General features: G+C 38.5%; 1 long non-coding RNA gene across 2 annotated transcripts; it reads left to right on the top strand.

Annotated features, from left to right (window-relative positions):
- The first annotated feature begins 1,616 nt into the window (after nt 1–1,616).
- Nucleotides 1,617–238,780, top strand: LOC125691028 (uncharacterized). Of its 2 annotated transcripts, XR_007375887.1 has the most exons (6): nt 1,617–1,705; nt 5,992–6,979; nt 108,131–108,231; nt 116,641–116,729; nt 221,138–221,259; nt 236,621–238,780. It is a non-coding gene; the product is annotated as an uncharacterized LOC125691028 (long non-coding RNA). The 2 variants fall into 2 exon arrangements; XR_007375888.1 differs by lacking the exons at nt 1,617–1,705; nt 5,992–6,979; nt 108,131–108,231; nt 116,641–116,729 and adding an exon at nt 192,058–192,109.
- Nucleotides 238,781–288,358: the final 49,578 nt, after the last annotated feature.

Here is a 288,358-nt window from a genome sequence, read left to right on the forward strand (position 1 = left end):
AGTGTGAATAAATGTATTCCAATTACAGACTAATGCAGGTAATGGGTTTACAGTAGTTAGAAGGCTGGATCTGTTCCCTGACAGCCTGCAAACATTAGGGGCCCCTCATGACCAGTCTGCAATGTAGGCATTATGGAGTGATTTTTACTTTACTGCCTTTTCCATCAGATCATCCCCTTTCTTTCACACACAAGGTTAATTCACTTCTTGATCACATTATTTCCCCGCTGCTCTTTGACAATATAAAAATTCTGAGTGGACAGCTCAATCCCTCTTCCATCTCAGATTTGATTGTTATGGTATTGCCTGGCGTCCCTCAGAGGCCTCCAGCAGCCTTTGCTGCACTTTATGACACTTAAATGGCTGGGCTACAATTTCTCCATCTATTCACAAAATGCTGTTAATAACTCATTTCCAAAGAGGCCCTTCTTTATGTCTTGGCATTAAAGGATTTTTTATTAGGTGCCAGGATAGGTGACACACAGCCCCAGTAACCAAAGAGTTAATTAATCTGTTGAAATTTATTGCCTTTTATACTGCACTCAGTGTGACAGTCCCTAAGAGAAACAGATACTATATTTACAACCGAGCTGAAATATTCAGTAATATAGTCTGCATACTGACCCACTCCATCAGTGTATGCCTTTTGCTGGAGTGCCCATTAATCAACTAAGATGGATTTGTGTAATCTGTCTTCTTTCTTATTCTGGGATTCCAATAAATATTGAAATAATAATTTATTGATTACCCTGCAATATAAATGTGTAGTAAAGGCACCCAAGATATTTGCATAGTAATGTATTTCAAAGCTCTTGGCATTCTGTAGGTATGAGGAAGAGAGGCACTGTAGCAGTGGTTAGGAGCGATGGAACTCCTTCAGAATGCAGACCAAGTTTAGTGTTAGCAGAATGTGGTGATCCTTTAAGGTCATTTTTGAGGTTGGCGAGGCATAAACATAAGCAGGATTATGGTTGATCTCTAAAATCTTTATATGAGGAGTAAACATGCATTCTGTTATTGGCCTCTCATCTAAGTAACAGTGAATACAGAGGAATTTGACTGTATTAAAAACAGTTCCTTTCAAGACACTGGCTTACTTGCTTAGAAATAGCGTGGGCTGTCAACGTCTTGGGAGTCCTGCTGTAAAAGGTGACCCAGTAGGACAGATTACTTGGTGCTATTCTCCATATTTTTGCATGGTTTCTGGATGCTACTGTAATTCATTGCAGCCTTTCTTAGCCAGTGGATGCAGTAAAGTATATATTTTCTGTGGAACTGAGATGTAAGGTTCCCACATATTTAACCATGCACTGTATCAGGGTCTTGCTACAGTATAAGGCAGCTTTTGTTGTCTCTACACTACCTTCCTGTGGGAATTTCTCCCTACCTCCTTGTGGTTTACTCATCTATCTTGCTTATCACTTTAGTGGTGCATAAAGGCTGTGGAAGAAACCCAAATCAGTTCTGCATAACTCATAGAAATGTCATCTGGAAGTAGAACAGCTTGCATTTGTTTACGGATCAAACCTCTTTGTTGTATGTGACGCAGTACTGGCATGGTACATGGTACTGAGTGCAACTAAACTTCTCATCAATTTTAATTGTTTTTGTTGTGGTTTTTTTTTTTTTAGATGCTGCATCAAGAAGTTAAGATGGTCTGTCTACTTGGAATACTGTCTGATGAATATTGAAAGATGGTTTTAAGGTAGTTGTAACATACTTCTGTATGTTCTTCCTTCTCAGTTTTTTCATTTATTTCTGATGCTAAGAGGTACAAAGCAGCCCTATAATAGAAAGATTGTAATACTTCTGCCTGAGAAAGCTGGAAGACAAAACAAATTTAGAAACAAATCTAGATCTAGAAACAAATTTTCTAGATCACACTTGGAGAGGTATTCTGTTACTAACTCCAGTTAGGAGTTTGCCCTTACTTTGTGAAAGCTTCTGTCTTTGCAGACAACGGGGCAATGATTACATAGGAGGATTTCCTCTTTGTGAAAAGTAGTTCATTTTCACTAACGTATTAGAAGACCCATAAATATGTCACTAATAAAGTAGCTTTCTTATTAAGAAGTCACTGTGTGAGACTTTAAAATAACACTTACTGTGTAGGTTAGCTAACATGTGCATTTTGCTCTGAAGATTTAAGTGCAACATTTCATAGCTGGTTGTTTTTCCCAGACTCAGATAAGTTACCAAGACTGGAATATTTGGAACTTGTTTTGCTTCTGACAATCTTCGCCCTGCGTTGGTGTTCTCTGAGTTCTGCTTTCCCAGTACCTTGGTAGCAATCGGTATTATCAATCTGTTTAAGGTCTAACAGCATATTCTCATTCACCAGAGCCACGATGATGAGTGGAGCTTTGGTGGCTATCTTTTTCTTGAAAAGTGTAGGAACTGATAGTTGAATTCAGTCACAAGTGGTTTAGGCAGCACATTTCAAGACTCCATAACAATTTTTCATAGTTTTGGGTAACTGCCTGTGATCAGAATAACTGAAGTGTAGATAAAATTGTACTGCACAGGATTTGTTTCTAGTGTCTAGCTGATAAGGTTAACCAGATGGTAAAGTATAATCACCTAGGCAGTACCATAGATCATCATAAAAAATGACAAAAATGGAGGAGGATGAAATTTCTGTTAGTATTCTTTGTATATCAATTGAAAAAGACTCAAAACCCACACAAAGCCATCCCTTGAAAGGTAAACTAAAACCAGTGTTCCTCTTCTCCGTGTTTTTCTGTACAGCACGATATCTCAAGGAGGTCTGAACTTTTTGGTTGCATGTTTTTCTTTAAAGAAATTTAATCTATTGTGAGTTTGATGCTCATTTTAAGAACTGCATGTTCTGTTTTGAGCTCTTCCATAATTCATCTTAGGCATCTTAAGATATGAGTTCAAAATATAAACTATTTCATGGGATTTTTAGTTGTTGAGTTCATCTGAAGTCAGCTATGAGTGGGAGATAAATTTTGGGATATACAAGTAATTTCTTTACTTTTTAGTTTTCATATTTTTTTAATTTAACTTCTGTTCTCAGGAACGTGACAGATTGATTCTGATGATAACAAATGTCAGCATGGTCCCAGGATATCTAATGAGACCTCTCATTTTGAGTAGTAGGTTATCAGTTGTGTATTTAGTCAGTAGCTTTCCCCACAGCTGTCTAGCGATTGCACAAAGTTGGTATTGCAAGATGAGGTCTAATATCACAGATTCGTAAGGATGTTGATTATTGTGAGGCTGAAGGTTTGTCAGCTTTCAGGGGCTATAAAACTTGTTTTTACTGTGATTTTGTGTTTCCTATTGAAGAGGTAATGTGACTTGGCTGTTAGGAATGTGCTGCAGGTGTGAGAATCCTCAAGCTTCACAGTTGTCTTCATTAGCATACTGATAATTTAGATTGCCCAAGCCTTTATACAGTTTTAGATATGGTGATTTGAGAGCTAATGTAGATGAAGATTGCTGCTAGCCTTTGGTTTGATTTGCTATGGGGTCAGTATTGTGATTTAACCCTGGTAGAGAGCTGAGCACCACAGAGCTGATTGCTTGCTCTCTCCAAGTGGGATGGGAGAGAGAATCAGAAATAAGAACTTGTGGGTTGAGATAATGACAATTTTAATGTGGGATTTTTTTCTTTGCTGTCAGTTCTACTCTGATTAAAAATATTTGTTTTAGCATTGGAGGTTTGTATATCTTTCTATATTACCAGCAGTTGCTGCTATTCAAATTCTGTTTGAAGATCTTTTTTTTTTTTCTTTTTTTTTTGCAGAGAATGTACTATTTCTATTTCCAATTGTGTTTCTGAATCCAATATTTTGGTTTTTATTTACGTTGAGATTATTTGATCCATCATTTAGGCATTGAAATAGAATATATGTTCTGAGTGAGGGTATTCAGGAGAGAGCTTTCAGTGGTTTGAAGGTGATTTCTGTTTTCTTCTACTTCAAATGCTTTCATAATAACCCTGAAAGAAGTGAAGGTTGTGTAGCAGTTTAACTTTTTTTTTTGTCTTTACTCTAGTACTGCGATTAGCTCAAACATGGAGTTTATTTTATAGGGGCAGTCATTTGGGACCAGGTACAACTGTGGTGTAACAAAGTGTTACAGTATCCAAAGTCAATGGCAGCTGTACCCTTATGCACCAGGCCTGACTATGGCCTCTGTCCGTTTAGCCATACTATATTAATATCATTTGGATATTCCCAGAGGTTATGTTTTCTTACAAGCTATATATTATGGCTGGCAACTTGTGACAGGTGCATTCTGGTTCCCATATGTCTTATGCAAAACTGCAAGAAAATATATCCGTGTTCTTCACATCAATATGCCAAAACGTCAAGAGTCACCTCTCAGCATGAAAACCATCAGAAATACAAAAGAAAAGTGCTTGGCATCATCCCTTGTAAATGCAGACCTGCCTGAGAAGCTGTCTGTAGAAATGCATGTCAGTCACAACTGAGTACTGCGTGAGGGAATACTGTGCAGTGCCATCACAGCTTAAATATTGCATCTGCCTTCCATGTAGGAGTGTATCTGGTGTGAATGCCAATCGAGTGCAAAACTGAATGACGCTCAAGGTGAATTTGCCATTTACTGTTGACTTCAGTAAGCCACTATCAAAAGACATGGAATTAAAGCTGAGCAAATTGTACTGAACCATCTGTGAGCCTATAGATCATCTATCAACAGATTTTCACTTCGCTTGTGTTTACCTCTTCACTTTTATAAACTTTGGTGTATGCTTCTGAGTAGTCCTGGGGATTACAGCGTTCTAAGTTGGTGATACATGGAGCTGCATTAGACCTTGCTGGAAGAAAAATCTAACAAACAAAAACAACAACAAATAATAATAAAAAAAACCCAAATCAGCTACGACAGAAAAATCCTAAGTTGTGTGGCAGTTGATCTTATCTTACTCAACTCTGAAGCGTGCTTTTCTTTTTGACGTTTCTCTATGGTTGCTAATAATTAAGAATATTTTGTTCCCTCTTACATTAAATTTAAAAAGCAAAACTGAAAGGCAATATGATAATATGCAAAATATTTAATTTACCCATGTGTCTAAAGCCATTAAATTGTAATTTTTGTAATAATTTGATTCCACTAGTTTATGTTGGTGTTAGAAATGAGAAACTGAATTATAACAGCCCATAACAGTCCATGAACTTGACAGAAAGGTGAACTGCTATCATCTAAAAGTCAGAAGCAACCCTCTTAAAACCTGTAGATTCTCTCTTCCCTGAAGATATGGTCTGGTTTTATTTTGTTTTATTATTATTATTATTATTATTATTATTATTATTATTATTATTATTATTTTCTAGAAAACTGTAAAAATTTAGGTTGGATATTAGGAAGAAGATTTTCACCCAGAGGGTGGTGAAGCACTGGAACAGGTTGCCCAAGGAGGTTGTGGATGCCCCATCCCTGGAGGCATTGAAGGCCAGGCTGGATGTGGCTCTGGGCAGCCTGGTCTGCTGGTTGGTGACCCTGCACATAACAGGGGGGTTGAAACTAGGTGGTCCTTTTCAACCCAGGCCATTCTAGGATTCTAAAATGTGAAGTATGGAGCACACGTGACAAGTAATGTCATAAGTCTTTAACAGAATTCTTGGTAACTTATATCAGAATAAATACTGATTGATAAGACTTTTCTTAGGAGGCCACTTTACTAAGTTGCAGTGGTGGATCTAAATACCAAGGTTTTAACTTTCCTGGAAATTTGCTACGCATATGACCCAGTTTTGAGTATTCCTATGTTGCCTTTCTCAAAAACAAACAACATGAGAAGTTAAAAATATAAAATTTTTGTTTCCAATGTTCTGTGTTGATCAAAACATCCTAGAATCTACAAGTTGTGATCTGAAAGTAATGCCTCCTATTTTACTATGTTAGGCCACAACATCAGAGATTGATATTGGTGGTATGACAGTAGAGGTTGAACCCTCACACTAATATTCCATTGCATTCTTTATTTTTTTTTTACAGAACTGGATGACAGATGCCTGATGTGGAAGTAAGGGTGATGCAAAGATGTGCAGTTGAATTCCTCCATGTGGAAAAAAAACCAACATTGACATTAATCAACAGTTGCTGAGCATTTTTGGAGACTAAACAGTGGATGTGAGTGCAGTGAGTCAGTAGGTGGTGCATTTTAACATTGGTGACAGCAAATGAAAGACAGCTATGTTTTGTGTGGCCTGCACAGCTGTCTCACCACGAAATGAAGAGTGTCTTAATCAGCTCACCCTCATGAAATGGCACACTGTGACAAGGGAGCTGTGTATAGAGCTGAATATCGGCTGTAAAGCATAGGAAACAGTGGTGGCAACATTGAAATATCACAGAGTTTGCACCGGGCGGGTCCCATGAGTGTTCACATAGGAATAGGTATAATACCATACTCAAGTTTGTCAGGACCTATTGAACTAATACAAGGCTGAAGGTCACAGTTTCCTGGATTGCATCATTACTACTGATGAGACATGGTGTCACCGTTATGAGCCAAAGAGAATACAGCAGTCCATGGAGTGGTGACATATGAATTCCCCACTGAAGAAAAGTTCAAGACACAGCCCTCAGCAGGTAAAATGATGTGTGCTGTTTTTTGGGATAGGAAAGGCGTGATTCTTCTGGGTTTCCTGGAACCTGGGCAAACATTAATGCTGACTAAGATAAAGGCTCTAACTTCCAGAAGCAGGCCAGAGAAGACACCTTTTCTCTTGCAACACAACAACACCAGGCCTGTATCAGATTTGAAGTGCACTGCACTGTAGCAGAAATGCTAAGTCACAGGCTGAAACAGTGATTGAGCACCTGGTAGGAAGGCAGGGCCAACCCAGGGAGCTCAGGTGCAAGCATTGCACTGAGTGACTAGAACAGTTGGATCTACCCCTTCCCAGACCTCGTGTAAGAGCTGGCAGTGGAAGTGAAGATGTCTTGCTGAAAATACCTGCCTTCCTGAGGCCTTCTGAAGGTAAGCAGCTTTTTTCCTTTATTCCTGGGCCTGCAACAGTTACATTTGAGCAAATCCTCCCATGCTGCAGCCTAGGACCTTGCTGTTCTGCTGTCATTGTTGTGCTTTCCATTACGTTATGAGCACATTGCTAATCTTGACTGTCCTGCTGTGCCCGCTCTGTAGTCTAGATTAGGCATTTTCTGACTTCCATCGTTTTGGGATAATGAAAGTTGGACTGTGTGGGCAACGTTTTCCTAGACAGAATGGCATTATAGCTGTTGTGAAACACTGGGTCGCCTCTGTTGGTGCAGATCTGTGTAAGTGTAGGGTATAGGCCCTCGTTCACTGTTGGTGAAAATGCAGAAATAATGGTGGTGACTATGTAAAAAAAAAAAACAAAAAAAAAAAACTGTTTTGTAGCTGAGAATTTGCTCTATCAAATAGTGTTATTGTGCTCTTTGTGTCCACTGTAGTTTCTCTGGAAATAAATAGGAGGCTTTACTTTCAGAGCAAACAGTGTACATACAGAAGAGTATAAAGCACCTGATAATGTTTTTGTAAAGTAGGCATCCTAACTGATGATAACAACATCTAGGTTGATAGAAGTTTTCTATTAATTGCTCCTTTTTATTCTGTTGGACACAGTGCAGGATTGCTCATCATTGTATAATGTTAGCATTGAAAACATTGTGATGTCTTGTGCTTTGCCTGAACTTTGTGTCATTCTTTCATGCAATACAAAGTGATGAAAAAGAAGACAGGCGTATATAAATAGTAGCATTGTATTCATAGATTTCTTCCAAGAAGTCCTATTGAGAAAAAACGTGGAATTGAAAGAAAATCTTTGTGTTGTATAAGTAATGTATATCTTACAACACTTCTTAAAGGTTAGATAGCATACTGAAATTCACTGTATTTCAATGCAAGAGAAGCAAAAAATTAAGCGCTGCTTAAGTCCTGTTTTTGCCTCTGATATAAATTACAAAGACAAATTTTGTAGCTTGTGTCCATGAAGTTAAACTCATCCCTTCCTTACCTGTATTCTGGAAGACTGCCTTCATCTGTACTGTGTATTGAGAACAACTGCTGTCCTGTGTTTGCCCTCAAACCAAGCCTGGATTTTGGCTGGGACATCGCTCATGGCATGGCATGAAGCCATAGCAGGCAATATGCCAGCAGCTAGAATACTAGGGATGATCATAGATTGATACTCAATCCTGTCCTTGGCCCTGCACAACTTGCTTCTGTAGAAGGAACTCATCATTCTAAGCAAGGCTTGTTCCTTTTTACCACAGTTCTTTATGGAGCAATTTCAGTAGTGACTTAATTTTTTCCAGCTGTGAACACACAGACTAACACCTGGTTCAAAATCTTCCTCTTGTTATTCCGTATTCTTACTTTCAATTTCTTTGTGGGCTGCTGTAGAGCCAAAATTTTATACTCTGTTTGCTTTTAACTGTTGTTTTTGCTTTAATACTAAGATTTAATTGGCCTGCTCTGATTCATGCTGAATGAAAAAAGCAGGATTTGAATCAGAGCCTGTAGACTCAGTATCAGTATGATGAGTGAGGGTGGTGGAGGAAAACGAGGTATTGAAGTGGTTCAGATTTACTTGGCCACATTAAGTTGGTGGAGGAGAGGAGGATCCTTTTGCAAAGAACTTCGATGCTCTGAGTTCATATTGAAATCTAGGAGTGTAAGTCCTAAAGCACAAAAGACTGGAATAAATGTTTTAAGTTCTTCCCCAGTATGTCATCCTTAACCAGGTGACACTTAGGCTTGAGTAACGTGTGCTGCACAGTGAGATTTCTCTTGGTTTCCTTGTAGCAGTTAGAGCTGATAGGATTTTTAGCATGTGAGGAACTGGAAATCTCCTAGGAGAGGGAAAAGTCCCAGAAGAATATCACTTGAAAAACTCATTGTCTCCAAAACTGAATGTTGGCTTTTGTCAGAATGTATTACAATAAATGGGAGCTAGAAGGGGTTGGGGGGGAAGGAAAGGGATACAGAAGGAGGGATGAAGGTGGAAGAAGTTGTATTCAGAGACAAGTAGACAGTGTTCAGAGTAGGCAAATGGCTGAACTTAGTCTGCTTATAACAAAGTGAAGCATCAAATGCATCCATTTCATACCTATCCTTAATTCTGTGTGCATTTCAATAGAAAAACATAGCTGTCAGCGTCATCCTTAAATTCTTTGTCAGAACTTTAAAATCAGGATAAAATTTAGGGTCCTGTGGAATTCCTGTGTCTTCCATCTTCCTTCCAGTTGACCGGATTTGTGTAAAAGGTGTTTTGTTGCAGAGTTTCAGTTGGTTCTTTGGTATTGGCCACTGTTTTTCTAGATGTCTGCAGGTTTGCTCGTGAATTTAGTTCCTGTGGTTAACTGTTACCATGCTCAGTGCTCTGAATGAACTCTTAGGCTTTAATACCACTCTAAATTATTGCTGTGATTCTTCATGAGTTTCTCTGTTGCAAACATCCTTAGTTCTTGCAGCTCCTCTGATTTCTGCATTGTTTATTTTACTGATCATATTTCCTTTGATGAGGCTCACAATAGGCTCTGACCATAGAAAAGCAGTCAGTTACATATTCAACTCCAAAATTATATTATTCAATTTGATATTTTTTACTGATTGCCCCAGGAGTCGCTCTTTCAGTTCAACTTGCTATTTGCTGACTTCCTATTACAAATTTAATATATTAAAATATTTCTGTTTGTCTTGTGGAGAAAAGATACTGTGCTACTGAACAAGCACTAGTACTGTTAGCAGAGTAGTTTGGTTCTCAAGTGGAATATGTGGAAGTGAGGATTTTTATTTTATTTTTTGAACTTTATCATTACTTCCAATGCACTGTCATAGACTTTTAAAGTCTATCTGTCAACGTAACGGAAGATTTGGTAAAAGAGTACATTTGTTTAAACTGTCTGCACAGAACTGCTCATTTTTGCTTGTGTTTACCTATCAAGACCACTGTGCCTTTCACTTGATGCCAGCAGGTGTTTGCATTGAAGTGTTGATAGAAATTAGTAGTTAACTGGGGGTGGGAAGACTCTTTTTCAAAGAATGCTGTTAGCTGATCTTTGTTGTCTTTAACTGTTTCTTACAGTTTCTTTCCTGTGAAGGAATGCATGTTCATTTATTGACCACTAATTTTAAAAAGCGTTACGCTAGTATTTGCTTATGAGTAAGGCTGTCTGTATCTGAAGTGCTGCAGGCCAGTTATGTGACCTTCACTAAGGAGTTTTCTCAACATTGCCTCCTGTCTGCAGTAATTTAAGATGATGTTTTAACAGTGTTTAGATAACTTTGCTGTGAAGTAAAATTAGAATCGTGTTTTTATTCTTAATACTATGGATAACCCAATTGCAGTTAGAAAGTGAGAGTTTAGTCTCCTCCAGCTTTGGCCAGAAGAGGGAACCATTTCACTGTGTCAGGCACTTCTGTGATTCCGTGCTTTAAAACTTTTTCTTTGCTTTTGTTTTTATTCCTGTGTTGCAAGCATCCATGAATCTAAGACTGCCTAGCCATCTCAGGGCTCCTTGAGGATCATAAATACGTTTATTTACCTTAGGGTATATTAACACCTTATAAATCTCATTGGACTTATTGTGTTCTGTATTTACTACCAGAAAAAATTCCTGTTGCTTAATATAGGCTTGTTAACTTCCATACTTTGTATGGTGAGAGGTTGCTGTTATGTTTTTTTCTTATGCGCCCTCAGAATAATGTTATTTTTCAGTAGTGGTGTCTATAAGAAGTACAGTGAATGGAAAAAAGTGAATGTAGTAAATTGAGTCATCCAGCGTGTGTATTAATGTGGTCTTTGTTACACAATTCATACATCCAGAGGACTTCCAGACCGTGGAGAATGGAAAGTACTCAATCAGGAATGACCTGTTTAGTTAGGGGCTTTAAGAATGGGAATCCTGCTGTCAGAAATAAATAATGGCTCTTCACTGCACAAAACCCTCCTTGTAGATAATTGCAACTATTGGATTTCCTTACCTGGAAAGGGACAGGATTTGTTTTACATCTGCACGCAAACATTACTTTTAAAAGATACTGGAATCCCTGTTAGTTTTCCTGTGTTTCAGCTCAGGGAACCTCCATCCCATTCCTGCAGTTGTTACAAGACTGGTAATCAGACCAACACCAGGTAAGTTTCTACAGCTTCAATCATCTGCCTGAAATTATTGCAGTCCCATCAGTGCAAGTAGATAGGAAGAGGGAGAATTAATTCACATGGTTAGTTTTTCCTGTGTTGAGGGATGATTTGGCGTGCAGATAGAAGCACACAATATTGTCCCTGTATTCCTTTTCCCAGTATCTGAGAACTCTGCAATGTTGTTCTGAAACCCGGGCAGTGAAACATGCTATTTTGCAGGCTTCCTAGCTGTAATCCACATCTCGTGTACTGCTAGTGCCTAAGTACCAAAGTATTCTGTTAAAAATAATTAAAAAAAAAAATAAAAATCAGCTTTGAACTGGTCTTTACTTGTTGAAATTCACTGTGTCCCTGAAATTACTCACTTGTCAGGATGCCTCTTTGGTGTGAGATGAGTAGCAGAAGCCCTTGTATATTGTGCCCTTGGGACAAAAAGGCTTTATGTTTTAGATGACACTGGAATGTATTAGTGTGTTACGTCAATTTGTGTTTTTCATTTTATTTTCAAGCTTCTGTTTACTCGTTTTCCTCATCAAACTGAAGACATTTTATTTAAAAATTAAATGTGATCAACACTGCAATGTGTAATTCTGCTGATGTGCTATGTACTGTAGAATCAGTGGCTCTGAACTGAGGGCAGATGGAGCAGAGCCTTGGCTGATAAAATTCTGCCATTGCATTCACTGGATCAGAACAATCCTAGATCCACAAAGAAATGGTCTTATTTTGTCATTCAACATGAGGTAATATTCATACTATAGCAAAATTAGCCGCTTCTTTAACAAGAGAAGTTTTAATTTTTTAGTTGTACTGACTATAGCACCTTCATACTCTTACTGAAGTCAGCTGGAGCTGCAATGCCTGAAATTCTGGGGAATAAAACCACCCTTATGTTCCTACATGTGACTATAGAAGTATAGCTTTAAGCACCTAATTGTGCAAGTCTTAAACATACTGACAGACGTAAAATTATGAAGTGACACAGGGACACTCCTAGGAGGACCATCCACTTTAAGAAAATGGAGTCAAGAAAAGGTTATGACCAACTGAAAATGCTGCACTGAGAGTAAGCAGGAGAAAATTTAATTGTCTGAGATGTACATTTCCTAGGGCACACGATTAATTGTAGTGGAAATGTTCAATTGCTTGTAATTTTGCAGCAAATTCCCTCCTGGGCTCTGAAACTTTAGATGCTTAGTCATAGCTTAATGGAGCGTTTTCTTAGAAAGTTCAGCTAAACTTTTCTGAAGTTACGCATGTGGGAACTAAAAGAGTTTTGAGGGACAAATAGAAATGGCTTCTGTATGGGAACTGCTAAGTCACGGCCTGAACCTCTGATTGAACACCTGAGGCGAGCCATGAGTCAGCCAGAGAGAGGAGCACAGGTGAAGGCAATTCACCTGTGTTGCCGGAAGGGGTGGAGGCTGGCTGCACCTCTCCTAGACCTATTGAAGAGCTGGCTGCCAGTGGGCAAGGATCTCTTCTGGAGATCACCTCTCTTGGTGTTTTGTGGTGAGCCCAACTAAAGGTTAGCCTTTCATTTATTCTCTTTTGTTATCATAATCTACTTCCCCTAACTCTCCTGTTTATTTTGTGATTGTAACATCTTAATATCCATTGATTATACAGGCTCAAATTCACAAGCAATTCTTTGGATTTAGAAAAATCTAATGATGGAGGTCAGAATTTGATACGTTTTATTTTACCAGTTTGACATGTGATGTGTTCTGATGAGGGAATGCAGTTTTGGTGAAAAGGAGATTAAGCAAGAAGTAATAGATATATTTGTCTAAAATGCATAATATACTCTAACTTTTAGTTCATAGCTGCAGTGATTTCTCACAGTATTATGGTATACTTTCAACTGTAAGCTGCAGTATGTACTCAGTTACCAGAATAACTTTAAATATTTACAATATTTATTCCTTAGCAGTATTGGCGTGTGACTCTCGTTGAGTGCTACTTTCTTGAAGCGTATCTTGGTATGTTTTACTTGAATAAAGGTCTAGACTACAACAGCATACCTTCTGTGAGATAGGTGCCTTGTTGCACTATTGAAATGCCAGCACTTGTTTAGTAGAATACCCAAAACAGTGACTTTAGGCTGAAATGTGGTCTTTGTCCCTATACTGATATGTTTCACTTTCAGTTTATATCCCATTGAAATTGAAGTTGGGGTTATTCCATGATTAATGTTATTTTGTTGTTAAGCAAATCTTCCGGAATAGGAATTATTTTACAAGTGTTCCTTTCTTGTATTTACTTCTCACAAAGATGTATCTGTTTGTATCTGATGTTTGGATTTTTGCAAGATGCTTTCAATCTCCAAATTTCTGATCTTCTAATGCTGCATGTAATGAGTGTTTTTGCTTTTCTATTACACTTACAATATTTTACAGTGTTTTCAAACATTTTCATTGGAGCGCATCCAGAGTTGACTTGCACAGAAGTTATGCTCTTTTGGAAGTGAACTGATCTTTTTGTCACAGAAGCTGGGCATCATGAAAATAGAGAGCATGATAGGACAGAGAAGTCCCTCTGTTTGTGGTATATTATATTAGAGTTTATTATTTAGTATTACATATTACAGTTTTCTCTCCCTCTGAGAGTATGCCCATACGGAATAATTTTTATTATCTACTTTTAAGTTTTCACAGTAATTTTGCTACAACTTAGTTAAAAATGACCTTGGATGAAGCTCATGGATTTCTTTTGGTTCTCCTGTGGTTACCTAAGGCAAGTTTCATCGTGTATCTTGCATCAAATCTTGGTGGCAAATCTCTAGTTAATGGAAGAAAGAATTTTGCTCGAAATGCCTATAATTGTAGTTGTTAAATACACATATGTTAGTATATAGTTCATTTCTTATTTCTCCTTTCTGATTGTGGAACTCTAGTTGCAAATCTTTTGTCTAGATTCTTTGCAAATTTGTGTAATGGAGGCTTTAAAGCCCAAGTTGTCACTGTTAGAGAAGCTAGAAGTGTCTGGGTTTGTGCAGATAAAAGAGAATGGTTAATTTCGCACTGGGGGTTATTTTGCTTTTCTCTTGAAAGTTGCTTCTTTTCCAAATGGGGAACTGTAGGATAACTCTTTTTACCAGATGAAATACCATGATTCATGAAGCCTATGTCACCTTCACCTCCCTTCACCATCTTCTGTGTGGCTTTGCAGCACACACAGCCATAAATACTCAGTACTGCACTGGCTTAAAATAATATTTATTCAGATTCTGAAAATGCAGGAAACATTCTTCAGCTGTTGCTAACATTCATGGAAGTGAAATATTATTTAGTTTGGACTTCATTTCTTTCTAAATTTTGCAAAGGCAGTTTTTACTGGTTAGAGAGAAGGCTCAACACCTAGGTATATATAAAACTGTCTACACTCTACTTCATCTGGGCTTAAGTGGCTATTAAAAGCGTCATTAGTAAAAAACAAAGTTCTTTCCCCTTAGAATGTTTGTTATGTGCTAACCACTGCTGAGAAAAAAAATAAATATGAAAGAAAAAAGAGCGAGTAAACCAGAGTATTTACAATTGCGAGTTATCACAACTCCTTATTTTGGACATAAATGATGGAATCGGAAACACTAACATGCGTAAGTAGTTATGCTGCATGCAGGTATATGATTTAGGTGCTCAAACATAGTATTTCTTTCTGTGCTGTTAATTAAGTTGACTGTTAGAGTGGCTAGCAGATGTTTTATTTTATAAGCCAGTAATTCAGGAAAATATGTTCAAAAGAGCCCCCTATTTTTCTGGGATTTACTTCTTGCAGGCCTAAACTGAAAGACCTTCAACATGATTTTCAGGAAAGGGGAATGATCTCAGCTCCTGTTGAGCTCAGAGCAATAGGTACCGATTGCATTTTGAAGTTATGCTTTGGGAACCCAAAAAGTCCAGAAACTGAATCGCAGATATTTTGCAAATGGTTTAAATGCACAGTCAATAATACTGATCTTTCAGTTCCTTCATTTTCATGGTAGCAGAACAGCACTTTCCCTGTCTCATTAGGGTGTTTATAACGTTTAGTTAAAGGTCTGTTAGGATACTTGGACAGTATGGAAAATCATCAAAGAACAATGTAGTGTAAACCAAAGTAATTTGTATGGTACGTGCTGGTGCCAGAGAATAAAGAGACTCTTTTTCCATGTAGGATTCTTACAGGCTCAGAGGAGAGTGGGAATGTGAATAGTGTACCTCAGTGCAGACTTGTGATGCACCTGCTGAGTCAGCAGAAATCTTTGCAGTGAGTTCTGGTTTGCTTCCTTCCTTCCTTCCTTCCCTGGAGAAACAGAAACCTGGAGGAGGACGCCATTAGCTTCAGTCATTCTCTGTAAGAAACTCATCATGTAGCTTGTATATTCTTTATTAAGTCATGTTGAGATTGAATAAAGGAAAGTATTGGCTAAGGTGTAAGTACTGTTAAAAGCTCAGAACGGAATTGGTGTGTCTTTAAACTGCTGCAGTGCAAAACTCTAAATTTAACTTGTAGTTTGTGTTCTTAATCAACATATAGAAATAGGTACCTCTAGGATATGATTTATCTTGACCTTATGAGACAGATCAAGCACACAACTACTACTGATGAGCTCATGAGCACATATCTATACTTTAAACATCTGCAGTTTGAGAAGATGAATCTTTTCCTTAATTTCTGGCAATCTCCCAAGTTTATAACTGCAGAAGTGCTCAAGAGATCATGGATATCGGCTTAGCATGAATATTATTATGTAGAGAATATGACTGGTTTGTGTGAGTGCAGAAATAGGACTACAGCTGTCTGGAAAAGTTAAAGCCAGACAGAATGGCTTTATTAAGTTTAACTGTTGAGTGGGAAGGTATTTCAACTTAATTTTATACTGCACTGCCTTTATTCTTTGTTTTGTACTGATTGCTTAAATCTTAACTGGATTTGAATTGGTGTGATTTCTATTCATGTATATAAGCTAGTAATTGCATACCAAAACCTGGAGTCACTTGAACGCATTCTGTGTGAGTTCCAAACTATCTCATGGTCTGAGCGTATCAAGGAGCAGGATTCAGTCTGTGGAAATCCTATGTACAAGATGAAAAATAAAGTAATTTTTGTGTACTACACAAAGTTGTCCATCAAACATGTTCACAGTCCTTTTAATCCCCACCCTTCACCTCCAACCCTGAAAATGATTGACTTAAGCAAACCACTCGCTTTCATAACTAAGAATACAGCAGTGCAGGTAAGGTATCTGTGATCTGGACTGACTTTTTACACACTGGAATTCTCACAAAACATGAGTCCAACTTCTTTTAATAGCATACAGATTATGTTTTATTAAGGAAAAAAGGTCATCGAGAACACTTAATAAATAGGTCTAAAACTGATGAAGAGGAAAAAAAACATAGGATTGTTTGCTTAACTTTACAATTAATTTATTTCTGAGGGAAGAGCGCTATTCAAAATCTTTACACTGTGGAACAGGTCCTTTTATTTAAAGGTCTTCTGGCTGATAACTTTTTCCACTCTGTTTTTTGATTATGAGAAGAGACTCTACTATGGGGGAGTATTTTATGTGGAGTACATGGAGGCTTTTCTAGCATGAGTATGTAATTGAATTTATGATACAAGTTCTCCAGGATGTGATGCTGAGTTTCTGTTTTTTGCTTGCTTTTGCAAACGGTCCTGCTAATGTCAGCCAATAGCATGGATACCTATGCAGTGTTGTATGCTACTTGTTGAAGTAAGAACCAGATTCTACAACTTTTATACATCTTGCAAGGAATATGCAACTGATGAAAGCTACCACTCATAACAAGGTTGTAGTAATAGTTTCTACCTTAGCAGAAGTCTAATTTTGAAAGAGGCACCGTGAACCTTGTGAAGTCCCTTCTATTCCAATGCAAAAAGTAATTGAATATGGTGTTGTTTAGTGTCAGGAAAAAAAGACAACATTTCACCCCCGGAGGACCAAGGAACAGTAATTTTGATAAATCTGATGACAGTTGTTGACAGTGAGCGGTGAAAAGCAAGGATAGTTGCTAACTGTTTAAATTAAATCAAAAGAGGGGAGTAAAAAGTTTGAAATCGTATTTTTTCCACTCCTCTGATACCTTATGTTGAATAGCCAGATCATTTTATTATTGCAAATACTGTGGCAGTAATCTTTTACTGCTTGCAGTATAGGCCTACAGCATTAAGTTAGTATAAAATTACATATAGTTTAATATATCTGTACAACACCTTTAAACAAGCTTCTCTAGGCAGGAAGGTTATCCGTCTTATAAATCTATTATTTCATTGTACATCTTGATAGCCTAGCATTGCTCCTAGCCATGTTTAAGCATTAAATAGTGCATTATTATTTCACATAAATCAAGCAGAGATGTGTGAATTCATAAATTTTGCATTTGCACAGACAGTATTTTAAACGTTTTACGGCTTCATGGGAACTCAGTACAAGAGCCTGTACACAAATCAGTTCCCAGCGAATTTCAATAAAATTTAATATCACAATTACTGCTTTTCAAAGTCATTGCTTGCATATTTTAGAGATGTTTTAACAGGGACTAAAAATACAAACAAAACTTGGAAGCAAGGATTTTTTGGGGGCTGGATTTTGCTGGATAGCTCCTTTGGCTGCAATGAAGTTGACTTTTTTTCCCCCCTCTATGGTCATCTGAGTTTTTCTGCTTTATTTGTGCTTTTTAAATGCTCCAACTTTTTGTTTACTCCTGTCTTTTATCTTATTCTTCACAGCATACTGGCTGAGAGGAATTCATCAGCAAGCCTGATGATATTCGTACAAGGAATTTCACTGATGGGAACTTAACTGCGTATACAAGATTTTTCAGATTTGGATACTTTTTGATTAAAAAAATTCTTAAGAGATTTGATTTTCATACAATATGATATATATTTATTGTAGCCAACATAAATATTCTGGTGTTAAAAATTGTAATGTCAAAAGAATGGGGGGAGAGGGGTGGGAAAGAAGCAAAGAACCTTATGTGAAATATTGTGGCATTGTATCACCTGATGATATAACCTTGTTCTACAGAGCAATACAAAGATAGGGAGGGGTAGACTGCCCACAAAACAGAGAAGTTGTTGTTGCCTCTGGATCTTATTATGTTTCCTGTGTCAAGTTTTCAGAACTTGACCATTACTTTATTTATCTGCAGATAAGCTTCATTTTTTGAATTGTCTATTGAAGGATATTACAAGGTAACTCAGTGTCCTCTTCCTTTACAGATGAGAAACAGTGACAGGGAAGATACAGGCTAGGTGGTTCTATTCCTATTTTGCCCCAAGAATTACCTTTATTTTGATCAGATAACTCATTGTGTTGTTGAAAGGGTACCAGGAAACCCAGCTATGTTAAGTATTCAAATGAATGGAGTTGATAAGAATGTGAGAAGAACTTGCTGTTCTTTGCAGGGAGTCCACAGGGATTGCAGGGACTGTGGGTCTCTGTTTCTTCTGCCACTGAGCTTTTTCCTCCTGATCCTTGTATGTATGTGGAAAGGGAGAGAACTCCTTACAGACCTCAACTCTAAATTGTACACCTGCAGGCTGAATTGAGTTCTGAGTCTTCTGCTTACAGATTGCACTGATAACCTGTTGCAGTCCGTATTTAGAGAGGCTGAGTTCTGTGTTTTCCTCACATGTCCGTCTTCTTCCTCTCTCACGTTAAAGTGACTGGGAATTTTGCAATAGAATTTAATGGGAGTAAAATAAGATCCTTTATCTATGTGGAATTTGTATGTTGTTTACTTAGAGCAATCTTGATTTTTGTTTATTTTTCACTTGCACTCTTTCTTATGACTTGGAGTTCTTTGTGTTCCTTGCAAATGCATGTAATTGAGATAGAAATACCTAACATATGTAAATTATTCTTTTTTTGTAGTAAGCTTAAGCATTGTAGATGCAACCATTTTAGCTATGGCTAAATATATTGTTAGATTGTTCTCTTGTAACAAATTGGAGTGTTTTATTTTACTTTCCTATACATAAGAAACATCAAAAAGGGAATTTGATCATTTGATCAAATATTAAGATATTTTAATTTTGGGTAAATGCTGAGCGTAGCAACATTTACCTCCAGAATCAGGTGATTTTAAAAAGTATGGTAAACTCTGGTAGTGTTATTTAGAGTACACATAACTGAGTTTATGGTAATCCACGGACTTGTTTCAGAGCCCAATATACAGTACAGAATTAGCTATCTGCCAGATGGGGATTGTGGGGCAAGTTTAGTACAGATTTTAATAACTCTGGCAAATTCTTTTATATTTGACTGATTAAATAGGCAATAAGAGTGACAAAGACTTTGCTTCATGATTTTATTCAGTCTGAATAACCTGGGGAAGTTGGAGACTTCCTTTACTATTTAATATTTAGGCAAAGTAGAGTGTGGCACTTCTGTTTTCACCTGAGCACATTGTTTTTTTTCACATTTCTCCAGCTGGTGGATTGCTGCCCATGAGGAGAGAGGAAAAGATCATAACCTATTTGTATGCACTTAACTGGGATTGTTCTCACTCATTAGAGAAAGAGTGTATAAAGACAGGCTGAGAGAGCTGGGCTTGTTCAGCCTGGAGAAAAGAAGGCTGTGGGGTGACCTCATTGCAGCATTTCATTACCTAAAGGGAGCCTACAAAGACGAGGGGAATCAACTCTTTGAAAGGGTTGATAACTGCAGGACAAGGGGAAATATTTTTATGTTCAGGGAGGGGAGATTTAGGTTGGATGTCAGGGGAAGTTCTTTACAGAGAGAGTGGTGAGATGCTGGAACAGGCTGCCCAGACAGGCTGTGGATGCTCCTTCCATGCCTGGAGGTGTTCAAGGCCGGGTTGGATGGGGCCCTGGGCAGCCTGGTCTGGTATTAAATGGGGAGGTTGGTGGCCCTGCCTGTGGCAGTGGGGTTAGAGATTCATGATCCTTGAGGTCCCTTCCAACCCTGGCCGTTCTGTGATTCTATAATGTCTATGAGAGTGGCACAGTATGGGAATTACTCTGAATGTGAGAGTAGGTCTAATCAGAATGCTATAGGGGGAAATCCACACTGAGGGAGACACTGTGAAGGATGGTCTGAAATTGAATGGAGAAAATGGCAACAATTCTCCTAATCATAAGAAGTTTTGAAACTTCTTAAGGTTCTATTGCCTTAGTATCACTTAGCTTTTCCCCTTCAACCACTCCTTAAGTTTGTATTGCATTGAATATACTGAGGACAATTGGTGCCAATCTGACATAAGGATTATTGCATTCAGTTCTCCATTGCCTGGAACTCCACAGAGGTGAGCTGTGCTGAGTGGAAGAAAAGCACAGTTAATAGTTCTGCTGTGTACTGGCTCAAATGTATTAATACTGTATAACCATCGGTTCAGAGCAGCACTGCACTAGCTCAGGGAAAATGCTTAGTTTGGGAATTAGAATAGTTATTTTATCTGTTCCACTGAGATAAGCAGCTTAGAACAGTACTAATATATGGAGAACTAGATTTCACTGTGAATTTTGATTTTCATGGAAATAGTATCCTATATTTCATTTTTTTTTTCCTAAAAACAGGGAAATAAAGGAAAAATTCATTTTAAAATTTATAGTGGGTTGAAATTTGTGATGTAAATACGTATTTTCTTTGGAAGACACAAAAATGACTTATAAGTATTTCTGTGTAACAAGGAATACTTATTTCTAGTAGAGATAATTTTTACACAAGAAGGTAAGGGGTGGGAATGGCTGAAATCTCAGGAAGGTGAGCTGTGGAGTTTTTAACTGAGGGTGAAATATGTGAGCAGTTGGCTGTTTGTGTAGTTCTAGTTTGTGGAAGAAAATGTGCCCCTAGTCAATGAAAAACTGTCTCCTTTCTTTTCACATGGTGCAAAGTTGAAAGCTGCTGTGCTGTTTTCAAACAGGTCCTGTGTGGATCCAGGAGCTGGACTCAGTGATCCTTTTGAATCCCTTCTGACTTGGCATTTTCTGTGATTCTGTGCTATTGACCTGCACTTTGTGCAACCATTTCTACCGTGGAATGAACGTCAAATCTTGCCAATGGTTTTCTACCCTAAAAGCAGCAGTAATTGTATGAATGCAAAAAGAGCTGGCTTGGTGTAAAAATGGGGCAGTGATGTAGAGAATAGTTTGTGCTTTTACATTTATATTGTGTGGTAGTGAGAAATTACAAAGTGCAGTGTCCCAACAAATCAGGTCCTTTTTGTTTCTGAAGGCGAGGCATATTTTGTGGCACTGTTCATTACTGGGCAAGAACAACAAAGAAGTTCAAGACTAAGATTAATGATATCAACAGATCATTGTTTGAAGATTAATCTTTTAAGATGATAAGACAGGGATAGACATAGTGAGCCTCTAGCTGCCTACAGCTACAAATAGTAATAATAAACATTACTGTGGCAGGGCTGGCTTTGGAATACTAACAGAAGCGTATCTAGTTATCATCAATAAACAAACACTGATGGTGGTTTTGTGTGGTTTTTTTTTTTCTTTTTGGCTACTGATGACTATTGAAAATGGTTTGGCTTTTTTTCCCTTCCTAAAGCAGCAATTTTCTGCTTTCTTCTGACGTCTCACTATTCAGTGCTCATTTATTTGGGTTCCATTCTGTCTTTCATAATAGTGCCACTGTACCACTTTCTCTTACTAGAACATATACACTACTGCCTGGGTCTAAACTATCAGGGATTTAAAAAAAAAAAAAAAAAGAGGAAAAAAGGCAGATTCATTATAGAAATTACATTTCCTCAGTAAACCCAGGAGGCAGTGTCTTTCCATTAGCTCCTCTATAACTAATCCTTAGTGCATGTACATTTTCTTTTGTGCGCTGTTTTTATAGTTAGAATATATACATATACTGCACAGGATGTCCATGTAGCAATTAAATAAATCTCCTTATTTTTCAAAACTGTGTCAGCAACTGGAGTAGGAAAGGTACGTATGAGCTACAATATTCTTTAATCTCAGCCCTACTGATACATTTCTTGTCAATATCACAACTTTCAAACCAGAAAAGAAATTTTGTGTGTTCAGAGCAACCTGAGATAAGTGCGAAGGCTTTGAAATTCATTTATGCTAAATGTTTTTTTCTTTCTTATAAGCTTAGACAATTGATGATAGATGCAGCCTCCTTTAACATGGGCAGTGGTAGTTACAGTCATGATCTGAGTGTCAGTGAGAATTGGATTCTGCCAGCCTCACTGAGGCTGACCAGTATGTTACTACAAGAGCTGCTCCCCTAATTTCAGATTCTGGGGTAGTAGAATGTTTGTACTGTTTAACAGTACGATATGGTGAAGTTGCTCTCCTTATGTGAAAGCTTTGAAACATCTGGGTTTAAAATCAAAGCTGTTATAGATAAAATTTGTTTTTTAATATGAAGCTTGAGTGCTATCTACTGTGATGTTCTGGTAGCTGAATGTTGCTTACCATCTTTCAGAATTGGGTTGGGACAAAGTTGAAGCATGATGATCAAGTTCAAGCCAAGTACTGTAATATGTGATGGAGTATAATCAGAGGAAAGTACAAGAGGTTCCTGTGTGCATATAAAGTGTAATAATGAATTATTTATCATGGCTTGCATAGTTTCTCAAATACGGGAATCCTTATCCCCTGATAAGGATGACAAAATAGGAAAACTTCAGTAGTTGGTCCAGAGGGGCAGCATTGGAAAACCATTCCCTGTCCGTGTGGCTGGATAAAGGCTGTTACTCTATGTTTGAGCAACGAAATCAATTCCATATTTAAATTTGACTTGTTAGAGCATGCTGAATGCTTAACTATTCATTGGTAACTTAAAGGAAGTACCTGATCTGAAACATTTCTTTGAAAACTCTGAACTTATTTAGGATAGAGTTGGTGCAGTGTCTTTCCCCCATGGCTAAAATTCGATCTGACATTTAAGAGTGGATATGGTTGATAGTGAATTCAGTATGTGAAACTGTTTAAGTTAAGAGTGAGTAAAATTGGCTTGGCTGGCATTATTACAAGCAGTCTGAAAACCAAAATGCATGTTTCATTTTGTTACTGAAGTGGAATTTGTTAGGCAAATTAGCTATGGAGCTATGTGCTGTAAAGATCTAGAAGCTGTTTCAAACACCAATAAGGTGGAGTTACGAGTTGGAATAAAGATGATATTGAAGTAGTACAACCAAATGATACCAGGTCATTGAAGCAGAGGTTTACACTGATTAGAAAACCAAACAAATCATAGCTATGTCATTTCGGTGATTTTAAAGTAAAGTTTCGTGATTGAAAACAAAAAGGAATGATGCATTCCTTGGGCAAGTGTTCTGTTTAAAATTATTTTCTGATTAGATGAAACAGCAAAAAACATTTAGTAGAAGATCACAGTAGCAACGGAACTTAGAGAGGCTCTTAACAACTTTGCTTCCTTTCTACCAAATTCTGTTAAAAGGTAATATTAACTTAAGGGCACCGTTCTCATACCTTTTGTCCTATTGGATGGATTGAGTTGAACCTTCTTAAATAGCCTAGTAATCTCTGTGATAAAACTTTGTCAAAATCTGGGATTAGGAGTTACCCTCTAGTTAGGTATTTTTTGAAAGATTCCAGTATCAGCTGTGAAAGCCACGTCAGTGTTTAAGTGTTCATTGTGTAAGAGGCTGTGCATCACTTTAAAAAAAAAAAGTGAGCATTTGTATTTGGAAAATATCTCCCTAATTGTATATATTGTTCTGGATCATTATTTTCTCATTGTTTAAATTACAGCTCATTTATTTAAAAGAATACTTGTCAAAAGAAAGCTTTAAGTACTGATTTAAGAAAGCAGTGTTAAATAATGTAAATGACTGTGATAAAATTGTCTTAGTTTAAACAGACCAGTTTTTATCAGTCTGTTTAATGAATTGTGCTTTTATAGGATGAGATAAATCTAATGTGAATTCAAGCGGTTGCACTCGAAATAGGTGGGATCTCTTTCTGGATTTAGCAAGCAGAAGTGAAGAAAAAAGGCAGCTGTACTTCTGTGTGCCATTCAGGAAGATTTTCTGTATAACAAGCAATGCTAGCACCTCACTGTTGTAACTCCAATGTATCTGTAATGCCTACATATTTACATATAAATTGCAGAAAGCTCCTTGGTTATTACTCGGAAAACATTTATGCTTTCGACATAGAAATCAACTTGTAAGTGCAGCCAGTCCTGAAACTTAATTTTCATGAACTAGGCTGGTGACACAGGAAAGATTTTGGCCAACCTGCCAGTCCTCCTCAGACTGTACATCTTATTAATGCCAAGTTAAGAAGTGCTTTCTCTCATTGTTAGGAAACAGCACGTCCATGTGTTTGACACGGGAGAATTCTGGGAGATATTGAATTCTCTCATTTCTGATTCTGTGTATTGTTAAAACTCTAGAAAGAGGAAGTTATTAAATACGTTCCAAACTGGTTGTCTCTAAAATGAAGGGACATATCACCTTACTAGCTCTTCCCTTGGCTAAGCCATTTAAATCACCTTCATGGAAAGACTGTTACCTAATGTGGGGGGATAAAGAAAGGTCTCCTGTTGGACCCAATCTGGTCCCAAAATGATGAGAAAATTCTTGTTTAGTAAGTGGAAGAGTATGCGTCTGGTGTTATATGTACCTATGGAGGTCACTGGTTTAGTACCCTTAACTAGCATTTCTTATGACTGGACACACATTAAATCTTAATTGCTGTCATGCTGATCTTGGGACCCTCTTCAAGAGTCTGTCCCTTTCTTTCTTTCTGTAGCGTCCTTTTAGATATTGAAAAGCCACTATCAGGTCACCTTGGAGTCTTCTCTTCTCCAAGCTGAGCAACTCCAGCAGCCTGTCCTCCTTTGTTCCTTTCTCCTCCAGATAGACCATCTCTGTGATTCTGGTTCTGTGTCTGCTGCTGACTAGAACTGCTCTTTCATTTTTGTGTTCTTTTTTTCAACATATGACCAGCTTGTCAGTCAGAAGATGATTGATTCTCTTAGAAGACACCAAGGGAGATAAGGCCGAGCTTGATGCTTGCTGAAATCAAACTGCTTTGAAGGACAAGTTGATTCTAACACATTCAAATAAGGACAGAATGGATCTCCATAACTACCTTTCACAGACAATTCAGGATATGAGAGTGAATTGGAAAACAAGAGAAAGTAAAATAAATAATATGGAAACGTTTCATGTAGAAGAGGTTAATGCTTTTACTGTTAACAAACTACTTATTTTCATTAGACAATGAGCTTTTCTGTCTTTTTGTTTTCTAGTCACTTCCTATCTTTCTACTACAGACTTGAAATGGTAGAAGGATGTATTAAATACCAAGGAAAATTATTTTTAAAAGCTATTTTAAAAATTAATTTAAATGTAGGCAGCCATAGTATTATGGCATTAAGGCACCCCAGGGTCTTTTTTATTGGTCCATTAATACTTGCCTCGAGTGGTAGAACACACCTGAGGCAAGATTTAATGAACCAATAAAACATGCCCTAGAGTGCTCTAATGCTATATTGCTAACCATTCCTATTACATAAATGCACTGTTTGCATACTTCCTTTCACATATCAGGTAAATCTTCAATTAACTAAAGACCATATGACAATTCTTATCCAGACTTTCCATCAACATATTTTGGAGTGATTAAAATGATTATCTGAGATATTCTCAATTGACCAATACAATATATCATGCCTAGAACTTTATAGACTATCCAGATTGTGTATCCTTCAGATTTGGCTACATGTTAAATCAGTGTCTTCCCTCTCAATTGTTAAGAACTTTCTAATTTCTTCCTAAAGAACGTGAATATAGTGATTTTTTTTTTTTCTATTTTTGTTCCCTTGAAACTGCCTTGTGGTATGCCTAGAGACCACCACAAAGCAGAAATCTGGCAGAAGAGCTAGTCATAACTACAGTCCTGTCAAAGCAAGCAATGATTTTACTAACACGATGTTATTCCCTTAGTCAAGAGATGGTTTTAAATTCTTTTGAAGAGATTATATCCTCAAAGGTGTGCATCAGTTTTATTGGAACTAACTTACTTAAGCTGGTAGCCCAGCCCTTTGCTTTCCAGCATATTCAGAAGGGTCAGAGATGTCATTTTTATTAAATCAGGCAGCTTGTATGGAATAAAGTATGAAAGATGTCTGCTGTACTTTGAAAGTGTTAATTTAAAGCCTTTGACTGGAATAAGCTTTAGCAAAAATAACTGGAAGTGCTCATAACCATGAGGAAAAAATGGTAAACAAGCCTAAATTTGAACCGCTCTTAATAGAAAAAAAAGAAGCAGATCTATTTTGGATGTCATTGGATGCAGTGGAATGGAGTTCATTACAGAATGAGAGCACAGTTGACATATTTTTAGTTTTTCCTTACAGCATGAGATATAATAGTATCCTATTAAAGAAAGAAGACTAAGATTTGTGTAAGTAGGTTGGATTTAAAAAAAAAAAATGTTATGACTTTTACGTATTTGAGAATTTAACGTGAAATCATTTTTCGTGACTGACTGTTTGATTGTCAGAGCCAGACTGTATATGATTTAAGAGTGTGAATTTGACAGAATTCTCAATTGAAAGCTTAGGAGAGGAAAAAGGAAATGCAGTGTTTTTAAAGTGATATGTAAGAACTGAAGAAATTATGGCTTGGGCTTCTTTAGACAGGAAAGGTTCACGGTCTAGGCTTGATCTTTACAGAAATATTGGGCAAGTTGAACGTATATGAGGATATGTATTACCTACACTAGTTAAGGCAAAAGTAACTTTACTTGTATGTCTAGACCTTCAGCTGTTGTGAACTGGCATAATTCCATGGAAATCAGTGGAATTATACCAATGTATCTGGCCCCTGATGTTTCAAGTAACAGGCTCGTTAAATGCTTAGGGCCAAAATGTTTCCTGGCACGACTCTACTGAATTTGATGGAATTAAGCCAGCAGTGCATTTGGCCATTATTTAATACAGATAACAATCTAAGGGGAACCAGGTTTCTGTATTTGTTTTTCTTTTGGTATATAGCATTAGCAAACAGTACGTGATATTTGTAAGATGAAATACGTTGAGTACTGGCTAAAAGAGTCTGCAGGTATCTGACAGGTAGAGCACTAAACCTTCCTGATGTACTGCTTTATTTGGAACAAATAATACTGAGTTGATCACAAGCTTAAACCTTTCATTGTCTTTAAGCAAGGTACTGCCCAAACTGTCATCTCTCTTCTGTTTCCTTTTTTTTCCTCATCATTTCATAATAAAAACCCTGCTAGAGATTTTAACAGAACTAAGCTCATTGTTGAAGGTAAGAATATCTAAGAAACTGTGCTCTGTCCTTCCTATGAAACAAATAGCTGATGTAAATTTTTCCAAAGTAAGAAGTAGCACAATTCCTTTCAAAAAGCTTGGTGGACACATTTCTTTTAGGAATTTTCACTGTATCATCCAGCTGATAAAATACTTGAACGTGTAAGCGTGCCACTGATATTATCCAATATGATTTCATAGAAGCATTTTCATTTCTGAAAAGCTCAAGGTGTTCTTACAAATTTTGCCTAAATTTCATTTCTGCAACCTTACTGATGTTGGCTGGGCAGTATTCTTTTGGCTTACTGTGTGGATGAATTGCATGTGCTTGTTAGTGCTTGATGTGAAATGTGGCTGAGAGTCATTCGTATCTACTCAAAAGTGGCTCGTCTTCGGTTATGCCAAACTAGTCTGTCTTTGCTTTCTCTATTTTCTCAGTTGCTCTGAGCTGTTAGTTACTGCTCTCTGCAATGGCTAAGTCTAGACTTTTGGGGAAAAAAACTTGCTTTGCTGTAATTTTGGAGTGTAAGTACAGAAAGATGATGGCTGCACTGAGTTGCGTTAATCTTTAGCATAATTCTGTTTATTACAGAGGCAATCCTTCAAAGTAAATATTTATCAGTTGAGAGATTTAAGGTGCTGTGGCTGAGTTCATGTGTCACAAGAATCATATCTCAGTGAAGATGAACTTCATGTATTAAGGCTACGAATCTAATTTGGAAATTGTTTTGTTTCCCACATACAGTCTTACGGAAACACGAGTAACCCAAACACTAAAATGTAAAACAGAATGACCAGTCCCTTCTACAGCATTCTTATTAAAGTTGGGCCAAGAGTGATCACTGCAAACTATTTGCAGTTGTGGGTGATGTAACATAGCTCAAGGGTATTCAGTACTTAGCAAAAAGAACTGAGTTGGAATGGACTAAATGAAGGACCACCAGGAAAACACAATGTAAAGCAGTGGAAGGGAAATTCGTTGTCGATTAGTACCCAGAACATCTGAATGAACAGGGGAAACTCCATTAGCAAACCAAGTGGGGGCTGAAGTCTGAAAACCAGGTTGTAGAATGAAATGTCTCACCCGATTAAGTTTTCACGTGCAAATTCAAATATCAGGGAATTAGTATAATTTCTGGATTGTATTTGCAAAGCTAAAATTTTCACATTTCTTCTATGTTTTATGATCAGAATGTGTAAAAGAAAAGGGTATCTTTCCTTGTAAGGAAAAAGGCATCAGTGTTGTTCCAACTAGTGCCTTGACAGCCCTGGTGAACAGAAGCCTGTCTTCTCTCTCTTAGCTTCTACTGTCCCAGATTGGATTTCTTGAAATCAGAACATGGTTGAATAATTCATAAGTAGATGTGATAGAAGGAGATGAAGCTGTATGACCAGCCTGCAGAGTTGTTTGCTTGTAGGAAATTAGAGTTCCCTACATCTCTGATGAAGTAATACAGTGGAAGCCACAGAGCTTAATAGCACCTGGAGTTCTTGCTGGGGCTGGTAAGCAGCTTAACAACACAGTCTGAATCTGTTTATTTTTTTTTCAAGCAGTGTTTGTGTATGAGAATGCTTCCAGTGGCTAAATTGCAGTTTTGCAATAACTGTCCATGCACATGCAGGGATGTGTTTGCAATGGATCTCCTTTTTATTTAAAAAAAAAAGTGTAGAATCATCTCATGTTTAAATCAATGGCTGTATTTTAACACTAATTCTTTTCCTCTCCATGCTTGGCTTTATGGGTACATTTTCCATGCCTAAATATAACTTACGGAAAGTATATTTTTTGTGAGATTGCCCAAGTAATTAGCCAGCTTACTCATGCAAATAAATATTTATCTGTTCAGCTTGCAACATCTTTTTGGCAACGTTGCCTTTAATTACAGAAACATTTAAAGGAAGGCAAGGATGTAGTGCATACTAAAACTGTACTGTGCAAAGAGAGGATTTAGGTGAGCAGTAGCTCTGTAATTACCTTGCAGCCAGAAAGACCCTCACTCTGTTTGAAAGCTGTTAAAAATAATGAAAGAAATAATTTTCTCCTCGTGGGAAAGGAATAAATTAGCAGTGTGCTGAGGGCCTTGGGACTGATTCTCATCAAAATTAAATAAATAAAGTAAACGTCGCTCCAGACTACTCAACATCAGCAAAATATACCCAGGGAGAGTTTCTTTCTAGAGCTGAACAGCAAATCTGGCCTGTGGGGCGGAGAACTAAGAATTTAAAACCACTTATGCACCTTTCCAGCATGGCTTATTCCAGAGGTTGCTGAGACTCTTGACCGAATAGAGACAGCCCTGAAGGCCTGTTTTAGTAACTCCAGCCCCTTGACTGACTTGCTAACTGAAGCAGTTTCTTTTCAGGGTTTGCAGTTCTAGGAATGTGGTGCTGCAATAGCTCTTGTCTTATCTGTGCTCTGTCAGCCTAGACTTGCACCGAGGGCTGTGAAATGCAGCTTAACGAGTGAATTTGTGAGATGTATGCACTGAAGGAGATGGTTGTTAGGCCCATCATTAGATCTGGAATTTGATTTTGTTCCAGTGTTTTCAGCTGGCCTCAGAAGTCTAGCTCTTAGGATCCTAGAGCCATCCATCTCCTCTTGAAAGATCATCAGGTCCAACTTTTCACTGGAAGAGGGAGCCTAGATGTTATCTGGCCCCTTATCCAAATGCGGCTTGAAAGCCTCCAGTGGTCTCAATTCTACTAAGTTCTTTGGGAAGCTGTCCCAGTTTGTTCTTGCTGTTAAAAAATAAGACAAGAAACTCTTGTATAGAGATGAGATTTTACCCAGGTGCATCTTGTACCCACTGTCTCATGTTTTCTCTCCATGGCCACCTTTGGAGACAGCCTCTATCCTCTTTGTAGCCACTCATTAAGATGTTTCTGATGAAGTCTCCCCCTAAGCCTTCTATTCTCCACGGTGAAAATCCATCTTCTCTAGTCTTTTGTCCTTGGAATTATAGAATCACAGAAACACCAAGGTTGAAAAAGATCTACGAGATCATCCAGTCCAACCATCCACCTATCACCGATAGTTCTCACTAAACCACGTCCCTCAACACAAAATCCAAACGTTCCTTGAACATCTCCAGGGTCGGTGACTCCACCACTTCCAATGCCTGACCGCTCTTTCAGAAAAGTAGTATTTCCTAACATCCAGCCTAAACCTCCTCTGGAGGAACCTGAAGCCATTCTGTCTAGTCCTATTACCAGTTACACGAGAGGAAGTGTTCATCAGCTCTCTGATCACTATTGTGCCCTCCTTTGTAACTTTCCAGTCTGCCCACATCATTTTTGAATTCTGGGGACTACAAGTAAACACAGCACTCCAGCACTAGCACTTGTCTGCTAGCAGTGTGCCTGCAGATGTGACCTAGGATCAGATTTGCTTACATTGCTGCAGTAGCACACAGATGATGCATGGTCATCTTGTTGTCAGCCAGGACTCCCAGGTCCCTCTACACAAGGCTGCTGTCCATCCATGCATAACGAGAAGCCTGCAATGGGCTCTTTATTATGTCATCAATCTGAGATTCATTAATAGAAGAAAACAGTATAACCTTTGAATATTGTAATTTAACATGGCTCCAGAAGGAAATAAAACCACATTTCTTTCTTTGCAAATATCTATGTGTGAGGGTTATTCTGAAAGTAATGCCTCCTATTGTATTATGTTGGATCACGTCAGAGGCAGATGTTGGTAATATGGTAGTAAAGGTTGAACCTCCTCACTAATATTCTGTTACATGTTGTTGCTTTGTGACAAATGGCAGCAGAAGGGCAGTCTGACAAAATGGCATCTGATGTGGAATTATGAAGCAAAGGTGTGTCACTGAATTCCTCCATGTGGAAAAATAGCATTCATTGGCATTAATCAACACTTGATGAACACTTATGGAGACCAAACAGTGGATGTGAGGACAGTGAGGCAGTAGGTGGTACATTTCAGCAATGTTGACAGTGGGTCACCTCTGCTGGTACAGATTGCTAGGGACATGATGCTCGTGCTCTTGCTCATCACTGGCAAAAATGCGTAATGAATGGTGGTTACTGCAATGAAAAAGTGTTTTGCAGCTGAGAATTTGCTCTATCAAACAGTGCTATTGTGGTCTTTGTATCTGTTGTATTTTTTCACAGAGATAAATAGGAAGCATTACTTTTGGAGTGACCCATATATATGTTCCTCAGTTTCAATGTTTTAACTGCTTAATTTTGGCTGTATTATTTGATTGAAAAAAAAACTATATGATTTGGAGATATCAAAGGTGATAATTTTCTGCACATTCCTACCCAGGCAACTGGATAGAGGAATAAACCTGACATCCCTACTCAGTGTATGATGGGAGCATGCTCATCACCAAAAGTAAAAGAACTTATGCAAAAGAGAGTCATTGCCAGTGCGTTGACTATTAAAAAAAAACCCTTCAGCTGTAAGTCACACCTTGTTAGGCACTAGAAAATCTCAGTGTTAAAGCGCAGAGACCTGTGAGACCAGGCTGCCTTGACTCCTTTATGCACAGCTCTATAATTTTTGTTCCATATCCTAGAGCCATACCTGTAGATCTGCTTGCCTCTGTTAATGCTGAGGAAACTAGCCAATATCTTAGTATTTTCTAAATAGTTTTATCTGGTTTTGGAGTTCTTAGGGGACCAGACCACTGAGAAAATGTCATTGCTTACATGTGGCAAGTGTCCTTCCAAAGTTTTCCACTTCTTACCTCTAACTACTATTTAATTCAGGTACATTTAATTCAGTTTCATTTAATAGCAGTTAATAGAAAAAGTTATAGTGCCATTGTGTTAGATCCTTTGAAACACAATGGAGAAGTGTGAGGAGGAACCTGAAGCCATTCTGTCTAGTCCTATTACCAGTTACATGAGAGGAAGTGTTCATCAGCTCTCTGATCACTATTGTGTTTTTAAGCTTGAAAATGGTCTCACAGATTTGTTTTTCTTTAAGTAACTTCTGCATTGTAATTTAGTAGTAAGTCTCCAACAGTCGCTTTTAGTATTAAGATTGCTATGGCAGACATTCGAAACCTTGTTGTTACTTTTCTTTAGCAAGCAAGTTAATCTTAAAACTTCTCAGTTCTACAGAACAAAGAAGGAAAACCTGGATACCAAATTTTGGATTTATAAGGCTGAAAGAAGCATTAGAAGACAATTAGTTTTAGAGGAAGAACTCAATATACAAAGCTGGCTTTGATTATTTGCTGTTGTCTTTAGCAGGGATTGTTATTTTGCAAACTGTATTTAGATCTGTGCCACTTTAATTGCTGTCTAATTTGTGTAAATTGGGTTCACTTTATTTTTTGGTTAATAATAAATAAAACATCCTGTATGCATTGCAGCAAGCAGGAGCCCATGATTCTTCAATGTCAGTTCATAGGAAAGGAATGTCTGGAATTTGTGGAAGTACTGAGTACTACATACTACACGCTAATTCATGTGAACCGTGCTGAATTGGTACTGTGCTGCTTGTGAGTATGGAGTGATTATGTTTATTTCTTGAGATTTTTTTTTAATAATAGGACCAGAAGATCCAGCTAGTATTCTTACTGCTTGTATATGCTGCAAAGTATTTTGTAAAACCAACGCCTTTATGTACTCTTCATTAAAATCACCCATCTGAAGAAACTTTTCTGAATGCTTAGAAATGAAGAATAGTTTTCTCACATAAGCATGAATGCATTCCTACCTGATTTAATTCAAAGCCCAGATGATGCACGGCAGTACATGACGGCCAGAGGTGCAAATGAGATTTGCTCCATGTCCTTCTCTATTTTGAGAATGAAATTGTTCGTTCCTTTGTGTAGCTTAATTCTGCTGAGGTGCACTATTGACTGGTATTATATAGTCAACATGAAGCTGATATCCTAACATTAACCTGACGTGTGAGGGATTCACTGACTTCATTGCTGAAGTTTGTAGTGCCCAGACCTTAGTTAGTGACATTGCTAATTTGTAAAGGCCACACTCCTGAGTTTCAGTGAAAGTTGAGTTTTGTATCAAATTATCAGGAAGTCTTGCCAGAGCTTTAAGAGTGGCTGCTGTGCTATTTGCCTGTCTCTGTCACAGTCCTGGAGAGCTAAGATATTTGTATGTACCCGAATAGATTGCCAGAATCAATCCACTTTCCGGAGATGAACGTGGACATGTCCTCTTTTCCACTGTAATGTGAATACTCAAATCTTTCCACATAAGAAACTCATATATTTGAGTTTCACAGCACTCCCTAATAAGATTTTATAGCCATTAGTGTCAGTGCCATATATCACTGAGGCATTGAAAAAGTAGAGTTTCTTTCCCAAACCACCTTTCTAAGCATCCAAGATGAAGTGATTTTATAGCTTACACTTCAACAGATCTTTCAAATCCCACAGCACAACTTGTTTCACCTGAGCCTCAAAGATTTTGGTAAATGATTTCCCAGAAGCTCTTGAGGGGGTCTTTTCTCCATTTCTTTATTTAAATTTAAGCTTAAAATATGATTAGATTCTATTCAACACAAAATTGTTCCAGGATACATTGCAAGCAATGTTTGTACAAAAGGTAATCTACACTATCTAATAAATAAAATTGTGTAATAGTCTGAAATTTCAAATGTAACCATTTGCTTTAATATTTGGAAGTGTTTGTTAAACCTTTAAGCTTGTGACATTTTTCCACACTGACACCTAAATAATGAATTAATGGCTTAATGTCCGTGCCAGCCTCAGGGTTTCAAGCGTGTGTTTAGTCAAAATAATTGGTGCTTTAATCATTCTTTATGAACCAAAATTGTTCCTCAGTTATACAGGAGCAGTGCTAAAGCAAATATCCATAGTATGAATGTGTTCTCATATATTTCCAAAATTGTCTTCCTAGTTGGAAAATGGTGTCTGGATGCATTTTTTTGATATAAGAGTAAAGAGGTTACATTTGCTCTCATAATGGCCACCTACATGGCTACTGACTGTTCTGTTCCCTCACTGTCTGTGAGCAGCACTTACTGTAGCTACCATATGCATGTACGTAGAGGCTGACCCCTGATTTTTGAGGGCAGGTTGAAGGATACGCTGGGGGGGACCTCACACCATGTGTTGTCAAATACGACTTTGTAAGTCCTTTGCGTAGCTAAATTAGGAGACCTATTCACAGCAAAGCTGTCCCTCAACCAAACTATGATGCAGTTAAAAGCTGCGTCTGTCACATGTTCTGTTAATAGCGGGAGTAAAAATCAAGGTATAAACAAAAACGGAAATTGTGGTCCTGATTTTGCATGCAAGCAAGTTGCTGTGCCTGCACAATATTTAGCTGAGGTAATTGTGCTGATGGCAGCAATGTATCTGTACCATGTGAGTGGGAGATACCAGCACTTTTAGGGTCTGTCAGAACTTACTGCAGACCATCAGGAGTCTAAGGAGCCTTCTGCATCTGATGCAGTTGTAACAATAATAGGATCTGCTTTCTAGCATGAAAGGTGTTTAACTTCTGGATCAAGGTAGTTTGTAAGGTGAGGGTGACGGAGCACTGGAACAGGCTGCCCAGGGCAGTTGTGGAGTCTCCTTCTCTCGAGGCATTCAAGTCTCGCCTGGACGCCTACCTGTGCAACCAGCTGTAGGGAACCTGCTTTGGCAGGGGGGCTTGGTCTCGATGATCTCTAGAGGTCCCTTCCAACCCCTACAATTCTGTGATTCTGTAATGCGGTACATGACTAGAAGGTGTAAGGCTATACTGGACAGTCTAATTTTGCCATTTTATAAGTCTCTGAACAGACACTAGTGACTTGCATTGGACTAAGTGTGAGTTCACATGAACCATTGCTGTGACCCAACACCAGTGTTACGTGGCTGACTTCTAGGAAACACTGCTTATAGCACAGAGAGCTAAAATGATTTTGTTGGAACTGTTGTGGTGCTTTTCTGGTAGAGTTTAATAAAAATAGCAGTGTGAGCAGTTTGCAGATTGAGATGCAGGCTTGTCAGGATGCGTGAGTATGTATTTAAAATAAACTCAGAGCATCCTTTTAGAGAATTCCTGCCAGCTGATAAGGTTTTGAAGTCAAGGCAACATTTTTTTAGAAATAACTTTCTGAGCATCAAAGATGTCTGGCAGTGGTTACTCAGCTTTTGTCTGCAACCAGGGAATCCCCACACTGTCCCCTCCTCAGCTGTTACAACTAGACTGAGTTTGGAGCAGTGCTGTGCTTTCTCTCTGAAGTATATGTAGGTTTTTGTAATAATGTGAGCACAAAGCACTCTGATACAGGAAGAGGGTCTCTCCCCTCCCACTGCTCGCTAGGATTCACTTGACATGCTGCTGTTAGATTGAAATTCTTTGCGACAGTGTTCCAAGCTGAAAAATACAAAAACAATGGTTTGAATGACTGCAAAATGCAATCATTTTTCTCTGAAGGTAAACTTGTAATCTGTAGCAGGTTTCTTACTATTTGGCTAGCATGACCATATCCAATTAAAAAGGATACTTGCAGAAGTATTCCTTCCTGGCTTCTAGCTCGTAACATGGTGTGTGCTGGTACATCAGACTTCTTCCTTTTTGCATGTGATAGAGGAAGTGTGGCAATGATGCTGGGGCTAAATCAATCACTGTGGGCTCTGAGGAGTGTAAAGTATCTTTGAAGGGAAGAAAAATATCCATGCAAAATTCAGTTAGGTCCCATAAGCGTTAGGTATCTTTGACTGACTGCCAAAATGTTTCTGCTTTTTTTTTTTTGGAGCTTTTCTTTACCTTAATACTTTGTGGTAATTAAAGCATGGAATTTCACCTATTCTTATTTTCTAACCTGCTATATCCTTGCTCTGGAAAACCTTCTATTTTCTCATGATTGTTTTTCTTTTTTTTTAATCCCAGAATGTGACAGACAGGAAAGATTTAAAGGGTTAAATATCTGCTAGAAGCTACTTCTACTTTCTGAGGTTTAGAGAGAGAATCTGGTGATCATTTATTCCAGAACTGGGAACTGAAAGTACAGCAGGAGATGGTCAACCACCCAAAAAATGTGTAAGGTTTAGGTTGGGCTTTTTTCATGGATGTAATTTTTGCTGAGAGGAATTATGTATGAGGAGGTCCAGCCTTGCTAAGGGTATATTCAGAGAAAGTCCTTTGCCCTGTGATAGCAGTACCACACTCAAGGCTTGTCACGGTTTCCAGCTAGTGCACTAAAAACTTGCTTGCATATATAAACGTGGCTGTGAGAGAATCATGTAGGAAAGGCAACCACATCCATTGTAAAGTAAATGGTTTCTCTGTTCCCAGCAGCCCAGCTGAAGAACTGAGAAGTTTGGATGTGGGTCTGAACGAACCAAAAACAGCTCTAATGTTTACTTGTCACTTAGGTTTAATGTATTTTCTCACCAGAGATGCAGCTCCAGGAACATGAAGATGCTAAAATGAACTTTTTGATATATTCTCCTTATTTTATCCCAAATTCTCTTATGTGAGCTCCATATGTACTTACATATATGCACTAAAATCCATCTGTTTGTATAGTCCATCTTGCATGGAATTGAGAGCTGAATGTGAAACTTTAGAGAAATGTCAGTTGCCTGATCATAACCAACTGTGGATGATCTGAGCCACATAAGATTTTATATGCTGATTTTAAAAGGAGCACGCTTTAGTTTTGTGGATCATAAGTGTGTTTAAATACAGACAAACAACTCCATTATGGTTGCTTTACTGTTGTATCTGCTTCTTAATTTTGCTGTCTTTTATGCCATATTACCTTCAGTATTTTTAGTAATGTATTAGAAGTTTTATTCACATTTTGATTTTGGGGGATGATAACATAACCTTTTTTTTATTATTATTTTTTCCAAGCATATTCTCCACAATTTCCCCACCAGAAATTATATGTATATTTGAGGTTGCGTTTTGCTCTTTAACTGGAATCTGTTTCTGATGAAAAACATTGAGTGTTGTAACACGTGTGATACAACTGAGAATTGGCAAAACTGGGCCTTTCAGATTTTTATCGTGGAAATATGCTAAAGTTGGCTTCCACTTTGAGAGCAGGCATAAGAAATACATGAATATTACAACTTGTCATCGAATGCACATAAAACTCATAAAAATGCTGTCTGTTTCGATTGTATCTCTGGCTGCAATATTAGGAGTCTACTTAAACATAAAACTCACATTGGAACCTGACTGGATAGGTGATGTGTGTGAATTGAAATGAGGGAAAATATTCATGCTGAAATCTCTTCAGCTGCTCCACAGTGCTTACCCTGATGAAAATGTCTTGCACGTTTGAGTACTTTACTGCAGGTATTCTAATAGAACCTTTTTATGTAATCGCTTTGTCTAATAGTTCTGCTTAGCATTTTTTTCTTTATCATTCACTGTGTGTTAATTTAGATTTCGTATTTCTCTGTCCTTGACCCAAAACTGTCAGGCCAGGATAATATCATCATCTACAGCAGATTGCGATCTATTAATTCTTTCCTCCTCTACGTACAGTATTGTGCCATATGCAGATGGGGCTCCTCCCTGGCAGCTTGTGCTTTCTAGTCTTTGAGGGTCCTCAACTCTGTCGCAGCTGTTCCCTTCTAAAACAGGATCTCAGGTGAATGGAGCGGGTTTGTCTGAAGAACGACCTCAGTGTCAGGAACATAAGGCATCTCCATGCTGCCTCACCAATGATACATCTGGCCCACTATCTCCCTTTCAACGGTGATTGTTGCCACACCACAATCCAGAGGAAAATGCGAGAAACGTCATGTGAGAACTGAGACCATCTGAGAACTGAGTCTATCTGTCCATGATGGAATTTCCCCATGGTTTACCATGCTTTTAATTTGCAGAATTGCAAACCTTTTCTAGATAATTTGGCATGTATTTTTCATTTTGACACATTATTCTAAGTGACTTTTCACAGCATATCTAAATCTTTTTTATATTTTAGGAGAAAAGTCCTCCCAGCAATATCTAAGCACATGCTTATGTAGAGCTTGGTAAAGAAATCAGGAATATTAGAGAAAGAATTGGTTGGCTTGGAGTGATCGGGTGGTTTGCGCTTCAGTATCATTGTTCAGGTTTTCTCTTGAATAAAATTAGGGCGTAGAGATTCTTGAATAAAAATGTTCAGATTTCTCCATCACTGACCACAAGTGTATGTTTGTGCACATCTGTAGCTGTGTCTAAGCATTTGCATGTGTCCTTTGGTCTATGCGTGTGTGTGAAGTAATTTGCACTCTGAAGGACTGAAACTCAATCATGGGGATGGGTAACAGAAAGAGCTTGAACTTGAAATTTCAATGGAAATCCTGTTCTTATTTGTTAATGCAATGATGGTGCTGGAATTCTTCCCTCTCCCTTAGCAATTATAATATTTTTAAAACAAAAGATTAAAACTTGCCAGGAAAATATCTTTACATGGGGTCTATACATTCTCCCTGAGTTTCCTTGGTTATGTTTTCTTACCCATTCACCTAGCCAAGCTTCCATCTGTTCTGCTCAGAGTTAGGGAGATCTGAAGGGAGAATCGGAGGGGACAGGTAGGTGAATCAGAGGGAACAGGTGGGTGTGTTATAGGCATTGTGAGCTAGCAGTGCTTTCCTGTTCAGTGCTTTGAACAGAATCACACATGAGACTAAAGTCAGTGATGTCTCGATCCCTATGAGGCTGCTTAAACTCAGCTGCCAAGTCTCTCTCTCCCACAGCTGCTCTGACCCTGCAGTTGCTTCATGAGGCAGCTCTGAATAATACATACTATGTTAACTTTTGAAAACTGCTTATTCAAATCTCACATCGGCATGGCCTCTAGATGATCCATTTCAGCAATTCTACCTACCATTTGATAACTTAAAACCACAAAATGTTATTGTGTATCCCTGCTGCCTGAAAACATGCATTATTGATATCAAATGCCAGATAGACTAACTGGTTGTACTGTTGTATAAGAACTATGGGCCCTCCTCCTCCTTTTTCCAGATAAAGGGCAAGTTAATTAACTGTACAGCAACAATAACTTAAGATGTGCCTTTAGAAATTGTTGCTGCTTTCCAAATCACCCTCTTTCTACTAATCTGCTAGAACCGAGACTCAAAATCCAGTACTGAGGGCACCGTTTCTTATGAAATGGAAAAACATCTGGGTTTAGCATCATTGAAGGCAGCTGCTTTCTTTCTCCTGATTGCAGCTCTCTTTCTGCTCAAGTCTTAAGATGAACTGGTTGCATTCACACCTATGCGTGTCAGTTGCAGATGTCTCTGTGTGTCACATTTTCAAGTTACACTCAATAGATGTTTGAAACTAGTTTGAGTTCAGATTCATAATACAATTAAAAGACTGCATCCATTACCATAATCTCCTATATTTCTAGATTCCATTATAATCTCCTTGATGATGATCTTGAATGAAGAGGTGACTGTAACTCTCACCAGTTCTAATTAACCATTTTTGCTGAAGAATTTCTCTCATTAAATATATGAATGCTCAATTTCCAGCTGAGTAGAAATTTGTGTTTCTGTAACTATTTAGAGCAGCAAATGTTTTGACTTAGATTGCACATAATGGATTTCCACTGTGTTTCTAATATGGTGGCATGACGGAGATAACACGAGCATCAATAGCTTCTGAAAACAAAATTGACCCTATCTGTCATGAGAGTGCAGCCTTCCTGCTGTTTGAGAAAATCACATTCCCCTTAACCTATCAGATATTTGGTGATATTGATGATCTCTTGAATAACAAAGTATAGGAAGAACAGATTTTTTATAGCTACAGAAAAGAAACCAAACCATCCCCTGTTTAATATAAAAATATATGTATTTTTTCCTGTATACTGCTTATGTAAAAATAGAACCACTTGTGTGGTTGGTCAGCATAGAAGAAAATATCTGCTAAGACCATATCACCCACTGTCTTTTTTTTGTCAGAAATTTATCTCTTATGGTAAAAATAAAAAGAAGCAGAAAAGATCATTGTAGGCTTTTGACTGGCTACCTTACAGTTTAAATATGCATATAAAACTGGCTTTGTACAGGATTTGTGAAATCAGTTATATTGTTCCTTAACTTCCATGATTCAATGATAAAATTCAGAAAGTCTTATTTTCACATTTGCTATGCATTACTCTGCTCTTCTCCCCCTACTTTCCTTTTCTTTTTTCTTTTTTTTTTAAATAAATAGTACTTGCAACAAATTGATTTTGCTAGATAGTGCATTGATCATGCACTTTGCCTGGGGACAGAATATAGCTTCAAAAACAATAATAACTAAGACAATCATCTAATTTTACTGAAATAAAACTGAAAATGTACACCCAATGAAATAATCTCTGAGACTACTTTAGGTGCATTTGTGCTTGTACTTTATCCTCAATGACACAGTAATCTACTAAAGTTCTTCTCTCGATTTTTCTCTTTGCAATCTGGAAGAACAGATTCACCAGTGATTGTGCTCATTTATAAAAGCATCCAAAACAAAATTGAACCCCAAGGCTGGTAAACTATAAAGATGCTGATCAGATCTGAGCAGAATGGACGGGATGCTTTGGGGCTCGCTCAGCTAAAGACGGCTCTACAAGACTGATGGCTTTATATACACAATTACAAACACCATAGCTTTGTCGAATGAATGGGAAATCATAAAATATGTTGCTTGCCCTTTATTAAGTAAAGAATGGTATTTTGTAAAAATACTTGCAAAGATTTACTAAATTTCTGTAATTTAATTCCTGTCAGCGTATTTTCTTTTCTTTGTAGAAAACTTAATCAAACAATCATTTGCAAAGAACAATCCAATAGAGTAAGCCTCCTCGTTCTGAAGAACGAGTGGCTAATTGATTTTGCTTATCAATATATATCATGTGGGTGCGCAGTGTCTGCTTCATATGAAATTCGTTCATTTACACTAGCTGTGTGATAATCAATAGAGGTTTAAAAACGCATTCACTCTCACTAAAATTCTTCTCTGAAGGAGACACTGAATTCAGCAGTCTTCAACAGATTAGGTACTTATTGGACATCATAAAGAGCGTAATGCAACAGCATAGAGATTGAAAATTCCCGTTGTTCTTCCAAGCGATATTTCCTGATGTCGTAAGGAAGCCTTGGCTTCATGATGACATGAAACAAAGTTATGATGCGGTGACTCATCTGGGCTCTGTAGTGACTTTTGAAATATAATCATGGAAGATGGAATACCTCAAACATTTCATGACAGCTGTTTAAAGGATCTTCTGAAGACTGCCCCATATTCTTTTGTTTCTGCAAGTGTGCTAATCTCTCGATGTCTGAATCTCTTGAAAGTCACTGACATTTTAAGGACATTTCTGTTTTAAGCCAGAAATATACACACCTAGCAGAGAAAAGGCAAAAAAAAGAAGGGCATCTCCTAGCCATACTGAAGTGGGACGCATTTGTTGATGAAAAATTCTGCCTGTTAGGTCAAATTAAAGTTTGTTTTCATATTAGGAGTAATATTGTATTATATTGTATTACCTTTTAAATTTAGTTCTTGCATTTAGTTATGATTTCAAACTTAACACCTATAGTGTATCCTAAGTCAAGTTTCAAAAACTTAGTTAAATTATAAAAGGTAATTTGAGTGAAATGAGACCAATGAGACCAGATTGACTTCTTTAAAAAAAAAATAAAATCAAATAAAAAAAAAATCATTTTGAATTCAGAAATCCTAGAATCATCGTTGTTCCCTGTAATGGTTGCTAAAGTTTGTGTCACTTATATGCAAGGTATAGTTATGCTACAGTCACAGGAGCATAGATATGAACGTGCTAGTCAAGCATGTGGGCTAAAAGCAGATTAAGTTACAGGCTGCACAGCTGCTTGGGCACGGTTGCTCCATACTTCAGTGACTGCAGATGCAATTGAAGAAGACCCATCTTCTTATTCTACCTTTGTGAACAAGGCTGTGGCGATGATTCCTATGTATGATCTAAGTGTGCATTGCTATGGTTTGTGTCACTTTCATGTCATAGGAGAATATTCATACTTCAGTTTGCTCACATAGCTGAGACAGATTTAGGCAATAGGAGAGAAAGGAAAGTCCTCAGGTGATTCAGGGCGGTCAGGCTGGTCTGTATTGTCTTCTGAGGGTATTTATCTTTCTCCATTCAGTGTGCAGGGAAATCTTATAATTTTTATACTGTAGTTAGATAGTATGGATGCACCTCTTTTTTCCTTCTGTATTGCATGTAAACTTTTGAACTGTAGTCCATATCTCCACATCTTCTGGTTGTGACAATTGTGGACCTTTAGCTGCTAGTAAAATCCAGCTAACAGATCAAAAAATGGCTTTTTCCAGAAAACTTTTGGCTAGTTAAAAAAGAAAAGACCTTTTAGACTGGTCAACATTGTGCTTTGTATGTAATATACTCTCTTCTTTTCTTCCATGAAACGCTGCTTTAAATGCACTGCTAATGACTGCTCATAGGGTAAGGATTTGAAAATTTTCAGGCATAGCCTAAAACATCATTGCACTACGTATCTAAGGAAAAAATGGATTTGATAAACAGGTGTTTTGATGCTGGATGTACATCTTTCATGCATAATGACAGCATACTTAGTAAAAGGAATAACAGACGGGCCAATAATGTACTTACTGCAATAAAGCAGATTATTTGACTTGGATTTTTACTGCTTTTCTGGATCTGTGATGTAATATCTAAGGTAGATATTCTTACTGGCTACACAAAGCTAAATCTGCCATTAAACAGTGGTAAAAAATTTTTAGTCTCTGCTATGAAGTTTCGTTGATCTTAAAACTGAGATACTTATTTTTTTAAAATATGAGCTAAAATAAGAAACTGCTTCTTGCTGATTTTGCTGAGGTGTTTTTTTCTAAACCTGACAGGAGCAAATCCTTCCCTTCCCCTTCCATTTTTAAGTGAATAGAGCTGGTTTTAAATGGCACGGGCTAAAGAGCATCTCCATAATGTGTTTGTAATTTTTTTTTTTTTATATTTTTTTACTGTTCTAACTTTAATTCATAATTACAAGCTTATTCCAATCTCTGCATTATGGAACCACATTTTAGACCAACAGCTGTTATCTAGTTTCACTTGTAGCCTTGGGGGATGCGTATTTTAATATTCATTTACTATGTGCTGATAAACTAAATACTTCCTACTGGAAGTCTATGAAATTAATCACAGTATCTTAGTTGCTGTTCTGTCTTCCATGTAGCTCATATTTTTTAAACTTACTATGCTATTTCAATTTCTCTCCTCCTCCCTGAATAAAAGGGAAGACAAAAGGTTATTGCAAAATATATAAACAGAACAAGTTGATTAAATTGGCGATAATTAGAAAATAGAGAGGACTACAGTGTAGTCATTCAAATGACACAACCTTCTCTCCTATTCCTGTATCTTGCATAAAACTAGCATAAACCTTGCCACGTTGCCTCCAGCAATATTTTAATAGCTGGCTTTGTATTTGAAGGTTGTGGTTTTAACTGTTATTTAAATAGTATTGAGGTCTTCATATGCATATAATGTTGCCTAAAGGTAGGTATTTTCCAATCTTCCAGACACGGTCATAACTCCAAGCATCTTTGCGTTAAAAGTATAAAACATGAGAACTTGGGAGCTGAAATTCAGTGAATAGGGAGGAAATAAAAGTCGTGCAACCCACTAAAGTTTAAGGCTGTTTGTTGTGCAGCAGTGGAAAAGGAATGGATGAAAAGCTGTAGAAGGGAATGAGAACAGATTATCTCAAGGATAGGTTTGGAGATGGAAAGTGATAACATCAAGGCTGGAGGTGTTTAGACTGATTTCTCCTAGGTTTGTGTTTCTGGAATGTTGCCCCTTTCTACAATTGCAAGCTTAGAAAGAATTCTGAACAATGGGTCTCTGCTCCTATTTGTACTTTAAGTAATGGAGAACTTTTCTCTGAAATTTGGTGGGAGCAATGTGATCTGAAATCCTTTTGGGACATAACATTTTTACTGTGAGTGAGTCAGGGTTGAAATATGCTAGTGCCCAACCTTGTCGTACCTTAAGGATGAACATGAACACACTTCAAACTACGTTCAGTAATGAATTGTAAGAGCGTAAATAAAACATACCTATCTGTAATCACAAACCATGTTCCAGAATAGCTCTGTTCAGCTGTTGGCTAGGACTGCAGTTGTCAAAACTCAACATTCCCACAGTTGTTTTGGTGTGCCAAGTCTGCTAGTAGTCATCTTCTGTGCTTGCCTGGAACAAGGGACATTTTGATCAGGTATGCATGTCCAGTAAATTAAGTCCATTTGGGATGCAGAAATTAGTTCTTCCATTATCTAGGTACCTGGAAAAAGAAAACCATTAGGCATATTATGAACAGGCTGGATGCACTGTCTGCCTTTGCATTAAACAGTGCTTGAGAGAATAACTAGAATTCATGTTCTCTAACGCAGAAGTTCTGGCTACTTATCTTGTCTTCCTGGGTCAATAGATCTGGGCTTCATCCAGTCTAGTTTCATAGCTTTAAAAGGAAAGACAGACAAAATTTGTTATTCCAGAACAGTCGGGGTTTTAGTGTTGAGAATGCTCTCTGGAGATGTCACTTTGAATTCCTTCAAGACTGTTTTGGAGATTGTTTTGCAGAAGACCCAGGAGAGCCTGCTGATCACAGGGTTGCTAATCAGGAGGTAAACAACAGCACTACTGCATTTCATTTGCTCCACTAAAAGAACAGTGAGAGAACCTTGTCTTCTTCAGGGTTCCCATGTAAACTGAGATGTGTATGCTTTGAAAAGTAGTGGAAGGGGAGCTCAGATGCACTCTCCTTATTTCCTAGGTACTTTCCTTAGTAAGTGTGGAGGTTCTGTTCACTTCCACCCTGAAGTACTTCAGCACTGATTTATTTCTATTGTTCTGGCCCTTAAAACCTTGTGAGATCGAGGACTGGATGCATTTACCTTTCTGCAATCAGGTGAATCAAGCAGACTGATAAATAGCACTCTATTATGTTGGAGTTCAAATATCTTGAGGATGTGCATATCATTACATTTGTAATCAAGTTCAGATATAAAATTACATCTAATCTGGGATTTGTATCTTTTTAATTGGTCTCATAAAATACATAATAGCCTACAAACTGCAGTTCACCTTCACAAGCTCACTGATGTCCTTCATACCTCCAATGAAATGCCTTGCAAACCTTTGATGGGTAAAAGTTAGAAAACAAAATTGAATATCAATTGAGCTTTTTTCTTTTGTTAAAGGAAGATTGTCCAGAGTAAATCTGTGGGCTGCATCATGCATTCTACCTAACTAAACACAAAAAGCTTGAAATGATCAATAAATGTAGGTCAAATCCCAGTCTGAATCAAACTTCATTCGAGATCCAGGAAATTGAACAGGTGACAGGTCATGGAAGCTTTGACTCTGTAGAGTGCTGATGCTTTACAAAGGCTTTGTAAGGCACCAATGAATTATATACTTGTGTGAGAGGAGACTTTCATCTGTTTTAAAAAATACTGATATACTTGCACAGCTGGTTTTGAAATTCTTTGATTTGCAGATCTCTAAACATTTTCAAGAGGATGTCCAAAGCCTTGCACAATTAATTTAGTATTACTGATGCTGTTTTGCTAGTCTCCTTACAGCTTGTCTGTGGACAATGACTAAAAGACATTCATTTGAACAGTTCCACTTACACTAATAATAAAAATAAATATGTGGACTCTTTAGGAGAAATTGTAGTGGAACATAAGAAACACGTTAACTGTTCTGTGCTTTTACAAATGTTCCTATCAAAAGAGTTGTCACATTTTCCAAAGAAAGCTTAGCAAAGAAACATGAAGGAGTGCCATGAACCAAATGAGATCAATAAAATTACCATTTTTTTCACAATAAAGTAAAAGAATTAATCAGCTGTATTATATACATAACACATGTACATAATTGTGAACTTTAAGTTTAGAACCTAAAATATGGAGTTAAATATTAATTTAAGATGGAACTGTTTTTAGATAGGAGTAATGAAAGTACTAGACAGAACACATTGCAGTAATGACTCTGTGAAGGACAGATAAAGCCTTTGTATGCTAGTGAGTAGAGAAGACTTTGTTACGATGGTAGAATTCTTTGCACTGAGGTATAAACATTTATATACTCTATATCTTGTTCTTTTTCAGATTGGTGCCTTATTTTCTTTCACTCTGCAGTTAAGGAATGCTCTTTTACCTCTGTATGAATTTCCTGTGTATTTTGTCATTCATGCAGCATGATTTTCCCCTTTTCCATCCTTCTCCTTTTGGCCAAGAATATTAACCATAATTTCTAGTTAAGCCAAAAAGGCACTTTTTCCTCTCAGCTGGCATTCCTGCTTTCCTGGCTATCTTTCAGCATCTTATCCTTCAACTCCATGCAGCAGAGGCTGGCTGATTCTTGAAGTCAGTGTTAGTTTATTTTAAGATTGATGGCTAAGCGAACTCTAATTTTAGGCATTGTGTCATCAAACCTTAACTTTATTGATTGCTTGACAAATAGAATTTGTCACTCGCTTTTCATTATTTGTCTTAGCAGCTGGGCCCCCAAATTAGAGTCTTCTTTATTATTATTTTATTTATTTGGTAGAGGATAGTCAATTAAATAAAAACCCAACATTTAAAAACTGAATGTTAGCAAACTCTCAGGAATATTGTTGTTCTTTTCCTACAGTTAATAATTTTTTAATAATTAAAAATTTTGTTAATAATTTTTTAAAAATCTCTTAGGCTGGAAGACCATATCTGATGAGAATGCCTTCATGAATATTAATTTAGGCAAGCCTCTGCTGCTCTTAAGCTTTCTGAAAACATTCATGTGAATCAAATCTTGGTTACCTGAATGATTTTAACTTGGAAAAGAATGAAACGAAATGGAAAAATATATGACTGTTTGCTATTTTGAGATTTGTAATAGAATATATATTCTTTTCAGACTACATCTTTACGACATTCTAGCTGCATTTTCTTTCTGGCTTTTTTCCATCCTTCCATATTTTATGTTGAAAAATAAGGAAGGCTAAGAAAACAAGGGAGGAGAAACAAATTTCCCTCAGTGAAGTGTATTATCAGTAAAGTCTTGAGGTCATGTATTGTGATAATGGGGTGGGGCCGGGAAGATGGAGGAAGGGGAACAGCTGTTTACATGGGTGGACAGTGATAGGACAAGGGGGAATGGTTTTATACTGAGACAGGGGAGGTTTAGGTTAGATATTAGGAGGAAGTTTTCCACACAGGAAAGTGAAAAACCACAGAAGGTGATGACGCACTGGAACAGGTTGCCCAAGGAGGCTGTGGATGCCCCATCCCTGCAGTCATTCAAGGCCAGGCTGGATGTGGCTCTGGGCAGCCTGGTCTGGTGGTTGGTGACCCTGCACATAGCAGGGGGTTGGAACTGGATGAGCATTGTGGTCCTTTTCAACCCAGGCCATTCTATGATTCTATGAAGAGGAATGATGTTTTCCAGTTTTACAAAAGTAGAGATCTTTATTATATGTAAACCATATCCATTTCTAATTCTGGATGAAGGACAAAAAAAGCCTAACCATCTGTATTTCTTGGATCTGCAGGAAAACAAGAAAAATCAACACCTCTGTATTCCTTTGGCAGAGTGATGGCTTCAGGAGCCTTTGAACTCTAGCACTTGTTGGCAGGTTCAGATTCCCTCAGCATCCTTTATTATCTGGTGCACATGCTTGTTTATGAGACTTAGCTTCTTCTTTCAACTGAAAAGCATCCCTGCAGGAAAACACTATGAGTAGCATGTTATTGAAAAACATATTTATAGATTTTTTTGTCCATCTGAAATGATACAATTCTAATTTTCTGTCTAGATTTCATGAGAGCTGTAGCGTAGAGATCCAGAAGGGGATGTGGAGAAAAATAATAAAACATTCTGCTATACTTAAAAGATCTCTATCCTAGGCAGAAATGGAAAATTGGAAAGAAGTGCATACAGAATGACACAAGTGAAATAGTCGCATCAAGTGAGATTTAAGACATCACACAGATGAATTTCATGTTAGTCTGGAGGATTAGAAAACAGAGATCAAAAGACAAAAATATTTTTCTTCTCACTGCAGATATGGCCACAACAGATTCCAGCAGCATTCATAGATAGCATATGCAAAAATAGCAGACAGAGGAAGAAAAGTAATTAAAAAGCTCTGTTCTCTTTGCAGAAGGTCAGAACAGGGCTCTAAGGTAACATAAGAATTGTCTAACGTCTATCAAAGAAGTATTTTGAAGTAACTTCCAGTAATGTTCTGGGTTCTTTATATCTATTTAAATTTTTAATTCAGCTAAGTTAATAAAGGTCTGTTTTTCTTTCAGCAGGAGGTGGTAGGGTTATAACCACAAAACTTCTGTGCACCTAACATGTTTTTCAATCACACCAGGACTTTTCAAAAGCTAAAACCAGAAGTGTATTCAAGCCTCTTTCTCATTCCAGCATTATCTGAGTTGTCACAGAAAGCTGCTTCATTTTGTGTCAATTTCCAGTTTTAGATATTTGCGCTTTCCTAGGTTAGAATATTGTTCCCTTCCACAGAGGCATAAATTTTCATTTGTGACACACTAGTAATTTCCATGGCAACACGTCATAGCTTTATGAAGGTGAGCAAAATCCGGCTGCAGAAGGCTGCCAGTGGTGGGGATGAATGTTTGGAAAAAAAGCCCTAAATAATAACAAGGCTAATAGAAAAATACAGGCAAAGAAAAAAGTGCTTTGTTTAAAGGTTCTTTATTTTCACGTTTGCTCAAAGAGAAAAACTGTTTTTAGGAGGAGTGTGTTTCAGAGCTGAGTGAAGAGACTTTGTGAGGATTTGGGTGCACTCCTGGCAGAACATTCATAAGACTAACTCCTGAACCTCTCTAAGGGATTTTGCACACCTTATTCAGGCAAGATTCTTCCTGAATCCTCCATTAGTTTTTGATGAATTCAAATTGCTATATTCCAACTTGAATATAGTTACATAAGTTTAATCTATAATCTAAGGGTGTTACTCGTATGAGTAAATATATCAAATACTTGTTTCAGCTTTTTAGCAGGTTTCATCAAGCATATTGCATGCACTGGATCAGTGTTTGTGTTCCTGCCTGTGATGTTTTTAAAAAGTTTGACTATAATAATGGTTTCATCTACACAATGGAACCTTGTGCAAAGCAGCTCAAACAGAAACAACTTCACGGTATTTTACAGGTGATTCTAACTGCATTAAGTAATCCAGCTTTTTTTTTTTTCATTTTATTTTCTTCCATATTGATTTTTAATTATGCTAATGCTGTACATCAATTCAGAGAGGAAGTGAAGTTCTAATCTTATTAGCACTGACGTAAAGTGTATCGAGTTCAATGGCGGTTCAGTTTGTCCTGGGTCTGATGTGACTCAGAACAGATGTGGGCCTTCTTGCATGAGTTTTTCGTTCTTATGACATGGTCATTTCATTCTGGATTAGATTTTTCATTCTTGTGCGTGGGTTTGGCACATGTTGAATTGATCAAAGGGTAAAAAGGCTAAGCCTATCTGATTATATAAGTGCTTCATCTTTTGGTCTGTAGTTGCATGTGGCCAAAATCTGAGGTCTTTAGTCATTTTGACTCAGTCTTTTTTTTAAGAGTTTTCAGCTGTCTTAATGCAATGACATTGAAAATAGGGTTAACCTGCAGAATAACTAAGGGTGATACAAATAGAGAGAAGGTAAATCTACTTGTTTAGTTTTGCTGATAGATTTCTATAGGAGTAATTAAAATCAGAGCCTGACCACTACTAAAAGAGGCAGATCTCAGCTATTTGGCTCAGTGTTCAGCTTTCTGAAGGATTTCTGTGTGGCTTCACTCAAGGTAGTTTTGTGCTGCACTTCCACATATACTTTTCCACAAGTTTACAGTTTACATTGTAAACTTCTGGGGGAAAGAATATGAGCTTTTTATTCCCAATATGAAGTGCCCAATGGAACAAAGCTGTAGTCTTGGGGATGCCATGAAGTTTGACCTCTGTTCAACCACAATGGCTTAATACGAGTATATGGTAAATCAACATTTTCCATCCATATGTTTGTCAGTGCTTTAAACAGATAGGAAGCATCAGGGAAAAATCATACTATGGCTTCCATTTCACTAATGGTATGTAAATACTTTGCCTCTGTATATGAGGCTTATATGACCTATATGATGGTGTAAGATAGCTTGCTAAAGTCAAAGCAGTCTTCCTGTACTAAAAGCTGACTGACTCAGTTACCAGTTTCCTAAGACTTTCTGAAGCTGTTCATGTGTCCTACCTCCTTTCTTCTTGCATAAAATAACTACAGAGTCACCACAGACACTATTGTTTACATTGCTTGAGAAAATGCCTTTCATTCTTCATTTGTTCTGGGAAAAGTAGCAGCGACTCAAGAGCCCTTATCCCTGTATGTAATAATCACACTGTCTCACTCATTTGTAGCTGGTGACTTTTCTACACGTTTTTTGATCAATAGAAAGAAATGCAAAAAATCAGTAGATTGCAGCTTGTAGCTGGAATTGATAGATAGTTTAGGTGGCACGCTTTGAACTCTCTTGGCAATCAGTAGTTGAAAGAAATTACCTTAGTTCCATAGCTAGGATCTTCTGCCAAATTTACCCTGTTCGTGTCTAAATCTCTTACATATTTTCAAGGATTAAAGTTAAAGATGAGATTAAAAAGTTTCCTTTTGGCTTCAAAAAGAGAACAGAATTCTCTATAAAAGCATAACTGACAACCCCCATGAAAAACAAAAAAGAAAGAAAGAAAAAAAAAAACCAAACCACTAAGGATGTTTCCTCTTCTCCTTAACCATTTATTTTCCTTTTTTCACCTTGTCTCACTCACATGTCTCTTTATAACAAGGTATTGTTAGACCCTATACAAAGGTTGTACTTTATGATTTGATATATAGTATTTTTCTTCTTTTGAACTCTTCTCGCAATCTTTAATTCTTAACAGAGTAGTTAATTCTACATGTTATGGCAGAATTAATTGTGTTGCCATAACATCACTTTCCCCTAATAAATTTTCCACTGTGGGGATTTCAGCACTTCAAAGATGATACAACATACCTTTTGCTAACCAGATGATAAGGTTTCATCTATGCAGTGAAGCCAGTGATTATTTTTGAACCAACATATAATTATGAAGACACAGCGAGAGAACTTTCAACATGCTCACAAGTGGCAGAACTAAACGCGAGCAGAAATGTCATGTTGGGGTGGAGGTTCAAAGTTAGCATCCAGTCTTTGGCTCTGCAGCTGCTATAATTACACAACTCTGTAAATTGGAATCATTTATCCTCTGCCAACTGCAGTAATTAATTTTCTCTTCAGTCAGTGGAGGGGGGATTGATCTTTCCTTTATGAAAATCTTTCTCACGCAAATATCACTTCACTCTTCTATGTTTCCAGTTCTGGAAATTTATCCTTCTATATAACAAGTATTAAAAAGTGGAGTTGCAGATTCACTGCCTGCATGGCAGTGATGAAAAATGAAGATTCAAAGTGTGGATTTTTATCATGGCACTTCACTACTACCTGATTGTGGAATTAGGCTGGCTTGTGTAATAGTAAATGGTTACTGGTGTTTGCATGCAGAACTTTGGCTTTGTTCTATTAGTCTAGGTAGTCTAGGTATTACTACTATTATATACTATATATTATATACTATAATACTAGGTATTACTACTAGGGTAGTCATTTCAGTCTAAAGGCCTCTTGAAAATCTATTGAACGTTATTTGTGTTTTGCATATCTTTCAGAGTGGAAGTGTGCCTCTGTTCCCACCGTGGCTCTGATCTCTAAATGTGTGGCACCTTAGGGAGAAATCCTTGGGAGGAAGAAGCTGTACTCTGAAAGCCAGGGGCTTTGCTTTATAAGTCAATATTCATGTGGGCTGTAGGTCTTTTTGTACTCTCTGGTTGCTGCAAAAGAACTTTTGCCACGTAGTTATTGCTACATAGGTATTGTTTAGGAGAGAAGACTTGCCTACCATAGACTTTGTGTAATATGACTATGCTTACTGCTCTGTAATTAAACAATAGGTATTTTTGTATATATGTATGTAATATGTAGTTGGGAAGGAAAACCTGCTGAAGTTTCATTGCTTCTGCTGTGCTCTTGATACTGAGTGAGCCTCTTGTCAGCAACAGTGACTGTGCAACAGAGGCTTCTGTTGTTTGTAACTGAATTGAGAACAGCTTATCGAACACAGAATGAAACCAGCAAGAACAGAGTCACCTTTGCTCTACAACAGGCTGCTGGTCCCAAATGTGTGACCTGATAAAAGTAAGGACTCCAGACAAGGAGGATAGGACCTGACTTCTCCAGATCTATTACCCATTCAGTTCAAGGAGAGGCATTCCAGTGATGCATCATGTGGGAAACTTCTGTTGTTGTTACTCATGCTATGCTTGTCCTCAGAAACATGGAAGATTTCTGTCTCAAGGTTCTACACAGAGCAAAAATTCTTGAAAATCTTTTTTTTTTTCTTCTCAAATGCTGGCTTCGCTTCTCCTTTTCACATACTAATGCCTTCTGTACCACATCTTCCATTACAGTAAAGCTGTTCGGTATTCTTTGTTGTAAGCTCTTAGGTCCTGGTGAATGTTGAGATGTAAACTATTCTTAAGTGTGCTGAAGATACTTCATCATCCCTAGCAATTTGTGCTGTGGGACCACGCCAGCCTCCAGCTGCCACAGATTATCCCATGTGAGATGGAAGGTGAAAAGCCAAGGGAAGGATTTTTTATCTGCTTTTTAGAATGTAAAATTCTGTTGCATGTAGGCTGGTGAATTGATTTTTATTGTTCAGTACTGAAGAAAGGATCAGAGGCAAGGCATAATTCTGCAAGGGAGTATTCATAGTACTGGTTCCATGAACTTTTTGCTCTTTCCACATTCCCACTCAACGTTTGAGGTGGAAGCAAGGGCGTTTTAAGGCATAAGTATCTGGAAGGGTAATTTAAAATACTTGTCTTCCTCCCTTTGCCAGTGCCTGCTTGAAGTTTTCTACAATCTTCTGTAAATTGGCTAAAGCTTCCTAAATACTGTTTCCTGAAAGTAAGAATGAATAAAAGTATAGGAACTGAAACATTTGTAAAGTGAAAAGTGAAAGAATCACCCCTTTTTGCTTTTTCAATCTACGTATACAATATATATGTTAGTAAAAGTACTGTATATACAGTAATAATGATGTCCATTTGAGTAGAAATACATTTTTGTTTCCCTTTTGATCATGAAGTGGGGATTTTCTCTCCAAAAAGAAATTCACTATATTTCAATTTGAGATATTTGATAATCCCTCTTTGTATCAGAGTTTAACACAGTTAAAACACATCAAACACGATCAAGCTACATTTATCAGCAGAAAACAGCTCAAGTGAAATTATTAAAAATCCTTTGAATTTCAAAGGCAGGAATACAGCGTGCTCCTTTGGTGTTTAACTTCATATGGTGATTCAGAATGATCTGCTTCCAGGCCTTGATCCTTGCATATTTATATTTGCTTTACTGGTGTTGGAGATTTTGTTTGCACTTAATAATTATGCAGCTCAGAATGGATGTTGAGTGCATTTCCGTAAGTTTGTAGAAATTGCTATTGGTTTGGACAGGCAAAGCCTGCGTATTGACAGTAGACAAGTATTTGAACTCAATACATTGCTCGTATTTGGGAAGCCTGGAGCAAAATCCTCAGGTGGGGTAAATCATCATAACTCCTTTGACTTCCACGAGATAAAGTTGATTTTCACCAGCTGGGAATCTAGACTTTGTTTTGGTCTCCCATTTGACTAAACTGAGGCAAAAGAAAAGGAAGTATTTCATAGATAGATGTTTTTCCTGAAACAGAAATTAAAAGGAAGAAAAACCTGAGAGGGGACTGTGGTAAATGAGCATCTCTGAGTGGAACAAAGGAATAGAAGAGAGGGGCTAATTGTTTAATTAGTAAATGTCTGCTTGGTTAATGACATATTAATGAGTTTTTAAGACAGTCATATCATTTACCATAAAAGACCCATGTGCATATCCCTGGATGTACTGTATAATTAAGTAATGTGACCCATAGGAGTTCAACGTTTAAAAACCTGTCAGCTGTCTCGTGCTTGGTAGCAGATGACTAAGCTCAGGAAGGGCTCACCAGGAGCACCCAGTTAAGAGTTTGGATCCAAAGTATCTCCCTGCATAAAATCTGTTGATCTTTCAGTAGTGCATGTGCACGAAGACAGCGTGGGTCAGGATCTGTCCAGCAGACATCAAGCTGTGTGTTACCAGAAAGCTGTTTCTGGAAGGTGGTGAATCCCACAGGCTTCTCCCTCTTGTTCAATCCTATCATTTGTTGTAGAATAAGGAAATGTGCATTGGGAGAGGTATGTATATTGGGAACTGTTTGCAGTCACCTTCAAAGAGCTTTGCAAATGTTGGAACCAGTCATCCTATCTATTTCAACATGCATGAATAAATAGATAGATAAATACATTTTAGACGTGGGGTCTACATTTGAAAGTTATTGAATTTTGGGTTGAGATTCAAGTGCAGGATATTTGAAAATGAAGTTAATATTCTCTCTTTTTGCTGTCTTAAGTCATTGAAAGACTCGCAGGCAAAGTACCTGCAGCAGGAGTTAAAGAGTTTTCTTCTCTGATCTCTAATTACACAGTAAATCTGGTACTGCAGTGAATGTTCAGCTTCTGGGTACAGGTGGTGGGCACCCTCCACTCTTGGGTTTCAGGACTTAGGCTTCCCAATTGCACGGTATAGTGACAGTGCACTCTCATCATTTCTGTTTTCTTTCACAAGCAGCTATTGGAGGGAGAGCCAAAGAGCTATTTCCAGACCGATGGGCTCTAAATGTAGTCGGTTCAAATACAACGTGTAGAGTTGGATATGTCTAACTCTACTGTGCTGTTGCATTAGTCATTTGGAGTCTGGCCCTGAAGAAAACATGAGCACATTGAGAAGGGACTTTGAGTACCTTAATATATGATTAGTAATTAACAAAAACGTCTCTATGGGGAAAAAGATTAACGAGCATTTTTTGAGACCGTTTTGAGACCATTTTTCATTTCTAATGTTAAATTTTCTGATTGTATTTTACTTTCAGTCACTTTTTTAGTTATCACTATTTTAGTTCACAGCACAACTGTGGCAAACTACTGTAGGAACAGCCTAAAAATATCCTAGAAACAGATTTCAGTCAAAGTTTCTAAACACTTTTATCTAGTTTCCATTAAAATAAATAAACTTACGTGACAGAAAAGTAATTCCTGGAGTCGTAAAATGAGAACTGTGGCTTTTCAAAAGTCTGTAGGTAATTGGAAACTGGATGTGTTCTGCTGTTTCATTTGTAGCGGACTCCTTAATTCTAGTCTTTTCAAGTGTGGCAAGGAAATAGAAATAGGCAAAAGAGTTGAGCCATATGGATCAGAAGTAAGCATGCAAAATTAAAGGACTGTGCTTTCCTCATAATGCATAATCAACAAAAGAAAAGGTAATACCTTCACAGGATGACTGACAGATGTAAAGATGAAGCAGAAGAAACTAAATGTATCACTACTGACTCAGTCCTTATTATTCTTCAGAATAGTACTTTCTGAAAGACATTGCTTCACCTCAATTAAAAAAAAAATGGTACACAAGCAGATAACAAACTATTTGAGAAAGGGCCCTTATTTTCTAAATGACTCTGTACCTGTACCCATTTCCTAAATATGTGCAGTAAGCAATACAAAACTCTAGTGTTAAATCCATATACAAGCAGAAGTAGACTGTCTCTCAGTATAATATCTTTCCCAAGGCCACTGAAAGAAATCGTATAGAGTATATGCGTGCTTTTTCAATTTGTTTTTTTGGCAATGGTAAGCAAAGTACCATTGTTACTGATAGATTAAGTTTGAGAGCAGATATTACACACTGACTAAGGGCTTAATTCTGATCTTCCTCTGTGGGTGTACATCATTAATGATTCATTGCATATTTTGAATAATAAGCTGCCTGCATGGTGGGGGGCAGAGCACAGTCCTAAGAGACTACTGCATGTGTGATGCATTAAGAATTATATTGAGAACGTGTAACTTATTAAAATAGCTATCTTGAGTTAAGGCACTGTTGGGGTGTGTGTGCGTACATCTATCTGAAAATTAGGGGAAATTAAAAAGTGATCTCAGACCTGACAAAGAGAATGTAGAAATACAAATTTAGGGAAAAACTATCTATTTCTTTTCAAATGAAAGACAAGAAGCATGACCTTCAATTCCTGTGTTAATAACATTCGAGCAAACCTGGCAAAATGTATTTTTTTTGCCTCTAGTTTAGATTCCCATTCTTTTATCTGTTTAAATTATAATCTCCATCTTGTAAAAATGGATGTGTAAATTAATTGACTTGGACAACAATCTGTTTTCCTGGAATGATGAGTATAATGAAAAATGGATAATATTTTATATGCCTATAAAAACATACTGTATAAGAACACAAGCAGATCTTTGGTAAGTTTGTGTGTATGATTTGTACACAAACATTGTACATGCTCTGCATCCCATATCTTTGTGCTTAATTTGCACACATCAAACTGGAGAATTTTGGCTTCTTATTCTCAAGTAAGTATGTATATAGCAAACTAAAACTACAACATCCCCCAAACAGTGTGTATCTTATTTTCTTTCTTAACATCTTTTAAGCATAGCTGACTTCTTAGGTTTGAGTTATGGGTTAAAACAATCTGCCCAGCTGAGAATCTGCCTCATTTATGTACTATTTTGCATGTTCAAAGGGCATGCTAATTGCACTGTTATTGTTATGCATTGTATTTGCCTTTTTAATGCATTTCATCATATCGTGCCTATACGTATTATATTATTGTGACTATAATACCTGTTATGATTATGCAATAGAAAGATTCTGAAAGAAATCCTAGCATGACTGGGATAAACTTGCTTTCTCAAGTCAGGAAATTAAAAAATTAGAGCTCTAACTATTAATTTCCTATATCTTACATATACAGGAAAATCTATACTCACCAAAAAATGCTGTCTTTAAGAAATATTTACTATGCTTTAACTGCTCTAAGAAAACCTTGTTTTAGGTATGTTTTAGGTTTTCCACATTCAGAAGGGAAGATGAAGGCCTTTATACTTCTTCCACGTGGATGACTGAAAAAAAGAATAAATAAATAAATAGATTCCCATTCTCTATTCCTTTTTAAGCACTGGCAGGAATATTATTTATAAATAAAACTTAGGCATATAGGAATTTGGGTTTGGTCCAGCAGTGCTTGAAGACTGTGTCTAGCTAGGAGTAGTGTTACTGTGGTTACACTGTACAATCCTGTTAATTGCTTGGAGGAATACATGCTATGAAACACTTTACTTGAGGGACGTGTTGCCAGATTTTGGCATTCTTGCAGACAGAATGAAAGAAGGAATATTTTTCTGTTCTGTTAATGCTCCTCTCTTCTAATTCAGCATATGCATTTGGAATATTGGGGATAAATGCTAGCTAGATGCTGGTAGGTGTAGATTTATTATACTTCTAATGCATCCTGTTTTATATGTATAATATACATGGATAATAGGAGAAGAAACACTGTTCTTCACATACTGTAGCAGATACTGTGTTGTCTGTGCTGGGAGGGAGGAAGGAGGGTTATTTGATCTGTGCTTTAAGGGAAAGTGATACTGTGAAGTTGTCTAAGTTTGTAAGCTTTTCCTTTGAGGGAGATATGTGTGCAATCTGCACGCCTGGCTAGCTCTTTGATGATAAATTTGGACTCAGTTTTTAGTCAACTACAAGATGGTGCCAAAAGCATTGGCATCTGTTTTAGAAAATTGGCAGAGTTTCCTTGGCTGTAAATTTCTTTATCCTGTCTCATTACTTTACTCCTATCAGCTTTTACCTGCATGAAGAAAGACCAAAAGAAAAAGGCAAGAAAACCCTTTAAAACTTAAGTAGCTATTACAACAACAGAGCCTAAACCACTCAGGGTGAAGATTCTATAATTTCCACTCTTTACACATACTAGGTGCAATCAAACAACTTGAAGCAATAACACAGGGAGAAATTTGTTTTACATAACTTGACTTCCAAATAACGATTATCCCTTCAAGGCTATTTGTTTTCCCAAGAATCCTGCTGATTATAGGCTCTGTGTTAAACCTGTTTCACACGATAACCTGACTATACCCTGGCTTCTGTTACGGCAGCCAAATTATGTCTGCTGTGAATGGGCATGAACTATGGGTTTCTCCTGAATGCTGAAATGTTGTCTTAAACAGACTGGTACTGTGATGCCAGGCATCAGTTCTACAAGATCACAAAAGGCAAGGTGAAACTCTGGTTGCTTAAGATCAGCAGCAGAATGTTGTTGATACCAGCGCAGTCATACTATCACTTTTTGTATGGTAGTTGGCTGTGTGTGACTATTTAGTTCCTAAGAACTACCCTGTTTTTGTTTTATGGTGAACAGGGTTTTGATTATTCTTTTTTCCTCCAAGATTTCATTTGATAGTCTTGCAAATATGAGGTGGAATAATGCTCTGTTTTGAATTAGGTAACGAAATGAATAGGAGATACTTCTTTACATCTGCTATTATCTATGGAGATCTGAAACAGTCAAAGCAGGTCCGAAGTTAGCTGTTGAGAATCTAGCCTCTGTCTTTTGTAATAACGCATAGTCTCAAGGGAAATCACATTCATGTTTCATGCTTGTTGCTGATGCCTTTGGACTGGCAGAGATTAGATGTTTCTAGGAAAAGAAATATTTTGATTTTACTTGTAATCTATTTTACAATTATGGTTGTCACTGCAAAGTGGTTTGGGTTTTTAGTGCAAGCATCAGCAACCCTTACTGAGCCTAAACCAAAGGTGCTCCTTGACTGGCTTTCCCTTTGTTGCGAGCCCAAGTCCCAACTTGTCCCAACTGTGTTTCTGAGGGTTGTCTTGCATCAAATTTATGATGTTTGAAGGAAATTATTCTGGAAAGAGGCTCACAGTGCTTAGTTCCCGGAAGCCACAAATCTCTCCAGCAGTTCTTAGATAATGTGTTTTTTTTATCTCATCACTCTTATTAGGGGAGGCTCAGGTTGGATATCAGGAAAAGGTTCTTCACCAGAGGGTGGTTGGGCAGGAAACAAGCTCCCCAGCGCAGTGGTCATGGCCCTGAGCTTCACAGAGTTCAAGAAGTGTCTGAACAACATTCTCAGATATATGGTCTAATTTTGGTGGTGCTTCTGTATAGAACCAGGAGTTGGACTTGATTATCCTTATGGGTTTCATACAACTCAGGATATTCTGTGATTCTATGATTCTTTGTGCCTTTTCCCCCTACAACTTACTGTTACTTTCCACAGTGGAAATGGATTCCAGTCTATCTCCAGCTCACTGCCTATATAGAATAGATGAATCTACCAGCTTAAATTTTTGAGGCAGAGCAAAAAAGGGAGTAAACCTGATTTGCCAGATCACCAGTAAACATATTTGCTGCATATAATTTTAGTAGCATTTTAACAAAATTTTACATTCGATGCTGATACATGGTGAGAATGCAAGTATTTATTTGGTGATACATCTACTTGTCATTCTTTTCTCTCATCTCTGGTGTGATAACATTTTTATCAGCTGGCCAGTCTGTTTGCATCACAAGTTATAGAAACAACATGGAGAGTGGAACCAAAAAGTTACCCATCTGTTCGTGCTTTTTCTGATAGCAGAACAGTAAATAAATGGTGTGGGAACATTTTCAAGAATTAGGCCCAAATGAAAACCTGTTAATTGCTGTATTTAAAAATTTAAGTATTGTGTGAGGATCTGCTAAAAGTTATGGATTTTGTTAGAAATGACTTAACTATTATTTAATGCCTTTTTACCTTTTTTTTTTCTATAGACTTTTATATATTTAGATGATCAGGGCAGAGAAGTAAGTGGCATGTGAATTAAGTGACAAAATGTAGGACACAAAGGGCAAATATCATAAATGGCATTTCAAGGAATACATTATTTGAAAATTCTGTGCAAATTGTTTGGTGGATGCTTACAAGGGTGACAAATGTATATGGAGAAAATCATAATTACTTGAGAAAGACATTCATTATATAAACAAGAGCTTCATTAGTAGTACATGCTGTGTAAGTAATAATGCTTCTGCTTTTCATCTTAGAGCTATGGTCAATTTATGCCCTTTCATCAAAATAATTTCGTTTCATAGTAGGGAATGCTGGAAAAAATTTATAAAGAAAATTTATTAAGAGTTGTTACATCTGAGACAAGTTACATGCTTTCTTGCTCCCATTTTAAAACCCAAGTGGTGTTTCTTGCAGGCATTTAAGAATGACTATTAGATTCACTTCCTATTGCAAATACTGTTGAAGATCTATCTTATGGCTGTGTCCTGAGTATAGCTGATTAGCACACCTCTACAGTAAGGTACCTTAAGAATCACAGAATCATAGAATGGCCTGGGCTGAAAAGGACCACAATGATCACTGAGTTCCAACCCCCTGCTATGTGCAGGGTCACCAACCACCAGACCAGGCTGCCCAGAGCCACATCCAGCCTGGCCTTGAATGCTTCCAGGGATGGGGCATCCACAACCTCCTTGGGCAACCTGTTCCAGTGCTTCACCACCCTTTGAGTGAAAAACTTCCTCCTAATGTCCAACCTAAACCTCCCCTGTCTCAGTATAAAACCATTCCCTCTCGTCCTATCACTATTCACCCATGTAAACAGCCATTCCCCCTCCTGTTTATATGCTTCCTTCAAGTACTGGAAGGCCACAATGAGGTCTCCCTGGAGCCTTTTGTTTTCCAGGCTAAATAAGCCCAGTTCCTTCAACCTTTCCTCATAGGAGAGGTGCTCCAGCCCTCTGATCATCTTAGTGGCCCTCCTCTGGACCCATTCCAAGAGCTCTGTGTCCTTCTTGTGCTGGGGGCCCCAGACCTGGACGCAGTACTGCAGATGGGGCCTCACAAGAGCTGAGTTGAGGGGGATGATCACCTCCCTCTCCCTGCTGGCCACTACTCTTTTAATGCAGCCCAGGACACAGTTGGTCTTCTGGACTGCAAGCTCACATTGCTGGCTCATGTCCAGGACTCAAAAAATCATAATTCATGCTTTCTGCAGTACAAAAGGCTTGCTATCTGATTTAAGGACTCGTAACTGTATATTTCAAATCTGCGTAGTAAGTTAAAACCCCTATTTCTGTATGTTTGCTGACATACTTTTTTTGGAGCATCTTTGGAGGAAAGGTTAGTATTCAATAGAATCATACCTCTGTCACTGACTTTGCAAGCAGTGTTGGATATGCTTAATATTCGCTGATAATTTGTGTCGTGACTAGTTGCACTTAACTCTCATTGACTTCACCAAGAGCCTGACTTGATAAAGCATTGAATAAATTGGTTTTATGTCACATTGCCTGTTAATAAAACTGGTACCATTATTTGTCTGTTTTATGGGTGAATGTTTGGAATTTAAACATTTTGAAATATGTATGTGGTAAATGCTATTATGCAAGTGTGATTTCTAGTGGTTTGTTGATTGGCAAGTCCTATTTACACGAAAGGTAAAATCGAGGAACCAGGATAAGGAAGAAAAGCTGTTTGTAGCCTGTTATATTGATTGAGATTAAAAGGTTCATTCTGCTTATTTAAGTCTACCTCTTTGTTGATCATTTGTTACTTGGGTCGTGTGATAATTAGTAGTAGCCTGATGCTAGATATTATTGGGACTGTACTCATGAAAAGAATAAAACAGATAGGAGGTTGTTTCCTACATGCAAACATCCTATTGTGAGTGGAGTACTGAGACGAGTGACATGAGATTATTTGAATTTCATATTTTTTATAATTATCTAAATCAGTGGAGAAAACATACAGGTAGCTCAGATTGTGGGAATTGCCAGTACGTGAGTCCTAATTTTCTTTTTTCTTTGATTTGGTCCTCTGTTTTCTGCAAATACGTAGTTCTGTATCCTTTTTAAGTACTACTGGAAGGTTCTGAATGGGCTGAATGATCTGTGCAGGTTCTTGGAGAGGTAATATGCAATCTTTTTAAAGCCACAAATACACTCCGAATTGCAGACTGAACTCTCAATATTATTTCTTCTACTTAAGTGTACTTCCCTAAAAATAATAATAAGATTAAGTACCGCCTTCCAGCAATCAAGCTATGCTAAGAAAGTCACGAGTCTTCATTTTCATTCATTCCATCTGTAATGCAGACTTGAAAAAGAGTTGGAAACTTTACACTCTTCCCCCAGACTCCATACAGTGACATTTGATGCTTAGTGCAGAGTTCACTCCTCTCCCCCTACCTTTCTTTTCCTTCCCCTTCCTTTTTCGTCTGTCTGCTTCTTAAACATGACAGACTTACTAGAAACAGAGTTTTGTGTCAGAAGGGTCAAGCCATTGAACTTTAAAGGGTATCAACTGCAACTGGATGGCAGTCCAATAGGAGGATCCCTTAATGGGATAGCATAAGAAACTTACTTTTTAGTCTGCTTAAACCTAATACTTAAAAATGTGTGCTCTGAGGAATCAGTTTTTGATTTAAATTATTTTGCCTCCTACTTTTCTCAATGTGCACACCTTAGATCTTTCTATGATCAAACTATTTTTAGCTAATGATGACTACTCTGAATTCTTAACCTCTACTTCAACCTAACAGGGCAGACAGTTGGGGATTTTTGTGCTGTTAGCTTTTTGGTGTATTTAAAAGGTCTTTTTCACTTCGTTCATCTTTACTTTTTTAATGTACTGCTAGCTACAAATTTTCTCCCATAGTCAAAAGAGCATAAATAGTTGTTTACTTTACTGGACAAGTTGAGTAGTACAGTCACTGCACAAGTGACTCACTGACCCATAGTGGCACCTTTAGCCAAGGACTGATCTGTACTTTGTTTATAACCAAATTCGTTAACTGAAGCCATAACCCTGCTATCCCAAGCAAAGAAGGACAGCACAGCAGTGGATGAATCTTCTGCTGCTCAGCTCTAGACTTCACTGCGCAATCAATCTGTTATGCCTAAAGCTTTGGCAGTGGATATCATCACTGCCTTTCTGTGTAAGGAAATATGGACTAGTAAAAAAAGAGAACATTGGCATAAGAATAAGTACAAACCAGACATAAATTCATTAGTGATGAAACTAGAAAGACTTTAATATTGTGTTTTGTGGAATAAGGCTCTGGAATATCATTCTGATGATGTGTGAGTAACAAAAATAAAAGTCTAATGATTGAACATGACAAATGTGTTGGTAACATTAATGTTATGCCTGTGCCTTCGTTTCAGTTTTCTGGCTTAATGGATGGGATTGGGATTAGTGGCCTAGAAGATCCTATGCAGTCCAGTGCTCCTACGACTCATTCCAGTGAAATCACTGAGAATACTGACATTCAGTGATGTTTATGTTGTCACTGGGAGGGAAGCAATGTACAGCATCTAGAAGATGCTGAAAATAGTTACGGAGATTGAATAATGAAATTAGAAAAATTCTATTTTGTAAGTATTACAAATCACAGGGAGGCTTCTTTTACTTTTTCATTAGTTCAGAGTATTACCAGACAAACAAAATATAGCCCAAAACCATATGCACAAAAAACACCAGAAAACCACAGAATCCTCAAGCTGTGCCTTGCATATGTGTGCATTAATACAATACTAAAATATCAGGCATGAAATAGTGATCATCTTCTTAACATCTATTCATTGAAAGGAATATAAAACACTGTAATTTGAGTGGCAGCTCTTATCCATGAAGCATTATTCTCTCTCTTAACCTTTGATTAGATACATCATGTGCCTTTAGATCGCACTACATTACATTTAATTTCTCTTCTGAAAAGTAAAGCTGCACATTAAGTTAAACCTTAAAAACATGAGAAGATACTTTAACCTGCATTAAGAGTGTATTTAGCTAGTTGTAAAGCTTTTCTTTCCCCTTAAGATAAATACTCAAATACTTAAGTAATTGTTACACTAAAACAAGTGAATTTATATGATAAACTACATTTTCTTTTTTTTTTTTTTCAATTGGATGCCAAGCTTGGTACAATGGTGTGGCTGAAAAAAAAAAAAAAAAAAAAGTTTTTCTTGCTACAGAAAATGGAGTAATTTGAAGCATACCCTGACCATCTCCAGGAACCCCTCTACTTGTCTTAAGTCTTTTTCTTTTTGGCCAAAAGCCAGAATCCACTTTAAAATAATTTAAAGACATGGGGTTTATCCCAAATCTGTTGATAGTGGAGATTTCCTATGCCTTCAGTAGGTTGAACAGGCTGTTCAAACAAGCTGAAGGCTGATGTCTCATTCACTTCAGTCAATGTAGGGCAAGAGTGATTATAGGTAACATAGTGGGACTAGCCCTGAGATCCTTGGATGATTCCTGTTTAGGCTGAGCTCTCCTTCAAGTAATTGATAACAATGGAAATATTCTTTCTGTTTTAATTAACAATAACCAAAGGCATAGATCTTTAATTTCTCATTAGGTGTTGGCTTGTTAGGCCAGGTAAGTGCATACAGAGGAAATGCATTTTGCTTTTAATTGCCTTCAAGAAGGAGTGTACAGAGGATTGTGACATTCATTTGCTTGTCTAATAAGGTTTTATGCCACATCCCTAAGCGCTTTTTCTGAAGTGTTTTTAGAAACATAACAACAACAACAAAAGGCAATAGCTTAAGGTTTCTTTCTTCTCTCTTGGAGCAATTGCCACTATTTTTTTAAGTACTACTTTTCCTGCTTCATTATTTTATCTTCTGCCAGGGGGCTGGCACGTTGAAGTAGGTATGGAGCATTTTGTAGTCCTTGTTATGGTTTTGAAACTAGAAATAAAGAAATGGAGTCAAAAGGAGGATACTCAATGTTCCTGGGCCAGAATGGACAGGAAAAGCTGTCCTTTATTTCCACCCCTGAGCTAGCATCCTGTTCCCTAGCTATTCCAGTGCTCCATCCCTTCCAGTCCCTCACTGTGAATGAATAAATAGTAAGCTGTTTTTAAGAGAGTGAGTCTGTAAAACGAATCTCTGGAAAACCCCTTTTGTCAATTTGACATTTTGCAATTTGAAAGAAAAAAAAAAAGTGAGAAATTTGTTCTGGATAGTTCTTTATCAGCTGCAGAAAATCCTAGCTTCTAAAATCATTCCTTTACCTACTTTCTTCTGTATCAGTGTCCACCTGGACAGATGTAGGTCTGACTGCGCTGTATATTTGCTGTGGCTTGTCAGCTCATGAAATCAGGACTATGTAATTATTATTTTTGTAATATTACAAATTGCAAATTTGAAGCTGCCCTATGAATAGCTCAGCACCCTTCCAGCCCCCCAGCAACTTAGCTAGTTTTTGAATCATTCTATTCTTCCATTTTAAGAAGAGGAGCATCTGTGGTGGTGGAGTCACCAACTGTGGAGGTGTTCAGGGAATGTTTAGACGTTGTGTTGAGGGACATGGTTTAGTGGGAATTATTGGTGATAGGAAGATAGTTGGACTGGATGATCTTGGAGGTCCTTTCCAACCTTGGTGATTCTATGAATGGAGAGGAGTTACTTGTTTTGATACAAACTTTGACTATGGCATAGGAGATATTCATCAATAGTTTCTCATAATGTGAAATACAACCTTTTAATCTTTTGTGCTTGTTCATTCTGTAGATAACATCAGTATCTTTGGTTTTTTGTCAGTAAAATCTGTATCAAACACTTAAGTTGGATACAACTACAACTGTACTACAACTACAGTATTCCAGGGGATTCCTAACTGTGTTTGCTTCTGAAATTGAGATGTAACAATACTGATAGGTGCATACATATAGGCAGAGAAATACAACAAATTGTAGTCTTGTGATCTGCGGCTCTTCATATTCAGTGACATTCTCTGATATTAATCAGCTAAATGTGTTTGCAATACAGCTAGGTTGAAAAGGGTGAAGAAAAGTATGTGAATTGTCATGAACAGAATGAGCCAAATGTTTTTCAAATAAAGTCTTTGGGAAAAGGATATGAATTTTTCATGGACAATAATACTTAACATTTTGTGAGTTTTTGCATGATGTCTACTGATGACTTTGTGGTATTTTTAGGAAAGTGTTAACTCTTTTATGATTATCAGCACTGCTTTGGGAAAAAAAAACCAAACCAAAACAAACAAACAAACAAAAAAACAGCTTTACCAAAGCAAATGATTCTATGAAATGCCAGTAGCACCTGGATAAATATTACTCTGATAGATAATGCATTAGAACTTCTCTGTTGCATCATGACAGGTTACAGTACTGTGTGATGTACAATTGAATGGTTCCAGTGTGCCATCAGCACAACTGTTGAAAGGTACACTGACCAAAAAATGGTCTTATCAGCATGGCCCCCAAGAATTAGCTGCAGTCAACTCCACATTTCATGCTGCTTTTGTGGGCTTTCCAGATCAGATATGGATTCTTAAATCTAATTTTTAAGTGCTACTAATTTGCTCAGGATAAAACAAACATCTATTGTGGCTCTATATATTTCTTCAAACCGTTGTGCTCCAGAGAGAAGGACTGACTGAAAATTAGAGATCACAAAGTTGTAAGATTGTATATGAGTTAAGAAAACACTGACACTTACATGGTAAAGGAACTCTTAGCAAATCTGTATTATTTATTTGTTTAGTCTAAGATTTAATAGAATTAACTTGATCAGAACTTATTTTGGTGACTGATGAAAGTTATCAGTTGTAGATGTGCTGGTCCCTGAATGTATCAATTCCTTGCATGGGAAATGCTCCAGTGGAAAAATATTTAGTTGAGATTAAGCCAAGCTTAAACATTTTCCTGAGCAACATAAACCAAGCAACAACAACAACAAAATTGTGTTGTGAATGTGTTTTATTTTGGTGTGTGTGAATCAGCATATCCAGACACAGTGTTAGACTGATGTAATTACTTTGCTTTGCATTCATGCTTTGACTTTTTATGTAGAGCAGGCATCAGCTTCAAGCACAGTGACAATTTACCCGTGCAGACTTGTCACTATCAGCCAGTTGGCATTAGCTGATTTTGAGTGGAGAATGGAGGGATCGTGTTTTTCCTGTCTTATAACATACTAATAGACTCCTGTTTGCTAGTGCATGCTCAGCATATGTTTCTCGAGAGGATATGTGCCCCCAGAGTGTTTATCAGGATACCTTACTGCAATACCTTGTTGCAATACTTGTATTGCAACAGTATCTGATTGTTTATGAATGCTAGCTTATTTCTACATGGTCCATCAGTTGCAGTGTTTCTTCAGTTTTCTGCTAGGGAATTTTCTGTTGTCTAACCATTACCAGGATGCCTGCTGCAATCTGGGGAGTGAATATGTATAGATGATACGACAGTTATCTAATTTAAGCTTAGTTGGAGACTGTAGAGTCTATAGAAGGATAGTAGAATAAGGAATATTTTATTCAAATCAGCCAAGTCCACAGAAGGCTTTTTAGGTAGGAAAACTTGGTTCTGATGGAAACGAAAATAACAAAAACACCCCTCAAGAAAACACCTCACCCCCAAACCAAACAAAGCAAAAGAAACCAAAACCAAAAACCACACAGAAGAGCCCTACTCTAATATAAACCTTTTCCTATGGCTAGTACCGTTTTATCTTGAGGAATGACAAGAGAACTGTAAACCAAACCACAAAGTACACAGAGAGATTACTTCACACCTCACTGAAGTATATCCTGTCTCTGGGGCAAAAAAATAACGGTGGTTTAAGAGCACACAATGATGCTGTACAGGAATTTCTTTTTGATACAGTTCCAGCTCCTAGATGTAATTTCCCACTATCAAGTTCAGTGATGGTGATGGAGCTAATGTTGCTGTGCCTATTTTAAATGTGCCAGAAGGCTCCAAAATATTCTCGTGATCTTGACTGTATCTTAAAACTGTAGGAGCCTCTCTTCAGGGGGAGTAATTTCTGTAGAATTCAATGGAACTAGGTGGATACAGATAAACTGAGGTCTGACCTGTGACATCTGTGTCAATATTGCAGGAGATAACTTTCTATACCTATAACTGTCTAGGATAATAATAACTTAAATAGGCAAGTGCTTAACTTGTGGTATTTTCTTTGCAGCAAGTAGTTCTTTCAACAGACTCATTTAGTTGTGAGATAAAAAAAGCACAAAGAATGTAGCTGTGTTCCTCATGAGGTCACGGATGTTGCACTGGGTAAAGATGTGGTATTTGATGGGCTTTCATAAGAATAAGAGGCTAGAGTTCTGCAGGATGCAGTCTGCATTTGATGTACAGTAATACAACCAGTAAAAGACAAAAAGCTATAAGAGAAAATAAAAAACCTGTCACGACCTTTAATAAAAAATGAATCCCACAAGAATTTTGGAATATTCATTTAATACATTCCATATGTCGTGACTATGACAAAACTTTTTGAGCCATGAGCTAGCATTCCTAAGTAATTCCCCAAATTGGACTAACTGGCAGGGATAATTTTTTTTATGTCAACATAACTGTATTTATAATGTTTGACAAACTAACTGTAGTTTACTTCAGGCTGTTGTATCTGGTTTCTTATGGTATATTTCACGAGTTCACTTGATAGCTCTGTTGCAAAGAACTAGCCAAATCTAATTTACATACTAGAGGCTCTGTGGTCAACTGGAATTCTGTCTTTGCCTTGTAATTTTGTGAACCTGGACTCACATGTGGCGAGAGTTCAATAGAATAATGTATTTGGTGGTCTCAATTACCAGCATGTCACCAGAAGAAATTTGTCCATATTAGACAAACTACCCAGATTTGATGGAGCCCAGGCCAATTCAAATCCTCTGATCCAGAGAAGTCAAATAGTGGAAGAAAATGGCACGAGTTCAAACCAGATTAGCTCCGCTCTGGGTATCTAATGTTCACAAGTGGTACTTGTATAGCAGATTCTGTTGCTTCACTGACCTTAAATATGTTATGAGGGTAATATTTTTGTAAGAATGGACAGCTGTTGGAATGGCTTGGTATGCATATCACATGGATACTTTTCCCATCTTCTAAATTTATTGAATGTCCATATCTGTAGCTTCTTCTATTGTATTTTCTAAGATGTTTACAGAGCAACATCCTGCCCATGGGCAAAGTAGGTTTTTCTTAGTACTGCATCAAGACATAATTGCTCTACACCAGATAGAAATGAATGACTTTCTTGAAGGGTCTGTTGTTTAGACTTCTTGAAAGACTGTCTTCAATTTTCTCAGTTACTGTAGAGCACATATCCTCCTATGATAGCAGAGCCCGTAGCTTTCTACCCCTACTACCACCCTTCTTTTTTGAGAGTATATAAACTAGATTAAAGTCAGCTTCTGGAGGTCATCTGGTCTTGTTTCCCGCTTGAGATTGTCCTATTCAAAGTAAGATTCAGATAAGCAGACCCTCACTAAGATTGTGAAAGCTCCCAAGAATGGAAATTCCTCAGCCTCTGGGCAACTGTTCCAGTGTTAACCATGCTTATTTTGAGCAATTTTTATGTCTAATTGGAATTTTCTTTTGTGACTTTTACTTTTAGTCCTTTGATTGTGTGACTATAATGGAGTTTTCTTCTTTTTCTTAATGGACAATTTCTCCCTGTTCTTTTTCATCTCCTTATACTCCCAATCCTCCTAAACCAGTGCTTACCAAGTCTTCTGGATTTGACCTCACACTTTCTATTGTCAAATTTTCTGATGGATGGATATGATCTTTATGAAAGGAAAAAAATAGAAAACCCAAATTTGCTTTTTTTTTTTTTTTTAATCTTTTCAAAGGATTTCTTTAGATAAAGGAAGCAAATTTCAAATTTTGTGCCTGCCCCTCATCAAAATTACTCAAGGAGTAGAGAAGTGGACTTGACAGCTGCTGGACAGATCCAAGTAAAGAGGCAGTTGCCCTGCTTTAAAGGTGAAAGGGAGTGTGGAATCAATATTTCATTTGTAAGTGAAAATCTTATGATAAAATCTTTTGCTTTAGAAAGACAGTAAACATGGAGTCTGACTGGACATTCTTTGATACATTCAGGGTAAATCCTAATTTGTAATGCAATTAAAAGTTATACTTAAACATAATCATAACAAAAATGTAGAAAGTTGCGATATTTTTAAATATTGCTATGTAAACTGAAAAAGAGGAGAGGTTTTTTTCCCATTTACATAATGGTTAATATACTCAAACACAGAATCATATTATGAGATCATCAGCAGATTATCATGTGAAGAGATTCTGTGAAACACCCTGGAAGAAACACTTTCCTCTGCCCAAGTGTTATGATTTAAGACCAAATGACAGTGTGGAGCCTTAGTGGATTTGGATACCAGTGCACTTTGATCCCAGCTACTTGCAATTTTATAATTTACACAACTTCTCCCTGTTTCTGGGAGTATGTAGTGCAGTCCAGAAGAGAAGCAAGGCAGCTCAGCATAGTGGCTCCCTGCACAACCTCCCTGTTATGAGGGTAGAGGCTGTGGCCTGTGGTCAAAGTCAGGTGAGTACGTGTAGCTGTTTCAACAGTGCTACATATTGTCCTTGTGCAGGGCCATGGGGACTCTCCATTTGTCCTCTATCTACAGACATTGGCGAGGTGGTCCTGCTGTAAGGCTGTAGGGTTCCTTCCGAAGAGACATTCTGGAGAGCACCAGTGAACTTGGGACATAGAAGTATTCCTGTACATTCTTAGTGAGAAGATTGGGTAGAGGATACCTCACTGCTGGTTAGTCTGCACAAACCGTGCTCTAATTCCTGAATTACTGTCATGATTGATGGCACTCACAAGTTTTCTTGTTCCTGAGACTTCCGGACATGTTTGAACTTCTTGACAATCAACAAGCTATTTGCATAATTTGGTTGTTTCATTGGGCATATCAAACATGTTTGGTGGTTTGAGACAGGTGATCGATCTTATGGTCTTTTATTACAGCAAATGTTGGTTAGATTTCTCATACTTATGTGAAGAGCTATGCTATCTGTGCTTATGTTGGTCTAACTGCTACATAAGGTCATTGTGTTCATTAGCTGACAGAGTTTGGGTGCAGTCTCAGAACTCTGACATGATTGTTATTTGCTGTAGAAGGATAAGGCTATATGTACTACTAATATTTCCCATACTAGCATTTCTAAATGCCATAGAGCTTGAAATTGTTTCTGTCTCTTGTTGGACAGGACAGAATCCTATGTTTTGATGAAAATGAGTGGACGTCACCTATTCACAAAATGCTTGCTGTACGGAATCTTAGGAATATCAAAAGGGAAAAGAAGGTGAATAATAAATGAAGTTATATGAAAAATATTTTAGTTAAAAGGAAGCCTTCCAATAAATAAACAAGCAAAAAAAAAAAAAAAAAAAAATCCCAGCAAACAACCCAAAAGGCAAACCCACTTGCAGGCCAAACTGAAAACATTGAAAATTGCAGAAGAGTCCCCAAGCAGAGATTGGAGCCCTGCAGTAGTGGCCTCACTGTGGTAAACTAAATCATCTGTACAAGCTGGTTCCAATAAACCATTCAACGTGATAAAGGGGTGCTATTATATTACAAAGCCCAGAAGGCTCTGGTACTTCCACTGTCATGAACCAAATAGGTTAAAAGTATTTTAATGCAACTGGCATAGCTTTCTACAGTGAAAACAGAGCTACAGGTAGAAAATATCCCTTTATTAACGTATACAGTAGGTCACCAGGACAAATTAGAAGAAAGTAATCTGGTTTGTTCCAATCATTCAATGCTGTGAAAACAGTTTAAGAAACTATGTAAAAGCAGCTGGGAAGCAAATAAGTTTTATAAGGAGTCTTGTAATAAAAAGTTTCTCCTGAAAAATGAATTGCGTGTTTTAGTTGAAGGGGAACTCTCAAGATGCAGTCATGTTTTCTACCGGAGGGAAAGTTAACCCAGAATCTGCCTCTGAAGGGAAGACTCCTTGCCACCTTGCAGTTATTGTTTTATTCTTTCCTTCCTGGCTTCAGTACCAGTGGTGTGAGAGAAGAGAGAGACAGTTGCCTGTGAACAATAAATCCCATTTTGAAACATCCGCTGTTCTCGGAGTTTGTATTGCCTCTGTGGTCATTTGACATTCAGTAAAAAAAGGGATAAAGACAAAACAAAGTCTGTGAGCCAAATGCCAGAATCCTTACTCACGCTCCGTTCCCTGCTTGTTGATGAAAAACGTGCGAGAATGGGCAGAAAGGGAGAGGAAAATGCTGAGCATTTTCAGTTCTTCAATTTCCTGAGTTCTCTGTTCAGAATGCTTTTTTGAATCCCAGGAACTTCAGACCTCAAACTTTCTAGTGCGTATTTTAGGGGATCTGAAGATATCCATCAAACGTACATGACAGCGTTTGAGGATAGCCTTGTGGCAACACAGGCCTTCTGAAGCTGACTGATTGTGTGTGGTGTACATGCAAGGGAACTGCTGGGCTGCTCGAGTTTCTTGGGAGCACAGCTCCAGTGGAGGGGGGGGGATGTGGGTTCTTTAAAGTTAAAGGACCGGCAGTGCATGATCCTTTAAACTGCAGACATGTAGACTATCTCTCAGTCTACACAGGCAAAAATCCCAGTGGGCCAAAACCCTTGAATCTTTCACTGTTTTATCTTGACAGTCATTTATGCAAACCCAAATGGATTGGTAGAGGGAATGAGTTGTGTAGACAGGTGTCTTAGCCACATCAGTTGATGAGAGGAGGACAAGCTCCGCTTGCCAGTAAAGCCTTCTGGATTTTCTATATGCCGGCTGGCAAAGTTGCTCTAAAGTTGCTCTAATTTAGAGAATGCTCTAAAGAAAGGTTGTAAATAAAATGGAGGGAAAATGCTCTTTTGAGTCAGTCCTACCTGTGCAAAGGAGAGCCCTCAGTTTCTGTAAGCCTGCTGTCAGGGCAGCCAACTTTGTGTGGCAGTTCTTGGCAGGTGTGAACAGGTGTGTCTCCTCGGAAAGTCCATACTGTCTTGTCTGTGGCTGTGTTGGCTGAGGATCTAGCCTGGAGATGTCATTAGGTTTGACAAGGAGTACCTGTGGTTTAGGTCAGATCTGCAGCAGATTAAAATCAGTGCAGCTGAGCCAATCTCTAAGGAGCCACTCCAACAGACATAGGCTGCACAGGGAGCTCTCTGTTTTCACTCTGATTCATAGTATCAGAGACCACATTCAGCCATCACCAGCCTCCACTGCAAATCTCCCAGAGTAATTATGGCAATTAGTTATTTTATGAATAACATGAGGAAAATATGACGTACTGTGAGCTATCTCTCCCATCCTTCCTTTCCCGCAGATCCTTAATCCTGCAGTATTTGAAAAAGAAAAATAAATTTAAATATTAAGTAAAACTTCTTGTCACAACAAATGCGGAATAAAAAAAAATGATTTGAAATACTCTGTATCATTTATGATGTAATCTCCTGGCAATAGAAAGCTGGCAATACACTACAGTCATGCTTTCAATTACATTACTAAGTAATCACACATTAAAGTCTAATGGCAAATGATTCTTTATTCCCAGGGTGCCCTGTCCAATTGTTTTCTAAATTGGTTTCAGGAATAAGGATGCAAGCATGACTGCAAAAATATTATTTATGGTTTGGAAGTCATCTTTTCTATCCTTTTTTTTTCCCCTATGTGCTTTCTGGAAGATATTTCAGAGCGTAGTTTATTATTTCTAGGTTCATGTTTTCATTTGACAGTTAAGAAACACTTAAACCTCATGATAAACTCGGTTGGATTGATAGATAGAGTTGTCAGATTTCTACTGCCACCAAATCTGTTGTTTGTCCCATAGGAAATTATTCTCCGAGGAAAAACCTCTGCTCGAATTCAGTACTTTTGCCTTTCCACACGCACTTGCATCTTCCTTTCTCAGTGCCTGCAGCACCTGGTATACAGTGAAAAGAATGTACAGGTTTTGTATCTTGACAATCCTGGAGTCTTCAGTTGTGACAAAATATAGGACTTGATCCTTTTCTTTATAAAAGAAATCAAAAAAAGAAGTAAATGAATTCCCTGAATAGCAGAGAGTCTTGAGCTTCAAGATAATTCTTGAAGTTTTTGGAAGGTAAGGATTCAAATCATGGAGGAAATTTGTGATAAATTTTTGAAGTTTTCTTTTAAAACTTTAAAAAAAAAACAAACAAACCCCTAAAAACTTTTCATTTTCTTTTGTGTGTTGGGAAAGTATATTTATACTGCTGACATTTTTTCAGCATCTCTGTTTTTAAATATCTTAGCTGCCTTTAGCCTCTTGATAGTGCTTAATGAAGCGGATTTATTAATTCAAGTGCATTTTTTGCATAATACAGAAAGAAAAAAAAACCCCTTGAAGTCAGAAAGTCTAATTAACCAATCCACTACATCTTAAGTTTTTCAAAGCCTTATTATACCTCTTGAGGTTATTATTGTTCTTGGGTGCTACTCAGGGACAGAGAAGGAAGAAATGCTTGTGTGAAAAGAATATGCTTTGAAAAGGTCATGAAAAAAATTGTAGGGTTCACCAAAGCAGTAAACACCATGAGCATAAGCCATCCATCTGACTTCTTTTTTTCCCAATCATAGAACCTAAGTCCTTGAAAATCTAGGTTCTCTGCGCTGCCCAACTAATTCTGTCTGCTTTCCTCGCTCCTAATTGTGGCAAAATAAATAAATAAATGGTGTGTGGTTTCTTCAGTTAAACAACATTTTTGCTATTATAATGTATGTACGTGTGTGTAGGTCTGTACATAGAGAGAATTAAAGATTCAGAACTTATTTGTTACTTACACAAAAAGCGTCTTAAGAAAGACAAACCTGTTGTTGGGTTAGAATCCATGGAGTAGATTTACACAGGATTGTTATGTTTGTTTTGACTACTGCTACTGCTAGGATTCCTGCATCCTGTCCTCTGTGTGCTTTCCATACTGCATGATATGTTGTGCGTGATGTGGAGATGTTATGAAACTGATTCTTCTGTTTTGTTCTTCCTCTCCCTCCACACCAAGTGTGTCGGCTGGTGGTATAACGCTGCTACCGGATACACAGACCCAGCAGGAGTCCATTGTGAGTACTGCCAAGCTGCTCCAGAGCCCAGTATGAGCCTTGGAAGGTTTGATGAATTCTAAATGTTAATTAAGTCAGATGGCTAGTTTTAGTTAAGACCATAAGTGGGTCTGATCCCTGTGAGAGTTTGCTATAGTGAAAATGCAAGTACTAGAAATTACATTACCGTAATGATTTTTACATGATCTATATGCTGAGACTGGTAACTGAGCTAGTAAAGGAGGTTGCTAGCTGTGTAGGAAGTATATTATGAAGGCAAAATCAGTCCATAATAAAGATCATGTTCAACACAGGGGTCAAATTCAAAGCAGTGGTTTTATGGTAGGTGGGACTGGACCTGGCTGTTGGATGGCAGGGCAGACCACCTCTGCTTTGACGAGAGGAGGGTTCGTCTTGGTAGTGTTCTTAATGATACTACCTGAAGACTGGGAAGAACTCATTTTTCAAAAGGGACTTGGCACTGCTTCTTGAGTTCTCAAGTATGAGAATAGTATGTGTTGTATAAAAAAGCTATTTGGGACCTACACCAGGGCAGAACTGGCCTTACTTCCTCCCTGCTGGAGATGACTTGCCTCCATGCTGTGAGCTGCACAATAGGGACTTTGAATGAGACCCCTGTCCAAGCCTTTGATTCAAGTCTGGATTAAGGTTGACAGACCTAAGTGGGATTGTGATTTGGTATGAGTAAATGTTCTGAATTACTCCTGCATTGTTTATTGGTTTTGTTCTCAATGTAGAATTCGGAGATTTTTTTTAATGTGGTGAAATGGTCAGAATTTTAAGTGTAATGTTATAAATACTGAAGTGAATAGGCATATGACTAGATTATCTTTAAAGGTTCCTTCCTGAAAAGATTCTATGATTCTATGATACAAATAATGTCATTGTTTCCTTCTCCCTACCTCAATAGTGGTCTTGAGAGAATCTAACATTAAAATGTCTTGTGTTCAACTGTCCTTAGGAAGCCTAGAGAATCTGTTTCTTACATTTATCACTCACTTGTTGAGCTTTAACAGAATTAACTAAGGACAAACACTAAACATACAAGGATGAGGCTTGTAAAAATAGCAATTACTAGAAGTGCACTTTAAAGAAATATTTTTCTTGTGAGACTTTAACTGCATCTGCCTCTTCTAGTTAAATTAAAAACAACAACAAAAAACAACTCTGAACGTAATTTGCTGACGTGTAGTTTGTACTACAAATGTTCAGGAAATAATTAGAAAACTGTTCAAGTTTCCTGAGCATACATTGACATTGTCTTTTACCAAAGATTGTTGCAAACAGTCTGAAGTGGTTCTGGTATGGAGAATATGCAGTGTTGGAAAGGGAACAAGGAAGGTCCCATCCTCTGAAATGTGGGTGACCCAAAAAGAAAAAGATGCACACAGAGTGTCTTCATTTGTGCTGAGCAAGGTACTTCGAGCACCTGCCCATCTTAAGTACCTAATTCATCTCCTGTGAGAATGTGTATTAGTATCTAACCAAATCCAGGTTTCAGTGGCTTCTTAAAACTGCTTTTCCTCTCTACGACACAAATGTCAGTGAAACCCTGGAGTCTCCTGCCATTTACTGAAGACTATAAAGCTCTGCAACTTCCTTTTTTTTCCTTTTTTTTTTTTTATTTTTCAAATTAGGCTCAGCAAGTTTTAATGTTTGTATGATTAACATCAGCTTTTAAAACCTCTTTATTTTTCATTATTTTCTACAGCGGAATGAGCAAGGTGTAATCTAGTTTCAGTACAAAAGTAGTGTGATTAGATAGGAGCAGTGCACAGGTGGCTACATTTTGCATTTCAGTTCAGGTTAGTAGTTTAACCTCATTACTGTAGGAATTGCTTTGAGTCACAGAACTTTTGGGTGAGTTTGGAATACAGCGATGTTTTCATGTGTGATTGGAGAGTTTGAGTTTACAAGTCAATACCTGTCAATAATTTAGTCAGCATTTCTTCTTCCTGCCTAAGCAGGTCCTTATTCTTCTTCTTAGTATACATTTGAAGCAGTAAGATTTCAGTCTTTGGATTGTATTCAGAAATATTAAGACTTTTGTTTGGCTTCATTATACACACTTTTATTTTAACAAGCTTATTCTATTATAACTTCTAAAATCATTTAAAGAAATATCAGTACAACACATTAAGATGGAACACGTTCAGGATTTTAAATGATTTTCACCGTCATTATGGAATAAATTACTAATATTTTTCTTTCCAAGAAGGAATTTTGAGAGTGAAGTTGTAGCAAATTATTGAATTTGTGATCTTGGAATACAACTTTATAATACGAGATACGACTTCAGTATCTTGTGGACTGGTCCCTGTATGCATCTTTTATTTTGGATTATAGGATTCTTCATTGTAATTATTGTGTGTGGTACTTGAGGTGAGTGAGATACTATATGTTCAGTAATTTTGGATTTCAGCTCCATAAAGATTAACATCTATGACATTGAGAAATGTTAAAAGCCTCCAGGGATGTTTCAGATATAAGAAGGTGCAGTGAGCCTGTCTATATAACAGATCACACCTTGACTTAGAAGCTTATTCTGAAATCATTGCCACACAACGACACACACAACATCAGGGGAGGTCTTCAGATGAGATTATAAAGTCTAAGCAGTGTTCAGAATCATAAACGCATGATCCTCTTTCAACTGCAAACCCAATTATGGAATAAGAAAAAAATGTTTCTTTTAATTTAAGGGACAAGATTAAAGATAACAAAACGTTGATTCCATTTAATTTTTTTTCAAGGAATCAAGTAAGTTATTTTCATGGACTTGCAGTTTGAGTCTATGGATAGGGATCTAGTGGTGGACTCAGTTTCACTTGAAGCATAAGCTGTTACCACACATGGAGTGCTAACAACTTTTGTTGTTATAGATAAATTCCGTACAGTACTTCTTGCTCTGTATTTGTGTTCTCCAGATAGTAAGTTTAAAAAAAAAAAAAAAAAAAGTATATTTAGCCCTTCTTTAGACAGAGGAAACTCTGAGACCCTGAAAAGATTGATGTTTTTAGTTGTTCATTTTAATTTTGGACCTCAGAGACTGAAGGTGTGCGTTCAGACTTTTGAGGTGAGCTGAATTTTCTTGAAGTTACCCTTTTACAGCTGTGGGCAAAAATAAGTTCAATAAAAAGTGTGCATGTATATGTGCAAATACAGTGATGATGAAATGACCTGGAATTGTATACTCAAAATGTAAAGGATAGCAAGGAATAGTTAGACAAGAAACAGTTCATCAGAGGGTCTGAAAGTGCTTCCTTGGTAGTGCTTAATGATTCCTAAAAACACCACTTATAATAAAGCTTCTTATTAAAAAATACATTGAAGAGTCTTTGTGACCATTTTAACTTATTCCTAAATTCAGTAAAATGTATTTCTTATTGCCAAACACATTCAAGCTAATGGTTAGTTGTAAGCATGTGCTAAAGTTATGTGGGCATGTAATTAATTTAAAGGTCCTTGCTTTAAAGAATTTGCCTTTCTGATTCAAGCTCTGCTGCCTGTGGAAACTCACAATACATTTTTATTCAACAATGAATCTGAAAGTCTCTGAAGTTCACCAGAAACATCTACTTTTTTTTTTTTCTTCCTTTTATTAGTGAGGACTTGCTCTTTTATTTAGGTTCTAATTCTGCCCTGTGCTTATATACTGCTCTAAATATGGAGTAACTTGAGTGTTACAGCATTAGATCATTCAGAAAATGATTAAGAAAAGGCTGTGCTGACTTCATAATATATACTATAGTTTTTTATTGATGTACGTGAACGACATTAATTGATTAATTACTGTGTGTTTATACTTAGGGATTGAAGCAGTTATAATGCTTTTGTAGTAACCAATTCATTTTCTTGCTGACTATTTTCTTACTTTTTATAATAAAAGAAATACAAAGTAAAAACCAATGACTGTATATCCTGTGCATTAAGGTTGCCATTTGGTGCTCTAATTAAAAAATCCTGCCAATTAGTAACATAATTTCAACCAAAGTTTGCATGGAGACCACTAAAAAGGCATTGTCCTAAAGCCTGAAGGCAGAGATCGTGTTCAGAAACAATCCCTTTTCTCCATGAATGAGCATATTGTTCATTGTTTGGAAAGCTGACAAAAATACTTGTTGCTGACGTTTACATTTCTGTATGAAAATATTCAGCATGATTACATCCCACACAGACAGATCTCTCAGCATCTTCAAGTCCCAGTGTGTGCAATGGCCATTCTTGTATCGTGTGATGGGAGGAAAGGCGTCTGATTATATTGGGAGCACAGGAGGGCAAAGTGGTGGGACAGGAGGGGGACCTTCTTGTTGGACATACTCTGGTGATATGATAGAGCATTAGCTGTACTGGTTGGGAAAGCTGGAGTGAAAGGGTGTCTTGAGAGCAAGTTTCTGCTTTAAGGTATGGTTGGCCTAGCTGCTGTGCAGCACCTCTTTACTTGGGACTCTCGGCAGCCAATGGCATGACTGAAGGGTGACCAGTCATCAATGTGTGATGCATAGGGAGAAGATGAGCTGCTGTTCTGCTGATAAGCGAAATACCATCATCTTGGAGAGGGCAAATGTATAAGTGTAGCTGATGTGATGTATTGTGTGCATGCTTGTCAAGCCTGGGAGCAACCTTCATTCATTTGCTCTTTGTTCCTAAGCTTCTTGTTAAAACGCTATGCATTCTGTTCCTTCCCAAAAAATAGCCTATGACCTGTTTATGCCGTGCTCTGATCAACTTTGTCTATGGTCTCTGTCCATTACTACACATGAGCTCTGTCCATGTTTTTACTACACATGAGCTTTGATGGTCTATTTAAACTCAGCTTTGGTCCTTCAGTTTCTGTCTGAGCTGTATTGCAGATGTACTTACTGCCAGATCAACTAATAGTTATTGCTGTGTCTGGCCAAGGGCACCGTTGATCTGGACTCTACCCACAAGCTGGCTTCCCAGCTCAGTTTTGGACTAGTCTTGTAACTACAGACCTCCTGTGTGAGCACTGGGCTGTGTCCAACACTCACTAACATCACAGGACTTGATCCTGACCTGCAAGTTGACCTACTGGCTTGACATCTGACATTCATCATCACTTCAAACTTGATGATCTTTTGGTTGAACCTGGCCACCAACTCTGGGCCTGCACTGCTTGCCTTGCCTGGGGGCAGCAGGACATGCTCTTCCTGATGAGGCGCTGACTTGCTGGTAGCGTTATCATCCTTTTCTTCTGGTCCTGTGTGTCTTAGGGAGCAGACAGCCCTCAGTGCTCTCTGATATTTTGATTGCAACTTCTCTTCAGCAGTCTCAGTTATGTGGATGAGACCGCAGGAAAGGTGCCACATAAAACAAAGCTGAAGTTTACTTTATTCCCTGCAAGGTAGAGTTTGCACCAAGAGAATTAGGAAGAGCCATGCTACCAGGGTGGAGAAGAAAGTGCATTCATACCTCTTCTTCAACTATAATTGTGTCTTTGGATGCAACATATACAGCTATTACTTATTTCAGGTTTGAACACTTTGTTTCATCACCCATTGCTAGCTTGAAGCGTGTCTTGAAATGGATAGTCAGATTTTGAAAATCCATTTTTTAATCATTTCAATTCTTTCCACATGTCTTTGTGCACACAAAAGAAAAAAACAACCCAGTTGTATTTAAAGCTGGCTGAAAATCTGGCATAAATGGGTTGGCTTGAAGTGACTGCTGCTCTCATTTTGGATTTCATGAGGGTGTTTGGAACACAGGAAAATCAGGCTACAGATGTCTGAGTTGCTGTGGGTGCTCATGACAGAGGAAGCTAGATGTTTAAAGTGTTTCCGAAGGAATAAAAAGTCTCTGCAAGATGTGGACACTAAAGGATTTTTAACCACTATTTAGAAGCCTTGCCTGAAGTTGTCTATAGTTATGAAATAGTGACAAATCACTATTATTAGGTTTTTGTGAATACATCCTGTAAAATACTACAGTGCCACTTTACATAATGGAACTGGAAGGTTTTTAAAATTCAGCTTCACACTGTTCCCACTGAAGTATATAAATATAAATTTTGTATCCTCATAGTGCTCAGATTGCATAGGGAATCTTTGGAATTTCTCCCCTAAATCATATATTTATTTGTGCTTATATTGTAAGTCATCTGCAAAATTCTTTCAAAATAAAAAGTCTTCCCAAATGGCCTATCACAATCATACCTGTTGATACATGGTCTGTGGTGAAACTTTGTGTTAGATCCTAAAAGCACTGCAGAAAAGTAACTGTACTCATGATTGTAGCTATTTCATTAGAAGTCTACAGAAAAGAAGCAGAAGAATGTATTGAGCATTGCATTTAATAGAGTTAATTACTGTACAAAGGTTATTTAATATGTTAATCAAGTTTCAATCATGACAAAATGAACTAATCTTGCCATTACTCTGCCACTATAAAAGTGTAATTGAAATAGATTGGAAAAAATACGATAAATTCTTGTCAGTGTCTTAAAAACTATGAGCTTAGATGCACTGCAGTGCTGAGATGCATATTTTAAAACAAGTTGTGTTTTGTTAAAGTAGATCTAATTTTGTTGATGCAAAATCCAAGAGCCACCCATTTGACTAAAACAAGTTCATACCAATTTCCTAGGGAAGAGAGTGCAGCCACGGTGTCTGTAAGTGAACACGTTTGTCTTTCTGGCAATACCAATGAAGTCCAAACTCTTGGATAGCTTTAGCCAAATCTGTCAGAGTTCAGCAGTTATGAAATGGCCACAAGCTTCAGAAGAAAGACAGATCATCAGTTCCAGTAGCCATGCTTGTTAGACCAAGGAATCTGCCAAAGTGAAAGGAATCTTCAGTGTGTGGTCATGCACTTTGATGGTTCATTAGAGAATCCAACCATGAGTACTAATCCATAGGATTCCAGGCTCCATATGTTTCACTGTCATTTGTAGGAAAAAAAAATGTCTAAATCAGGATGGTTGGTGGTATGGCTTGATAACCTTGATATGTCTGTTATCCAGACCAGAAGTTACCACAGGTTACCACAGTGACAGGCCTTCAGCCACTGGTTGGGTTACCTTCTAAAGCAAATCCATGTAAGAATGTCTCATACCTGAGTTCCAGGCAGCATACAGACAGAATGTGAAACTCACTCGTCTATTAACTGTATTTTTTCCAAGCTGAGGGCTTGATCTTGTGATCTACTGCTAAAAAGATTAGTGTAGGTAAAAAGATACTACTTCAAAATTCAGCACTGCAGAAAAATCTCATTATGACATTTCTATTAGCAGGCTCTAAGAAGGAGCGCACTATAGGGAGGGTTGCAGTGTTGTATCTTAGCAGAAAAATATTATATTTAGTGAGGCAGTATAAAATGTCATCCATTTTTCTACTGATTGCTTTTATTATGAGTTGTGGATTGAATTATTTTCTATATTGAGCTTTGTAACAAATTAATTAAACAATCGGAATCATTCATAGTGATAAGGTTAAAATAATTGCTGATAAATCTTACAAAGCCCATTTTATAGGATACTTGACAAACTGAAAACAAGGATTTCTGAAATGTGGTCCAAGTTGATCTAATAGTAGCCAAAGGAAGCACCTGAGTCAAATTTGTTTCTGCTACAAGTAATGGTGCAAATGACAGGAATGTCATTCTTCTAATTAGAAGTCAGGAGGCTTTTGTCAGACCACTGTCATAACACTCAGGGCCCCTGTGTCCTTGTTTCCTTTCCTTCCTGCTGTTCTGGCAGTCAGTGGATACAAACTGAGGTAGAGAGATGCCTCCAGGTGTCCTCTGTTCCCCTGCCATGGCGCTGAGCAGGCAGAGCAGGATCTGGTTGCAGTCTGGGCAAGTTATGTCCAGGTTTGCTTTAAAACAGAGCTGGCAAATGATGTTCTCTTTATACCAGTCATTTTGAGCCTGTTGTCCATGTGCCTTAAGCACTAAGGGTTACTCCTGAGGATCTTCATTTCCCATGCTAGAATCAGCACACCCTTGTAATGCTGTAGAGTTCTGCAACATGAACATGTGTGTAACTGCTGGTTTCTACAGTGCAAAGAATTTGGTGAAGTTGTCAGTGAACAGGAATGCATGTTGCCCAAACACTTTCTGGAATGTTAACTGCAAAGGTTTCATTTGATGAATGATGTGGGGTTGTTTCAGATGCTCAGTGAAAGTAACAGGATATTGGGTTGCCCACCTAAAACACTGACAAAACAACACTCATATTTTCTTATGTAAATTTCTTCCCTTCCTAAAACTGACAGAAGAATGAAAGCAAACCAATAAATTTAGTTGATGTTCTGTTGATTTTTCTGATAAAGTTATTTTCCTCCTAGAGATTTCAAAAATGACCCATAGTCTTATTTTCATTACAGTGTTCACTGATCATTTTCACTATAAATTTAATTAAAAGTGGATATAGATCACTTGTTAAATATTCAGTTTCCCAAAACATTGCTCTCTTTGAAAAGACAATAAAGCTTTGCTAAACTTAAAATATTTTTAACCTTTTCTTCCCCTGACGCACACAGTATTGAAATGAAATTTTCATTTTAAAACTCTCTAACTGGTTTTTGAAGAATATAATAAAAAATGCAATGTTTGGTAAAATCTCATATGGAAGAAAAAATCCTATGTAGTTTTATTATTACTGGTGAGCCAGCTCCAAAAAAGAAGCATGAAAATTGTAATGTGTAACTCAAGTTGATTCATCGTTTAGAGCATTTGACTGAGAGCAAAGCACTTACCTATCTTGCTTATATAGTGTTCTTCATAAGCCTTTTGTATTTGTGTTCCATTTGCACACTCCGTTTCAAGATGGTGAAGCCCCCAAAACATTGCTATTATAAATGAAATGACTTCTCTACCCTCATTTTTTTTCCTATCAGTGCTTCTTATCAGTAATTCAAAATCACAGCTGATAGCCTCTGATATTGTATTAGTATGTCAAAAACTAAGAAGAAATACTGATTGGATCCTAGGGGTATAACCAGTGGAACTCATGGCAGTAATTTCTGAACTGAGGATTTAGGACTGGACTTTTATGGTAGAGGTTATAACTTTCAGACTTACATTTTAACATGTTTTCATGATTTCAAAGGGGGATAAATTCATGTGATATGTATGGTCTTCTTGCTTTGCTCTGGAGGATGCGCAATGGCTGTGAGGGCACCAGTGCTGTCCTAAAAGCTGACCTGGCACAGGAGTTGCTGTGACCGAGGATGCTATTTTGATGTGACCATTGAATTCCAGAACTTGTGAGGATGCAGCAATTATCACTGGGTAGATGTATGACTACTTAGAAAGACAAGGAAGAGAGATTTTAGAGTTACTAAGCCTTTTATCTTATTGATCAGCTGTGCTGACTGCACTCAGAAACAGGAAAAAAACATGCCCAGTAGGCCTCTGTAGTGGATCTAATAGAATACTCTAGGGATTTCCAGTCTTACTTGGAGTTGAAATTTGGCTAGCTTGATATTCTTAGAGACCAGCTCTGGAGGTGCTGAGTTCAGGAATCAATGTTAAGAAATTTGGAGTTGATAAGAATAGGGGCAATGTGGCTTCATGCATGGGTAGTTTTGGTGTCCCTGTGAGTAAGAAGACAGACTGATGTCACCAACAGAGGATTTTTTAACTCAATATAAGTTAATTGCAAAGCCCCTAGCTCTTCAGAATTCTCACAGAGATATCACAGCTGAAGTTGGCTGAAGAATATTTTCCCTTAAGTTTGTCAGAATAATTTGATGGTCAGAATAATTTGATGCCTCTTTACCAGAGACAGCAGTATTCTACGGTATTCACCCAAAGGGAAGGTATAATGTTAAAACATCCCTTTTCATGCAAACATGATTTCATTCAGTGTGGAATACATTTCTGTTTTCTGATCAGCCAAACAGAGTAGTGGCCCCTAAGTTTTTTCCCTGTAAACAGCTGCATGAAGGAAACTTTCCTCACACAAAGGTAAGGTCTGTTAGCATCTTGAAAGCCAAACTCTATTCAGAAGTTATGGCTAGTTCTTCACTGCAAATTCAAATACTATCTGTATTGACTGCAAAAGTCAAGAAAATGACCTTGACAGTGACACCATGGCAGATGTTCTGATTTTTATTTTTTTAATGCCTTGATTCACGTTTCACTAATGGCTTGATTCATGTGCTGGCTCAGAAGTGAGCAACCCTGTACCTCTGAACTTCAGAACACACCACTGACTGTAGAGGGCAATAGGATGAAGCAGGTTTTGAGTGCTATTAGTAAGTCGTGTTGAGGGAAGGACAACGTGGCAGCAGTTGTAGCCTGCTGAAAGTTAAGGTAGCCCACGTGGAACTGGCAGCTGTCCAAACGATCTGATCCCATTAAACCAGCAACTTGTGACACCGTCGTTAGGGACGTGGGGAATAAGTGAAATGGATGGCCGCTGTGCAACTGCAGATCAATAACAGTCTTTAGAAAGTAAATACAGTCTGCAATCGTGTTTGACAATAAGTGGAAATGATTCTTTGGAAAGCGTCTATTTACTAAACCCCATGTGAACCGTCAGAGCCCATTAGGGCCAGATATAAGGCAGGGTGCTTTGCTATCCCAGTTATAGACACCGTCAGCAGGTTCGAGTTCCATCATTAACACCACTGAGCAAAAACCTCTGGCCAGCTGTTCAGAGATAACTGTCTCTTTTCTGGATACTATTGGAGGATTTTACTCCTTTCCAAAAAACAATGGTAACTTTGTTTTCCTTTTTTTTTTTTAATTATTTATTTTAAAACATGAATTCAAACAACATGAGTTACTTCTTTATGAACCGCATATATGGGGTTGCACGGAACGTGTGTCCAGCTTGTCTTTGATCGAATACACAGCCATCAGTCCTCATTAACAGGAGACCCAAACCCATCCTTCCTGTCAGAGCAGGGTTGCTTCGTGCTCTTCCCTCTGCGGAGCTGGAGGCGGCCGGAGCGCCAGTAGATGGCAGTGTGAGAGTGCGGATCGAGCCCTCAGACCCGCTGCGCCCGAAACGAGCCAAATAAAAATGGCTTTTTGACTTGGAAGCATTTATTAAGTGAGCCCTTAGCCATGGGATTGTCAGGAAGCCAGGTCCCAGCTCTTGAAAGATCCAGCAAACCACAGGTGCTGCTCTGCAAGTGCATTCTCTGAAACAAGACTGAAACCCTCTCAGAGGAGAGGGGGGGAAAAAAAAAAAGAACATATGTATGCTATTCATTTATTCAGAGCCACGCAATCTGCCAATCATCCTTTACATCACTCAGTGCCTCGGGAAAAGCTGCTCAGAAACAATCTTTGTTACTCAAGAGAACTGGGCTTGTGCTTTTGTGCCACTTGGAGAAAGCGTGAAACATTTTTTTTATCCTTATGAAACTCAGCATGCATAAATCATTTAGGAGAAGATCATTTGGAACCTCTGACCCTTGCCAATTCAGACCAACCCCAGCTAACCCCTTCCCTTACCTCTTCACTCTCCCCTCTCATAAATGAGTTAAAATAAAATCAAGAAGAGGGAAAGGGAAGAAATCTGAAATGATGGCACAAGAATCAGAGAAGAATAATTTACCTCAGCTGTTTTGTGGTGCCATTTGGCTGCAGAGATGCCGTGTGAGTAAAGTGTCTTGAACAGAATCAGCGAGAGAAATAAATAATAATATATTTTATTTTTAACTAACAGTGGCATTTAACAAAAGCTTTAACTGAAATTACACAGTCAGCGGTGAAAATGGCCAGAGATGTAAGATCTTGCTTATCTGGCCAGAGATGTAAGATCCCACCACTCTAGAAGAGACCCAAAGCCCCAGTGGACACGTGGATTTGTGGTAAGATCCACACCTTGGGAAAGCAGGGCAGTGTACTGAGTGCCAGCTCAGCACAGTGAGTCATGATCACCATTTGGATTTATTTTTAATAGGGGGCTGGGTGAAGGTGGTTAAAGGATGATATAGAGACCCATACAAATGAAGCTATTTACAACCCCACTAGAAGGAGATCTATTGATTCTACAGTGTCCAAGAGCTATGCTACCTATTTTGTATTATCACATATTGACATCCTATATGGTAGTTTGCTTTAAAAATGCCGTTGCTTATATCTAGGGTGGGGTATATTTTCATCCAATTACTCAAGTAATTAGATTCATAGCTACTCTTATGCTATGCCTTTCATGCTTCAGTGATCTTTATTCTCCAGCTCAATACATATTGAGCTGGGACAGCTGCCTTTCAACTTGGTTTACCTAAAAGCCTCTCTAGCCCTTATCTTAGAATTATCTAATCTTAGGAAAAAAAGGTAAGTATTATTTAATTAGTTGTGATACAGAATTTTCTCCTTTATATTTCTTTGCAAACAGACACCCCATGACACTTTGCACTCCTTCTAGCTCCAAACAATTGCTGTCTTCTCTTCCCAGTGGGAAATATGACTGGACCTGCAGAGGTCAGTTAGACTTTTCCTCTGGCCCAGCTCAGAATCGCATATTCAAATTGCTCACACCTCCAACTGTCTTTGTTGGGCCTCTTGACACTTCTGTGAGCCCCTGCTCCTGTTGTGGATTTGGTTTTTTGTGAAGACTTTAACACCTGCTAATGGGTTTGTAACAAACCCACTATAGTGTAGGGAGGGCCAGGATTATACCATACTTTAGTATAGGGAGGGCCAGCGTTTATACTGTGATGCTTGGCAGACAGGTCCCTAATAAACTCTCTCTCCCAGTGAATCTTCCCAGCTCATACGTTTTGAAATGCCAAGTTTTCACTGAACAACTATTGCAGGAATTGGGAGAATTAAATAATGTCTTTGGATAGATTCAGAGACAAATGCAGGCTCTTGGAGTCATTAGAAGTAGACCGGAAAGTCTAGTGCATTATGGAAGAATAATCTGGAGTTTGAGGATTAGCATCATTCCCAATTTAAAATAAATAATAATAAAAACGCTATTGTGGGTGGGATGGAGGGCATGCTGGAGGAAGAATAATTACTTTTAAATGATAAATTTCCTTAATCAATAGTCTTCACTATTCATAAGTACTGTTTTTTTGGGTTTTTTTTTGGTCTGGAATATTTTACTTCTACCCTTGCTAGGGACAGTCTGCACAGGAGGTTCTTAACCAGCAGCCAAAATATGGGCTCACATGTTTTTTTAAGGTTAGTTATACATCTGTTTTGGGTAAAATTGTTGCAGGAATGGAATTTGACCTATAGTGCTGGGCTTTTTGTGTGATTTGTTTGGGCTGCGCTTATAAATTGTTTGGTTTTGTTTATGTTCATCTGTGTAAATTCTAAAAGGAAAAGTCACCTGAATCATCGTAGTTGTGTGCTTTTCTGCCTGCTGGATGAAATCCGAAAATGAGAGAGAAAAAAAGTTATTTGATCATGGCCGTGAAGGAGACAAAAGCACTCCGATTCAGGGTATGGAAAGTTTCTTATTCCTTCTAGTGATGGGCTAGTCTCCAAAAACCTGTGAAGTGTTCAGTTTGAATAAACAATCAAAGATCTGGATGTTTATCTGAGGCTTTTGTACAGCCCTTTGGGGTGGAAATAGCTCTGGGAGGCTTGAGAGAATGAGCTCATTGTGCTCTTTGCATTTGGTGTGGTCAGAAGCACCCACAAGCACAGTCTTTCTTCCAGTCACTTGGCATTTCAGCTTCCTGTTCTGGTCCCACATCAAGGTGTATGATACCGAGGCAGAAGAAACGGTCATAAAGGGACGCTATGAAGAGAGAAGCCATAGACTTGCATACAAGTTCTTTTTCTACTGTCCTTAAATCACAAGATCCATCTTCAAAATCATGTCTACAAAGAGTCTATGCACAAACAGATTTTTTCTCTCTGCCACGGGAGTTAAACTAACTCAGAGTCAGAACTTCAGTGATAGATGCTTCCATGATTTTAATCTCTTTGTGTGTTTGTTTGTTTGTTTCTGCTAGTGTTTCATCTTCTACTCAGTCCCAGCTTCACTGGTGATAAAGGCAAAGGATTTTTTGAGTCTTTAAAATTCATTCATTTCATTGCTGGACGGGGACATTTGGGAAGATTATTGTTTAATCTCAGATCATTTGATGACTCCTGCTTCTGGTCTTGTTTTAAGGTGAAGCAAAAACTGCTGAAAAATCTACTTCCTCTTTCATGGATTAGATCGTCTAACCCAGATGATCTAATGATCCATGATGTAAGATTTGCTTGCCACCTGACTTTGACTACTCAGAGGTTGCGCCTTTCCTCTGAACTCCAAAGCTCCAACTGTGAGCAGAGAGGTGCTTGAAAAGAACTCTTTTGGTCAGATGTGAAAAGCTGGGTGATGCAAATCCTCACATCCACAGATGGAAAACCCATTGCAGGTATAGTGGAAGGTTGTGGGATAAGTTGCTACGGAAGGATTGTTAAATTTGCTTAAGCAGAGTGAGCATGTTACAGATCTGGTCAGAAGTTCCTAATGGCAGGAAGTTTTGGAGTTAGCACAGCTCTGTAAATCAATCCTGTGCATACAAGCCTCTTTGAATTATTCCTCACTAAAGCAGTCCGTGCTGACATATATATATTTTTACCATGAAAAGCAGCTTGTAGATATTACAGGATAGTTCACAATTTAAATTTAGAGCAGTGAACACTAGTCAACACTACAGGTCATAGCATAGCCAGCCTGTTTCAAATCATTTTGGAATATCAGTGAAAATCTATTTGGCATTTGTTCATTACCCTTGTTAAGCCAAAGCAGCTTATTCATTGTTTTCTTTAATGCCATCTGTTTGCTTTATGAGAAGTGATTCAAGGAAGTTTTTGTCTAATTCAAAACAAACAGTTTACTTACACACTGGTTGTCTGAGCTTCAGTTGTCCAGAGGAGTCTGCACATATCAGGTGTTGCAACAGTGCCAAGCAGAAGAAGAAAAGGCGGGAGACATTTTCTAGTGAGCAATGGCTGTTGACAGCTTTTCATCTCCAGACTGTTGCAAAGGTCTGACTGAAAATCAGAGTAGTTGTGCGATACACTTAGGTGGTATGCTGTTGGTTACTTACCCCTAGGCTCCCCTGTAATTGTCAGAAAAACACATGCTAGCATAGCGGGTAACTGAGAGCACTAGGGGACAGTGGAGAAGAGTTTCTAGAAAGAGTGTTTTTACCAAGTGCTTTCTGCATATGTGTATAATGCAGAGATGTACTGCGTAGCTCACGTTTGCTTCTCAAGACTTGCATCTGTGGAAAGGTTAAAGTCCAGGTAAACTCAGACTTCAAACTACAAAGCACACGGTCTTTAGATTGCAAGAGAGGACATACAATCTTTTGCTTGACTGTTCTGAAAATGCGTAATCCAGTATTATTATTGACTGCTTCATATCCACCTTCGAGGGTCCACAAGCCACCCAGGAACCATGTTTCTGGGCTGGTGCCTGGAGCCTTGTATGTGTTGGCTGTTACAATAAAAAGATGTGTTAAAAAAAGATAAAATTGTGTTCAAAGAACGTTTAGATGTTGTAGTGAGGGACGTGGTTTAGTGAGAAATACTGGTGATAGGTGGACAGTTGGACTGGATGATCTTGTAGGTCTTTTCCAGCTTTGGTTGGAAATGATTCTGTGATTATTCCTATTCCCCTGTGAATCAGGATTAAATTATCCTGTTAAATTTGAGGACACTATGGTGGGAAGAAGGAATACAGTGATTTCTGCTGCTGTAGGCACAGATAACCAAAGGATTCAAGACGCTCCACAGAAAGGCAAGCTTAAGTATTGAACAATGTTGCAATAATTTCTAATCCAAAATTTCAAGACTGGTCATTCGTTAGGGCAGAAAGAATAAAATAACTCATTTTTTTTAAATGCTACTATTGACAGTGCTTATAGTATCATTAAGAAAACTGTTACAATTTAGAAGCTGGTTTACAGTCTTAAAGAAATTGTAGAAGCATCTTTTTAGCATGTGTATCAATATATGCCTCAGTCCACAACCCACACGACATCTGTGATGCTGCTGGCACTGAAGGAGTGATTTGATGTTCTCTTGTGCATCTTCATGCAGGTTTCCAGGTCTCTGTCAGGTAATTCCTCTCTGCTTTCTGTTAGAAAAGAGGAGCGTGTGGTTGTGACCTTTGTGCTAACCAATACTCAACTAAATCTGGCAATGATTATAGTTATAACTGTAACTAAAGATCTATATAGTCAAATTTATCAATGTTTCTAGAGTGAGATCTGTAAGATAATACTACATCTGAAAGCACCGTAAAAGATGCTTGCTGTAATCACTGTCTGACCATCCTAGCATTTAACATGTTTGGGCTTTGAAACATCTGTGTATTCCATAAGATACCTGTTCCAGTACTCAGAGATTAAAGTCTTCTACAGATAAGGGTTATGTAGCATAAACAGTAACAAGACCACTTCTAACCTTTCTAACCACTTCTTCAAGACCACTTCTAATTGCATCTTTTTAGATGCAATCAAAAATGTGTAAAAGGATATTAATGAAATCCTAATTGTTCTAATTACTCAGCACTGACATTTTGTTTGCTATTTTTTAATGCCAAATCCAATTGTATTTATGATTTGATAAGACTGTTCATAGATGTTTCATGGAATAATGGAAAAGAAGGCTGAGAAGTAGTATCAAGAAGTAGAATAAACTTTTTTTTTCCTATTCTTGACAAATGTATTTCCAGTATCCCAATGAGAACCTCCAACTGTAGATTCCTTAGTCCAGCTAGACAATTTGTTTTGTGGCTTAACTGTCCCTGCCAAAGTGCATAAGTTGAACAAATTCTTCCCTTCCTCTTTGCAAAATTCTTTATTTCTTTCCACCTTAAAGGTAAAAAATACAGTTTTTTAGTAAATTCTAGGCATTTGTTGTGCAACTTTCTGTTAGATAAAAGCTCACCATAACAACTCTATTGCATTTCGCTCCGTTATGTTATCCCAAATGTTTATAGTACGGCTATCTCCTCTTCATATATTTTTTTCATTGTTGCTTTTTTCAGTCTGTGATCAGTCTGATCCACTGTCAGTTACTGCGGTGGTTTTGCTCACAGTTCCATTCTAAACTACCATAACACCATATTCCCAGGACATCAATAAATCTGATATATTTTGACTATTTATCTTGCAGGCAATAAACATCTGTTTACAAAGTGCGTTTCGTGAATTCACTCAAATTACATTTGGGCTGCTGCAATCCTGGAAAAAAAAGACGCTAAAGGTTTGATGCAGGAGAACATTGTATTTAACTTCAGGGGAGAGCTAAACTTGTGATTCTGTCATCAAAGGTGAAACAGCAAAGCCCTATTTCTTGCTAACGTTAAACCATTTATTCTTATTTAGCTGTCATTTTTATTACAGGCATTCAGTCTGATGCTCATGACAAAAAAGTTGAGGCATGCTTCAGAATGAATTCATTGCATACCTAGTACAGAAAACTGTACTTTATGGATGGTAGCTGGAGGTGGCTTGTAGTTTACCAGTTATTATAAATTATTGAAAAAAAATATATAAAATTGATATTCAGAGCTGATAGTTTTTATTGGAACATTTCTTGCATCTGTGTTTTATTCGTGGTTTTAGGCATGTTAATGGACCTAAGCAGATGGAACTTAGTATCTCACTGGACCCAACAGCTCTTCATCTACGCTTGATCTGTCAAATGGTTATTTATGGAAGTGTTTTTTATTTAAATATTCATTTTTAGTTGGGAGCTCACTTTTGTGAGGATAGTGTGATGAAAAACTACTTGTTGCTGTCTGATTATGTGGTAATTCTTATACACAAAAAGGTTAGTTCTGAAGCAATTCGTGTAAATAGGACTTTTTCAAGTGAATGCCCCAGATAAATGAGAAGCCAAATCTCTGAACCTTCCTGAAGACTCAGCATAAGTTCCACCCTTTCTTGCACTCTTCAAAAGCAGGAGGGTGATGGCTGTTCCCATGTATTCCTAATTCTAATCTGCTTTGATCCTTCTGAAGATTTACCCTTAGATCTCTTGAATACACTCAGCTGTTTGGTTTCTTTTTGCCAGTCTACCAACCACAGACCTTCCGTTTCTTCAGATGAGCACCTGCAGTAACGTGTGGCCATGTACCTTTCCTAAGCTGTGTAAAGAAAATACAGATTGTTTACAAAGTGGACTTGAGCTGAGGCCATTTTTCACACTTAGGGAGGCCATTGCAGATAGTGCCATCTTCCTGTTTGCCTCCTGTAATCTGCAGTCACAATAAGATTGTTGTTTTTTACACCCTGTGCATTGCATTTGTGATAAATCACAGAATGTCCCAAGTAGATGTCTCACCCTTAGACCTTATAGCAACAAGTGAATAAATTAAAGTCAAGTAACTTTACTGCACAGCAAAAACATGAGTGTCCAATGTGTTTTTGAACACTGTGTACTTCTGCCAACCATCAGCTACCAAGGTCAGGTGGTTTTTAAACCACAGACCTGCACTTAAAGCACTCAGTGATCCTTCTTTTATTTCAAACTTTGAACTTCTAGGCAAAATGCACTAGGATCAAAGAGGGAACATGTGGTTTTGCCTCTGTTCAAAAGGCTACAACAAATGAGATGAGAAATGTTGATATTTACAGCCTGAGAAGTTTTTGTATTTAAAAGCTAAATACATGATATCAAAGACTGCAGTTGTGTTAAGGTTATAGAAATCTTTAATCTATGTATCATCATTCCTTCTGTCTAAATATGAAACCTGAACTTCAAGCAGAAACCAAAGCAAAATTCAGGGAAATTGCTGAATAGTTTGACAGTGTGATGCATAGTTCAGCTCATGAACTTCTGAGCACATGGGAAATGGCTTTTTAGGCAGCAGATGGTATCAGAATTGGCAACTCTCTACTTCCCTAACTGGCGTTGAAAGCTTATACTGATGCCCATACATCTTCAAGAGAGGAGAGGCAGGCTGGATCTAGAGGGTTTGGTGAAGCACAGTCTGGTAGAACCAGGATGGAGTTGGAAGAGAAGAGAGGATTTTGTATGTCTGTCACAGAATAAATACATTTGCTAATTTATTTGCCTTGAACATTCCCCTTCTTTTAAATTTCTCATATATTTTAGGGACCTTTTCCTTCTGTTTTCAGCTCACGTAATGGCTTCCTCTCTGAATAGATTTCCTGTTAGATTATCAGGAAGAACAGCTGAGGATGGACCTCATCCAAAGCCTTCTGGAGCAAATGAGAGTTTTACCAGTTATTGCAGTCATGCCTTATACTGTACTTGTTTGCAGTGCCAGAGTGACAGGCATCAGCTGAGCATATAGCTGCCTTCTGAATGCACCTGGAAAGTGACAGATCCTGCCCAACCAGCTTGCTGCTTCAGCAAGTAAGGCAGACTAATAAAATGATGAAGCTAAAATACCAAGAGGTGAAATTGCACACCTCAGTTTGCAAATCAAGATGGTAAGGCTGAGAATGGTAGGATGCCTGATACCTACTTCAATACTGCTTTTCTGATAATAACTTTATGACTCATCACTGTTCCCCTGCTGCTGCCACAGGACATGCCTAAGACACTAACTTATAGCCTAGTTGGTTTATATGTCTAGCTAATGCACTAAGAAAACAAAGGAAACATTTAGTGTAATGGTCCTCTTGCTTGGAGATCTGACATTAAGTGCTTTGGATATTGGCACTCCAGTATGACGTACTTATAGATCACCTGGTTTTTATAAGCTGATTATCAGGGTCACTGGAGGAGGTTTAAATGAGCCATGAGTGTTACTAGTCAATGTGTAAACTTCTGTGAGAATGTGTACAAAAGGGATGTGGACAAATCATTTTGGAAGGAATTACTTATTAACATTTTAAAAATTCACAGAAGTATTAATTTTGAATCAGGAACTGCTATATTGGTTGTTGCAGTTCTGGCACTGACTTTGGGAAATTCAGCATGCAACTACATCTGAACTACTGGGAGATAAATTCATCTACTCCATGTTTTCTAAGTTCCAGCATGATAATGAGATCCCATTACTTCAGAAGTTCTAATGTAGTGGCAATAAAAAATAATTACAAAAGAATATGTCCTAACTGAATAAAACATTGAACATCTGTAAACATATAACTTCTCCACATGAAGAATTTGGCTATGTTTCTTTAATAGTTACTATTTATTTTTGAGAAAAATATTTCCTTAGCTCTATGCCCCTTCCCTTCCTCATCTCCACTCCATTCCCCAAAGCAAAAAACAACAACAACAAAGTGTTACAGCAAATGGACATATGTTTTTTCTGAGTTCAATAATGAGTTAGGTTCAAAACAAGACCAGAGAGCCATGATGTTTGCTGATCAGGCACTCAGCATAGTCACAGGCCAGACCACATATTCTTGGGCATAGTTTTAGAAGAGTATTGGACTCTTAACACTTGCTACTTACCAAAACTTCAAGTAACCAGAAATGAGGCTTTGGCACTTCTTTCCCATCTTCAGACCTTCTTAACTGATGACTAGGTGCCTTCACATGGGAGGCAGATGTTCCATGTAGAAATTCTCACTCATATAGTAGTAGATTATCACTTAGCCAGGTCAGCTGTCATATCCTGATGTGCATATGCTGATAGCAACTGTAACAGTGGCAATAGGGTCGCTTGCACATATCATGATATATTTGTAAAGCCAGCAATCAGTCAGTATGGCATTGATAATGCTGTACTCTGTTGCATGCTTTTATTTTATTTTATTTTATTTTTTTTGAGTGAGAGGAAGAAGAGTGAAAGTAATTCAAAATGTGAACAGTCTCTTGTTATTTGGATAAGGGAGAAATAAGACAGTGTCTGAGGGTCTCTGTGAGCTGCCTCTGTTTGGGGGCTTTTCACTGAGGGCATATTCAGGAAAAACTGCCTCATAAAACTCTTAGGCAAATCATAGCTATAAATCATAGGCAGCAAAACAATTTCCCCCAAGCCAATGGCAAATCGTTGCTATATCTTGAGTGTAAATTACTAACAATCAGCAACACACCTAGGAAATGGAGCAAGTCTACAGTATATTTACGATTTATCAGAGGTGAATATACTTTTGACAGAATTTAAGATCTCCAGAAAAACATAAAGAAATAGGTTTGTTCCTCAGGTTGTGCTTACCTTCCTTTCCTGGGGACCTTACAGCTGGTGCAGAAGTGGCTCTGTTCTACCCTTTTTATTGCCCATTCCCAAGTTGTTTGAGGGTTGATTTTTTTTCTTTCATCGAGGGACATACTCTGTTAGACAAGATAATTAAATGCACATGGGCTAGATTCTGATCCTATTTACAGAGTGCAGTAAATCTAAACTCACTCCAGTGACTGCAAGGGAGTAATTCTGGATTTATGTTATTATGAATGGCATCAGAATTTGGCTTGTATAAATGAATACTAAAGAGAGAAAATTACCATTCATGTTCACACTCCTACTCCCTGGCAAAGGCTAATTTAACTTCCTTAGGCTTTTTCACTGAACTTGGAAAGTTTTGTTCACCATTGATTGTTTAGGAAAGGACTGAACCAGGATTTAGAGCTTTCAGAGAAGCCTATCATAATTATTGATTAGTAGTAGTATTAATTATAAATGCTGGATGGGTTATTGCCAAAGGAAGCCTGAGGTCATTCTTGTTATATTTCTGTTTCTTTCTGGGTCTAATCAACTTTGATAAAGACTATGCTTATGTTTCAGATATATTTCTACTTCTTAAATTCTAGTTTCTTTTCTTATCGATATTGCTTTGAGAAGCACACAACCAGGGTGGTACATGTTGATGTTTATATACAGGAAGTCTGCAGTTTCTGATAAGAACAGTGAGCCAAACGTGAGCCTGGTGTCTCCAAAAAAGTACCAACTTGAGTCTGAAGTGTGAATCTTTCACTGAGATGGACAGTGTCTGGATATGGAGGATATTTTTTCTTGCTTAAGGTTTCTTCTTCCTCATAGAGATGTGCTTTTTTGTTTTTCTTCTTCCAGTAGAGTGGAGAGCCAGAAGAGATTTTAACATGCATTTTTGACTAAAACTTTTCTGAAAATTATTTTTCTTTTAGACTATGTAGGTCTCCACACCTACTGAAGTGTAACCTACAGATGATTCGTTCTCAAGACTGGGGATTGTTGTTGGTTGAAGACATTTTTCTCCCATCCTGTGACTGCAAGAGCATCAATCAGAAGCTTTATTTAGTTTATTTATGCATTTATTAAAAGAAGTAACAAAGCCTAGCTGTTAGAAAGCAGGGAATCAAGATTTATCTTATCTACAAGTAACTTTTGGAAAAAGATGGGAATTTTCAAAGGACTCAGATCTAAACAAGTTCATTTCTGAATAAAATTATTTTTCTCCCCTGGCAAAGACAGCATCCTGAGGTAAATACAGTTGGTGCCTTATTTAAGTGTCCATTATCTGTAATAGCTCAAAGGTCACATATTTTATCCCTTTCTGATTTTTAAATATAATAATACAAAGCAAGTATGTAATATTGGGTTTTCTTTCACTGTTTCCCAGCTTTTTTCCTCAGGAAACTGAAGTAGATCTCAGTTTGTGACAGCATGTGAAAACATAAATTACCTACCCGCCAAATAACATCCTATTCTCAACAGTGAATTGTTAGCTGGTGTGTTCAGAGGAAGACCTGAGTTTGCTGAAGTGGCATAGAGGGTGTTCAGGTATCTGGTCCAGCATTGTCTCAGGGGGGTGAGGATTTAGGTCTATAAGCAGTACTTCCTCCTGTGAGTTTTCATCGTGATTTCCCCACTATGTGATTTAATGTAATTATGATCCACTTCTAGCACCTGCCCACTTGTGGATTTTCTTTTTGCCTACAGATGTTTACCATTTTACTGTAGCTGCAGTTGTACCATCTAGCTATAAGCAGCCTAAAAATGAAGCACTTGATTTGAATTCCCACAAACTCCATTTGATCTTGAATAAAATACACTGGGCTATGTAGAAAGCCTGGCTAGCTCATTTTGTTTTTATTTTTAAACAAAGAGGAAGCATGATTTCCCTCTTTGTTTTACTCTGTTGCAGTAGTTTGACTAGTGCAGTTATAACATGGAAGGTGCTGAGTGTGGCACAAACAAAGCCATGAATAAAAACTGTAGATTGATAAAATAGCTTTACCATGTAAAACAAATTCTATCAGACTGCCAGTGATCATTGAGGTTTCTACTCCCTTCCTCAATGTGTTCGCATACCAACAGCACAGATATTTCATGGAGATATCCAAAACTAAAGGCTCCTTTAAAGGCTCCTCTTCATCTGCCACTAGGACTTCTATCCAGAGTTCCTAAAAGATCTTGAAGATGATACGCTACTAAAGAAAATTGTGAAATTAAAAGTATTAGTGTGGGAGAAATGCCCCTAACACTTTGAAGCTGTCTTTACTTACAGTCAAACAGATACTCTTTCATCTTTCAAAGATAGCAATATATCAAATTTTAAAAGAAAAAGTGGCACTTTGTTGAACTATTATTTAGAAAATAAGTTCAGCAGAAACCTTTTTAGAGTTCAGATTCTAGCAGTAGCCCTTGTGTAGCTTCAATGCATTCTGTGAGCATTAGAAGAGTCTGTGTGTATTTCTTCTCTTTTTCAAATCACTCAGTCATTTTCTAGACAAGTAACAAGTATGCTACATATTATACCAGTTAATAAACTAAGTAATTAGCAAAGATGGAAAAAGACTGACGGTCAGGTCCAATGTATTTCTAAATTGTAGCATTTAATTTAATTCCTACATTTATTGGATACCTCCAACTCTTTGGTATTGATGTGACTTTTAGATGACAAACACAGAAGGATCATTTTCAGTATGTCAGTGAACACAAAAATATATTATTAAATATTTAACTGTTTCAGTACTTGATGCCTAGAGTCAATCTAGTGTTTTGTGTATATGTACTTCTAGATTCAGTCGTTCTTTCTTGCTTTCAAACTGATAAACAGCTTTTGATTATTTCACACAGATATTTTCAGGGCAGATGGCATATATTTAAATCTCTTTTTAAATAAAGGACAACTAATGCTATCTTTCTTCAGAGAAAAACTTCATGGAGTTCTGTAGGGTGATTCTTTGTCTTCTCAGAGAACGTGAGATTGTATGTCTTTCTGTGTCAATGATTTTAAACGTAGAATATCTCTCACACTTCACATTTATGGAAATCTTGCTCCCATAAATGTGGAATATCAACAAATCTAAGTGGTGGTGCACTAAACATTTGCATTACAGCTTATATTTAGAAGATTTTTCAAGTCATAAATAGTAAAATCTAGTGGCACTTCTCGGAAGTCCAGTTAGTTGTAAAACTCTACACACATCTAGCTCAGTGCCGCTACACTTCTCTCAGGGAACAAAGCTCCAGCCCTGAAAATGGCAGATCTCAGGACAGAGATGAGAGTTTCCTGTTACAACATTCCTGGTCAGGTGAGGATACAGTCTGCACAAAATCACATATTTGGAAGTTGCTTTCAGGAGCCAAACCATTCAGATGCAAGTTCTGCTACATCAGAACTTCCCCAGAATTCTATCAGAAATTCCCCAGAACCAAATCCTGAATATCTATTTCTAAAAAGTAATTGGACAGCTTATTTCAGGTAGAATATCCAGAACAACAAGTGTTGCTCAAAGTCAGAGTTGTTTAAGAAATGTGTTGTAAATGATGCACTTTGATCTCTAAAGAAATATTTTACTCTCAGAGATTCTTATGTCTTCTCTTGGATGACCAGATGCAGACAGGAGTACATGCTGAATTGAATGATTCACATTATCCATCAATTCTAATTTACTTCAAGGCTATGTAGTTAGCAGAGCTGTGTATATGGACCTGAAAAGCATTTTTCTGCCTTCTTATATATCAGATATTGATAATCAAGGATGAAAGGTGATGATTCCAGATGACAGTCTGAATTACCAACTTTTGGGAAAAAAATCAAATGCAGGACAACAGCACCCCGTTCCCCCCCCCCCCCCCCCCCCCCAACACATTTAATTAGCCTGACTTTTCCTTGGCTTTTTTCTTTTCTTTTCTTTTCTTTTTTGGTGGATGTTATTTGGAGTTGCCAGTGGGGTTAATTCTTTGGCTGTTCTGTCAAATGCTAGGTTCTAGTACAGATATTTGTGTATATATGAACAACTGTTTTTTAATAACCTGCCAAGATGCTATAATCTTCCATTGCAATCCCCCGGGATTTAATTAGAATGGTTTTCCACAGCCTGACATGTTTATGGGGCATAGGTAAAGAGACAGTTCATAAAGCTGTCAATTTTCTGAGAAATTAAAGAAAAATTGGGCTGCTTAGTGCCTTGGCAATTCCATGCTGCTGATACTAGCACTGCAAACAATGAAATCAAAGGCAATGTAACAAGATACTGATGCATTAGAGATGGGGAGGGTTTAAAATTATATACAAAGGCATTTGTCAATTTGAATTTGAATGCATAAGAGGAGAAATATGGAAAACAAAATATGAACTCCAGTAGCTGCTCGCTAAACTGCTCAGGTTTAAACAGTGCAAAGCTGAACAATAGTCTCTTCATTTCTTTATCAGAAGCTGTAACTTTCTGTCTCCTAGGGCAAGTTGGAAAGGGTGAAAACTGTGAAAGGAAATACGGCTGGACTATGAAAACAGTTGCTACTGATTTCTGTCCTTGCTGACTGGCGTCCCAGGATGTTTGAGCATGTAACAAAAGGGGAGAGGCAATTCTTAGAGGCACAGCTCATGGAATCTCCTCCTAGCTGGTACAGTCTGTGCTGTGTTTCCTTGAGACTGTTATATGCTGGCAGGTGAAAACAATCTAACTGCCAAATTCTGTTTTCTCTTCAGTAGCTTTTTGGTGGAGCTCTGTGGGTGTACTTGAGTATGGCTAGATTATTTGATGAAAAAGAGCAGCAACTTACTGTCTTCTTTAGAGTTGTCATATATGATTTTTTTCTTTTTTAAAAGGAATTGGAGTTGTCACTGCTGGTCTTTGTGCAAATCAACTTCACAGTAGAGTTAAACTGATATTAAAGACTGTGAGAAATGAGCATACAGGACACCATTTTGATAGCAGCGTGAGCCATTGTTCAGGAAAGCTCTGTAGGACATTTACCATTTTTAACAGAATTTAGTATGTCTAGTTCATGCCTGTGTTCAGGAGCAAGTATACACTTCTACATGATTCTTTTTACATTAGTATTACTGAATATTAAACCAAAGATCTACATCATCTATTTCACTCAATTTGATTAACTTTTGTGCTATTCTTGGAATCATGTTTTAGGAACAAAGGTGGACTGGGTAGGGAGAGTTCATGAGTAGGTTGACAAATGATGCAAGCAGAAAAGGAAAACCTGAAAAAAAGTTTCTCATGTCTTCAAAAAGGAGGAAGTTTAGAGGCACAAAACAGTATTCTGGTTTTTGAAAGGCTCCTCTCCAGACCCAGTAAGGACATTTTAGGAAGCAGTTGGGTTAATTGACAAAGGAGTGACTGATATTAACAGGAACTCTCTAACTTTGAGTAAAGTTATTATGGAGTCTGTGAGTGGGTGCTTTTAGGAAGATTATATAAATTCCTACTTGTGTTTTCTACCTGCTGCAATACAGAAGAGAGAACCCTTCTGGTTCTCATGTTTTACATTTTACTGTTCTGAGAGCTGGAGAGGTAAGAGGAAAGATCCCAAACTTACACACTGTCATAAACTTCAGTTGATCAGTGGAACACCAAATCATGGTGTGCACTGCATAGCAGTGACTGTGTTCTGCTACCACAGATGAGGCAATTGAAAACACAAATATTATAAAAGAGCATTTGGAAACGAAAGTGGGAAGCGTATTTGCCTTTTCTATCTCTTACTCTGCATGTTAAGCTACTCAGGTGTAAAGAGTGTAAAGCAGAACTGCTCAGGGTGTGACTCCATACTTCTGAAAGTAAACAGAAGTGTGTGACATTTCCAGCTGATGGTGTCACAGCCTACTGACAAGCCTGTCTGTCCTGTTACCTCGTCTTCTCTAACTCTACTTGTTTGCACATTCACGTATTACACACTGTCAGGATCTTTGATTGTCAGCTTCATCTGTAGTTTGTTTGTACAATACAATGCATTTGGAGGCCCTAAACTCTACTCTAGTAGCAACTGTAATTAATACCTTCAGCAGTTACTCTGGAAACATTTGCTTATTTTCACTTCACTGTTTGTAAGAACACATGAACCTAAGGATGTTCAGCAAGACCAAGTGCAACACCTTGCACTTGGATCGGGGCAATCCCAGATACGTGTGCAGACTGGGAGAAGAACTCATCAAGAGCAGTTCCAAGGAGGAAAACTTCAGGGTCCCAGTGTATGAAAAGTTGGACATGAACTAGCAGTGTGCTTGCAGCCTGAAAGGCCAACAGTATCTTGGGCAGCATCAAAAATGAGGTGGCCAGCAGGGAGAGGGATGGGAGGGGATTGTTCCCCTCTGCTTTGCCCATATGAGGCCCCATCTGCAGTACTGTATTCAGCTCTGGGTCCCAAGTACAAGAAATATATGGAGCTGGAGTGGGTACAGAGGAGGACCACAAAGATGATCAGAGGACTGGAGCATCTTTCCTATGAAGACAGGCTAAGGGAGCTGGGCTTGTTCAACCTGGAGATGAGAAGGCTTTTCTCATTGCAGCCTTCAGGTACTTAAAAGGAACTTATGAACAGGAGGGAGACTGGCTTTGAACATGGTCTGACAGTGATAGGACAAGGGAGAATGGTTTTAAACTAAAAGAGGGGAGATTTGGATTAGGTATTAGGGGAAATTTTTCACTCAGATTGTGAAGAGGCACTGGCACAGCTGCCCAGAGAAGATGTGGGTGCCCCATCCCTGGAGGCCTTCAAGATCAGGTTGGATGAAGCCCTGGGCAGCCTGAGCTGCTGGGTGGCAGCCATGCTCATGGTAGGGGGTTGGAGCTCAGTGATCTTAAGGTCCCTTCCAACCCAAGCTGTTCTATAACTCTATGATTTCTTGATCCACGTCATTTATTTTTTCTTTTGTCTCACTCTGTGTCTATATCTTCTCTTCTTTCCCTCTCATTTTTTTTTAATCTTCATTAATATTTCTACTCTTTTCTTCTATTGCTGCTCGAGTCTATTCTCTGCCCAGGTTTTTAAGTTACAGTCATTACTCCTATAAAATATATTGTAAGAACCATCAGATATAGAGTTAGTGTGATGTGTCTCTTATAACCATAAAACACCTTAGGGAGAATACTTTCTCAGACCAAAACATCATATTTTTGCTTCTTGCAAGATTATTTTACTTGTGCCTTTTTCTCATTTCTTTTTAGATTCCTAACACACTTACTATTTTTTTTCCACGCATCTATAAAATAAAGCTCACCAAGCCATCAGATGTAATTTTTTTTTTTTTTTATATTCCTACACTTACATGATAAAAAAAGGAAAATAAAAGTTTATGAGCAGAGAGACTGAAAAAGATAGGAGTGGAAGTCAAGGAGAGTCTGTACTATAGGTCAGCAAAGCACACGGAGATTGAGTGCAGATCAAAGAAAGTTAAAAATTATTTGACAGCATTTGATTTAGAACAGCCATGCTGAGAAGTCTCCTGTAATAATTTATCCTACCTTTCACTTGTAGATTGCTGAGCTGTCTTGAAAGAATTCAGAGACTGTGGAATGCAGCCACTCTTTTCATTTATGATTTTAGAAGATGGGATGCAATGTAACGTGTCAATGTGTGATCAAGATGTCACCTTCTATCAGGGCTACTCTAGATGATTTTATTTTTTCCACAGACCACTGTGAACTGAATATTCATGGCAAAGGAGCAGTTTCTCCTATGCATTATGAGGCTGATGAAAGAAAGCTTAGACTAAAACTCCACTTGGAATTGCGTTTCCTCCTGAGATGCTTTCATTTTGAAGGCATTATCTTCTATTATGAGTGCTTCTGCTGCAATGGGAGATATAATAAAAATGGAATATGGTAGGCTGTGCTTAAGGTTAGCGTGATTCAGGATCTGGTGCATCCTCTGTCTCAGAAATTTATTTCTCACCTTAAGTGAATGTTAGAAAAGTGGCATTCCACTGAAAACAGTCAAATTCTTCCCGAGTTGGGCACCGTGATTTACTACAGAGGCAAAGAATATAAACTCTTAATTAACTGATAAACACAAGAACAAAACTAAAATAGCACTGATCAAGACTGAGCTGTATTGTTTCATCTACAAAGAAGTTATAGGAGAATTTTCTTAGTGTCCTAAACGTTTCTTTCACAGATTTCTCACTATATTAGTTAAGCACGGCTGACTTGACATGTATAGTGTCTACTGCAGTGCAGTGTCCCAGTCAGTCCTATGCATTCTGCATGCACATGTCAACCCATACCCTCCAAAACTATGAGAACAGCTTAAAAAAATGAGAGAAGTTCAAACAGTGTTTGAGGATTTGGAGTTTTTGGAATTATACCAAATAGTACATGACTGTGGTAGAAGAACAATGTATAGCTGTGTAATAAAAATATATATATATATGTCTAAACCACTCATATGCTCACCATCCTTGTTAGTGGCCATCTGCAAAATGACAATAAATATATACAGAATGCAACTAGGAAGTGAATTTTGGTTGCAATAAATACCTAATCATAACAAATGATTGGAAGTGTTCTGCAATAGTTCTGTTCTGCTTTAGACAGCAGTAAAACTAGTGCTATTGGTTTCACACGTACTTGTGGTCTTGTTGGTAGTGAAACAATTAGAATATGGAAAGTTGCTGCTGTTTATCATAAGAAATCTTTTCAAGTATGCCACAGCAGATCTTCACCATTTTTTCATCAAGCAATATAGAAAGCATTTTTAAAAATTCTTTTATAAGGAAAATTACCTGTAGAAATGAAACAAGTGACCACTAATTAGATGCCAACAGTATGGTTGAGGGATGCAATGTAGCTTTTAGCTAGAACTTACTGAAGCTCCATCTAGAAAAAAAGCATGTGCTTGTAAAATAACAGATTTCCTATGAAAGAGAAGTCTGAGAAATTTTTAAGAGGTAATTAATGCCAGTTTCTGTTCTTTACATTTCATTCTATGTAGATGGTGTTTAGAGTGTCCTGAAGAATATAAAGATATGAAAGCAACTTTTCAATACAGTTTTTTTTTTTGGTCATGACTTTGTGCTAGACACTTCCTTCCTATTATATGGTGGAAATAGCAGCAATTACAATAAGCATGATCACAAGATATATTTTTCCCAGCTTCTGCTAGTTCTTGTGGCTACATGCCTGTTGTCTTTAAGAAGATCCTTGGATGATGATCTCAGATGTGCAAGTCTACATCATCCACATCTACTTCATTCAGATGAATCTGATCTTGGTCTCTGGTTTGCTTTTAAGTTTTCATGTGACTTCATTAGCAAGTCTCCTACACTCTAATTCCATTCCATTTTGAGACCATGCAAAATTTATTATAACCACACATCACTGCTCAATCTGCCTTGCTTTTTATTATAGTGTTTTGTCTATTTGCCTCCCCACAGCTTCCTGTGTCTGTTACTTTCAGGGATTCTTCTGTTGCAGGCGTCCATCTGTCTATGGTGGCTTTGATGACCTTCCACTTTAAAGCTTTAATAAATTTTGTGAAGTTTAAGGAATAAATATGTCTGAGCTGCTCACTCTTTTTCTGTATGTATGATCCAATCCCACTTGCTGTAATTATGTATCCACTTCACAAGTGGGATTCATCTCTGACTTTAATAAGATATTTGAAGTTGTTTGCTACCCTAGGTAGTCAGCAAGGTTCTCACTAAGACCAGCTGATGAACTTTCAAAGGATAGCTGAAAATAAGCATACATTTGTTCTTAGTCACTCTTTGGAGGGGCTGGTAATTTTGAATGATGTCAGGCCACTGTAAGTACGATTCTTGTCAGGGAATGCAGAAAGTGTAGAATTTAAAGCTTAGATTTTAATCTAAGCCCTCCCATTTTCAATGGGACTTGTCAAAGTACATTAGTTTAAGCAGAGATGCAAGCCATTCCCTGGGCTTGTGTAAGCCTGTCTGACTAATCCTCACTTCTGCTGCTTTTCATTAAGACTACTTTGATTAAAAAGTTCATAATAAATTCAGCATCCCACTGATTTTTTTTTAACTTTGTAGAAAAATTTTTGTGGCATTTGGGTCAGATGTTCCTACTGTTTCTAACTGAATTAAGAGTATATGTGAAGAACACGTATTTCCAAGATGATTAGAGTAAATGCCATAACACTAGATCAAAAGATTAACAAATTTCAATTTGAATTTTATACTGCTTACTTTAAAAGTGAGTTTAAATGCAACATTGATCAGTAATATTTTTGGTTCTCTGATTTTAGCATCCTACTTAGTAATTATTTGCATATGGCTTTGTAAACCTGCACAGAAACGAGGACTACTTTCCTGTCCTGTTATAACCTGTTAATGCAGTTAAAGGGAACTGGGAATTCTGGTTTCCCAGATAACCAGCAATCTTATAAGGATGTGTCTATATCTGTCTTTATATCTGTTGTTAGACACCTGTGTCTAAATTCAGAGTAAAGTTACCCTCTTGAATGATACATATAATGGACACCTGCTTTATATTCTTCAACCTTCCAGAGCAGCTGTCACTGCAATTACAAGCGAATGTATAAATCATTTGGATTATCTGAGCTGAAACCTGCTGTGTTTCTCACAGACTATTTTCCTAACTGAAGGATTTTGAATTGTTGTTGGTATTGTTTCTGTTTGCTGTTTTTTATTTTCCAAACTGTTTAACTTGACTTTCCTCGGCAGTGTTTCTCTATCGTGTTGCCTCCCCCAAAACTCTGGTGGTAATCTACCTCGAGTGATCTCCAAATTGACACTGTCAGCAAAGTTTAAACTATTTGTGTGTCTTCCTGTGCCAGACAATAATTGTAAAGTCTGACAGACATGAAATGCAGAAGCCAACTACAGTCATGGGCACAGTGGCATATTGCCTTACACAGAATCCCTTACCACTGATCTTTTCCCATAAACCCCATTTAGAAGGAGGAGCTGAAGGAGAAATCACAATCACCACAACATTTTCCTAAGCCCTGTTTGTCACCCTTCCCTTCCTGTATAATCTATTTCAGTTGAGGCCTCATACCATGACTTCCCACATATTTTTCCCATGGTCCCCTTGCAAAACCTCTCTTCCGCATTCAGTGCTTAAGGAAAATTGAGTGGGTAAGCAGCCTAAAAAGTCTCATTTAATCTTACAACTGGATCGTATCTCCTGTTTTCTGTGCAGCAGGATATACAGGTGGCATTCCCTGTAAGCAGTCACCTTGTCTTTGATTAAGGCTAAGATGTTGAGATTATTGTGTAATTTTTGAACACACCATTTTGGTAAATGCATCAGGAAAGTGTTATTTCATCTGCTGTACATAGCTGTAGCTGTGACTGGCCCAAATGAATGAGATCAATTCAGTGCTTGGCACTTGACTGTGTCTGGAAACGTGCTAGAATGTCAAGAACTACAACAGGCCACGTGACTCTCCAATCAAGAAAGGATTTTAAGATCTAAAGCTGAAGATTAGGTGTATTTGTGAAGGTGAATGCAATAAAGGAATGCATTTTTTTTCAGTGCATCAGAGGAAGGGGCTCTAAATACCCTCTCCTGAGGAATTCAGCTGCATATCAGTGAAGGTAAAGTGGATATAAGAAAAATGCCATGTGTATGGAGAGCATTAGGAAAGGTCATATATTTCAAGAAAGAATATTGTTTACAAGGAGTGTTAATAGGTTTCAAGGGAAATGTTAATTTTTTTTCCTGGCTGAAATAGCTACTGCAAGTTTTTAATGGTTAATCATTCATTCTTGAATTTTTATATTAAGCATTTCATATTACTTTATTGACTTAACTTTTATGCTCTTCTTCATTTTGACAGTAAAGAATGACCAGGCAATACTCTTTGAAAATTGGAGACCATTTGCAGCTGCTCTCTGCTGAGGAAAGTGAATAATAGGGTGCCCTCAAGGAATTTCAAAGGTATCACTCAACAGAAACTTTTGTGTCTGAAGAAAACTAGATCATTTTATCATAGTAGGCATACTGATATGTTTGCTTTAATAAAATGCCATATTTCTGCCTTTAATCTCTTGTCAACCAGCTATTAAAACCCCAAAGTGTATGCGTGCAACACATGTAAACACTCGTGGTTTCAAGTTTGCCACACAACATAAAATAAAGCATCTTTTTTTTTTATATATATATATTTTTTATTTTTTTGGTGAACAGCCTCTAATAAATTAATTGAGTAATGGCAAGGAGATTCTTTTTTCTCCAGTGCCCTTCCCCAAACCAACCAATCAATTAGACATAATTCAGTAATCCTTGCAATTTTTCTTTTTAAAAGCATTATCTAAATCCTGCTGAGTGGCCAGAATGAGGAAATGATGACAACTGTTTTCCATGTAAATAGTGATGAGCACCTGAAATAATAGCAGTGTTAGAAGATGATTACTTACAAGAGTTGGCTTTATGTGCCTCAAGCCCCCAGAATTTTGCACCTGCACTGTACAGTTCCCCTTGTCTTTCAGCATGGCAGTTCTGTGCTGTTAACTCACTCATCATTTCTTGCCTGTTTTAACACAAGCCTTGAATCAGTGCCCACAGTAATAGAATCTTGCTTTGAAAGTGAAAGACATCGTGACCCAGTTCTTTTGGTCCCTGCACCACATTCATTCAGAAATTCCTGTAGCTTTAGTTGAAGAAGGAAAGCGTAGTGAATTTAGGAATTGTTTCAATTAATAATAGAAGATGAAAAGATTAAAAAATATATTCTGAACAACTGTGCTGTTTATGAAATGAATATTAAAAATGTAATATTCGCATATTTTTTATCAATCTACAGTGCTCAGATATTTTACTACCATTCAAAAATCACAATATGAAAAAGGTAAAGTTTTACATTTAAGATTGTCAGCAGTCACACAGCACAGCTGTGAACCAGGAATAATTGGAAGTGTGTGTGATTAAGAGGGAAGGACAGACTTTTACACATTATGACCACACATTATATAGGTTGTAAGATAGACACAGCCACTTTTTGTATATCAACATGTTGGGAGTAAAGATTGCATTTCCCCTGAGTCCAATAAGAAGGGAACTGTAGCTGTGCTAGGCTATTGGCTAAACCCTCAGTTGCCTATCAGTGCTCAATTCTTTCCCCTGTTGTATGAACTCTTAATTTTTTCACTAAAGGGAAAAAATGATAAACTTCTACATTTCTACTTCTGGGGAAGTTTTCCAGTACCATCAACAATCTCGATTCCCTTTCTGTTACATTTCTTCATGAGACAGAGTGTATCAAAATGAAGTCAGTGTTAGAAGTAAAGAAACATAATCAATTTAAGTAATTACTATTTCGTTATCAATATTTTTTCCTAAATGGAGCACGTTTTTCATTTTCATATATGCAGGTGGTCAGAGATAGGATGTCTTCAAACAGCTGTCCAGGCTTTCTTCCTTATTGCAGTATCCTGCATTTTCTTATCTTTTTCTCTGATTTGTAGTTGCTACTTACACATGTGTGAAACTAACTCATTTTTTCCCCCTTTCCAAGGAAGTTATGTTCATTTTCTATTTTGAATTTCAAATACATGGAGCCCTGAGTTTCCTGAGTCCTTTCAGATCTCCTATTAATCTTTGTTAGTATTGGCTAAATCACATAATTTAGCTCACAGATTTCAACCACACTCTCACCTCACTTTTCTCCATCGTACGTATTGTTAATAGTTTGCTGCACACGTTCTATATGTTTACAGAATAAAAACTGTTAACTCATTTCTAAATCACAGAACATTCCTTTAATCTTTTACTTTGTTTACCTCTTGAGATTTATTAGCATTTTCTTTTTTTTCCTTAGATGTACTGTTTCAGCAAATGTCCTTTCAGATTATTTATTTACTTATTTGTTAATACTCGACCCTAATGAGTGATTCTATGCATTGACACTTCATAAATTTATATCTTGAAATTTATGTTCGACCGCTTTTGTTCTGGATCTTGGATTTTTGTGTCAGTCTATTAACTGAACTATTCTCAAATCCAGGGTTACTTTAAATTCACCTTTTAATTCACATTGTATAGAAAAATATATATTGATAAAATTAGTACTGTAGGCTAACCATTGCCCAGTAAGAACTAATGCATTATTAATAGACCAATACTCTTCAATATGCTGCTTGTATTCACAGCATGTTACAATGTGAGTACATATCACCAATATTCTTCTTATTTTTCTTGAACAGGCTCTTTTTTTTCACCGTGCTAATATATATAGATTTAAATCTTGTCAACTATCAAAATATCCTTTAACCACATTTTTCTTAATGTCTTGAGCAATTGTGGTGAGTTTTTCTATGTCTTGTAAGTCATTTAGGAGCCTTTGAATTAGAGCTGAGTGTGAGGACACTGAGAGCTTCTCACCCTGCAGCTGAAACTTCTCGCTAGACTTCTGGTCACACGATGTTGGATGCCTCTGATTTCTGCTTTAAATGATTACATTTTTCCAACATTTCCTGTTGTGACATTGAAATCTTTGAAGAATTTTCCATATTGCTAAATTGTGGGTCATCCGCTGTTGCTGTCCTGTGATATATCTGCAAGGGACAAAGCTCTGGAAGCCTAGTAAATCTCTCCAGTCCCTGATTCTTGCGGTCTCCAACAGTAAATGATCTTGCCTAAGGCAGCAGGCCTTTTGTGAGCAGAACTCTGTTTGGAATTTTTCCCAGACTATGGTTGTAAGGTTTGCAATGTTTTTCAGCTTCCACAAGAAAATGTGAGACCTTTTTCTTTCCATTAGCGTGGTTGCTGGAAAAGGCTTATTTACAGTAAAATAAGGATGTTGCATTCTTAAGAGGGAGAAATACTTCTAATCAACTATTGGTGTGGATGGCCTCTTGTTTTCATGTATGATCTTGTGCATAGTCTTTATGGCTTCATCTAAACAGTAGACCTGAAGGCAAGATTTGTGTCCCAGGCAGCATTCTAACCCCATATCTTCCCCAGGTGTGGCATACAACAGCTTTCTTCTAGCACCCCTGGTAGACATGCTGGTTTTCATGGTAAGGAATCTGAGGGATACAACCCGAAAGAAATTCCCACTGAAAGATCCTGCCAACCTGTGTTCTGGATGACTGATCAAGACCATGATTGTGCCATGACTTATGCCCGCCACTAGAATTAAATGTCACAGTATGCTGTTATTAGGATTCCTTCACTGAAATACAATGAGTGTGAAGTTACTGTAGTGCATATAGAGTTACTGCCTAAGATCAAAAATGAAAACGGAAACCTGTAGTGCAAAATTATGCATTAATTAGATTTTATTATTTCATTACATTTTACCACAAGTATAATCTATTACAGCTATTATGTATCTCTACTGAATTTAATGCTGGCAAATTTCTTTGTGTAGTCTGGATCTAATACTTAAAAAATATGATTGCAGGAAGAAACTACTTTTCCACATCTCGTAGTGGGATTTTTTGTCGGTTCATTTGAGTGTGACACGAAGTCTGACACACAACTGATAAACCATGGAACTTCTCAAAAAAGATTGCAGGATTCCACCTTCAAAAACTGATACATGTGAATATGACTTTTCAATAATCTCAACACATGCAACAAATATGTCTTGAATTACTTATTCTTGCTGCTTAGAATCAGACACCAGGAAGCAATAATTAAGATAGAGATATAAGAAAAGCTGACCTGGGAGTCTGTTCAGCTGTTGATATTTTCTGAAGGGATAATCTCCCTCTCAAAAGTAAGCATTTCATAGTCTTTGCTTGTTCTGGGTTACCTCAACAGAGCTATTTGTTGCTAGCAAAATATTCATGCAAATGAAAATGTGCTATACAATCTGGGCTAGTCTGGATGGAGCCCTGGCAAAACAGAATCAGTTCCTCACTTTGCTGTCAACTTTTCACAGTTTTTATAGGCAAATTGCCTCTGCTTCCTCTGCATAGTCTGTAAACACTGTAGGGAAGAAGCCATCTCCATCAACTTCTGTCTACAGGACAAAGATCAGTGAAGCACAGATTTTAGCTTTGTCCTCTGGAAAGTATTTTCAAAATGGTTTTATGGCATCTCTACAAACCTGAGTTGCCGTGCCAAGAGTCAAAAATTAAAAAAATGAATGTTGTGGTCTCATTTTAGGTCTATTTCTGTCCAGACTTTGTTAACACAGGCCTGTAGTTGGAATGCAAGGGATTTCTGTGGTCAGGGTAGAACAGGAATGTTTCTGAGAGGTATGTACAAAATTATGAAAGCTGAAATGACTATTTTTCTCTTGGTCAAACTGAAAAACTTACTCAAACTACTTGTGAGGCATTGTGGACATGCTTTTAGCTGGAGGAAAAAGGACAACACCTTTCTTTTTGATTAAGATAGTATTCACACCTCTTTCTTGCTGAAATTCTGGTGGGATATAGGAATCCAGGCAGAGACTGAGATCTCAGGGTAGAACATGCTGCACAGATGTGGAATTAAGACAGGGTTTGTGCCTCTCAGGTGCCTGCAATCCTAATGCATGAGCTTAACTGTCAATAGTGAGCAAAGGGTGATGATGAAATTGTGTTTTTTAACAACAAAAGCAGTAATCATGGCAAATGAAGCATTGCTTTACCCAAAGGTATGACTTCCACTTTCCCTAGATAGTATGCTTCAAAAGTTTCTCTGGAGCAGAGACTTAGTGTTCAGGGTGAACTAGACCAGAGACAGAGGTGTGTGTTATTGGCCTATTGAAACTCTATCATCCCAAGGAGTTCTTCATCTATACCCTGATCTTCTTGCTTTGCCAAGAACTGTTTTTTTCCGGCTGTGTTCAGAGCTACTGTTGAACAGTAGTGTTGTTTGCTTTATTATTATTGGTTTTCATGTCGTGTAAACAAGTATGAAATCTCATGTAGGTAGGAGTGTTTATTTTAGAGAGAATATGGCTCTGGAAATCTCAGAAGGAAAATCTCAGAAGGTAAAAAGTAGTCTTCCATCTGATGTGAAATACTGCTGGACGTTTTGATATTAGGACTATGCTCAAAGCTTTCGTAGGTTTAAGAAATTGTAGCAGCAAGGAACTATTTTAACAATGCAAAATTATACATGTGGTGCATGTAAGATGGCTCTGATGGGATCAATCTTCATTTCTTCTTTCACTTGGGCTTTTTGTTTGCAGAGAACAACAGGATGAGATGACAGCTTTTCTCATGGCCCTGTTAATAGTTTTTGCTAACAAGGAAAGGGGAAGGGAATAATTCTTTGCAATAATATTGACTTCTTCTGTGATGTTGGTTAAGTCACTGGGCTATTGTGTACTCAGCTTCCTCAAGAAGAGAACAATACTATTTCTGTGCCTTGCACAGGTGTTAGGACTGTTGGTGCGAATAAAGGATATTTTGTTTGTCGTGAGTTGAAGCAGCTTTTAGTTCTCTTCAAAAAAAAAAAAAAAAAAAGAGGGAGGGGGAAGAAAATAATATTTTCAATGAACCAATGCACTGCTTGTTATTCCCAGCACATACTGAGTTGTCCCATTTCATGTAGTAAGTTATCTGATTTGTTTCTTTATTCATTTTAGGCCAATTTTAAAATGAAAGTTGCCCATCTGGGAAGAAGTTTTTTCTTTAGAAAATGTTGAAGCAAATGTCTTTTGCTTTTCAGATAGTGAAACTCCTGGCATTTCTGAAGTATCTTTATTTGGGAGGGGAGGAGGAGAAAGTGGTGTTTCATATCATAGAATCAGAGAATCAGAGAACTGTTTGAATTGGAAAGGACCTTTAAATGTCATCTAGTCCAACTCCCCTGCCATGAACAGGGGACACTACAGCTACATCAGGCTGCTCTGAGCCCCATTCAGCCTGAACTGTCTCCAGGGATGGGGCATCCACCACCTCTCTGGGCAAACTGTGCCAGTGCCTCATTGCTCTTACTGTGAAAAACTTCTTCCTTACATCCAGCCTAAATCTCCACTCTAGTTTGAATCCATTTCACTTTGTCCACCCTCCCATATTTGTTCATCAGAACCGCTGTGTGTGTTTATAACAGCAAAATTCTTTGAAAGATAACAGTGCCCAACTTATTAAAGTGCACAAAAGTACTTCAAAGTACTTTTGCAACCTTTGGACTTTAGTATGATTTATAGATATTTGTGTTGTGTCTTCTCTCCTGGGGCTTCCCAAGAAATCACAGCAGTGACTGTATATCTGTGTTGCATGCCAGGGCTGAAACTTCTTTCTAGAATTCAGGGCATGTCATTATCCTGGTGTGTATATACAGCACCTCAAAGGCAGCTCTAGAGCCCTTTCCTGCACCATTTGGCTCAGGCCTTGCAGACTGCGTGTTCTGTCCTTTTGTGTGGATCACTGCCTGCCCCAGCCCCATCGCCAGCACCACCCTCATCACCAGCTTTCCCAAAAGCCTGAAGAAGCCTTCGTTATGAGCTAAGTTGCAGTCAGCTATTTGAACAAAAATATCTATCTTCTTGATCAAGGCGGGAATGCTAATAAAAGTTGGTGGTTTTCCTGATAAGAGTTACTTAATGCTTGCATTATTTTCTGAATGCTTTGGAATAGCTTTTCCAAATTCAAAATGAAAATTTTTATGGGGAAATAAGGATGCTTACTCCATCGGGTCTTTGAAAAAGCCAAAAATGAAAGCCTTGTTCAGAGATTCATCACCTGTGTTACTCTCTTTCATCCTGAACAGGGACTGAAGAAATATTTTTATATTAGTCAGCTACCTGCTGAAACTTGTTTCAACAGGACAAAAAGCAAACTGCCCTTTTGGAGAGCAATTTTGTGACTGCACAGCTAATACTAAACTACAGTTTGTACACACACGCACACTAATGCCAGACTGCTTAAACCATAATTATTAATGTGACAAAGCAAGGCAAGAGCAGCATCCAAAGAATTCATGTTTGAAGTAACAGATAATCCTGTAATTGCTACTTCTTGGTAAAACTCTTGAGTATGTGAGAGGGAGCCTTCGGTTAAAAATGGCACATGCACATCAAAGATGCTTTCCTTGTGTTTTATACAGGAGTTTTCTTTCAAGTGAAGAAACACCCACACAGAAAGGCAAAAAAAAAAAAAAAAAAAGGTTCTATTGTGCTCTAAAGACAGTTTGTTTCTGCTCAAAAGCAAATGCTGGTTTTTGGCAGCCCACAGATGGAAATATGTTTAACGTCAGGAAGGTGAATTGCCACTACAGCAGGGACTGGAAGTGGATGTCAGCACGAGGGAATTATTGTCAGTTTTTTTTTTTGCTAGAGGATTTTGTTCTACACTTTGCCAAAAGCTTAGAGCAACGTTTGTTTCTTTCAGTTGCTGATCTTCATAAAAGCATCATGCAAAGAAAATCAGCCTTAGTGTGCATGTGTGCATATTGCAGGTTTCAGCATTCAGACTGGAATAGTGACCCCCACATTCACAGAGCCTGTTAGCAGAACAGCCTGCTCAGCTTTCCCAGGAGTCATTTCACAGTTTTGGGTTTAGTCAGAGAGGCAGATGTCAAGAAACTGCTATGAAGATTTTTCTCCCACTGTGATTTAGCCAAGACTTGAAAGTCACCTGTACTGCAAATATCTCAGAGATCAAGCCACCACATTTCAATGAAAGTCTACCTACTAACATGTGTAGTAAAGCAAAAAATGACATATCTGTATGTTTTTGAGTTCTACTGTTGGATTCCACTGTCTCTTTATTTCTTCAAAATTTCACAAAATGTATGTAAATGCTCTCCATCTATGAATTTCCACAGGACATTTCCTTAAGTGGCCCTGGGAGCTGGTGAAGGTGTGATGAAACCCTGATTCAGAACTTTTAAGCACGTTTCATTGCTGCTTCTGCTAAAGAGTCATTTCTGAATCCCTGAGCAAGGTCTGGCAGAACTGTGGCCATGACCTCCCTTCTTGAAGTTGATGTGAAATGTAAATCTTCTGTATACCAATATGTCTGTTTCTTCTACAGCTCACCTCCTTTGTTCTTGCAACAAGATCATCAGGGTGTGGACAGTCTCTTGTTTTCTGTGTATGAACACACAACTGAGTTAATGTGCCTGCCTTCTGTTGGGGTATAGATGGCAGTAAATTACAAGTTTGAACTCAAGGTTAGGGCCCATTTCATGTTCAAAGGTGAGTCACTAGTATGCTTTTGCTGGACATGACTCCCATCCCATTGTGGCCTTGAAAGAGTTGTTTTCTTCTTGAACAGATGCTAAAAATGGTGGAGCTTGTATGGAACATTAAGGTGTGAGTTAAGAGTTTGTTCAGTTGTCTCTCTGCAGTTCTCTGTGACTGGCCATATTTCTAGACTATCCTTTTCATTAATCATTTCCATAAAAGACAGAACAATGAGGTCTTCAGATCAGGATTGACTCCTTCTATGTCTCTTGTAGCACCACCACTTGAGTGGAAGCAGGAGCACTGGAGAAGCCAGAGCCAAGCATGAGTCTACACTTTGCGAACTGTGAATCTCTGAAAGACGGTAAGGAACCAAATAAGCCTGGTTGTTTGAGTATATCTGATCTGGATATATGGATATTCTGGGAGGAAGTTTAAAAGTAGACAGTATAACTTGCATAGCTCATCCTGTTAAAATGAAGAGTTTTATAATGGATTGATCAAGACGTGGAGCTCAGCCAGAGCTGGGGGCTATGGAATGGAATCCTACTAAACAGTGAATCACAAGACTAGTATTTTTTTAGTGACGATTTTCTTGTGGTTATAAGCCTTGTTACCAGCAAATGAGGCTCTTTCCAAACCAATATATTCTTCGAGGCAGATTTCTGCAACTCTTTTCTTCCTAAGCTGTTCTATCTGTCATTATGTGCCATCAGGGTGCAGACTTTTCCAAGGAAAGGTGTATGCTGGAAAATTTTGAGTGTGACCCCATGCTTCAAACACAAAATCCTGTTTACTCAGATATCAGCGTGGAGGAAATACAGGGATTTAGAAAGGAAACAGACAAATACTTATTTCACTGTAAAAAGTGACCTTGGAAATGTGCATATCAATTAACCAGCATCTGCCAAGAAGTTATTCTACAAACAGAAAACTAAAGAGCTTGCAGAAATGCATTTTTTTCTTTCTGAAAGAGATGGCTGGATGCCCACATGAATACTGTATCTCTACCAAAAATGTGTATTTCTTTAAATCTTTTATCAGATTTACCAAGATGAAATTAGTCTTGATCAAAAATGCTATTGAGAGCCATGGAGTACTGGGAATAAGAAACTCCACAGTTGCAAATGTTGGTTTAGTTCATTTCACGTGAATGCAAGATTGCTGAGAAAGAGCAGAATGCTTGTCCCTCTGAAATGTTTTTGTAACCTCCTCACTGCCCAGTTTTGATTGAGAGAGGGCTGCAGACATTCACTGCGTGCCAAGTGGGAGAGAAAGATGAAAGCTTTGAAGGATCAGGGTTCATCCCATAGCAGCAACTAGCCCAGAGCTTTGGGTGGCAATAGCTCTGATTCTATGTGGAATGAGCATATATGCACTGAATATTTAGACATGCTTACCTATGTTGGTTTGGTTCTGTATGTCTTCTTATTGTTGTTTATTTGAGCTTTCTGATAAAGGTAAATTGCAGGAATTTGGCTCACCAAACCTCCCAGTCCTGGAATGATGACTGCCCTAAGAAAAAGAGAAAGAAGGGAGAGTCATTAAAGTGAGTGGTGATCTTTCAATTGGCTTGTGTGTGTTACGGTCTGTTTTAAACAAAGCCAATGAATCCTAATGTCTGAACTGCAGTGATACTTACATGATTGAAAGGACCTGGCTTATGTACAGAGCTTACTTTTTTCAAACATTACACATTATCCTTAATCTGTTTCTCAGGAAAGAGAGGAGGAAATCTCCAGCATTTATTAAATTACTAAATAGGGTAACATTGTCTCCCTTCTGAAGGCTGCTAACTACTTATCCTTGTTTGCTGAGCACAAGCTGATGGCTTATGACCACAGGACACAATTTAATAGATTGAACTGTGTCAGTCACCACGGTAACTATGCCAAGTAGAGCTTCCACTTTACTTTCTCACTGAGAACTCTGCTTTAATTCCTTTTTATATGAAGGACCTGTAAAAACTGGAAAACAGTTTGGATTCTGTTGGTTTTATTTGTATTTCCTATGTAATCACAATATCCCTCAAAACAGCTGTTTATGATCAGCTGCAATGCATTCGCATTTTTAACCAAATGGAATTGCTTGTAAACTGGTTTCCACTTGTTGATAAATAACTTCATGTTACATTTGTCTGATCAGGTAAAGATTCAGCAAAAAAAAATTTGTCTGAAGGGAAAAAACAAATCACACTCTTGAACAAATCCAAGATTTGCTATAAATACACAGGTATCATTAATTTGGTGCAAATCACAGTATTTACATGTCTACATACTTGGGAGCTTAGTGTAAAATAAGTTGAGATGGAACTATAAAGGGTGATAAAAAATGGTTGAAGTGGGAATTTATCATAGGCATGACATTCTAGGTGGACCATTTTCATTATTTCAAATCAAACTGAACATCAAATTGCAATTTGTAATGTCTTCCATTTGCACAACTGCTCTGTTAGGCACACAAAATTGGTGTGTACACTGTGCTGACAGTAAACTGAGGCATAGTGAGATGCTGGAAAGTTGTCTGCAGTCTTAAAGGAGGCCTTAAAGCACTAACTTTGGAGGGATAGAATACCGCTCCTTCTTTTTTCCCATAGAGAGAGAGACCGTAAGAACTCAAACCCCCATTCCTCAGTGCAGAGCTGTCTCATTTCTAAGATGAGTAAATATTTTATAATCAGAGTGTAACACCATTAGTCTTATGTTGGTTAGCATATAATCTGAAGTACTGTCATACTGGATGCAAAGAGATAGCCTACAGAACATGAGGTAAGACTGTCAGATTCTGGTCTGTAACATTTCCTAGCCTGTAATCCTCCTTTTGAGAAACGCATGCTTGTACTTGAGATTTGTATGTGAATGCAGAAAGTAAGTTACCAATTGCTTATAGATTCTGTTCTTGATCCATCGAAAAATGACTGACCTTTGAGTCCTAAACTTGTATTACTGATATGGTTGATGTCTGTTTTTGAGCATACACCATTATATCCGTAGGTAATTCCTAGATTCCTTGCAACACAGTCTGCATTTGCAAACGCTGTTCTGTTTTGTACATGGGACTCTGATGATACAAGAGTGTTTGCAGCGTGCTCTGCTGAAGCTGGCAGCAATATGGTAGCTTTGTAAACCAATGATTAGCAGAGAAAACCTTTATTTGCCTCATTCCCTCAAAAGAGGAAACCACAATAAAAGGCTAAAAACCTCCAGTTCCTTTACGATGCCAACATCTGCATCATTTTAGTAAGAAGTTGTTACAGCCAGAACAAATATATGTTTGCTGAAAACGAAGTGCAGTGTGATGAAGATTTCCTTGAAGACTTCTGAACCATGAAAGTTAGACACACTGTGCAGGAAAGGCTTGCTCACAGAGTAAGTGGTGGGCTCTTGCAGAGGTTAATGCTATTTGACTTAATCTACCAAGCTCAGCAACCTCCTGATCTGCAAAACCCACCTATCAAACTGCTACATTTTATTTTCTCCATATTTAATTTTTCAGGTGGAGCTTTTGGCTTCCAGATAAGCAAACACCAGCTCTTTGCTTTTAACTTGTTTTAGCATGTTAGTTTTCTGTCTGTTGTCCTAGCTGCATGGTAAGAAAGACAGCAAGAATATGAAGAAGTCTGCAGGAAGAGCTTTAGCTGACTTTTCTATACAATATATAGTTAAATAAGGAGAGAGAGAGGAGAGAGAGAGAACAAGCAATCCAGAACATCTATGGCCTTTCATAGAATCATAGAATCATAGAATTGCTCAGGTTGGAAAAGACCTTCAAGATCATCAAGTCCAACCCCAACCTGACTGTACAAACCTAACCTCTAACAACCCACTGCCATAATCATTCTAATGATTAGCACATAACCTGAGATTTAGCTCAGAAAACTAATACAAACTGCATGGAGACTTTTGATGGAAGGCGGTAATCAGTGTTAAGGAGTGGGAAAGCTCTTTGTGAGCTTCATGTGCTTCCCAAACTTGGATGTTTGGTTAGGATTAGGGAAAGCATTTGAGTTGAAGTTAGTTATGGTATAGTTACTGATGTTCCTGGACATGGAGTATACTTGATTTTGAGATCTTAAATTCAATGTAAAGGTGGCAGCAAGAATCACTTTTCTAACTTAAATCACATTTTTAAACAAATTCTGTGCACGTAACTAATTTAGAAATACATAATAAAACTAGGATGTAAGTGTGGACCGTGGTCCTGTGAACAGAACTCAGTTTGTGCCTGCACTTTACATTTGGAAAAGATGCTGCTTTTATTTGGAGATCTATGTTTCTACATTTTGCTTCCTCACTGCTGTTTCAAATTGAATGGACATGTCTGAATATGTAATACCATCGAGTGTTATTGCCAGAAAACTTGATAGCTAAATCCCTGGCCATTTTGTCTATTCATCTTCCAAGACAGGGTGATTTTTTCATTGTAGAACAGTTCTGTGCCTTCTTGTGCTATAGAAAATGACCCACATGCTAGCACAACTGTATCCAAGCTAGATCAACAAACTGGTTTAGGTACTAATACCAGTTTGGTTATGTCAACACAGGCCACATGGTTGGAGAAGTGCGTATTTACTGCTTCTCCAAACTATTTCCTCACCAGTACTGCCATAGAATCATTGAATCATTAAGATTGGAAAAAGACCTCTAAGATCATCTAGCCCAACTGTCCGCCAACCACCAATATTGTCCACTAGACCATGTCCCTAAATACTACATCTACTCTTTCCATGGATGTCTCCAGGGATGGTGACTCCCACCACTTCTTTGGGCAGCTTGTTCCAATGCCAGGATTGCTTTACAATTACCACATTTGAAGTGGTTTAGGTGCTTTGCCATTGCATTGCAGCAGTCTAAACAGTAACCACAGCTAAGCACTATCCTTGAATCTGTACCTCATCTCCCTGTTTCCACTTCCGTGTGTTTTAATATGAGGTCAAAATAAAACTCTTTCCAGAATAGATGGCAAATAATTGTCTTCAACTTCTTCCCTCTTCCCTTTCCCCACTCAACCCACCTGGGCCTATGTTTATTGAACTCCATACATTGTCAAGACAGTATTTGTAAATGGAGTTTAACTGTAGGTGAGTGGTACAAATGTAATAATATTACACAACTCTTGTTTAATTTTGAAGGCTGCATCCTCAGCAGCAACGCTTATAATGGACGGTTCAAGCTGAATTATCCATTATTGCTCCCAAAGTTTACAATTAAACTATCGATCAAAGCTGGCAGAAAATTCTCAAGCAAGCTGGGTTTACACCAGTCTTGTTTGAGATGCAGACTGAGGGGGAGAGAACCAGAAGCAGCCTTCAGCTAATCCTCTTAGTGCTAACTGTCCTGGATGCGGCAGTGATTATGTATCGTGCTTATACGATTTTAATAGTGCAGGTCCTATGCAATTTGCGACCTCTATTTCTGCCCAGAAAGATTGGAGCTTAACAGGTTTGGATCCACAGGGAACCAGCTTCGGCTTTTAGGCTTCTTCAGACACTGCAGAATGCATCTTTTCTGGGGAATTCCACAATAAAATGACTGTTATTTATCATTACAAACCTCTTTATCATTTAGTCAATAAAAGGCCTCTCTCTCTCACTTTTTTTTTTCCATGGTGTGCTCAGAGTCAGAAATCTGTATTAGTCTCCCCTGGCCTGAAGGCAAGAGATGTCAAATGCTAAATCATGATCTGCCCTGGCTTTCTGGCTAAATTGTGTATGAAGGCCTGAGGCAAAAAGGTGCACATGCTCATTATTTGAAACAGAATGATTTTTTCCCCTTTCTTTCCTTTTTTTTTTTTTTTTTTTTTTTTTAAATACATATTGAGACATATATGGTAACACACATACAGTAAACCTCTGAAAAGTATCAAACCTGAAACAAACCAGTCAGAGCTAGTGTGTCAAATGTATATGCCTACAGATTGGGAAATAGAAAAAGGATTGTCAAGAAAAATCAGATGATCTTCCCCTTTTGAACTTTTTGATAGCAGTGGGGAAAAAGAGTGTTAGGAGATTGACAGCAAGGTGACAGATGTGGTAAATAATGCATCTGGTGAATTCACCCCAGTTTCTTTTTTTGAAGGAGGAGGAGTGGCTTGGTTTGAAACTGGTCAGAAAACCTGCATGGAAACATATATTAAAGCCTGTGATTGTTTTGCAAACTCTTCTGAGTGTATCTTCATTGACTTATTTGTTTGCAGTTTGTGATAGATCACCTTGCTGACAGGGCATTGTTACTTTCCCCTAGATTGCCTAAGATACTTTTGCAAACAGGTTTTAGGCCAGTCATCCCTTGGGCAAATTTTTCTGAGAACGTATTTGCATAGAGATGTCAAGGTCTTTCACTTTGGTAAGTATTCTTGAGAGGGATGTATCATGCAAAAGTTATTTAAAGGGTCATGCTTGCCGGTGAAGCACATTTACATTTATTTATTTATTTGTTTGGAGACTGGAGAAATACTCAAGAATGTTGTTTTACAGCATTTGTTCAGCAGAAGGTGACAAGGAGCTTCTGTAAAAGCATATTAAACTCCAGCATTTACACACTGTGGACTATATGTTTAAAACCTGGAAAGCTACTTGGGAGAATCTAGACAATGTACATAATATTTCAAGCGCTCAATATTTTCTGCGTTCAACCACAAAATATTCTATTAGGTCTGCTCTGAAAATAACACCTCCTGTTTGTTTTATTATGTCGGCCCATAACATAGAGACAGATGTTGGTGGCATGGCAGTAGAGCCTGAATGTTCCCACCCGTATCCCATTACATTTTGTTTCTGTGCAACAGATGGCAGCAGTGGGGTGGTCTGACAAAATGGCAGCTGATATGGAAGGGCAGAAGAAGCAAAGGTGTATCACTGAGTTCTTCCATGCAGAAAAACTGGCACCCGTTCACATTCATGAAAACTTGCTGAATGTTTATGGAGACCCAACAGTGCAAGTGAGCACAGCAGGTGGTGGGTGGTGCGTTTCAGCAGTGATGACAACAGTGTGAAAGACAAGCCATGAGTATGGCATGCAGGCTCTTGTTCAGTGCTGGCAAAAAAAATGCATAGCTCATGGCAATGACTGTGTTGACAGATAGTGCTTTGTAGCTGAGAATCTGCTCTATCAAATGGTGTTATTGTGCTCTTTGTACCTGTTGTAGTTTCCATTGAAAGAAATAAGAGGCATTATTTTTGGAGTGACCTACACACTTGTAAATGCTGATCATCTTCTCTCTTAATATAAGAAAGAAAAAGATCACAGATTGGAGAAGAAAAAGGGTTCGTGTAACTGGGGCTTTATGTTCAAGTGGCCGAATTTTTGGCATTCTAGTTTGGGTGAAGGTTTCTTAATGGTGGTATTTATCTTCAGATCAATGTTAAATACAGTTTTTCGTTGTCGTTGTTTAAAATATCAATGATTTATTGAAACTCTGCTAATGTATAATTTTTAGTTATGACTGAAATGATCTGCACTGTCAGTGATTTTTCCAAGTGTAGAATAATGCTCTTTGAGAATCCCTATACCCTGGTCTTCTCAGTCAGATAAAAAATGAAGGTGCTCTGTACACATCCCTTGTTCTCTATTTCTCCCACAGAAAATGATGTCCTTTTGAAATTACTTGAGTTTTTCCCCCAGCTGTCACAAGAAAAGGGCTATGTGTTTTACAACTTAGCACAATCCCTACTTGTAGAGTTCAGCTCAAAGTCTTTTCCAATTTAACCTGCAATATGAGATTGATCAGACCAAAAGTGAGTAAATAATTTTGTTTTCATGCTTTTCATATCAAAAAACAAACTAATAGGAAACAGAATTGCCACACAAAAACTTTTCTGCAATTTCACTTTTCCCTTCGCATGGTGGTAGAGCTTACTAGAAAGGCCAAATCATTCTACTTGCTTATTGTTAAACTCTCCTCAGCAAAAAAACTGACTTTTCATGAGTACAGCTTGATATACTGCAGCATTATGGTTCCTTCATAAATGCTGAGGTTGGTGATATACGCTAGTCTTGTTTGTCTGTGGATTTCTTCTTGTGTTCAGGTATGTGTGAATGACCGGCCTTTCCCTTGTAAATGTGTACAAAACTGTCAAGCCTTGCTTTGCTCCGTATTTGCCTGCTTTCTTCTGATACATGCAAGCAAAACTTCTGACATGGCTGAAGATAACAAACAATAGCTGTATGCTTTGGACATTCAAGGTACAGCATTCCTTCATTTCCTTTGACGGACTACTGGTTTTTGGGCCTGGAGATTATGCAGTGAGAGAGGGATCACATGTGCTGTCTGTGGAGTATGGCACTTTTTGGCAATGTTTTGGGCACCCCACAATTGGTGATGAATGTGGAGAATTAGAATCTCTTCCTTGGCCAGGTTCAGCATCAGCAGGTACGATGTCAACCTAGAGCTGTTCCTTCTTACAGCCATCCATATTTGACAAAGTTTGACTTCTCTGCTGCCATTATGAGGCTAGGATACCACATATCTTTTTTCCATGCATACTTTGAATTTTTCAGTGGAGTTTTTCTTGAATGCCAAGGAAAAACAGAAATTCAGGCTAATATTTTTCTTGCTAAGTGTTATTGCAGAACTCTTGTGGATGTTTACTTTGCTTCTTGTGTGTGTGTGTGTTGTTTTTCTTTAAAGCTGAATCCAGTGGGATTGTATATTGTGTATTAAGTTTATTTGGTGCAATAGGTCCAAATTCTCCTTTCACTGTGGCTGTAACTCAAAATAACTCCACTGAAATCACTGCAGTTTCACCAACGTAAAACTGAGAATCAGAGCCATAAATTCTTTATTCGTTACACAAGAGCAGAAAGCACATGGGAAGGATGGACTTTTAATTGTTGCCTCCCTACCACTTAGTCATAGCCTTTCCTTAAAAGCATTTTAAAACCTAAAAACAGAGCAAAAGAAAACAGCAATGTACATTCAAGGTGAGATCGTTTATTGACAGCTTCTGTCATGCTGTGAAATGTTATGCCTAGTAAGTAAATCATATAAATAAGAATAAGGTTTGTAATGGGAAGGCTAGCCAACCATCACGTAAGTGTGGCTTTAAGAAGTGCAAGTCACATTCATATATTACAAACTCCCTAACACAATTCTGAAATCACATATTTCATTTAAAATACAATTACAGTTTTTTTCTCCTTTTTTTTTCTTGCTTCTGCTTAGCTAATATCACTGTCCTCCCAACTGAAGCTGCCTTCAAGAAAAGTAATACTTCAATGAAATAGACTGTTCTCATACATTTAATGATGTGTTTATTTTAATTTAGTTGTAAGTTCATGCTTCTTCAGGATTCATCTCAACCTTATCCCCCCAGCTATCCATGTAATTCAGGCTTCCTGTTTTAAGATCATTCCTAACTCAGAAAATTGTCATTATATTGGATATAAATATAAAGAGGGATTTAAAGATGTTCATGAGCTTAATATAGTTCTTATTCGAAAAGCCAGCTTCTGTGTTCTTCCCTTGTGGGATCTCTGAATAAAAATTTGTGTTATTATACAACACATAGCGATGGCCTGAGTCAAGCACGGTATGCCAGCCATTTCTTTTTTTTTTCTCATTGATTTTCACTGCTCATCTGCATAATGTATTTATTTTAACTTCTTATCTTATAATCACTATCGCATGGGCACGTGAAAACTCAAGACATAAATCTAGTAAAGAACTGCACCCTGTTTTAACTCAGCAAAACTCCATGGATAAATAGAAACAGTAGTTGGGTGGGAATGTTTTGATGTTGTATTATTTAACTGCAGCATCTGTAGGATTTAAAACCAGACAGTAAGTTTCCTCGGGGGGCTCCTCAGGACATGAATCAGGCACCAAATGTCCTCTGTCACTGTTGTGTAAGATGACGGCTGCATTTACATGGTTAATCACACTCTGGGCACATTTACCATCCACATTCTTGATGTGTAGGAGCATGCATTGGGCTTGGATGAAAGCTGAGTTTTAGAAGGGTAGGAAGTGCACGGGCCACAGAGCCTGTTGTGCTCAGAGTCACTTTTAAACCAACTCTTCACTTTGCGGCATGGATGCAGCCTGAGGGTTTCAGCATGCTGAAGGTGCACAGCTGAGTGCCTGAGGACTGCTTACATCATCTAACACAACCTCAGTGGACAATCTGTGGTTAGCACTGAGTCATAGTGAGCATTTAAAACCTTCACTAGTGACACGTGCTGCAAAACTGAAACCAATGAAGGTTTAGCCTCAGAAGAGGAGAAAGGGAGAAAGGGGTGCAAAACTGGTTTGGGTGTCAGGTCAGGAGGCGGCAGGGAGGCAGATTTTAAAAGCTAATTCCACTGGCACTGTTGAAACCGTCTCTGGCACAGGGTTGTTTTATTTTTTGTTAGTTGGTTTATTTTTCAGTGGAGAAACAACCTTTCACCTTCTGTCTTTTCCTTCCATAATCCTAGATTATGTGTTTTCTGGGACTTTGCTTTATCTGTGAAGTACATCACTGACATGGCCGCTCTCCCCATTGTAGCCTGCCAGGTACTGCTGGATTATGAGTAGCAGAAAGAAGAATGGAAATTATCAACTCTGCACTTACAGGGCCACTGGCAGTCCTGCCATTTGGGTGAAGAAATCACAATTTCAAAATCAGATTTTAATTTTACTTATTTATGTGTAAGGAAGCATTTTTTTTTCACAATCCTCAGGATTCAGTGGCCTAAATACCACAGTCCTAATTCTGGTAAAGCTCCAACAGACATCAAAGATGCTTTTTACTTGATTCAAGTCTGCAGGATTTTGCTTTTAAGTATAAACATGTCATATGTGCATGGCCTAATTCCCAGAAGTGCTGAGCAGACCCATAGAGTTGCCAAAAATGGGAGTGGAGCGAACTAGACAGCCTGACATGTGGTAGTTAATGAAATTATTCATGTTGCATTCATGATTACATTTCTAACTGCATCATCATGATGTAAGGTGTTGATTAGTATCCTGGATAGTTCATGTAATTAAACAGAGCAGAGGGAATTAGCAGACTTAACAGCAAAAGAACTTGTGAAGAGGTAGTGTCCTCCTTTCACATGCTGCCATGATTTTATGCCTGCAAAGTGAAATTGCCTGTGCTGTTACCAGTGTGGTGGGTGGCCAGGTCAATCCCCAGTTTTAAGCTACTGTTTGTCAGCATTGTGTTTATGTGAAAGCTCTCACCTGACTGATTCTTTTTGCTGTAGATGCCTGAAAAGTTTGCAATGAGACACTGCCACTTGTAGTCACCAGTGGACCACGTCTGGGATGCGCTGTAACACTTGCCATGTGGAAGTGCTAAATATGAGGGAATGCTCCACAGCACTCAGAAGTAGGAACTTGCGCACTGTGATCCAGACTTCAGATCTCTGATCACAAGCAAATGGCTTTCTCTCTCTTGCTGGCTTTTGCCTCATGCAGATTTATGTTTGTATTAGAGAATGTGGGTAAGGCTGTGTACATGTGTAGCGTGCTTTGAATGTGGAGCTTAAACACTGCAGTTATTAGTGAGTATTGATAAATGGTATCTTGTCCTTTGGCAAGATGCATATTCAGTGTCATTCTTTGATAAAGAGACAAGAGTGATATAAGTCCCTGGCAGTTCAGTTGAGAAATAGACTTTCTGCTACAGAGAGCGAATGGTAGCCTCTTTTTAGGCTGAAGAGATTTATATTTAAGGGAGGAGATCTGGTTTTGTAGATGGTGTGGCATGTATGAACATGACAGGCTTATTAGTAGATCAGACCCTAGACCAATGACTTGGTAGCTGGTCTTTACTGATGACTAGTACCAGATAATTCAGGCTTGTAAGAACTCTGATCCAACAGCTTGTTCTTTAAGAAACAGAGGAAAATACGTGATGCAATCTGAAGTCTCAGCTTTAACTTTTAATACTTTCCTGCCATATTATTTATTATCTCTTTTCAGCTGTGTCATAAAGCGTATGCCATCTACAAGATGTTGATAGGGTTCTGGAGGGAGTTCAGAGAACTGTGGCAAACTAATCAAATGCCTAATCTGCATTTTATGAGAGCATTTAACAAACGCTTCACAAATATAATAACTGTCTTGTAATAATCCGTACAGTTTTTGATAAAAACATCTGTTTATGGCACTTCATATATGCATGTGCTGTGTTCCTGGCTGTATTCTTCTGAACGCATCAATACACAAAGTGTTGACACTTTAGGTTCTACTTTTTACACTCATGGGTGTTTGAACTCATGTGGCTGTTTCAATTTTCTGGTGTTTCACTTTGTGGTAAATTTGCATTCCTTTTCTGGAATTTTCCTTCACACTCTCACTCATGAAATATCTGCTATGTAATATTAATAACACAACCACAGACGCTTGTGTTAGTCTGTCAGCTTTATTGAGCTGACTTGACCCTCTCATTGCTAGATGTCAGTGTAAAAGTACACTTATTATTAAATGTTATTGCACCAACAAAGACAAAGGTAATAAATTACTATTTTAGAGTGAATTCTCTATCTTCATGGAAAACTCTACTCCAAAGTCTGTATACTCCACCTCAAAAAATACATATATATTAATCTGTGTAATGGTACAGAATAAAATTTATTCTATACTTTTGAGAAACTATAGTTTAATTAAGATGATCTACTGAATGCTGGAAGGTAGCTTGCATGAAATTGATACAGTATACTATATAGTATAGTAAGATTCAACTGTTATCATTAAGAGATTATTATTGCTTAGGGTAAACGTGATACACCAATTTCTTTCATTTCTTCCAGCATCATTATACTTAAAAAAATTAAAAAATAAAAAATCTGTTATTTTGAAGTCTTTTCTACTGTTTAGCAGATTAATGATCTTTATCACTTGTGGTCACTATCACTTCTGCATGCAACAGATAACAGTCACACAGGTTCCTGTAGTGATGCTGCACATTGTTGTCGACTGACAGCACAGCTCATCCGCTTAATTTTTTTGGAGCCTGATTCAGAGACATCTTACCTGAGAGCATTCTTATTTCTAAGTGTGTGTTTCCTGTTTAAAGTAGTATTTTTTTAATACTGTACAACAGAATAATCCCTGCCACCTGCAGGGTGTTACGATAGTTTTGTCGTTTTTTCCTTATTTGATTTTGTGACTGATGCTTTTTCAGATTTAGCTGAGAGTGTTTCACAGAGGATGGTGTACAGGTTAGAAAGAATATTACTGAAATTAATGCAGATTTCTGCAGAACCTCCCTGGCCTTCAGAAGATTCTCACTCTTTGATTACATCAGATTTCTTTGGGAGTGAAGAAGGTAAATCCAATGTAGGATCACAGTCCAACAGAGTGGACTGAGTGTCACTTTGGTCATGCTGGCTAGTAAACAGTTGTAAAAGCTGTCTCAAAATGGAGATCAGGCAGCATTCTGAGTAATTAATTATTAGAAAACATTTAAAAGATTCTGGGTTGATTCAGCTAATTTGTTCATTTGGTGTTTCATCTTCAACTTAGAATTATGGAAAGAAAAAATGGGAGGGAAAAAAATGAAAATTTTGTTATATCATGTTATGATGACCCTCAGTAAAAGTGCAGTGTCTACCTGTTACCGGGGCTCTGCTTCTTCTCTGTTGCACTGTTTCTGGATATTCATATTTCCTCCAAATATGCTTTAATTTTTGTTTCTAGCATCCACTCGCCATGCACTTATGAATATGTTGAATATCTGTGTGCTTTTAAAGTTCTTTTTCCTTCTTCTAATTTGTCTATTTGTTCCTGTGCCTTCTGGAAGTATTTCTCTCCTCTTGTCCTAAGTAATCCCTTTCTACCATGCAGTTGCCTCAAGTCTTGATTCCACTTTGTTGCAGTCTCTCAGCTTTGGTTTAGCTTGCAGTTTTTTCTTCACCATGAGATTGTTTTACATGAGTAAAAGTTACTGGAATACATTACAGATTTCATTTCTAGGAAATTCTCAGATATCTTTCTCTTCTCTGGTTTAAATCATACAATTAGTCAACATCTACTGTTTTAGACTTGTTTTCCTTCATGGCTGCTATTCATAAGAAATTCTTACCAAGCTTTTTCTTATGTCCTGCCTGCAAATATATTTTGTCCACTGAGAAGACTTCTTTTTCCTGAGTTTAGACTACTTGAGATAAATGTTGTACCTGATAGTAACAAATGAAGAAAGAAAAAGGGAAAAAAGGATGGTCTTTATATTTCTTTTCTTAGTGCTGGACGTAAATGGTGCCCAGTTTTAAATCTTAAGCCTTGTTCCATTTAGCCTGTCGTTTTTTGTGTACTGTTTTTATCCACATGCGTTCTAAATTTTTTCTGTGCCTAGGAAACTCTTAAGTTTGCCATTTCTGTAATTTGGCCAGTGTTCCACAGCCAAATCTGTGCTGGTTGCAAAGAGCTGTACTTGAAAAGCTTTCTTCCTGAGTACTACTGCAGAATTTGAATTTGGATTCCATAACTGAAGGAGTAATTCATAACTGCCATTAGTGATGTTTATAAGCAATGAATCCCAAATGCCAAATGCTTCCCTAACTGTAATGCAGAAGACACATGACTTGCCATTGAAAGGGTTCTGGTACTAAATCCACTCAGTTTCTGAACCTTCATGAACAACTTCATAGCGGTAAAGATTGTGGGATTATCAAAATGACACTCTGTTTTCTGTATATATTGTGGTAAAGAAAGAACCAAAGTAATGTATAAAAGAACTCCTTGGGAAAAGTCACATTGATTTTTATCTAGCTTGTCCCGTTTTTCATGTTTAATTTTAGCACTTTTTATAGTGGACTTATATTCTTCTTCCTTTAGTGTTTTCACTGGCTTAAATTTACTCATCTTTGGTGACATAAAAAACGGTTGCCACAACTTCTCTTTCTGGTTCTTGGACCTCTATGAAGATACTCACTGTCATTGTTATAAAGTGAAGAACAGAAAAAAACAACTTTATTTTGATAACAAGTAGAAAAAATGTGTTTTTTTCCTCCTGTGTTCTACTTTCAGGATGTTTTATTCAGAAGTATATTATATGACAGAAGTAGAGTTGTCTGGCTGATTGTGGTTTGTGATTCTCTTTTGAACTAAATTCACATTGGTGTTCATTAGTTCCCCTAGTAAGGGGCTGTGCCACTGATGCCAGTAGGGCTTCACAAGTCTTCTGTAGCTGGGATGAATGATTCCTTCTTTTTCTATAATCTCTTGCCTTTACTGATGTGTGCTGTGTGAATGAAAGAAAGAAGGGAAAAGAAAAATGTTTCTAGATGTCAACTAACAGGACAGGAAACAGAACATAAATCAGCCTCTAGTGCATCAAGATATTATGAGTACAAACAAAAATGTACTGACAAAATGGTAATGTCTGTACCCCTCTGTAGCTAAACAGAGAATCATAGAATGGGTTGGGTGGAAGGGACCTAAAAGATCATCTGGTTCTAGTGACAGGGACACTTCCCATTAGACCAGGTTCCCTAAACTCCATCCAACCTGACTTTCAATGCCTTCAGGGATGAGGCATCCACAATTTTCCTGGGCAACCTATTGCAGTTCCACACCACTTCCATAGAAAATATTTTTTTCCAAATGTCTAATCTTAATCTGGTGCCTTTTAGTTTAAAGTCATTCCTCCTTGTCCTATCACTATACTCCCTGATAAGGAGCCCTTTCTCCAGCTTTCCTGTAGGCCCCCCTTCAGATACTGGAAGCTGCAGTGAGGTCTTCCTGGAGCCTTCTCTTCTCCAGACTGAACAAGCTCAACTCCCTCAGCCTGTCTTCACAGGAGAGGTTCTCCAGCCCTCTGATCATCTTCATGGTCCTCCTCTGGACTCTCTCCTACAGGATCACAGAATCATAGAATGGCCTGAGTTGAAAAGGACTATGATGATCATCTAGTTTCAACCCCCCTGCTGTGTGCAGGGTCACCAACCACCAGACCAGGCTGCCCAGAGCCACATCCAGCCAGGCCATGTCCTTCTTGTTTTGGCCGTCCAGAGCTGAACACAGTACTGCAGATGGGGTCTCATGGCAAGATTTTACATGATCATGTAAAAAGTAGTAAAATTTCTAAGATGTGCTAGAAATAAGCAATGTACAACATAATATTGTTAACACAAAATCCATTGTAATTGAAATTATCCTGAAGATTATTTTTTTTACCATCACAGGTGTACAGACATAAAAATAGGGAATGTAGAAAATGTTTACTCACTGTATTCAAAGCTATTTTTATTTTTCACCACAGCTTTCCTAAGTCCTTTGTTCTGTTTTTCAGGAGTATATATATGTCTAAGGGAAGTATAAGCTTCTTCTAGATCTCTAGTTTATCTGAAACACTAGTGTTTTGGCACTGGTGTGTGGATGGGTGTTTCCTCCCATCCTCTCTCAAAGGGGCCGCTACTCTAACGAACAAGGGTTCCTCTTTTTTGCAACTCTCCATTTTCAAGTTCCATCTACAGAGACCTCCAAAAGTGTTCATATAGTAGTGAGTGTGAGCAGGTGCCAAGGACCATGGTGTCATGGTTCTAGCTGAACTCACGTTCAGTTCAGCAAGAACCGTAATATCAATAAAATGCATAAAATCAATGTTATTCGAGTATCTGATCCACCAGTAACTTAGATATATTTGGTTGTAAAGCGTAGGTCTGTAATTAGAAGAAAGCCACTTTGGCACGAGTTGTTTTGTAACTTAAATGTGTGCACTCAGGCTTTTTTGGAGGTTACCAGGTTCCAGCTCTTCAGAGTTGTGTGATGTTACCCTGGAACATTAAGCAAAAGCTGGGACTGACTAGCATGACTGCTCGCTCTATTGTTGGCATTGTTTTGCTGTTTATACAGAACACTAGGTCTCTGGATAATGAGGATGATGGAGAGATGATAGCTTGATTATCCCGCTGCTGTGCTTTTGCTAGGAACTGATGAATCCTTCACACTTTTTACTATCTCAGGCTAGTGTTGCTGGGGAGGATAAGAAAAAGTCATAAAGATGACATGTTTGCTGTCCTGCTCCCTGATGGGGCTCCAATGTATTACCTGGATCTAATTATCTCATCTCTAGTTGACAGAGAGGCTTCCATGGCACGCTTTCCATCATGGGGAGCCTCCGCCAAGCTTCCAGTGGGCTGTCTAATAGCTTGATATATTTTTGGACCTCCTGCTCATTGGATGAACAAGCTGAAGTAAATCATGTGTTGACCTCAAAGCATTTATAAACTGTAGAACATTATATTCTCATCAGAGCCATAGGGGCAGTAAACTATAGTTTCTCTGCTGTGAAACATGGTTTTGGTTATGCACTGTGTTACTAGGGTTGTACTTAAACAATAATATATCATTTGTGGCACATGTCGCCTTCTTTATTGAAAGGCAAAACAAAGAGTTGAGGACAAAAATCATTACTACTTTAGCAATTTTTCACAAAATGCTTTTGTTTTGTACTTGACACACAGATGGGACATTGTACTGCAGTGCAAATGATGTATAGCAGCATGACAAATTTCATTTCCCTTATAAAACAAGAATCAGAAACGTGGATAAATTTGGGGAAATGATGTTAACTTTTTTTTTTTTGTTAGTGTTAAAATAAATAGGGGAATAAATACAAAATAAAAGAAGGAAAGAGATGAACTCTGAAGGAAAAATTCCTCTGGGAAACTATTTGAGCCCTTTAATTGTCTTGGCAGATATTGATTAAAGTGCTTAAACGAAAATATTGAAAACAATAAACTCTCTTGTGTTGAGCTTTTGTATCACCTTGATAGTGATAATCCATGACCGAGGAAGAAATTAACACAAGGTGATACACAGAATCTGGACTGAGCAAAACAATAGAAGATCAATTCTGAGTAAAGCAATGTGCATTTTCAGTGCTTTCTGTCACAGATCCTTCAGTGCTTCGACTGTGATAAAGAAATATAAATGCTACTTCTCACCCTTCTTGTTTGAGTTTGACTGCATCATTTTGATGGACTACTATCTGTTATGTCACACTATGAAACACGTCCTGTTCTTGGGGGATTCAGTGGAGATGATTTTGTTAGCACAGCACCGTTGCCTTTTCCTTTCGTTGTGAATTTGAAGAAGAATTATCTGAAGTCTTTACTGTGTGTCCTACCACTGATTTTTACACAACATTTCACTAAATTTATTAATCTTCAACTAGAAAATAAGAATCAAAATACTGTAACATGAGAGAATCCTCACCCACATAGCAGGATCCCGTAGTGTGAAATGATGCACATGCATGAAACAGCATAAATGAACAAGGAAATTTCAGTTGTTTTTTTTCCCCAAAACTTTGTGTGAAAGTAATTCATCTGATTTCTGCCCCAAATGGAACTGGAATTCAAGCCCACGCTCCTGCAAGACATCAAAATCATTCTTTTTTTTTGTTTGTTTTGTTTTGTTTAAGAAAAAGCTAACAAAATACCTGACTACTTGGCTTTGGTACTGTAGAAATCCTCAGTCTGGACTGCTGTATCTAGATTTTGAACAATTAAGTTTGAGGTTACTCACACCTACTTAGTCTAATGCATTGGGAAGATAAGGTCTGTCTGCAACATATGAGTCTGAACATGAGCCGGGCTTTGAAGTCCTCTTTCCTCTGCTACCAAAATTTTGAAATATTATGAACTTCTGTCAAGCAAGTAAGGAAAAGATATTCATGCTAGATAACAGAAAACACAATAGGAAACTGTTCTGTGAGCAATGAAACTCTGAAATCTGTGGTTAGCTCCTGCATGGATCCTCTACTAGCTAGTAGTGCAGTTGCTAAAGCTATTGTCTTTACCTCAGACAAGGCCCTTCTTTCAGATCTTTCCTTCTCTTGAGATTTATTTGAGTTCTTTACATGTAGTCCTCTCTTAAATTTGAGTCTATTCTTTCTGGCAAATTTGATTGCAATTAACCTGCTGTCTCTAAAGCTTCAGAGAGTCACGCACGTGAGAAATTGTGTATGCACAGTTTGCCCAGAAAAATAATCTAAAAGAGCGCACTGTGTACACCTAGAACCAGGGGCTACAAAGGGTTGGTAAAGCCCTGGTAAGGCCAGACTCTTTTCTGCTGTGTGTGGAGACAGGACAAAGGAAAACGGCCAGAAACTGCAGCGTAGGAAGTTCTGTGCAAATGTGCACAAGAGCTTCTTTAGGTGAGGGTGATGGAGCACTGGAACAGGCTGCCCAGGGAGGTGGTGGAGTCTCCTTCTCTGGAGATGTTCAAGACCTGCCTGGATGCCTACCTGTGCGACCTGCTGTAGGGAACCTGCTTTGGCAGGGGGGTTGGACTTGATCTCTGGAGGTGCCTTCCAACCTCTACGATTCTGTGATTGTCTAGGTGTCTTACTCCATCTTTCCCTCAGTATATCCGTGTTTTAAACTGTGGGCATAAAACTGGCACAAAATTATGCTGTTGTCTTTCCCTGCAAATTCACGTTGTGTTTCCTCAGTTAAATTACAGTCTTAAATGTGAAATGTAATGATTCACAGTATTTTTATTGTCTTGTGGTTAAGGGTATTTCCTTCACTTTTTCTTCTCCTGTCTGCCTCTACTTACGTCATACAGAGCTCTTATTTTTGCAGACATCAACAGGCTACAGTTGTTTACAAAAGCAAAGGGCAGAGTGGACCAGATATGTGGATCAGGGTGAGTCTAGGAAGTGACAGGCTGCTTGCAAAAAAATATCCAGGCTGGATATTGCCTTGAAGTTAATCATTTCTGCATGGCTCTGTGACTCTGATAACATGATTTGTTGCTCCAAATACTACTGCCGTGGTTGGGCCTTGCTCTATATTTGGTCCCTGAAAGTCTAGAGAAAAGTGAGGTATATGGAAGAGGAATTCAAGGATCATCACACATCTGGGATTTTGGCATAGTCTGGGCAGGCTGTGTTTCCAACCTGGATCTTAAATGAATCTGACATTTAAATAGCCCCCATGTAGGGTATGCATTTATAAATCCTTCCATACACACTTGGCAATAATACCCTGAACACAGGAGATTTATTCCCTCGGATTGTAGGAAACATGATTTTTAAGCTTCAATCCACTTGAACACTTAACCTTTTCTTTCTCAAAACTAGCTTCCTGGATATCTCTGGAGTCTATATGCAATGTCTTTTCCTTCAGCAAGATGGAAGATGTTGGACAAAAAGAAATCCCAGGCTGGGAAATCTTGGTGCCCCTGACATTTCAGGTAGGGACTATGAAAATGCTGCATCATTAGGGCATCCTATAAATCTAGAAAGACTCTTGGGATAACTGCCTCTCCGTTTTCTGCTAAATTTGTATGGGTAGCAGCTTTTCTTCTCCAAATGCAAACATCTAAACAAAATGAGATGGGCTTCTTCATTGATTCAGCTGCAGGATTGGTCCCCAAAACTGCTGTTATCTCCTTGATTCTAAATTTTTAGCTAGATATTTGTGCATATTTTTATTTTTGTATTTGTAACTGTATTACATTGGAGTATCTTAGTACTGTGCTTTGTGTATTTGTTTTTTGGCTGTTCTCATCCATTCTTGTCAGGGAACTTCAGATAACTGAAACCTCAGACAAGGAAAAATTAGATTTCCTGTAATTGTAGAGTTGACAGCAGTGAGTGGTTGTAATCACATACATTAGCTGCTAAAATGCCTATTGGGGGTTTCAATTAGAAAGAGAATTCTGACAACAGTGTTGAGGAAGTGAAACCCCAAGAAGCCCAAAGGATACAGAAGAAGCTAGTAGTAATTATATTTCAGACCTGGAGAAAGAGAAGGTGTCAGGCAAACCAATATGCTTCACAGAAGCTGTATTGCTTTCTGTAGGAAGATGGAATAAGGCAGGACCAAGCCCTGTGATAATCATAAGCTGCCAGCTGTGGCAGAAAACGTATGAATGATAAGTTGCTATGGCTCATTGTATGTTGACACATGGATTATAATTTAATAAGAGCCAATCTTGAATTTTCTTTTTGATATACAGCTGCAAACATAAGCTAGGCTTGACTGCAGAGGATATGCTAATATCTAATCATGTTCTATAGATTACTACAGAACAGTGAACTCTGTGCTTCAAAATGAGCAGTGTGTCAAGTGAGATACATCTTTTCTTTCAATGCCAGGAAAATGTGACTGAAAGCTTCGTTCTTTGGACGTCTGTGCCATGCTCTCCCCTTCTTCCTCATCAATTAGTCACAATAAATGGTTTTTTTGTGTGACAGTGAAGTAATCAGCAGACAACTTGGAGACATGCATAACACTTCAAATCTCCTGAAATTATTTCTGAGATGCTTCATCTGTCCATAACGATTCTTGTATAGCACTTGAAGTCACCAGGTAGGAGATGCCTTGCGCTGCAGAAAGTCTTAGTGGGCTGTTAAGACTTCAAATGTGTTGCTTACCATGAGCACCTTTACATTAAAAGTTGATTAGAGTAGCCCTTAGCAGTGATGTATGAATCCTTAACACAACACTGCCATCGTTCTCACAGATTCTAATGTGTGGATACAAACATCACTAAGTTTAAATGCAGTACCTTCCAGACCTCTGTTTGTCTGCCCTCTGGTGTTATGGCTGCTGTCTCGTTGGAGGAGGTCATTGAGAAAGATCAGCAGCAGATATGATGACAGTGCTGGAGAGGTTTGAAGGCAGGCAGTCAATGGGAATAGGTTAAGGAGGGAGTATTATGAGGGACAGTGAAGAGAAAAGCCTACCTGAGTCTTGAAGGCAACTTGTTTCTGGACAAGGGACCACTCCAGTAGTCTTTCTAAAGGTTGGTTTGTATGCACTGCTTGCTTGGGTTTTGCCTTAAAGAAAAGGAAATACTATGCTGGGAAATTAAAAATGTCATCACATGAACATGGAAGATAAGTTTATAAGCCTGAATCAAATACCTTTTATTCTTCTCCTCCAAAACAGACGTGGTGGTTAGATCTTTCTGTGAGCTTCTGTCATCTGGCCCTCTTAGCCTTTCAGCTCTTGCAATGGTGAAAAAACAGTTATAGGCTACTGTTGTACAATGAAAAGATGGTTTCACTAGATTTTAAAAAAAAGTTTTAAGTCAGGTGAAATTTACATTTTACAGGCCAAAAGGATTTTGAATGTTTTTTTTAATCATTATTCAGTGTGGACTATTGCAAATGTTCTTGACCAGAGGTGCAAATAACATGTAATACTGGGGTTGGGCTTCCTGCTTTTTCAACAAAAGCAAAGGGTACACCTAGAAATTCAGTAATTTAACCTCTCAATTACTTCATCTGTGTTTGCACGTTGCTTTATGAATGCAGATGTTGTTAAAGATATAGCACTAAGAAAATCCTTTGTCACTACCTGCCATACAGGGTGCAATTCAAATGACATAGCGGGAAAAGTATATCATGTTTCATTATGGAAAGGTGTGAACGCTGCCACTCCTTTGCAGGTGGGAAGATCAGATCATGGTCATCTCAAATTCAGTAGTCATTTTTACTGAGTTATGTCATCCCAGGACTGGGTCTGAAGTGACCTGCTCATGTAGTTCCTTTGAAGTCTAACTCTGAACAGTTTGCCCAACATTGTGCTATAGGGGAGCTTAATCCAAAAATTAAGACATAATGAAGCATATCCTCATGTCTTCCACCTACACCTCAGGTAAAATTAACTGTCTTTTTAGCCAAACTGCTGAATTGGATTTTAAGCCAAAGTAAGCAGACGTGTTTCACAGTGTCATAAAATCATACATAAGCATCTCTCTCTTTTTTTTTTTTTAACTACCGTTAAGTTTTATTTCACATTTAAGTTCTCTCAGTTCTCCTTAACTTTTATTTGCAGTGTCTGTTTAGGCTACCAGCACTTGAGGCAACGGATGTCTTTCTTATATATAAGAGGCATAGAGTGATCTACAGACACACAGTATGTACAGTGGGTTCTGTGAATGCCCGATGAGATAATGTCTATAGTGTCTCTGGTTGGAATTAGGGTTCATTTATATTAAGCTAAAAATAGCCAGCCTCTGCCCTCTGGGGCCTGTGTAAAAGGATTTTGATGAAACCAGGAGGAAAAGAAGGGGAAAAGATCTGGAGAGCAAGGGTAGTGAGTGCCAGTACAGGTCAGGAAGGGAAACGGTCGCTCTGGTGGATGTGTGGGACTGAATGGCCATGTGTGCCCACACCTTGAATTCCAGCCCCCAGGGCAGACAGCAGGAACATTCTGGTCAATGGTAGCCGCCTAAGTCACAGTCCATCAAGTTGGCCGTAAAACCTTCTGGTTCAATTAAATATAAGCTTGTAGTAGTTTCACACAACAGTTAATAAAATAAAACTCATTAGGAATATAGCATTTAGACTAGAGCGAGTGATATTTTTTTTAAATGCCACACTCAAAACCGCATTTCCTTTAATCAGCATCTGCTCTGTGTTAGACTGCCTATAAAATCCGGTGCACTGTTGACAATAGGGGAAGATGAAAACAAACAAACAGGAAAACTACAAAAGGCATGGTATTAACATCAAAGTGCAATAATCCTGCTCTCTTTCCGTGGCATTTGAAAAATATCTTTATTTTGGCCCTAAACAGTGTAACTTTCTTCCCACCAATTTTGAGTTTGGACAACATGGGGGAGAGTGGAAAGAAAGTAGGGCATTGCAAGTAAATTGATACTTGAGACTAAGAGACAAAAAGTACAGTTAAATCAGTTTGAATAAATTAAAGGTTTTTGTGGAAAAAAATCATCTGCATCTATTTAGAGCACCAATTGCACAGAAAGGCCTTATTGGGACAGCAGTAGTGAGATCTGTACACACAAGTGTGTACTTGCACAAATAACTTCAATGTTTCTGTAGTAACTTAAATAGAAATACTCAATATGAAGAAATGCATGAGAAAACTGTGAGAGCAGACTGTGAATAAAGAAAAGAATAGGCCTTGTGTGATTTTTTTTTCTTGTTCAAACATGGAACTGCAGTGTATTGTTCAGTAAATATTAAATTTTGGGATAAATCTTACGTAGGTAACAGAGTTGTTGCACTGGGTAAAATGCAAATGACTGTGAATCTATTGTACTTAAGCAGTAACCTGCTAAATACCGGGGATGAAAGAAGGGAGGAGACTTCCTTGATCATTAAGCCAGACCTTGAACATGGAGAATAATCACATCATCTCTAATCCCATTCATACACACATTAAACTGTAAAGTTAAAATCTTTGTAATGTTGTCCCCCTTATTCCTTTGAGGAAATATTTCGCTTCTCCAATGTTTAGAAATGCTCTTGTAATTTCCAGCGTAACTGTGACTGGTTTACACCTATTTGTTTTGTTACCACCGTCCTTCAATGTGAATAGCACTTCTTCCTCCCTGCTGTGTACCCCGGTACATTTATAGACAGTAATCATGGTGCCTTTTAGCCTTTGTTCTGCTCTGTTAAACATGCAGTGCTCTGTTAGTCTTCTCTTGTAAAATAAGTGCTTCTTTCCTTCTGTTATTTCAGTTCGGCACCTACTCTTTAAACTATTCTCCCTCTTTACATGCATTTGACCATAATGAGACTTAGTGGTCCATGAGTCCTCCTTCATAAATGCTTTAAAAATATATAATTTTTTTGCTTTTTTTTTTGCTTTTTTTTCTTCTTCTGGAAACAGTGAACCTCGCTTACCCTGGGATAATGTTTCCTGCTTTCAAGGACTCAGGCTCAGTGGTGACTAGTAGTCATCCTGGAACTGCCTTTTTATCCGTTTCTTTCTCCTCCATCACCTGCCCCAATGACGCCTTAGTTTATAGGATGAACTGTCAATGATTGAAAGGACAGAAGAAATATTTCTACTGATGTAAATTCAGTAACTGAAGATTGGGCATTGTGTCCAGGCCAATTTTTGCACAGTATTCCATCCTAGGCTGGGATTACTTGTCTTCTGGAAATGACCACTGCATTGGTTTCTCTGTTGGCTGAAGCACCAAACATTTAAATGTCCATCAGTAAGGTAAGAAGTGCAGTGGAGATGCTGTCATTTGAGTTGGTATCATACTTACATTGGTCATCCATATCAGTCTTCTTTTGTGTGACAACCACTTCTGTCACAACAGCTGCCTCCTGACCATGTTATCAGTAGACCCATTAACATTTTCCTGTCTTTTGATTCATTACTGATCATTAGAGCTATTGCAGCCACTGAAGACTCTAGATGAAATACGGGTCCTGTACAATGAGATGTACAGTTTCACTGCTGAGCTAAAGCCTGTGGACTTGAGAGAAAGCTCCCTGTGGCAAAAGGCACTGGTCTTTGTTTTCCAGGCAGAACCACAAAACACTAAGCTTGAGCAAAAAGAGGCTTTCTGCTGTTAGGTTTTCATTGTGAGGAAATGCCCATTAATGTTTTAACAAGGAAGTCTCACCAAAATCTCACATATGTGCCATAGGTGAAAAACCTTTTTGAGAGCCGGAATTAAGATTCAGCTATCCTTTGTTTTCCTTTTTTAAAATCCAAATAGTCTAATTCAAACTTGTCAGATTATGCCTATTTCTATAGCAGAAACCACAAGACTGAGCAAGCAGATATGTACATGTGTACATACACACACACACATATAAAAGTACATTTGATGGCAGCATTTATTCTAGTTTTCTCTAAAGTAAATGCTGCATGTTGATGCTAGGATGCTCAAATGGTGTAATCTGAAATAGGAGATAAAAAGGAAAAAACTTTTCCAGCAAGCAGTAGGAGCAAAAAAACATCTTTAATCCCCCAGTTGCACTTATTACTAACTGTTAAAACACTGTTCCTAAGGGAGAAGTCATTGCTAGCTTGTATGTATTTACCATGGACACTTGTGGCAGTGAGTACCAGAACACTGTGTGTACTCTTGCACCTTGCTGATGCCCACTAAAAATGGTTTCCAGGTGCTGACACTTTGATTGAACATTTATTTTTATTTAATGTAAGGAATATATATAGAAAAGCACTTGATAGCAGTTCTAGAACTGGTTTCAGATGTTGTACAAATGCTCTCTTGTGTCCTTCACATATCCTTGTGTGTATGAGGAGTGTGGCTGTTTGCAGGCCACCACGTACCACTCATCACCATTTGTCACAGGCATACCAAATACCTGACAGTGTGCTAAACCGAACAGGGCATGTGAGGGCTCATGTGCACACTGTATTTTGGGCTCTTGAATGCTTGTATGTTCTCTTCACAACAAATCTGATCTGAAAAAGGGGGTTTGGGCCAGGTGACCTTCAGAAGTCCCTTCCAACTTGAATTCTGCATAAATACTTATTGCTGGGTTTCTTTTACCTTCCTCTAAAGCACATTCATGCTGTTTACAAAGGTAGAATATTGGACTAAATAGTTTTTGAAATATCATCCATCCTGGCAAGTTCTGTATCTCCATGTGCAAACAGGATTTATTAGAAACTCGATACATATTGAATGTAGGTCTTTAGAGATCTCTTATTTACTTTGGGCAGGCAAATATTGAATTGTCATGAAAGGTATTTGACTCCATTTTGGAACATAAAATAGAGGAGGTTAATAGAACAAAGAGAGGAAATCAACAGCAATGGTAAATGGTAACACACGTTACTGTCTAACCCTTCTGACACTGCAAGCGATACTTCTTTTATGCAAAGCAAACTTTGCAGTGTCACAAGCCTCACAGAGATGAAGAGGGGTTAGAAGGTTGCTTTTATAATCTTGTCAAACCCATCTGTGAGTTATTTTCCCTGACAGTTATTTCAGTTCTTTTTCATTTCTTTTTGGAAGAAGTCTGCTAGTTTGGCTTTCTCTTTTTCACAGTTACACGCTACAGATGAAATCTGAACAGTTGAAACTTTCATTGCCACTGTAAAATGTCATTGGGAAGATGTTGAAGTTTGTACAGCTTCCCACAAGCCTCCTTAGTATAGGTAACAAGAGGAACAACACTTTAAGGGTAGTCATAGTGTGCAACTCCCACACATCATGTCTGGAGTCAGTGGGATCAAGGTTATATCTAGGCACTGCGGTGAGTTGTTTTCTTCACCAACTGGAGACACATTAATGACATGCTCAAGGGAATACCAGTATATGAATTATTGGCTAAGGCATCACCTGTAAGAAAACTAGTTTCAGAGTGATACGATTCCTTGGAATCTCAACTTCCCTTCCCCAAGTAATTAGCAAGTTCTTTCTCATTCTTGTCTTCCTCATTCTTGTTTGTTTTCACATTCTTGTTTGTAATCACTGGAGGACTAAAGTAGGACAAACCTCTCGCAAAACTCTTCTTGATGAATGCTTTCATTTTATTTGAGATAATACATTTATTTGAGGTGAAATTGATGATTTAACATTTTTATTGTTATCTGAAGTAGATTAGCTGAATACAGAATTTTTTGGATGCAGTAAGGAATGTTCTTTCTAAATGTATACAAGTCAGCAGAAACTAGTGTAGGAAGAATTCTAAGTGACGCTTTTCTTTCCAGCCTTGAGACTTGCAAGCAAGCTTTTACAAATAGTGCTGTCCCAGACAATATGCAGGATTATTATTTAAGGTACTATTGCTGGCAAGAGATAATGCCCCATAAGAAACCTTGTCCACATCTGGGAGGTTGGAACCAGTTGATCTTCAGGCCCCTTTCAACCTAAGCCATTCTAGGATTCTGTAAGAAACTGCATATATCATCTGCCATCTCTGTTTTTAATCTAAGTCTTTTTATTTTTTTTTCTAATGAAAGTGTTCATTTAAAAATGTATGCAGAGAGGAGATATTTTTTTTTTTACTGCTAATTTGTTGACTGTATATTTAGCCCCCCTGACAGTGCCGTGCTTTGCTCTCATCACAGCACAGAGAAACACTGTTATTTACCCTGGGAAACAGGTGACTGAACTTATAAAAATCACTACAGGACAAGATGTATTGAGGCCTGGCACGGAATGACAAATTCTGTCGGGGTTTGCCAAGAAGAGACATATTGATTTTTAAATGATTAATAAGGAGAATATAATTGTATTTCATTAAGATGGATGGGATTTCATTTAGTCTGTCTTCTCCTTTTCCACTTCAGATGCGAAAGGAAATCAAGTCATCATCAGTGGCACCTTGTGTTAGCCTGCCATGGAAACGAGGTCATTGATTGAGTAAAAGAAGTTTCTGAGAGGCTAGCCTAGTCTTTAATGGAGTTGCTAACATAGATAACAGGGCAAAGATAACAGCACTAAGTTTCTGTTATAATTCTGAGAACAACCAGGACTAGGAAGATATCAATACCATCTTTGTGCTGGACTTTGATGTTTTTCAAGTTGCATATTATCCCAAGTAAATTGAGTTGGGCATACAAATACAGGGGATTACTCATTTGTTTTTATAAAGTCATTTGAAGCTGTTCCATTGTCTGAGCCTGAGGGACAGATAGGCTGAAAAAGGGAGGAGTTCAAAATCCTATAATCCGGATGTATTCTTGGTATCCTTATCAAGAAAATCTCCCCAGTGCATCATAAGCATAATAATTAACTTTTCAGTGGATTGCTATGGATTTTAGGGTTGTGGCAAAACTAAACCTGCACTTTCACCACCTCCTGAAATTGAAGACTTTGTGAAAGAAGATGCTCTATCTTAGATAACTTTTCCAAGCTTTTCAAGAAATAACTTAATATATAGAAGGTGAAGTACTTAACTGTCTCCTTTTCCAGCGCATGTGCCCAGGATACTAACTCACATTATTTCCGAATGGCTGTAGATTTTAATTTCCCCATATACATTCTACTCCTTTCCAGAAGTTTTTTACTCTAGCTGTAGAGATGACTCAACTATTTGAATATGACATGCTAAGTAAACTGGCTTTTGTTACAAATCCAGTTTCTATTTTCCAGCATTTCTGTAGGTTTTATGTGATTTTCTGTGCATTGTTCCCAGAGTTGGAGGGGTTTTGGTCAGAGCATCCAAATAAAATACTTGAACAATTTAATTGATGAGTGAGCCTAAATGAGTGATATTGGGTATTAATTAGCAAGAGGTAGAATAATGTATTCCTTAAGAATTGATGGGGAATGGAATGAAGATAGTATAAAGGATGAAGAATAATGACATTCAGATGATATCTAATTCATACAAGGAATTTGTCATCCTGCTAAATTAACAAAAATATGACAGTACAAAAATAAATTTTTATATTATTTTGCATTTAACTAGAGATGTGAATGATCTCTATTGCTCTGTAACTGCAGACAGATGAAGCCGGGCTTTTCAGTTTAACCACCATGAAGACAGAGGGGTTCAGCTATGGATAATTAATTAAAAACTAATAAGCAAAAAACAAGCAAATAAACAAACAAACAAACAAAAACATTTTGGGATTTTGCAGGGGGAGCACAGATTTTCAGGTATCATAGGTGTGTTAATTGTATTATCTCAGGGGGATTACTCCTACATTTGGGCACTGTAAAGTGAACTGAGACCTACAGCTGAAAACATGCAGCATGGTATTAAACCCCTTTTCCAGGGAAAAAAATGAAACGATGAAATAGAGTGAATTATATTCTGAGGCAGGTCAGAAAGGATCCGTGAGTTTGTAACTAGAGCTAGACTTACATTAACTTTGAACAAATCACTAAGGAGTCAAGCTAGAATGGAAAGGTTGGTATTTAAGTGCATGCTTCCTGTGAGAATTGCTGAAGTTTGTACAGTTTCCTGGAAGAGTCTGAATTATGATATCCTTTCTGCAGTATGGAAACACAGAAGTATGCATATATGCATAGCTGATAATAGAGAACAAGGGGAACTTCTGCTTTGTGTATTTTCATCTCTCCCTGGGATGAACTCAGCTTCCTTCAGATTTCTTGGTGGAGCTGCCAGCCCAAACTTGTGTAACTGAAACTATCTTCCATATGGGTGGCTGTAAGATGAATCTTCTTGCAATTTGTTATACAGACAGGTTCAACTCACAATCCTGCACCATTACATCCATCTGTATATGTTAAGGAGATTACCTGTTGGTATAGAACGTGGTAGGACTCTGACGGGTGCATTTGTTAACTGATGTTTTGCAAGATAAGAGGTGATATGTGCATTTAAGATGCTATTACATAATACCCTAATTCTCTCAGACATGACTTATCTTGGCAGGTTTCTAATGAATCATCAGAAAATAAACTAATCAAGGCAAGTATAGAAAAGGAATGATAATGTGGTTTTGGTTCCAGAGTTGGACTCTGGTGCCTAAAGCAGATCAGAGATTTTTTAAATAAAAATGTCTTTTAAAAGAAAAATTTTGGTTAACAAACACCTCACATTTTGGGAGAAATTATACTGTTTTATATGAAAGTGTTTTGTTTTAAGAAAGTCTATTAGCAAAGAGAGATATTCATTCTAAAATCATGCATAAATTGTCTATTAGCAGAGGTCTAGGCTGTAGCGACGTTTGTGTCTGTTTTCTGAATCAAGTAGAAAAGGACATAGAATTTGAATCTTCTGTCTTCCAGGTTAGGAGCTGCTCTGGGACAGTGAAGGTTGTTTCTTAATTGCCTTGCATGAATTTTTGGTAGACTAAGTTTTGTTCCCCAAAAAAATATAGAATCACTCTCAAGACGTGAAAAACTTTTGTGGAATGGGAAAAACATTTAGAACCTTTCTCTAGTAAGGGTACAATCTCTGGTTTTGCCTTGAATTCCTTGTAGTCAGCAAATCATCTCTCACTATCTTTATTCTTTATCTAATAAAGTTCTAGTATTATTATTGTACCTCGTCTTACCTACATAGTAATTATTCCTATAAAAATTTGTGACTGCATATTGAATTCAGATCAATGTTAAAAGTAACTATCACCTAATTCTTTTGTTTCATTAAGTACTTTATTCTTACTTTCCCCCTTTCCTTTCTTGCCTTATGAAGCCCATGAATATGCATTCTGGTCTTCTGTATTTTGTTTAGAGATGTCTTGGCAATGTCTGAAATGATTTATTGAGGGCTCTAGCATAAGAACTGAAAGGATGTAGAACTTACGATATTTAACAAAGGCTTCATTTGTTCCATAAAGTTAATTATTCAGTCTTGACCATCAGAGTAGATTAAAATTGAGTTAATTATCACTTGTTATTTTGTTAGCTTCGTTCCTGACCAGTCACACTGAACTGATCACCAAAACTCATAGGTTTATTTAAGCAGAAACTTGGAGAGGAGAGGAGAGGAGAGGAGAGGAGAGGAGAGGAGAGGAGAGGAGAGGAGAGGAGAGGAGAGGAGAGGAGAGGAGAGGAGAGGGGAGGGGAGGGGAGGGGAGGGGAGGGGAGGGGAGGGAGAGGAAGGAAGGAAGGAAGGAAGGAAGGAAGGAAGGAAGGAAGGAAGGAAGGAAGGAAGGAAGGAAGGAAGGAAGGAAGGAAGGAAGGAAGGAAGGGAGGAAGGGAGGAAGGGAGGAAGGGAGGAAGGGAGGAAGGGAGGAAGGGAGGAAGGGAGGAAGGGAGGAAGGGAGGAAGGGAGGGAGGGAGGGAGGGAGGGAGGGAGGGAGGGAGGGAGGGAGGGAGGGAGGGAAAGAAAATTATATTTTTTTAAATTGTAACCAACAATTTAGACCCTTGCCATCCTTCTAGGTGACCTGATGCCTTCTATTTATCAGCCTACTCAAACTACAGTGCCTTTACACTAAGCAGACTTCTCAAGTTTGACATTTTCTTTGCTCATATTTCTGCATCTGAAAGTCATGATAAGTTCTCATTCCACTTTATTAGGAAAACACGATGCAACATCTAGCATTCACCAACTTGATTATCACTTCCTCAGTTTTCACTTTCTGAGCTTGTGGGTTGTTATTGTTATTGTGCTTGTTATCATGGAGCCTGCTAATTAAGGCATGCTTTCAACTCGTGAATATTATGTACAGACAAACAGAAGACAAATGAAACAAATGCACTGTTTCAGGTTAGATATTATTTTCAATGTTGATATTACATTTTTTCTTTGAATGGTTTCCCCACCATTTTTTCCATCCTCCCTTTCAGTCCATAATTTATTTTTATTGGTTACAGTAAGACTGCAGGGTTTTCTACAGCTGAGCACAGCTGCTAATGTTTTGCTATTGATTCCACATGTTAGCTCAAAAGTGTATAATAATCTGTTTTAATCGTTGCCTTTGGCTTTTCCTCTTCCCACTCTGAGAGGTGCCCTCTGCCTCTGGCCTGGCATGGCCATAACCAGAAACTGATCCTAATTACATCAAACCACTCTCTGCCAAAATGTCCAAATATCCGTAACGTGTTTGAATAACAACTGTTGGGAGGCATAACTCCATCCAGCTCCCTGAAAAATGCTTCAAATTATCAACTGTAGATGTGCTGACAGGAAGAAAATCTTGTGGGTATGGTAGGCGGTTAAGCTACCTCTGGCCCAAAAGGGAATACCTCAGCAGTACAAATGTAATGCTATTTAAGTCCCCCCCTTCAAATCCCTGCAGCTCTGAGGAAGCTCCAAATTATAACAGGGCTCCTAAGGGAATGGCACATAATCAGCCCTGCTGAAAGCATGTTGAATAGTGCTAAATAAATCCCAGTTCTAATTATGTTACTGAGACCGCATGGGGACTGCACATCTGGAAGTCCCCCCAAAAAGTCCTTTGGTAGTTGCAGCGAAGCAGAGTCAGCTGCTCAGATGTCCATGGTAGCTCTGCATCCATCCTTGCATCTCCAGGGAGGAATTGCCAGAGTCCCCTTGCAGTTAGTGGTAGCCTGCACTAAATCGCTGCTTATTTAATTTGTCCAACTCCTCTTTTGTCTAGGGGGAATCTGCCTGGGCTGGCATGAGAACCAGAGCTCCTGGGTCTGATAGGAACAGCTCACCCCCTACAGCCAAAGTAGAGGCCTGTAACTAGCAGTATACCCCAGGGACAGTTCTGGGTCTAGTCTTGTTCAACACCTTCATCAAGGACCTAGATGAAGGGATAGAGTCCACCCTCAGCAAGTCTGCTGATGATACAAAGCTGGGAAGTCTGTCTGCCACACCAGAAGGCTGTGCTGCCAGTGCAAGTGCAAGTGCAGACTCTTGCACCTGTGGGGGGATAACTGCGCACATCATCAGTACAGGTTATGGGCTGACCTGCTGGAAATGAGCTCTGTGGAGAAGGACCTGGGTGTCCCAAGTGGACAGCAGGTTGGCCATGAGCCAGCAGTGTGCCCTTGTAGCCAAGAAGGTCAGTTGTCTCCTGGGGTGCATTAAAAAGAGGAACGTTATCCTCCCTCTCTGCTGTGCCCTGGTGAGGCCACATTTAGACTACTGCATCCAGTTCCGGGCTCTCCAGTTCAGAAAAGACAGGGATCTCCTAGAAGGAGTCCAATGGTGAGCCACAAAGATGAGGAGGAGCCTGGAGCATCTCCTGTATGAGGAAAGGCTGAGTAACCCGGGTCTGTTCAGCCTGGAGGAAACAAGACTGAGAGGGGATCTGATAAATGTTTATCAATGTCTAAAGGGAGGTGGGAGGCAAATGGGTGAGGCCAGGCTATTCTTGGTGATGTGTAGCAATAGGACAAGGAGCAACAGAGGAAGTTCTGTACTAATATGTGGAATAACTTCTTTATGGCAATGGTGACAGAGCACTGGAACAAATTGCCCAGACAGGTTGTGAAGTCTCCTTCTAGGAGATATTTGAGACCCATCTGGACACCTACCTGTGCAATCTGTTGTGAGAAACCTGCTTTAGCAGGGGGTTGGACTCAGTGATCTCTTGAGGTACCTTCATCTGTTCCCAGGCACAAAAACAACCCTTTTCCAAGAATTAGATCTATGGAAATAGTAGAAGCAACCTGAGCTTCTGTCTGTAAATATCAGTGGTGGTGTTTTGGCATCACTGAAGTAAACGAGAGCTTTCCCATTAGCTTCTCTGGAACTGCATCTCACCTGCAATGTCTCATGATAAGCATTGTGTAAATTTGCAAAAACTGTGGCACTTTGCATGGATCTTCTACAGAAAATAAGTACTGTGGGTTTTTTGTTTGGTTGGTTTATTGGTGTCCAGTTTTGGGCCCCTCACTGCAAGAAAGACATTGAGGCCCTGGAGCGGGTTCAAAGAAGGGCGACAAACTGGTGAGGGGTCTGGAGCACAGGGCTTATGAGGAGTGGCTGAAAGAGCCAGGATTGTTCAGTCTGAAGAAAAGAAGGCTCAGGGGAGACGTTATTGCTCTCTATGAGTACCTGGAGGGAGGTTGTAGTGAGCTGGGGGTCGGCCTCTTCTCTCGTGTAACTGGTGATAGGACCAGAGGGGATGGCTTCAAGCTGCGCCAGGGGAGATTTAGGCTGGATGTTAGGAAATACTGCTTTTCTGAAAGAGTGGTCAGGCAGTGGAATGGGCTGCCCAGGGAGGTGGTGGATTCACCGACCCTGGAGGTGTTCAAAGAACGTTTGGATTCTGTGTTGAGGGACATGGTTTAGTGAGAACTATTGGTGTAGGTGGATGGTTGGACTGGATGATCTTGTAGGTCTTTTCCAACCATGGTATTTCAGTGATTTCAGTGAATCAAAGATATATTCTTTGATTTTTACCTCAGGATGAGCAGTTCCTTATCCTGCCATGACAGGCACTTTTCTAAGTAGGTATTTCCACTACCAAAGTGATTTTAATGTGCAAACACATGCTACATGGACCACACTTCACTGCTGTGAGCTGACTCACCATTTCGCAGCTGTGAAAGTACAGCCTCTTGTTTAGGCTGCCAAGTTTCCTTATGCTTCTGTAGTTTTCATTCTGAAGAAAAATACCAGCAGCCATGTATCATCAACAGGTGGAAAAAGCTATTTAAAACTACTTGCCTTCCACTTCATTTCAGTTATTTTATGCTTCTGTTAGTTGATTAGTTGGCTGTCAGGAAAAAAAGGCAACATACTAATTACTTTTGTAATTGTTAAACAAGTATAGCACTAAGTCAATATTTCTGTGGTCTGCATTCAAATTTTATTGTTACATATTCACTGGTGATTCCTGATGATAAATGAAATGAATATTACTGTTGATTTTTCTTTTTTAACTTCCCAAGGATGTCTGGAAGGACCCTGAGAAAGTAAGTGCAAATTACATTGACCTCACAGATAAGTTCTTTACTCTTTGTTGAAAAGCACTGCTTAGAAAACTGTAGAACCAGAAAATTTTTGGGTAGTCCACTGTAGCACTGGTGAATGTTTAGAAAAGCTTTTGGAGAGTACCATATATATCTGAAATTTATGGGGAAAAAAAAAATTAAATTTCTGTTCTGCAGGATACATATGGCTATTCTTTGATAAAGTTCTCCTTTAATGTTGTGCATAAGAAAGCAAGTCTTTGCTTTGAAGTAGTCAGGAAAAAGTAAGGAAATCAGTTTTCAGTTCTCTGATTCCCTGAAAATTAAGATAATTTACCTTAGAACTTTATTAAAAGGAGGATTTTACTTTCTCATGCCCATGGTTTTTTGACTCATTAAATGTAAGTATATCCCCATTCTCTTTCCTCAGTCTCTAATTTTACACACGCACACACACACACACAACAGTATTAAGATTGATTTAAATTGTTAAAAAACATTGCAGCTTAGTAAGACTATGTAGATAAATTTTTATGAAAAATGACCTGGATGTCTTCCCTGCTTCTACTTTCACCACATAAAATGATGCTTCCCTGGTAAACATTTGTGAACAAAGAAGTGGATGTTCTGTTTGTTGAACTGTGCTCAGAAAACACACAAATGTGATCTATTTCATTCTTCACTAAATCACAGCATCCCCCTTGTGAGGAAAGGCTGAGAGACCAGGGATTGTTCAGTCTGGAGAATGGAAGGCTGAGAGGGAATCTTATTGTGGTATTTATAAAGATCTGAAGTGTGGGAGCCAAATGGATGGAGCCAGGCTCTTTTCAGTGGTGCTCAGCATCGGAAAAGGAGCAGTGAGCACAAAGTGGTACACAGAAAGTTCCATACAAGCACAAGGAAGAACTCTTCACTGTAAGAGTGACAGAGCACTGGAACAGGCTGCCCAGAGAGGCTGTGAAGTCTCCTTCTCTGGAGATACTCAAAATCTGCCTGGATGCTTTTCTGTGTGACCTGCTGTGGGGAACATGCTCTAGCAAGGGGTTGGACTGGATGATCTCCAGAGTCCCTCGCAGCCCCTATGATTCTGTGATTCTTTGAAAACCGTGATGATTATGACAGACACAGAAACCTACTGAACTGTGGACTGATAAAATGTGGGAGATTACTTTGGAAGTCCCTTTATAAGCAGCTCATTGTTACAGATGCATCTCTCAGCGTTCATTTTTGGGCACTGTCAGGCACACAGCGCTGATCTGAACAGACCTGTGGTTTGATCCAGTCTGGCTGCACCTAGTCTCCAGAATCACCATGGTTTTGTATAAGTATCTTAAATCATGGAGTGTCTATGGGATATCAGTGGAATTGTTCAGAAATTAAAAGCACAGTGGTTTTCTTTTTCGAAACTGATGTGCCCTTGAATGCAGCTAGTACCATAAACAAGACACTTTCCCAGACTTACTGCTTCTCAACACTTGCAACACTTTAACCAGGGTGCAGACTGTCAGAAAAGGGCCTCATGCTGCTATCTGCTTTATTAAACAGAAGTTGGTTTTATATTTAGTGGTGCGTGGAGTGTACAGATGAAACAAATCACTGCTATAAACTCAGCAAGATGGATAGGTTCTGTTGAAAACTGGCAAGAAAGGCTGTGTGTGCAAGATTAATATGCAGTCCAAACTTGTGCTTCCCACAACTTTTATTGATCATTCAGAAAGTAAAAAACAAAATAAAATATGGCTCCTTACAGAAGTCAGACTGAAATTCTTGTGTAACCAATCCTAAAAAGAAGTAAGCAATTTGTCTGGAAGGAGAGCTTTTTGGTCTCTGAGGGGCAGGAGATTAAAAATCTTCCTGTCTTCACTTTGGTCTTGTGTACTGAAGAATTCTCAAAATAAACACAGAGTTTGTAAGAAGAGTTGTGCTGCTTAGAACTTTCTCCACATTGAAAGCTCAGTCCGTGCAATAGGGAAGGACCAGCAATCTTCTGGTTTCTCCCACTTTCGGCTTTGAGTCTGACTTGTGACTTTAATGGATGACCCTCATTGCTCTTATTGCAAAGGTGGGACAGTGTGCATCTCTGCCCTGAGAATTCTTTGTTCTGGGGAAGAATTGGCATCAAGAAGTTCTTCAAAGTTCAGGGGCTGCACAAAGGGTAGCCTGGAGCATAGAAATGGCCTGTCAGCATGTGGTGCACTGTAGGATGCTTTGCTGTTTGAAGATTGACTCTGTGAAAGATTAGGCTTGATCTGTCCCTCTGCATTCTCTTTACTGACATTTCCTACACAATAAAAGTAACTGTCTAGTTCTACATCACCTCCTCAGCTGCTTTGGAACTGACTTTTTTGAAGACATGCGCTTGGGGATCACTTCATCCATGAGAAATCTTACAATAGGATGTAAATTCTCTAATTTTCTCAGAAGAGAAAATCCAAGCGTGGTCTCTCTTTCCCCAACCAACAAGAAGTGCAGTTAGCATTCATTTGGTCTTAATTGTGATTTCTCTTTTATTATTATCAGTGCTTTCAAAATGTCTTACTGCTTGAATGCAAAGGGAAAATTCTGAGCAAAATATGAATCTATAGCATGTCATCTAAAGGATGTGAAAAATTGTATCCTGTAAGGTCCAATGCTTTGTATTGATCTTACAGAAGAGACAAATCTCAAGGGTCAAAGTTGAGGTGATATGGACAAGCAAAATCAATAATAATTTTTTAAATAGACATTTTTTCCCTTTTCTTTTACTAATTCATGACAAAAAAAATAAAAGAGCGTCACAAGACTTGAACACTATTGATGTTTTACAGATTGCTGCTGCATTTTTTTTTAAATTAATTGTGTTTTGGAAAATAATTTTTGCCAACACCCAGTTGACAGTAACAGTGACTTGAAAAAAGTGCTGTCAAAGCTGAAGACAAGCATATCTGTCAGAATACATCTGGATGCAGTTGTGGCTGGGGTTGTCCAAAGTTTTTTGAAGTCCTAAACATGTGAAAAATTGTAGCCTTCCTTCTTTCTTCAGCCACAATTACTTGTGACAAGGTAGGTGAACATCTCGCATCCTGGGTGAGCCTTGTTGGGTGGTTGCTCCTCTCCTTTCCCTATGCCTTCTGAAAGAGAAAGTAGAAGGTAACAACTATCTGTGCCCTGGCCGACTCAAAGTCTGGTGAAATAATGCAGATCCATTTTCATCTCTGCATAAAGAAATATCAGCCGAGCAAATTGGGCAAATGCATTCTTTCCTCGTACTTCTCCTGGGATGATAAGTCCTAGAGGAGAGGTCTACCCAGCTAAGTAGGCTAATGGAGGTAGCAGCCCTTTAAGCAGTAACTGCCAGATGTTTTCTGAGGATGTCCATCAGAAATCATTGCTGCTGCCAGAGTCTTTCCCACATTGTCTGGACCTCTGTTCTGACTCTTATTTGCTGAATCCTAGTTCATTTGACTGGGAAGGATCTAGGATTTTCTTTATTTAGCTGAAGTAAAAGGATCCTATGAGCAGAAATTTTTGAAAAGCTTTCCATGACTGAGTTAATGGGAGCAGATTTAGAGTAAAGCTGATTGTTTGGGAAACTCAGCAGTTTCTTGATCAGGTGTCTGGCCACTGGATTTGGGACAGGAGGCGTATGGCGCTATCCACCCTTAAACAGAGTCAAAATCTAGGAGAAGTCCCTGTCTTGTTATAATTCCAGAGCTTCACCAACTCCCAGAATAAGGTTTGGACTTGATCTAACACTGTTTCAGGATAAACACTTGATGTAGCTTTACCCTGGTGTCTCTTTTGTTTATTTATTTTTTTACCAGCACACAAAACTTGAGTTGAGAGATGCTTAGCTGCTTGTTTTTCTCTTAGAAAAATCAAGCTGTTGTGGATTTCTGCCATCTGCAAATAAACCTCCTCCACAAATTAAAGAGGCCTCTCAGTAGCAATTTCCATAACACCCACTCATCAGTGTCCACCTTCTTGAATACCTACATGCTGGCATGATCGTATTAGTGTCTTTGTTGATGACTAAAATGAAGGATATCATTCTAAAACACATGCCAGAAATACATTTCTGTTGGCAGGCACCCTGGAGAATGAGATCATTCATTTTGAAAAAAGAAAAAAAAAAATTATGAACCAGATTTGAATTATTTTGTTAAAAGCTCTGGAAAATGCTTCTTTTATGTCTTCCCCCAGTCAATAAATATTCCTTGTGTTTTCCTTCTTCCTACTTCTTGTGCTGTGGCCTCTTGCTCTAAGAGTCCACTTGCTTGAAGAGGAATCAAGATGAACATAGATCAAGGTGACTTTTTTGTTAGAAAAAAATTAGCTTGCTGTTAAATATTGTTTTTAAAGTCCCAAATAAGTTTTCTGAGTAGACTACTGGAGAAAATGTCACCCTGTGTGTTTTCCCCCTAGTAGGAGTCTATTGCAAAGAGCATGCCTTGAGCTTTGTGTAGGGCAGCTTGCTAACCAGAGACCATGTGCGTGGGACTGGGGACAGAGGAAGAGAATCCCAAACAGCATAATCATACCTTTAGTATTACACAGCATTTAGCAATCATTAAACAAACAATTGTTTCGTTTCAAAGCTTATCTAATTACACATTAGTCACACATTCTCCCTTGCCCTCTATTTGCTGTGTTAAAAATTACAACCCTAGAAGAGCTTACTCTAAAGATTCCACAATTAAGCAGCCTGTTAGTCCAGGAACATGAAAATCTTTCTTTCCCATCAGGCATGACTTCAGGTGAAGGGTTACACTGGCATTGGCCATGACAGATCAAAGCTAAAGTATATATAAAGCTCTGTCTGTAAGCATTTAAAAAGTGCAATGGAAAGAGAGCAGAAGCAATGTAACAGAGGAGATTGAAGTGAAGAAAGAAAAGCAACAGGTACAATTTCTACCAGTTTCCTCAGGCATCCATAGCAGCTGCTTAATGATACATGTATCATCATATCTTGGAGTAGTTGGAGGGCAGAAGCAGACTTGATTACACTACAGACAATTGTTTCACAATAATTCTGGGCCATTTTTCATTAGCTGTCTCCCCTCACAGCAAAACGAAGGATAATTTTTTTCCAAAATAATCTTATACCTCTAGAAGGTTGTCCAACAGTTAAAGATTTTTAATAATTCATCATGCGAAACATCTTGAGCTAAATTCTAAATTTCCCTGCGATAACAACAAAAGATGAATGAAAGGAGCTGAGGTTAACTTGTTCTGATAGAAACAAAGGGATAAATAAAAAGAATGATGCTATCCCTTTTCCATGATTTATCAGTACATTTTTATTATGCCCTCCAATTTAGCACATTTTGTCACTCAGTCTGTTGCGCAAAAGCAGTTCATTCCAAGCCAGTTGATTAAGTAACTGATTAAAATGAAGCAGCAGATTTGTCTGCCTATAATCATTTACAATCACACAAAAAATAGGTGGCAAGCCTTGGTGGGAAGTACGGCTGCTGACAGTACCTTTTAGGAAAGATAAGGACTTCTGGTTTTGATCACCTGGTCTACCTTATCAGGGTCACAGGATATTATGTGGTGCAAGCAATAATCTTTTTGTTAATTGCTATGTTTTCTTGTTTTTGAAAAAGAGAACTCATTCATAGCAACATGTAAATGTGGTAGTCCTGGCTTTGTTAGATGGACTTAATGTATCCAGCTGTTATCAAAAGCTTTTGGTAGGAGGAGAAGCCTTGTCACTTTTTTTTCAGTCTGCTTCCCAAGACACACTGTGGTTGCTCTGCAAGGGAAATAATAGTGACTAAGACCTGAACTGTAGCTTCCTTAACTGCTTCTGATGTCATGGCCAAAAACTGCAAATTCTATTCAATCGTAGCTTGTTTGTGGGACTCCCACAGGAAGAGACGAAGGGATGATGGAAGACAAGGCCTGCTAGGCTGCTTCACAAGAGATAACTGTTACCTGCCACCCCAATGATGGGCAGCATCTTGCACAGATATCAGCTGGGGTTCAAGGTCAAGGTGAAAGACCTGCCACTCTAGGCTTGCTGTTCACGTTTCTGAGAGGAAGGCAAAGTTGCTGGTTTGGTTTATGCTTAGATACCACAGGCTGTCCCTGTAAGGCATTTTGAATGCTGCTACAGTGAGTTAGTGCAGTGGGTATCTGCTTTTTTGAAATGCTGAAGCTTGTGATGCCAAAAGCTGCTGCTGTTCAGGATCCCAGTGTGGGGAACCATCATAGGGAGTAATGGGACCCAAGAGCTCTGTTTCCAAGGCCTAGTCTTATGAGCAGATAAATGTGCAGCAGATTAAGCAAATGTAATAAATTCTAAATTTGGATTCTTCATCTTGGGTACAAAAAACAAGTCTATGGAGAGTGGAAGCAGGAACAAGTTACCTGGAAGAACTACAAAGAAGTTGTCCAAGCAGCCAGGGATCAGGTTAGTAAAGCTAAAACCCAGATAGAATTAAATGTAGCCAGAGACATAAAGAGGAACAAGAAGAAATTCTACTGATGTATATATCATTGACAAAAGGAAGGCCATGGAAGGTATAGGCCCTCTCTGGAAGGAAACTGACAACCTGGTCACAAGGGCTGAAAAAGCTGAGGTGCTTGGTGACTTCTTTGCCTCAGTCTTCACCAGCAAGAGCTCTAGCTGCACCACCCAAGTTATTGAAAACAAAAGTAAGAACCGTGGGAAGGAAGGTCTAACCTCTGTAAGTGAGGATCAGATTCAAGACAGTCTAAAGAACTTGAAGGTGCGTATGTTGTGATCTATCCACAGGTTCTGAGGGAGCTGGCAGATTAAATTACCAAGCTCCTATCCATCATATTTGAAAGGTCATAGCAGTCTGGTGAAGTTCCCACTGACTGGAAAGCCCCCATTTTCAAGAAGGGAAAAAAAGATCCAGGAAATTGCAGACCGGTCAGCCACATGTCTGTGCCTGGTAAGATCATGAAGCAGATCCTCCTGAAGGCCTACTAAGGCACATGGAAAATAAAGATGAGGTGATTGGTGGTAACCAACATGGCTTCACAAGGACAAATCATGCCTGTCAAACTTGGTGGCCTTTTATGATGGAGTTACAGGGTCAGTGGATAAAGCAAGAGCAACTGATGTCATCTACTTGGACTTGTGCAAAATGTTTGACACTGTCCCTCATAACATCTTAGTTGCCAAACTGGAGAAAAGTGGATTTAATGGATGGACCACTTACTGAATAGGCGATTGGCTGGATGGTCACACTCACAGTGTTGCTGCCAACAGCTCAGTGTTCAAGTGGAGACCAGTGGTGAGTCATGTTCTTCAGGGATTGATGCTGGGACTGGTGCTATTTAACATCTCTGTTGGTGACATGGACGGTGGGATCAAGTGCACCCCCAGCAAGTTTGCATGGGACACCAAGCTGAGTGGTGGTTTTGACATGCTAGAGTGAAGGGATGCTATCTGGAGGGACCTGGACAGGCTTGAGAGGTGGGCCCATTCCAACTCCATGAAGGGCAGCAAGGCCAAGTACAAGGTCCTGCACCTGGGTCAGGGCAATCCCAAGCACAGAATATAGTCTGGGCAGAGAATGGCTTGAGAGCAACCCTGAAGAGAAGAATTTGAGGGTGTTGGTTGATGAATGTCTCAACATGACCTGGCAATGTGCACAGGTCCCTTTCAAGCCAAACCATTCTGAAGATTCTATAATCTTCAGGCAGAACGTGTTTTTCTGTGTGTGTTTTCTTTTTCTTTCTTCGAAGGCCACAGATTTTCAAATCACACAAAAAATCTTGTAATCATCACGTGTGGAATCCTTAACATATTGAAATTAGATGGTATACTCAATGCATCCATTTTCATCTCAGTTGTTGATGATATTAAAAGCACTTCCACAAATGAGGCCACAGAAAGCTAGGTGCATTTCTTAAAATTTCTGTTTTAGTAAGTGATTCTGTGGTCAGATGTTTCTGAAATGCTGAGCCCTGTACTGGTCATTGCACTGCAGTCCAGATACTTATTTAATTTTACTTCATCATTGCTTTGTTTGAAGAGTGTAATTGCAGAAGTTTTTCAGAGAAAAGGAAGCTAGCTGCTAACTACAGAACACAGGAAACTGTAAAACATCCTGCCACCTTCACTTTTCAATTGCCCTGGCAATTGATACTGTTGCTTCTCTTACTCTGGGAAATAAGCTTTTGTAAAGCATTGCCGCATTCAAGTCAGCAGGCCTCTGCAGAATGACAATTCTTGTCTGTTTTCTGTAGCTTGACATTTTCAGTAGGGCCTGGAAGGTTTGGTTAATAGGGTTTGTCAAAAGCAAGTCACAATATGAAAAATTGAAATATGGAAAGAGAGCGGAGCAGAGAACCCATGTCACATTAAATGTTACCAAAGCAATTGCTAGCAGACTAATTATTCACAATAGATAACTAAATTGTAAATCTCTATTACACATAGAGGACTGAATGTGAGTTTCTTGGAAAGTCCACTACTTTCTAACACATAAGGAAAATGGTAGATGTGCCGGAGGCTTTGGAAGATAGGAGGTCAAAGGATGAAGGGACAGTAACTCCTGGATTCATTTGCCCCATAAGTCCTCAAAATATGTATTATAATGCATATATAATAATATGCATATAATATAATAATAATAATATGCATTATACACTGATTTTTTTATTAAATAATTTGATATTGAATGTATTCTGATACAGTAATTCCTTATTGGTATTGTTAACTGGAGAAAGGATAAAGAGACAGATATCAGGGACAACTAGACATGCTTGAGAGTGCTTAGAATCAGGTACTTCCTAAAATTCCAAGGGCTGCTATTTGAGTGCAAAGTTCCTTCTGCAATGGTAAGTGTCTTTGTTAATGCCAATGTGAAATCCTGCCTTCTGTTCCTTGAAGTAGCCAGTAATGGGTAGTCTATGCCCTGAGGACATATTTGGCCCTGTCGTCTTCATTATGAGGCCTTTAGTGACAGAAGATAAAAGATAGAAGATAGTGCCTGCGAGAAGAGACTCTGAAATAATCCTTTTTTATTAGTTCTTGCCTCATTTCTTTCTTCTGTTCTGTGGATAGACTGCTGTTCACCCTTATCGCAGACTTGCACAGAATCACAGAATTGTAGGGGTTGAAAGGGATCTCTGGAGATCATTCAATCCAACCCCCGGCTAAAGCAGGTTCCCTACAGCAGGTTACACAGGAAAGTACCCAAGAGAGTTTTGAATATTTCCAGAGAAGGAGATTCCACAACCTCTCTGGGCAGCCTAATCCAGTGTTTTGTCGCTCTCAAAGTAAGGAAGTTCTTTTCCATGTTTAGATCCAACTTTCTGTGTTCCTGCTCATTGCCCCTTGTCTTGTCACTGGAGGCCACTGAAAAGAGCTTGTCTCCATCCACTTGATTCCTGCTTTTCAGACATTTATAAATGTTAATAACATCCCCATTCAGTCTTCTCCAGGCTAGACTGCTCCAGGCCTCTGAGCCTTTCCTCATAAGGGAGATGCTCCAGGTCCCTCATCATATTTGTGGCCCTCCACTGGACTCCCTGGAAGTTCTGTTTCTTTCTTGATTTGGGAAGCCCAGAACTGGACACAGTACTCCAGATGTGGCCTCACCAGGGCACAGTAGAGGGGGAGGATTACTTCCCTCTATCTACCGGTCACGTTCTTTTTAATGCACCCCAGGATACCGTTAGCCTTCTTGGCTGCAAGGGTACACTGTTGGCTCATGGCCACCTGTTGCCCACTGGCACACCCAGATGTGGTCTCTGCAGACCAGCCCCTAATCTGTACTGATGCGTGCAGTTGCTCCTTCTCTGGTGCAGGAGTCTGCACTTGCTCTTGTTGAACTTCACCATAGTCCTCCTTGCCCAGCTCGCCATCCTGTCCACGTCTTGTGGAATGGCAGCATAGACTTCTGGTGCATCAGCCACTCCTCCCAGCTTCATATCATCAGCAAACCTGCTGAGCATGCATGCTGTCTCTTCATCCATGTCATTGATGAAGATGTTAAACAAGACAAAACCCAGTATCAATCCCTAGTGCACACCACTAGCTACCAGCCTCCAATTGGATTCTGCACTGCTGATCGCAATTCTCTGAGCTCTGCCAGTCAGCCAGTTCTCAATCTGCCTCAATGTCTGCTCATCTATCCCACACATCCCAAGTTTACTTGGATGCCTTTGGCTGTTCTTATCTATTACTAAGTAAGTTGTAATAAGTAGATGATGCATTGTGGCACAAAACTATGTCTGACCTTAGTTTTCCTTTTATTACTCCTGCTCTCCTTCTTTGTTTGCTGATTCTCCTGCTGGCATTTGCCATGAAAACATATGGAGACTTACTAACCCACGAGAAGGTGCTAGGCAATTGAGAGCATGTTTCTGAAGAAACTGGGGTATGACTGAACTCCAGAGTGGCTGAATTCTCCTTTCAGGATAGAAGGGTATCAGATAGCTCATTAGCAAAACCTCTTGTTAAACAAGTTTTTGCTTTTTTATGGAAGCAGTAAAAGGACAAAAAGTGTTCAGAGCATACAAGGAAGCTATCAGTTTCATCCCTGATGCCTGTGCATTGTGAGAAGAAATAAGTGCAGCAAGGTTATCTCTGGCAAAGCATACTCTCATAAGTGTGGTTCCATCCCTTGGAGTTGTTGGGGAGTACCAGAGAATGTTTATGGTCCATGATAATTCCATTAAAGATGACACAAATGTGGATTGGGTGGATCCTTCTATTTCCAAAGGAATATATGAACTTTCAAGAGCTCTTTATAATAGGGCAAATTTGCATGTTCAGTTATTCCTTGCCATAAATATTAAAATGGTCTTTTTGCTTTTTCTATCAAAGGCCACGTAATCTGTATAACTGGCAAAGAACAAACCCAGAACCTCTGGTGATCATCGTGATGTTCTAAAGCTCCTGCATTGTGATGGTGGAAGGTTCTGCTACCAACAAATCAATTTCTATAGTTGATGAGTGGCATGGGCTTTAGGCAGTAGATCACAGATTCCTGTTGTCTGGGCCTGGGATTAACTCAAGCTTCGGCTAGAGGAGCTGAATTGGTCTGACTGAAACCGGTAGTCTCAGCAAATTTTCTGAACTGCAGAGTTCTGATGGATTTTCAACTAGTCTGCTCTAACTGGCAGGATGAATCTGTGCAACTGTTTATGTGAATTTCTTAAACATGACTGCAGCAGGTTAGTTTTAGGAAATGTGCATGAACTCTCTACAGACCAGTACAACAAGTCTTAGAAAGCACTGATCTAAGTGCTTGCACAATGCACTTGATGTTATGGATCTGACGCACTGCTTACACACCTCTTGTTAAGGCTGGTCAGTCCTAACATACCAGATCTATTTTTACTGCGCAGTGCAACTAAAGCAGAACAATTTATAATCCACAAAGACACGAGTGGAAATGTAGCAGCTCTCCTCTAGAGTAAGGAAGTGTTTCCTTACTCTATCTTTTGCCTACATCTAGAGCATGATCAGTGGGTTGTTACCTCAAAGAATGAACTGTTAGGAAACTACTGAGTGGAAGTGAGTACTGTTAGTAATGGTGCTGTGGTACTGCAGAAATCACAGAAAAATAGTGATTTTTTCTAGGAAATCACTATTTTGGGCAGTAAAGTGAATATGGTAATTCTGTCTCCTCACAGTTTTTGTATGTATTTTCAGAGAACTTGCTTAGACTTTACCTGCACTAAAATTACTATTGATATCTGTCCCTTATGAGCAGTACTTCCTGGTAACCATGCATTTAATTCCTTTTGTGCTATTAATGTGCATTCATTTTCACTTAAAATTGTCAGTAAAATTTTAACAGATAGTATAGTACAAAAGAGTATGGAAAATAAATACATAAGGCAGAAACAACTGTTAGGTTTCCTTGGTTTGTATATGGCATGGTTTGCAGTACAACACAACAGTTCTTCCATTTCATAGTGTATCAGAATTCAGGATCAAAAAGGGTTTCAATAAATCGCCTATAATAGGTGTATGTTATATTAATAAAATACAGAATGGCATACAACAGGGAAATTCTGGGACTTCTATCAGTTCAAATGCTAGTAGCACAAGATGATCTCTGTGCAAAGACTTCATTTGTGAATCAGCAAAGGATACAAAGGAGAAACAGGGACCTTTTCACTGACCAGACAGGAAATCTGTCTGACACTTGTTCAACTAGTTCTTCTTATCAAGACTTCTATGGGTTTGCAGATCTGAGCTGCTGCACTGGGGAATCAAATTCAACTTCACAGAATCACAGAATCACAGAATTGTAGGGGTTGGAAGGGACCTCTAGAGATCATTGAGACCAATCCCCCTCCCAAAGCAGGTTCCCTACAGCAGGTCGCACAGGTAGGCGTCCAGGCGAGACTTAGTGAAGGTTCTTTGCTAACCCCTTTTATAGCTATTTTATAGTGATTGAAGCCAGACAAAAAAAGTAGTTTGGATGCCCTAGTATACACAGGATTTTAGCCCATGGAGGTGCATGCAGTAAGGATTTGGGATACAGTTTGTTTTCTTTTCACAACTGGACAGGTGATTCTCTAGTGAAAACTGTTATAATGCAGATCTTTGGAATGTCTCTTTGGAATACTGAAATTAATGGGAGATTTTCCTAAATAGGGGCTGCCATCACAGATTCTATGTGATGCTAGTACTTTTTGAGACCAGCGTTCTAGTCATGTCCTTATATTATAGGGGGCTGATAAGATCTACGATTATAAATTGTTCTGCTAGCCTTATTATTCATGTTGAATGATTTCTTGATGCTTCAAAAGAGAAAATTAATGCATAATTAAGAAAATGCCATTGATATCTCTTGCACAAACCATGCTGTAATACCATCAGCTAGAGCAAAAAAGTCTATTTTACCATAGAACTACATATTTTAACTGGTGGATAAAGTTAATTCTTCTTAATACGTTTACTATATAAACATATAGGATGGCTGAAGCAGAAGTGTATTCTGAAGAGCATTCTGGGTTGAGCATTCTTTTTCTTTATTAATGTTTGGACTCTATTTTTTAATACATTTAGTTGCAGGAACAGTGACATGCTTTTAGAATACACTTTGCCTGGCACTAGGAAAAAGGGGAGAAGATTTTGAAGAGGCATTTACATTTTTTTCCCAGAAATGACTCAGCAATTTGCATTTTCAAGGAAGCAATCATTTTTTCAAAATAAGCCATCATGTTGAAAGTTGATTTGTTCCAAGTAAAGGAGCTGAAATTAGTTACTGACATGCAATAATTCATTTCTTATTTTACCAACAGTAATTAAATTGCCCAGAACTGTTGTCATTTAACAGCCTATTAATTGACTAATGTGCATTACTTGCAAGCAGGCTATAGGTAAAACCCAAGGATTAAGAAAGGAAGGAAGGATGAGAGGAAAAACCTCACCATCATAGATGAATTATTAATTTCTTTCACAGTGGAACGTAGCTCTTGCAAATACTGTTAGGTTAGATTTCAAGCATGCAACTTCATTAGCAGTGGCCCTAAAGAAGGGAACGGTACTTAACTATGAATTCTTAAGAGAGGAGCAGAATGGCTAATTGGTTTTCTTTTAACAATATGAAGATTACACAGATCTTCCATTCCTTAAAAACAATCCAGATCAGTATTTTCCCTATGAAATACCTTCATCTAATCATATTATTGGCCAAAAATTCTGATATTTTCCTGATGTTCCATCACCATCTAAAGAAACTTTGCCATGTGCATTGGATAATCTCAGACTGATAGCTGCTACACACAACAGTGGGTATAGGTAAGTTCACCAGCTTTCATTTTGTCCAGTCACATTTGATACAATGCAGTGATGCATTAGTGTCCTGTATGGGTAAAAAATCAATAGGTCAACATCTAGGTCCCTATGGAGAATAATCCACATTACAAAAATAAACCTAAAAGTTCTCCATCATGACACTTAATTTATATCATTTCAGGCTCTGAATGAAGTCTATGCTGTACAGCCAGACAAGGAACCAGATTTTAAAGGGATGAGTATGAGATGGGATTTTTTGAATCAGCTAGCCAGCAGGAGACTGATATGTAGAATTTCTTCTATGAAGTGGGAATCATGAGGAGGGAAATGAATTAGCTATCTTAGTTGCTAAATGTGATAGAAGCAAATTCAGTCCAATGAAATAGCAGTTAAGACACCAATAAAAAGAAGAAAAATGGTAGAAAGCTTTTAGAAGAACTGGGAATTGCTCCAGCACAGGGTGCTAAAGGAACGGCTGTATTGCTGAGTGTAAACCCAGTGACTTAGAATTGTTTGGCCAAAATCAGGAGTCACAGAATCGCAGAATCACACAGAATGGCCAGGGTTGGAAGGGACCTCAAGGATCATGAATCTCCAACCCCCTGCCACATGCAGGCCACCAACCTCCCCATTTAATACCAGACCAGGCTGCACAGGACCCTATCCAACCTGGCCTTGAACACCTCCAGGGAAGGGGCATCCACAACCTCTCTGGGCAGCTGTTCCAGCTCCTCACCAGCTCATGTCTCCATCTGCATTCGCTACCTTGTCTTTCTTGGCAAGTGAGTGAAGAAAAGCAAATATGTCTTTGCATTGTTTCTCCTCATTTAAGTCGCAGCATATTGTGTAAAGGCTTATTTTTCTCCACATACTAAGAAGGGAGCCTGCATGAGTAGGCTGGACATAGGCACCTCCACTGCAGACATGGGAAGATAGAGAATATAAATCCCATGGCTGAAAAGTTTGCCTGTCATAGCTGGCCAAAGCACTTCCTTCCAGTACTCCATACTTAAAGGTCACTGAATCTGCATCAGGCCCTGAATATGACCATTTCTTGGGAGTCGCCGTTGTTCCTATTATTCAAAAGCAGACCACATTGAAAGTGAAGCATTAGGACTTCCAGAGTGACAGTGCCTGGTGAAGGAAGAACATAGAGTTTGCAGCCAGACTCTGCAGCACTCACTAGGCTGCCTTTCAAAGTGCAACTTCATGTAAGCCTATAACATGCTTGTTTTTATTTCAATCAAACAGTAATTTAAACAATAACTAAGTATATCTGCAAGAATATATGGCAAGGCAATGAAACTATTAATAACATTTGGACACCTTCTGCGCTGCTTTAATGCATCACAAGTTAGCACAGTATTGATTCAGTATCAAAGTTCTGAGAAACAAGCCTCTTACCAATATCTAGGATACGTTGTTGTAATTGAACCGGAAAATGTTAGATTTCCAGCATTGCTGCTGAGAATTCTTCCCAATAAATGTGTGTTTTCCACTGGGACTGAAATCACTGCAAGTGCTAGTTTTAAATTCTTTTTTTTTCTGATATTTTTCCAATGGCACAGGCTTCTCTTCTGCCTTCTGTGTGTAAAATAGACATGATGGGGCCAACTTTTGCATTTTAGTATTCTGACTTGTGGGAGGATCATTTGACATGCTTGGTTGAGATAATTAAATGTTTCGTGGAAGGATTAACCTTTGGAGGAAAGGAAACGAATGGACTTGGAAAATACTGTGTCAGAAAGAAAGGGCAAGTAGTAATCGTGGGCAGCAGAGTATCAGAAAAGAAAGGAGAAACAACAGAATAGAAAAGGGAGCCATGGTTATGGTGATGAATGACTGGAAAGGAAAACAGTTTGTGCTTAAAGGACAAATGAAGTAACTGGAAAGAAGGAGAGAAAGTATCAAGGAACACGTGGCTGTGTGTTTGCCGCCTACTTTTGAGTGGGTGTTGGCATATCCAAAAACAGATGGCACAGCAATTTTGATTTTATATGCCCCTTCATTTCAAGGCCTCCCTCAGATTGCCATACTCATTCTGTCTAGCATGTTTCATACAGAAATACTAACCTCCAGAGTTTGTCAGTAAACACTGAAGAAAGGCAGTATTTGGTGAGTTGTTTTTTTCAGAATTCAGTGTGATTTTCCTTCTTAGATCTAGAATTGCATAAGCCTTTTTTCCTTCAGAAAATCAGGTCATAAAGGGAAGTAAACTTTTTTTTTTGTATCCTTGGCTTTGTTAGATACTAATGGTTGTTAATTTATACATTACACCTGCCTTTCCTCCCAGTAATATCCTCGCTCACAGCAAGAAAGTTCCTAGTAAGTATGAGACAAGTGGTGTCAGTCACAGCATCCCACAAAGTAAAAGCATGCTGTCATCAGTCAGCTGAAGACACAGCTATTTAGAAGGTCAATGGGAGTAACCAGGGAGTTAGGTACATCACTGCTATTGTACAGTCACTTTTTGCCAAGTTACATCAATAGATTTAAGTAAATATTGTAAAAACTGTGGGTTTTTTCAGTCTGTAGAGTTACAGTTGCTCCCGTGCTGGATGTGGGATGAATACATAAGCCTCCCTGCTGGCTTTCCAAAGTGTCTGGATTTTCTTTATCCAAAGCTATGCTGCTGTTCTGGCAAGAATCTGTTCTGTGTGAGGAGCTATGCTGAGTGCACAAAAAGCTGTATTTCTGGTAGGAAGCCAATAGTTCTTCCTTATCTATAAATGGTTTGCCACATATGTAGTTAATGCCAAGTAGCTGAATATCCACAGCAATAAATAACTTGCTAGTTACATGTATTTTGTTCTCCGATTGTTTTTCCATAGCTAATTACATATAACAAATACAACATGTCAAGTGTAGATAACTTAAAATTTATTTATCCTGTTTCTTATTCATTCTGGATGGCTTTTAACCAAGAACATCCATTCACAAAATATACCTGCAAACCACAACTTAAACTGATGTCAAATGTGAACCTGTGATCTAGTATAGAGTAAATGTTTATCAAATACCAGGGAAGGAACAACAATAACTTCTCACAACCATAGAGTCATAAAATCATAGAATTCTTTGAGTTGGAAGGGACCTTTAAAGGCCACCTAATCCAGCTCCCCTGCAGTGATCAGGGACACCACAGCTAGGTCAGATTGCTCAGGGCCTGATCCAGCCTCTTGGTGAAAGTCTCCAGGGACAGAGCATCAACCATATCACTGGGCAACCTGTTCCAGTGCCACATTACCTTCACTGTAAAAGACTTTTTCCTTATATCTAACCCAGACCTACCCTCTTTGAGCTTGAAACCATTTCCCCTTGTACTATTGCCACAGACCCTGCTAAAGAGTCTGTTTTCTTCTTTCTTACAGCCCCCTCTTTAGATACTGAAAGGCCGCTATCAGGTTACCTTGCAGCCTTCTCTTCTCCAGGCTGAAAGCACCAGCTCTCTCAGCCTGTCCTCTTTCCATGGATAGTTTTTGTGGCCCTCCTCTGGACACTTTCCAACAGGTCTGTGTCTCTCCTGTACTGAGGATACCACATGTGGATGCAGTGCTCCAGGTGAGGTCTCATCAGTGCAGAGAGGGAGGATCACCTCCCTTCTGACATGTTGGCCACGTTTCTTTTGATGCAGTCCAGGATATGGTTGGCTTTCTGAACTGCAAGGGCATATTACTGGCTCATGTCCATTTTCCCATCCACCAGTACCTCCAGGTCTTTTTCAGCAGGCCTGCACTCAATCCTTTCATTCCTCAGCTTGTATTGATAATGGGGGTTTCCTCTAATCAGGTGCAAGACCTTGCAGATTTGATAAATGTTGTATAATGATAATGATAAACTTGAATGATAAACTTGTAAAGTATATTGCTAAAATGTGAAAGTCTGATGAAATTCTGAACCTCTCATGATTTCTAAACAGCTACAGTACAAAATACATTTTAAACTTTCCAATTAATTGAAAAGGGTTGAAGTCAGTAACATTATATCCTGGATCTAGTGTAGTGAGAGAATACAGAAATTATGAGATGTGTGGATAAGAAGAAACTCCTCAAAACATCTGACATACTGTCAGGCTCTAAGGCCCTAAGAACTGGAGTTTATCTGCTTTCTCATTAGACTATCTGAGTCCAACCAGTGTCATCCAGAAGTACCACAGATCTGTAATACCTCTCACATATGGAAGCATGGTGGCAACTACAAACAAATCTTCAGGACAACACCTTGGAAAGGACAGCCTCATGAGAAAAAATATTAGAATAAGGTTATTCTTGGGTGTCTATGGCTAATGTAGCAATAATTTAAGCTTTAAAACTAATCTTGCACATGCGTACACACTCTTCTGTACTACCATGGTGGTGGAGCTGATGGTCTGTTTATTCCCATTCCTGATCAAACCTGGAGATTTTAAGTAAATGGAGAAACATGGCCTGAACATTTCTATAGAAAGATCTGAATTCTTGGCTCTTTAAGGGGCAGAAAAGGTATTCTAGAATAATTCTGGAATACTCTTCCAAAGTTTGTGACTAGTTTCTTCACTGATTTATTTATGAGGCATAACACTACTATGGTTGTGTTCTGGTGGAAGTACCTCTGCATGAGAATTTATACTTGTATCACTGATGAAACTGTTGCCTGAGTCCACACCATCATCATCCTGGCCCATAAAAGACATGCATTTGTACTGTTGGTGCTAGGAGAGGCTTCCTGTCATTGCTGGCACATTCAGAGGTGTTACAGTTCTCTTCCAAACTGTGGGTGTGTGTTATTTAGCACAGAACTTGCCAGTGTCTGAAACTCACAGGGTCATAAGCCAACAAAGGGAAAAAATGAGAATGCATAACATGGGATTCAGAAATAATTCATGATGATTTAGTTTAATTCGAGTTACTATAACCCTAAAGCTCCATTAAAACCTAAAATGAATGCTGTTTCCTCCCGAGAGCAGTGAACAATCTGCTGACTTTTGCCAAGATGAGAGCTATTACAGTGTACAACACGAAGGTATATAAATTACAAGGTTTATATTTGCTGTTTTCCCTAATGTTAACTTTGACTGGCATGTCAAATTAAAAGTGAGAGGAATAAAAAAATAAAATAAAATGAAAAGCCTGCATCAGATTAACAGACATGTAAGGAAGTGTAATTTCTGACTACAAAACACAAGACCTTCACACTTCAAGCAATCCAAACAGGTTTTCTTTTAATGATTAGGTTTCACTTTTTCCCCCTTTATACTAGACAGGCATGGAGAACTACTGTAGTATTTGGAAATAATTCAGTAAGTCAAGTATCTCCTTTTTTCACAACTCTTGTAGCACTGGGGATGTTTTAGGTTTCCTACTGTTAATGTTTGGTGAATAGAATAGAGGAAAATGGAAGTAGGTTGAAAATTCTGACTGAAGCCAAAGGAGAAAATCAAAGAAAATTTTATATCTCAGGACATGACGCCGAAATTGGCCTGAGCACACTTGTAATGGCACTTGCAGCCTATTGCAGGTAAACAAATAGGAAGTGGCTTTCCATTAAGGAAGACAGATGCTTTGGAGAGCTCTGGTTTCCCCAGAGCAGCTGCTCTATCTAAGATCCAAATAGGTCATTTAAGCCCTGATCCTACAATGAGAACTGTTGGGTCAGAATGTGCCTATCCGGGGATTAAGTCATGACCTGATAACTGATAAAAACTGGGATTTATATACTTAAAGTGTGTTTTCAGAACATGAATATTTCAGAGAGAATTTTTTCCTGCCTCGCTCTCTTATATTTAATACAAAGAGCTTCAACTTTTGCTCATTTCAATTCAGCTGATTTTTGCTCCTGTTGTTCAGCTTTTTTTTTCACTCAGATAGTTTAATTTCCCTGCTCTTTTATACACACAGCTACTGTGTTTATGGATAGTGAAATGTTTTTCTATATGTCAAATGAGCTTTTTAAAAGTATTATACTCTGCAGGCATGCAGGGGATGATGTTTAAACATAGCTTTCTCCTGCCTAGGCTTCCAGTCAATTGAATTTTGAATCTCCTATGAGCTAAAAAAATTGATTACGGCACATTTTGGATAGGGTTTGGAACATAAGTCCGTAGCTGTCTAAGGCTGTGCATTACCAGAAGCATCATAAAGCAACTGGATCTGGGATGTCTTTTTAAGCAGATTATGGGGTAGAGAAAGGTTTAGCATTTCTAACTTCATAATGAATATTTTGAACAGGGAAGGGTATAGAGCTAAAAGACTATATCACTGGAGTATGCTTTTCTTTCACTTAGAGAAGCTGGAAACCTCCTCAGTGTGTAATTGGAAAGGCAGCAGCTGCCCAGCAAGCAAGGAGCAGCTGGGATCAGATTCACCTTCTGCTTTGGCCACAAGCTGAACCAGCTGGAGATAGTGATAGGAAGGTGGGAGAGGTCTCGTGGTCTCACTCTATGTCTTCCCCAGCAGGGGCAGCTTAGCTTCTCAAGGCTCTTATACGGTCTGTGAGGTCACTGCTGTGCTGGTTGTTGCCATCCTGCCTCTGGCTGTTTGCTGCAGCAGGAAGGCTGAGATGGCAGCCTTTGGTAACATTGGCCCAGTCACAGTTAATGGCAACTGTGATGCCAAGAGGGGTGAAAATATACTTTATCTGTATGGGGATCTTCATTCCTTTGCTTAGGGTAAGGGTTAAGAAAAGTCTAAATCAAGGAATGCTGTGATTTTGCCTTTTTTTCCTTCTGCTCTTCCCATTATATCTTAGCCATTTTCCTACCAAAGAAAATGGGGATTTATATTCCTTGCAGGTTTGGTCCTTCCCTATCTATACTTTAAAGGAGAATGGATTTTTAATGCTGAGTCTAAAATATTTTCCAAGTCTGTTAATAACTTCATAACTGCATTATTTTCACTTGCACAGTCATCCATCTCAGTTCTCCAACTGCTATTGGCGCTCTCTTTTTTTCTTTCATAGCTTCAAGTTCACTTTTTTATTGCTAAAAAATCCCAGTATTTTTATTCCTGTTCTAAATCTGGCTGCTCCCAAGTCTCTAGAGTTCCAAGTCAATATGTTTGGTAATGACTTCATACAAAGGAAAAGGAAAAGAAGTTGAATTTGTGTTTTCCGTTGTTGTGATAAATGCATGTCTGAACTTTCACCTGATTCTGGCTTCAAAAAATAAAGTGGCCAGCTTTACTGGGCAACACTATGGTCTGAGGAACAAACCACTTCATGATGAATGCTATTATACCCTATTTTCTTTGTTTATTTTTCAGTGCTCAGGTAATTCTCATCTGAAAGCAAAAGCAAGAAATGCAGGCATAAAACTGAAATAAGAATGGCTTAAAAACTAGCATTACAATAAACAGAGATTAGTGCCATCTTAGAAGAGGCACTTAATCAATTTCCACAGCAGAAGGCCATGCTCCTAAAGAGAGCACAGATAAAGTTATGTTGAAAAAATACATGTAAAGCAACTATCAGAAATTAGGATTGTAAGGAAATCAACGTATTCCAAAATTTGGGGGAAATTTCAGCCCTGTCTGTGGCAGAGGGGCTGGAGCTTGATGATCCTTGAGGTCCCTTCCAACCCAAGCCATTCTATGATTCATCAGAATTGTCTGCCATGAGACTTGTTTGCATACAGTAGAGTACAAGCCATTGGTCAGAGCTAATGGTATCCCTGATTTTTTGCTCAATGCTCTCTCCACTGTTTCTCGATGTGACTGCATCCTTCATGAGATCCTGCCTCATCTTCCCCTTTCTATTTACTTGTCCTTGTAGTTAACAAAATGGGATGTGATACTGCCTTATTAAGAGCTCATGTAGATATATATCCAAGCAAATGCAAACTGAACACACAGCCACAAAAATGAAAAAAAAAAACAACCTCAAGCACCTCAAGCATGGCTCCTAACCTTCAGTACCACCACTGCTTCCACAGACTGTCCAAGATTTCTGTTTTGGGAGCGCCCATATACATGGCATGTAAAACTGAATATCTGGACAAAAGCTCTGGGGGCAAAGCTCCCAGTGGCCCCTCTGAGCTCAGAGCATTTTGCACTCAGTGCGTGCTGCCATAGCAGGCAGTTTGGCCTGAGCTGGCCAGAGCGCAGCAAGCTCGTGTATCTCTGCTATGTGATGCAGTCACACCAAAGTGACATTAATGTAGATGTACTTAAGTAATAATATAATTCCAAGTAGTGTCCTCAGAGGGTGAATTGTACGGAGCGCCAGTATACTGATGCTAAATTGAGCACTAAATTGAAGGCTTAAAAACGAGGAAGCTAGTAAAAAAGATGTTAAGGTGAAAAGTGAGGAAATTAAAGTGTTGCAGCTCAGCATGGGGGCTACTTAAACATCCCATAAAATGAGTAATAAATGACTACCCCTAGGAAAAAAAAAAAAAAAAGAGCAACTCAAAGAGCAGCATTGCAAATTAATAGGTGTAGGTAAAGGCAACATTCTGGAAAAGCTGAACACGTCTCTTTACAGGAAAGGAAGAACTTGGTTTGTGAAGAGGATTTTAATTGATGGCAGGTAAAGACGAGACAGAAATGTGGGGAACTAAAAGGCATTTTGCAAAGCAAACAGCCAAAAGCATATAAACAAATAACGAAGGATTGTTTAAATCTACCAAGAGCAGGAAGCCTGCTGCAGCAGACTGAGTCAGAGTCAGCAAAAGGACAAAGCGCTACAAGAAGGGAGCGGGATAGGAAACAGCTGCGTCGTGCTCTCCTGGCTGCATCCCCTGGCCATGCTCTTTCCTGGCCCGATGTCCCCTGCTCTGAATATTTCCTTTTCTTGCCACAGGCCTTCTCATGAGATTTACTGTCTTTTTTTTTTTTCTTTCTGCCCTGTTTTTCTTTGGTTTGTGGACTTTTCTCGATCGCCGGGCAAAGTCTATGTCTTGTGTTTCTGACTGTTCCCTGGAGAAAGGAATATTTCCCCAGGATTATTTAAGTCTAGCAGCATTTTGAAAATGGGATGCCTGTAAAATCCCATCCCCAAAAGATCCTTAGGGAGTTTAATCTCTATAAATGTTTTGTCAACATTTTCCTTTACCTCTTTTGTGACTTAGATTGCAATGATTGAAATGTGGGAGCATATGGTATAACATACATAAGATATTAAAATGATAAAGAATACACAAAGCATCCTTGCAACAGCTTTGTGCATCTGCTTCAGCGTCTTGGCTAAATTCCAATACGTGTTATTAGATTCCTAAATTCCCTACTCTTTAATTGTCTCTGTGATAGAGCTGAATTGCATCTATTCGAGTGTCCTGTGCATCTGTGCCTCAGTTTCCCAGCTGTACCATCCTCTGATTAAAGAGCTGATTTAAGATAAACCCTCGAGCCAAATTGCTAAACCTTACTATATACCAAAACAGTCCTCGAGAACAAATGAGCCTTTTCAACCCCTTTTCTGGGTTGCTGGTACTCCTCTGCTGCCTTTGGAGGGTTGAAATGGGTATTTCTCTCATCTTTTCTGACTATTCTGAACCCTAAACAGGGATAGCTTAGGAAAGCAGAGCCTAGATGCTTGAAGAGTAAGGCATGCTAAAGTAACCTGCTGTCATAAATAATGGTGCTGCATATATGTAACACTGCACAAAGGGCATACGTGCCTTGTACAGTGAGGAAAAGCACAATCCTGTAGTGATTGAACTGTTCTTGCTTATGTTCTTTTCAGGATTGAAGCAGTACTGCAGGGTTTTAGAGGTTTGCTGTAAAATTTGCAGCAGCTATGTGGGATTGTCATCCATGTAGTCCTGCACAGTTTGTGTCTGGCAATCTGGGAAGGAAAGGGAAAAGAGGACCGGTTGCTGCTTGAGAAAGTTTAAATTTCATACACATTTTATATGCTCACAGAAATTTTAGTATTGTAAATTAACTTGTGAATTTGGAGGGAAAAGACTTGTAAGAGAATGTAGGTTTGTGACTTGCAGCCTAATATTTTTCTAGTTCATTCACTGAATAATTTGGGAGTGTTTGTTATTTAATAAATGGAATTCTGCCTTCAAGTACTATCTTTTGCCTTAAGCTTTGAAGATATTATTCAGACTTTGAAAGTACTGGAAAACTGGTAGCTAACGAAGAAGGCTGACTTTTAGATGAAGTAACCACTCTATTGTGTAGGGGTTTGTTCTGTATTACACTATATTTAGCAGTAGAGATGGATTTGGGGATAAATGAAAGGAAGTAGTTGCTTAAAAAGAATGATGATAGATATCCTCATGTAGTTGTGAAAATGACATATAGAATCTTTTCTCTTGTATGGGAGGAAAAATAAGCTGTGGATTTGAAATGTAGCTTAAGGGAATGGATGGTAACAGAACTGCTGGAAAATGTGTAGGGTATGTGCCAATGGAAACTCCCTGTGTTTGTTTTGCTTTCAGTTAAAAGTCATTTCAAATTTGAAAAGTAAAAACTGATTGAATTGGGAATTTTGATAGCTCGTAAGGTTAAACTTTTGTGTATGGAGCTAAACATGCAGCATTTCCACAAAGAAATTAAGATTTTTTTTTTATTGCAAAGCATGTGTCTTAATTATTTGAAGTTATAACAAGTCTAATAATGTATGTGTATGTGTGTGTGCTCGACATCCAAGGCAGGCCAGGGGAGGAGGAGAACTTCCACTAGTTTGGCAGTCATATAAAAACAAACAACAATCAGAGTAAGTTACAATTTCACAACAGGAAATGTAGAGAGGCAAATCATACTCCCTGTGCACCACTCGAGTAACCACACTGTGCTCAGGGGAGTCCCGGGGCCAAAGGATCTTCCCACCCAGATGTTCTGCAGCTGCAGCAGAGAAAGCAGATTGCGCTGCTTCATTGAGGAAAATGTGGTCATGTGGGGAAAGTGCTCAGCTGAGATTTGCAAAGCCACAGAAGGGAAATGCTCAGGTCCATTAGCAGGTGTTCAAACCAGGGTGACCTGGTAAGTCCCAGGCTTATCTGATATTTTTTTGTTCTTCCAGAGGGAGCTCAGAGCTGTAATGTGACTGAGGGTGGTCAGGAGGGAATGTGAAGTCAGATTTTCAGCCTGCTCCTTGTCCATAGCTGGTAATATTATCTCACACTGCTTTTACCCTGAACAAACACAGCTTACCATAAAGCTAGAGGCCAGACATCATATTTTTATTTGCATCTGACTTCCCCCTGAGTCAGGACCATTTGAAAATAGTTTGCTTTTCCAGCCTCAGTCATACCAGAGAAAATATTTAGTTATGTATGTGGTATGTATTCTTAATGAAAGAGTTTATCTATTACGTTTTGCTATAGGACAGTTATGTCTTCCATCTTCCTTCTCTCCCATGTTATTGATAATCTTGAACAGGCAAGTCTGAATACCAATGATAGAAATGTATATTTTTAGTTTACATTTACACAAGCCACGTTAGTGTGACAATATACTGTTAAAATAAGCATTTAGCAGAAGCACACAATCATTTCCTTGGCTCTTTTTGCCTTGTGTGCTGATGATTTAGCTGTTAACAAACCACTGCAGTATTTCTTCTGCGTATTACATATAGGGTCTTATAATTTCTCACAGAGATCATCAGTTCTAATCTCTAGAGAATCTTGAGGAAGGGAGAAAAAATGATAATAAGGGTCACAGAGGAAATAGGTGACAGGAGGGAGTGTCCTAGAGGAAAACACAGCATCAAGAGGCAGGCCACAGCAGTTGTGTTTCTAGCTTGGGTGTGGATTTCATGTTTCATCTTCTGCTCTTCTTGGCAGGTCTGTGCAGACCAGCTGCTTAGCCTGATTGGGCAGCTCTAATTGCAACTCTTGATTCTACTCCAACAGAAGATATCAAGCCATGACCATAATGTTTTTTGGCCTGAAGAGTGTGCACCAGCCTAAGTGATGTCAACCTTGAGATGATGGAAATGCATTCATAGTTCTGTGGCAGTACTGGGCAGCCTACATGACTGTCCAAGGTGCAGATCATTCACAGGTCATATTCTAGTGGCTACTTTCCCTTCTCACTTCCACTGAGACACAAATCCTCGGTGTCTCAGAAATTCATGCTACTTTTACTCAGGTGAAAACTATTGGCTGCAAAGTAAATGAAACACTTCACTTTACACTCTTCATGTTACATTCTCTCTGTTCAGTAGCTCCCACAGCATGGGGGACTCAAAGATTTTCCTCCCTATTATCTTCCCTCTCCCTGCATTGTGTTAGCCATGAGATACTATGGCCAAAAGCATCCCAAGCTATGCACAGGAGAACAGGATGGACTAAACAGAGCAAGGTCCAGAAGACTGCACACAATGTGAGAGACAGTTATGGATTTGACAATTTCTGACTGACCAGGTGATACACCTGGAACCCACTGAAATGTGAATCTTGGTTAGATTTGGCAGCTGCCGGCCTTCCTCATTTTTCCTAACTCACATGCCATAGGCACTGTAGTTGTGAACATGAGGATACTTGTGGGATCCCAGAGTCATGTGGTCAAATGCTGAAAAATAAGTGCATTTTTGTCGGTGCTGCTAATGCTTTTCTGCAGATTTCAAAACCATTTTTCAGCCTTATATTGCAAGAAAGTTCTGATAATTTATGTTACCCAGATGTTTTGAAATTCAACAGCTTTCATTACCCATAAATTTAATAGCATTAAACACCTGCTGGCTCAGAGTTGTAGTTCTTGCCAAAAAGAAAAGCAGGAGCAGAGAGATACACTACTAATGTGCTCTCTTCCCTACCATCAGAGCTAAGGCTCTGAGCTGAAGCCCCACAAAGCATTACCCCATACAGAGCAAGTTTTAATTCCTTTGTGCTTCAGAGTTAAGAACTCTCAACAACACTTGCTTGCCAAAAAGAAAAGAAAAAAAAAGAAAGATACTTATGGAAAGTTAGGAAAGTTTTCTTAGGCCTTCACTGAAACTCAAAAGGCCTGATTATTGAAAACCATGGAGAATCTATGATGAAATATCAAAGCCATAGAGCACTTGGCTAGAGTGAAGGGGCACTGGTATATAAGAGTAGACCTGGGATTTCCAGAGGAGCATGGAGAATCTAGCTGTAATGAACTGGTATCATGATGAGCTTCAAAAGGGCAGATGTTAAAATCTGTGCAGAAAGTAATGAAGAGAAGGCTGAAGAGAAAAGTGAAATACTTAAACAACTGAATGAGATTGGAATTTAAGAGTGAAATTTTGGACTCAATACCTATAAACTAAAAACAGAAAGTAGTGAGCAGAGAGTTTTAACAGGCTTGGCTGAATGCAGCAAATAAAAGGTTTCAGTAATATCCTCACAAACAAAATCTTCAGCTTGGCGTCGCCAGATTTACAAGCCCTGTATTTTTCTGATTAATGAGCATTGGATTGGATTTTTATTTATAGCCTAATTGTTGCAAAGAAAACATAAACAGTGATTCAGAGAGGTGAGTGTCACCAGATTGCTGTGAGTGAGTTGCTGATGAAGAAACTGAGAGCCTCAGGGAGATGCTCAAGTGCTCTCAGGAAGGACCCTGATGCTGCGAGGGAAAGACAACAGCTGCTGCCTCCTTGCTGAGGAACTTCAGAGACAGCAGCAGGGAAGCAGAGCATATTTTTAGAATAATTTTTGTAGGTGTTGCTTTGGTATTTCGGGGAAATGGCCTTGCAATCAGGCCGGGTTAAAGCACTGAAAGAAGATGCAGTCTTCTCTGTTCAACTGCTGTGAGACTGTAACCATCAAAAACCCGTGTAGTTCAACCACTGTGAGCAGATTGGACTGTGGCTTGTGGTCACTGCCCTCTCCCAGTAGGGTGTAATGTATAGAGCCATGTGGTTGCTATTTCACACCCAGGAGTCAACTGAAACTACACTTCTTTTAGGAGCAACTAATTGATAGACAGATCAGTGGGAACCACACACCTCAAACCGAGTCATTTATGTGAATGATTTCTTTCAATCCTTCTTATGGTGGTTCTGTGCTTGAATGTGGTATCTTAGTTCAATGTATATACAGAAATAGTTTTGAGTGTTTTGTTTCAAGAAAAATCTCCAGGTAGAAGCTATAATAATAATGTTTCACAAATAGAAGGCAGTTTATTTGGGGTTTCTACTCTTGGAACAAACCAATATTGTACCTCAGACTCCAAAGGGAAATGTATTGTTAATGGAAAAATTGTCTTCATCCTCTCTTTCTATTTAAGGCAGTTTTCACTGCCAGTTTATCATGAACACATAAAGGCCTAATGCAATATGGATTAGATAGTATAGAAGTAAAAAAGCAGCACGAACTCCAGATGTTCATTAGTGGAGTGGCTATTGTAAAAGACCACTGAGGAACTTCATCTGTCTGTTCCCTCACAGATTTCTAGTCATTAAATAATTTTCAAGGGACCCATATCAGCAGATTCTATTTTGTTTTATAAAACCTTTCCTTCTGAACGTTGTGAGCTGAGCTTGCCACTGACGCTGGATAAATTGTCTCACTGCAGTTGCACCCACTTACACCAGTGCTGAATTTAGACCTCCGCCATTGATGCACACACTGCAAAGGCCACTCAGGTGTAATGAGAGATGGGGCCTCCACATTTTATTTTCCTGTATCTAGAAATCTAAGTAATAGCCAATTTTGCTTTGCTGTAATGTTTTTTAAAGTAAATCTGTTTTTTATATTGTATTAGTTCTTACAGTTTTAACAAAGTGTAACAGACACCAGCTTTAATGCCACATTTACAGGGTTAGATTTTCCATTTTTACAAAGCAAAGCATTCTCTTTTCCAAACAAGACGCATTTATCCTTGAGCTTGCAGCGGGTTCCCATCTCCTTCACTTTCTTTCTTTCTTTTTTTTCTGTTGTGCTGTAGAGAAACCTTACCTACTGAGAGAGAAATCCAAGGCTGATCTGGTTCACAATATCAGTGTGGTTTTAGTTAGCTGAATAAGATTTGTTTCCATTTTGTTTTGTTAATTTGCACCTGTATGCACGTGAGCATGGCTGGATAAGATGTTTAGGAGGTTTTTATTCTACCTGAAGTGGAAGAATCTTCCCCTGGACAATCCAAAAGTACCTGCTCTGTTTACCAAGTCTGCTTCTATTTCTCTCCTCCTACCCCCATCATCTGTTCCTTGTTTTTCAGTATTATTCTTGTCCTCAGTTTGCATGGTTTCTTATGCTGTAGGAGTACAAAGAAAAGGACTTATTTTATGTATGAAATTTATGGATAGTTTCTTACAGGGAGCCATGATTTGGTTTGCAGTTTCAGTCATCAAAGCAGATAACTTGAAGGATGCAAGCAATAGGATTGCCTTTAGTAGCAAGCATACAAGGGGAGACAAGGTACTTTGAAAGTCCTGTCACTTTGGTTGCTGTTTCCCTTTCATTTTAAAAATTGCAATTTTCTGCTTTAAGTCAATGAAGCTGTTGCTCGTTAAGCTGAGGAGATAAATATTTTATTTTGTTCTTTGAGTATATAGTCCTCAAATCCAGACTCTTCCAGAGACAGGAAGAATGTGACAATTAGCCTTCCTTCTTTCAGAAAGTTCTTTAGAACATTTTAACAGATTCTAGAAGCAGTCTTAAATGTATATATATGTATGTACACATACATATACGTACAGATACAGGGGGAGAGAGAGATACTCTTAGAATGAAAACACAGCATTTTCATAAAGGTGGAAGTCCAAACAATACAATGCAAATACTGTTAGAGTTTTTCATGACAGATGTTCTTAAAAACATTTTTCTAACGCACATAATCTGTCAGATAGTCAGGAACTGTCCTTGACTTGTTATATTTTCATGAAACTTCTGCTTTTATTAGCTTGCAGTTGATCAAATACCACAGAACTTCTTCATTCTAATTAAAAGGCACACAACTGCTTATGGAATATGCTTTTAAGAACCACAGATCAAACTTTCAAATCTTGTCTTCAGAAAGCAGTTTCCCACTTTGTTTCTAAAGCAGTTTAAGAACTTCTGTTGCAAAAATAAAAAATAAAAAATAAAAATCCCCCAACTGCTTTTTTGTGTTGAAACGTACGGCACAGAAGGCACAACCTTTCCTCAGTCTTTGTTGTCACAGGTGATGACACCATGATTTGAAGCCAAATTCAGTCCTTGATAACAATGAGAGATGGGAGTACATGCCCTTGGGGGAAAAAAGAGCTTTGGATCTCTCAAAACTTTTTTCTTTTTTTTTTTAATCTATTAGGCTTCTCTTTCACTGAGTGTATGTATTTTAAAAAAGACCGTGCAACCAAGAGAGGAAGCCAGACGTAATAACTGAGCCTTATCCATTCATGATTTCACTCAAAACTTGTACTGGAGTAGATTTACATTGGTGGAAGATCCCGGTCACAGAAGTGCTGTTCCTCACCTCAGTTAAGGCAGATCAATTCCACACATCTCTTTGGAGTTTAGTGGAATTACAGTCCTGGCTAGAAAATGTATACCTTTGAACATAGGCATGATATTTAATCAATAACTGCATAATTAAAAATTATTCCCTAATTATGCTTATGCTGCTAAATAGAATGGGGCTTCATGGAGTTGGTCCCTAGTTTCAGGGACTCACCACACTGTAACATAATTTAACACTAAATAGAATTCTCAAATTAGTTGTCCCTTTAAGAGTTTCATTTCTCTTATTTTGAAACTTGAAAGACATTGATTATTTTCACCTAACCCAGTGCTAAGCCCAATTAGTTCTAGGTGCCATGTTAAGCTTTAGGGTAGCAGCTGCTCTAAGTGGTATCCAGACTCACAGATAACACCTGTGGTTATTTTTGTGGTAGCTTCTGGTAAAAAGTGGTTTTCTCCAAAGGGCAGAAGGAAAGAAAAATGAGGAAGGTGCATGTAGCTAACAAGGTCAAAATTCTCAAGACAGTATTGGTTTCAAATTCTGTTGCTCTGCAGGTGTCTGTATCACCTGTACAAAATGCAGACACTGGCACCCTTTCCTGAGGGAAGGGGCCTAAGAGTGTTTCCTTCAAAGGTCTGAGCTGAGCTAACTCTCATGAAAGATAACCAGCAGGTAAAGCAAACCTTTGGTAAATTAGCCTTGTGATTAATGTATTCATCCAGAGGCAAAGCTCTGCATTCCCTTTCTCCCAAAGGAGATGTGCACATCTCCCATGTGAATGCCTTAAATCCCAGATTGTGGGGGAAAAACAGTTTGACCTTTCAGGTGGCATTGGGCAGTGAACAGAAACTGGGAAAACTCAGCAGTCTGGCTCATGCGAAGCAACTTACGAGGCTATGCTTATTTATCTGTTCTGCTTTGGTTACTGAATTGTAGATGGGTATCCTGTGTTCCTCCTCACCCTGTTCTTGGAGCTGTTCACGTGCATCAACTTTAACAAACTACAAAACAAAAATAGTTTTCAGTGTTGTACATACTTTGTTCAAACCTTTCCTCCCCTGGGGGGAAAAAACAGGCAGGTCTTTTCAAAGCTTCAGGACAATAAATTGTTTCTGACTTCAGAGGAAACCATGGGAACATTGCACTTTCCAAAATAGAAAATCATCTGTTTCATGTTTCATGTGGTGTAGGAAAGGTATAAAACTGGGATTTCTAAGAACTTGGACTACAGAGCTGATAGTATTTTAGCCCTTCCTGATAGACGAACGACGACTCCCAATAAAATGATTCAAAATTACCAGAAGAAAGTTGGAGTACATCCAAGGCTCCCAGGCTTGATGTCCCTAAACAAGGGTCTTTGTCATTTGAGCTAAAGCTAAGACTTTAATGGCAGAAACCTAGAGAGTGGACACTTCTGAGTACTGCACAGAATTTGTGAAGCTGAGCAAGAAGCATTTAGAAGGGATCATTTTTTCCTTTTTTTTTTTTTTTATCATCTTGTTTGTCTTGATTTATTCTCCTGTCCTCCTTACACTCTCTACACTTTAATCTGTTCCTGGTTTATGGGAACTGTAAAAAGTCTTTTACTTTATTTGAATGCAAATTAAAACTATTATCTTTCAGTTACGGGCCAAAGATTGCAAAATAATGCTTGTTTCTAACTTGAAAAACTAATCTTTTTCCACCGTAATGTCATGTAAATTGTTCAGCTAAAGTACAGATTTACTGTTAACTTTTGCCAATCATTTATGTTTTATATGTTGGTTTGCTAAAGAAGATAACAAAACAAAGAGTGAGTTAGATTTGAATGATATGGATCAACAATATACTTTGCTGATGATGACCGTCTACGAAACTGTAGTCTTGGGCTCAACTTCTGGGAATGGTTCTACTGAGATAAAAGAAGACAGATCAATGTAAGTCAGCTGGCAGCCTCACTCATATTTTAAAAATTAATGGTAATGATGTGATGACAACAGTAAGAAAACATCAGAATTCACTGAAATCTGTATACAGAGAGGGAGAAGAGAAAGACATAGGATCATAGAATCAGAGAATGATAGAGTGACCTGGTTTGAAAAGGACCTCACAGATATCTAGTTTCAACCCCCCTGCTATGTGCAGGGTCACCAATAACCAGACCAGGCTGCCCAGAGCCACATCCAGCCTGCCTTGAATGCCTCCAGGGATGGGGCATCCACAGCCTCCTTGGGCAACATACTTTAACTTTACAAATATGATGTCACAGACAATATTTTGAAGGCAGAAAAGGAAAAAAAATGCACTTACCAGACACTGGTGCTACTCTTTGTCTATATACCTCTTCGGGTATGCTCAATTGGAAGAGGGAAATGGAGGAGAAAGCCTATCTTAATTTCCTCCAGGTCTATTAGATCAGTTGCACTTTGCTCAGAGATACTGAAACAGAATAAAGGGACCTTGGATTTCATGTTGCCCAATGAGGGCTGTTGTAAGGGGAGCATTCATTCATTCACACATTAAGAAATTCAAGTAAATCTAAGCCACACTGGTAACACTGGCTTGATTTGTTGTTTTTTTACCAGAGCTGACTGGATCAAACTGTGATAGGAGAAAGGCATTCATAAAGGTCAGACACACATCACATCCTTTTTCTGTACTACTAGTGTCGTAGTTAGCTGACGTGGAATATTTTTGGAGCTGGATGCAGATAGGATGAAGGGTGAGAGCCACTCTTCCCAAGCAATGATGACTACTTTTGATTGATGACACTGGGTTGTGGGTTTGGTGTTGCCTGCTTGCATTGCTAACTGTTCAGAAAAGCCCACTGCATTGGTTTCTTTCGATCATTCTAACTGAGTTTTCACTATATGAAGCTAGAACTTCAGTCATCACCAGAACATGCCAGTTTTTGCAAAATGGAAGCTCAGTTCCCGTCTTTGACTGTATTTGATAAATTCATTCATAGGAATCAAGGTCACTGCTGAAGAACACAAACCAGAAACTTGAGAAAGCAATAGTGAATTTCATTCTTTGTTTCTCTTTTGTACTTGTCCCACCCTATTTTCCTTATATCAGTCAAAAATTAAACTGAAATTATGGAGGGATTTTCTTGTGGACAAATATAATGAAAGCATAACATTTCTGTAGCTTCACAGTGCTTTTTGCAAGACAGAGAAATCTCTTTCAGCAAATTGCCTTTTCTTGTTGAAAGTTTTCTTGCTGAAAAGTAAGCCTGCATAACCAAAATTCACATGAAAAGAAAGATCAGTGTCTGACAATTTTAGGAAACGTTAACAAAAGAATAAGAAGCGAGGATGTTGATCTGCAATTTCACTTAGAAATAATTTTGAGTAGAGTTAAAAAGCTACATAATTACATACGTTTATGTTTAGAACACTTGGAATTATGCTCAACAGAAATATTGATTCACTGTTAAGAACAAGTGTTTCAATTTGGAGGGAATCTTCTCTGTGTGAGGTAACTTTTTCTCTGGAAAAATACAAATTGTTTCCTGGAAAAGGTTTTTAAAAACTGTGATTTGCAGATCATTGCAGCTTGAGGTTTTCTTGATCAGTGCTTTATATAAACTGACTTGATTCCTAAATAACTTGAAGAGATGGGAAGGGAACTGGGGAACAGAGATACAATCTTAAAATATTGTTTCTGCTAGTGCTATAAGAAGTAGCTTGGTTCATTTTGAGTGATATACTCTTATGCTCTCTTTTGAAATACTTTAATTTGATGCTTGAACTGTGAAATAACAGGAGCAGAGGAATTTCCCTTCTGGTTTTTATTGCTTCCCAAATTAAGTCATATGGGTAAAGATCTTAAAATCCGGCGCCAGCGTGTGGCTTTACTAATAGTATCTATGTGATCATGTCATTCCCGAGAAAGGCATGTTTCAAATAAAAAAAGGAAATGTCAACCTTGAGAATTTTTTATTAAATCTCTTTTCTTCTTCTCCACAAGTTCAGCTTTAGCTGACCACTTCCTCTGTCTGGTTTATTTTTATTAGAAATGAGCAGATTCATTAACTGTGCAACTCGGTGGTCAGGCAATGACTGGATATGTCCAATAATGGGTAATAGTTGTATTTTTCATTGGGAGACCAATGTTTGCTTTGGAGATGGCCTGGGGAACAGATGTAATCTGAGAGGGCTCTATGTTTACCTCTTGTTTCACTGATATGCTGAACATGTTTGAAACCAGTGGGAAAGAAAAACAAACATTTCAGGAGAAAATACCTGCAGACTGTTTCCCCAGACTGTTTTTCTGGGCATCAGCCAGAAACTCCCCAAACACAAGGCTGCGCACACAAACATGCATGTACAAACACGAACACACGCGTATCTATTTTCCAGCGACAAAAAACTCCTTTTTGTTACACCTTAAAAAACAAATTGGGTAAAAAGGGGATGTTGTGAGGACGTTTTTTAAGGGTAGATGCAGTTTGATTGGCCACTGTCCCAGAAACACACTGAAAATTCATATTGGGCACCTGGACGGAGGAGAGAAACAGGACCAAAGAGGAAAGCTGGTTTTTTAATGGATACATTATTTTTTGTCACTACAAAATTGTAAAGAATTTGTATGGCTGGATCTGCTCTCTCTTCCCCATGCAGGAAACACAGCTCTCTCCTCAAAACCAAGGAAGCACAGTCATTCCTGTCTGGTTCAGTGGCAAAACTGATGTCAAATGTCACAGTTCTCACAGCTGTGTCTACTTCATTCTGCTACAGCCTCATGGGCAGCTCTCCAGAGTGGTCTGTTTTCTAGCTAGTAATATTGTACTAATCGTGCACTTGGGGTTTCACATGGAGCACGGTGTAACCTCTTGAAGTTTGCTGGTATCTAGATGATGTTTGAAATTTTTTTGGTCTCTCTTTCTTTTCTGGGGGAAATTTATAGACAAAGAATGTTGAATTGCTTTGTGTTGCTGAATCTGAAATCATGGTCCCATTTGGGTATGAAAACAACAGATGTAACAATTTCAGCAAAAAAAGATTGGGATGAGACACGACCCATGTGATGATTATAATAATTAAAATAATTAAATAAATGCAGAATACAGCACACTATTAAATAGCAGCTGTGCTTCTTTACAGCTAAATTTTTGTCAGTTTCAAATTAAAACCGAAGTTTTTTGGACTGATTTACATCCCATGCAATTTCATTAAATCTAGAATGGTTCCTTGGCATGTAACTTGGCAGTGAAGTTTGTTTTCAGTACATGATTTTATGGTTCAGGTGCAGAATAGCACTCTGGCTTGCATGTATCTAAAGGTTATTATACCTCGGACTGTACTTATTTTCTTTGTTTCAAAATTTAGCAGATCAGCTAAACTGTTAATTTTTTTTCAATTCCCTGTTGCTCCTTTCCCTTAATTCTTTCTTTATTGAAAACAGGTTCATTAAAGAAAAAGGACTAAGGTCAGCGGGCAATTTTAGAAAATGAAATCAGACAAATGAATCATATTTGCAGATTGACTACTTGAGCATACATGCTTAGTGATAAGGATGTGATAGCTACTATTCACGTAATGACAGCAAGAAGGCAAGGAAAAGGAAATCACTTTCTTTTTCTTTCTTTCTATACACAAAATACAATGGCAAAAGTACTTGGCAAAAACTAACAGTGAATATTCTGACTCAGCCGAAACACAGATACTAGATACAGGTATCCCATAACTGGGAACTTCTCAGCAAACTCTTTAGGTGTTTAGCAATTCACATCTAGCATTAAATCATTACATGTGAGAACGTTTTGTCAAAATTTATCATCCCTTCTGTTTGTATACACATAACATTGCACATATTTGCTATGTACCTCAACGTAAGATTATTTTGTTTGATTATATTATTCATTGTTAATCATTCTTGCTTCTGTTGTTTGACATCAGAAGAACCTTGAAAGGCTCTTGCTATGCTAACAAATATTCAATGTTTATTCTTTTGTATTTATCTACAAGTTTACTGATATATTATTTATGAAGACATACTGCTTGTACATCTCTGGTGGTGCATGGATGCTTACCAGTCAATTAAGAAGTGTGCAGTTACAGTAATAAAACAGTTTCCTATTTTCATTTATTTCTTAAATATCAGATGAACTCAACTATCTGCCAAATGTCATTTTAAACTTAGATAAAACCTTTCATTTTTTATGCAGTACCGGTACCTAATGAGTTTTAAAATTCCCTGAACTGTAATTCTGTAAGATGGAAAAAGATAACAACCCTGATGTGATGGGGTCCTCAATAGCAGTACTGCAAAAGAAAAGAGATCTGCAAAAAGTGGTTAACTGCTTACTCAAGTCAAGTGGTTATTTCAACACTGCTTTCCAGGGCTTGATCGAAGACTTCATCAAGTTGAAGTCTTTGGGAATGTTGTGTTGTTTTCACCAGGAACAGAGCTAAATAATGAAGTAGAGCTCTTAGCTAAGCTGTCTTCTTTGGACTCTTGACGATGCACCTGACTCACTTGGAAGCTGATATTCAGGAGGAAAATCTGGAGACCCAAGGATGTACTCAAATAGACTCATTGAGACCACCTCAAGTTGCCAAACTAAGCTGTTAATACCATAAAATCCTGTCTTGTGGGATTTCCAGGGCTTTGTTCTTCTAGTTAAATGGAAAATGTTGAGTATACCTGACTTGCTATTTTCCATCTTCGTCTAAGGAAGAGATGGGACATTTAAAAGGAAGCAAGAAAACAGCATGAGTCATATATGAGGACTGCTTTTCATTGGCTTAGTGTTTCATATTTGGCTTATCCTGACTCTACCAAGGTATAAGTTTAGTATGAAACTTTTGTTGTGGTTAGGCTGGCTGTTCATGATGACTTTCCCCTGTGTGGATCAAGTTAAGCCTTCAGCAAAATATGCATGAAATGGGCCAATACCTGCGAATAAACAGTATATGATCCCATTACCTTCATTTCTATAAGTCAGGTTTAAGTTGTGTAACTTTTTAATAGCTATAATTAGTATACTTATGTATATTATTTTAGCTGAATTAGTTTATTTATATACTGTCACAAGAGAATGATGTAAGTGAATCTGACCTTGCTTTGCCAGGAGGTTAAATTTTGTCCCTTCCAACCTGAACTGACACACAATCCCATGGTTTAACTGTTCATGTCTATCTCTACTTCCTACTGCTCTAATATTCTTCTTGCCGAGGGATGTGAACAGTGAAACAACAGAGTATTTGGCAGTGTGAGCTGACATGCCTCACCAGATGTGAAAATGTCTCTTTATCTCATGGATTTGAAAGTTATTCTCACAGTAATAGCAATACTTTCTTGTCACTTAATTGTATCTGTCTTTCCACCCAAACTACATGCTGTAGATGACACCTATCACCTAGCTGCCATCAGCTCACTGTACATACGACTTGTGTTAAGAAAATTGCATTTCTGATTATGTTAATGACCACAAACCTGGACTGTGAGATATGATGGGTAATGAATCTGAGGGAACAGCTAAGCAAAAAAAAAAAAAAAAAGTAGGAAATTCAGTCACTAGCAAGTTTTTTTTTTTTTTAATTTGTCTGAGTTGATTCTGAACTACATGTGTTTGTATTAACCCTGCTGGGAAGCAGTTCAGCACATTATTTATACATATTTACTTCAGTGGCTGATTATTATTAATTACCATCCTGAATTCCTTGCAATTCAAGCTGGACTCCAAATGAAATTTGGTTTCCAAAGTAATTAGGAGTTTATGTTGCAATATGTGTTGCTTACAGTATTGTGTTCTTGTAAGAAAACTGTAAATAGCTTGTTCATTTCCTTGAGAGCTTCAAAAACCATCTCTAAAATTGAGAAAGTATTTAAAACCAGAAAGAGAAAGGCCTTCCTCAATTCTAGGCATATAATATCTAATACGTATCTAGGTGTATAATAATTCTAGGCACAGAATAATATCAAACAATGCAAATGGCATTCTACTAATTCATTGTTTTATGAATCCTCAACAGAAGTAGGATGCAACATTGAACAGAACTTACACCGTATTAGGTAATTTAGACCAAATACTCACAATCTATATACCCGTATCATAGATTCTTTCCAGAACGTCTTAAAGATACGTCCTTTGGTTTACCAGTGGTCAGAAATTTGGTTTCAGGTTCTCAAAATTCAGCTGCTTAACTTCCTTTTTAGAGCACCTTTCAGTCTTCTTTCTTTGCACAAGGAAACCAGATGAATTGTTGAAAAGGTGATGCTTGTTGGCTTTCTAAATTACTAGAAAGAGAGTAACTGACTAATAACAGATTTTCATGTTTTAAAGATTTCTGAAACCTTATGTTTTCTTCAGAGTTCGCTATGGTTTTTGGTGAGTTTGTTGGGGTTTTTTTTGTGATTTGTTGTTGTTTGTAGAACACTTGACTCAGAGCTATAGTAAGGAATTTTGATGGAAAGGACTGAAATTGTGATCTGGAGTAGTAACTTTCAGAAGGTACTGCCCTCACTAAACTCTGGCTTGTAGCTCCCATGTCTACTGTGTTTCAAGCCAGATATCAGTTTTTCTGAAATTATTCTGCTGTTTTTCAAATACACCCAGACAACTTGTTAATACATTTTCTGTGTGCATTTACAGCTAAATTGTACATTTTCTTTTGACTGGAAGGTACAGGAATCTCTGTCCTAATATTTGGTGTGTTTCTATAAATACTGCCAGAAGTGATAACGGGCAACAAAACTTCTGTCTTCATAACTAATGCTTCCTCCTGCTACTGCTTTTTTATGTTCTTTGCTATGACGTTCCAGCTCAGCGCTAGGTCAAAGGTTTCCAAATAAAATGCTGTGACCTTCTGGCCTTTCCTTACCCATTTCCTGTAAGAGGGCAATCTTTCAAACAGCTGTAAGCCACTCCAAAATTCTGCTGTGATATAGTGTCTGAAAACTCAACTATAACTGTCTTTAGATAGAAAAATTCTTAGGTGGCAAGTCTGCTTAACATCTGAAGCTATCAACAGAGATCACAAAACTAAGATCCTACTTCTCATAATAGGTGCGTACTGTTCATCAGCTATCATAATTCTTAGCTTCTTAAGGTGTAAGGTAATGTGCGCACATTGAGTAGGAAAAAACATAAGGCAAAAATACAGATCTTTAGAGAGATATAAGTTAACACATGTATAATCAATGAATATTCAGGTGTTATAATTAAGAAATATCCAGGAAAGTTAGACTGAGTAAGATTATTGCAACAGGAAGATAACAAATGGAAAATGCTTACTGATATTGTAGAGTCACAATATTCTCCACAAGGAGTGATCTCCAGGAAAAGATCCTTCTTCAGTGGCAGGCAGCACTTAAATGGGATCTAGGATCTTCTGGTAGCACAGGTGAATTACCTTCACCTATGCTCCTGTGGCTGACTCATTGCTTGCCTCAGGTGATCAATCAGAGGTTCAGGCCGTGACTCAGCAGTTCCCATACAATGGCTTTCAAGATTAGGTCAATTGGTGACATAGGCAATGCAGTGAAAGCCCTGACAGCCGTTTAACATGTAATCTACTCCTTACAGTGTAGGGCTCTGAGCTGTGCACACCAGGAGAGCTTATTCCTGGTGTCCCTGTTGTGTTATTTACCTCTGCTCTGAGCAGTTAAGTCCACCACAGCCATTTAGTAAATTATCAGTTTTCTTATTGGCCCTAAATTGCGCCTAATTAAAAATCTGACCTCCACAAAATAGTCCTCTTCCTAAAGAGACAGAACATAAACAGGAAAAATCAGCTAATTGCTGCAAAAACTGCTTTTGTGGCACTGTAATTGGACCTCAGTGAAATGTATGAACCCACTGGGGATTCCCTAATGAATGTTTAAATGCAAACAGTAGTCAGGCACTTAAGCAGCTAGGCTGATGGTCCCTAATGAAATCAAATAAAATCAAATAAAAGAATCTGGCATTTTCGTAACCAGATTTCTTGGCATTTGGACATAAAAATAATATGATTCTGGATTAGTAAGATGTAAAGAAAACTTATTAATAGAGCAGTGAAAACTTCGCTAATCTTGCTTGGATCCTTTCTTTTACTCCCGAAAAAAAAGTACCCTCTGAAAACTCTACTACACAGAATCTTTCTAAAGAGAGGTTTCTTTTGTTTTCCTCTTTCTCCTTAAAGCACTGAAACCTTTTCTGCTTTCTGTTCATTATATCCTTGTTTTTGTTTTGCGGTGAGTTTTTTCAGAACTGGGACTTTTTTTGTTTTCTGGGACTGCAGTAAGTAAGCAATTGATTAAGATCCTTTTCATTTTCCAAATTGTAGCAAGAAGCCAAATTCAGATTACCTCGGTGAGTTAGGCTGTGCTTTGCCTCTATCTATTCAATGCAATGGGTAAAGTTCTGGCCTTATTAATGTCAGCTGTGTAACTTGACTTTGAAAAGCATGTCAGTTGGTGGAGGATCTCAAGGTTTTGCTAATGCATAAAGCAAGCATTAAACTGAAAGAATGGGAGACACGACACCAAAAAATAATTATGTTTACTATTGTTATATTTTTATGCTCAGTTGCACAACGATGAGACCTTGTTACTGATTTGGAATGTGGTTTACATTGGTTACCAACTTTCAAAAATATCTTCAGTGGTTTTGTTTCATTTAAATTACTTTAAAAATACTTCATACTTCATATTCCACCTGTAGAGGAAATGCTAAGTCATGGCCTGAACCAGTGCTTGAACACCTGGTGGGAAGGCAGGGCAAACCCAGGGGTGCACAGGTGCAAGCAATGTACCTGAGTGACCGGGAGGGGTGGAACCAGGATCCATCCCATCCCAGACCTCATTTAAGGGTTGGCAGTGGAGGTGGGAGCATCTTGTTGGAGGTCCCTGTATGCTTGAGGTGTTCCCAAGGTAAGCAGTTTTTTGTTGTTGTTTTTGTTTCCCCCCTCTCTTCACTTTTGTGTGTACTGCTGCTGTATTTGAGCTCGTCCTTGTTTGCTGCAGCTGAGGACTTTGTTACTCCCCTCTCACTGCTATACTTTCAATTGCATTATAGCATTACACCACTACTGTCCTAGTAGTGTTGATGTTATGGAAACCTGAAAATTTCCTTTGGTATTTCATACCTTTTAATTTTTTCCTGAAACTTATAAGAATGCTTTGTGAGTATTATAACTTAACAGAATTAGAGTAAATTCATTTAATTGTGTGCTGCTAATTTTATTTAAATAGAGGAAAATGATCTTTTTCAATGTGGACAGCGTTCAAGTACCTACGTTTTGCTTAGTTGCTGGTAATAAAAAGACCTTTGTAATAACTTCTTGGGTTTATGTGTTAGGATATCTGCTGGTTGTTTCTTGATGGATATGATAAATGTACATTTACACCTTTTATTAACAAGTAGCATTATAACACCTTTACCAGGTGAAACATTTTCACTAATAATTAATATAAATCAACTACATGTTGTGGTAAGATTTCATTTCTAAAATGCAGTTAGAGCATAGTAAACTTCTTATGTATTAAGCTACAACTAATTACAATGCTAAAAATGTGATATATATAAAAGCAGTATTATACATATAAATACATATAGGTGCATGGCAGAAAGAGCAGCTTGATTAACAACTTTGCATTCTGAATGAAGAGTCATAGTATAGAAATGAACCAATAAATAGTGACTGTTGTTATTTTACTGTTGTTCCGATATGAACAGTTAATCTGAACAGTTTATCTGTCTCTAGTAATAACCACTGGGATTGAGGAGTGAAAAAAGCACTTTTCAACTAGAGAGGGATCTTGACTGCTTTGGTAGAACAAAATCCAGTTCTGTAAGTCAACAAAGTAGTTTAGAATATAGACAGTAGAAGGTGTTCTTGCTGTTCTTGTTATCAACACTCCATTCCTGCTAGGCTTGCTAGTATGAGAGTGCAGAAACAGTGACAGGCTTGGTCAAGTAAGGTTCAGTGAGAGCTGGTCAAGAGTTGTTGAAGATGCTGGTAAGGAAGTAAAACAGGATTGAATATTAGTAGAATAGTTTGTTACAAGTCATACCTATCTGGGTTAGTACAGTTAGTGAATTGTGCAGCCCCATCTACTGCTGACAAATCTGAGAGAGCTCCTCTTTGAATATTCTACTTGCAGTTTTGAATCTGGAGCAAAAAAAAAAAATCATTCCCACAAGAATCTCTACATGAAATGATTGTTACTGACTCCATTTGCAAAAGCATCAAGTACTCACACTTTAGAGAGTAGTCAAGAAGATGTTTTAAAGTAAATCAAAGATCACCAGCTGTTATCCATTTAGGGTTTACTGAAATGTAGAAATGAGAGGTTAATGTAGCCTAAAGTAGGAGTATTCTTAAAAAATTAAGGCAAGAAACCATAGGAAAGTATATTTCATTATGGGCTAAATCACAGCTGTGAAAGCAATCCCTCATTCTTCAAGGGAAGGGTCTCTTTTGAAGACCTAAGAAAGCAGAGAAGTATGATGTTGGAGGCTGTGAAGAAGAAAGCTCATATTGCTTGTAGATGAAACGCACCCACAGCGTTAGCTAATTTGAACTGTAAATACTTTAAAGTGTTTGGAAGGAATACTGGGGAAAAAGAATGTACCTGTATTTTTGAAATCCTCGCTCAGTGCACTGGTATTTAGCTAATCAAATACCATTCTTAGGTGTCATATACCAGTACAAGTACTTAGGTTGCTCCAGAACTAATGCATCCTATTTATTTCATGGAAACTGCAACAGATACAAAGAGCAAAATAATACTATTTGATAGAGCAACATCTCAGCTACAAAAAGCTATTTTGCAATGTAGTCCTGCATTTTCACCAGCCATGAACAAGAACCTGTGTGCCGTGCTCCTAAAAATCTGCACTAGTGGAGGTGACCATCTACTTCACTGTGCTCACATCTGCTGTTGAGTCTCCAGAAAAGTTCAGCAAGTTTTGATGAATGTCAGTAGGTGCAGTGGAGGAATTCAATGATGCACCTTTGCTTCATCTGCACCCCCATGTCAGATGCTGTTTTCTTAGATTGCTTCTTTGCTGCCATCTGTCACACCACATCAAAATGAAATGGCATACTGGTGAGAAGGTACTGTCATACCACCAACATCCACCTCTGACATCATGAGCTAACGTAATAAGATAGGTGGCATTAGTCTCAGAGCAGCCCTTGCATTTGGTTTATTATGAGCATACAGGAATTGTAACTGAAGAGAGAAGAACAGAAAAAAAACTTCCAGTATTGATAACTGTCTCTAAAACTGCAGATTTTTGCTGCCGTTGCAGCAGTAAATGCCATTGCTTCTGTCTGGTTTTCAGTTACCAGATGAAGTTTAGCAGTATTGTTGTTACAAGTGTCATATGGTATTGTCTGGAGTACCACGTTTCCCCAAACAGGTTCTTACACATTTGTGTCTTGAGGGACAACATTTTAATATTTTTCTCATATTTTCACAGTGACACTGTGGAGTACTTGCTACCTTCATGATCTTCTGTTATCAGTATCACAAGTACACAGATAGCTATGGGCTAGCTCTTTTTCCTCTTTTTTGAGATATCATGAGCAGAGATAGTTGGAAGCTTTTGTACTGAAACATCTCCAGCCCCCCCCCCTTTTTTTTTTCTTGAGCACAGCTTTCTAAAAGGAAAGTAACATTGTCATTAGATAAGAGTCGGAGGATATTAACTGCTAAAACTTACCTGATTTCTTATGGGGTTAGAGAATGAATTTGAATTGGTAGTAATAAAATAAAGATCATCAAGTCCAACTACAACCTAACCATGCTACTCTAACAACCCTCCACTAAATCATGTCCCTGAGCACCATGTCCAGATTGATTTTTAAACTCATTCAGGAGTGGTGACTGAACCACCTCTCTGTGGAGCCTATTCCAGTGCTTAACAACCCTTTCTGTAAAAAAGAAGCTTGTCCTGATATCCAACCTAAACCTCCCCTGAGGCCACTTTCTCTTGTCCTGTCACCTACTCTTACCATATCAATGCCAAATTCAGAATGGAGGTTTGTCATGTAATTGTGTAGAGCCACCACAACGTCCCCATCAGGGCTGTATTTAGTCTACATGCCATCACAGAAGTTGATTTAATCTGTAAATCAGGAATTCCAATGGAGAAAGTTGTGTGTTTTTGATATCTAAAGGTAAAAGTATACATAATAAATGCTGAGAACACTAAAGTTTTTTTTCATAAAAAGATGTTAATGATTTCTGTAGATGCCTTAGCCAGACTCAGCTATTTATTCAGTTAACATTGTGAAAATGTGCAAGTTCATATGGGTGATAATACAGCACAAACTTGGTTCAGTATTCAAGGAAAAAAATATGTTCACTTCTCCACAGTGTACTATTCTGCTTCCAGATACCTCTCTGTATCTCTAACATTTTTCCATACATTGCCATTTGCCCAGCTTTTCAGTTTAATTCACTGAATAAACAACAGGTCATTCTTCATATGCAGATCAAAGCACTTTTTTTCCTTGAAGTAAATTGTCATGAGAACTTAATCCATCTCCAAGTGTAACTTTAATCATGTAATCCGATGTTGAAGATTGGACCTGTTCACCTTTGCTGCCCAGCACAGAATGAACAGCTAGTGAGGTGGCACCTATATGGATCTCAGTCTCCCCTTTATATTGTTTATAAGCAAAATTGCATTCTCCCCCTACAAAGCAGTTGAAACTGCCAGCTGCAGTTTTTTGTAGATATTTGTATTTGATGCGGGTTGAAGATTCATAATTTTCTACCAATACAGGCAGGGACAAAAGGTGAAATTCATTCTTGTGTGGAAATTAATGAATTGGATACGAACATGCACATATGTGCAAAAATAGTAATTTTCAGTTAACAAATATCAGCGCTACTTGTCTTGTGGAAAAAATGACTGCTTCTTGATTGTTTCATTCCATAGTCCCTTTTTCCTTTTCCCCTCATCATTTTGTTTTTTTTTTCTCCCCACCAACATCAAGCTTTTTGCCAATTTAATCACTGGTAAGATTTTATTTGTTTTAAATAATACTGTTAGCATTACTTCCTTGCAAACAGGCAAGGAACTGGCTAGGAAGTTCAAGAGCACTGGTAAAGTACAATAGGTACAGAATTTTTGCTGTCAGAACTCAAGACTCTGCAATTTTCTTTGGTTTTCTCAATAGGTAAGAATGTCATGACATGGGCCCTGTCATGTCAAATATTTTCTGTGTCAGCATAATCACTTTTCAGGGGAAAAAAATATGTATTTTTGTGAAGATTAACTGGTAATGGTCAGTTGTCTATACTGTGAACCTGTTGCAGATCTGATAGCTGGTATGTACCTTTTGTATGGATTGTGACCCTCTGGGCTGGAGATGGTTTACAAATCACAAAATCATAGGGGTTGGAAAGGACCTCTGGAGATCATCTAGTTCAACTCTCAGCTAAAGCAGGTTCCCTACAGAAGTTCACAGAAGCAAGTAACCAGATGAGTCCTTAGTATCTGCAGAGCACGAGATGACACAACTCTGGCCAGCCTGTTCCAGTGCTCTGTCATCTTCACAGTAAAGGTTTTTCCTCAGTTGTATGGAACTTCCTGTGTGCCCATATGTGATCTGTATAATGTGAAAACTAGGCATTAGGCTTCTATTTATGGAAGGAGTTACAGATCTTTGGAAAAACATGTAACATAAGGATCATTGACTCATTGTATGGTGTTCCTAAACAATCTGTGTTGGGACTGATACTCTTCAACACCTTATCAATGACATAGGCAGGGGGATTGAGTGTACCCTCAACAAATTTGCTAATTACACCAAGCTGAGTGGTGCAGATGACATAAAAGAAGGTAGGGATGCTGTCAGGAGGGACTTGGACATGCTTGAGAAGTGGGACCATATGAACCTAATGAGGCCAAGTACAAGGTGGTGCCCACTTGAGTAGGGCAATCCCACCACCTATACAGACTACCCACAGTGAGGAGTTGGGAATGAGTGGCCATTAAGGCCCCTTCCAACTTTCGGTGTTCTGAGTCTATGATCTTAGATTTGTGAAAATAGAGGGAAAGGAATCCCAAACCACTATGTTTTTAGGGGACTGAAAAAGGAGGGAGGTGTGTGTGATGGGGGTAATATCAAGACCTGCGTGTTCGATGTGGGGTAAGCTGTGAACTGAGCCCTTCTGTTCATACCCCTTGTTGCTATATTCAGAGCCAGCAACATCCAGCCTTGGAGGCTCAAGCTTCTGCCTCTTGTGTATTTGCTGTTCTCAATCCTTACCATGAGCAGAAGGGAAAAGACAATTGTCTGCAAAGACACGTTACGTGTATCAGTCAATGAAACATTTCTGAGCCAGTCCTCTATTGTGGTCAATCACTGCTCTAGATTTCCCCTAGCACAACTGAGATCAAAGTCCCTTCCACACAGTGCAACGCTATCAGAATGCTTAGAATCAATCAGTGATTACAATTTTGATTATTTGCATATTTACAGGAGTAGCTCATATTGATTCCCAATTGCTATATTCCCCTTTATGCTGGCAGACATATAATGAAGGAAAATAATAAGAAACATCTTCTGTGTGGCCTGTGCTGCTGTAACTGAATTAACGCAGTGGTGAACATGTGTTGAACTTCAGCCACATCAGTTTTATATTTGTTTTATTTAGTATCAGGAAGCAGGAATAAAGATAAAATATGAAATAAGTATTCATTAATACATCATCTGGAAAGAAAAATTAAAAAAATAAGATCTTCATCCAATAATAAATGCAATGAGAAGACTTATTCACGGAAGAAGGAAAGCTACTTACAGTCTAGGGAGACTGCACCAGAGAGCTGAACAGCAAATGCATGCGAACAACAAAGGAAGAATATTTTTTTTCATTTAGGCATCTGGGATTAATAAGCAAAGGGGAACTTGAGAGCTAAATTTTTTTTATGTTAAAAGGCTCATTTGCAAAAAGACAAAGTAAATGGAAGAAAAATAATTTATGCAGTGAACTACTAATCCAGCTGTTTTGCTTCTGGGCTTAATTGGATTTACCTAGAATTGATATTTGGTGTCAGCATGTGTTATATCATCACCACAAGCAATAGTTACCAAACAAAAAAAATCCTATCTGAAGCAAAAATATTAATTTATTTGACTCATATTTATTGTAATCACTTTTTATTCATGTATGTTACTACTTAGTATTGCCATTTGATACTGTCTCATATATTTTATCTGGTCTTAGTTATTCTGTCTTAATATCTGAAGCAGTTTAGCAGTGTAGAAGACTCGCAGGTGAATAAAATGGGCTAGGGAATGGTTATTCATCTCTTGTTCTGCCTTCCGGGCAGCTGTGCTGACTATAAAAAGGTGTGCGTTGTGCCTAATGGCAGGTGGGTGACATCTGAATTCTCGAGTAAGACATATTCTGTAGCTTACAGTAGCTTCAGCAATGGGAACTTCACTGGTTCAGTCTGGAAATGGGAAGTTATCTGCAGTAACTGAGAGATTTGTCAGATAGGAAACCCAGCTTACATGGAAATTTGAGCCTGAATCTTTCCAACAAAACAGGGCAGTGTGCTCTCTTCGCTTACAAGGGAAGTAGGGAAAATGCATTTTGTTAAGGGCATGCGTTACAGGTTGATCAGAATGACCAAATAATGTTCTGACCATGTTAGCTGACATAGATAATGTTTTTCTACTTGGTGAGATAATGGTAATCCATGATTCTTATCCATGCATATTTAGATTCTTCTTAGCAGGGCAGTGCTCTGTCCATACATCCCCCAGCTTGTATTGTGTGGAGTGCCATGACTCGAGTGCGAGACCTCACAGCTGGCTTTGTTGAACCTCATGTGGTATGTGGTTCTTCTGGGCTCACTGCCTGAGCCTGTCTAGGTCTCTGTGGACAGCATCCCATCCCTCAGGTGTGTTGATGGCTCCACACAATCTGGTGCCATCCATGAACTTACTGAGGATGCACTTGATCCCACTGTTTATTACATAGATAAAGATATTAAAGAGCATTTGTCCAAGTACTGATCCCTGTGGGGCACAACAAATGTCCATCTGTACACTGAGCCATTGACCATGACTTTCTGAACAATATTCGCAACCAGTTCCTCGTCCATCAAACAGTTCACCCATCAAATCCATATCTTTCTCCTTTGGAGAGGACATTCTGGGAGCCCATGTCAAAGGCCTTACTGAAGTCCAGATAAATGACATCAGTGGCAATTCCCTTGTTCGCTTACACAGTTACACCACCATAAAAAGTTACAAGGTTGATCAGACAGAACTTGTCCTTGGTGAGCCCATGCTGGTTAACCCATATCTGCTCTTCTCTTTCATGTGCCTTAATGTTGCTTCCAGGTGTTTTTTCCCTGGCACTGAGTTGAAGCTGACAGATCGGTGGTTTCCTGAATTATCTTTTCTACCCTTCTTAAAAATGGGTGCGATGCTGCCTTTTTTTCAGCCACAAGAGATTTCACCTGACATCCATGACTTTTCAAATATCTTCAAGAGTGGCTTGGTGACTATATCAGCCAATTCCCTCAGGACTGTGGAGTGCGTCTCATCAGGACCCATAGACTTAAGAATGTAGCTCCTTAGACTTATGTATTTGACCGTGAGTATGATGGCACATGGTTTCCCCCCTGAAAAAAAACAAAACAAAACACAGAAATATGTTTAAAAATGTTATCACAGGTGATGCTCCACCTTAGCATGGTGCATGAGGACATGGCCGCTACACCTGTGGGGCAGGTATATGGTGAGGATCTGTTCCCCCACTCCACAGCAAAGTGGCTGATTTTAGCTCAGCAGAAAATAACAGGAGGCGATTGTGGCTGAGCATTTGCAAACTCTGTACCAGCTGCATTCAGCCCATTCTGCTTGTGAAACTGGATGTTCATCTGAACTGCTGCTACATCTTAGCAAAGGAGACCACTGTCTTATTCCCCATCCTATTTTCCTGTCTGTAGCTCCTGCTGTCAGCCTGTTTGTTGTCCTGTTGAGTGACTGGAGAACGTTCAGGCTCTTTCTTGGCATGGCCTGAGGTCTGACGGTTGCAATGCTCTGGGCTTACAGCCCAACAGCTGCCACAGCATTGTCGTATGCCATGGCTCATCTCCGTGCTGGGCTGGGAGGTGAAAGCTGTTCCTTCATGATGTGCAACAAACCGGGGGCTCTTCCAAGCCTCCCAATGAAACACTTGCTGAAATGTGGGCAGTGATATCTGAACCAACGTTGTTTAGATGAGTTTGAATTAAATGCAAACAAGATCATTCCAAAAGCAGTGAGAGATTATTGCATGCAATTATGTTGGGCGCTGGCAGGCAGGAAAACCCATAAGGCCCATCTTTTAAAAATTCTATCACCAAAAGACATGCAAGTAAAACTGCCACTCCGTATTAAGCACTGGAAGTAAACTTGGCTGCCTCACCAGTGGTGTAATGAAGAATTTAGATGCTTGCTGTGGCTACTGTTGATACACCTTTGGCCACTGTCCCCCCACTAAAGAAAAGAAACAGGGTTCTTGTTCGAGGGTTGGAAGTCAAATAAGGGAAATGAATGTTTTTAAAACAGCGTTTGCTTTCAGGTATTCTCTAGAAACATTTCATCTTTGACCTCCATGAAGATTTCTCTAGGAGGTGAAAGTTTAGCTTCTCTTGGAATCTTTATAAATATTATGCAATTTGTTACTAATGGAATTTCACTAATTTTAGCATCTTTCTGTTGAATGTCCTGCAGAGGGGACAGGTGTTTAGTAACTTGGTCCATGGATGCTTGTGCTCAAGGGATGATAATTCTGTCACAGCTTGCTGCTAAGTACAACTCTCTGAGGTCATTGTCATGTATAAAAATGAGAAACATTTTAGAAATTAAGCAACAGGCAGAAGTCAAAGTGGGAGATGCAATAGCTCTCCTGCAGGTAGCCTTACTAATTTTTAGGATGATTTGGTGGTACTGAGCTCTGGATGGAAGGAGTGAATGTGAAAGCAGGTGTTTTGCTACTTACATTGCGGCTGTTTATAAGTGAGTATAAAGTGGGTTTAATTTTTTGTTCTGCTGATGCACTTCTTTTTGATGTGGCTTATGCTTAGGTAAGAGAGCAGAACTGGCCCCATGTTTGAGTGCAGCTGTGAGTGAGAGCTATGTCTGGAGTATCTTTCCTGCCGTAACAAGTGCTCCTGTAGGTAACATTTCATTATAGTGAAGTGGTGGCAAGGTGCAGGTGTGGTAAGGGATAGAGAGTTTTAGGAAACAGACCTAAGCAGCATTATCCGGAAGAGGCATCTTTCAGATATCCTACTTACAGTGTTACTCTGGACTTCACATTACAGCTTCTGGATACCAGTTAGCTGTGGGGATCCAGACTTTTATTGGTCTTAGGCATGAGTGCATAGGGCAGTAATTCTATTTTAATGATTAAATGTGTCTCTCTTTAATCGTTATTTAAGTAAACAAAATGACTCCTACTTTTCATTTGCATCTTGTCCTCTAGTAAGCATAACCACAGTTCTGGATTTTTTTTCTGAAAATGGACTATATCTTCCTGAAAAGTTGAACAACTTCCAAATTGCAATATTTGAATTAGTTACTGTTTGTTGTAAGTAACAAATGATTCCAATACTTCTATTTCTTTAAGCTTATCATCTTGTAATCACTTATGCTGCCCACAAGTGCAGCTCTCCTGCCTTGTCGTTAGCAGAAATGTTAAAAAGCACTAGTGTGTTTATACACATATAATGTCTTTAATCCTTCAAGTGCATTAGTTGTTTTTAGGGATAACACAACTAAAATGAGACTACTGTGTCTAGTTAGTTATTTGGTTGTTTTGAGAATTCAGGCAGCAGTGAACACAGAAGAGCACAAAGAATTCGCACTGTGTGCCCTGAAATTTAGGAAAAAATTGTAGATGAAAGTAAGGGCAACAACTGATAAGAACAGTATATATAACAAAACCGAACACAAGAAAGCCTTCATGAAGTGTTGCAGTAGACAACTACCAATGCTGCCTATACATCCAAGAAATAACTGCGGTAGAAGCTAATGCCAACTGAATGCTATAGCCAAACCTAAAATTTATATTCTTGTTTATTGCCTAAGAACAGCTTCATTTAATGAACTAACCACGCTGTGAGGTAATCAGCTCTGTGGTTTCCCTTGACGTTGCTGTAGAAAGCAACGTCGACTGAAACTCCATAGATGGCAGCATTTCACAAAGAACCCAAACGACTCTCTCTTCCCTTTTACCCTGTCCTGCCCTTTTCCCCTTTCTTACTTTTCCCTCTTTCACTTTTCCTCCCTCTCCCTTCCTATCTCTTCCCTTCCCAGTTGTCCCATAATCTGTTGACACGATTAAGAATTCCTGATGTTTTATAAGCAATATTTATAGGTAATAATAAATCTACAGGTAATAAATCCTTCTGGTATTTTGGAAACCTTTGAAATCGGAGAGGTTACAAAATGTTTATACCATGGAAAAAATGAATTTTTACTTCACTTAGAATGTTACCTTTGTTAGGCATGGACTGGACTCTGAGAGTGGGCTATTAGCATTATTTGCTCTTAAAATATTTTCTCATATCCTAGTGTGTTGCAGCTAAACTTCAAGAGAACTCCTTTATAATCTTTTTTTTTTCTTGAAGATAGAGCAAGCGCCGGGGCACACAGTATCTCAAAAATATAAAAATGACGAAATCTCCACTAAATGACTCCATATGAATCATTCTAAATTAAGTAATATTTCAACGTTATTAATATATCATGGAAGACTTGCCAGTTTCATGACAGAAGTCTTAAATTCTGGTTACATATTTGAATGCCCTTTCATTTTGCAGAGAAGGTTTTAAGTTTTCTTCCAGAGTAACTTTTACATAGATGTCTATCTTATTCTCAGTATTTTGGGCATTCCTTTAAACTTGTAGAGACAGGGAATGTAGTTCCGGCTTGCAAGAGCATGAAGAAAATCATATTTAAGAAGTAAAAATATTGTTGAGTCATAATTGAATATTTGAATTATAAGCGAAACCGTTTTATCACATGCATTAGTTCTCTAAGGGAACAGCATGTTTTGATCGATTGGAAAAGTGGATGAGAAACAAAATGTAGAAAATAGAACATATATACTGCTGGTATAAATAAATTTAATTCCTCTGTGACATAAACATTTCATAAATGCAATTATTCAGTTGTTTTTACAGAGGATTTCAGCTTTATGTGAACAAATGTTTCTGTATCTGGTTATATGCCCACAATCCAGTTGAGGCTGGAGTTAGGATGGTTGCGTTTGTACTTATCCCTGAGGATTCTACTGAATTCTTCAAACCATAGGAATGCAATCTAAGCATGTCAGAGAAATGTGACCATCTTTCCATTCAGTCTTGGTTTCTCAGTGTAATATTTTGCTTCCTCTGTTGGTAAAAAGCATGAGAAGTTTGAGGGGAGTATTAAATACATGAGAAGTGATTCCTCCTAAAATAATTGGATATTTTTTGAGGCACCACTGAATTGGGAATGTTTGGGTTTCTTTTGTTTGTTTTGTTGTTAATGATTTTTTTTTTTCTTTTGGTCTGTGACCACAGACTTACTGCTTGTTTTAGACATTTAAGCTAGATCTCTGACGTACTGGTGACTGGAGACTGGTGACTGACTGACAATTTATCATGCTTTCTTGGTGTGTGTGTGTGGCTCTTGTCTAATAGTTTACTGTGCACATGCAAAATCTTTGTAATAAAAGTGCTAGATTTGACTAAATAGTTCCCTACCAGCTATATACAGAATGCATAGGTTCAAATCATGGTTCTGCCACATATTTATGATGTAACCTCAGGCAAGACAATTTATCTGCCTAAAACTTAGGTATCTAATCTAAGCTAGTCATCTAGACTCCCTCTCTAGTCAATGGCGAGAGATAGGCACCTCCAGTAGGCAGCTAATACATCTCGTTTTAGAGCCCTATCTCTGAAGAAGATGAATCACCCCCTACAGGTGCCTGGATATCTAGCCTAAACTAGTTGCTCAACTTTAAAGTATCCAAAGAAAGGTTAAAAAAGCATTTCTCTGCGAGTCTTCTTGTGTCTCTCTGAAGAGCACTTTTTACTTGTTTCCTTGAGACTTGTGTCTCCATGTCACTGCAGCTGAACCTCTCTCTTTGTGAATTGAGAATGGAGGAAGTGTGCATTTTTACACACGTTTGAAAGCACATGCATGCACAGACAAGAACATTTAAAGGTGTTGAATTGGTGGTAGTTATGTTGGGAAACGGTCTTTTCCGTAAACATGGCATCAGTTTTATCTGCAGAATGGTTTTGGAATAAAATACACATAAATATAGGGAACTTATTCCTTCGTTTCATTAATCTATGAAATGGACAGTTAAAAAGGGCATGAGGCAGGAGCACTTGCTTAGATGCTGAAATACATATTTTTCAAAAAGAATGATGTAATTGAGTCACTTATATTTTGAAATCAGGCCTAAGGTGTCTAAGAAAAACACTTGGCTTCTCAACTTCTAGAACTTTGATCACATGTCTGGCAGTGATGATTGCTCTGTGGAGGTAGAGAACAATTTGCTGATCTAAGCACACTCATTTTTTGCATGCTATTAAAGCTTATGATTGTGAAGAGTTGATTTCTAGGTGTTCTTTGTCTCTGCCTTTGTTTTCATCTGCAACAGGAGAATATGAAAGAGAAGAATAAGAAAAAGCAATAGGCAGGCTGAACTAAAGAAAAACAATTTCTCTATTTCCTTAAAAAACAAGGCTGCTGTTTCAGATGATGTTTTTGGGTTTGACAAAATTGTCAAAAGGGATTTAACTCCTCTATTTCCAGATCATAAGATTTATGTAAAAGCAACATTGCCCAGCAAAGGAATTCCTCTGACTATTATTAAAGACAGATCTGATTTAGAAAATTCTGTGTTATTTTGAGATAAGAAAATTGCACAGAAATAAACAACTTGACATTTTACTTCCTCTTTACACTCTGCCTAAGATGGAAACCACATGAGCGTAGGCATATTGGTTTGCAAATATGAAACATGACAAATCATTCTTTTGCTTTGTTTTCAAACTTGAAACCAAAGAAATTGCACGCTACCCAGAGAATTACACAGTCACGTTTCCCCAGGTAACCTCTGATTCTTCAGAACCTATCTCAGTGTTCTAGAAACTGTTAAGCTATGCTAGTAATTGTTTATTAGTCCTCAGTGTACAGTTCAAGCTAAATAATTACAAACATACCCATTCTTATATCATCTTAATACTACTGATCCTGAAGGGAACCTGTTTCTTCTTAGAAGAAAAGGCATATGTACTTATTGAATTGGACAGGCAGTGATAGAAAGGGCGGCCCTACTGAAGTCAGTGGAAGTTTTGTCCTTGACTAAATGGGAAACAATTGCACCCACCTGTCCTGTTTTATCTATTTTTTGTACAGTGTGAATGTACAGTGGTGTTTGCTAAAAGCAAGACATCAGGGCTACACAGACTGAGTGGCTCAGTCCCAAAGCACACCCTGTTGTCTCTTCTGAAGTTGAATTTTGAAGGATGAGAATAAGAAATATATGATGGAAAGATTCAAGAAAGCCTAGTGTTGAGGCCTGCATATTTTTATGAGTTAACATTCTGATTTTGCTCTTTATTTTCCAAGAGCTAATTTTTTGCACAGTTAAATGATTTGCTATTCCACTAGCAGCATTTTCATCAGGGTAAATTTTTTTTGAAAGTAATCAGTGAATTTGATATCATTTTGTTATGTGTTGGTTATCTGCAAAAAATGCGTAAGTTATACTTTGAAAGTTCCTAACCTTTTTTAAACTTTCTTATTACTTGATATGCTGTTTGGTGGTTGTAAGGAGTAATGAAGGATTTCCTATGCTTGAGTTATAATGAGCATTGCTTCTTTCCAAAGAAGAGCTAAACAGTTTCTGAAGAGCTAGGAGTGTGAGTTTGCTAGACTTCAAAGCTGAGCGTGCAGCAACAAATTTAGGCGTAGGCTGTACAACCACTATGGATAAAACTCAAGGACTTGTACAAAAGATAACCTCTGATTCCTCTGGAATCATGTTAACCATATACCTTATGCCTTTCCTAAATCTGTGCACCAAGCCTATGAATTTCATGTAATGTTCTTTACATCTGATATTAGCCCTTTTGTATTTTTTTCACATATGAAAAGCTGAGATAAGACAATTTAATTCCCAGCCAGAGGATGGATTTGTTAATATTCAGATTGCATCTTGCAAATGATAAATATAATACCATGGAAGACTCTGGAGAAATTCCATTTAAGATTCCAAAAATCATCTGTACAATAGAGAGCTACCTTACCAGTCCTCTTTAAAAATAGGCATGCTGGAGGCAAACTGATGGAAGCTGTATTAAGAAGGCATAGAAGAATAAAACCCACCTAAAATTTCTGTGTTTTGTATAATGTAGAATTTAAACTTCTGTATAATAAAAAATAACTTTCTGAATAATGTAAGACAATAGTTCCAAGGCCAGAATAATTAGTGTCTTCAATGAAGTGGAAAGGAAGAATATCTGGAGAGGCTGATACTAGCCACGATAATATTGGCAGAAAGAATGCGGCATGTGAAATAGTAGAGATAGCTATGGCAAAAAGTTACCTAGAAATCCATAGGTTTATGTTGACAAATGTGAAAATGAAATTATTTTGCCTTTTTGAATTTTAAAATTTACTGATTATCAGTTTTATTATCTGTAGTAGCCAATCATTATGAGGTTGAGGGTAGAATGTGCCTTATGTTCAAGGCTTGTTGGAAATTTCCAGCATATGGTTTCCAGATGGACAATCCACTGTTTTGGAAACTTGAAATTTTATGTAGGAAACTTTCAAAAAATTTTCTTTTGTCAGATTTTTTTTCCTCTTTCAAGCATTTTCATTTTAACTGTAGTATCTGACCTGAATTAAATGAAGCATTAAGCTACAATCGCATTAGGAGTTTTAGCTTAGTTCTGCAGTCCTATAAGGTTGTTGTTGGAGATTCCCCTAGTTTTCCTGTATGCCCATGAAGATTCTCTCTTGACTTTATGAAGTGACATATTACAACTGTCATAAGTCTCTGAATGCCATGAGGAGCATAAAGTCTGGTCAGGAAGCCTGATCTATAGGAGAGAATGACTGTGTTGTACATTTAAACTCCGGGTGCCTTGAGTTAACACAACTGGAGTGGTTATATTCTCTATAGTGACCTGAAAGGAGGTTGTAAAAATGTGGGGATTGGTCTCTTCTCCCAGAGAACAGTGATAAGACGAGAGATAATGGCTTCAAGTTGTGCCAGGGAAGATTCAGGTTGGATATCAGGAGAAATTTCTTCTCAGAAAGAGCAGTGAGGCAGTGGCACAGGCTGCCCAGGGAGGCGGTGGAGTCACTGTCCCTGGAGGCGTTCAAGCAACATGTAGATATAGTACTTAGGGACATGGTTTAGTGGGCATGGTGGTGATAGCTGGACCAGATGATCTTAGAGGTCTTTTCCAATTTTAATAGTTCTACATTTCTATGCATTTTAGAAGCAGCTGACTACCAGTGAGACACTTCACATTGATTCACTATACTAAAATGAAGCATTCTAGTATCAAAAATGCTGAAGTGATTGCTTTATATTGAAATAAATACTGAAATGAATGATGCTGCTATTTCCAGATTGTTTTTCTTAATGTACGTTCTGTAGTTTGCAACTCTCAGTTACTGATGAGTTGCCACTTCCATTTAAAATTATAAGAAAGATGAAGAAGTAACAGTTTCATTGTGGAGAAAATTCTGTATTTCATATAGCTATCCTTATAAAATATATGCAGTTCTCTGCATGTCTCCTTGGTGGTTCATATAAACCATCCTTACTGATCCATGTGACAATAACTGACAAATAAGTTGTCTGTAGTGTCTGGATGACTGAGTGATAATGTTCCATTTTTACCCACCTACGTGAATCGCTGAAAGTAGGATGGGGAGTTAGATGAACGTAGCTGGCAAAAGAATGTCTTTTCATCCCTGGTTGTCTGCACACCTCACCATTTTATATTGGGCTATCACTGGAGAAGGGGCTGGACTGCAGTTCTCAGCTATTGCAAGTGAATGCCTTCTTCACTTCAACTCATGCTTTGTAGATCCAGCATCCATTTGTTCTGCCATTGCTAAATTAGACAATGGTGCTTTCCATTTCATAGCACAGATCCGAAGGCAAATGTAATATCTTCCTTCATCTCAGGATCTCACATGTAATGTCTCAGCATTTAGTGCCATCTGATTGCAATCTATGGTATAAAACAATAAAACAATCAATTTTTGTAACTGAAGTATGTCATGCTCTAAGTGTTGCAATGCACTCAGTTAAGCAAACACTCTGTAAAGCGCAAGCTCAGATAACAGCATGCGTGACTGAACTGTCTGCTACAGCATGTACTGTACGCAGGATCCAATCCTATTTTCCTGTTAAAGAAACAGAGGAATTTCACCATTGACTTCAATAGAAACAGGATCTTTCTCCTGGTGCTGTGTGAAGGGTAGAAGTGTTTTAGTGGTGATGGATCAAGACACAATGATTTAATTACAGTAAGAAGTCACTGCTGGGCCTAGTTAGTCTCTCCTGCAACCCAAACATGTGCTCTCAAGAGAAAAAGAGAGACAAACTCGTGTGTTAATCATTTACTGTGTCTGACGGTAAAAGCAAAGTGGAAAGTAATGGCAATGCCATATTATGTTTTTTCCAGATTTATATTTTGCTTCCTTTATGCAAATTTTCTGTGTACACTTATCAACCATACTTTCCTCATTTTCTGCCATCACTTACTAATTCAGGAGACAAATTCCGCTGTGTCAACCACTGCATGAAGCTGACCTTTTTTTTTTTTTTTTTTTAAATACATAGAGCAACTTAACATTACTATTCTGGAAGCTTGGCTTTTCCCATGCATTCCAATGGTGATCTCCATTTCCTCTTCTCTAATCAACACCATCAGCAGGGGAAAAAAAAAATCTGCTTCCTATTTGATTTTAGTCATCCACGTTTTTACAAATCTAAGACATTTTGAAAAAGTTATTTAATGCCTATCCGTCTAGGAAACCCTTGGTTCTGTGAGCGATCCTTTTCACAGTTGTTGTTCCATTGCCTTCAGTTTTGCTTTTAGACCAGAATAAGGGTGATGGGGGGGAGGATTGTTCTATCGGTTTGAGACTGGAGCCAAGCGCAAACATCAGTCATCTGGTGCAGTGTGTCAGAATTGAAGCCTTTTTGTGTATTTCATCCAGGGTTTGGAATATCTTTCCATTTTTTTTCTAACAGCCTTACCAGTATTGTTTCCCTGTGCAGCCTGACCTTGTGGGTGGCAACTCAACCCGCAACATGGGCTTGGAACTGGATCATCTTTAAGGTCTCTTCCAACTCAAGCCATACTGTGATTCTATGATTTTCTGGATTCTTGGTGTCTGAATTTGAGTCTTTGTGTGCTGGGTAGGTGATCTTGCACAGTACCTAACCTCAGCACCTGATAGGAAAATGATTAACATCTTCTATGGGTTGTGCCTTTTTACACACTTTGTTCTGCAGGCCTGAATTGGAGAGTTATTCCAAAATATATCTATAAGTAGAGATTATCTCTGTGAGCAGCATGAACTGCCTCTTCCTTTTTTTTTTTTTTTTTTTTTTTTTTAAGTATGAAGAGCACCTGATTTTCTTCCACTGCCTCAGTGTACTGTGGTACAGCTGAAATAAGAGTGTCATGTTGTAGAACCATAGCAAGTTATTATGGTCATGGTCTTTCCTCTGACTATTTGCAAATTAGCTTTTTACTAACAGGGGAAGCATATGCTAGATTAAAAAAGGGAGAGTTTTTTCTTCTTTTTTTTTTTTTTTTCATTTAAAGAAAGACAGAAATGGCAAAAAATATGCTCTTCAATTTCGCTGTGAAATATCTCTCTTTTTCAGGGAAATATGTTTTCTGGATGGATTGCCACCTGCAGAGTATACTATATATCTTTGTTAAATTATTTTCTGTCTCTGCAGAAATAGCAGTTTAGTTTTGTAGTATTTTTTAAACAAAATGACTGAGCATTTAGCACAATTATGTTCAGTACTATAATCTTTTTTTTCTTCTTTTGTCAAGCCATCCTTTAACAGGGAATAAAAAATGAGACACACTGTAAGCTATTTTGCATAAATGAATAATTATGATTGCCACATATTGCCAATTGTAATTAGAGATAATAATGCTAGGTTTGGAGCTTTTACTCATGCATTTCTTTTCCAAGCAAAACAGAACTTTTGTAACATCCATCTTGTTAAGTGAACAGATTGGGTTTTCTTCCTCTCACCAAGGACAAATGGCCACATGCACAGGTGCCTTTCTTTCTCTACTTTAAAAAATAAAAAAGACAGCTTTAATTAGTTGTAAGGTAAAAAAAAGACACTATAAGTAGGCTCTTAGCAAAATTAGTGGCACATTAAAGATAACACACTTTTGGGACTTGCAGATCAGTTAGCAAGTTGTCTGAGCATTAGCGGGAAATTGGCAGCTGCTTACAGTTAGCAATCAAAAATGCTGTAGGTAGTGTATGCATGTGCAGATGATTTAAGGGTTCAGTTTACCTTATTTACATTCCAGCACCTTTGGGATTTGTGGAAGGGTTGTTTGTTTTTTTTTTTTGTAGGGAGAGGAGGCTGGATCCTGCAAGTTGCTGAGCTAAAAACAGTTTGGTGCATAACTTCTCCAAAGCAAGTTGCTCAGTGCTGCATTTGGAAAACCTGCAGTTTGTATAGCTCTCAGTTACTGTGTGTCTTCATTGACCAGAGAACTTGGCCTGGCATTGGACTGAAAAACAATGCTGTTCAATCAGGTGTGGAGTGCTGGTTTATTATTTTTGCCAGCAGCTTTGTCTTTCTTGGATAACGTAGCCTTGTAAGAATTCAAAGCCTTTGCAATGTTGCTGAAGCTTTCTGAGATGTGCAACAAGCCATCATGCTGTATCTCCAGAGTGCTGAATGAATGCAGTGAGCAAACTGTACTTTGCAACTGTCTCATTTTCCTAGGAAAAATGGACCAACTTATGGAACTGTTGTTCAGCTCCCAGTCTCAGTGGGAGTTCTGTTTGAGCACAGGCAGCCTAAAGCCTAAACAATGAGCATTAAATTTGGCCTCTTCATCTTAGGACCTCACAATTCTTTTTAAAATGTTAACAAATTAGGGTTCACAACCCCCACCCTGTAAATTAATACTGTTCTTTTTATACTTGATGGGCAGAGAGGGTCATGAGTCAGGGACAGTAACAAGAGCTACAGCCTGCTCTGTTCCCATCATTGATTTTTATTTTTTTTTTTCCCCCCATCAATCTGCCAGATCCTTACTCTCTCTGTGGGCTTCTGAAACATTTTAAGAGTTTTTTCATAACTGGAGTTAAGGAAGTTTTGACATGATTTTCCACCTGGATTGTTTGATGCATTTTCCTCACTCTGCATATCCCAACTTGACTGTGTCACTTAAGCCCTATTTGGAAGGGTGCTGCGAACATTACAGGCTACAAATCCTGCTGTTTTGCCTACCACAGAATGATTTAAATGTGAACATAATCTCCGTTCCTTGCCCTGCAGAAGCTTTCATGTGGCGGCACATCTCACAATTAGGCCACACCTAGCTGAAATCTCCCAAAGGAGCGCTGTAGAAACTATTATCCTCTTTAGGGATTGGTAACCTGGCATAGATAAAAGTAGAGGGAAAAAAAGAGACCCAATACTCTCTTAAACTGTGCACTGAATTTTTTATGAGATTTGAAAAAGATTGGACTGTTGTTGCTGGTTTCTGTCCTAGACAGAGGCTGTATCAAAATGCTCTCAAAGATAGTTTGTCCTTGTACGTTGTGTAGCTTGATTTTCCTTTTGTAGAGCAGAAGCTCTGGAATACTTTCACATAATAGACACTCTTGTAACAAGATTTTACAAGCATGGGTGTTACCAGCTTCTCCTCATTCAAAATCTCTCAGGAAGGCTGTAGAAATAGCAGACATGCTACTTTCTTAGGGAGCTATTAAGCTGGGCTTAGAAAAATCTGCACCACCAGATCCAACCCACTGCCACCATCACCGCCACTGAAACACACCACCCACTGCCTCACTGTGCTCACATCCACTATTTGGTCTCCAGAAACGTTCAACAAGCATCAGTGATTGTCAATGGGTGCTATTTTTTCCACATGGAGGAATTCAAGTGGCACATCGTTGCTTCATACGCACTTTCATGTCAGATGCCGTTTTGTCGGACTGCCCCTCTGCTGCCATTTGTCACACAGCATTGGAATACTGGCAAGAAGGTTCAATCTCTACTGCCATACCACCAACATCCCCCTCCTGATGCTGGGGGCCAACATCATAAAATAGGAGGCAGTACTTTTGGAACAGCCCTCATAGTTCACTTCTTTTTTTCTTAGCTCAATATTCTGTACCAATTATTTGTTTCTGGGCTTTTATCATATGATGATTCAAAAGCTTTTTCATTTTTTTTTCTGGACAAGTACACCTCTCTCACCAATTATTTTAGTGTTCTTGACAGAAGAAAAACTGAACCAGGAATGGTATCAGATTACAATTATGCTGTGAGTAGAGTAGTTTGATTTTTAAGTTTGTTGAGTGAGTGGAGGAAGGAGGGGAAAAATACTGTGATTCAGCTCATTTCACTTTCCTCACCCAACCATTCATTGTTAGTTAATGACACCTTTCACATGATGCATCACATAATGGTTGAGGTAGGAGCAGACCTCTGGAAGTCATCTGGTCCGACTTCCCTGCTCACGCAGGGCCATCTGCAGGAGGTTGCCCAGGACCACATCCGGATAGTTTCTGAATATATCCTAAGATGGAGGCTCTACAACCCCTCTGGCAAGCTGTGCCAGTGCTGAGTCTCTCTCCCAGTATAGAATTGCTTCCTGATGTCCAGACAGCACCTCTTGTTTCTCAGTTTGTGCCTGTTGCTTGTCATTCCAGCACTATGCACCACTGAAAAGAGCCTGGCCTCACATATCGATGAGATTGCCCTAAAGCCTTCTCCAGGCTAAAGAGTCCTCTCTCAGCCTTTCCTCACAGGAGGAGTATTCTAGTCCCTTAATCGTCTTCATGGTCCTTTTTTTTGATTCTCTCCAATGGTCCATATCTCTCTTGTCCTTTAATTGTTGTGAGACATCTTGATCTTCAGTTTTTTTTAGAAAATAGATCTTCATGTAAAACAATAATAATAATAATAATATTCCAAAGGGAAAAAAAAACTTTTTTTTTTAAAGCTCTATTGGCAGCAATGAATTTATTTTATTTCTCAGACTACAGATCGCACAGGTTAGTCTTTCTGAGCTGTACTGGTACAGTCTCTGAACACTTTTTGATGAATTAATACAGTCCCCCTGCTTTACAAAGATGCAACCTTATTCTTTATCTGGGATTAAATTTAAGCTTTCATACTCGTATACCATTATTCATATTGTTAAAGAATTTGAGGCTCTTCATGTTTATAACAATTATTATTAAATATTGACACTGTTAGGGGAAAAGAAAAAAAACAACAGAAAATGTGAGTAAACCCCAGACTGAGAGAAAAAGAAAGAAACTTCCTCTTGCTTTTAGTGCATCCTTTATTTAAAATATGTACTGCATCCCCAGTTTCTAGCTGTCTTGATAAACATATGAGTAAGAGATAGTGTTTGATGGGAACCTCATGTTTGCCTTTATTCCTGTCTTCTTAAATTAAATTTAAGAATCTCCCCCACAAATATGAATTCAGTATCCTTCTTTTTCTTATTTTTCTGGTTAGCTGTGTTGGTGGGTTTTTTTTGTGTTGTTGTTTTTTGGTTGTTTTTTTTTCCTGCAATAACAAAGCCATGAAAAAAGACAGCAATCCCCTAGCTCATGTGATATAATTCCACACTCTGAGTGTGAATACTGGCAGATCAGCAGAACGAGCCATCTGCAAGCTATAAGCTGTGTCTTTGCATGAGTAGATTTAGGATTAAAAAAATTGTCTGACCTGGAAGACAAATGTTACTTGGCATCATTACTGGAGAACCCTGTGAGGCCAGCCACTGCTTGCGCTGAATTAGTGTCCTTTATAAAATGTATGTCCCTCCCCCTCGCCATCATATTTTGTAGTACTTGTACGTAACCACACACACAACTGCACACACACAGGGCTGCATGTCAGGCCACCACAGAGATGCTGTACTGAGGTTTAATGAATATCAGATTTCATAGTTAGTCTCCGTTGGGTTGCTGTGCTGGTGAATAATGAATATCATACTGCAAGGTTAATCCCAAGTGGCTAATTTGCTAGTTTTAACAGGCTGGGTGTTAGTCCTGAAATGCTTGTAAATTTCTACAGTTCATGTGTTGTACTTTGTAGGAGCATTCACCTCTGAATCCTCACCTTACTCAGAAAAGTAACTCCCACTGAAGTCAATGGAGATATTCATGGGAGTAGCACAAAATGGATTTGTTCCTACAGTCTTCCCCTTGCTCCAGGTTATTATCTCCCAACGAGCTGAAGTCCCACCTCAAACAGAAGAGTTATGCGTGCTGCCAAGTTTTCTTTTTCATGAGTTTCTCTCTCTCTTCTAAGCTTAATGCTGGCTCTGACATCCCAGTCCACTGAATTATGGTTTGTGCCTTAAACTAATGCGATCGTTGGCAGCATTCCCATTGACTTCATTCCAAGAACGATCCAGCTGAACAGTGCTGACTCTTGAGAGCTCCTGAGCCCTTGTGGAATCAGTGGGAGTTGCAGAGCCATGGGATTTATAAAGATTTGGCCCTGGATTATAGAACATTTAGGTCAGGTGAAGTCTGTATTTTCATATGTTTTGTGAGGTGTCGCTTCCAATTCAAGTTCCCCTGAACTGATTACGTGACAGTAACAGTTTTCAGATGACACAGAAAATCAAAGTGATGGTGGAAGAAGGGATGGTAGAGTACCCATTTGATTTCTCTGCACTTGTAGAGATGTATGAAGAAATCAGTTGAAACAACACCTTTAAAAATAAGTCTGCTTTTCCCTCATTTGACTTTTTTTTTTATCTCCCTTCTCTATTTTGCCCATGTGGGTAAATTACAATCGCATCAAACCTTTCTGGTTGTTCTAGCTAAAAGATAATACCTATTTAGGTTACATTTTCTCTGCCTGCTTTAAAAATGAGCTGCTTTGAATTGTGTTAAAATTTCCCCTTCTGTTAAATTAAATGGCAGCAAAACGAAATCAAAACAAAAACAAATGGAAAAAAAACTTCTCAAGAGTTAAAAGGCATAGAGTTTAATTAAAATGAATTTTTTCTTGCACGATCTTTTTCCTGTAATTACAGTAAGCATTTACTGATGCCCCATTCTTCTTTTAACGTAAACTAAAACAAGCTTAAGTTGTTCTCCTAGATCTGAGGACTGTAGGTGATTACATCCTTCTTGCAGAAGAAGAGCCAAAAGCCAGTGCTTGGCCATGCTATTAAGACACGGTGTAGACACAGTATTTACTGGGAGGTAAATATTGGATATCTAAAGATACTAACATGTTGGCTGTGGAGGAAATAACTGAAGAATGAGATGTCGTGATGCCAAAGTTGGAGGTAACTGAAACTGCACTGGGAAAAAGGTGGTGCTTTGAAGGCTGACACGGGTGTGCTTCATACCTGCTAATGCACATCTGGGAGATACTGGCAATGTTTGAGATGACAGAATGGCTTTCTTGTCAGAATCCCGTTGTTTTGTTTCTGTGTTTGTTTTGTTTTCTTTTGTTTCAAAGTTGGCTGTCTGTCTTTCCTGTCTGTTTGATGTGTTTGTGTATATTTGAGAGGGAGAGTCTACTTCTCTAATTCACTCATTCTCTGCAAAAACTTCAAGTTTTCCCCTGAGTGTAGGGAGAAGCATTAAAGGATTTCTCAGTGTTTGAACTTGGCTTTGAGTTGTATGCATTGTTAGGCCCAAAAATATGGGCTATCAGTACTGTTAAGGGTGACTTTGAGAGCTCATGATCCTTAATATTTTTCTTTCAAGAGTATCCAAGGTCAGGCAGGAATGAGGAGATAGTAATCTGGAAAATTTTAAAGAGGCAAATAGCTTCTGTTTATTTCTACCCATGTTTGCCCTGCGTGGCATTGTATTTATCATCTTTATCCATTTCCCCTCCACATTTTATAGTGACTTTGAGTATTTATCTTTAAATGCTGCACTATTGGCCAGAATGGGCCAATACAGAATGGGGATTTTGCTCTGCCCATTGTGGCCACATGCAACACCCATCGTTGCACTTCATGTCATTTAAATGACAGAGTGCCAGACTCTGGCTGTTTTGTTTTTTTTTTTCTTCTCTTCAGAATTTGGGGCCATGTTTGGAATAAACTTGCCAATTATTATTATATTTAGAAGATCTTAGTGGAAATGCTCTAGCAGAGACGGGGACAACATTAAACAGCACATGTCAATCCCAGTACATCTCCAGATGCCTTATGCTAAGCGAGCTAAGACCCATATACAGGCACCTTGTTGCCATTATGAGCAGTGACTTACACATTTTTTCCCTTCCAGTATGATTTTAGGATGCAAACATTTAATGGCAACAATGACCATGTCCCATAGGGCCTTTCAGCAAATTCTTTCAGAACAGTAGGCGTGTTTTCAGAAATGGGAACTAGAAATCAGATTTCTAAGTAGGAGCTTAACTATGCATCTACTGGGCTACTTTCCTAAAAAGTTTGATGCTAGGCCTGAAGTTTGAGGTCATGCACTCCAGTAGGAGACAGAAGTCGCTGTAAAGGTGCAGAGCTTCAGGAGTTCTGAATTCTGCTCGTTCCCTGACTCATTTGGGTCAGGGTTTGCTTCCTAAGAGCTGAGAAAGCTCATTAAATTCTGGCTTTAGAGCAGGGGGAGCTGCAGCATGGGAAAATGGCCCAGGCAGCCCCATGTTTTGTGAGAGATGGTGATTGTTTTTTTTTTTTTTTTTTTTCTTTTTCTTTTTTCCTTTTTTTCTGAATTAATAAATTGAGCCTGAGGGAAGAGCCTGAAAAAGATTTTGGCATGATATTAGTCCTTCCTGGGTTGGGGAAACAAGCCAATAGCCTTACAGGCAGCTGACTATTTAATCACATATTTAGTATCTGGGAGAAAAATATTCTGAGGTGTCTGTGTGACCTCTAGAGCCTAAATATATTTCAAAAGTTGCTCAAGCATTTAGGAACCCTCGGAAGCCTGTCATCACAGCCCTTCTAAGGACTCAGAATTATAAAAGGTGTCTGGGTGCCTAGATTTCTGGTCCTACGCCATTTTTGAATGCAGACTTTCACTTCTGCATGACATTATCATGTTTAAAAGTATTAGCCTTAATTTTCTGTGCCCAAGGCGCAGCTGGTTTTGCAGCTATTCGGGCCCTTTAAAGACCTTTCCAAGTATATAACTATGGATTTAAGCATTGGAATATAGGCTTTTCTCTCAAATTAAGTGAGGCAGTGGCACAGGCTTCCCAAAGAAGCTGTGATGCCTCATCCCTGGAGGTGCTCAAGGCCAGCTTGGGGCCCTGGGCAGCCTGAGCTGGTGGGGAGCAGCCCTGCCCATGGCAGGGGTCTGGAGCTGAGTGGGCTTTGAGGTCCCTTCCAGCCCAAGTCATTTCATGATCCTATTGTTCCATTACAATAAATGGAAACAAAATTTGTTTTTTCTCTGTGCAGTCAACAGTACAAATCCAGACTGGGTCTGTAGGAAAGACTAGGGTTCCCTTATGCAACTTATTCCACAGTTACAGAGAAAGTCTTTATCAAATTCAGACTATTCAGTGATCTGCAAACCTCTGGAATACTTCAAGGGATTTCAGGAACACGAGGTGTGTAAAAAAAAAAAAAAATACAGGAACAATTGTTGTGGAGAGGAAACTGAGAGGATGAATACACACAACCCTGTGCCGTAGTCCATCAGCCAATATCCTCATTAACCTGTAATTATTTTTCCTTTACAAATCATTCTGTCACAAGAAAATGAGAACTTACTGAATGCAATTAGCCAGTTTACCTTGACTACAGTTTGAGACTGCACTTAAAGTTTGTCCTTGCTGTAGCTCTAGGGAGCAGTGCTTGCTTTAAGGCTGTGGAGTGCTGGCAGCAGCCTGGCGTTTTGATGAAAGGTGGATGTGTTTCTGCTCCTGTCTTCCTTGAGCTGAACTTAAAAGTTGCAAAAGCTGCAAGATGTAATAGTTTTCACATATGGAGATGGGACTTAAAATGGTGATGCATTCATGTATGCCACTTCAAAATCTTGCTAAATCATATAGAAAGCAAAGGACAAGTCTTTGTGTTTATTATAAACCTGGCATAGTAGTTTTACTTTTAGTAGTAGTTTTAGTTCTGATCTAAAGGAGAAATACAAATCACTCATCCATAGCTTTTGGTTCCTGACTTAACACTTTTCCTAATTGCCAGGAAGTGCTGAAAGTGAAATCACTTTAAAAAAAAAATAATAATAATAAAAACATTGGAAAAATGACGTAAAATCTCTTATTGGAGCTTTTGTCAGAGGGTTGCTCTTTGGCAAAAGTAATAAAGTAATGTGCTAGAGGAACTCTCTGGTGATGTAAAAGGAAACTGAGGTGACAAAGCATGTAGTGTCACCACAGAAATTTGGAGCATGTTTTTAAAAAGGGAAATTTCTCTGGAATTCTCTGGTCACTTCAAAGCCAGGGACTCCTTGAGTCACAGGAGCAGATAATCTAATGCACTAGTAGCTCCCCATTTTTTAGACTTTTTAATTTTACATTTATATTTGGAATTGTTTGAAAGCACGAATCAGAAAATCGCATTGCCAAGACCATGCCCTCAATGACAAGCAACCATAACGAAATGAGATGTGTTCTGACCGCAGCTCCAAACAGTTAGTGTGTGCAGCATGGAGAGGGGAGAAGGAAGCAGACAGGCAGCTGCTGATTCAGACAGAGAACAGAATTCCAGCACGATGAAGAAAGCCCAGGAGTGGTGGCAGAGAAGAAAGCTAACTGTGCTGGGTGTATGGGGATGGGGCAACATCAGGTTATCGCATTGTAGGGAAGCCAGGAGCAGCTGCTGCCAGCAAAACCAAACCTAGCTTTTTCCTTGGCTGAAAACTTAAATATCAACACCCTTTAATTATGCATAAAAAGATATACAAAGCTAGCAGCTTTAAAGTACCGTTATTAATTGCACCAAATGTTAGTGAAGGATTGAATTATTCATAGTTATTGTTCTCAGGGGTTTCTTGATTAAGGAAAATAAGGAGAAGTCGATGTGAGCATCTCATTTCCTATAGCTTTCTCAGTTTGCCTAATCCAAGAAATAGGGATATATTTTACATGTCAGATCTGCAGAAAATGCATGTATCTGCTAGTTCCTTAGCAACCTTCTGGGATATGCCTGCATCTACTCGCATAAACCCTGCATATTGGAAATCATCTCCAGTGTCTTTCCAGGGATCGGTAGATTTTGCCACAGTAGCAACACTGCTTGTGTTCAGCTGTAGTAAATCATTTATTTACATACAGAATCATTGGTGTGTTTTGGGTTGTTGTGGGTTTTTTTTTTGTTTGTTTGTTTTTTGAAGTGTGTCACTGGGGAAATAATATGTAAACACATTTCACTGACATTCCTCTCTGAACGAAGAGGGCTGTACGCATATATTTTTGTTTCTGATAACTGGAAACAAATAATGCTCATTGAAAAGTGCAGTTGTGCTCATCATAGCCTCGATCCTCTTTGCTCTTTTCAGATAGAGGTAGGAGTTAAAATTAGCACAAATTTCTGGAAGGCAAGATTTGAAAAGAACACTGTTTCTTTATAGTTTGTACATTTTCCTCTTCAAAAAGAGACAGCCACTCCTTTCTGTATGCATGCCTTATATCATGGCGATGAATATTATTTATGGTCCATCTGAGCCTTATCGTACCACCTTGGAGTTTGCCAAATTGCATACATAACAGACAGGAGGCAAGAGAAAGCTCGTGTGAGTAATTTTACTCATGCAAGTAGAGGATACCACCTGCAGCATGGATTAAGTGTGCTTTGCTTGAGGCACAGGTTTTACAATTAGAACTAGGCTCAGCGTTTTCCGTGCAGTCAGGAATACATGGGTCTGATCCAGTGGCTCACATAGAGTGTATGCAAATCTTCACTGCTTAGCTGAAGGGCTTCTATTCAGCTGACTCCTGTGCTTGTGCCTTATCAGTGGTGTGCGGCCACAAAATGTGTTCTGGGATCATTACTCAGTGTATCCAACAGACATTCAGGAATATTGGCTTCGTGACTGTGGACCTCTTTACTCCTACTACAGTTGATAGAATTAAGCTTGTTTGCGGCAAGTGAAAATCTGCTCTAGTTGTGTTATTAAACAGCTGGAAAAATTCTGTCTTTCAAAGCCATCAAAGGTTTCATGTTGCCTTCGTGGAATCAAATAAGTACGTATTTTCTCAATTTCATGCTATGAGCTAATGGTGCACCATAGTATTTTAAGGTACTTTTAGCATGTTAAGAGTGCAAAAATCGGATAGCTCAGATGCATAAATGCCTATGTAAATAAATAATGAGACTGTCTGTAGAGGAAAATATAATATACATATTAGAGCATATGCATTGCATAAACATTTATGTATGTAAGGCTATGTATTCATGTATTTACGTTTTTATAAATAGACATAATTTTTATAAATTTACTTAAAAATATATAAAGTTATCTAAATTTGATGTCATGAATGCTCTAGCTATCCTTTCACATGTTTGTGTAATAAGGGTCTAATTGTATTCTCACTTTCCTTCTTGAAAATTGAATGACATGTTTAATAGCTGTGCCCAATTATAGTTTAAGTTTCATGTGTTATTTCCGTGTCAAATAATGAAAGATTTAGCTCAGAATTGCCTGCTTTCTTGACCCTATAGATGATATTTAAAAACTTTTGTGTGGCTAGGTTCACAAGACATATTCCTGAGAGGACAGCAATCACCTGATGTGGTTTATAAAGAAGAGATGACAAAACTTGCTGAGAGATCCACCACTCCTTTGTGTGATGATGTTGGGTTGAGCATGAAGGTGAGTCCCAAGGCAGCCTAATCATTGCATTCTTTTCCCTTGCACTGCACTTAGGGCCTCTCAACCTGGTGGGAGTCTTTCCAATTCAGTGCTTTGCCAACTGGCTGCATTTTGACTTCTTTGGCTCATCTGCACCATGCAATGATGCAGGGCTGGTGAAACTGCTCCTGCTCTGAGCTCTGTGTCCACACTATGCATTGCAGTGTCACGCTGAGGTATTGGCTTGGCATCCAGCAGCATTGTATTGCACAAATATTATCCCATGTTCAATCTGTCTACATTTCTCCATTGTCTCTGACATGTCTGCCAGATATTCTCTGTGAGAGATTTCATCTTTATTATTCACATATGCTTCTGATCATTTCAGCACATATTTAATGCCTCAAAAAACTTTAAAAGTCCCACTCAGTAATAAGACAAGAACTTTCAAAATGTACTTTGGTACTTATGTCATATGCAGAAAATTAGAATGATTGGAAGTTTTAAGTATGAGAAAATATTTTCTTGCTCATATTGAGCACATCTGACTCCTGGTCCATAACTGACTCTTCTCAGGTCCTACTGTAGAACAAATAGAAGCAACAATAAAAACAACAGCCTATTACTATGAGTGGATTTACTGAAGTTCTGAAATATAATGGGATCAATATATAACTCTTTTCCCAAAGGCAAATTCAGGGCAGCTGTTATTCTACTGGCAGTGTCAAAGTACAAAATGAAGGAAATTGTGACTGGGATGATCCCTAGCAAAACCTGAGCTTCATAACAGCACGTGGAAAAGCATCCAAGTTAGCCAGAAATGTGGTTGGCAATATTAATGGTCTATGTAGAATGTTTGAATTAGAGTTTCTCCTGACTGTGTTTTCACATTTTTTGCCTTGTTGCGTTCCATCCAGAAAAGAATCTCATTATGGAGTTACTGTTTCTAGCGAGTCACTGGAAGTCGTTGCCTCCAAGAGTCATGCGGTTTCAGGATAGATATGCTCAGAAGTGGGTTTCCACTAAGTGGAGACATCCTGTGTGTTTGCACAGAAGTCGACCACAGCCTTGTGCTGCTGCGTCAGGGGAATTGATATAGGATTGATTGACCAGCTTTGCCCTGAGTAGGGATAATCATTTGCTTCTTAAACTTCCATCCAGTGCTTTGGCAAGCAGAAAGCCTGCAACAGTGCCAAACCTGTAACTATTTTACTAACAGTGATGACATGTATGCCTATTCTGCATGATCCTATTTTCTTGCTTCTGTTGCTGGCTCTGAACAACTCAGTACTTCAGATAATAGAGGCCTCATCCCTGCATCCGTCTCTCAGCAGGATGAGCTTTAACCTAGGCTTTGAACAGGTTTTAAAGAGGAAGGGGAAAAATACATCAAAGCCACAAAAAGGAAAAATACATGAAGAGGTACTGACTTTGTAGATACTGCAGAAAAAGGAACAGTGAGTGCTGTCTTATGGATAATAAAGGCCACAACGCTCCAGTGCCTGGGGACTATGGCAAGGTGGAGGCCATCTTCGCTATGAAAAGCTGCCACAAAGTCTCAAAACGCTCTTAATAAATACAGGTTGTGTAGCATGGCACAGTAATCATTTGTCCATAAGAGTCCGACATCTGCAATCATGTTCTCAACTCCATCTGACTCAATTCGGTTCTCTTCTGTCCTAGTCTTCACCAATGGATCTTTTAATGAATAGCTGAATTGACTGAAACTTAATATCAGAGTATTCATTTTTGCTCTCACAAAGGGAGAGAATAGTGCATGCAGTATGTTACTTTATTTTAAGAAGCTTTCATGTCTTCACCTTACATTTTGTGTCCTACTTTTAAAAATGAGCCTGGAATTCATTCACAGTCTCCAGACAGAGGGCCCTTAAACAAGGACTCTGACTATTTTTCTATGCTCAATTGCAAAGTTATTGCTGTTGAAAGAACTCCATGATCAATTCAGTTCACCTCACTGCTTTATTCTAATTTCCTGATAGCTGTAATTCACTGTTGGTGCGCCTGTGTATACAGCTATTCAGAAAAATGCACTTACGCATTAAGGAATCAAGTTAGATAAACTATTCATGCAGGAAAAGAGTTGGTGACCTGTAGATGCTGTGTGTAACTTATTTGAAATTCATTGTGTTTATCTTGGATAATTTTTCACCTGCTTTATTTGCTAAAATACACATTTTTAAATGACCAAGCAGGGAATATATCTCCTTTTTCCTAAAACTTTAGTCCCTTCTGTGCTGCAGCAGCTGCCTGCCATGTTATTGTTCTTTTTGTAGCTGGCAGGCTTTTTGGGTGATGGCCAAAAATTTCGTGTGGGGAGTGGGACAATTTGCATCTCAATGGTGGATGGCAAGGCTGGGCATGGGTGTGCTCAGCCATACCAGGTGAGGAACTTCAGCTCACCTGGAGTCATTAATTCAATAAGAAGTTAATTCCAGTGAAAGGGGAAAACAAACTTCCATGTAACAGATGACAAATTTTTAGTGTAATGGAAATAAAAAAAGGATTTGTTTATTTTTTTTTTTTTTCAAAATATCACTATGTTGTGCCCTAAATGGTATAAAAATTCTCTCGGTATATACTTAAGCAATTGCATATCTTGTTTCACTGCACTGACTCTGCAATGCTTTTGGGTACCTATTTTCTATACTTTCCAACATTTGCAAGTTTTTGATCCTAAAACTTCTCATCAACATGTAGCTTTCCTGGCTAATTGTTTGTGGCTTGGTTCCTTAAGTATTTCCCAGTTATGTGTGTCCATTAATCACTCTTCTTGTGAAGAGAGACTTTTGAACCTGAGAGTCAGGACATCAGCCAAATCTCAGAGCAGCAGATGCCTTGCAAAAACAGACTGGGAAGCAGAGAACAATCCTGTCAGCTCCTCTGTCTGGAAAAAAAGTCATGGCAAATTTAGTCCTTTCCCAGTGCTCATGGCTGGCCCAGAAGCTGAGAAATAGAGGCTGGCAGGCCAGGTGGCATGCAAGTATGTAGCTGGCCAGTTTACATAGAAAATAGACCGCGTGCATCCTCCACATAGACAGTAAGGCAGGGTGAAGATAGGAAAAAGAGAGAAAAATATCTTGAGAATGAGCATGAAACTGTTTCCTTAACAGAGTAGGGTCATAAAAGGTAAGGAGCAGAGCTCAACTATTGTTGATCAGGTGTGTAGAGGAGGTACACTCGAGAAAGAGAAATTCATTAATTGCAGTGCTTATAAGCTTTCTCTGTTAAGAGAGTTATGAGGTAACAGTATCTAGTTCAAAATTAATAAAATGATATTTAAAAGATTGAACTGAATTTCCTTGTTATTGTGCAAATTGCCAGTGTAGTCTTAACACTGATTATCTGTTCAAATGTTCAGAAATCATAAATGCAGATGAACGTTCAGCATGGCTTACCTTGGGGGGATCCTGAGTTTTAAAAAATGTTCGGTGTTCATTAGCACTGTCCACAGTGAGGCTTCTGTAGTCACTTCTGTTGCTTCTATAGTGCTTCAGTGTTTGGTACTGACTGTTATAATTGATGGATGATTTAAAATTAAAAAAAAAAAAAAGAATATTGTGAGGGATGAGAAAAAATTCTGTCTCCAGAAAAAAACAAAAAGCAACCTATTTGTTCCCAGTGCATTTTTGTATTCTCCTTTCACTGATTTGAGTAGGCAGTTAGGTTTTACTTCAGAAAGCCTGATGGTATCAGACTAAACAAAAGTATGTTGTGGGGCGGGCAGAAGAATAAAGCCACTGCTGCTCTCGATGACGGGTATGATCCTACACCAATTTAACACTTTCTGCTGAGCTAGAATACACAGAACATTTGATCAAAATCGAGGGCTCCCAGCTGGATGAAATCTATCTAAAATATTGCCAAAAATGTACATGATTTCAGGTTTGAACCGCTTGCTCTTAAGACTTAAGAAATCTTGGACCTGTTGTTTTCAGTAGCCAGACTCATCACCTCTGATGTGTAAGAGAAAAAAGGAAGGGCATGATTTGTTCTGTATGACAGCAGCTTCCCCATACATCCCCACCCCAGCTGCAGGTAATTAAAAGTTGCCAGTGTGGTTTATCACCCTGATAGTGCAGACAGACTTACGAGCTCCTGTGGGTGTAGAGCTGCAGCGAGACACTGGTGTCAAGCCACCACTGGGTTGGGTGGCAGTGCTGGCAGCAGGCAACAAAACCCAAGGGAATTTGCCTCCCACCTGAGGATCTCTCTCGTTCCCTTCTCCCTGTGACTCCAAGCATCTCTGATGGCATGGGGACCTAGTGCCAGCTTTCACATGAGATGCTCTGATGTCTGCAAAATAGCAAATCCAGATATATTTTATGGCAAACACACACGTTATGGCTTCACTGCAAAATGCAAGTTAAATGATTTTGATGTGAATGTTTTACTGCTACAAACAATAAGAAGAATGATGATGTTCTAAGCTCTATTCTCTCTAATGCACATTTTCTGTTTTCTATAGAAGATGGCCACTGGAAAAACCTCACACGGTGTTTTTTTTTGTTTGTTTGTTTTCATGTGTTCCACAGCCAATCTTTCTTGTTTGCTACTGTTTTGCATTACATTTAGTGAATATGGCTTGTTCTTTTTCCGATGGAGCAAACATATCTGTCAGTGTTTTAACTTGAGCTTGCTTTATATGCCTCAGTTAACATTCCATATGCCTCTGTATTTGATATTATATGCAGAAGCTCATTTGTAACTATATGTGGGGCGGTAGAGTTCATTATTTAGGTTAGCTGGTGCATGGGATGGGCCTAAATCAAGTCTGTGTAATGAAAGAAAAGTTGTTTGGAGGACGCTTTCTTGATAGTTTCTGATCATTTGAAGGATGTGGAAGCACAGGGCAAAGGATTGCAGGTGGAAGATACTACTTTCGTGATAAAGGCACTTAAACATTGCCAGGATCACGGGGACTCCTCTACCCTTACCATCAGATTCTCCTATGACTTCAGACAAGTTGCTTTCAGGGATGATTTCTGATTGTGCTGTGTCCCTTCTTTTGTCTACCCAAGAGGAGAGGTCAGGATAAGGTCAGAAGAAAAATGCCATGCTTAGGCATGTAAATGGCAGTGCTCTGCACTTGAAAAGATCTGTAAAAACCGGTGGCATCTCAGATTCCGTATCTGGAATGAGATTGTACTTTTGATCTCAGTCTTACTGTGTTGCACTTCCTCATTTGTAAAATGGAGATAATCAATTGCTATCACACCGGGATACTGTGAAAATAAATACAGTGATACCTGTAAAGCACCGGTGTAAAATAATGATGAAGGTAAAGGAAAGACTGTGAAGAAATCATTTGAAGATCTAGATAGGGTGCCAACCATAGTGTTGGGGACCACACACTGAGTAATAAAGAGAAATAGTGTTGCAAAGTCACTCATTAAGTTTGCGCCATCCAGTCTGCTCTGGGTAACATGAAATTTCACTTGACAATAATAGTCTTTAATTACTCACATGCTGTTGTAACACAGATAAACAGAGTGGCTGAATTAGATCTGCAGAGACAATCTCAACTTCCTAATTTTTGAATGCTTGATATTGCAACTCACGTAATACTATTCTGGCACAAGGAGAGAGAGAGGGAGAGAGAGAGAGAGAGAGAGAGAGAGAGAGAGATAGGGGTGTCTGTTGTAAAATGTACAGTCATATAATCATATGTATGGCTTCTAGTCTCTATGTGCTCCCTCTGCAATACTTGTAGGATTGCATATGCGTAGAACAAGGAGAAAATAGCCTCTTGGTCATCTAAAATACAGTAAAAGGGAATGAAATTATACTCAGATCCTACATTTTTAATATGATAAGAACACATTTGAGAAACACCCCCAGGATCCCTTGAACAGTATCATTAGACATTTGACGTGAGCCATTATATTTATTTTATTATGAATAATCATTTGTGTTACAGAGCTACCTTGAGGCACTGGCCAAAACCAGTCTTTATTCAGCAAGGCACCATGCAGGTATACAACAGAGGACAATCTTTGTTCCAAAGGATTGGTGAGCTAAATAATACATGTTCAAGGCTGATAGAAAAGTAGTTGCTCAAATGGCTGTCACAGCCCTGTTCTCTGCAGACAATGAGATGACTAATTCAGTGAATATATGTACATAACCTACATAGCACAATGCAATGATTTGTAACCCTGTTGACCTAGCCTAAAGCCCAGAACAACCACACTGGACTGGTACTTAGCCAGAGTTAATGTCTTAGAGCTTCCTAGATCCAGTTCAGCTGTGTAGGCAAAAACAAGAAGGGGCCATCTGGAGGCAACAGGCATGGAGAAAACAGCAGAGCAATGTTGGACACCCTTAATAAACCATAGATGGGTTACTGTATCATCCAAAGGATGTGGGATGGGTTGGAAAGTGCGAAGAAAACGACATTTGCTAATGGGGTAGTGGTTTTGGTGTTCTGGAAACCCTATGCAAGCCAATCCTACCTTCACTGGTGATAGCAGCAGCAGCCACTTGGGTTTCTAGGGACTGGGACAGGAGAAAGCAGTCAAAGCAGAGTCTGTTCCTGATATTTGCACTAGGTTTTTCAGCACTTAATCTCCAGGTAACTCTGTAGAGTACTGTATCGCCCTTCAAGCTGAGAAACCAAGTGCACCTACCACCTCTATCCCAACTCCCTTAACCTGTACAGCTCTGCTCAGTAACTCCTGCCTTGTGGCCTCTCAATTTAAAAGGGACAGTTCTTAGGTAAGCATTCTGTACTGTGGGGACTGTGCAAGATGAAGCTGCTTCTCACTGTCCTAAATTAGGTAGACATGAAAAGTTTCATTAAACTTTAATTGTAATGCATTTGTTTCAATTTAAATGTTTTTTTGTTGTTCTTGTTTTTCAAAACACTGCTTTGTTTCTGCTGCCTGACAATGTATTTAACGGTACCCATGCAAAAGTTATGCAAACATTTAAATAAGTAGCTTAAATATAATGCATTTTTAACCATGTGAAATATATCAGTGATGGTATTTACAGAAAGAAAAGAAAAATGATTTTGGCTTGCATTACTTCCACCTTTGCAGTATGCAGATAAGTACCATACCTTTAACAGTATAACTTTATTAGGCTTGCTTCAAAGCTAACAGTCAGCAAGCCTAGTGCATAACAGCCATAACAGTTGTCTTGCATAAGATGCTGTTCTAGAAGGAGCACCACATGCTCTTCAGTCTATAAACTCCTGTGATCCCAGTGGTCTGTGTGTAAGTAGGAGAGACAGAGCATGATGAATATCATATTACCTGTAAGGTTTGAGTAGTGCAGGAACAGAGAGATGATCGTCCCCCTTTACATGGCACATTTGAGGGCGCACCTTGAGCAGTGTGTTCAGTTTTGAGCCCCTCACTACAAGAAAAATATTGAGTCCCTGGAATATGTCCTGAGAAAGACAATGAAGCTATGAAGGGTTTGGAGCACAGATCTTATGGGAAGTGACTGAAGGAACTGGGATTGTTTAGTCTGAAGAAGAGGACGCTTAGGGGAAACCTTATCAATCTTTACAACTGCCTGAGAGAAGCTTGTGGTGACATGAGGGTTGGCCTCTTCTCCCAGGTAACAGTGGTAGGTCTTAAGTTGCACCAGGAGAGGCTCAGGTTGAATATTTGGAAAAATTTCTTCTCAGAGAGTGGTCAGGTATTGGAGCGTGCTGTCCAGAGAGGTTGTGGGGTCACCATCCCTGGAGGTTTCGAAGAAAAAGGTAGATATAGCGTTGAGTGTCGTCTAAAGTGGCTGCAGGCATAAGTTGACAGCTGGACAACATGAACTTAGTGGTCTTTCCAACCTTAAAGATTCTATGATTCTATATAGGTGCTGTTGATGGAAAACCTAGGGGAATGTTGTAATGTTGACTTGACCTTGCCCTGTCTCCTCTACAGGATTGTCTGAGGAAAGGGGAGTGTGCTCATTTGTTCACTCATTTTTCTGCTTGACACATGCTTTCTGTGTTAGAATGCAAGTAGTTAAATACCAAAATTAATCTAAGGGTGACTGAAAATAAAATGTAGGAAACAAAAGATACCTTAGTGGGTCAGAACAGGGAACAGATGTGATAACCTCTCAAACAGAAGACTGTTATTAAATGCAAACCAACCAGCAATCAGGTGTGGGGCTGGCAGACTTCTTCACTTAGCTGAAAATAAAAAAGCTATTGTTTTCAGTTTTTCCTACTGGGTTAAAACAATTTAGTAGCGCAGATAGAATTTTGATCAGGATGATGGTTTGTGTATCACTGATGTGCCAGCAATTGGTCAAGTTATCTGGCTGGCTGGAGGGAACCCAGCACCACGTTTTCAGGTGTGGCTGGTTGCAGCCCCCTGTGCTCAGCTGCATCTTGCTCTTCGAAGGAGACTAGGAACAGCTGAATTGACAGTAGAGGGCTTTGGGGGTTGTGGGTGAGGCAGGAGGCCTGGCAGCTGTTTCCTACTTTTCCGAAAAGTCTCAGACAAGACTGAATTGCAAATTGTCTGCTCGTGCAGACTCCACGGATGCTTTACTTCATCTTAACTGTCTGCAGATGGCTGTGACAGATCAGGCTTTGCTCATTCATACAAGTGGCTTGGTCTTCCTAGCCATCTCACACCTAACCTTGCTGGGAAGTCAGGAACTGTACGCTTTGCTAGAGGTTTCCCCCAGGGCCAGCCCAACAGCTGTTGGTGAAGTAGTTATGTGGGTCAGGTCATGGGAGCAGGGACCACCGCTGAGAACCATCCTTTCCCACCCAGTCCTCTCGTGCTGGCCTATGGAGCCATGGAGTGGATGTATTTGACCTAAGGGTCCTCAAGTACATTTCTCTGGATCAATGCATGCTTGATGGAAGGGATGCATGCATCCTTTCACTATCCCTCGCAAGGACCAGGGCATGCAAACTCAAGTTCCCTCAGTTGGTAAGAGGAACCGAAGGAAGGCTTCCTGCAACCTCAGTGATTGTTTTAATGACTGCATGAGTGCCTTAAAATTTGGCGATGAAACCTCTGATGACAACTGTTTCACAGAAGGGAAAAGCCTGAGTCCTGCCCTGCTCCTGAATGAGACATAATCTGTACACGCTCAGCAGAAAGATGTGTGCTGGAGAGGAGAGTGGATGTGGCCATAGAGAACAGGAGGAATGGATGAGGTTTGACTCTCGCTTCTGTCCCCAGTGCTTCTTCCTGGGCTGAGCCTTTCAAGGGTGGACATCTCCTCTTCTTTGTGCTCTTGTTTTCAGTATCATTCTGAAGTATCTAAAATAAGGGGAAGAGCAAAAAACAGTATATATTGACAAACTACAGGCATCTAACTTAGCTCTGAATTATCTCACTGAGATACCTGTTGGATATCTAAACCTGTCTAATGAAACTCTCTTGAGTATTGCGAGGACCAGGCAGGGAGCTCAGGTGATTCACAAGAACTTGAGTTGTCCATGGGTCCAGGCTTCCACAGTTTAGGTGCAGCAGAATCACATCATTGGGCATTTGACTCTTTTCTTTGTTCCAATGTTTGTTTACCTGTTTCAATTCAGAGTTTATGCAACGTAGGTGACTATCTGCATGCCCTTGTCCCACAGGAGTCTTAGGAGAATAAATACTATTGCGATTGTGAAGCACGTGAATAGTGTGGAAAGAGGAGACAGTGTAGAGATACGACAGACAGATCCGCACATTCCTGGACTCTTCTGTCAGAAAATGCTGTTTCCACCTAATATTAGACAATATAATGTTTAATATATATATGCAGATATTTTCCCCTGAGAAAATGTAAAGCTGTAGAAGTAACCGTCAAAAAAATAACATCCAGACTGAAGCAAAACTCTTGCCAGTAATGGACAGAAGCAACTTCACATGATTAAGTTGACTTTGTGGAGATCCAGACCTTCCTATGAAGCATTTCTTGTATGGGAGAGTGTTTTTAAAACCCACAGAGACCAATTTGTCACTGTTTCAAAGAGAAGAAGCTGGATTCCAGCATATTTTATCAATAAAAGATCATATGTAGTCAGCAGTATGATTTTTTTTTTTTTATTACTATGTTTTGTTGCTTTCCATCATCTCTGGGGGAAGTATTTACCTCAAGAATCATTTTGCCAGATGACGAGTAGTACTTGTACTTATTTCAGTTGTGTCCAAGCTGTAGCTTTGCCTCATTTGCATCTACCCACTAAATGGTTTAATTAATTTTGCATTGTGCTTACTGACTAGTTTTAATTAGCAGTTAAATCAGTTCAGTTAACAAAAAAAAAAATGTAGGTGTTTACATGAATGCAAATCATGATAGGTTCTCAGGGCTTGATTCAAAAAACAGTTCCACACCATTGGTGCTGAATTTCTGCTGGCTTTGTGCAGGAGTTTGCATGCTTCTCCTCCCCCAGCAACAAAGTGTAAGATTTATAATTCAGTAACTTGCCTAGACATTTTTGTCTTTTCTTCCTTATTGGTGTAGAGAACAAGGAATGGCAGCTGATAAAATGGGCTTCCATGCTTCCTTCTTAGGGCATGCTCTCAGCAGTCTTCAAGAAGAGATTAGAAAGTGTCTTTGGCTTAGTGTGTGCGACTGTGTCTCCCTCCAGTGTTCAATTCCAGCCATTATTACTGCTTGCACTATTTCCAGCCACTTCTCTCCCCCCTCTATTGGATAGGATGGAAGTTGGGAAAAAAGGATTTTACAAGGAGCAGCTTCTGCATTTCACTCTCAGCCAAACTCTGGTAATATAGGCATAATACTATTAATATGATACATGTTTGTATGTCCTTTGCCATTGGTCTTGTGTGCATTGAATGGAATTTACTCTGGAGAAGCTCTGCTTCTGGTGATTTTCAAGCAGATAACAATTGCTATTTATTGACTTCTTTTTTTATGAGAGGTGTAGAACGTATCTTAGAACCCTACGACCTTATCTCCCCTCAAAACTTGTATATAAATCACAAGAAAATCTCCTGATCATTGGTATAAAATCTGTCTTCTTGCTATGCTTAAACATCTATGTTTGCCCTGTCTCCTGTGTGTCATTATGTTGAGCTCTTCCCCACACGGGAGCAATAAAGTCTCTGTGCTGCATCCAGTTTTGAACGCAAGTTACAGTAGACGAGGATAAATTTGTACTGAGACTGAGTTACCTTACTCAGCTTTCCCAATAACCTTACCCAAAAGGGAAGATCAGAGACAAGAAGATAATTGGTGAGATCATCAAGAAATGACTTCATAAGCCCAGACCTTTCATTTGAAGGAAGCTGGCACCCTGCCCTCCTCAAAGGAGGTGTTATTCCACTAGTAACTACAGATCAAAGTCAAAAGAGGTAATTATTTGAGGAGTTAAGTAGGTAATCAGTTTGGGAAACAAAATAAAAAAAAAAACACCAACACTCTCAGTCCTTGGAGCCTGAAGAAAAATTAGCTGGAATGTGTGCTGTCTGTACTTTTGTTCTAAAATTAAATTTAATTTCATAAATGTAATTTCATAAGCTATTCATCAGATGTCTCATTGAGGGACCCTGTGCCAAATGTATGTGACACAACTCTCTTTCCAAGCCTCAGAAGGGGAATAACTCTTACGTGTTGTCCCTTGTGCTTTGCCTATCCTATGGAAATGAAACCCAATCCCATCCTCATTTATGGGCACTCTGCCTGCAAATCCCAAACTGACAAGATTAGATTTCTTTTTGCAAACAATTCCAATCTCCAACGTCACCGCCCATCTGACATTGTTTTGTAGTGCTTACACTCACAAAAACCCTGAAAGAAAATGAGGTCATATTGAAAGGAAACCAGTTTATCTGCAATTTTGAGAAATCATGTCTTGTCACATAAACCTGGCGATGTTTTGGGATGGAGGTAAGTGTTCTACCAGCCAGTGGGCTCCTCTGCTAGTAGATCACCCCCATGCAAACTACTCCTTCCTCTAATGCCATCCTGTTGCATGTTCCCCTACATGATAGATATCATATAGCGTGAAGCTTCAAAGCCTACACAACGCAGAAACCAGTGCCCTTGCAGCCCACTTCATACTGGTCTTGAAGTGTCAGGAGAATCAAGTCAAAGAAAAAGAAAATTCACGTTTCAGACAAAAATTAAAAGGCAGGGGTCAAGGGATCTCATTTGATATTAGTGGTTTGATAGAAGAAATGTAGTCCATTAGCTCTTAAATTTTTACTCATTTTCTATTTATTTTTGTAGTCACTGACTCAAGTATTGTGTGAAGGGAAATGTCTCTCTATCTCTCCAGAGTATAAATAGATGGCTTTTTGGAGCTGTTACTTTTTTCATTCTGGATTTCACATGGAAATTTGTAGAGAGCCTTATACTGTGTAGCTGCATCTCCAATAAGTGTATCACCTGGTATCTGGATTTTTTTTGGTGTTACAATGCAAGCTTGTTGTCTAGACTATATCACATGAGGGCACTGCATAGCATCATTTACAACGATGCAGGAAGTTGAAAAGAAAGGCTCAATCAACTTTCAAAGCTAGTAGAGCTTTAATAGGCCAGCCTTTCATTAAGCAAATTCCTAAATGTTGACCAAATTCTTTCAGATGTAGGCAGCTAATGGTTCAGGATGCATGTGATGCACTTGTCATTACACAGACGTTGATAAAAATCCTTGAAGCTGCTTTTCTTCCCAGAAAGTTCACATTAGTAGAGGAGGGGTGGGGGGGGGGAAGACTTCTCTTCAGTGGTTTCTTTCATGTCACAAGAAGGAAGGTCATGTGTTTTAGTTTAACTGATACATTCCAATAAAATGATTTTCAAAGGGACAGGACAAATAATGGGCATTTTACATATGGTGACTGGTGCACATCAGATGGAGCTAATTTTCTCATACAATATATTTGTTCTTTTGTAAGCTGGTTATAATTCATTTAAAGTCTCTTTTTATTTAATTTTACCTAATAAACTCATATAATGGGGTAGTGAAGCCTTTATGGCTGGTAAAATTTTGATGAGTGATTTCAGTCACCATTTTCATCAGTATAACAAAAATTCGCATCATTCTCCCACACAATTTGTATTCAATCAAAAATCGACAACAAAAAAATCTGAAGAGCAAATCCTCTAACCTAGACCACATTATATTTTGTGAAGTTAGATATCAAGATAACAGAGGATGCTAGTATTTCATTTATTTTACATGTGATATTTTACATTGTTTATACATAGAGTTAATTGCAAATAGTTCTGTAAAATGCGTGCACTTTCATTACTGACAAAAAACTACATATATATATTTTCTCCCACATTAAACCAATTAAACTTCAGACTTGACGTTTGCATAGGCTGATAAAGTTGTCTACTGGGTTGCTTAAAATTAAGTCCTCCTTGTTAGGTAGTCACTAGAGATTTTCATTAGTGTTCCGACACTTTGTCTCTCAAGTTAGCACATTTATCACCTTTCTTGTCTTCTGAAAGGTGATATGACATCTTTGCCTCTGAACGGTGTGACAAAATGACAAACGAAGCATCCAGCTGGCCTTTGTGTAGCAGGGAATTGGGAAGGAGGAGGGAAGAAGGATGCAAAAAACAAAAACCAACAGCAACAAAAAAAGTTTGGCATTCTGCTGCTTAATTATCATCCAGAGAAGAGAAGCTTAATAGTCCAGCAATGGGTGGAAGGAGCTTCTCAGCATCACAGGAAACAGTAAGCAATTAGTCAGGGTCAGGATCCCTAAGATCAGATTTGCTTAAGGCTAAAGAGAGACAGAGCTAAGCTATGGCAGCGTCACAGTCTGCAGCCCAGTTGTCTCCCTGCGGCAGGATGCCTTTTGCTTCAGTTTCTAATTAAACAACCAGGCAACCAAGCATGTCCACTCCTGGCTTACTTGTGTGTGACTTGTTTTGCATTCACAGACCTGGAGTGCTTGGGATGGTATTTACTAAAGCCTAGGATTCAACTGCAAATATAATTATTAAAAGTGATGCATACCAAGAAATAGGTGAAGTTACAGTAAAAAATCCTGAGTTGAACTCCTAAAAAGATCTAACCTTTCAGTTTCACCATCTTAGAATTATAAATAAGTTTCATAGATACATAAATACAGATGAGGCTTACATTGATGGTGCAATGTATGCATAAGTGCAACTCTGCCTGACTGCAGTCAGAAATGGGAGCCTGGGGAATGTGGGTGACAGTGGGGGCAAGAGCAGACACTGCCTCTGGCAAAACCTTCCAGGCCTGAAAACCTGCCCTTCAGGGACTTCCTGAGCTGGGTATTGTGTTTCTATCTTTGTTTTTTAAGATGTCCCAAAGGACCTTTCCTTCATGAATACATCTAATTGTGTTTTCAACTCGCTTATACTTTTGACATCCCAAGGAAGCCACTGATAAGGCTGTATCTCCTGAAAACAAGAACTTCCATTTGTTCTTCTGCCTGTTGCTTTCAGTTCTGTTCCCAAAATTTTGGCTTATGGGAAATAATGTGTACACACATGTCATACATATAACTTCCATCAAATGAAAGCAAACTGTATGCTTTTTTCTTCATGACATCCATCATTATACGAACTTGGATCATATTCTTCTGATTTAGGTGATTTTTTCCCAAAGTGTCCTAGACTATTTAGTATCTCCAGGTAAGGCAGCTATTTTACAGTTCTGATAACCTTTTCTGCTCTGTTCCCCACTGCTGCAACTCCTCAGCATCCTTTCTGAGGTGTGAAGGTATCTAGAAGTAGATACAGTCCTGGACACAGCTGTTGTATACAGTGGCATTTGTTTTTTCCATATGCATTATTCTGAACTTATTACCAAGACATTCCATCTGCCTTATTTTCACCCAGTCATGCAACACATGATATCTTTCTACAGCTGTCCACAGTCAGTTTGATGACTACAGATCACTTTGTATCAACACCAAACTTAGTCACCTCATTGTTCATCCTGTCTTCGAAATCACTCATGACTAGGCTGAACAACAGATGTCCCAGAATGGGAACCCGATGTGTTCACATAATGTCATCATACTACTAAAATCCAATGCATTTTCTCTATGTTTTAGACAAAATTAAATAATTCATTGTAGAGTGTGTGAACTGTTCATCATTGCCATAATTGTCTACTTTGCAGGCTTCCTTCCTTTGAACTGTTCTGCTAAATTTTTAGTATTTATTCCTTCTGTGTTGGTTCTACTAAGCTCCTTGCATGCTTTCACAGTCCCCTTTGATCAATGATGACAGCCTTCCTAGCAGGAAGTTTGATGTCTCCTGTCTATACGGTTCTTCCAGAGCAACTCTCCACAATTTCAAGAGGGGCTGAGTTGTACAATGCCATTCAGTATGTTTTCCTAATGCATTAATATCAGACCAAATTCCTGTTGGCCAGTTTCTTCCACACCAAGACATTCTGTTGTGCATATGTTCATTGTCTGCTATTTTATTTTCACAGGAAAGTTCAGAATCCGGAGACCTTAGGCTTCAGATTAAACCAAGGCACATTCTACCAACGTAAGGCACTATGCAAAACTCAATGAAGATTAATTGATTTGGAGGAGGAGAAGGCAAAAGAGAGATGATTGAAAGGCACTCAGCAAAAGAACTTTCCATTTTCTAGTTAAGGAAATAGCAGTATTCTGGAGTATCCTATGTCTTTACAGATTACATCATCTGGATATGTCCTAGAGACGGGCTTGTGGTATAGATGCTATAGAATTCTGCCCTTCCTTCAGACCTATGGATGTAAAAATAGATGCAATATACAATCGTGCATTTCTGCAGCACAAGCTGAGGAGACAAAATCCCTTTTTGGCTGATATAGCATCTCAACACTAGCCTGGTTAGTGCTTATGTGAATTCCTGATACTTTGCACTAGTCTTCAGTGTGCATTTGGTTATCTGCTAATATTTTCCCTTGCACAAGAACGCTGATCATCTTTCTAATGGGGAGCATAACAATTTGAAGCATATTCATATTTGTGCTAAAGGACCATAGTCTCAAAGTATAATCCAAAAGATTGTTACATGATAGATTATGTCTGACAGGATTTAGGAAAATGTCACATATCAGACACACAGGCCAACAGTATATAACAGGACTGCTGCCTCTGGCAGCTTAATTCCAGCAGATTTCTAATCATGTGTATTTCAAGATGATAAGAGGCATGCGAGAAATCTTTTACAGCTTTTGAGGCGTACTCCAGACCAAAATGAAGGGCATGCTTGGTTGTACACAATAGCTGAGGAACTTTTTGTACTAGCAGAATTAAATTTCACCCTTTTATTTTTCAGATACCACGCAAACTGAATTGTTTCGGTTTGGTTTTCAGAGTTTTAACAAATTAGGTCTCACTATTTCCTTCTCCTTTTTTCCCTCTGTCTGCTAACAGTTTTACGACCATACTTTTGCAACCAGCACGTTTATGCTTCAAATATTTATTCTTCTTTTCTTCATAACCCATTGGTAGAATACACAGTTCCTGGGATCTGTTGGAGATTAGATTGTCTCCTTCAAGGTATTGCTAGGAAAAACAAATGCTGAGAAAATCTTCCCCACTTAAAACTGATGATTCATGCTGCTGTTTCTTCTCATTTTCTTTGTTTTGTCTCATGATGCCAAACATATACCACACATCAGAAGGAAGAGGGAGGACAAAAGAAAGAGGAGAAATCTTGATCTACACAGAAGGTTGTCTCTTAAACTCATCTTCTGAAAAGAACAGAAACACTGAACAGCTTCTTTCTCTGACGGTCATACCAATGTTTCCAAAACCCTGCCAGAACAGTGCTAACTTATCCTTATTTTTTTCTTTCCTTCTCTTACTCTGTTGTTTTCTGTTGTGTTTTTTTTTAAAACACAGCCTTGCAGGTAAGCTCAGAGATTGCAAAATTGCTTGTGAGCTCTTAGGGCTTGGCCCATAAGCAGCCTCTTTGCCCGAACTTGCTAGTGATTTGAATTGGTTAACTCACTCAACTCTCAAAGAAAGATATAGATGCTATTGTAGCGTGATTATTTACTGCAAAATCTTTATCCTGGATTCCTTCCATTTTGTGGCTTTCTGATTTGCTGTCTATGGGCCTAGGCCTGTCCTTGTAGAAAACAGAGCCCAAATTTCCGCTGGGCTCATTGACATGCACTGCTTGTGTTAGCAAAAACAATATCTGCAATTTGCTTAGTCTGAGACCCAGAACACAGATTCCACCAGCTCAAGCTACTGGTCAAACATGGTCATTATCATGTTTCTGGCATAACTGCTAGCAGATGCTTTAGAAACAGCAAAAGCAAACAACATAATGTGTCTGGCCAAAAAGGAAGTAATACCAAATAGGAAGGAAAATTATTTTCTGATATTTCTTTTGATCAATGTGTGATTTGAAAGAAACAACAGATTTGTCTTGTGTTTAAGAATAGTTGCATCTGTGCATTTCATGGAGGACTTTGATATATTTTTCTGGAAAATAAAAGTCATCAGATAATCAGAAAGAGATTTACTTCAGAAACGGAACATGAGACATGGTGGCTTCTTTAAAATTCAGTGCCTGATGAGATTCAATGAGGAAAAAAAATGCATTTTCTGAACTAAAAAACATCATTGGTTAAAAAAAAAAAAAAAAAGGAAAGAATTCAAAGATATTTGTCATTTTGCCAGCATAGTTTGTGGTGAGAGGCTGAGTTTCGTCATACATTGCCATGTGATGTTTCACAAACGTAGCTGTAAGTTCCAGGCAAGCATGTGATCAATTCTATTCACCCGTATGCCATAGCACATGAATGGCTGCTCTGTTTTCCATGGGTCTTCAGATCAGGACTGGATGCGTTGCCCAACTGACTGTCCGCTTGTGCTCTTCTCTTTGGGCCTGCTGTGCTTCTTTTGCTCCCTCCCCCCACAGCCTGTATTCCTTCCTCAGATCTTTGTTTAGGATGGAATTAATACGAAGCTGCTCTTTGTCTCATAAACCAAACTGTCTGGGTTTCTTGACTGGCTTCTTGTTATATGGCAGTTTTAATTAGACCATGTACACTTGGGGACTAAAATATACCAGGTCCCCCGTGGGACAACTGGGCAACATTTTTTCTGCAGTTTATTTGTGTAGGTCCAAGGAAATTAGATTAGTTATTTGCAACTTGGAAATACAGGAGTCTTGCTCTATTTGCTTAGTAGTTTAAGCATGCTCAAAAGCACAGGATTCAGTATCTTTATCACTCATGTACCTCACTCTCAATAGAGAAGGACCATTAGGAAGAGCAAAGGATCTAGTTCATCCTTTGTAGTCAGTACAGTTTTGCTGAATTTTCTTCCTTAATGTGTTACAGCTTGTCTACCTGCTTCAGTTTCTCTACCTTTTCCCCTATGGAATCCTGTGAACAGCAGGAGTATAGTAACAGCTTTCAGCTGTATTATGGACCTGGCTTCGATTGGAAGGGGTGACCTGGGGCAGAAAGGTCCTTCAGCTTTTTATTGTGCATTAAGTCATGATCTTGATCAAACATGTCTTTAGGGACAGGAAACATACAATATAATGGCATTTATAGACAGAACAGTCTTCACATTCTCTTCATTAATAAAGTAAAACGCTCATTTACTCATGGCTTTATGCATAAAGAAGTGTCTGTGGAAAGGTAGTAAGTTTCCTTTGGTCAGTATTTCCAAAAATATTGGCCTTACTTTTATTGTTTTAAATAGAAATTATATACAAGCCATATAAATCTTACACTGCTGATATCCTTAGCCTTTACAAACACAACAGTAATGCTACCCATAATGTAATGCAACACAAGGATATATATTCTGGTAAGTCAAAGACAGTAGCCCAGTACAAATGAAGATGGATCTGTCGCTAGAGAGGAGATTTCATCAGATCTTCAGGGAACTTTGCACTCTATGTTATTCCATGTCTACACAGAGAGTGTTGATGCCTGCTATGTAGGCATCTTTGAGAGTTCCTCCACCCAAAAGAACAGGAAAGGTGCTCTTCCCTGAGAGAAAAAGGAACTAAACCATAAAGTTTGTTTTGTTATTCAAGCTGTTTGTAGGCAGAATTGAGAAACTGATAATGGATAACAGTTAAAGACCAATTTTGGCATTTTTTTCATAAACAAGTTATATATCTGAAATTGCTGTCAGTAGTCTGCCAGCTGTATGTAGAGGGGATGCTGTATCAACACAAAGAACACCATGTACTGTTACAATCAGACTCAGCAGGCAGAAATATGTTTCAGAGAGCCCAATTCATTTGTGGAGTCAATATGCCTCCCTTCTTTAAAAAGAAAAAAAGGAGCTACTAAAAATAAAGGAAGCCGTATTAAACAGATTTATTTTTATTTATAATTTTGCCTCAAGAACGTAAGAATAAGTCAACTCTTCCAAGATACTGGAACATATGAAAAGCTTTGGATTCTCTCTCATCCCTCTCATGCTAGCCTGACTAGGAAGCTAAATAAGTACATTCTTTGAGGAAAGATTGCTTACTCAATCCCTTGCCACTGTAATATTGTCAGTGTTATAAAATGAAAACAAAAACTAAAGAGCAAGGTTTTTTACTCAGGCTAAGCTCGATCTTATAAACTCAGTGGCTGAACTTCCACCAACACTGAATGCCTCAGGACCTATGCTCTGAGTTTTTACTCAAGCAGAATTGTCACTGAAACTCACGATTTGCCAGATGACAGACATAGGATGATTCAGACCATCACTGAACTAGGAAGGTTGCTACTTCGAGTGTGTATGCAGCAGCTCACCTATGATCATTTTGCACATATGGATGAAATATAACTGTTATAACATGTCCATGCATTTCTTACTTACCTGTGACCCTGTGGGTCAAGTATTAAATGCCATACAAACTATAGCTATAAACAGAGCAGAAAGTGTCCTTAGGAGAAACACTCTTTTCCTTCCCTTATTCCCAGCTGACTGCATGTAGGATTTGTGGTTTTGTTTTGTTTTTCCTGGATAGCTGATAGTTTTCTTGACTAGAATGGAACAGCCATTCCCCCCCCACCCCCCACCTTGACCTTGCTGTGTGCTGATTTCCTGTCTGTGTGCTCAGACTGATTTCAATAAAACAGTATAGACAGTTCAGCATCATTAGAAGGACACTTCTCCATGGATCGACCCCGATGTAACATGAAGTTGGTAGGACAGAGAGTTCATATCATAAACACACATCTGTTTTCCTATGATCTCCCTAACCCCAGCCCCCATCCTCCAGCTTGCTCTGTTCATAAAGCATGGTTTATGAATTTGCTTGTTAAAAATATGGTCTGTTTTTGCAATGCACTGGTTTTACTTTCTGATTCATATAGAAAATGTGTTGTGACAGTGCAATATGTACTCAAGGTTATTCTTACTGGTAGTAAAAAGCAGATTATCTCTGAAAACATATGGAGTCCTGCACATATGCACATCTTCTGCAGAACTGAAGGAGGCAAGTGAAAGCAAACACAATCAGATGAAAAGTAGCTACAATGCACAGCCAGCAGTAATGCAGCTAGGCCAAAACAGAGAAACACTGGAAGGAAAGACCAAAAAATCCCAACAAATAAAATGACCATTACTACAATGTGTGCTGGCTCATACTTGGTATCTTGTCTCAGCTACAATTCCACTATACACTGAAAGATTCAAGAGTATGTGACATAGAGGAGCCTACGTCACATCCAATAATGAAATGACTGAGGAAAAAATTATGGAAAAATTCAAAGTTTTTAGTCTAATTCAAGAATATATATGTAAATTAAAACTTCAGCCCAGCAGACAGAGTGAGGGAGGAAAAGAACCACAGAACTGTTTTCTACCATGCAACATAACCCCCATTTCACTAGATGCTGAGATAAAGGAAGATGCCTTGTGTGGAATCATCTTGCACAGACCCCAGGGCTCTTTCTAGTTATTTTTCTTGGATGGATGTCATCTGGGGGTCTTTCTGCTTTATAGATAGAAGGTGAGATGACAAATGGCCTTGGGGTGGTGGAGAAGGATTGTCAGTTACGCTGAAAATTCAGTCTTGAGAATTAGTGATTCGAGAATCATAAGAGAGAAGATAAAATAGTGGTGAATAGTGGAGAGTCCAGGGGATGTCCCAAAAACAGGAATTTGGTTGAGTGATATCTTTCTTTCCAGCAAAAGTAGTACAGATGTCTTTTATGAAGCATTCTGTAGAAGAACACGGTCATGCTACAAAATGAAGATAAAGAAATGTGTGTGCTGTACAGAAGTACTGCATTAAGTGAGAGTCTGGGAAGTCTCTTCAGAAGCTGTCAACAGATTTAGAAATTGCAGATGGGTGTGAAGCCAGAAATGCTATCCTTACTGCTTTAAGTGAGAAAGAGCAAGACTATATGAATCCAGTCACTTGCAAGGCTGAGCCAGAGTTATCTATTTGCTGCAGGACAGGTCTTTCCATCACTGCAACAGATCAAAGAATAGATGTTGGGGTACCAGTACCCGTACCTGATATTCCTACAGACTTTTTGGGTGATTAGCAGGACAAACTCATGCCTGGGCCAAAATCCAGCAAAGCAAATTACTTCTCAACAGGCTCTGAATCAGGATAGATCCATTTGCTTCTGAAAGAGCACACCAAGGTACCAGCAAACTCACAGCTAATGCTGGGACCGTAACTTCAGTATCTGCAGTGGTTGTGAAATGGAATTGGAGGGAACCCTTGCTAAACTCTCAAGACAGTGGCCCGGAGGCAAGCTGCCCTACTGAGCCTTTATTTGAAACAGGGCCAGTGCTACCCTGCTCTCCGCTGGGACAGCAGATCCATTAAAGCGCTTGTGGTGCTCTGCTTCTGAGATGCTGGGAACAACAGAGAAGTTAATAAATAAACACAATTAAAAAACAAATCAGGTCTCTCATGAATTCATTGTCTTCTCTCTTTGCTCAAATTCTTTACATTCCAAAATCATATTGGAAAATGGGAGGCAAATGCACAATAAAAGCTGTGAGCTGCTTTTTGAGCCATGTTGTTTCCATTTCTACGGCTGTTTGAAAAGTGCATGAATGCAAAGCACTTTTAAACACTCTAAAAATCAATACAGAAGAAACAATAGAAGCACATTTATTCTTGTTTTATTCAATGTCAGTATTGCTGAGTTTTGCTTGACCAGATGTTGCAGGGTTTCAAAGCTGTTCAACCATAGCTGTTAACAAAATGGTCTTTTTCACTAAAAAATAAAACAAAAATAATAAAAAAAACAACCAAAAAAACCATTTATTTTAGAAAATGTCTTTAGCTTCTTAGTGAAACAATTATACGATTTCTCTGTTACTAATATTAATCCTCACTGCATCCTGAGAGTAAGAGTCACAAGGCTATTCCCGTGTGCTGTTTACACAGTATTTGCACAATAATTTGCAATTCTAGGCCCGGTTTTAACTCAGTCATACTGCAGTGTCAGGGTTTGTTGTTTTGTGTGTGTGTGTATTGGTGTTTTTTTTGGTGTTTTTTTTTTTTTTTTTTTTTTTTTAATTTAAAGAACACGCGTTCAAGATAAGTAACGATTTTTCAAATAGAGGCTGGAAAAGCTTAAGTCTTTCCTCTCTGTGTGGTAGTTTCCCTTCTCTTTCTTTTCCCGGACAGAACTGACAAGCAGGCATTGTCCCTCCAGTGAGCTCTGCGGTATTACTTTGACCCTAACCCATCAATCTGCCTCAATTGGATAATGATCTGTAATCACTTTCTTTCAGGGGAGTCTATAAATTTGCCAAGGCCCCATTCTTCTCTGAAGGCCTCCTTATGTTCACTCCCATTTGTGCAAATGCTCTCTCTTTTACAGCACTAAATAGCCATGCACATGGCCCTTTCTGTTCAGAGGCACCAGGCTGCTCACTGTTGATTTTCCATGGCTCTTCCCTCTAAAAGGAGGCGAAGCCCTACATGCCGGGGCTCGGCGGGGTGCAGGACGAAGCCACACCACTTCAAGAGCAGCCGCTTTTCTCATTAAGACTGACCCATCATTAGGTCGCTTTGTGCCGGCCCTTGTAATCGATGAGAGGACTGTGTAGTGTGAAAAAGCTAATAAAGACGAGCGTGAGGTGGTAGGAGGGGGGCAGAAGCACTAAGTCCTATTAGCAGAGAAGCCCTCCTTCCCCACAGCTCAGGCGCATCAGGAAAGGGGAAGACTCGGGTTAGCGATCGGACCGCAGATCCCTCTGACTCATTTCTTTGATTATTTCGCACTTAATACCCTGAGCAGCCGTGTGCTGTCCTCTTTATTAGGCCTAAGAAGTGGAATCAGCGTGAAAGGAAGATCATATCCTCCTTCCTCAGCCGACTTCCTTCTGATTAAAGATCAAAGGCTGAGGAGCATCTAGCAGCGCAAGGGGAAGCACAAGCGTGTGCGTGGAGCTTTTCTTTCCTGCCCAGTGAGAAGGGGCTGAGAAAATGGCATAAACTCTAGGGGTGGGGGTCAGGTGTGAAAACTGCTCTTGTGTCTGGGGAAGGGCCAAGCACACTTTGCATCACGTTGCATACACTGTGCAAGAACTGCAGGGAAAAGAGGGAGCAAGTGAGAACAGAAGTAAGCACTCACGAATGTGCGCTGTTGAGAGTGTTGGATGTGGGAGAGGACCCTTCTGTATGTACTGCAGAGAAAGCCATACGTCTCTGGAAGTGTTGTGCACGTGGAAATCACACCAGAAAAAAAAAAAAAGGAAAAAAGCAGCAGGAATCTGCAGATATGACAAAACAGCATGGAGAAATGAAAGGATCTTCTTGCTTGGGGGAGGAGGAATGGTGTCTGCAACTCTGTGCACTGGTGAGAAAACATATGTAGAGTGAGGTTGCAAAGGAATGGTGTCAGATGTTGTACAAATGTATGCTCAGTACAAGACAATTTCTCCCAGACAAGTGATCTGTAGAGCCTATACTAATCTTCAGAGTAATGCTGCCTATTCCTTCTCTTGTAGTCCAGTTTACTTTTCATATCTGCATGGACAGAAAACACACACACCACCTCATCTTCTCTCCACTGTCTCTCTCCTCCCCTCCTCCCCATAACGGAGAGACAGAAAGAAAAAAATACACTCATCTCCATAGCCTAAGAGCACAAAACTCCATCTTTTGTGTCCAAAGTGTAAGGGAATGGTCATCACTTGCACTTTCGTTCACCATTTGTCACTCAAATGATTTTTGGTTAACAGCTCAGAATTTTTTAATATCAAGCTTAGATTTTTCTTATCCATGTGCATAAGGACGAGATCTTAAACTCACATGTGCTAGTGCTTCAGTACAGCTAGGTCTGCTCCATGCTATTACACTACCAATGCTGTCCACAGTAGTTTGCCTCATATTCCTAGTGACTGCAGAAAGCCTCAGAGTAGAAGGGAGTTGTTAAAGCTGTCCATGTGCTTAATCAGCACATTGCTGTTATTGTGCTATTTTTTGTGTGTGGTCATCATTCTTTTGTGGAATGGATAATACCTCTGTCTTTCAGTAAACACCTTCCCCCCACCCATAATGCACCATTTGGTCCTTTACTCCAGCCAAGGGATACGAATACAGTCTCTGCCAGTGCCAGAATTTTAGAATAGAATGTTGTGTTGTGAACAGACCTTTCCTATGTCTGGAAATATCATCTGAGTTGAGAAATGTATGGTAATTGTGGTTTTTGCTTGCTGAAGTTTCTAAATCTAAGAGAATTGCATAAAAGAGGTACCCACTTCAAAACAAAAGCTGTTTGAGGCAGTATTTCTGCTAGCCTTCTGCATCAGCTGTGTCATTCAGTGTGTTTCACATGAGATTTTGTGTTGCTGTCAAAGAGAAGCTGCACAGATTTACTTGATTTGAAACAGGGATGCCTGGCAAGTTGTTTTGGACAACAGGAAAGTGTGTTGGCATTTGTCTTGTTTTCATTCTACTCAAGATTCCAAATGATAACCATCTCAAAGGTAATTTGTTTCCATTTTGTTAAAAATTCCATTGGAAAGTTGCTTTATATTGTAAATTATTAAACACTTAATTGATATCATGTAATAAAAAGGATCAAAACCCCTCTGGTCCCTCTCAGGAGCTCGAGTTAACTCCAGTGGAGCCAGCTCTGTTGCCATTTCCAAGTTCTTCTGTAGCGTTCTAGCAATTCATCAGTGTCAACGACACATGGGAACTCTCATGTTTGTAAAAGCCTGCAAGGGATCCATGTCCTACATTTCAACAAAAATCACAAAATCACATTTCAAGGTGGTCAAAGTTAGAGAAACATCAGGCGAATAATTGCTAGCCCTTTTCTGAAGTGGATAGTAAAACATGGAGAAACGTGCAGACACAAGAGGCTAGTGGCTGCAATAGGAAGGAGATTGTTCCTTTGGAGTACCTAGAAAATTGGAAATGAAACATATTGTCAGGATTCCAGAAGCCTTTGGCTACTGCAGGAGGAGTGTGAGAATGTATGCAGGCAAATATGTTGGTACATATGTGTCAAAGAAATCACAGTAGAGTAGTAATAGAGGAAATGTTGGAAGATCTTCTGTGATTCATTGCTTTATCTTCACTGGCCTGCATCACGGTGATTTTTCTCCACCCTCTGTACATGTTCCCACTTGATTGTTTATGTTCTTCCCTGAACTTTCAATAAGGCCATGAATATTTAAACTTCAGTCTGCCTCAGTGTGGATATTTAAGGACAGACCTAATCTGGCATGTAAAAAACAGCATCATAAAATACACCTTGCAATTTCTTGCTGCTGTACATTATGCTTTATGGGTGATTGTCTCCATCTCCCACCAAGATGCAACAATCATGATGGGTCACTGTGAAAATCAGCGCATAGATGCTGTGTTACATAGATTGTCAGCATTTTACTTTGTCTTTTAGAGCTGCCTAGACTTTATAATACTGGAGTAGGAGGTCTGGTATTTTTATATGTCATAGCTGCTAAGATGGTTCATGCAAGTTTTCTTTCTCCAGAATTCACTTGTCTCCTCTGTCTTGGGATGATCATCAGACAGTCAGGTTTTGTGCAGAAAGTTCAGACTCACACTGTTTTGTTGTCTGTTAACTTACTGGTAATGTTGGTAGTCCAGAGGAAAATAATTATAGGGTGTGAAGTCCTTACAGTTTACAGAAGACTGGATACATCACTTACACACCTGAAGTTATTTTACTTATTGCAGTGTCCTCAGTACTTAGAAATATGGTATAGAAGTTTTTTGTTTGTTTCTTTTTTTTTACAGTTTACTAATAAAAAATGCTATTAGGTAGCAAAGCTATACGTGTTGACATCTTTCAGGACACAAAGAACATAGGTGATAATCATTTGCATTCAAAATAAAGAGAATAATGAGACAGTTCTTCCTTCATTTCATCAGTGTGATCAGTGAGATTATATTGATCCTTTGGCTGAAATTTTAGTTGGCAATTTACTGATGATCTCTCTAGAATATTGCTACTTTCTGATTTATCCTTGGCTTCCTTCATGTAGCAATAGTAAAAAAATTCTGAAATTGTCACTGAAGTGCAAAGATAAATTTCAAATGTCCAGCAATTGATTAAGTTGAATAATTGCTACTGTAATCTGACAAAATCAATGTCAAAAAATTAACACAGCAGTTGTTTGCATTGTGGAAAACAGTGGCCTGAATAACTTTGTGAGTATTGGCTTTGTGTGATCTTGAGTGTTCAACAATATTAACAGCAATCTTCCAATTTTCTTAATTCCTGATACATTGCAAACCTGGTTTCTGTTTGTAACAGCTCGTATTTCAGCTTTTTGCCTGTTCTTGAATTGTGTGCATGTGTAATCCACTCTTACGTCAGGGATTTCTACTCGTGCTATTATTTGTAGACAAATCTCACCCTGAAGAAATGTCATGCCTCATGTGTATGCTTGAAGAAATGTGTGTCTCTTCACACTATATAAATGTCAACTGCTGGTCATTATTTCTTTTTAAAAATCTATTGTACTTTAATACTGACCTAATGCTAATACAAATTCTCATGTTTATGTTAATGTGTCTATTAATTGCTACACCAGTGGCAAATTTACTTGAACCTGACATCATTACAATGGGTTACAATGGGTCAAAGAAATCCACAGTCTAGGGGTGCTCCCTTATTCTCAAGTCTCAGAATAAATTACTGCAGGTGACTTTTTTTCTCCCAAAATAGTCATCTCTTGGTCTAATAGTCTCAGTTAATAAAATGCTGTGTTCTGAAATCTACCTAATTCCCACCAGGAATCTTGTGATGCTGTTTGCTTTTTAACTGACTAATTATTATTATTGTAGACATTTTATTTACTCCAAAGTGGTTTGGGGATAATTGATTAGGTTGCACCATGTCACGAAAGAACAGATGGCAGGCTAGTCTGTCAGCTCATCTACAGCATATGAGAACGCTAGGAAAATTAAAGGGTTGGGAGAAAAACAAACAAAAAAAAAATCCAAGACCAAGAAAAAAAAAAAAGAAGGTGAATGGGAGGGAAGAGGAACGAGCAAGGCTGTGCTTGCAACACAAAAACTTCTTGTAGTGGGTGGTCCTTTGGGAAGGTAATCGGAGATCTGCAATATGTCCACTACAATCAACAAAAGGGTACAATACTTCTCTGCAGGGAATTGGGTAGGGAAGAACTTGTTTAAATAAAATTGCAGGGTTGTCGGAATGTTAAACTAATTCTCTAATGTTCTGTGCATTGTCTGGGGAATTTTGGCTTTGCATCATTTGCTGTACTAAAGTACTGAAAAAATATTTTAATAGAAGTGCTTTGGAATGTGTTAACATGTACTTTAGCTTTGGAAATCCTCACCATGTTTAATGTCAACTAAAAATGCTGTTAGAAAAGCTGTATTTCCCTGTGCTGCTCTCCCAGCTTTTACGTTCTTCTGCACTTAATATAACTGTTTATCTCAATGCAAAGGGCGTGTAATTTGCTGCTATTCTTATTGATTGGCACCTGCATTTGTTTGTGTGTGTTAATTATCAGCAATGAATTACTAAAGATAAAAAACTGTATGTGGGTTACTTGCATATAGAAGAGCATAAAGTCTTGGGCCAGTCTCCTTTTGATGTCTGTATTTATGTGTGTTTAACGGTAAAAAAAATGGCAAGAGGAGAAATATGCATTGTCTATTCCAGGGCTCACAAAAATATCAATGTTTGTATCAGAGGAATCTAAATGTGTTCTCCCCCCCACCTTCATGAACGTTTTCTGTTCATAGAAAAAAAAACAACCCTGTTTGATCACAGCAGAAGTATTTGGAAGAAAAAAAAAAGTCAATGAAAATTAGTTCTTAGTGGATTGAGAATGAAGGATTAATTACACTGACCACAGATGGGCACAGTTCAAAGAATGTCAGTAAGCTCCCCACGCAGCTCTGTAAAAGTACTTTAATTATGGCCTGCATGTGTTTCTATTCCAGTTTTCGGACTCCCTAAAGCAGAGACTACCAACTGTCCTAAATTGCTTAGTGGTTTCTTGAGGTGGAAATGTATCCTCTGTGGACTAAACTCATTACTGGGAGGTTTATTAGCGAGAAGGTAGTGTAAGTCCATTAATAAATGAGGAGTCAGGCAAAATCAATTATGATTTTAATATGACTGAAACACTAAACTGCTTTTTTTTGAGTCTATCATTTAAAGGGAAATAAAAGAGTATGGGCAAGTGAGAAGCAATGAAGATCTTAGCTGGTATGGCTATTGGTAAAGGCATGTATGTATAAATGTACATAAAGGTATGTATGTAAATGTGTGAGAAAATTAAATACACAAAAAAGGAGGAAAACACAGTGATATGAGTTCCTTCATCTTCAGGAAATTTGTGAGCATGCTAAATCACTAAGAAGTATTTTGAAAGCTAAGCCTCTAGCCCCTGGAATATGATTGAAGAGTGTAAAGTGCAGGGGAAGTGAGCATGGGAAAAGAGAAATCTTATTATTTAGTGTCTAATACACGCAATTTGAATCAGAACTCTGAAAATCGGTAGTAAAAAGGTTTACCAAAGAGTAGCAAGTATCTATTGCGAATTGTGACAGAAAAGCTTATTCACTACAGAAGTTTTCAGCTGAATGAAAGAAAGTATATGAAGGAAAAAGGACAGAGGTGCTATCCCTGGACACATTGTATTGGCTGAAAATGACTAAATATTTCTGGAGGAAAAGTTGGGATGAATGGCAACAGGTTGCTAATGCAGGAAAGTTTAAACTGAGATTTGTAGGAATTGGCAGAAAGCCTATTTTTTTCAGCATCTTTTCTACCACTCTGGAAGAAGGAACATATAATATGTGGCTATGAATTGGAAAAGAAGGAAGGTGGAGAAGATCCCAGAATAACAGTATTTCAATTGTAGAGTATGGTGAGAGTCTAAAGATATTAATAGTGTAAAGAAGAAATGGGTAGAATAATCATTACTAATGTACTGAAATGAAAAGAACTTAGAGCTATAAGGGTGCAAGCTCGTGTATTATACACAACATTATTTCTTCTGGAGTAAAATCTAAACAAAATGAACAAAACTCAGATGGGAACTAACAGCTGGGTGGGGGCACTGTGTGGCTACAAATCAGCTGAACATTGAGGGTATGTGGTGGGGGTATCCAGCTGTGCAGAGAGTGAAGGCTAGGATAGAGATCTACTCTGCTCAGATATTGAAAAAACAATCAATCAGTCAAACAACAACAAAAAAACCTAACCAAAAAACAAGTCCAATGGGCAAGATAGAAATGGGGAGCAGAGAAAAAGCATGTAAACACAACCAGTAAAACCATCTGCCCTGTTTCAGCCATAATCACATGTATGCAGTGATTTCTTCCTGCTGGAAATCTTTCTAAATTTGCGTTTGTGATTCCCAGTTGTCACTGAGTGAGGTTTCATTACAATGTTTTTGTATCTTCGAAATATGACAGTTTAACGTGAGATATCAGTTATCCATTTTTAGTTGTTTTAAGGCCATTTATGGTTTTATACAAAGAACTTTCATTTTTTATGGACTTTTGATATTTCCTATGCACTCTCCTTAGAGCTCTTTTTCACTCTGACACTGCCAGCATGTGTTGATGGAAACATATATTCCCAGTATCAAGCAGACAACTATAGTTTTATTATTATTATCTGTATTTGGTTTTAGCTGTGGTTGGATTCTGGGGCTGGAGTAGAGAGCAAGCTTGGAAGGTGAGGATTTGATCTACTTCTCACATATATCTGGGAGAAGTCTCCCATAGTTTGCAGTCAATAGGCTTGGAATTTTCTGCATGACTTGAAGAATTGTCATCCAGGGAAATATTTTGTCAATTTCAAGGAAGCTCAGTGTGAATAATTTGCAAAAGGCAACGTGTCTTTGATTTTCATCAGTTCTTGTTGTTTTATTGAAAAGTCTTTTGAACTTCAGGGTAAGATTTTGCCCTTTAGATCTATACTTTCAATTGATAAAATGTGGATTGCTGACATTTTTTATGGCTTTATAAGGAAATGTGTAACAATCGTAATGGATGATGGCTATATTAATTTTCTGTACCTTAAGTGTTAGGAATACATTTCTTTTTTCCTTTCTGAATGATTTAGTTACACTGGCTGAAATGTTTATACTTCTACTGTGATATTTTTGTAAATGTTTAGTTTAAAAGATTGCTTCCTGAAACAATTTATACTAAAAAAATGGTGTCATGAAAACTTGCTAAAAGTATACATAGAAAGAAATGTGTTTAATGGCTAAATAGAATCTTTTCTAAAAAGTTCTGTCACTGATTTAGCAATAAAAAGGTGCAATTTTTTCTGGTTTGAGTTCTGTAATCTCAGATTTCTCATGTGACAGGGCTTGTTGCAGCAATCAGATGATTGCTCATTATGTCCATATAGTTAGTCCCCTGAAGGAACTTTGTCCTCAGCCAAAGGGGATTCTAAAAAAAATAAAGCAGAATGAACTCCTACTCTAAGTGGATAGTTCTTCTACATACCCAGATAAAGACAGTGATGATCTGCCCCTAAAAACGTGGAAATAAATGAACAAGAAAATCAAAACTAATTTTGAGAGCTTTAAAAGCAGCTTTAAAGAAAATGCGCTCGTGTCAATAGTCTTGGAAACGATGACTGAAAAGAGACATTTTAATAAGGCAGGTTTGAATAGGCCAAGCCTCTTGAAAGCCTATCAGTTTGAAATATGGCTTATAGTGATGCATGTCTTTAAAGATTTTAATAACAGTCCCCATTCCCTCAAAAGATCATCAAGAAGATTAGCACTGGGTGATTGCCGCCCAAAGACCACAGCAAAGTACAGTGTGGTCGCACCTGATCCTCCAACAAAACCCCATGAATAAGGAGTCTCAACACATCACCCAGAGCATCCAGGCTGGAGACTACTGTACACAGCCAGCATGATATTAATATGTACAATGAGACACATATGGTTAGGCCTATCATTAAAGACCTCGCAGGCTCTCTGCTGACCCCTGGTTCACCTACTGTTGGCACCAATGCCCGCTTCACAGCCAGATGCTAAATGCTCTTGGCTGGTTTCCTCCATGCTGTTGTGTGAGCAGAAAGGATTCAGCATCTGTTGTTTTGTTCTCCCAGTTTTGTCTCTGGTATGAATATGGAAGGACGTCTCATTTTGGTTTCTGTCTTTTTAGAAGATGCTTGCCATTTTTAAACATATTTTGGTGTGACATCTGTTTTACAAGTGTGTAGTTACCTTTGATGTAGCCTCTTCCCGGCTAGTGAAACTTCCATATTTTTACTTATTTCTATTTAAGATATTTTTATCCATCTCTAGAGATCACACATCACAGTTTTTAAGCTTGACCACTTCTATAGCTCTGCAGTATCAGCATGGTGTAAATACCTGAACACATCAGGGTGTCAGTTGCCAAATAAGTTGTCTTAACTGATGATCTGCATGAACTTGGACAGCCAAGCCATGACCCAAAGTGGCAGGGAGAAAAGCTTGAGGTAATTAATTGTGCCTGGGAAATGCTAGACCCTTGCTCATGGCCAGCTAAATAAGCTGACCAAATGAAGGCTAATTAATTATAGACCTTAGCTGTATTTGCACTGCTAGTTTGTGTCCCCAAGCTGGGGAGGAACTGCTATCTGTGGGACAGGAGGGCTGTAAGGATCTGTGTTGATCTGCTTGCCTAGTGTTTCTTAGAGAACCCACAGAGCAGCTAGCAGAGGACCTAGATGACCTTTGCTCAATTGCAAACCATGTTCTCTCTCAGGGATGTTCAGATCTTACCTACAGATCTTTTAGTCCAATTGTGATGCCAGAAGGCAACTGGAGTAATTGTGTCTTCCTTTCATTTCTGACCATCTGGGGTGCAAGAGCACACCACAGGAAGTCGAACACTGCTGGGATATTTTGATGTGGGATGCTGGTGCTTCTGAGCTGTGCTCTGAGGGGTGGTGACTCACCAGAGACCTTCAAGTAAACAAAGTAGTGCCTTCACTTGCAACAACACACCTAACTTTGGTTAGATTTTGTCCAGCTGCACTTTCTGCTTGGGAATTAACTTCTTATCACACTCATGCCCCTTATCAGTCATAACTCTGCCTGTTAGTACAGGAAAGGTGTGATAGATGTGCACACAGTTACTCTGTTGGGAACCTGAAGACATAAGATACCCGTCATGAGATGATTATCCCTGGACTGGCAGCAGATCTATTAATTTGGACTTGTTCATTGCAAGATAAAGGATGAAACTGAGGGAAGCCCTGAAATATCTGTTTAATTTTAAAGGTTTGCTTGAGTGAGCTCTGTACAACTTAATCATAGGCTAGAATTAAAGATGTGTAGGACTACTGTCAGAAACAGAAATGAAGATAGCACTCCACTGGATGTGAATCAGTACTGACCTCTTTGTGCACAGGGAGGGCTCTTACTCACATCCACCCAGTGTACTGCTGATGACCAAGGCGTCTGCTTCATCTCCAGGCTGACTGAAGTTGTTGTCATTCATCAGAGGCATTCCCAGGCCTAAGCATCAGTTCACAGTCTAATATATCTACAAAAGTCTACTTCTACTAATACATCTTCCACAAGTCTACTTGTCAGTTAGAAGTGATTACTCTGAGCTGATATGTAGCCTGCTGCTTCTTATGTTCTTCCATAGTGTTTCCACCTTTTTTCCACAGACATGTGGCACTGCAGCAGGGAAGGCAGTGTGTGATTACACCCTGATGGACATGTTTGCATAGAACATAGGGGGGTGTGGATCACGCCCCCCAGAGTATGGTTGGTCCTTTGGGCTACCAGACCACACTGCTGGATCACAGTCAACTTGCCAGCAACCTGAACCCCTAGATCATTTTCCATGGGACAGCTCTCAAGATAAGAGCTTATCCCCTTATCCCCTGGTCTCTATATATGGCTAGGGATGTTGCATCCCAGGTACAGAATCTGGCACTTGGTCTTGTTTAACTTCATGTGGTTGTTGGTTGTCCTTTAATTTGTCACAATCCCTCTCCAAGGCCCCTCTGCTTTCAAGGGAGTCAACAGCTCTTTTCAGTTTCTTATTGTCTACAAACGTAGTGCTTTTTAAGTACTTCATCCAAATCACTGATGAGAACATTACATAATTATGTTCCTGAATACATCATTATTTTCAGAATGACAATTTCAGAAACCTAGAATACATATTCTAGGTTTGGACCTACACATGGGCTTTAAGGAAAAGCCTGCATAAAAATTAAATGAATAATGTTTCAAGAAATGGGCAGTAGAAGAGATTAAAACAACCAATGATTGAATTTGATTCCAGGCACGAAAAAGGACCCACATCTATCATTTCTATTCCAAGTCAGTTTTTATTAGAACGTCTAAAGACTGAAGACAGTGACCTAAATGAATCTGTATATGAAAAAGAATATAGTGATGGAGATTTCTCTAAGTGCGTCATGTTTTCTTGGCCACGATCACTCAGAGGAGCTAATGGAGCTAGAATGAGAAGAACAGGTAATGCACAGAAGAAAAACCTTCCCTGAAATTGATAAGAGACTATTTTTATTCTAACAGGCTTCAGAATGCTTTAAAGATGTACTAAATGAATGCACTGTATATAGGAATCAGTATAATAATGGTGGAAAAATAATTCTCCTTGAAAAAGAAGTACAATTGCTATTGAATGGAGCGTGACCTTTCAAAAATTACCAAAATCTCTCTTACATTTACTTAGGCATCAATCACTAAATTAGACACCAGTCACTAAATTAACCTCTCTGTTAACCATGATGAGGTCAATGGGATTGTTATCTCAAGGATGAATTCCCATATTCATTTTTTTGATCTACTGACTAGGAATTTGCATCAAGTTGCATCATACATCATGCATATTGCATATATATATATATGCAGACATATACATATGCAAGAGAACTCTGTACTTTCGATGGAAGATCAGAGCATATCTTAAATAAGAACAAATGCAGGCCCTCAGGCACAGTAAGACTAGTACAAAGTTCTAAACTGGTTAAATATTGTCCAGTGTTTTAGCCAATTGCCTTTCAAAAGCGTATACCTGTCTCAGGTGTGTAACTGGTACATTAGAAACCTGATTTGTGCATTTATTTTGCAAACAGGTGAATGTGCAATCACTTTAATGTTCAGCTTTGAATTCTGCCTATGTAAAAAATTTTTACAACTAGTGCTGTCTAAACATATTTTGAAATGTAGCCTTAAATTTCAAAAATTTCTTTGCTGAACTTGAGGTCTTTGATAACCTTTTAACTTCTGTGTTTATTTTTTATAGAACGATTGCCTTCCTGCTTGTCTGCTTCCTCTCACCCTGCCACCCTAAGAATTGTTAAGGAAATGTATTATAGAAACTTTGCAGAGGTAAATTACAAATTATTACTAGGCAGGCTGACAGGTCATTTCAGCTAGTAATTAAAGCTGTGCAGACCCTATCTGGAATATCAGAATACCTTTTGCAGTCACAAACCCGATGATATGTAATCTCTATGTCTTTAGGGACACTGTAACACAGGGCAAGACTTATGTTTAAATGGGGCATTGTTAATCTTGGGATAACTCTTTATTTATATTTTTTCTACAGAGGTTTTTCTGGTGGTGATTAAGGCATCAGAGACTGCTCTGAGGCTACCTCCCTTTCAGGGCTCTAATGCAACTCACCGTTGAATGAAAATCATTTCAGGAAGAATTAGACAAAAGGTCAGCATAAATTCTTCCTGTATCCACGACATTATCATCACCCAAGTGTCTTTTGCTTACAGTACGTTGTGACAAACTAAAAGCTATTTCAGCTATTATATTGTGATGGCTGTTATTTATGGAACATAAAAGGATACTGAAATACAAAAGGGTTTGAAAAGACCAGGGTAAGATCAGATAAAAAAAAAGGGAGAGAAACAGGCATCTTGGGATGGTAACTACCCTGCCATGTACTGACAGGGAGGTTGTATATTTTTAGAATATACTGAAAGGAATGGTGCTTTTACTTAGGTTTTTATGGTTTACCATGAGATGCAATTTTCTGGCCTTATATGCAGTTGTAACAAAAGTCAGAGAGATTTTATGATAGCTGCCAGAGTTCATAAATGATGGCATACACTAAAATATTTATAGAACTGTAAAATCTTGATTTCTCTCTGGTTTAGCAGATGGGGTCCTAAAACTGGTTCCCAGATTGTCACATTTCTTTACCCTTTGATGACAAAGAAGCCAGTTATCACTTTTTTTCCCCTCTGGAAAGCAAGTTCACTAGTGTAATCAAGTTCATACTTCTATCCAATTATACACACCAGGATCCAATGAATTAAGACATGTCAGCCATATAAGATTTGTAATTATTCAAGGCAAAGGACCTATCATTAAACATCAGGGTCCAAGCAGCCTTGCCATCTCCCTGACCAATGTCCAATGCGGAAGCCTGTTTTGCAATCATGATGCTTCATCCACAGTGTGAATAAATGCTTTTTCACCAGAAGTGGTGAACTTAGGTGCCTGCTTCATACAAAACAGCACAGTTATTTGTTTCTGTTCAGGATGTTTTGTTGTCCTCAAAGAAGATGAATCTCCATACCACTGCTAAACTCATCTGTATATCAGAATTGAAATTGATGTCTGGGTGTAGTGGAAGCAAAATAAATCAACTGCAAAGAAAAATTTTCTAATTGCTGACCAGGATTTAAGCCACATTAGAAGATTTTTAATTAAAATTGAAGATCCTGAAAAGAGTTTGGAGTCATGTGACTGTTCTTTATTGTATTTTCACGTGCAAGTTTCTAGATTTTAGTTGACAGTGAATGAAAACGCACACTCCAAATAATTTCCAACATTTACTGATGCATTCATTAATATATACCACATATCCGTAATCTGTTACAATAATTGTCTAAATATTTATAAATTAGAAAAAGTAAAGCAGAACATATAGTCCTGTTCTTCTGGGAACTGTCCAGATAAATAGTAAATACCTTCAGTGCTGAGACATATTGCATCAAGCAATATATCGTAAGCAATCAAAACAAGGCATCAGGATCAGTAGAAGAAACAATGGGGTCATTGCAAAATAATGTTTTAAAATCCAAACTGGTCTCAGTTTATTTGTATTTTCTTTGTATTTAAAATTAATACAGTGCATTAATAAAATACACTTTGGTTCACTGTTGATTATTAATCTTGCATTGTGCCTGTAGAGGAGGAAGTGTCAATACCCAGGAATGCATGAACAAATGCAGCAGATCTGAATATCAAACTTTAGGATTAGAGTGATTCCAGCATATCTTCTTCAACTTAATCAAATCTATTTGAGAACATGGTCAAGGTAATAGTTGGGCTTGTGTTGCGATCGCTTTAAAATATGAACAAAACCTTAGCTGACAATTCCCAGCTGCCTAAGTACCCACATTTCATCCTTTTTTTTTCTTTATCCTATCATTAAAACTGAAGAACAAATAAATAATAAAAGAAGAGAAGGAGCAAGGGAAATGCAGAACTTAGAGAAGTATCTCTTATTTAGACTGCATAGGCAGAGCTTTTATGTAAACTGCAGTGATTACCATTTTACCTTACATAGTAAACCTTTATTTCTTCAATAAAGTGACTCTCAGCTCAAAAAAGGAGGTATTTTCTTTCTGTCTCTTACTGTCTCTTTTTATGTGTCCCTTAGCACTGTCTTGTCTGAGTATGTCCCAAGATTTTTAAACAGATAGAATAACAACAAATAGCAATCTCTCTTTCATTTTTAATGGAGCTTGAGAGAAGTATCTTAATGAGTATTTATAGGATTTGGTTTATTTGTATGGATATGAGAATTGCTTTAACCAGCTGGCCTTCATCTAGGCATTGTTTTTCTTTGGCTTTAAGTGAATGCTGGGAGATGATGTTATTTGCATCCAAAACAAAGAGAATGTATTACTAGAACTTCTGCATATGTTACCTTACCAGCTCATTTCATGATTTCATGTCAGATGTGAAATAGTAATAGGATATTGAGGAAAGGATCAACTGGAAATCTGTCAATGATTCACGTGATGTTGGAGACTTCAGTATGCTGGTGAGTTTGATCTGGTAAAAAATATATGAGGATGTTAAATTCATTTCTGTTTATCTCTGTTTTCTGCTGGAGGAAGAAGGAGCATGTATTAGAGATAGAAGAAGGATTTATTAGATGATAGGAAACATTAAGCATGCTGCACAGAATGTGTAGAATTGTGTGAGAGCTTTAAATCCCTAAGCCTTGGCCACAGATCTGCTTGCCAGAGATTTGAGAGACCAGCCAAACAGCATCAGTGTTCTGGTTTTATTATTCTTATTTCTTATTAGGAAAAGGAGTTTACATTTTGGGTGATAGCTGTAAAGCTGTCCCTTTGGAATACCTTTTAATTCAATGATGAAAATATGGAATACCTTTTCATCCAATGATGGCAGATAAAGTCATTACCATCAGTACATAAACTTCAAGAAAAGTACGAAATAGTTTTCCTTTTGGGAAAAGATGGGCCAAGATTGGTACTTGTCTTCCGTGTTTCTGTAATGTAGCAGTAGTGAAGACCCACACATTTAGTATCTGTTTTTCTGAATCTGCTAAGTTAATTCTTGGGTATGGACACTGAATTAATGAACAGACATTTTAAAAATATGTATTTTTAATTTAGGAATACGGATCTACAAAGCACAAACCACAAGCCATATGGTGTTTATCACCACTGAGTAGGCCTTCTGAAAACAAATTCTGTTACTCTTGAGGAGGTCTCCATTTAACAGCAACATTACTTTTGTAGAATATTTTATGCATGCTGCTTGGTGCTTGGATAAAATTTGGTTGTATTAATTTCTAACTTATGCAAGTTGCTCAATTCTCCTGAAAAGAAAGCTCGCAGTGTCAGAAGATGACTCCTTTCTTTCTAAGATGCAACTTTCATAACTTCTTTAGACTAGTTGATAGGCTCTCTGGACTCACTCCAACAGCTCCACGTCTTTCTTTTCAGGGCTCAGATCTCCAAGTGGTACTGCAGGTGGTACCTCAGGAGGGTATAGTAGAAGGAGACAACCACCTCTGTGTCCCTGATGGCCACCTGTCTTATGATGCAGCCCAGAATATATTTGGACTTCCAGGCTGCAAGCACATACTTCTGGCTCATGTCCAGCTTTTTGTCCATCACAGCCCCCCAGGTCTTTCTCCACAGGGCTAATCTCAATGAGTTCTTCTCCCAGTCTGTACTCATATCTGGGATTTCCCCAGCCCAAGTTCAACATCTCACAGTTGATCTTGTTGAATCTCATTAGATTAATGTGGGTCCACTTTCCAAGCTTGTCTAAGTCCCATTCAGTGGCATCCCTATTGTGTCAGCTGCACAACTCATCTTGGTGTCATCATCAAAGTTGCTGAAGGTGCTCTCAATTCCACTATCCAGGTCACTGATGAAGATGCTGAGCAACACTGATCCCAAGGTGAACCCCTAGGAGACACCACTCCTCACCAGCCTCCACCTGGACATAAAGCCATTGACCACAATGCTCTCTTGCTATAACCATCTAATCAATTCCTCATCCACTGGAAAAGTCAAACAGTCAAAACAGTTCAAACACATATCTACAATTTAGAAATAAGAAGGTGATATAGGATCATATTGAAGGCCTTGCTATGAAGAAGTCCAGGCATATTACTTCAGTTGCTCTTCCTTTGTCTACTGAAGCAGTCATTATACCTTAGAGTTAGTCTGGCACTTTTTTCCTTGTAAAAATATATTCTTATTTTTGACTTTGTTTATTTTTTTTTAATTTGATTCAGTTGTTTTTTAATGATCTTCACAGTAAGCTACTGATTGGTTACAGAACAGTATATAATAATGATTGTAATCAAAAAATACGTAACAATGTAGTAGAATAATGTAGAGTATATAATAATGAAATAGTGTTTAATTTATACTGATATGATATCTGCATATAATTGTATAAATGTTGCTACCAAACGTATTACTATCACAGGTTTTGTTTGATATAGATTTCATAAAAATCCTGTCGATTTCTCTATCATTTGGAATTTCGATCTTGGACATTACTTTGTTCTGCTGTGTAGGTGCTTAAGATTTACGAAGTGCTTAGGTCTTTCACAATAAAGGGATTACATAAATAGCAAAAAAACCTGGGACCTCTGAAATTAAGAAAACTCAACAAAAATACCTGACAAAGATGTATTGGTAAACTCAGTAGAAATACTTGCAAAGTGTTCAGACTAATGCTGTAGTACTATATTGAAATTGCTATTTCACAGGTCGTATTTATATGTACTTTTAAACTCCAGTCCCAATGCAGTAGAACAAACCCTTTGTGTCCCATGATTTTTCTTACAGTTCTGCTTGTGCTGGAAGGTGAAGGTTGTCAATTCAGCCATCAGAGTGCAGTGACTCTGTGAGTGATTGTGTGTTCATGAATATGTGTACAGAATAAAGAAAAAAACCATGAAATATGTAATGTCGTTAAGAAATATCTCTGTATGTCTTGATAATAATTATCAGCATGGCATTACTATCACACAAGAAAAGAAGCCTGCCAATCTCTCACAAATTCCTAGGACATTTGCAAAATTTCTCTACATATTTTATTGTAGATATATATAGTCCATATATGATATGGAAAATGTAATACAAAGCGTTCTCACTAAAAGGCAATGAGAAAGCAAGAATTGACTGGTGAACCCTTTGTTCCATTGGTACAGCTTAAATTATACGCTTTTATTGTGTGCTAGGATAACTGTGTTCTTCTGGTGGTAAGTTTGTTGGCGATGAAAGATTACGTGATAGTGTGCTTGTTTTAAAAGGAAAATTGTGAGAAAAATGTACACAACCTTCTCTGAAGTGAGTCACTGCCTTCACAACTGTAGTCACAAAGTTACATTGGTTTTGATAGGTGAAATCTTGATCCAAGTGAGAGTTCTGTCTTTGATCTCAACTGAGATTTCCTATTTGGGTTTAAAGGCAAGGAAAAGAAGTAAATTGTAATTTATTCTTTTTTGGTGAATTCTTTACCTGGAACAATGCTTTCAAAATTTTGGAACATTTATATGTTTTGTTCAGTCCCTCAGTTCTTCCTGGGAATACAAGCAGCCAGTGAAGCCAGAGGTGTCCAGGTCCCCACAGGTGAGGGGAAATTTGCCCTTACATGCTCACCATGTGGCTGATTAAAAAATGCCCCTGTATGTGTTTATTTTGGACATGACCAGAGGTGAAGTAATTACATATCCACCTGCAATGAGGTGAAGCTTTCATGTTGTCTAATGGAAAACAAATTTCATAGACAGAAGCCTCTGTGTTTATTCCAAACCCTTTTGTGTAATTCAGCAAATTTATTCTTTTACTGGAAGTAAGACCGTCCTTTGCCAATTCTTTCCATCCATCTCTGGAAACTGTGCAACACTGGTAAATCAATGTAATTATTATTCTATTCCAGAGGACATACCGTGATTTACATTTAAATACCAACATTTGCTTCCTTCTTGCCCCAGAAAGAGCTGGGAAATGATTTATAAGGATGCAGAAGTGCTGGCACAGATGTTATACAGCCTCAGCATGTCTGCATTGCACAGCATGGCAGACTATTCTGGAAGTGTCAGTGCACAGGTAGAGAGAAATACAGTTGTGTGTGCCAGCAGTGCCCTTCCAGATCCAACACAGGGCAAACCTTGGCCCCTGCTGCTGGTAAACATATTTGGCATCCATCTATATAACAGGTCATTTCTGCATGCTGCATAAAGGGGAGGGGATTGTTTGATTCTTAGCCTTTGTTGAATTCCTAATGACTTTGTAGATCATAATAACGTTTCCATTTGGGGCAGCTTCTTTTTATGCTTTTATTTATTTCCCTCTTTCCCCCTGGCCCTCCACTCACATCGAGGAGGCTCAGATTCTGAATGAATCAACAGAATAAAAATATATTTTGCAATGGGAACCATCTTTCTCTCTCTCCAGACAGGAAGTTTGGGAAGTTTGCTTTTGTTTTTAAGTGTTATCAGAGCACTTGAAGTCCTCCAAGTCAACTAAAATGGCATTTCAAATGTTAGCATTTGGGAAGAATAAGCTATTGGAAGGTCAGTTTGTGAGTGCTGTTTTCCCTCTAAAAGACTCAACAGAAGTAGCTTAAAGACACTTCATGCTTCATGATGCAGTGAATGGTGGGAGTCCATCTGGTCTAACTGGTGCAGTGCTGATACAAGCGTCTTCTTTTTCTAAGTGTTGCCATTTTATAAACCTTCAGTGTCTGAGACTCCAGGGGGACTGATATGAAACCTCCTCTTTACTTCTTTTTTACCTGTTCTGTATGAGAAAGTCTGATATGAGTCACCGTTAGGTATTCATTTCAAGCATCTGTCAGATCTGGGAAACCTAAATTGCAACTCTGGTTAGTGCTTCAGCTTGAACATGTTACAAAATCATTCTTTAAGATGGCTCCTTCATGGGATAGGAGTTTTGATTTTACAGAGGACAGTCCTTCAAATATAGTCTATGCCTGTTTATCTCTGAGCCCACCCTTGTCCTGCCACTTGTGGATGCAGCCTTTCTCTGCTGGGAGACTGAACTCCACAGCTCCAATATACAGAGCAGAATGAATTTTTGTGGATGATGAGTAGCACCAAATTATTAGGAAGAGGTAAGAGGAAAGGCTTGCATCTTACCTGTACCAGATGATACATACACAGTTAAAAAGATAAACCTGTTCCTTATATTTGCTAAAGGATGTAATGGAAAAGATTGCAGAGCAGCAAAATTGTAGAAATTGTAGGGGTTGAAAGGGACCTCTAGAGTCTCCCTCCTAAAGCAGGTCCAACTTGGATCAAACTGAACATGAGTCAGCAATGTGTCTTTGCCACTAACAGCAGCATTCTTGGTTGCATTAGGCAAAGTGCTACCAGCAGGTTGAGAGGTGGTCCTTTCCCTCTACTCAGTGTTGGTGAGGCCAGACCTTGCATTGTGTCCAATTCTGGGTCTCCCATCGCATGAGACACGGGGACATACCAGATGGAGTCCAGTGTAGGGCCACCAAGATGCATCTCCTATGGAGGAGAGGCTGGCAGAGCATGGACTGTTCAGCCTGGAAAAGAGAAGGTTCAGGGCTGCAGGGCTCAGGGTGGTGCTGAATGCAGATCTTATCAACATGTATAAATACCTCTAGGGAGAGTGCAGAGGGGACAAAGAGGACAGAGACAGGCTTTTTCCATTGGTACATAGTGCCAGGGCAAATAGGAATGCAGGAGCTTCTGTCTGACCATCAGGAAACACTTCACTGTATGGCTGACAGAGTCCTGGAACAGGTTGCCTAGACAAATTTAGGGGTATCCACTCTGGAGATCTTTAGAAGCCACCTGGACTTGGGCCTGAGTAACCTGCTCTAGATGTTCCTTCTCGAGCTTGGGTTGGACCAAAAGGATCCAGAGGTCCATACTCTGTGGTTCTGAGATAAGTAAAGGCAAAATGTTATGCTCTTCTCAATAAGAGAATAAATAAATAAATAAAATCAAAGCATAAAAGCAGGCTCCTGTAACCCTTTGATGTGAGGAACACTGGTATGAACTTGAAGAGATTCGTCATCTGTGAGTCATAAAGAAAAAGGATATAGATTTCAGGGGACACACTGTTGGAGAAATTGCTGCTTTAAGGCATTGGGTCCATCCAAAGCTAGACAGAGTAGAAAGGAGTGTCATCACATGACTCACAACTCAAGTCATTTGGTAGAGATACAGAGATAATGTGGAGGAAGAAAGAGAACAGGAAATTATACCTTAGTTGTGGAAACTGTGCCCAAAGTCAGACTTCTGCAATGCAAAGTTTTGTGGCTTTAACTTAGGAAAGAATTTACTCCCATGGGTAGATGAAATTAAATAATGCAACAAAATGAGCTGATATGTGGGGCAAATCCTTTCCCTTTTGACTATGCACAATCCCATTGCAGGTGGTAGATTGCACTCACTTGTATCAGGACTAATGTTTTCTTTCTGATGGCTGGATATACTGAACAAAATAGGCTTCAGTGACTCCCCGTAGTAGTAAACAACCTCCCTGTGGGTCCTCTAAAATACCCCAACTCCTTCATTCAGCACTGAGAATCTACAAACACTTAGTTCATAAACAACCCAGGCATTTTAACACACTTTCCTTCTTCTCCCAGGGGGTGTTCTTGGCTTGTGTTCTCTCCCTTTATTACAGCTTTAATCTTACGATGTGAACTGGGACTTGTTTACATTTTTATTTTTAAAGGCTTTTTTTGTGTATGTGTGTGTATGAGTGCAGGCACTAAAGTTCTAAATTGACAGATGCCTTTTTGTAGAACTGAAATGACATATCTAAGTTTTACTGCTCTCTTCCCTGTATTTGCATTTTTAATTACTTGCATCATATTTTATTAGTGTGTTACCTGATGAAGAATTCCAACTAATTAATTTCACCTGGAATTATATGCTGGTATATGAAAAATTATACTTGGCCATTTGTGGAGACCAGCTGCGTATTAGGAATATCTGATCCCCATCTGAAATTAAAAAAAAAAAAAAGAAAAGAAAAAAAAAAAAGAAAAAAAAAAAAGAAAAAGAAAGAGAAAACAGCTGATTGTAAAAGCTAGTTCCTATTTTCTAAGCCCCAAAGATATTATTATTGGCAGATACCCTTTATTACTCACCCTATATACTATGCATTAACTCAGAAGTTTGTTCGAACTGAGCATCATTCAGTCAGATGACTTCTTCGATCATTTCACTTTAGTTTGTAGTAAAGCTAATGTTGTTGAGTTCCACCCGCATGCAAAGATGCATTTGTTTCCATTCCTGCATGACTCACGGCTTCATTTCTGTTGTAATTTAATTTTCTAGGTGGAATTAAGAGAGGGGCAATACCGATTACGAATTTAGGTGCACTGTGAAATGCTACCTGTAAGGGAAAAGAAAAGAAGAAAAGAGAATATCAGATGTGACCTGATCCTGCAACACAGCTAAACATACACACATTCTCTCTCTCTCTCCATGGATATTTCTGGTTTGATTCTTTGTCTGCACTGACAACAGATGGTGTTTTAATAAAGTCCAGTAGGAATATTACTGTGAGTAAACAATCCAATGCATGCCAATTCCATAATTGCTGGGTACTGATACAGCCTCTTACCTGATGAATCCAAATTGGGAGGAAACCAACTGTGCACACACCTACTGGCAGCAGCCAAATTCGCAGCTGTGGTATGCTCCAGCATTGAGCTTCACCACGGAAGGTAAATTGCAGCTCCAATCATCTTTCTTGGCACCAGGCTTGGGGAACAGCTGCCATCTGGCTTGTCATCAAAGTATGGTCACTGAGTTTCTGGGAGATGAAATGGCTTGCTTTTTTACCTTGACATGCATGTAGATTGCAATCTTCATCTTTACAGGTATCTCTTAAAATAACATTCTTGGCTTTCTGAGCCAGAGATTTACCAAGTGGGATTTTCTTATTTAAGTGATTCCCACGCCTATAGGGACTTGAAGTCTAAACCTGTTATATGCTAATTAAAGATTCACACCCACATGACTTGTCAAAGAGATAAATCTTACTCATTTGTTTTCATCATTAACAGGGAAAAAAATGTAAGGAATATCATGCCTTACATTAGCAGATTTATGTGGAAACGTTTGTTTTTAATAGAAGCAGAGATACAGTTAGAAGCGTTATTCCCACCACTGTTAACACAACCCAGTATGGAAATTACAACTTGGCAGAGAAGAAAGGCATGAAAGGCAAAAGAGGGAATTCAAATACTCAGGACTGGCATCCCAGCTAGAAGTGGGTGTATGGACTACTCCCCAGAAGTGACAACCTGTTCAGTCCATTACATGATCATTATGGATATATTCAGTCTTAAAACGCCTTTAAAGACAATGGCAGATTAAAGCACAGGAGAAGCAGGTGAGTTCCCCCTCTGAAGAGACTGTAATCTGTGGCAGCTTTGAGGTGTTTCATTTCTGTTCGTTTCTGGCATATTGTGGAAGACAGGCCCCAGTGCTGCGCAACTACACATAGGAATAGCTGTATTTCCATCAATTCTTAGTGCCAAGGATTTAGTCTGCAAATTCCATGCAAGACATTTGAAATTTTCCTACAGCCCAGACTGGGACATTGATTTAGATCTCAGATAAATCTCACATAAATTAAAATATCATTTTGAAGTCTCCAATAAATGTGAATCTGGGAATTCATTTGGCCTTATCAAAATCCTTCATATTGTGGTGAGTAAGGAATATTGGTTTGCATTATTGTGTTGATATAATGTGGTCTTTGAATGTATTTTTATACCAGTGCACCTGTAGTTTTGATAGGAAACTAATAACCTTGGATACTTTTCAGCTTCTATACTATACGCAGTCCTTTGAGGGATCAGGAGTTTTCTTTAGTGAAGATTACCAAGCTTTTAGCCTAAGAGCAGAACTGTTTTCATCTGGATTTGAAAATTCTACTGAACCCAAAACCAGCAATTGCTGTTCACTTTGCCTGTAGGAATTGTTTTCTGAAATTAGGTAGGACTACTCCTACCTAAAAGCATGCTTTGGAGATACAAAGCATTGCTTCAGAATATTCTCTTTCTGTTTGAGAGCTAACAATATCAGTTACCTGTCCAACTAGAAGGGTGTTTTAGAGGTCACAAGATTTGCATGGAGTCTTCTACTCTTTCTCCCAAGCTTTTTCAAGCCAAGCCAGAGAAGATCAGCATGGATGTAACTTCTATGAGACACAGTATTGAAGAAGTGTGCCCAGATACTCTATTGACCCATCTACTGAAATACTTGAATGCTTAATACCTTTACAGTGATAAAACTATCTGTCAGCTCTGGGCTGGATTACTTTTTCGTATGCTTTCTGTTGGATGCTGTTCTGTCAGCCAGGTTGTTCTGTCAACTAGGTTGGATAACACTTTTAGTCATACAGCTGACAATGTATTTTTGAATTTTAAAAAGAAACTTTCTGAATTGGCATAGCTGAATGCTAGAGGAATAGCTGCTTTGTGCATTGTTAAATAATTATAGAAGGAAATGTTCTGACAAAACCTATTGAGTTGTTCAGTACCTGAAGGAGAACACAATACTCTCTCGATGGGCAAAAGTCTTGGTGAAGCTGCAAGGAATGCTTTCATGGTAGCTGACTGACATAGCAGTCAGCCTGCACTGTGCCACTGCTGGACAGAAAATGAAGCCATGTGGAAGTGCTTAGCAGCTTTCTGTTGGAAAAAAATAAAAAATAAAAAATACATTGGTTACACAGAAAAAGAAAGCTCTGAGAATGGAAAATCGAGATATTTTGATGGTGACCTCTTGGTCAAAGGTTGGTCACATCCATAGATGAGTGACATTTCAACACAGGAGCTGCTTACTGACTCCAATTCTTGGCACCCCATGGCATATCAGTTTTTCTGTGGGAGGGAAACACTGAAATTCATTCAAAATATTATGGGGGCTGTGGGTTGCAGTAGCCTCAGCTGTAGAGCACACTAACATATCTATGACAGAAGTGCACCTCTCCTTTTCTTACATTTCTGTACCCATAAGTTGAAAATACTCTATTGAGGGTAAAATGTGAGAATGATGCATTGTTTGAAAGCTATGAGAAGAGAGGTTGGACATGTGAAGGCAGCATATGTTATACACTAACAAAAACTGAAGTCAAAAATTTAGTATTTTGTTTTAAATGAAAGCAGAGGTTGTGAAACTGATATTTACTCCAGGACCTGGAGTTCTAAACACTGACTTAGAGAAGAACAATCTAATCTGGCCCTGAGCCAAAGCAGAAACAATGAAAAAAAAAAATCTAAAAACGGATGGGAGCATTAGTCATAAATCTAGCACTTAACTAAGGACTGATCTGTCCCAGTGATGAAAGGTGTTTATCTCATCCATTGGCTAATCTTGAGATGGCCTGGGATGAAATTTTGTATATTAGGAGTTGTCCATGGCTTTACAGCATTTAGTAAGAGTTTCAGGCTTCTAGATAGGATTAAACATTTAAAGAAAACTTCTCTATACTGTTCTGAAGTGACTTCCTACCACTGCAGGCAGTTGTAAGTCTCTATTTCTCTTAGTCTTCATGTGAACTCACAGCAGATTCCTGGCATCTGCAGCTCCTGGAAAAGGGTTAATATTTTTAATACCAGCAAGTTAGCCTTAGTTTTCCATAAGTCAATTCAATGCTGTCAGATCTCATGACTTTTTTTTGTTGGAAAGCCATTTACAAGTATGATTAAATTATTCTCTGGAGCAGAATTGATACCTACGGTAGATATATATTCCTCTAAAAGAAGCAGAAGATATACTACCTTACCCTTCAAAGCTCTAACCAACACTTCAGGTTCAGAGGGAAAGAAGGCTGCCCATTTTACTGTTCATTAAAACAACTCTCTGAAAAGACTTCACAGCCTGAATAATAATTTTCTTGGATACAAGTACCCTGTTTGTTTTGGTATGGATCCATTTTAGTGGAAAAGAGGGCAGCAGGGTAGTAAGGTGATAAGGGAAAGCACATGCACAAATATAGGGATATTAGTTTAGCTTAATGATGGACAAAGAGTCTTCCTTCAGTGACTTCAGTGGAGCTAAGGAAGGGGGATGCATTCAGAAGCACACATCCACAAACAGATCTAGTTCTAACTATTTTCACAATCTGGAGGCATTTGGATTCACTGTGGTAGAGCATCCTATGATAGAGATCCATGGATGGATGGAAATAGAAATCTTCTCAAAGCACTGACTTGGCTCATCACTGATATCAGTTGGCTTCCACACATTACACAGAATAAAAGTCTATAACTGATAGCTAAGTATATTGTATTTCAACCATTCTAATAGAATCCTAGAATCATTAAGGTTGGAAAAGACTCATCAAGTCCAACTGCCAACCCATCACCACCATGCCCATGTCTCTTGCTGTGACATCCACTCATTTCTTGATCATCTCCAGGGACAGTGACTCCACCACTTTCCTTAGCAGCCTCAATGTTACAGTTGTTTTCAGAGTAATATATTAAAGCACTAGGAAAAAGCAGTAGAATATGCATTCTTTAGACTTCCCTTTATATATAATGAAATTGTACTTAAGTTCTCCTGTGGGTAACACTTCCTCTGCAGCTGGAAGACCAAGCCATCAGGATATATGTGTTTATCACTGAAAGGGTTGCATTCACCTTCACATCTTTAAATGAGGTTTACGAATGTTCTCATACTCTCTCATTGCTCTGACAGTGCTGTGCTACAGATGGGTATACAAATTTCTTATTCAGACTGGGAGGAATATCATACTTTTCAGTGAAGCTGTCACTGTCAGACCTACATAGATATTCCAAGGATACATAGATATTTCCAGAGCAAAATGCTGAAAATTTATTTTGGAATGAAACAATTTGGAAACTTTCTCTAAGCCTCGAAATACAGGCTATGGGGTAAACAGCTTCCCTTGTCACTGAATTCATATCTCATATCTTAGCCATCCCCACCCTACTCAAATGCTTACTAAAAGTGTGGAAAATAATAAACTCAGTAAATCTGAATTTTCATTGCTGGTTTGTTCTACTCCTGTTGATCAGGCCAGTCACAGAAGAGCTGTTGTCAATATATTATCTAAAAGAACTTTCACATGCTATTTCTGGCTCAGCTGCAGTATTTAGGAATTATCAGGAGCACTTATTGGGAGGGCATTCTCGGAGTTATGCTGCCAAACTTCAGAGGTGTAGCCACAGTCATTTAAATAAGCTTTGCTTATAGCAACTGGCCGCCATTCAATCACTCCTCCTACAAGCCTGTGGTCTGTTGGTAAGGACAGTTTCCATTTCACAGCTAAACTGGGTGGGATTTCAAATGGCAAATTCAGTCTTCAGCCCAGCAAAGCACAAGCTTAATTTTAAGCCCATCTATATTGCTTAAAGGCAACCGGACTATTTGGATGCTAAAACCAAAATATGTGCTCAGTAGTGAAAAGCTCAACAAAACCAATAAACAACTTAATGATGTGCAAGATCACAAGTTCTCTTTTAAAAACAACAGAAAAAAAAAAACTAAAAACAAAAAACAAAACCAACAAAAAAACACCAAACAAAAACAAACAAAAAGCCCCCAAACAAAAACCAATCACCCCACCAAAACAGCTTCAGACCCAGACTTTTTTTTAAGCCAGCTCAACACCCAGCATGGGTCCTAGATTTTTCCAAAGAGCTCAGCTCCCATTTATGGTCTTAAATACAGGCCAGATTTTTATAAATGCTCAGAATCTAATGTTTAGAGCTGTTTGGACATCTGGCCACTAATTTCTATGCCAGAGCTAAGCCTTCTAGAAATCTGGTCCCAATTGTGGATGCTTGGCTCTTTCTGAAAATTTCACCCCCATGGAAATTACTTTTATAACAGCATTTTTTATTTTTTTTTTCCCAAAAAGGAAAAGGCATGAAATGTAATTATTTTATGTACAATGTCCACACTTCAGACATAATTGTTTTCACTTTTTCTTTTGCCTGTTAGGAGTTATGGGCGAAACAATATTTTCCCTTCCTCTTCAAAGCGCTTGAGGCCTGTAAGCACACGAAAGTACTAAAGAAAGTAAATTTTATTCTGTTGTAACATATTGCTTCAGGATTGAAACTAATGGAGGAATTGCATATACCAGTAGCGTGGAAAAGATATTCAGAACGAATGGGTATCGTAGTAAGACCTGAAGTTGTTCAGTCACTTGTAACAGAAAGTCAAGTATCTTAGAAACAAATAGCCAACAAACAAACAAACAAACAAAAACAAAAACAAACTATTTTATTTGAAATCTATCAAACTATAGAATCTTTTTTTTTTCCTTGCAAAAAATGTAACAGTCCTGTTAATTTTCATATTTGCCCCTCAGATGCTATGGCTACAATTGCCCCCCTGCAGTGAACAAAGACCAGTCAAGCTACACAGAGAAAAACATCTTTACTGCTGCCTGCAGTACAGCCTATTACACCGAGGCTACTAATCTCTCGACATAAGCAGAATGCAACTGCCTAACTGCTAGATATAAACATAATAGCACCATTTAACCACTACTCACACAAAGTGTGGGGAAGTACGCTTAAGTGCCTGAACAACATCACTGAATCCACAACAGATCTTCTAATGGGGGAGCTTGCATGGGGATGGCTAAAAGGCCTCATTTTCCAGCTGAAGAGACATGTAATAAAAATTAAGTAGCATCCTAATCCATCAGTTGCTGTCTCTTACTCTACCTCATTCTTTGTCAGGAAGTCATAAATGCTGGAGGTACAAGGCCAGATCATTGCATGATTGCCAGATCAATGAGATCATGCAATTCATCTCCTCACCAAGGCATGGCCAGTGTTCTCCCTCCTAGATACCTCCCAGAGCTATCTCAGAAGATGCTGATTGCATTGCACCCTGTCAGGGACAGCATCCAAGGCAGAAATATGCCCTCATTCCCCAGAGTCAGCCCAATGATGCCCTGCATATGGAACTGCCATCTCCCTTCCCAAAGCTGGAGCATGAAGCAAGCAGCTGCATTGCCTGTGCAATGGCAGTGACAAATCTGCCCTGCCAACTTCTGCCTGCGATTTGTCTCTTTTCAGAAATTGAGGTAGCAAAGTAACTGGAAAATGGCCCTTCTTCATCTTTCTTTCTCATCTGATGCACCACATCTACCCAACATTGCATGTATCAGAGTATGATCAACACAGTCATCCACTTATTGAGGAGGAACTAAGTAGATGTCATAAGACATTGGAAGCCCTCTTAAATGACTTCCCACATCCATATAAATCAGTACCTTGTGTAAAAGAGAATTTCACTTACAGCTTCTTCCAAATCCTGAGTTGTAAATTATGGGCTAATGCCAGCTCTTGTCCAGCACTGAAGAAGCCATTTTTTCCTGAACATTCAGACTCATTTTTGTGTTTAAGTACACAGCCAGGATCCAAAGTAGCAATTTGGCAATTAAAAATCACCCCAGGGAGCAAATAGGCAATTAAATCAAAGAGAATGATTAAAAAATAAAGAACAATTATCTTAAGTATTAAGGGTATGAGAGGCTGTTCAAGAACCCATATTTACACCACAAAGCTTATTTATAGCCTAAAAGTAGAATTACTACATGCATACAGAGTAGCTCTCATCTTAGTTGGACTGAGCATCACAGAGCCTAAGCCCTCTGGGGCTTCACATCCTTACCATGCCAACGTGTGAACCTCCTGATGGGCCCAAATGTAGGTGTAGTCCTGGCAGCTCTGACACTACTGCAATGCAGTCACTGTCATTTAGAAATATGTGACGTCAGGGTTATGAAGGAAAGCCTGCCTTTTGCAAAATGGGATTTGATAAGAAGGTTCTAATCCTTGTGCATGTCTGGGAAACCTGAGCTTTGCCCCCATTTGGAAACTGTTTGAACTTTCTTCCCAGGAGGAACACCATTTCCACCAGCTCATCTTCCCATGCAGAGAAATGAGGCAGTCGTCTGTATTCAAAAGACCAACTTACAGTCCTAATGACAAGTCACTGCTCCTTGTCTCCAAGTAAGAGCTTTAAAAAGCTGCTTAATTCCAGTCTGCACCATTGGCAGCTCCAGTGTCAGAGAAGGATTGTCTCATGCATACGCTCTATGCAGTGTTTGTTCTGAGCTTGTTTTTGATAACCTCTTTGCCAGTCAGCTCAATGTTGGGACTATTGGGACTGGCTTTTCTGGTCACACTGCTTTTCCTATTTGCTGTCTGTGGAACTTGCCTTTGCAAATTTTGCTCAGGGAAATGGATTTGTTTCAAGCCTCTTTCAAATTCCTGAGAAGTTTGCTTGGTGTCTTTCTCTCCTTGCTCCTCTACCTGACTTTCTTTCTTTCTGTTTTCTACCAAGATAACTCTTGTACTGGCAACAAGATTAATGCTGTTTTCTTGAAAAGCAAACTTTTTGCAGTTGCCTTTCTCTTACAGAGTGCCTGGTTTAGCTTGTGCAAAGATCGTAGCATTGAAGGTAAAAAGTTATAAAAATAAAAATATCATGATGGAAAATAGAGTACTAATGAGATTTTAAACTTTGAGTGGAAAAATAAATTGTTTAACTGTATAATTTATGACTATATATATAATCCGTATATAAATTGCAGTTTAGGTGACCTATTTAAGCAAAATCATTACAGTTTTTAAAGTTGTCAAAAATTGGCTTTATCTTAAACTGAAATATCTGTATAACAACAGAGCAATTCTTTAAGATTGCTACTGTGAAACCAGTGATAATGAAATGTTGGTATGATCAGTATTTCACACACAGAATTGATCGCTTAGGCAAAAATAAAAGTAATACTTGCTTGAGCTGTCACTTGGAGTCAACTTGAGAAAGTGATAATTTACTCTCATCATCCATCCAATTTCACTCAAAGCTGTACTACAGGCAGATTACAAGGACAGGATTTTCTTGTTTGGGCTTCAGCAGCTCATGTGGCTACTGCTCTTGTGGGAGGACTGCTAGCAGGAACAAAGTGCAGAGATCTGAGAGCTGGCACTGCCAGGAGAGTGGGAAAAGCCATGCTCCTAAAAACCAACCTTTCTGTTCAATTTGACAGGTTTGAAGAAGATTCTACATTTATATCCTTGGAAGTATACTGAAAACTTTTTACAATCAGAGTAAACTTTTGTCTTGTTTTTGGTTTGCCTTCTGAAAGGAACTACCAGTACGGTTAGCTACTTCAAGATAGTTGCCAAGGTCTGGGGAAGTAAGGTAGGCTTGAAAAGCTGATAGCAAAACCAACTGCTGGTGGCTTTGAACATGAGGAGATGGAAGGACCAGATCTTCCAATCTGCTCTGCGGTACCCACCAGGGTGTAGAGAGAGAACCTTACATAAACTGCATTTGTTGGAAGGAGAAAAGCACTCCAAGAGTGCGAGTATCACTCTCATACAGTCCCTGTCTAGGGTTTAATAGGATAGACAGACATCTTGTGCAAAATTCTTAACTGGATCTCATCAAAATGCCATCTTAAATAAATGCTATCTGTAGACGCACAAGCAGCAAACACTTGAATGCACTCTCATTTATGAAATTATTTAGTTCTACTTGCCACGGGAAGCCTGGTTTCCATCACTGCATTTCTTCCCAGAGAAACCAGCCTCTGAATACTACAGTGACACAGTGTGCATTCGGCAGGGCAGCGGTCACATCATATTAGGCTCCGTCACATCACATCAGCTGACGTGACTGACAGAACCCGACGTCTCATGTCACAGCAGGGCACGTCGCCCAGCACCGCGAGTTACAAAGACACACTTTCTAGCAAAGAAAAATAAAATGAATTGAAATGATGTTGGGTGGAGGAACATTTTTTAAGGTCTTCCTGGTCAGTACAGTCCAATGCCGGACTGTGTTTTGCTTTGTTAGTTTAGAGTAAAATGGTTGAGACTTACTAATATGTTCTGCATAATCAGTTACCTTCAATATGAAAAGCTTTATTAAAATTTCAAAAGAGATGAAGAGGCAACAGTTCTCTCAATAAATACTGTGAATATGTACACGAGCTCAGTCTTAGCAGGCTTTAATCTAACTATATGTCTATGCTTTGTGAAGTTAGAGCCCTATACACAGGTATACAATCGCATAAAAAGCAAATGGACATAAGGAAAATGCCTACCCGCCTGCACTGCATTTTATATTTTGAGGGCTTCAGACAACTTACATTCCTGTGTGTAAAAAAGTCAGTGTTTAGGTTGTATTGGAGTGAAATGACTGCCCTGTGCCCAGGTTAGGTAGCGTTTGCAAGCCACAGACATCTACCTTTTACTCTCAGCCTGCCCTCAGCAGGTCTTTGAAGAGCCCTCAGATTTTTACTTGGCTTAGAGAGAGATGTACTTTCTTAACCCCATTGTTGCTTCTTTTTTTTTCTTTCTGTTTGCTTAGTGGGCCAGGGAGGAACATCAGACCAGCTTTACCACCCTAACACCTTGTCCTGCCGAAAACCCTCAAATCATTAACTAGACATATATAACCAAGAAGGTATGTAGCATTCAATATGTAAGTATTACTCAGTAATATTGCATTTATAAGTACATTTTACAAGGATACCTGCGTATATTTGTACACATTAGCATTTAATATACATTAACGCCTTATGATCTTCAGAGGCTTTACAGTGCAGTTGTTTTTCAGTCTACAGATTGCATCTCACATTCTGCCTGAATACCTCAGACTCTTTTGCTCTACATTCACATGCACACTGTCTGTTTCCTAGCACCCTTGCCTCATGCCTCTTGCATTCTTTTCTCATGGTCCCTTCAGACTTCTTCATCCACTCCCTAAGTACTTTCCCCTTGGATCTTGAGGATGCAGTCATAGTCTGAGGGCTCCCTATGCTGAGTCAAGCTGAATTTCCTTACTGCACACAGTGGAAGTGGCAGCTGCCATCATTGGGGCAGCCAGCCTACCTTGAAGAGCAAAGGAGAGCACAGCTGGCTTGGCTGAGACGGATTTACTCTCCTGAGAAAATAAGGGTCACAGACTGCTCCTCTGGAAAGAGGGATCCAGTTTGAAATTGAATATTTGAGCTCAGTCTCTTTAAACAACCATCACACCAAGCTTTGTGAGACTCTCGTGTTCACCAAAGGACCTAATATTTAACCTAAATGTCTTAGTTTAAAGCCATTCCCCCTCGTCCTTTCACTATCCACCTTGTAAACAGTCATACCTCATCCTGTTTATATGCTCCCTTCAAATACTGGAAGGCCACAATGTGGTCTCCCTGGAGCCTTCTCTTCTTAAAGCTAAACAAGCCCAGTTCCCTGAACCTTTCTTCATAATGATCATAAAGTGAAGTTTCTGTGGCCAGATTCACACTGCTGAACTAAAAAGTGTATGGAGTATTCCTTTACACTGGACCTTGACCTCATGTGCTATGGAATTGTCAGCACAGGCTGTGCCATGGCAGGGGCTAGCTAGCACTACTAATTAAATGCTATCCTAGGCAAATCCTAGGTTGTGGAAGGAGTTTTCTGAGGGGCACTTGCCATAGGCTGTCAGCATACATCTATTCCATTTTAGAGGATAAGAGAGCTTGGAGATTATTTCAGGTGGTAGTAGCTGTTTTGTGCTGGTTGACGTCATTGTTGGAGAACAGCCCCCAGTCTGCCCCTATTACCAGCATAGAGGCTGCCCATGCCAGTACCTAAGCTGGCCCAGGAGCTGCATGGATGATTTGGGCTGCCAGGTGCTGAGGGCTGTAGTAATCAGGCCAGGCACACACAATTTAAGAATCTGAGGTCTGTGGCATATTCATGTATGTGTGCCTGGTTCTCTACAGATTTATGCACATGAATGCTGAAGGCCGTGGTGAAATTCTGCAGTGGAGAACAGCTGCTGAGCAGTGATTTGTGAAACACCATGAAGCTGCATCCTGAGAACATGAAAAAAAAAAATGCATGAGCTCCATTGCCCTGGTTTATAGAACTGACAACCTGGGGAGCCTGTGCTGGCTGCTGCAGGTATCTGTGCATAGTGCAATGAGTAGAACAGCCCTTGTTTTAATTTGTATTGATCATGTACACAAGGACTTTCCAAGATAATCTAAGGGAATACACAGCCCAATTCAATAAGATATGGTGATTGTATCTCTCTCATGGTCCTTGTTAATTTACTTTAGAAATATCTTTTGCTTTAGTATATAAATGCTCCAGAAAAATATTTACAGTGAATGGCTGCCTGATTTCCTTTGAAATCTACCCAATTAACATATCACAGCAAAATATTACAAAGTTGGAATCGTATGCATGATTTTTCAGACATCAGTGATATGCATTTACTATATTTCAAATAAATTTCCCAAATTGACATGAAGATGTGAAATTGGGTAATAGTTAACCTTTGTCTTCCTGATGCACTCACCCTGTTTTCACAATGTTATCAGGATTATAATAAGTTTTGTGATATTTTTCTCTTCTTCTTTTCAATTTGGCATTTTTTTTATATTCAGTATTTCAATGCATCCCTTTTTGTTTCTTGAATATTTATGCCAATACTTAGGTGAAAATTACAGACGTATTTTCTAAATTTTCTTTTGCATGACCATAACTTGATTTCAGCTGGCATTCCTTCCTTAGGTATCATTTTTATATATTGTCATATTTATATATTGTCAATTTTATATATACATTTAATTTTATTTTAGACACGATTTTTTAGATATATTACAGGATAAAAGAAAATTACAATTTAACTTGCTTGCAAAAAAAATAATTTCTAGGACAAGTGCTTGTATACCAAATCCTAAGAACATATTTTCTGAAGACTTCCTTTTTAAAAAAACATTTATTTATGCATAATTGATTTTAAAAGTAGTATTTACAAAATCAGATTTTTTTTTACAGAAAGAAGATTTAAGTGTCAGAAATTTATATATTACATCACACATATAATTAGAATTTTCTACTGCTGATGTCTTCTGCTACAAGTTTTAAATATATCCTGTCATTTTCAACATTAGTTATAAGAACTGAATATTCTTCTTTTCCTACTTAACTTGCTCACACTTTTCTATGTTGGGAAATTTCTTTGGACGAAACCTTCTTTCAAACTGGCTTCCATCCTCTTGTCATTAGGATTTATTTTATTTCCCCTCAAATTAACTACCACTCAGACAAATGATGTCAGAAAAGATAAGGAAACACCTATGTGCTTCTTCTTTAGTTGTTGTAGTTGGCTGGTTTTTAAGGTACCGTGTACATCAGCATCACATTAACTCACTCAAGAAACTTGTTTTTAAGCCCAACTTAATGAGCACAAATGTAATATTCCTGATATTCCTACTACCTACATCAACAACAAAAACATCCCAACATTTTTTTTTCTAAGAATGATCCAATTGGGGAAGGTGTTTAAGTAACAGAGGAAAGTTTAAAAGGTATTGAATGATAGATTTTTAAAAATGAAGTTGTAAAATAGTTCTGCACAGGGGTTTTTACAAAGCTCTCTGGCTCTCCTTTTCCCTGAAACAAATATGATCCATCTGTGTGAAACAAATATCACTGAACAGCTCTTTGTAAGTCATTTTGTGCTTGTGGAAGATAGGAAATATTTAACACCATTTATTAACTCGCATCATAAAAACAGTGAGCTCAAGTTTGTGCTTTCCATTTTGGCGGGACAGGCCCCTTACCATTGCAATTAATTCAGAAGTAATCTGCCTAAACTAATTTTGTCCCTCACAATTAAAAGTGATACACAATGGGATGTTGCAGTCTTGCAAGATGGAGAGATGCTAGTATTTCTTCATTATACTTTATAAACATGCATCAGCTAAATAGAAATGAATGCTGTGGTAGAAGATTTTGTCTTAGCGTGCGTTTGGGTTAAATGTCATTCCAAATATGTACTGACACAATCTTCTCATTGTGAGAGCATTGATACAGTGCCCATGCCAGGCTTTCAAACATCTTGAGTCAGACTACAAAATACTAAAACTGGATTACATCCCACACATTTTAAAAGAAGAAAAAAAAAAAACATACTTAAAGTTTATGATTTTGATTGGATCTTTAAGAGCCACATACTTCAATTTTTCTCTGCAGCTGCATGGTCAAGAAATGCACCACATTTAAATGAAAGTAGAAATTATCTTTTAACCACTTGGCTATCAGACTTTATTTTTAGGTAAAAAATATGCAAACGCACCAATCCTCATAAAACTGCTAATAAAAATGTAAAAGCTGAGAATGCTGCAGTGCAAATGCTAGGAACTTCTATGTGAAGATACTGCATCATGAAGGTTTCAAATATTTTAGGATAATTAATTTCCTTTTTCCACTTGTAAAGCCTTAATTACTGTAAACTCTTGCTCCATTAATTCAAATAAATTGAAAGGGATCAGAAAGCGTATCTAGAAATAACACAATCAAACATAACCATGCCACATCACAGCCAAATTGGTCAAAGGGATGGCAAAGTCAGCACACGCCAGCTTTCCGAGGTCTGACCTGCAGTATGTCCTCATGCTGAGCATCTCACTTGCTGGAGTAGTCTCGCCCAGACCGTGCATTCCCTTACAAAGGACAGTCTAAGCACACTTCTTGAGCACATCTCTGCACCTCCAGCCTTGTTTTCTATGTAACTGTATGCCATTCTGGTACCAAGGACATCTCTCTCATTTTGCCCAGGGAGGTGGTGGAGTCTCCTTCTCTGGAGATGTTCAAGACCTGCCTGGACGCCTACCTGTGTGACCTGCTGTAGGGAACCTGCTTTGGCAGGGGGGTTGGACTCGATGATCTCTGGAGGTCCCTTCCAACCCCTACAATTCTGTGATTCTGTGATTCTCACTGCCTGCCTGACCAAACAAAAGCAGAACATCCCCGTTAAGGGAGGCTATGCATTTTACAAGAGGTAGCTTTACTTTAAAAAAGACCAAATCTTTCCCCCTGGATGTTGCGAATCAGGATGGGAAACTGATGTCTGTGGAGGTGACACGGCAGGGTAAGGCACTCATGAATTATGAGGGCAGACGTCAGTTCCAAGTGACACGTTTCCCATAACCTACTGCCTCTCTTTGTTTATCCATCAAATACAATCTATAAAGCAACTGCTCATCTATTTAGAATGGGGTAGGGCATAGAAATGCAAGTCAGACCTTAAATTTAGTTTGTCATTTGCCTTCTCAAAAGGAGATTTGATTTATGTTTATTATAAAGTATTTGAAATGTCATTTAATAGGAAAACAAATGGCAGTTGGATTCCCACGAGCAAGGAGAGGGGATTGTGAAACTTTGAATTAAACGGTTTTATCTTATCACACTTTAAGTTACATATTTTTATTCTAATTGTAAAAATTATCTTCCTTGACATATCTTTTCCATTATTTTTGTTAAAGGGTATTCATCAGCGGTGTTAATGATGACACAAAATTTTAATATATGCATTAAACATTTAAGTTTTAATATGTTAACATGACACAGGATGTGAATAATAACAATGTTTTATATATGAAGTGAAAACATATTTTATGTTGGAAATAGTTAGAATGCCTGGCAAGTGACTTATATCCATAACAATTTCATTTAAATATTGCTTTTGCACCCCATCTATCTTAGATGCAATTTTATAGTCCTTTTTAAAAATTCATTTCAGCATGACCTCTTTGAGGCTGCAACTTAGTGCCTCTAGCCTACATATTCAATTGCACTTGTACTTGTTCCTATTCAATTACCTTTCAAAGTGCAGAAACTAGCAAGTGCCCAGACCTGAACTGCATTTACCATTCCAGGACTCTTCAGGAATTACAACTTCTGTGCAGTTACACAGTAATAAGGGTAAAAGGCAAAAGGAAATCCATCAAATTGCTAAAATATGATGGTCTACTAGATTTGATTTAGATCTTCATAATTCGGGACCTCTTGGAACAGCCAGGTAGTTCCTAATACACAATAATGCTCTCTCCAGTATCAGAAGATTACGATGCATATATACAACAGCTCTCCTTTTATTTCCTCATGTCATTCCTTCTGTCTTGTGGCTTAACAACGAGTGTCCCAATAGCAATAGGGAAAGAGGTACGTTTGAAAGGAATCATCTTAAAGAGGAAGGAATTATTTTGGTGTTTTAATGTACCTGCATGGGAGAGTAATTTACAAAAATCTTTGCAAAATTTACATCCTTTACTGTTTTACTGTCATAAGACTTAGTTGTGCTGACAAAACCAAAACTCTACACTCTGACATTATACACAACATAAATTCAAACCGAGTTTGCATTCATGGCAGTGTATGTGCTTAAGCAGACCTTGCTGCACCCCTAAAGGCTCACACTTTCAATCTGGTAAGGCTGTGATGTATGTCAAAATAATAATCAGAAAACAGACAACCCTACGTATAAGATCTTTTGGAACTGCAAACAGGCTCCCCTATATGGCGAGCACTCTCATTTGCTGGCTGAGAATTTATGGCTCATCCCAGAGCATATTTCTCCCCATCTGAGCAAAATGACACAGTGGCAGACAGTGCCACCCAGCAGCATGTGGGCTGCACCGCTGCACCTTTAGCAGATCTGAGAGGGCAAGGAAATGGTGAGGAGCAACACCAGGGACAATCAGATACCTAGAGGGACTTCTTGGAACACTTCTTCATGCAACCAGCTGAGATTTCTTCCATACACTGAGTTTCAGTTGAATTTGCTATTTTGGTAACACAAGAAATGAGCAGATATTAGAGAACACATCCTCTCAGAAAGTGCAACTGAAGAGCTAGTACAGAATATGCAGATGGGTTATATTTTTATATTTAGAAATATAAATTATAATTTACTCCATTGTTTATTTGTGTCTGGTATGTAATGTCAAGCACTTAAAATATTTATGGTCATGTTGGTTCTAATCCAGTTATTTGATCTTTCCTGTTTGTATATTTAGATGAAATCTGAAATTCCTTGTTAATGAGATACAGTAAAACTATTTAAAAAGATGGGTTTCCTTCTGCATGTCACAAATGAATACTTCCTTTTTCAGAGCAGAAATGAATGTTTCAAAATTCTGCTCATTTTTTCTACCCATTACTTACTTTTTTGTTGTTATCGTAATCTCATTTTTAAAAAGGATGAGAATAAGTTTACAAGGGTCAGAAAGATTGTTCTGCCTCTCCAGACAATTCACCTACTGAGGTTCAGTCACTGATGGGAAATAGTGAAATGGAACTTCTTTTTTTTCCTGTGGTGAATAATTCATGCTTGGGAATGGTTTCATCACTGAGCACTCTTCAAGTCATTAAACGGAACTGAAGAAAATGGGGTGAAGTCATCATCAGAGAAGGTCAATTTATGGAAATACTGTTATCTCTTTTACAGTATTATTAATACCTACTGACACCTCCATGTTCAGAGGGGAAAAGCCAATCATTAGCTTATAAGGTATAAGTAAGGTCTCAAACACATACGCACGATGAGAACATCATTATTCTAGAAGGGATCCGAATGAAGCAGCTATGGGAAGGAGAAGACAGCAAGAAAGCAGGGAGAGACAGCTCATGATTTAAAAAAAAAAAAAAAAAAGCATAAAAAATAATTTTTAGCAGGCTGCTGTATGTCTTGCCAGGAATCTGCATGGTGCTGTTGTTATCCAGTTGTTGCTGACTGTTGGTATCAACACTGCAGATAGTTCTGATGTCTGAAGAATAGCCAGATTTACCTTTGATTTTAGGAAGAATTAACTTGACTGAGTGTTAAAATGAAAAGGTGTTTTTCTCCTTTTGAAATGCATGTAATTGCAACACTTATAGCATGCTATGTACTGGAGTCTATTTAAAGCACGTCTAAAGTCTATTTAAACCCGGAAAATGTTTCCTTCTGTAAATCCTACTGTTTTTAAACCAAATGTAGATTACAGATTGCATGTAGATTACAGATATTAATCTCCGCAAAATGTGTCTGTCATGACATGAAGGTTCAGGTAAGGTTACGATGAAGAATTTTTTGGCACCAGCAGTCAAAAATGGTGCACGCTAAAGAATTTGCTGAAAATGCTGCCTTGCTGCATGAGTTTAAGAGGATACAGTGCTTCAGTGGCAAGGTTATACCTGGCCCCTCCAGAAATATTTCTGAAAATTCCATGCACAAATTAATTTGATAGAATTCCACCATAATATTTAAAGTTAACATTTGATTGGAAGACACGTGATGGTGTATGTATTCTAAAGGTGTTTAATTAGCCAGTTCCACTAACTTCTACTTGAAATTTTCATTCTGAAGAGAATTCAGGTGCACTTCTCCATGACAGAATATAAGAAATCTGAATCCTGAGCAACAGAGAATCTCCTCTTGAATCAATACAAATCATGCTTTTAATTTCAAAGGGAGTTGTACAGATCCTTCATTTTTTTGAGAAAGATAAAAATTCTTTATCTACAGCGTTGGTTTTGTTTGTTTGTTTGTCTGTTTAAATGAGGGCTTCGAAACTGGAATGCAAATCTCAAATGAATTATCTAACATTGAAGTGATCAATACAATCCATTGAATCTTTTAAAACAAAGCCAGTTAAATAAATGGATGAGGATAATTTAAGAATATTAATTTTTAAGTGATAGAAAGGTAGGACTGAAAGGTATCTTTAAAAGTCAACTATTGAACCTTCCTGCTCTAACAAGAAGTCAAATATATTCTGACCATCTGATCTTTAATCTGTTCATAGATGCTGTCAACTATGAGGTTAAATACCTTCTGTAGGCAACCTCTCCAACCCTGAACTGTCTTTATGGCTGTCAAGTTTTTCTTTGTAGACATAATATAATATAATCTTAAATAATTTGATCTCTTTCCACGTTTTCAAAATTTAAGACAGTGATTTCCTTCCTACACTGTTTGAACACGGAGAGCAATTGGCTATCATTCTCTTTGTAAAATATTTTTTCATATTAAGGGATGATTACTGATCTTCTCTTTGGTCTTCCATTTCCCAAACTTTTGATTTTCTGTCACATTTTTAAATTCCCAGCAGTATTTCTGCTCTTGCTTGGAGGAGTATTTCTTGCAGGAGTATTTCTTGATCTTGCTTATTTCTCTGCATCTGTCCTCCAGTAGACATACAAAACCCAACCACTGCTACATATGAAGACCTCCATGCCTTCCTTAAGACCCATCAGTTAATGCACTCCAGAATTATGCTGTCCATTTTTACTCAGCATATAGGTTGATCATATATAAGACTATTAAATTCACTATTTCTGATAGTGTTTTTTTACTGATTGGTTGGCTTTTTTTTTTCTTTTCTTACTCTACCAAATGTAGTTCTCCTTAGAATTTTATGTTGTTGGTCTTGGACTATTTCAGTAACAATTTAGGATCACTGTAAGGGCTAACCTTGTCTGACCAAGTGCTTGGAATCCATCCTAGAAAGATGCCATTTGCCAGTGTTATGTGTTTGTTCCTTAATCCATTGCCCATGTCAGTAATGTGACTATTTGCTAGGACGGACCCAGCACAGATCCGTTGTGTGTTTTATAGCATGCCACTAAAAATGATAAAATTAAGGTCTATTTTGATTAGAATCCTTCAATTGTTTCATTCATTCATAATTACCAACATACATCAACATACGAGTTCATACATCCTTATGGTGTAATTCTTACGATTAAATCCCTTCACGAATGTCAGCATGCATAAATAGCTGTGTCAAAACAAATATGTCTTTTCTAAACTGCAAACAGAAACAATGTCACTGCTTTTTTCCTTTACTTTTTCTTCAGTTTCTTCCAGGAGAAAAAAGCTAACTGCAAAGCCCTTTCTCATATACTTTTTGCCCTGATTTATGACACACCTTTACAGAGAGGCTTGGAAATAATTTTTGGTTTTACCACTGAAATTATAGTTCATGATCTATAATTTCCCACAGTATTTCAATAAGAGCAGGTAAAACCATTACCAGCAGAGTTTCTATATGCAGTACAAAATGTTCTTTCCCTTCATACAGCATGCAATAATCATACAAAGTGGGAGCGTATATGTATGCATAAATATGACACTTGTTTTGAACTCGAATTTTGCTTTCATAGAAAGGCAAACGGCTGCTAAATAATGGCATAGATTAGTGTGGAGTGTCCCTGCTTACTAATTTAGCCAACTAATTCACCCACTCTGGCATCAGTAAAATAGTACAGGAATAAACACCTACTTCCCAGAAGTGTTTCTCTAAAATATGACTGACTGGCTGACTGTCTCCCTGGGTGCCTAAATGCCTTTTCAGATCTGGCCCCTAATAAATACTGAAATGTAGATGTTGCCCTCAGCTTACCAGCTCTGCTTTAGCATTGCCTGCATCCTGCCTGTCAACTGGATTTAGCATATTTGCATAATTATTTTTCACTCATTCACGACTAGATTTTTTTAAACAAAAAGGGAAAAGAAAACAAACAAGGAAGCAGGGAACAGCCTATCTGCGTGAAGCATTTAAATGCATCCTGCTAGGCATGTTTGAGCAGATCCTACTTATGCATTTAGCTTGAAAAAAGTAAAACATTTAAGGTAATTAAAATAATTCTGGATTCGATTTTAAATCCTGCTGGCATTATTTAGTATTCTGTGAGAACTGTCATGCAAAGAAAAAAACATAAGGAGGGGAAATAATTTTTTTCCCAGTACAATAAAGTAGTCCTACTGCTATGGAAATGTACAATGAAACTTCTGGGGTCTTTTGGAGGAGCAGCAGACAAGTTCAAGTTCTGGCATATGTCTGATTTTTAAAAGGATCCAGAGCAGGTCAGGAAGAGACAATCCTCTTTAAAGGTCAAGCTGATGGTGGCTCAGGCTGTACATAGTAAAACTTTTGCTTTTGTTAATTTGGAGATTGGAAGCTGAGAGAAAATCTTGACATCTCCTGCAAGAACAGAATTGTTTTTGCTGTTATAAATTGGATCATTCTAATACAGGCTTCAGACTTCATGGGTTTCATATAACTTTGCAGGGATACACTCAGGAAACACGCAAGAACAAAAGAGTACAGTTTTGTACTGATTTGGGAGAAGGTTTATTGAAGGCTCAGACAGCAGTAGGGCAAAGTGTTTCTGTTTCAAGTGATCCAAAATGGAAGAAGAGAGCAAAGGAATGAAAAATTAAATGGGAAAAAGGAAATAAAAGAAGATTCTTTTCCCTCGACTCTTCAGGTCAACTGCCAGATCATAAAAACAATGACCATGACAGAAATAGGCTGCCTGTAAGGATTCTGTGTTTCAGAAGGATGCCATCTGTCTGACTTCCTAATGCAAGCATCTATATGTACATTATTCCTGATGGTATCTGCACAACATATTCTTCAAATTCTCCACTGGTGGGTGCAATTCAACAGATTCTATTGGCAACCTATCCCAGTGTTTGTTACTCTCAGCATGAGAAATTATTTTCCCTGAAGTCTAAACCCAAGTCTCCCTTACTTGTCTTTGACCATCATGAGACTTTCAGTCTTCCCTTACAGTGCAAGAACACTGAGCTTCTTGCCATTCCTGTTGTCTGGACTCTCTCCAGCTGATCTGAATCTTTTCATACCTGTAAGGCTTCAGTAGGTTCCCATGTCCTGTGGCACCAAGATGGAAAACCAAAGATATGGCCTTTCACACATCCTCTTTAATCCTGAGAAATGTCAGTGATCTCTTTAAATGTGGTAAGCATTGTCCTCATGGGGCTGTGACATTAACTATTCAATCTACATAAGGAATGCTATTTTTCAACTGTCTGTTTGCTATCTATCTGTAACTGTTTAGCAACTGATTTCAAAGACTACTAAAGAAGTGGCCGTGATATTTTCAGCAATTACAGGTTGGTTTAACATCCATCAATCTCTATATGAAGTATGGCAATGAATTAATACTTTATATTCACTAAAGAAACTAGTGAGAAATAGTGCTGAATGTGAAACTAGAATGAAATTCCTGCTTTGGGATTTCAAGGAACATCATGTCTGATTTTGAGCCTTTCCTAACATTAAGTGTTAAAGCAAATTTATTTTCTAAAATGTGATTGAAATAGTTGTTTTATGGGATGCAATGGGCATTATGTCTTTGTTAATCGACATGTTAATCGACACTGCATTTACCAGTAAGAAATTAGAAATTAAGTAATATCTCTTCCTTCCTTCCCCTCCTCTCCCCTCCCTTTTCCCCCGTCCTCCTTCCCCTTATCTCCTTTCCCCTTTCATCCTTCCCCCTTTCCCTTTTCCTTTGCCACTTTTGGAAGCTCAGTATATTTATGAAAGTCAAGAGCAGTTCTTCCTAGCTCACACATCACTATTACCCAAAGCAAGGTGAGTTGTGGAATAGGTGCAAAATAGGGTCAAATGAGGCTCAACACACATACCTGTGGTAAACATTCTCTTCTATAGATTAGCTAATAATGTATGTGACAATACAAATAGTTAAATGAGTGTCTCATGCCCCAGCGTGACAGACAGTCTGTACTTGCACTCCTGCAGATCACTGGTAAACATTCAGCCACAGTGAAAAGACTGAAAAAGAATGATCATTCTTTACCTTAAGACTAAGTCAGAATGTATTAGGATAACACATGGTGTGCCTCAAAGATGTAGGACACACACCAACCACCCAGCCATGCCAATTTTTGGTACTTTGTCTCTTTGCTCACAGTGGATTATTGCTGACAAGTTCTAAGTTCTGGATTCAGCGATGGGATCTGATTTTTCATTATGCTGTATACTGCTGCAAGTGATACAGACTGTCAACTGCAAGTTAGCACTTCATGGAAAATGTGCAGAAAATTGCAGAATTAAGTACAGGGCCTACCAAGCCCCAAGAGAAGACAGGGAAAGCAAGAAGTGACTCCGAATGGTCCCTAACTCTGTTTCCTGATTTCCTCTAGTTGATCCTGTCACTAAAAAACACAGCTAAAAGGATGTAAAAAATAATAATGAATGGTCAAACTACGTGTGGCCTCCTCCTGCAGTTCTAGGCATGAGGTTGTTGTGGCAAATTTAAGAAGACGTCCGTTTTTGGATTTGTATTTTGTTTTTTTTCTTATTTTCTCTTTGTACAAACTGGACCCAATCTCTGCAGGCTCCCGGGTTCTATTGTTCAGTTTATTAGTCTTTCCCAAGAAATGTAGTTTTAACCATTGAGGATAAAGAGGCAAATTGCTCCATTTCTCTAGAGAAGCCAACTACATTATGATGATGAAAAAAAGTGAGGCCTGAAACACTTCTCTTGTGTGACTATTTTCCTTTCTGCTAGCAAGGTCTATGGCTCACAGGCTCATGTTTTGCAGGCATGCAGGCATGCTTGCCATACAACTGACTGTGCATTAAACTCATATGCACAGTTGGCAG

This window comes from Lagopus muta, chromosome 3 (genome assembly GCF_023343835.1).
Source record: "Lagopus muta isolate bLagMut1 chromosome 3, bLagMut1 primary, whole genome shotgun sequence".
In the NCBI taxonomy this organism is placed as follows: Eukaryota; Metazoa; Chordata; class Aves; order Galliformes; family Phasianidae; genus Lagopus; species Lagopus muta.